At 38.1% G+C, this 287361-nt stretch overlaps 1 protein-coding gene across 2 annotated transcripts; it reads right to left on the bottom strand.

Annotated features, from left to right (window-relative positions):
- Nucleotides 1-85114: 85114 nt before the first annotated feature.
- SPRED1 (sprouty related EVH1 domain containing 1) lies at nucleotides 85115-210943 on the bottom strand. Of its 2 annotated transcripts, XM_055316790.1 has the most exons (8): nucleotides 210831-210904; nucleotides 209814-210117; nucleotides 145596-145770; nucleotides 128234-128402; nucleotides 124614-124663; nucleotides 108132-108284; nucleotides 93954-94055; nucleotides 85115-90905 (listed from the first exon to the last, which is right to left on the bottom strand). In XM_055316790.1, exons 3-8 carry the CDS (start codon nucleotides 145737-145739, stop codon nucleotides 90255-90257), a joined length of 1269 nt encoding a protein of 422 aa, XP_055172765.1. In that variant the 5' UTR covers nucleotides 145740-145770; nucleotides 209814-210117; nucleotides 210831-210904; the 3' UTR covers nucleotides 85115-90254. The 2 variants fall into 2 exon arrangements, with proteins under 2 accessions (XP_055172765.1, XP_055172763.1); XM_055316788.1 differs by lacking the exon at nucleotides 209814-210117 and having other exon boundaries at nucleotides 210831-210943.
- Between the last annotated feature and the right edge of the window lie 76418 nt (nucleotides 210944-287361).

Here is a 287361-nt window from a genome sequence, read left to right as displayed (position 1 = left end):
CTTTCTCCCTCTAAAACAAAACAAAATAAAACAAAAAGTAGTTACATCACCTACATGAATATCCAGTGGGATTATGAAAAGTTGTGCAGACACGTTAACTATTGGCCCTTGTAAGGTACTGTCTCCTGCTTTGCAGAATACAGCATCCCTTGCCCCAGTCCACTAATAGTAATACCCTTACCACTCTATTATTCTACAAATAAAAAGCTTACTCATAAAATTGTAAAACTCTGAGGGATCCTTCCCATAAGTTTGAATCAAGTTCACTAATGACTGCTTTAAGGGCAGCAGTGTGGCTCGGTCAGCTGGGCATCTGCCTTGGATTGGGGTCATGATCTCAGGGTCCTGGGATGGAGGCCTGAGGGGTCATGTTCCCTGTTCAGCAGGGATCGGCTCCTCCCTCTGCTCCTTCTTTTGCTTGTGCTCCCTCTCTCTGTCAAATAAATAAAATCTTAAACAACAACAACACAATGACTGCTCTACCATATATCTCAGGCTTCAATATAAAATTATTTACAGTTTAATGTATCTGAATTCATCTCTAAACCAAAGGGAGAGAATGTATATTCTGAATGGTTATTGCCTCCTTCACAACTGCAGTCATAGAAAATACTATTCTTAGTATTCTTGGCAAAAAAAGTCTCCATATACACCAAACAAATGAGGTAACTGTTCTTTATTAATATTGATATTGAATGTTCTGCGATTTTTTCTTAAAACTGAGGCACAGAAAAAAGATGAAAAATACAAGAAAAAAGCATGACAGATATATGGGAAAGATAAAAGGGCAGATGCTAGAAGAGATTCAAGACTCAGAAGAAAAGAGCATTAACTATAAATATTAGAAATGGAAAAAAAGACTGAAAATAATTATCTAAGTGTGAATCTCAAAAAGCTGAAAAACAAATTAAATCCCAGAAAACAAATAGGTAGGAATAACAAAGAGACATCAATAACACACATCATTGAAATGGGAGAAAATAGAAACAATTAAGTCAAATTTGCCTTTTTTTTTTTTTTTTGCAAAAACTAATACTATTGACAAACCTTTAGCCACCTTGATCAAGAAAATAAAAGATGACAACACAGGTAATCAATATCCAAAATGGAAAATCAAAAATGTCATTACTGTTCATCAGTCATTAGACAGTTAATAAGAAGATGTTAGGAACAACTTTATGCAATAAATTTGAAATTTTTGATGAAACTGATAAATTCCTTGAGAAATAATTTAACAGAAATAATATAAAGTAAAACTTAATATGAATAGCTTCATATCTATTAAAGAAATCAAGTTTACTAGTTAAACTTCACCCATGAAGAATACTTCAAGCCTGGATTGCTTTTCTGATGAATATCTCAAAACATTTAAGAAATAAAGAACACCTATCTTATACAAACTTTTCCAGAGACTAGAAGAACATGGAGCATTTTGCAATGATTTTTATAAGGACAAAATTACCTTAACACGGACATCATAAGGATATTACTAAAAAAGAAAATCTGAGAGTGCATGGGTGGCTCAGTAGTTTAAGTGTCCAACTCTTTGATTTTGGCTCAGGTCATGATCTCCAGGCCATGAGATCAAGCCTGCATCAGTCTCTTTCTCTCCTTCTCCCTCTGCCCTTCCCCATTGAGTGCTCACTCGCTCTTGCTCTCTCTCTCTCATAAATCAGAAAGAAAGAAAGAAAGAAAGAAAGAAAGAAAGAAAGAAAAGAAAGAAAAGAAGAAAGAAAAAAGAAAGAAAGAAAAGAAAAGAAAGAAAGAAAGAAAGAAAGAAAAGAAAAGAAAAGAAAGAAAGAAGAGAAAAAAAGAAAGAGAAAGAAGAGAAAAAATTCTGTGGAACAATTACTCGTAGGAACAGAGAGCTACACTTAGTTAATTGAGTGTGCAAAAGTCACACTCAGATCTTTACAATACATGGTGCTGGGCCAGTGGGATAGCCAAATCTTGACCTATACCTCATTCTACATACAAAAAAATTAATTCCAGATGGGCTGTAGGTACAAGTTAAAAGATTACCAAAGTTTCTAGAAAATAACACTAAATAGCTTCATGTATTTGAAATAGGCAAAGATTTCTTAAGCCTATTGATTAGAGCTTTTGTGTCTATCTTAGGAAATTTTTGCCTAATTCTACAGGACATGAAGGTACTCTATATTATCTGGACTACTTTTTCTTTATTAAAATCAAATTTGTGAAAAACACCCTATTACAAAGTTGAGAAGATAAGCTACACAAGTAAGGGAAAACATCTGCAATACACACATCTGACCGGCGTTCATATTCAAATCATGTAAAGAAATTCTTCAAGCCACTTAAGACAACTTAAAGGGGACAACTGGTCAAAAGACTTGAATAGGCACTTCACAAAAGAGAGTGTTCAGGGATCCCTGGGTGGCGCAGTGGTTTGGCGCCTGCCTTTGGCCCAGGGCACAATCCTGGAGACCTGGGATCGAATCCCATGCCGGGCTCCCAGTGCATGGAGCCTGCTTGTGTCTCTGCCTCTCTCTCTCTCTCTCTTTCTCTCTCTCTGTGACTATCATAAATAAAAATTTAAAAAAAAAAGTGTTCAAATGGTCAGTAACTATATGCAATAGTGCTCAACCTCACTGTCAGTAAACAATGTAAATTAAAACAATAACTGTCTACAGACATAGAGATCTCTATATACAATTTCTAACTACATAAAGAATGGTTAGAATTTCACACACACACAAATAATTGATGATACCTAGTGTCAGCAAGAATGTAAAAACTAGAATTCTCATACATTGGGAGTGTAAACTTTGGCAGGGGTTGGTGATGAATTAAAGAGTATTTGTTAAGGCTAAATCTATACAGGCTTTGTGGCCAGCACCAACAGCCATGTACATGAATGTTCATAGCAACCAAGGATTAGAAACAATCCAAGTATCTATTTACAGTAGAATGGATAAATAAATTAAGGTATAGTCATACAATGAAATGCTATATGCAATGGAAATGGGTAACCAGCTGCTACATTACAACATCAATGAATCTTACAAACAAATTGTAAGAATCTTACAAATCTTACAAATATCGAGCAAAAGAACACAGGCATAAAAGAGTTCTTTATATAAACTGCATGATTTGAAAGCAGACAAATGATAGAAGTCAAATAGTGATTTTCTTTGGAAAGGGATAACAACTAGCAGAAGTACAAGAGAGGGGCTTCTCTGGTGTTGTAATATTTAATATCTTGAACAGATGTTTAATTTACAGAAATTCATTGCACTATACACTTATGAATTCTTTACTTGTATGCTTAACCTTAACTTTTAAGTCACTTTGAAGAGAGTGCCATACACCTAAAAATGGTTAAAATGGCAAATTTCATGTTATATATATGCTGTAATCAAAAAATAACGTAAAGTGCTTGAAATAATGTCCAGTATACGGTAAGCACTTAATAAATGGTATCAATTTTCTTAGCCTGGGTTCCTTAGAAAGCAGAGTTTGAGGCAAAAAGCTTAGGGGCTAAGACAGTATCAGTCCGTTCAACCCTTGGAAGAAGATGGATGGAAGAAGGGAGCAGGGCAGGAAAGGAGCAAATAGGTGAAGCCAAATTGGCCACAGCTAGGAACAACAAACAATTGGTCAGCTGTCTCTGCACTGATGTCTTATGAAGCAAACGTATTTCTCAGATATCTCTCACTAGCAGCTAGCTCACGTCTCCACCTGTCCAAGTTTGCTCCATGCGAACAATGACTCCCTCACACTTCCAGGTTACTTGTATACCTCAGCAGTTACATGGACTCCCCAGGGCAGGAAATACCAGGCACGTGGCTTGGGTGTAACTCTAGAGTATACCCATAAGTGCAGCCAAGACAATGAGGCCTACAGCCTGGGGGTGCAAGAAAAGCAGCAACAATGGTCTCCCTAGCCACTTAAAAGCACAAGCTGCTGGGGGCTGCTCTGGCCAGAACCCCATGCATGTGCATGAGCTCTGGATGCTGCATGAACTAAAGCCTGTCCGTTTGGCCCTTGCTTCACTCTGAACCACCTTGCACCCTCTTAATATATTTGGGACTAAATCCCTCCCTTCTTCCCTGACAGGAGAGATGCAAGATAACTGTCAAGGTAGTGGACACTGTCACCTCCTCAAAAGACTTTAAAATGGTTAGCAAACCAAGCTAGAGTCCTTGATGGTCCAGGTGGTCCAAGGTGTAATAGGTGCACATTATCTTCCTCCTCCATTACTCTGGTTCCCGCATTCTTGGCAGCATTTCAGTTCATTAGTCTCTCTTGGCAGCAGTTCAGTTCTTAGTCTCTCTAAGTTGGCAGCCATGTTTGCTGAAATTAACCATTTGCAGTCATAAAAGGGACAAGAGCAACAAGAGATGCTCCATTAAAGATTCTGCATTTCAGATAAATTCCTGCCTTCATGGTGTAGCAGCGACTTGAGATGCTCATGGTAAACACATGTCAGTAGAGTAACTATTGTTTGCCTCCAAGTTCATGGGCAGAAGGAGCCCAAATTACAATAAAAGAGTTACTATCCTCAGTCAATATCCTCCCACCCTGGGAATCAGGACCTTTAAGAACCTACAGTTGATGAACCAGTAAGCACAAATTCCATAGGTATGTCTTTGGGAGTGATGGTGAGGGAGCCAATCCTACTTTCTCCCCTTAGTTCCTGGGCCCCTGTATTCTAGCTAATGGGTACACCACTACAGATTGGCTGTTGGTTCAACTCATATACCTTTAATTGGAAATCAGCACCCCAGCCTGCAGGATGTTGAGCCTAAGCTCATGAATATTCAATAGACCATTTTGCCATTCTATCAGGACATTCTTCTCTTGGGTACATGGTAAGTAGCACCTGTAAACACTTTGGTGTTTCACCAATTCTCTCATCATCTTTGCCATAAAACATGTCCCTTATTTCAAGGTAATATTGTCATAGGTAAGATGTTCTGTGAACCCTTAACAGGTGAGGCATGCAGAGAAATTGCGAGCAAAAAAGATAAACCCTAATCCAAATTCACAACCCTCTCCAAAATGGAAGGTAACCAATCTTCCACCAGGTGGCTGGCTATTATCCCTAAGGAAAAAGCCATATTCAGGTCTCCGCAGCTGGCATGTTAACCTTTAGTAGCGCAGTAATGTACTTCCATATATTTGCTCTCCTTTCCTGCCCCACTTCCCTCTTCCACCATTTTTGTTTCCCTAGGATCAGACATATCAATAAAATGTTAGGACTTAAGCTTTCACCTCAAACTTTTTTTTTAATGGGAATCCAAACTAAGACAATTGATAGCATTAAATGTTTACTATGTACCCAACACTGTTTTAAACACTACCTGATTTACTCATTTTTAAAGTAAACTTTTTAAAAGAAATTGAAAGCAAAACATATATATGAATAAGTGCAGCCTTGATGAAGGGAAACTCAGGTTTTTTGGGGAAAACAAATAGCTAGAGGTCCAAAGGGAAATCCAAGGAGGCACATAAAATCTATGAAAAACATATGCATGCAGGATCTGACTAATATGCCATGCTGGATCTGACTCTTGCATACCTCTCCAAACTCATCTCCACATCATTCACTACCCTGGCCTCTGAGCAGTTTCTCTGTTGAACTGTGTCCTCATTCCTTAGAGAGTGTTCAGTAATAATTTGTGGAACGAATGGAATGGAATAAAACGGAACCATAGTATCCAGAGATACATTGTTCTTGATTCTGCAAAATTCTAAAATTTCTGACTTAATTTCACCTATTATCAGAAGGTATTAACTTCTGTGGCAATTTCTAGATTTCATTCAGATGAATTTTACCCTGAAGACATCAGTAGTAGTCTAGGACATGATTAGGCAGTTACTGAACGGTTTGATTACAGAGAGGAAATGATAGTTCCTGTACTCAGGACTAATTATATATGTTCCAGTCCTGGTGCAAAATGAAAAAGCTAAAAATTTATTAAGAATTCAAGACAGCAACAGTAGAGCATTAAACCAAGCATTGAGCTCTGGTAGGAGCAGATTTGTTTTAAGTTCACAGGTCACATGCACATTAAGCTGGCCCTCCTTGTACATCAAAAGGCCCAGAGGAGTTTATGAATTCTAACTTTGAACCACTGAAGGCTCTGCAGCAAAAACTGTACTTTTTCGCATCAGCCCAGGGAAACTATCTGACTGATCTTAATAGAGACTGATATATTCAGAAAGATGGTCCGTGTTCAAACTTACCTTCTGGACCAAGGAAACTATCTCTATCTTACTAGTTGCCAAGGATACGTGCCCCACCCCCTTCGACTGTGTGTATAGAAAAATCCAAGGAGAGTGTCTACTGAGCATCACACAAATTAGAGAAAACAATGATAACCAAAAACTCTTCTTGATACCAGCTCTGTGGGCCCCTAACACAGAAATAAGACTCTAAAAGATAGATATGTGGGACTGTGCTTTTGACCAATACATAGTTACTATGAAAAGAATTTGAAGTGGGCCCTACACAAAGAGATATACTCAAGGGGTCTAAGAATATCTTGAGGGGTGTTTACAGGAGATACAATATATAAAATTCATTGGAACACTTGCTGTCCTTGAAATTAGGTGTGGGGAGAGCACATTTGGAAAACACATTGGGATTTGAAATAAGATCCTTGAATTTGCATAATAGAACCTAGGATTCAAGATGAATACCTGACTTGAACTAACCAGATGTCTGGAGGTGGGACGTTCTGCTTTCTCCATGACACCAACTGTGATTATTTTCCGGTGCAACTCAAGCCAGACCTTCAACGTGGCACTGGGAACTTGGTACAATGAATGGTTTTGCAAGTGGATGTAGCAGGTACCTCCTTGCACCTAGGACTAAATATTCTGAAATTATGATATCTTCATTTCTAATAAAAGGTTCATTACTCAAGCTGGGAAGAGATATTATTGTGAACGCCAGAGAAAAATGGGTGGTCCCCAGTTAATGCAATATTATGTACAGTACAGGCTTCCAATTATGACATGAATAAGTTTGGAGAATAAAAAGATACAGCATAGGGAATACAGTCAATGATACTATAGTAGTATTGTATGGTGACAGATGGTAGCTACACTTGTCATAATCACAGCATAACATAGAGAGATGACAAACCACTACATTGTACACTTGAAACCAATGTAATATTGTGTGTATACTCAAAAGCTTTTTTAATATTATGTATGATAGGGTAAGCTAATTGCTATAAAACCTCAAAATCTCAGTGAATTAAGATAATTTTACATCTTCTTCATGTCATAGTCCTATGAAGTGTTTGGTGGGAGGGTATGGCATATACATTGTAACCAATGCCATATTCGGTTTAGCAGAGTAACTTTGCCACTCTCCCATCAACAGGCTGAGTTTATTTCTCTATTGAATCAAGGCAAGCCTGGTGGCTACTTTAATCAATAAAATATGGTGGAAATGATGCTGTGCCACTCCAGATAAAGTCCTTAACTTGTCGGTTACTTCTATTTCCTGCCTTTTAGCATGTATACTTGCAAGAGGCTTCTTCTTAGAATCCAGAAACCAGACTAAGAGAACTTGGAGCTACACAGAGAGGCCACATGCAGGCAGTTCAGTGGATAGCCTCAGTTGAGTACCAAACAGATAGCCAGCATCAGCTGTCAGTATGACAGCTTGGTCAACCATCTCAGTTGATCCTCAGATGACTGCAGTCTCAGCCAAGAATGGCCTGCAATTGCATGAGAGATCTCAAGTGGGAACCACAAGGTGAGCCTAGCCAACTGACAGGCCATAACAAATAATAATACACTGCTGTTCAAACCAGTATGTTTGGAGGTGGTTTATTATGTAACAGTAGATAACCAAAACAATTATTTTCTATACAGTGATTCAGGGACCTAGGATCTTTCTTGTAACTCTGCTATTGTGACACATAGCGAGCAAAGTCAGCAAAGAAAGGAAAATGAAAGAATGGTAGATTATACAAATAATTTCATGGTAATAGCTGGGGGCATCACAATGCCAGATTTCAGGTTGTACTACAAAACTGTGGTCATCAAAACAGTGTGGTACTGGCACAAAAACAGACACATAGATCCATGGAACAGAATAGAGAATCCCGAAGTGGACCCTCAACTTTATGGTCAACTAATATTCGATAAAGGAGGAAAGACTATCCACTGGAAAAAAGACAGTCTCTTCAATAAATGGTGCTGGGAAAATTGGACATCCACATGCAGAAGAGTGAAACTAGACCACTCTCTTGCACCATACACAAAGATAAACTCAAAATGGATGAAAGATCTAAATGTAAGACAAGATTCCATCAAAATCCTAGAGGAGAACACAGGCAACACCCTTTTTGAACTTGGCCACAGTAACTTCTTACAAGATATATCTATGAAGGCAAGGGAAACAAAAGCAAAAATAAATTATTGGGACTTCATCAAGATAAGAAGCTTTTGCACAGCAAAGGATAGTCAACACAACTAAAAGACAACCTACTGAATGGGAGAAGATATTTGCAAATGACGTATCACATAAAGGGCTAGTTTCCAAGATCTATAAAGAACTTATTCAACTCAACAGCCAAGAAACAATCCAATCGTGAAATGGGCAAAAGACATGAACAGAAATCTCACAGAGGAAGACATAGACATGGCCAACATGCACATGAGAAAATGCTCTGCATCACTTGCCATCAGGGAAATACAAATCAAAACCACAATGAGATACCACCTCACACCAGTGAGAATGAGGAAAATTAACAAGGCAGGAAACCACAAATGTTGGAAAGGATGTGGAGAAAAGGGGAACCCTCTGGCACTGTTGGTAGGAATGTGAACTGTTACAGCCACTATGGAAAACAGTGTGGAGGTTCCTCAAAGAGTTAAAAATAGACCTGCCCTACGACCCAGCAATTGCACTGCTGGGGATTTATCCCAAAGATACAGATGCAATGAAACACCGGGACACCTGCACCCTGATGTTTCTAGCAGCAATGTCCACAATAGCCAAACTGTGGAAGGAGCCTCGGTGTCCATCGAAAGATGAATGGATAAAGAAGACGTGGTTTATGTATACAATGGAATATTACTCAGCCATTAGAAACGACAAATACCCACCATTTGCTTCAACGTGGATGGAACTGGAGGGTATTATGCTGAGTGAAATGAGTCAATCGGAGAAGGACAAACATTATATGTTCTCATTCATTTGGGGAATATAAAAAATAGTAAAAGGGAATAAAGGGGAAAGGAGAAAAAATGAGTGGGAAATACCAGAAAGGGAGACAGAACATGAAAGACTCCTAACTCTGGGAAACGAACTAGGGGTGGTAGAAGGGGAGGTGGGCGGGGGGTGGGGGTGATGGGGTGACGGGCACTGAGGGGGACACTTGATGGGATGAGCACTGGGTGTTATTCTATATGTTGGCAAATTGGACACCAATAAAAAAAGTTTATTAAAAAAAAGAATTTCATGATTAGGCCTTGAAAAACCACTTCACTATCTGCTTACAATGCACAGATTAAAACTCAGTCAGTCACATTATCCCAACCTATCTGCAGGGAACCTGGAAAATATAGTCTCCCTGTGTACCTAGAAGAAAAAAAAAAAGGTTGGTAAAGCCATTGCATTTTTTTTTCTACCACAATATTCTTTCAAAACACTTATCTCTGCAATTAGAAACTTATCTCCACATCTGGCAGAAAGTATCTGACTAAATGCTCTTGATCCCACTTGCTGGATAGACATAACTCTCTCATTATGGCTCTTTCCTGAAAGTTTTTTTTTCTAGTACTGTGGATTGTAATATTGGCCTGTGCTGCTGTATCAGCCTCCATATCTCAGAATTCTGTTGTTTAGAAACTAATCTACAAGAAAATAAAAACAAAAACAAATCAGGAATAAAAACTCAACTCAGGGACACCTGGTTGGCTCAGCAGTTGAGCGTCTGCCTTCAGCTCAGGATGTGATCCCACGGTCCAGGATAGAGTCCCACATCAGGCTCCTTGCAAGAAGCCTGCTTCTCCTTCTGCCTAGGTCTCTGCTTCTCTCTCTGCCTCTGTCTCTCATGGATAAATAAATTAAAAATCTTAAAAAAAAACACCTCAGATTAGCTTATGTAATAATAGTTTAGATACCTTAAAAGTCTAAGTCTAGGCCTCACACATAGATTTGTCAGAGTGCTCCTCTAATTATCCATTTCTCCATGAATCCCTGTGCTTTGGCCTCATGGCTAACTTCATTTTCGGAATGATCCCCTTTATGGGCAGTAGGAACGAGGCCACATGCTTCTTCATTTACAAAGGCAAAGAAAGAATGGCTTCCCAAAACCATTGGGAAAAAAGAGCCAAACTAGAACTTCATCTAATTGAACTTCCAATCATTCAGTACATTGGAGATGATTGGTTGCCTCCCTGATACCCATTCCCCATTCATCTTTTCTAATAGAACTTCAACTTAGACATGAACACCTTCTCCATGCAACCATAAGCATAAGGTAAGCTGGTCTCACGTTCTCTCTCTCTCTCACTCTCTCTGCCCCTTTCCCTCTAAAAAAAAAATGTCAAAAATTAAACATAAAGAGAGAATATTAAAGGCAGCAAGGCAAAAGTAACTAATTACATACAAGGGAAAGAAACTCCATTAGGAAATCAGCTGATTTTTCAGCAGAAATGTCACAGACCAGGGCAAAGTAGCATGACATATTCAAAGTGCTAAAAGGAAAAAAACCTACAACCTGGAATATTTTACTTGGCAAGGTTATCATTCAGAACTGAAGAAGAGATAAAGAGTTTCCCAGAAAAATAAAATTAAAGAAGTTCATCACCACCAAATATCAAACATACTTCTTTAGGTGAAAAAGAAAAGCCATAACTAGAAGAAAATCATGAAAGAAAAACAATCTCACTAGTAAAAGCAAATATATAGTAAAGACATTGGAGGAAGCACTTATAAAGATTATATGAAAATTAAAGACAAAAGTAGTAAAATCAACTATATTTCTAGTAATTACTTTCAGGATACCCTAAATAAAAAGATGTAGAGTATGATGTTGAAAACAAAATGGGAAAGGGGTGTAAAAATGTACTGCTTTTAGATTTCATTTGAACTTAAGCAACCATCAACTTAAAATAAATTGCTATATACAGAGTATGATATATGAACCTCATGGAAGTCACAAACCAAAAGCCAATAACAGACACAAAAATAAAGAAAAAGGAATTCATGCATAACACTGAAGACATAATATCACAAGGGAAGAGAGCAAAAGAAGAACGAAACAGAGAAAAAATACAAAACAACCAGAAAAACAACAAATGGCAGTAAGTACATACCTATCAATAATTACTTTAAATGTAAATGGACCAAAAGCTCCAATCAAAAAACACAGGGTGGCTAGGTGGAGTTAAGATGGTGGAGGAGTAGGGTACCCTAAGTTTTTCTGGTCCTTCCAGTAGAGCTATATAGTTATCAAATCATTCTGAACACCTGCGAGATCAGAGATCTGAGAAAAGAAATGCTGCAATTCTACAAGTTGAAAAGCGATCACTTTTTGGAAGGTAGGAAGTGTGGAGACTTGAATCCAGGGTGATACATCTGAGGACATGGTGGTGGGAGGGAGCCTGCTTAAAGAGGCTACTGCAAAGCATTATAAGCAGCAGAGTGAAAAATTGGAACTTTTAGAAGTCTGCTACAGTGGATACATCCCTGGCTTAAAGGTGCTCAGGTGGGAAGGCCGAGCAGAATCCCAGGTGGGACAGTGTAGTCTCAGGACTCCCCGGGTCACAAGAAGAACAAGGGTGCCTGAGTGGGGCAAAGCTCCCAGGCCTCAGAGTGAGAAAGCCAGCTAAAACAGTGAGTCTAGGTGCTGGCTGTCTGCTTGGTGTCGCCATAAATTGCAAACTGCTGCACTGTCATGCCACTGCTTTCCGAGCAGGGGTCTAGCAATAGGCAGAAACCACCTTCCCTCCTCTGGAAGGAAAAGCATGGGTTGCACTGCAGGAATGGGTAAAATTTGGAGTTTTGAAACTCAGTCTGAGATAAAAAGGTTTGGTTCCAGGCCAGGTGAACAGAGTTCTGACAGGAACCAGGGAGTCAAGAGTGACTGACTACTTTTCTACAAGGGCTCCCTGAAGAGTGGGGGGCACAGTCTTTCAGCTCCCAGGCTAGAGACCAGACCAGGGTGCTACCATATTCGTTTTGCCCATCAGTGCTGAAAGCCTTCAGGGAGCAAAACATCACCACATGGTGGAATCCAGAGCCACTCACACTGAGCCCAGCCCCCTGGCAAGGGAGGTGCATTTCCACAAGTGCAAGGGCACCTGAGAATCTGCATGATAGGCCCCTTCCACAGACAACCAGCAGGTGCAACTGGCTAGCACCAAGTTTATTGATCATAGAGGTCTACAAAGCTTCAGGTCTAGGGAAAAATAGTACATAACATTTTTTTATTCTTTATTCTTTCAGTATTATTTTTTCAGTTATTTTATTTTTTTCGACTCTTAAAATTCTTTTTTAATTTTTATTTATATATATGTTATATATATATTCATTTTTTATTTCCTTTCATTGCATTTTATTTTATTCCATTTTATTTTTGTGTATAAGTTTTTCTTTCTTTCTTATTTTGGGATGTAGTTTCTTTTAACAAGCAGACCAGGGACACCTGGGTTGCTCAGTGATTGAGCATCTGCCTTCAACTCAGGGCATGATCCTAAGGTCCTGAGATCGAGTCCTGCATCAGTCTTCCCACAGGAAGCCTGCTTCTCCCTCTACCTGTATCTCTGCCTCTCTCTGTGTGTCCCTCACAAATAAATAAAGTCTTTAAAAAAAAAACAGGCAGACCAAAACACATCTAGGATCTAGATTTTTTGAGGGGGGTGTCTTGTTTTGTTTCTTGTTTGGTTTTTTTCTTGTTTTGTTTTGTTTTCTGGTTTCTTTTTTTCCTATTGTGTTTGCCATTATTGTTGTTTTTTTCTCTTTCTTCTTTTCTGGACAAAATGATGAGATGGAGAAATTCACCCCAAGAGAGAGAACAGGAGGTAGTATTCACTACTAGGGATTTAATCAATAGAGATATAAGTAAGATGCCTGAAATAGAATTTAAAACAATTATAAAGATACTAGCTGGGCTTGAAAAAGGCATAGAAGACATTAGAGAATACCTTAGTACAGAAATAAAAGAACTAAAATCTAGTCAGGTTGAAATTAAAAATGCTATTACCAAGGTGCAGTCTGAAATGGAGGCTAAAAAATGAGGATGAATGAGGAAGAAGAGTGAGTCAATGATATACAATATAAAATGATGAAATATAAAGAAGCTGAAAAGAAGAAAAATAACTACTAGATCATGAAGGGAGACTTAGAGAACTCAACAATTCTATAAAACAAAATAATATCCAAATAACACAGGTCCCAGAAGATGAGGAGCAGGAGAGAGGAGCAAAAGGTTTATTTGAAAAAATTTTGGCTGAGAACTTCCCTAATCTGGTGCAGGAAACTGACATTCATGTCTAGGAGACACAGAGAAGACCCTTCAAAATCAATAAAAATATGTCAACACCTCAACATATAATATTTACTGAAACTTGCAAACATTCATGTCTAGGAGACACAGAGAAGACCCTTCAAAATCAATAAAAATATGTCAACACCTCAACATATAATATTTACTGAAACTTGCAAAGATAAAGAGAAAATCCTGAAAGCAGCTCAGGACAAAGAGGTCCTTAACCTACAAGAGTAGAAACATATGGTGGGAGCAGACCTATCCACAGATACTGGGCAGGCCAGAAAGGACTAGCACTGTGCTAAATGGGAAAATTATGCAACCAAAAATACTTTATCCAGCAAGGCTATCATTCAGAATAGGAGAGATAAAGCCTTTCCAGTACAAACAAAAACTAAATGAATTTCTAAACACTAAACCAGCCCCGCAAAAAATAATAAAGGGGATCCTTTGAGTGGATAGAGACCCCAAAAGTAACAAAGACCAGAAAAGAAGAGAGACAATCTACAGGAACAGTGACTTTAAAAAAAAAAGATGTTATTTATTTATTCATAAGAGACATAGAGAAAGAGGCAGAGACACAGGCAGCAGGAGAAGTAGGCTCCCCACAGGGACTACTTGTGGGACTCAATCCCAGGATCCTGGGATCACAACCTGAGCCGAAGGCAGACACTCAACCACTGAGCCACCCAGGCACCCATGGAAAAGTGACTTTACAGGTAATACAATGGCACTAAATTCATATCTTTCAATAATTACTCTGAATGTAAATATACCACATGCTCCAATCAAAAGACATAGGGTATTGAATGGATTTTAAAAAAGACCCATCAATATGCTGTTTCCAAGTGATTCATTTTAAACTCAAAGAGACCTCCAGATTGAAAGTGAGGTGTGGGGAACCATTTATCATGCCAATGGACATCAAAAGAAAGCTGGAATAGACATCCTTAGACAAACTAGATTGTCTTAAAATTTTTTAAAGATTTTATAAATTTATTCATGAGAGAGAGAGAGCATGCGAGCATGAGTGGGGGAGGAGTACAGAGGAAGAGAGAGAAGCAGACTCCCCACTGAGCAGGTTGTCTAATGCAAGGCTTGTTCCCAGGACTCTGGGACCATGACCTGAGCCAAAGGCAAATACTTAACCAACTGAACCTCCCAGGACCCCCAGACAAACTAGATTTTAAACCAAAGACTGTAATAAAAGATGAAGAAGGACATCATAATAAAAGGGTCTGTCCAACAAGATCTAACAATTGTAAATATTTATTCCCCTAATTTGGGAGCAACCAAATATATAAGCCAATTAATAACAAAATTAAAGAAACTCATTGATAATAATACAATAACAGGAGACTTTAACAGCCCACTCACGGCAATTGACAGATAATCTAAGCAGAAGATCAACAAGGAAACAAGGGCTTTGAATGACACAGTGGACCAGATGAATTAACAGATATATACACAGCATTTCATCCTAAAGCAGCAGAATACACATTCTTCTTGAGTGCACATGGATCATTCTCCAGAATAGATCACATACTAGGTCATAAATCAAGTCTCTACTGATATAAAAAGACTGAGATTAAACTATGCATATTTTCAGATGACAATGCTTTAAAACTTGAAGTCAACCACAAGTAAAATTTGGAAGGATCACAAATACATGGAGGTTAAAGAACATCCTACTAAAGAATGAATGGGGTAACCAGGCAATTAAAAAAGAATTTTAAAAAATACATGAGAGCAAATAAAAATGAAAACATGATAGTTCAGAACCCTTGGGATGCAGCAAAGGTGATCCTAAGAGGAAAGTATATAGCAATATGGGCTTTTCTCAAGAAACGAAGTCTCAAATGCACTATCTAACCTTTCACCTAAAGGAGCTAGGAAAAGAACAGCAAATAAAGCCTAAGTCCAGCAGGAGAAGAGAAATAATAAATATTAGAGCAGAAATCAATAATATAGAAATCAAAAAATAGTAGAACAAATAACAAAACTAGGAGCTGGTTCTTTGAAAGAATTAATAAGATTGATAAACCCCCAGCCAGACGTATCAAAAAGAGAAAGGACCCAAGTAAATCATGAATGAAAGAAGAGAAATCACAATGAACACCAAAGAAATACAAAGAATTATAAGAGCATATTATAAGCAACTTTACACCACCAAATTAGGCAATCTAGAAGAAATGGATGCATTCTTCAAGGTGTATAAACTACCAAAACTGAAACAGGAAGAAACAGAAAACCTAAACAGACTGATAACAAGCAAAGAAATTGAATCAGAAATAAAAAAAATCTCCCAACAAACAAGATTCTAGGGCCGGATGGTCTCCCAGTGAAATTCTACCAAATATTTAAAGAAGAACTAATACCTATTCTTTTGAAGCTGATAGAGAAGGAAGGAAAACTTCCAAATTCATTCTATGAATCCAGCATTATCTTGATTCCAAAGACAGACAAAGACCCCACTAAAAAGGAAAATGACAGACCAATACCCTTAATGAATATGGATGCAAAACTCTCACCAAGTTATTAGCTACTAGGATCCAACAGTACATTAAAATGATTATTCCCTAGGACTAAGTGGGATTTATTCCTGGGGTGCAAGTGTGGTTCAACATCCTCTAGTGAATCAACGTGATACACCACGTTAATAAAGAAAGGTCAAGAACTATATGATCCTCTCAATAGATGCAGAAAAAGCATTGGACAAAATACAGCATCCTTTCTTGATAAAAACTCTCTTCCATGTAGGAATAGAGGGAACATACTTTAATAAAATAAAAGCCATATATGGAAGAGCCATATATGAATATCATCCTTAATGGGGAAAAATTGAGAGCTTTCCTCTAAGGTCAGGAACACAATAAGGATGTACAGGATGTACAGTCTCACCAATGTTGTCCAACATGGTACTGGTATTGGGAGTCCTAGCATCAACAACCAGACAACAAAAGAAATAAAGGCACCCAAATCAGCAAAGAAGTCAACTTTCACTCTTTGCAGACATGATACTCCATGTAGAAAATCCAAAAGACGACCAAAAAATTGCTACAACTGACACAGGAATTCAGCAAAGTTGCAGAATATAAAGTCAATAAACAGAAATCAGTTGCATTTCTATACATTAAGGCAAAAGAAAGAGAAATCAAGGAATCAATCCCATTTACAATTGCACCAAAACCCATAAGATACCCATAAGGTTTAGGAATAAACCTAACTAAAGAGGTAAAGGATATGTACTCTGAAAGCTATGTAACACTTAGGAAAGAAATTGAGAAAGACACAAAGAAATGTAAAACATTCCATGCTCATGGATTGGAAGAACAATTTTTTTCATATTTTATTTAAATTCAATTTGCCAACATATAGTATAACATCAAGTGCTCATTTCATCATGTGCCCTTCTTAATGCCCATCACCCAGTTACCACATCTCCCCAACTACCTCCCCTTCTACAATCCTTTGCTTGTTCCCCAGAGTTAGGAGTCTCTCATGGTTTGTCTGGAAGTATAAGTATCATTAAAATGCCTATACTCCTCAAAGGAATCTATACATTCAATGCAACCTCTATCAAAATACCATCAGCATTTTTCACAGAGCTGAAACAAACAATCCTAAAATTTGTATGGAACCATAAAAGATCCCAAATAGCTAAAGGAATGCTGAAAGAGAAAACTAAAGCTGGAGGCATCACAATTTTGGACTTCAAGCTGAATTACAAAGCTATAATCATCAAAACAGTGTGGTACTGACACAAAAACAGACACTTGGATCAATGGAACAGAATAAAGAACCCAGAAATGAACCCTCAACTCTATGGTCAGCTAATCTTCAACAAAGCAGGAATGAATATTCAATGTAAAAAAGAGTCTCTTCAACAAATGGTGTTGGGAAAATTAGAAAACCACATGCAGAAGAATGAAACTGGATCACTTTTTATACCATACACAAAAATAAACAAAATGGATGAAAGACCTAAATGTGAGACAGGAATCCACCAAAATCCTAGGGGAGAACACAGACAGTAACCTCTTTGACCTTGGCCACAGCAACTTCTTGATAAACACGTCTCCAAAGGCAAAAGAAACAAAAGCAAAAATGAACTATTGAGACTTTCATCAAGATAAAAAACTTTTGCACAGGAAAGGAAACAGATGACAAAACCAGAAGGCAACCTACAGGATGGGAGAAGATATTTGCAAATGTTTTATCAGATAAAGGGCTAGTTTCCAAAATCTATTACGGAACTTAACAAACTCAACACCCACAAAACAAAAAAATCCAGTCAAGAATTGGGCAGAAGACATGAACAGACATTTCTCCAAAGAAGACACACAAATGGCAAACAGACATTTAAAAAAATGTTCAGCATCACTCAGCATCAGGGAAATACAAATCAAAACCACAATGAGATACCATCTCACACTGGTCAGAATGGCTAAAATTAACAAGTCAGGAAACAAGAGATGTTGGCAAGGATGCAGAGAATGGGAGCCCTCTTACACTCTTGGTGGGAATACAAACTGGTGCAGCCACTCCGAAAAACAGTGTGGAGGTTCCTCAAAAAATTAAAAGTAGAGTTACCATATGACCCAGCAATTGCACTAGTCAGTATTTATCTAAAGGATACAAACAAAAAAACAACAAAAAAACCAAAAAAACAAAAAATAAATAAATAAAGGATACAAACATAGTGATTCAAAGGAGAACAGCACCCCAATGTTTATAGCAACAATGTCCATAATAGCCAAACTGTGGAAGGAGCTGAGATGATGTCCATTGACAGACGAATGGATAAAGAAGATGTGATTTATATGTATCTATACATATATATATATATATATAATGGAATATATATAATGGAATATATATAAAATATATAATGGAATATTACTCAGCCATCAGAAAGGATGAATACTTACCTTTTACATCAATATGGATGGAACTGGAGAGTATTTTGCTGAGTGAAATAAGTAAATTGGAGAAAGATAATTATCATAGGGTTTCACTCAAATATGGAATATAAGAAACATAGTGTAGAGGATCATAAGAGAAGGGAGGGAAAACTGAATAGGAAGAAATCAGAGGGAGACAAACCATGAGAGACTCTTAAGTACAGTAAACTGAGGGTTGCTGGGGGTGGGTAATTGGTGATGGGCATTAAGGACAGCATGTGATCTAATGAGCACTGGATGTGATATGCAACTGATAAATTATTGAACACTACATCTGAAATTAATGATGTACTATATGTTGGTTAGTCGAACCAAAAATTGGTTAATTTTTTTTAAAGAGGAAATGTGCAAAGAACTGGAATTGACATTTTTTCCAAAGTAGATATATGAATGGCCAACAGATACATGAAAAGATGCTCAGCATCACTAGTCATTAGGGAAATGCAAATTTGAAACACAATGAGATATCATCTCATGCCTGTTAGCATGGCCATCATCAAAAGCATAAGAGATAACAAATTCTGGCATGGGTATGGAGAAAAGGGAACCCTTGTTCACTGTTGGTGGGATTATAAACCGGTACAGCCCTACGGAAAATGGTATGGAAGTTCCTCAAAATTTAAAATAGAACTACTATATGACCCAGAAACTCCACTTCTGGAAATATAAGAAAGTGAAAATACTAGCTCAATAAAGTATCTGCAGCCCTGTGTTCATAGCAGTATTATTTAGAATAGCCAAGATGTGGAAACAACCTAAGTGTCCATCAATGGATGAATGGGTAAAGAAGTTGTGGGATGTGTGTGTGTGCATGCACCTACATGTATGCAATATAATGGAATATCATTTGGCCATAAAAAATGAGGAAATCCTACCATTGGAACAACATAGATAGAACTTGAAGCCATTTTGCTAAGTAAAACAAATCATATAGAGAAAGATAAATACTGTATGATCTCACTTATATGTGGAAGAAGGAAGGAAGGAAGGAAGGAAGGAAGGAAGGAAGGAAGGAAGGAAGGAAGGAAGGAAGGAAGGGAAGGAGCCACAAAACTCATAGAAAAAGAGATCAAATTTATGGTTGCCAGAGAAGAGTGTTGGAGAGGGGGAATTTGAGGTAGGTGGTCAAAAGGTACAAATTTCCAGTTTTAGAATAAATAACCAGAGATATAATATACAACATGATGACTATTATTTTCACTGTTGTAGGATATATAGGAAAGTTGTTAGGAGTAGATCCTAAGAGTTCTCATCACAAGCAGAATTTGTTTTTCTTTTCACTAGACCTATTGCAATCATTTTACAATATGTGTAAATCAAACCATCATGATGTACATATTAAACTTATACAGTGATACATGATCAATTATTTCTCAATAAAACTAGGGGGGAGAAGAACACAGTTGAAGAATTAACACTACTTCATTTCAGGATTTTCCACAAAGATACAGTAACTAAGATAGTATAGTATTCTAAAGAATGGCATATATATCAATAACACAAAATAGATGGTACGCAAACAAACCTACATACGTATACACCTTTGTCTTTTGACCAAGGTGCAAAGCCACTTCGGTGAAGAAAGAATAGATTATTTTTACAAATGGTACCAGAACAACTTAAATATTCATAGGCCCAAGAAAAAAATAACTTTGATTATACCTTCCACTATACAAAATTTAACTTAAAATGGATCAGGGACTCAAATGTAAATCCTAATAATAAAAAACTTCTAGAAGAAAACATAAGAGAAAATTTTTGTGACCTTGGTTTAGGCAAAGATTTCTGAGATATGACACCAAATGGACAATCCAGATAAAGTATTCTTCATGAAAATGAAATTTTTTTGCTCTTCAAAACAACACCATTAGGAGAATGAAATGCAAGCCATATACCTGGAGAAAATATTTGCAATTCAAACATCTAATACAGGTCTTATATGAAGGACATTTAAATAATTCAACTCAAAAAAGAAGAAAGCAATTCAGCAACTCATCATTTAAAATGGGCAAAAGATAACACAGGCAGTAATTTCTTTGACATTGGCTGTATTAACTTTTTTCTAGATATGTCCCCTGTGCAAGAGAAACAAAATCAAAGTTAAATTACTGGAACTACATTAACATAAAAAGCTTCTGTACAGTGAAGGAAATAATCAACAAAACTCAAAGGCAACCTAAAAAGAATGGGAGAAGATACTTGCAAATTACATATATAATAAAGGGTTAGTATCCAAAACACATAAAAAACTCTACACCCAAAAAACAAAATGATCCAAGTAAAATAAAAAGGGGCAGAAGATATGAACAGACATTCCTCTAATGAAGATGTCCAGGTGGCCAACACATGCTTGAAAAGATGCTCAACATCACTAATCATCAGAGAAATGCAAATTAAATCTATGACAAGATATCACCACACACTTGTCAGAAGGTCTTAAATCAGTAACATAAGAGACAGCAGGAGTTGGTGAGGGTGCAGAGAAAGGGGAACCCTTATGCACTATTGGTGGGTGTGCAAACTGGTGCGGCCACTATGGAAAACAGTATGGAGATTTCTCAGAAAGTTAAAAATAGAACTACACTACAAACCAGAAATTACACTACCAAAGAACACAAAACACTGGTTCAAAGAAATACATGCACCTGTGTGTGTATGGCAGCATTATTTACAATAATGAAGAAATGTAAACAGCCCAAAATTGAGGAGTGGAATGGAGTTGCATGGAATGGTATTGCATGAAGTATTGAATCACTTCCAATATCATACACCTGAAGCTAAGACAACAGTGTAGGTTCACTGGAATTAAAATAAAAACTTAAAAAAAATAAAAATAAAAACTTTTAAGATATGGTGTGTGCGAATGGAATATTATTCAGCCATAAAAAAGAATGAAATCTTGCCATCACAACAACATGGATAGAGCTAGAAAGTTTAATGCTAAGTGATATAAATCAGAGAAAGACAAATATCATATAATTTCAGTCATCCGTAAAATTTAAGAAACAAAACAAACAAAGAGTAAAAAGAGAGGGACCAAGAAACAGACTCTTAACAAGAGAACTGATGGTCACCAGAGGGGAGGTATGTGAGGAGACAGGTTAAATAGGTGATGGGGATTAAGGAGGGCACTTGTCATGATGAGTACTGGGTGATGTATGGAAGTGTTGAATCACTGTATTGTACACCTGAAACTAATATAACACTGTATGTTAAATGGAATTAAAAACTTTTTAAAAAATGAGCAAAAGGCGCCTGGGTGGCTCAGTTAGTTAAGTGTCTGACCTTGATTTATGCTCAGATCATGATCTCAGGTCGTGCGATTGAGCCCCAAGTCAGGCTCCTCACTCAGCATGGAGTCTGCTTGAGATTCTCTCTCCCTCTGCCTCTGCCCTTCCCTTGCTCATATGTTCATGGTTTCTCTCTTTCTCAAAATAAAATCTTTAAAAACGGGCAAAAGATTTGAACAATGACCTCACCAAAGAAGATATATAGATGGCAAGTAAATATATAAAATTATGCTCAGTATCATTGTCATAAATACAAATTAAAATAACAGTAAGATACCACTCTTTATCTTTGAGGATGGCTAATATTTACAAGACTGACCATGGCAAACCATAAGAGACTCTTAATTATAGGAAACAGAGTTGCTGGAGGGGGGGTGAGGTGGGGGGATGGGGTAATGGGTGATGAACATTAAAGAGGGCACTTGATGTAATGAGCAATGGGTGTCACATGCAATTGATGAATCACTAAATTCTACTCCTGAAATTAATAATACACTATATGCTAACCAAATTAAATTTATTTTTTTAAATATTTTACTTATGTATTCGACAGAGAGAGAGAGAGAAAGAGAGAGAGCGAGTACACATGCAGAGCGGCAGAGGGAGAGGGAGAAGCAGGCTCCCCACTGAGCAGGGAACCCAATGCGGAGCTCAATCCCAGGACCCCAGGATCATGGCCTGAGCCGAAGGCAGATGCTCAACCGACTGAACCACCCAGGTGCCCAACTAAATTAAATTTAAATAAAACAAAAGACTGATCATACCAAATGTGGGCAAGATGTAGAGCAACTAGAATTTTCACATACCAGCAGTAGGAGTGTAAAATTGTACAATCACTTTATAGTATGGAGGCTTCTTAAAATGTTTAATATACACCTACCAGCTGGGCCTCCATTCCACAACTAGACCTTTACCCACTAGAAAGGCAAACATATGTACAGCCAACATTTGTAGGCTAATGTTCATAGCATTGTTTGCAATAGCCCCCAAATGGGAATCATTCAAATGTCAATCCACAGTTGAATAGAATGGATAAACAAATTGTCGTACTCCCAGAAAAGAGAATACTACTCAGCATAAAGAAATGAACCACTAATATATGCAACAATATGGATGAATCTCAAAATAATTATGATGAAAGAAGCCAGATAAAAAAGGAATACATAGTATGTGATTCCATTTATATAACATCCTAGAAAATGCAAAGTAATCTACAGTGACAGAAAGCATATCAGTAGTTGCCTAGAGACTGGTAGGGGTGTCAGGGTGAGATGGAGGATTACAGAGGAACACAAAGAAACATTTGATTGTGGTGATGGTTTCATATATGTATAAACAACAGGTCAGTGTTGATTAAATTGTACCCTTACAGTGTGTGCCATTATGTCAATTACACTTTAATGAAACTGTATTTTCAAATTAATTTATGTGATACAGGTACAGCATGGCAGCTGTCACCACCCTCTTTGTACACCTATGACTTTTATATCAGTGGACAATCGCCCAGTCTGCTAAGCCTAGAGTGGAGTTCATCATTCTTACCACAGCTCCTTTTCTAAGCTCTGTTACTCTGTGAGAGCAAACAAAGGTGAGGGATGGGAGGAAGCAAAGTCACCTATGTAAAATGATAATAAAATATTATGAATTCTATCTTACACACTTTATATTTAAATAAGATGATCAATTCAGCTAAATATTTTGCTCTTCTTTTCACTGAACACTTTAGCCTATGCCACATTTAGGACTCTGTGCTCAATCCCTGAGATTGAGAAATCTCAATCCAAACTGGCTTAAGCTACAATGGGAATGTGTTGGCTAAAACGAATTTATACAGTCTAAGTTTTTGTGAATGGGTTGACCCAGAGACTAAATAGTGTTACCAAAGCCTGGGCTCTATTTCTCTGCTTTGACCTCTGTGATGCAGGCTTTGTCCTCAGCTTTGGTTTCTTGCCTCTTTACGTCACAAAGGAGGGTTTCTTCTGGGGATGCTCTCAGAAGGGGAAAGTTGAAAGAGAATTTCTCAGCCGTATCTCCTTGCTTCTCATTGGCCCAGTCTGGGTCCTGTGCCCATTCTTGCACTAATCCCTGAGGCCAGACAGAAAGGTTGTTCACATTGATTTCAGCTTATCAGGCACAATCCCTGAAGCTGACAGTAGGGTAAGCTTCCTCTTAACACAGGGGCTGTGCAGACCTAGAAAGAGGATACCCAAACAGCTAGGGAAATGTTCCTGACAGGAAGGAGAATAAATGCTGGGCCACCCAAACAGCAAAGTTACCTTGATGATATTATATTTATGCTTTTTTGTCAAATTATAATATAAATATAGAATATATATATATCCGTATACAAAGTCAAGTATTACATGAGTAAATGTCTTATAGAACATTGTATGTTTTTCCACATCTGTAGTGCGATACACTTGACATATAATAATGAGCAAGTTGGAGGTGTACAATGTGTTGATTTAATCCATTTACATATTGCAAAGTAATTATGACCATAGCATTAGCAAACACCTGCATCTTATCTCCTAAATACATTTCTTCTTTGTGGTAAGAACATTTAATATTTATTCTCCTGGCAACTTTCAAGTATATAACAGTATATAAAATGACTATTAACTATAATGACTATGCTGTACTTTAGATCTCCAGAACTTATTCATCTTGTAACTGGAAGTTTGTAGTCTTTGATCAATATTTCCCTCATCCCCCAGACTCTGGTAATCACCATTCTAATCCGTGCTTCTATGTGGTAGGCTTTTTTAGATTCCACATATAAGTGACATCATACAGTATTTGTCTTTGACTTACTTCATTTAGCATAATGTTTTCAAAGTCCATTCATTTTATGGCAAATGACAGGATGTCCTACTTTCTCATAGCTGAATAATATTGAAATATATATATATATATATATATATGTACACACATATACATAGACTCACACACTCTACACCCTCTTTATCCATTCAACTGTTGACGTACACTTAGGTTATTTCCATATTTCTGCTATTGGGAATAATGCTGCAATATATATGGGAGTGTAGAAACCTCTTCAAAATCCTGTTTTCATTTCCTCTGGATAAATACCCAGAAGTGGAATTGCTGGATCATAGAAATAGTACTATTTTTATTTTTTTTAATGTTACCATATTCTTTTTATTGAGATTTGATATAAAATATTGTATTCGTTTTAGGTATACAACATAATCATTTATGTATATATTATGAAATGATTACCACAGTAAGCTTGATTACCATCTGTTATCACAGTTATAAACTTTTTCTTATGAAAAGAAAAATGCTAACTCTGGTATATGATTTATTAACATTGGATTGGTTTTTAGTTTCAATCATTTATGACGAGGAAGAAGAAGATCCTGTTCATGATCATGAAATACATAAAGTATTTGCAGAATACTTTGTATTTTAACTCATATAATTTGTTCCAGCTTCAAATTTCAATCTGCCTTTTAGAGGGGATGATATTCTTCCCTGGGTTGGTTCAACTTCATAAAATCTTCAAAGACAATGTTGTATAACTACCATTTTATTAGGATCTTTGGTGAATTGTGATGCCTATCTTGTGAGCAACACTAACAATTTAAAAAGGAAAACAATTTCAGAAATATTACATCTAATAATATTCTGTTTTCCCAGAAGGAAATAATTTTATTATCTTTGTAAAAAACAAAAGTCCATCATTTCTCCCTCCACTGAACTGCTTAGCTTTATGCTTAGAATTCAAAAGCCTTACTTGCTTCCAAAAGTTTTGGATGAAGACCAATAAAAATTCCTTTAACACTAAAGTGGATTATCCCAGAACACTCCCCTAGAAAGTTCACCAAATAATCCTTTTTTAAAAAATTTACTGACATTATAAATACACTTAGATGACTAGAATCAATTGCATTTGTTTCTGCTGTAATCTAGTTACTGTTCCTCTATGCCTTGTGTGATCAGAGTCCAAAACCACTCATTAACTGGTTCCATCTTTGAATAATCTTCTCCCACAGTCCAGAGATTCAAATGATCAGAACTACTCATCATTGAGTAAGCACCTTTCTCTTTAATTAGCACTTTTCTCACAATGAAGATAGACAGACTTTTCATTTTTGCTTAACTTTATCCCAATGCTCAACTAAAAAGTCATTGTAGCAGCTCACAATGGAAACCAATGCCATTACTCAAGTAGCTCTATGGGACACAACTTTGTTTTTCAGTCCCCAGTTAAAGTTAATATGAGTTAAATTCAACTCTTTGAAAGAATACTTTTTTCAGTAAATTCAGTTGTAGTTCAATCTAAATGTGAAAACATCCTAACTATGATCTGTATGTCCCAAGACAGTAATGGGTTCCAGAAAGGATCCCTGTATTGACATGACTACACCATTGTAATTTATGTAGCATATTTAACCATGTATTGAATATGGTAGAAATCACCAGGATGTGTATCAAGACAGAAGGGGGAGGGGGGAGGGGGGAAGGGGTGGGAGATAATTATTGTAGCCATTAATTGTGGCAATTTTAAAACATGCCCACAAATTCTTTAACTTGTGTACCACTAAGAGGTGGAAGCTATATCTTCCCCCTTGAATGGGGGAGGACGTGTGACCAACAGACCAATAAAGTACACTGGAAGGGATGCTATACTCTAGGCTGTGCCATCAAAGGCAACACAGTTCATGACTTGTCTTTTTGAGACACTGAACTTTAGTGCTTTCCTCTACCATATAAAAAGTCCGAGGCCATTATGGTAAGAGGAAGCATAGTCCAACTGAAGAAGCATTCTGGCCTAGAGCCTCAGCAGGTGTCCTACCTAACAGTCAACGTCAACTTCCAGACATGTGAGTGACAAAAACCTTCAACTGATATTTGCTGCCCAGAATCATTACCCCCAGCTTTTGAGTCATCTCAGCCAAGGTCCCAAATATTGTGAAGAGAGATGAGCCATTCCCATTGCATTATTTCTGAATTCTTGACCCAGAGAATCCATAAAGATGATGTAATAGTTACTTTAAGCTAGTAAGTTGGTTTGATAAGCAGGATCGATAACTTGAACTTAGTAGTAAAGGAAAAAATTCTAGAAAACAGATAGTCAAATAGATAAGATCTATATTGGGCCACCAACAGTCACTCTGTCTTGGTCTACTGTATTCACTTTTCACTTGACCTTCAATATCTGCCTTTCCACATTCCTATATACATTAGATTTTTGCACTGAAAATTAGTTATACAGAATTGGGACTGGTAGGACAATGTAATCTTGGCTTTTATGTGATGCTAGATATTAAGGGAAGATGTCCTTGGTGACACAAGCTAAAAGCATTCAAATCCATGTGAAGAGTTTCCAGTAAAAATGGATAGGTACTGCATAGTACAAGAAGCCAAAGTCCCACAAGAAAAGAGAATCAGAAAACATTCTCCAAGGACTAATTTAGGATAAATATTATACATATAAACTCATTCCTCCCATGTCTCTGTTAAAATTTAGCTAGAGACCACAAAGCACAAACGTATAGTCTGAGAAAATCAGATGTATTGATTTGCAATGAGAGACTACACTGCAGAAGAAGTGTATTAGTCAAGATTCTCCAGAAAGCCAGAATAGGATTTCTAGGTGATATATATAAGATTTGTTATAGGAATTGGTTTACACGGTTATGGAGACTAAGAAGTCCTACAGTCAGCTGCCTATAAACTGGAGAACCAGGAAAGCCAGTGATATAATTCAGTCTGAATCTGAAGATCCGAGAACCTGGACCTCTGATGTCCAAGGTAGGAGAAGATCATGTTCCAGTTCAAGGAGACAGAGAGAGAAAGAGAGAGAGAGAATTGGCTCTACTGCATTTTTGTTCTATTTCGGCCCCCAATGGATTGGATGACACCTGCCCACATTGGTGAAGGTGGATCTTCTTTGCTCAGTCTACTGAATCAAATGCGAGTCTCTTCTGGAAATACCCTCACAAACACACTCAGAGATAATGATTTATCAGCTATCTGGCCATTCCTTAGCACAGTCAAAATGACTAATAAAATGAGCCATCACAGGAACCATGTCATGCCACTCAACAAGAAGAAAACATCTTACATAAGGTATGGGTCGCACTAAAGGATTCTAAGGCTGATCTAGGAAGCAGCCATCCGTTCTGGATTGGCTGCTGTTTCTGAGGTGGGATTAGGAGAAAAGCAGATTCCAGGGTTTGGGTGCTATCATGAGGTGTCCCCTGCAATATTTGAGGATAGTAAAACAGGTCCAAGGGCATCAGTGGTAAGAAAGAAGTGATCAAGAGCAGGTCACCATGCTGTTGGAAAGCAGCTGTTCTCTGAGACTGCTGCTCATTTTAAGACTGCTTCAGCCTGGAGTTGCCAAGGGTTATTTTATCATCACGTAGTAGAAAGAAATTGTCCAAAGAGGAAACAAACATGGACTAAATCAGAGCTGGGACACACTGGTGCTAACTAGTGTGCTGTGCTAACTAGCTAGCTAGCTAACTTCAGCTGTGTCTGAAAATCTCTCTCTTGAATTCCCCGCCTCAGAAGCCAATACATGCTTGCTTTTGTTTAAGCTACTCCTTAAGACCTACTCCAGACTAATAGAACCCTGATAACATCTCCTAAGGTTCTACAAATCATACTGACCTGACCTTCACCTGACCCCAGAGAGAAGCTTGCAGTCTGCATGTGTGCATTCATGTGTGTGCATGAGCCTGTGTGCATGCATACATGCATAGATGGGGGTGGATTTCATAGTACTTGCAATGCTTTGCCCTAGTGTAGAATTATCACTGCAGTCCAAATGCTCTAAACATTTACATGAGATTATATTTCTTTTTTTTAATAAATTTATTTTTTATTGGTGTTCAATTTACCAACATACAGAAAAACACCCACTGCTCATCCCGTCAAGTGCCCACCTCAGTGCCCGTCACCAATTAACCCCCACCCCCCGCCCTCCTCCCCTTCCACCACCCCTAGTTCGTTTCCCAGAGTTAGGAATCTTCATGTTCTGTCTCCCTTTCTGATATTTCCCACACATTTCTTCTCCCTTCCCTTCTATTCCCTTTCACTATTATTTATATTCCCCAAATGAATGAGAACATATAATGTTTGTCCTTCTCCGATTGACTCATTTCACTCAGCATAATACCCTCCAGTTCCATCCACATTGAAGCAAATGGTGGGTATTTGTTGTTTCTAATGGCTGAGGAATATTCCATTGTATACATAAACCACATCTTCTTCATCCATTCATCTTTCAATGGACACTGAGGCTCCTTCCACAGTTTGGCTATTGTGGACATTACTGCTAGAAACATCAGGGTGCAGGTGTCCCGGCGTTTCATTGCATCTGAATCTTTGGGGTAAATCTCCAACAGTGCAATTGCTGGGTCGTAGGGCAGGTCTATTTTTAACTCTTTGAATAACCTCCACACAGTTTTCCAGAGTGGCTATAACAGTTTCACATTCCCACCAACAGTGCAAGAGGGTTCCCCTTTTCTCCACATCCTCTCCAACATTTGTGGTTTCCTGCCTTGTTAATTTTCCCCATTCTCACTGGTGTGAGGTGGGATCTCATTGTGGTTTTGATTCGTATTTCCCTGATGGCAAGTGATGCAGAGCATTTTCTCATGTGCATGTTGGCCATGTCTATGTCTTCCTCTGTGAGATTTCTGTTCATGTCTTTTGCCCATTTCACGATTGGATTGTTTGTTTCTTTGCTGTTGAGTTGAATAAGTTCTTTATAGATCTTGGAAACTAGCCCTTTATCTGATACATCATTTGCAAGTATCTTCTCCCATTCTGTAGGTTGTCTTTTAGTTTTGTTGACTGTATCCTTTGCTGTGCAAAAGCTTCTTATCTTGATGAAGTCCCAATAGTTCATTTTTGCTTTTGTTTCTCTTGCCTTCGTGGATGTATCTTGCAAGAAGTTACTGTGGCCGAGTTCAAAAAGGGTGTTGCCTGTGTTCTCCTCTAGGATTTTGATGGAATCTTGTCTCACATTTAGATCTTTCATCCATTTTGCGTTTATCTTTGTGTATGGTGCAAGAGAGTGGTCTAGTTTCATTCTTCTGCATGTGGATGTCCAATGTTCCCAGCACCATTTATTGAAGAGACTGTCTTTCTTCCAGTGGATCGTCTTTCCTGCTTTATCGAATATTAGTTGACCATAAAGTTCAGGGTCCACTTCTGGGTTCTCTATTCTGTTCCATTGATCTATGTGTCTGTTTTTGTGCCAGTACCACACTGTCTTGATGACCACAGCTTTGTAGTACAACGTGAAATCTGGCATTGTGATGCCCCCAGATATGGTTTTCTTTTTTAAAATTCCCCTGGCTAGGGATCCCTGGGTGGCGCAGCGGTTTGGCGCCTGCCTTTGGCCCAGGGCGCGATCCTGGAGACCCGGGATCGAATCCCACGTCGGGCTTCCGGTGCATGGAGCCTGCTTCTCCCTCTGCCTATGTCTCTGTCTCTCTCTCTCTCTCTCTCTGTGACTATCATAAATAAATAAATTAAAAAAAATAAAAAAAAAATAAAATTCCCCTGGCTATTCAAGGTCTTTTCTGATTCCACACAAATCTTAAAATAATTTGTTCTAACTCTCTGAAGAAAATCCATGGTATTTTGATAGGGATTGCATTAAACGTGTAAATTGCCCTGGGTAACACTGACATTTTCACAATACTAATTCTCCCAGGGATCCCTGGGTGGTGCAGCGGTTTAGCGCCTGCCTTTGGCCCACGTTGGGCTCCCGGTGCATGGAGCCTGCTTCTCCCTCTACCTGTGTCTCTGCCTCTCTCTCTGTGTGTGACTATCATAAATAAAAAAAAATTCTGCCAATTCATGAGCATGGAATATTTTTCCATCTCTTTGTGTCTTCCTCAATTTCTTTCAGAAGTGTTCTATAGTTTTTAGGGTATAGATCCTTTACCTCTTTGGTTAGCTTTATTCCTAGGTATCCTATGCTTTTGGGTGCAATTGTAAATGGGATTGACTCCTTAATTTCTCTTTCTTCAGTCTCATTGTTAGTGTATAGAAATGCCACTGATTTCTGGGCATTGACTTTGCCACGTTACCAAATTGCTGTATGAGTTCTAGCAATCTTGGGGTGGAGGCTTTTTGGTTTTCTAGGTAGAGTATCATGTCATCGGCGAAGAGGAAGAGTTTGACTTCTTCTTTGCCAATTTGAATGCCTTTAATGTCTTTTTGTTCCCTGATTGCTGAGGCTAGGACTTCCAGAACTATGTTGAATAGCAGTGGTGAGAGTGGACATCCCTGTCTTGTTCCTGATCCTGGGGGAAAGGCTCCCAGTGCTTCCCCATTGAGAATGAATGTAAGGTTAGCTTTTGTATTTGAGTTCTTTCCAGTTTTTGAATGGAGGCTTGTATTGTGATGTATTTTCCCCCTTAGGACTGCTTTTGCTGCATCCCAAAGATTTTGAACGGTTGTATCTTCATTCTCATTAGTTTCCATGAATCTTTTTAATTCTTCCTTAATTTCCTGGTTGACCCTTTCATCCGGTCCTTAATCTCCACGTATTTGAGGTCCTTCCAAACTTCTTGTTGTGATTTAGTTCTAATTTCAAGGCATTATGGTCTGAGAATATGCAGGGGATGATCCCAATCTTTTGGTATCGGTTCAGACCCAATTTGTGACCCAGTATGTGGTCTATTCTGGAAGAAGAATGTGTATTCAGTTGAGTTTGGATGTAAAGTTCTGTAGATATCTGTGAAATCCATCTGGTCCAGTGTATCATTTAAGGCTCTCGTTTCTTTGGAGATGTTGTGCTTAGAAGACCTATCGAGGGTAGAAAGAGCTAGATTGAAGTCACCAAGTATAAGTGTATTATTATCTAAGTATTTCTTCACTTTGGTTATTAATTGATTGATATATTTGGCAGCTCCCACATTTGGGGCATATATATTGAGGATTGTTAAGTCCTCTTGTTGGATAGATCCTTTAAGTATGATACAGTGTCCCTCTTCATCTCTCACTACAGTCTTCGGGGTAAATTTTAGTTTATTTGATATAAGGATGGCTACCCCTGCTTTCTTTTGAGGACCATTTGAATGGTAAATGGTTCTCCAACCTTTTATTTTCAGGCTGTAGGTGTCCTTCTATCTAAAATGAGTCTCTTGTAGACAGCAAATAGATGGGTCCTGCTTTTTTATCCAGTCTGAAACCCTGCGCCTTTTGATGGGGTCATTAAGCCCGTTCACGTTCAGAGTTACTATTTAAAGATATCAGTTTAGTGTCATCATGATATCTATTCAGTCCTTGTTTTTGTGGATTGTTCCACTGGACTTCTTCTTAAAGGGGAATTTTAAGAATCCCCCTTAAAATTTCTTGCAGAGCTGGTTTGGAGGTCACATATTCTTTCAGTTCCTGCCTGTCTTGGAAGCTCTTTATCTCTCCTTGCATTTTGAATGAGAGCCTTACTGGATAAAGTATTCTTGGTTGCATGTTCTTCTCATTTAGGACCCTGAATATATCCTGCCAGCCCTTTCTGGCCTGCCAGGTCTCTGTGGAGAGGTCTGCTGTTACCCTAATACTCCTCCCCATAAAAGTCAGGGATTTCTTGTCTCTTGCTGCTTTAAGGATCTTCTCTTTATCTTTGGAATTTGCAAGCTTAACTATTAAATATCGAGGTGTTGAATGGTTTTTATTGATTTTAGGGGGGGATCTCTCTATTTCCGGGATCTGAAAGCCTGTTTCCCTTCCCAGATTAGGAAAGTTTTCAGCTAGGATTTGTTCAAATACATATTCTGGTCCTCTGTCCCTATCGGCGCCCTTGGGAACCCCAATTAAACATAGGTTTTTCTTCCTCAGGCTGTCGTTTATTTCCCTTAATCTGTCTTCATGGTCTTTTAATTGTCTGTCTCTTTTTTCCTCAGTTTCCCTCTTTGCCATCAACTTGTCTTCTATGTCACTCACTCATTCTTCCACCTCGTTAACCCTCGTCGTTAGGACTTCTAGTTTGGATTGCATCTCATTCAATTGATTTTTAATTTCTGCCTGATTGGATCTAAATTCTGCAGTCATGAAGTCTCTTGAGTCCTTTAGGCTTTTTTCTAGAGCCACCAGTAGCTGTATAATAGTGCTTCTGAATTGGCTTTCTGACATTGAATTGTGATCCAGATTTTGTAACTCTGTGGGAGAGTGGACTGTTTCTGATTCTTTCTTTTGAGGTGAAGTTTTCCTTCTAGTCATTTTGCTCAGTGCAGAGTGGCCAAAAACAAGTTGTATTGGGAAAAGGAGAAAAAGAGAGAGAAAGAAGGAAAGAAAAGAAAAAAAGAAAAAAGGAAGAAAAAAAGGAAAAAAGAGAAGAAAAAGAGAAAGAAAAAGAAAGAAAGGGGAAAAAAGGGATGGGGGAAGCAATCAGAAATCAAAAAAAAAAAAAACCACGGGGGAGTATCTTCTGATTCTGTAGACTTTAAGTCCCTTGACTTCCCCTGGAACTGGTCCGTCCAGCTGGTCTTCTGGGGGAGGGGCCTGTTGTGCTGATTTTCAGGTGTGAGCACTTGGGAGAGCTGCTCTGCCCCCTGCCTGGTGCAGGGCTCAGTGGAGGTTGTTTACCCCGTGAGGCCCCAGGAGGAACAACCGCAGTGGCGGGGCCAGCTCTGCAGCCCTGGAGTCAGCTCCCGCAGTAGCTCGGAGCTCTCAGTCTGCAGGGCCTGGAGGCTCCGGGGCGGGGCCGCTGATCTGCTCAGCTCGGGGCAGGAGCGTCCTTGCTGTCCTGGGCCCTCCCGGCCTCTGCCTGTCCCGGGGGGAGGCCGGATCCGGGCTGTGTCCCAGCGCCCTGTGCTCCGGAGCCTGCGCTGTTGGATTCGCGCTCCCGCCCCGCAGCCCCCTCCGCGGAGCCGCCGCCCGAGTCCCTCTGAGCTGCTCCCGCAGCCGCGCAGCCCCCTCCGCACGAGCCTCTTCCTCTGCCCGAGCCCCTCCGAGCTGCTCCCGGGTCCCGCCGTGCGCGCTGCAGCCCTTAGGGAGCTCGGCGCACTCTCCTGGGCGCAGGTCCCTGTTAGTGTCCCCGGAAGCCCGAGGGCATCCCCGCCCTCCTGGGTCCTGCTCCAACTCCCTGCGAGCCCCTTTCCGCCCGCCCGGGAAGGTTGGTGCAGCTCCTTCTTCTCCGGGACGGGGCTCTCCTGTCCTGGGGACACTCGCCCCGGCCTCAGCCCGGCTCCTCGCGGGGCCCCTCCCCCTCGGAGGCCTTTTGTTTCTTTATTTCTTTTTCCCCGTCTTCCTACCTTGATAGAAGCACGAACTCTTCTCACTGTAGCATTCCAGCTGTTCTCTCTTTAAGTCTCAGGCTGAATTCGTAGATTTTCAGGATGATTTGAAGGTTTTCTAGGTAATTTGGTGGGGACAGGTGACTTGGGGACCCTACTCTTCTGCCATCTTGCCCCTCCTCTCGAGATTATATTTCTAAGTAGCCAATAACTAAGCACCTAATATTCAATAGATTCTGTTGAGTACACATTTTGTAGAAGGTACTAACTATACCCTGAGGAGGAATGAATAGTAATCCAATATCATCCGGGTCTTCAAAGATCTAAGTCTTAGTCAAAGCCAAAAGTCATATAGGCAGGGAGCCTCAATAGTACCTGGGTGGGACCAGGGACCCTTATAGGCTGGCAGACACAGAGGGAACTCCCTACTAAGCACAAGAGAAGGTAAGATTTAAACATGGGTAAGAAAAGAAGATATTTTGGAAGAGACTCAGATGAAGAGGTAGAAAACAATTATGGAAAGAATAACTAGAACAGTTTGGGCCAGCAGAAGAGCTCCTAATGGGGGAGGAATGGACCATAAGTTTGGAAATATAAGTTCAGATCAGTCTGCTGAGACTCTGAAATACAAGACAAAGATTAACGTCTTGTTTGGTTGGAAGTGGCAAGTCATTATAGATTTCTGATTAGAGTAATATCAAAACAAAAAGAGGTGTTTAGAAAAGTGTGTTTGGCAATTTGATGTTTTTGATGGGAAGAAAATGGAGAACACTGGATCCTGTTGCTATTGTCTAGTTGTAAGGTGATTAGGTTGTGAATGAGCCATGGGGCAGGAGGAATGCAAGGGTAGGGACAGATAGTTTACTTACTGAAATGGAAGAAGAGGTGATCTTACCACTGATACAATATGAGAAAAGGGAAGAAGGAAGAGTCATAGATGAGGTAGTACCATTTTTTAAAACTGAAGAGCACTTAGAGATGATCTAGACCCATTTTGCAGGTGAGCTGTTAACTCAGGGCAGCTGAGTGACTTTTCCAAAATTACACATGCGATTCTGGCCACTACCAGAGCTGAGGAGCTGCCATAAAACCCAAGCCTATCCTTCTGTCTCCAACCTCCTCTGGGTGAAAACTCGGTCATCAGGACATCATAGGACAGAGAGATGGAGGAGGCTAGAAAGACTCCAGAGCAGAGCAGTGTGACTAGTAAATCACTGGCAAACTACAAGTAGATGAGATAATAGCGCAGGGAGAAGAGGCTGCAGGAGGTCATATTGATCTAAGCCTCCCTCCACTTCATTTCTAATATGAAGCCATCAAGATATCAGAGAGTGGAGCCTCTACTAGAAGTAAAGGAGTTATGAATATCTGAGAGCTGATAGGGCTGGGCCTTCTGAGAGATCTGTGTGAAGAGAAGGCATTTAGAAGCTCACCTGGAGAGAGTAGGGCCCTGGAGAGAGGCATCTAAGGAATGTTACTTAGTTTTAACCATCACCTTTCCTTCTAGCTTGGTCCAGCTTGGTTCACCAGGAAAGATCAATAGTTAAAAATCCATGCTGGTACCTATTGTCTGAGAATAAGGATCACATCTAGGGCATCAAGGGCTTTGTGTACCAAGAATGAAGGAAGGAGAAAGGTGGGGGCAGTAGATGCCCCCTAAAGGCAGCTTCCTGGCTTCTTGGTTCTGATTCCTGAGAGCAAGAAGAATGGAGATGTTAGCAGAAACCCAGGAATCCCTTCTTTCCAGTGGGAAAGCCAGAAGAAGAAAATGAAACACAGTTTTGTAAATGCCACCCTCACAGCCCTGGGGGTTCCTTCCCAGTCTTCTTTCAGCCAGCGAGAGGATGCAGCTCATCTCCGGTACCTCTACCTCCCACATTGCCACCAAATGGAGTAATTCCAGTTTATCTTCTTGCTGGTCTCCATTTTACAAACAAAGCTAACATTTCTTTGAAGATTTCTAGCCAACATCGTTGAGGACCACTACTGCAAGGCACAGCTCCAGCTGCATTTTGGATCCTAGCTTCTCAGTGTTATTTGATGAAAAATGTGAAAACACGGGGCCTTGATTTACTTCACCTGCACTTGCCCAGAAGCAGGGATGTCTGTTACTCAGAATCACCTGGAGGGCTTTCTACACAAGCACGTATCCAGGCTCTATCCTCAGAGATTCTGATCCAATAAAAGAGATGAGGCCTATAAATCTGTGTATTTTAATGTTCTTCAGATGATCTAACGAAGACTAAGGTTTGGAAACGACCATTGTACTAAATATTTACATATATTTTGAATTTAAACAATAGCATAGATCAGCTAGCTTCCCCTTTGAGTTGTACATTTTAAGATATTAATAAATAGATTTTTAAAATATATTCCTGAGTGTGGCAGAGCAGGGAAAGGTGAAGAGACTCAGTGAGTTACCTTGTATTCTGCTCCAGTCTTTTTGGTTCTCGAACTATTGCACACATACATCCTTCTCTCACCAGTTGGTCATCACGTGCAACTTTTATGGCTTCTGATCTCTACTATTCCAGTAAGCCACCACTTAGAGTGCAGGTAATCATCACACCTTTAATACTTTGCCTTGTCTGGTTTTCTCCAGTCTGAGCCACTGCTGTAGCAGCTGGAGCCAGGCTTTTACAGGCTACTCAGGTGATGCAGATGGTCGGCCAGATTTGGGAACTGCAGCCTAAGTGCTGTTTTTGATAGCCTACCTTAGCTCTCCTGAACAGTGTTGTGTCCCTTCCAGGTGAAAGATACTAAAGGAGATACATCCTATTCCTTTGGAAGGTTTTGAAACAGATCAACAAAACATTCAGATCATTCATAATCTGAAATACATTTCTCTACTCAGATATCAATAGAGACGCACAAACATCTAAGCCCTGGATAAGTGTGTCCATTAACACCTATTTCCCCACGCAGAAAAGAAGAAATAAGACCTTCTTAAGGGTGGGTTTGTAAGGAAAGAGGGATTCAAGTTACAAGATTTCCTACACTTGAGTTAGGAATAATGTGAACAAATAGATTAAAAGCACTCTTTAAATTTCACTGGATAGTTCTAATCTTATGGGATTTATAACTAAAACTTCTATAAACGCAGCAGTTTCTGAGTTCGAAATATTGCTTAAAAATGAAACAAGAGGGCAGCCTGGGTGGCTCAGCGGTTTGGTGCCGCTTTCAGCCCAGGGCGTGATCCTGGAGTTCCGGGATCGAGTCCCACATCGGGCTCCCTACATGGAGCCTGCTTCTCCCTCTGCCTGTGTCTCTGCCTCTCTCTCTCTCTCTCTCTCTCTCTCTCTCTCTGTGTGTGTGTGTCTCTTATGAATAAATAAATAAATAAAATCTTTAAAAAAAATGAAACAAGAAAATGCTATCATGTATCAACTGAAATTCTGCCCAACCAGCAGTAACTTCTAAAACACCTGTTTGGAGAGCTTTCTAAAACAAAGGGAAGGGAGGAGGAGAGCAAGATGGTGGAAGAGTAGGGTCTTCAACTCACCTGGTCCCACCAACTCACCTAGATAACTTTAGAAACATCCTGAACACCTACGAAGTCGACCTGAGATTTAAAGAGAGGACAGCTGGAACGATACAGAGAGAAAAGTAAGTAAGTAAGTAAGTAAGTAAGTAAGTAAGTAAGTAAGTAAATAAATAAAGCAAAGGGAAGGGAAGGGAAGGGAAGGGAAGGGAAGGGAAGGGAAGGGAAGGGAAGGGAAGGGAAGGGAAGGGAAGGGACACCTGGATGGCTCAGTGGTTAAGTGTCTGTGATCCTGGATCTCGGAATGGAGTCCCACATTGCGGGGGGAGCCTGCTCCTCCCTCTGCCTGTATCTCTGATTCTCTGTGTCTCTCATAAATAAATAAATAAATAAATAAACAAACAAATAAATAAATAAATAAATAAATCTTTTTAAAAAATAAAGCAAAGTGAAATTTCTGATCAGAAAGACTTCATTAAGGAGATTTTTGTGTGTTCTTGTGGGCTTAACATATATAAATAAACATTTTTCTCTCTCTCAGCTTTTAGGATATGGAAGAAAAGATTGACTTTTTCAACAAATATACAATTTGATTCCCTCAACTGAAATAGCCATCAGATTCAAGAAAAAGATAAAATTGCAAGGATTTTTTTTAAGATTTCATGCTAGGTAAAAAATATTTTGAGCTTGTGCTAGTGATGGGAAAGTTCTGCTAGAATTTGGTGCAAGTTATAAAGATATGTACTAATCAAACTCTAGAACTAAGGCATGGGTCCGGTTAAAGAATGGTAGTTGGTCATGGTTATTAAGAAAAATACTACAGAAATAAAGAAATATTTATAATGTGGCACTGCACAAAGATGAACAATAGATCTAACAGCAGTTTCTTTCAAGGTATGGGTTGTAGACTGTAAGATTTTCAGTAATCTCAAGATATTTTAAAAAGTGTAAGTAATAGAAAGCAAGAAATAATGTGTTCATAAATGATTAATCCTTAACAATCAACATGTTAACAAAAGACGAAACTAGATAAATTGGACTTCATCAAAATGAAAAACTTTTGTGCTTCAAAGAACACAGTCAAGAAAGTGAAAAGATGACTGATAAAATGGGGGAAATGTTTGCAAATCCTATATCTGATAAGAAACATGTACCTAGAATATATAAAGAACTCTTACAACTCAACAATAAAAAGACAAATAACTCAGTTAAAAAAATAGGCCAAGGATCTGTGCATACATTTCTCCAAAGTAGATGTACAAATGGCCAATAAGCCCAGGAAAAAATTATGGACATTAGTAGTCACCAGGGAAATGCAAATTAAAAACACACCCACTAGAATGCCTATAATCAAAAAGCCAAATTATAATTCCCATCCTATATATTCATCTGTTTTATTTCTTAAATTCCACATAAGAGTGAAATCATATGGTATTTGTCTTTCTCCAACTGACTTATTTCTTAGCATAATACTCTCTAGTTCTATCCACGTCATTGCAAATGGCAAGATTTCATTCTTTTGATGGCTGAGTAATATTCCACTGTGTGTGTGTGTGTGTGTGTGTGTGTACCATATCATTATCCATTCATTAGTCAATAGACATTTAGGCTCTTTCCATAATTTGCCTATTGTTGATAAATATCAGGGTGGATATGTCCCTTTAAATCTGTATTTTTGTATACTGTGGGTAAATACCCAGTGGTACAATTGCTGGGTTTAGGGTAGTTCTATTTTTAACTTTTGAGGAACCTCCATACTGTTCTCCAGAGTGGCTGCACCAGTTTGTATTCCCACCCAGAATGTAAGAGGGTTCCCCTTTTTCTGCATTCTCACCAATATCTCGTTTCCTCTGTTGTTAATTTTAGTCATTCTGACAGGTGTGAGGTGATATCTTATCATGGGTTTGATATGTATTTCCCTAATGATGAATGGTATTCAGCATCTTTTCATATGTCTGTCAGCCATTTGTATGTCTTTTTGGAAAAATGTGTATTTAGTCTTCTGCTCTTGTATGTGAATGTTTGTAGCAGCATTGTTCCCATAGTCAAAAAGAGGAAACAAAACCACCAACTGATGAATGGATAAACAAAATTCAGTATGTTCATACAGTGGAATATTATTTGGTCATAAAGAAGAATGAAATTCTGACACATGCTATACTGTGGATGAACTTGAAAATATGCTAGGTGAAAAAAGTCATAGAAGACAGTGTATGATATGTATGATTTTACTTGTATGAAATGTCCAGAATAGATAAATCCATAAAGACAAAAAATATATTAGTGGATATTAGTGGTTACCTAAAGCTGGCGAGAGCGGGGAATGGATTTGGGGAGTGATAGCTAAAGTGTCCAGGGTTTCTTTTTGAAGTGATAAAAATAATCTAAAATTGAAGGTCAAAAAAAAATAAATAAAATAAATAAAATAAAATTGAAGGTCAGAGGTCCCGCATTCCTAAGTGTGTTGGTACAACTTGTTTGTACAACTATGTGAATATACTAACATACACTGAATCATATACTTTAAGTGGATGAATTGTATGGTGTGTGTGCTATGCTATATATCTCAGTACAGTGGTTAAACGCCCCCCCCCACACAAATTAAAATGACATGTTGAATTTGAACTGCCCGAAGCAAAAAACAGATTTACCAAGGTCCCCATGTGTAAGTCTAATTCAGAGATGGTGTATCAGTAAACCCACTTGGCCACACATTGAAAACCACACTGTCCAATCAGCTTTATTAGGTAATAAAGATATTTTTAGGGGTGCGTGGGAGGCTCAGTCAATTAAGTGTCTGCCTTTGGCTCAGGTCATGATCCAAGGATCTTGGGATGGAGCCCCAAGTCAGGTTCCCCACTCAGTGGAGAGCCTGCTTCTCCTCTCCTCTCTGCTCCTGCTCCCTCTTGCTATCTCTCTCTGTCTCTCCCTCAAATAAAATCTTTTTTTTAAAAGATTTTTAAAATCTACATCTTTATAAATCCTATATATGCACCTTTCACCTGCTCCCAAACTCTGGGGAGGAAGAGAGAGGTGTAATAAGACTGATGATTAAAACTCCAGTATAGTATTTCAGCTTTTTGTTCAATTCCATGAAGCTACCTCCCAACTGTCCAAAACATTATTTTTAATTTACTTTCTATTTGCTTGCCACCAACCAGAGCAAAGGGAAACCTCACTCAATAAGTATTTAATTGAAGCTAAAATTTATAGTAAAACCAACTTAATTTAGGAGTAAATATTATAGAATAATATTTAGATGCATTTAAAAGGAAAGAGTCCCTTTATCCAGAGTCCTTTAGCTGCTTCCTATGACTTCAAAATACCCTAGAGTCCAAGTCCTGTGTAAATTATACTGTTGACGGCGGACTCGTTTTTCATTCCATTCTCATCAATCCTATTTTATTATCTTAAGTTGCCAGGTTTCTCCTAAATTATAGCCAATTCCATTCATTACTATTTTGTGGTTTATTTCAAATTGATTACAAGACAAATTTAATGATCATTAAACTAGAAGGGACCATGATTAAGATTTCTGAAAGTAAATTTTACCTGGAGTCTGGATGTGATATCTTTTAAGATATAATTTTTCTTTCCCCAAAGAAATAGTATCAAATTAGTCCTTGCTCTAATAAATTATTACATAAAACTATTTTTTAAGAATCAAGTAATTTTCATGTCATTCTAAAGTGCATGCTTGAAAAAAAATAGGTAAGATTTAGCACTGTTGGAAATGCAGTAGTCTCTCAAAACAAAATTAGTATCTTTATACCTGAAATGAAAAAAAGCATAGGTATGTCACAAGTCCCTTTTTTTTTTTTTTTGTATAACTTGTGACAAATTTCCAATGGTTATGTTTTCTTGAAATGCTAAGATAGATGTTGGTCCTGTTACTTAGAGTGATGAGGTCATATTACATTGTGTGCTGCAAACCAGGAGTCTGAAATAAAATGGACAGGCATTGAAAGGACACTCAGGATATGAGATCACAGAAGAATCTGGGAGATATTTTTGAGCTTTGTTTTATACACACACACACACACACACACACACACACTATAAAGCTCGAATTTTTACAAGCAGGGAATATTAAAATGCTGATTATCCATATAGAGTTTGGAAATGCCAGGCAGACCCCAGCATTCCAGCCCCCATGTCATCCTCACCCACTTGCTCATTTCTAGAATTCCACCAGACATCTTGTGTCAGTGTTTAGGCTTGACCTCGTGTCAGTCATTGAGACACAAAGGCCACCCAGCTCTGGGATTCATAATGGTTTAGAAACTGGACAAAGTGGGAAGAACCTGTGTTTTGTTTTTGTTTTTGTTTTTTTTAAATTTTTATTTATTTATGATAGTCACAGAGAGAGAGAGAGAGAGAGGCAGAGACACAGGCAGAGGGAGAAGCAGGCTCCATGCACCGGGAGCCCGATGTGGGACTCAATCCCGGGTCTCCAGGATCGCGCCCTTGGCCAAAGGCAGGTGCCAAACCGCTGTGCCACCCAGGGATCCCGAACCTGTGTTTTAATCCCCAGCTCATCACATGTTAGACTACAGAAACTCAGCACGAGGACTTAGCTGCAAAGACTTGGCTTGCCATCGTACCTGCCACAGTACTGAGTATTTTGTAAAAGCTCATTGAAAGAGAACAAATGCCCCAGCATTCTGCTCCCCCAAAGAAAGCATCAGACTCTTACAGGCCTCTCTGGGACCAATCCTTTAAGATCACCACCTGGCCACTCCCAGGAGAGTTGGGACCTTTGCAAAAACTCAGACCATCCCAGACCCAATGCCACACTTGTCCACCAACCGCATCCCCATGCCAACTTTAGGGCAATTTTACTTCAAAGGACCTTTAGCCAGGGTCCATCTCAGTGGTCCACTCAACAGGACTCCCTAACTTTGACTCTTTCAGGGTACAGAGTTTGGGATATCAGTTCCTTCCACCCCAGGAGACACAAATCTCCTTATGACAATTGTTCCACTTTCTCCCCTGGGACTTTGCTTTCCAGTTCAGACTGCTTCCCAGTTTTCCAAGAGCAACAACAATCTGTGGTATTTGGCCAAATGATAGAACTTTATCTGAAGACACAGGGAGCACTTTGTTATGAACTGGTGACAGTTTACTAGATAGTAGAGGGTGTTCCTTCTATTCTCACCACTCTTGTTCCACTTTAGCAAGGTAGCAGTTGGAGTGGAGCAGATCCAGACAATGCCAGAGCAAAAGTGGGGAGGGGAGCAGAAGGGGGCTCTTCTTGCGGGGGTCATGCCAAGCTAGGGGTGGGGCATCTTATCTAAGAAAAGCAATGCCTAGCAATGATCCCAGAGCCATATGACAGATTGGGAGAGGAAAGGGATGTGAAGGTGGGTGGCAAGAGGATGCTGGAATGTAGAAGCACGCATCAGGTATTCTAGCACAGGAAGGAAGCAATTTCCTGCGAAGACTGGGTCAGAGGCTATTGTTTAGTTGCAGGATTCATAGTCTTTCGTTTACATTTTTAATTTTTAAAACAAAAGCTGAGATGATTGGCTCCTAAGACTAGAATATTTTAAAATCTAGAGTAAGTGCTGCAGACTCCTCTAACAGAGTTGGCAGGGAGCTTAGAGTTATCCAGTTCTCCAATAGCTCCCTGAGTTGAACTTGCCCTCCAGCCAGCGACTCCCACAGCCCCTCCTTGGACACCAGTTCTCTCACACGGCAGCATATCCTGATTGTTGGACCAAATTATTGGATTGGCAGGCTCTCTATCAGACTCCAAAATGGATGGATTCAATGTCCCCAAATCACTACTATTCACAGATCTGCATCCTAGATTAAAACAAACAATGTTACAGTCTATGAGATTTCAGTTCATCTCTTAAGAAGGTGTAAAAAAAAAAAAGGAATACTTTGTTATTGAACAAAGTGTTTATCTCTTCGGGGACCATTATCAGGAATCCAATGATTCTGAAGGGAGAGTAGCCAAAGGAAATAATGCATTTTCCCTATGAAACCAGATGGGGTGTCATATACACACAAGTACCTATCCATTGTTTTATCCAATCAGCACATACTAAGGACATACTATGTGCAAGACTTTATGCTCAGAAACAAAGGAGTCCAGCACTCGATGAGCTAGTCTACAACTCAACAAAAGAAATTTCTAAGACCCCAGGGCCCTTAAAGATACCCAAATTGCTTTAAGAGGTTAAAAGAAATGCTTTGGTTCTCTTGTAGGGCTTTGGAACACAGATCAACAGAACTGTGCTCAAAGCGAGCTGGGTTTCCCACGAGTGGACCTTTGGAGGTGCTGTGTCCCAAACCCTCATCCCCGATGTCTCTGTATGCCTCACTCATGTTCTCTCTGGGAGAACAGGGGCAGGATTCATCTGAAGAGGGTAGGCAACTTACAAAAGGGGAAATGAGGAATTTCAATTACCTACTGTTCCCATGCTTCTGGGACTTCTCATCTGAAGCCATGCAACATAAAACAAAAAGCCCTGAATATAAGTGATTTCAAAGAGATGCAGAACTTGCTATGATTCTCTAATTCAAACACACTGGAGCCACCAGCTGGCAGCCAGTGCGGCCCAACAGAATAAGGAGGAGGCTCTAGGAGGAGAAGTGGCCACTAGGGGGGACCGCAGCTCCAGGGAGCTGAGGGAGAAGCCGCAGGGACGTTGTGAGGGTTTCGATTTCAAAATTCTTACCCAAAGGATTTGTGCCTCTTCTCTGAAATATCCACTAGCAGGAGAGCACCCAGTGCTGCATTTACACATTAAAAACAACCGTTAGAAATAAAAGGATATTAAATACAAAGTAATTGAGGTCTCCATGAAGGGTCAGGAAGTTGAGGGTCTCATCTCAACCTGTCCTTTTAATTCTATCATAATTTTTTTTTACTTTTTTAAAATTGAAGTATAATTAACATGCAATGGTGTATTAGTTTCAGGTGTATGACATACTGATTCAACAACTCTGTACGTTACTCAACGCTTACCAAGATAAGTGGAGTCACCATCTGTCGCCATGAGTTATTACAATATTTTTGCCTATATTTCCTGTGCTGTACTTTTCATCTCTGTACTCATTTATTTTATAACTAAGTTTGTACCTCCTAATCCTCTTTATTTTTTTCATCTGTCCCCGTACAAATCTCCCCCCAGGGAACCACCAATTTGATCTCTGTATTCAATAATCTGTGTTGGGGGTGCACCTGAGTGGCTGTCTGTTAAGCATTCAACTCTTGATTTCAGCTCAGGTCATGATCTCAGGATTGTGAGATTGAGCCTCACGATGGACTCCGTACTGAACGTGGAGCCTGCTTGAGATTCTCTCTCCGTCTCGTTCTGCCACAACCCCTGCCCCGACCCCTGCTCACGTGTGTGCCCCCCCTCAAAAAAAAAGGAATTTGTTTTTTATTTCTTTGTTCATTTGTTTTGCTTTTTAGATTCACAGTTTTAGCATGAACACAAAACAAGAGCTAGACGAGATAGAAGGGGGGAAAATCTCATATGTTAAGGGGCAAAGATGCTCAGACCTAGTAATCGGATCGTGATGGAGAGTAGGAGTCATCGCCCACCCTGCTTCACCGAGGTCAAAAACTTTCAAACTGTACAGACTGGCAAAGGGAATGTTTTAGAGGTGAGAGGCATTTCAGTTACTTGCATCTCTTATCAGCTCAAGAATGTGGCGCCTGCCTCTCCCTGCATAAGACAGGTGCCTCGCTGAAAACACCCATGACAGGATGGGCTCAACTTTCAGAAAATTCACAGTAAACTCGAGGTTGGATGGAACCTATAAAATAACAAGACACAGACCTCTATTCATGTTACAGATGTGCTCACATTACAAAAGCATTATCACTTTTTAAAAGGATGTGCTTGTTGTGGGTTTTCATTTGAATAAAATCTTCCTAGTATATTTAAGATAGGTGAAATTGCAAAAATTTAAAATATGTGAATTGCCAGAATTTTAGAAACATACTTTTTCAGCAATGTATTTATGGCACGCTGAATTACACTCATAATAGACAGAGAAAGCAAATCTTTATATGAAAATCAGTGCCATTGCCATCGCTTTTTTATTCTGAGGTTAGTTATATGCACAACATAATTATCTCATAATGGTGGTAATTAAAATATTAGATGCAAGACATTACCATTTAAATTTGCGGAGGAAAGATCAATTGTTCAAAAAACGTGACAGACACATAAAGGGCAAGCTTAAGAGCAACAGGAACAAAATCTCTACTCAAATTGTTTTCTCCTTTGTTCCTAAATATTTAGCACTTCAACCACTTACTATTTAAATGCGAAGATTTCCATTGTACCACTGAACTGGAAATTGCTGAGATCTTCAAAAATATAATTTGCAAAGGGAAAGAAAATGTGCATGAGCCCCACATTATATAAAGCTATGGATATACATTTTTCAGGAAAGATTTGAGCTTCTGGTTAATCATCTCTGCTTCTGACTAGAGGTACCATAGGCTCTAAGAAAAGATGGAATATGAGGAATCTGAAAGGCCCATCCACCCCAAAATAGCATCTGTTCCTCCCACCCCCTGGCAACCAGAGTGTCAGGCAAAGAACACCTCTGGCAGCGAACCGAACCAGTAGGGTCTAAGTTTTGCACAGGAATGACCCAGACCCAGGAAAGCGAAACACCCAGCAGCTGGGCCTGCAGGTCTCGGGTAGGCAGCGGGGGTCAGGTTAAGCAGCTGCGCCCAAGTCTCTTGCCTCCAATCCAACCCAAGCAGCTACATCTGTTTACAAATTGGGCTTCCAAGTACGATTTTATTGGAAGAAAAGGGGTTTTTTTTTTGCTGCTAAAAAATATTAACTAGAGGACTTAAAAGTGCTGAAGACTTCTCTCTGGGTGATTTTTATTTTGGGGATCATCAGTGATTATTCTCCTATTTTTGCATTCCGCATCTGCAGGGCGTCCTCATCAGGTGGAGGCCAGTAGGTAGTGACTAGCAGCGCGGTGAAAGAATTCACCAGAGGCAGAGCAAAGGAGATACAAGTTTATTGAATACACAACAAGGAAGGGGTCGGCGGGACAGCAAAGGAGAGACTGTCCCAAAGAAGGAGGCAGTCGGGGAGGGGGCTGGAGTTAAGGGGGAAGGTGAAAATGTGTGGGAACGTGCTGAATTCTCCTTCTGGGGTACGTGTGCCATGTTGTAAGTAGCCCCTTGGCTACCAGTAGCTCGGGCTCCTGGCTATTTTGAGGTGGGTGACCCAATAAGCCTGTCTATTTTGTGAGTGGGGTCCCTGTGGGCCTTTCTACCTGACTCAGGCTTCCATCATTCAAGTTGTTTACCTAAAAGCGGCCTCTCCAGCATCTTCCAAATTTTCAACCATGAAAAATCTTACTTTTGTTATAAAACCACACACAAAGTTATATCAAAATAAAAGAATAAGTTTTGCCTACTTCTCCAAAAAAAAAAAAAAAGTGCTGAAAACAGGCTTTCCGCTGGGATCAGGGCATTTTGAATGTGAGTTGCAGTTTTCAAACATAAAGCACAGCTGTTTTGTCTCTTACCCTGAAGCTGTGAAAAAGGGGAAAGATTCTGAAAGCAGGAACAGGAAAAGACGATTGAGAAAAGTGGCTGCTATTTCTAGGCTAATGTCTCCCTGGCAACACTGTTCTCAGAGGCGATGCCTTCTTACACGGTCTTATTGGGATTCATGAGTGATGAATCCAGAGGATTCACTGGACCCAAAGTCAGCAGAGACCAGGAGAGATTTGAGATGAAGCAGGGAGTCAGAGCAGGCCGGAGAGATGTGATAGACCGTTCACTGCAGGCAGTGCAGCCTCGTGAGCAGTGCAGCCACCTGGTCCCCAGAGACAGGCTGTGAGGTAGGAACAGAAAGGTCTCACTGGGCTGACAGCCATGCAGGTAAGGATGAGGGTCCTGGGATGCAAGAGGGTGGAAGACCTCAGGGACTATGGCTAAAGAAAAAGTGCAACTTCAAGAACAGTTACAAAGAGCAGAAGGTGAGCTTAGTCACCAGTTGGCCCATACAGGAAAACTGAAGCATCATAAAAAAGTGGTACTGGAAATTGGGAGTAAGAAATGATTTAGAAGTGAGAAACTCTAAAGCCAACGCCATCCAAAAAAAAAAAAAAAAAACCAAACAAACAAAAAACCAAAAATCCCACCCACACAAAAACCCTAAGCCCAGGGCAATTTTAGAACAAAGTGCAACAGATAAGGATAGTCCTAGTTTTCCTGACTAGATCACAGAGATTCTCTGTTCATTTGCATAAGGCAATACATGATGCATGAATGCAAGGAAACAGCGATACACCAGAGATTTAAAAAACAAAAACAGGAAACTTGCATCAGAAAAGGCATAAAAAACATACATAATGGAAACTGGACTGCACCTGGTACAGGGAGAGCCTGAGTGCCCTTGGTAATCATACATCTGAAGCAATGGCTCTCAAAGGACGGTCCCCAGCCCAAGAGTTCCAGCAGCACCTGGGAGCTTGTTGGAAATGCACATTCCCAGGCTCTGCCTCAGACCTACTGAACCACGAACCCCTGCAGTGAGGGTCAAAAGTTTGCTTTAGCAAGCCCACCAGATGATTCTGATGCTCACTACATTTTCAGAACCAGTGGTCCACAGGCATTAAAATCATCAGGAAAAGCTAACTATTGAACACAGCAAAGCAAGGAACATCAAAAGAGCATTATGCCAAATGCAGCCCAGGGCTGTGACTCAGCGCTCAGTCCCCGTGGCTAGAATGCTTACCAGTGTCTCTACCCTAGTAGTTCAAGTCACCACTCTTTTTTTTTTATTTTATTTATTATTTATGATAGTCACACACACAGAGAGAGAGAGGCAGAGACACAGGCAGAGGGAGAAGCAGGCTCCATGCACCGGGAGCCCGACGTGGGATTCGAGCCCGGGTCTCCAGGATCGAGCCCTGGGCCAAAGGCAGGCGCCAAACCGCTGCGCCACCCAGGGATCCCTCAAGTCACCACTCTTGCCTGGACTACCATTGCAGCTCAGTGACCGTCTGTCCTGGTTTGGCCAGGGAAGTCCCGGCTTGAACCTATATGGTCCTAATGTAAAAGGTCTCATTTTCACTCTCAAAATTGTCCAGATTTCTTTTTTAAAGATTTTATTTATTTATTCATGAGAGAGAAAGAGAGAGGGAGAGAGGCAGAGACACAGGCAGAGGGAGAAGCAGGCTCCATGCAGGGAGCCCAACGTGGGACTCGACCCCAGATCTCCAGGATCAGGCCCTGGGCTGAAAGCGGCGCTAAACCGCTGAGCCACCTGGGCTGCCCTGTCCAGATTTTAAAGATTATATGGCTCCCCTAGTGACAGCCTCCTGATCACTTCTGCTGCTTCTACCTTCGCTCATCTTCAACGTGTTCAACATCTTTCCAGAAGCCAAAAGTATAAATTTTCCATGTTATTCTTCTGCTACAAAACCATTCAATGACTTTCCATTGCTTTGAGTTAAAACTCAAATGCCAGGGGATCCCTGGGTGTCACAGCGGTTTGGAGCCTGCCTTTGGCCCAGGGCACAATCCTGGAGTCCTGGGATCGAGTCCCACGTCAGGCTCTTGGCATGGAGCCTGCTTCTCCCTCCTCCTATGTCTCTGCCTCTCTCTCTCTCTCCCTCTGTTTCTATCAAAATAAATAAATAAATAAATAAATAAATAAATAAATAAATAAATCTAAAAAAATTAAAAATAAAAATAAAACTCAAATGCCGGACAGTGGCCCACAGTGCCTACCTTCCATCTTCATTTAATTCCGTATCACTCCATGCTTTCTTTGTTCCAAGTACATTAGCCTCCTACCAGTACCTTCCCAGGCCAAGTTCCTGGACCTCAAGGCTGGTCCTTCTTCCTGGAGGGTGCCCCAATCTCCATCCCTCTTCCAATGTAGGCTCTTGTTTTCATTTAAGAATATCTCAAATGATTTCTCAGATATTCTTTGAAGGTATTATTTTAATAACTGCATAATTTCCCATCATGTGGACGTGACATGATTCATTTAGGTATTCCCTGATCTTGTTGATTAAGACTCTTCCCTATGTGTTTGTTATTATTTAAAAAACTGTTGTATGAATTAGTTATGGTTCTTGGTTGCAACCAACTCAAAGTAGCTCAGGCACAAAGGGAAATTTATTGGAATATTAGAGTTTCTCCATAAATGGAACAAGGGTTAAACAATGAAACTGCAGGAAAGGCAGGGTTAGAAGTACATCTGGGACCAAGGACGTAAATGTGTACCAGGACACACTCAATAGATGATTGATAGTTAGATAGATAGTATGTACATGTGCATATACACATACACACACATATATACATATATGTACACACCCACCCATATATGTATATCATTCTTTCTACTTCCAACTTCAAAAATCCCCAAGGAAGGATTCTAATTGGCTCAGCTTGGGTCAAATGCCCTCTCTTGGATTAGTCAGCTTTAAATAGCATCTGTACAAACCCCATGGTTACCGAGGAGGATGAAGCCCAGAAAAAAAGGGACTGCTCTTCCCAAAACAAGGCAGAGAAATTCTGATCAAACACAATTATGAATATTTACTAGAGGTAAAGATATTTTCTGTAAGGAAACGGGAGAGGGTTTTTTTAAAAATCACATGCATATTTTTAAATAACTTAAAAGTCGTAAAAGGAAATGGTTTTTAAAACCCCTAATTTCAATCTCCTAAACGTCTTTTATTTTTTTGCTATTTCCCCTCAAATATTTTCTCACATGTATAACAGTTTTAATCAATTGCATTCAAATTAAACAAAAAAATTATATATTAATGATTTAGCTATTTAATATTTTATCAAACATCTTTTCACACTTCTGCATTTTTTTTCCTGACTTTTCTTTTTATCTCATTATAAAAATGTATTTGCCCACTTACTACTACTATGAATACTAATGACTAAAAAAAAAATAAAAAAATAAAAAATACTAATGACTAAATTTTGTATGTTACAGCTTGTGTGCTGGACACTGTCCTATACACATTATTATATTTTAATGCATTTAATCTTGGCTCACCTGCCTTAGTCTTGACTTCATGATGTGGGTGCAATTACTATCACAATTTGTTGGGAAGAGGAAACCAAGCACCGAGAAGTTAAGTGACATGTGCCCCAAAGTAGCAGAACCAATCCCAAAGAGGCCAGCTCTTAGATCATCCACAGTAGCAACACATAGAGGAAGCTGGAAAAACACCACATGTGATCCTGACTCCCTCAAGCTATGTCTATTTACATTTTGGTATAACTTCCTCACCTCTCTGTTTTGTTTGCCTTCTCCTTAAACACCAACAGGATGGATGGCAAATATTTGGCAGGAGTCACACCATTTCCTCCCCTGATCCCCATCCCACCCCAAACAACAACACCCCACGTCTGCTTTCATTCACACCATTCTGCCCACTGAGTTCAGATATGGCCTCAAAATCTACCTGAAAAAAAAAAAAAAAGGACTGACTCATCATCAGTTCTGGTTGATAAACAAGATAAAACTATATACAACTCCTGTAGCCTGTAGTACATATCATTCTGATTCTTGCAGAGCCCCATGTTGCTAAAGATCTTTTAAAAACATCACTTTTAAGCCACTTTTCCATTTCCTAAAGATGATCATTTAAATCATTTAAGTATTTCCCTATTATTAATAGTATTTAAAAATAGGGCTATTTTTAAATAATACATAGGGCTGGGATGAATAACATAAATTTTGTCTTGACTTTTTTTTTTTTTTTTTTTACTTAGAATAGGTTTCGGTAAGAAGCAGAAATGTCAGACCTTTTATATCACAACTTCCTCAATTTTCAGCTTTTCATTTGTACTTATTGTTCAGGCAGCTGCACTGGGGCGGGGGGCAGAGGGGCAGGAAAAGGAGGTACAGATTGATAGAGCAAGGAAAAAGGAGACGCTTCTTCCTTACTCCTGATATCACCAGTGGAACACCTGGCCCCCTTCACACCCCCTCCCTCACTTTTTGTGGGTGGGAGTGAGAGTGGAGCAGTTTGGGGCTAAAAATCAGGCATGTTTGGAATTGCCCTATTATTTCTGAATCAAGCCTGCCCTCAGGAAGCATCTGTTATGCTCAGCCCCTGCATGCTGAATGTTTACCAGGACAGACATCCACGTCAGGGAGATATTTGTGGGTATGGCTATCTCATCCTAGCACTCAGTTAGCAAATCCAGTAGTTCATAGACACAAGCCATATTCTCCAATAGGAGCTTTGTCAGTAACATACGGGGAATATTTTAGCCCATCTGCCCAACTTCTATTTCTAAATCAGCTCAGAACTTGGGCACAAAAGATGGGTGCTGTTCACTGTTCCCCACATCCTCAATAAGTTGGAATACTTACAGTACTTTTCATATTTTCCAAACTCTAACATATTTTAAACTATCTTTGCATTTTTATATACAGCTATGCCGTGCCTAAACTTACTTGTTTATGACCATTTTGCCTCAAAATTTTGGCGACTTTGCTACATTTGCACCTGGCCTTTTTGTTTCACAAGTGAAAGATCTGTGGCCGGCCTGGGTGCTGTTTCTTTATAGGTAATTTTGCTCCTGCATGAATGTTTTTAAAATCATTTCTAAAAATTACTGTTGATTTTTCTAAATTTCAGGTTATGCTTAAAGATGACTTTCTTTTCATTGATTTTGCCTGGAATGTGGTAAGCTAGTTCCATTTATATATCATATTTATTTGATTTTACTTTTTAAGCTTAGGAAAAAATATCTTTATCTTTGGTCATGGTATATGCCTCAGTCGTCCTTGTTTTTATTTGTTTGTTTGTTTATTTTAATTACCAGAAACATCTATTCCTGCTGGATTAGACCTCCAATTCTTGTCCTCAATGTCGTTCATCTTCTCAGCCACATTCATCTCTTTGTTCTCCCTGCATTTTTGAAAATCTTCTGAAGTTTGTCTTCTACATCTCCGATTTAATTTTTACCATGTTAACTCTGCTCCTTACTACTTCTATTTCTGTGCTTGGCACATAGGTGAACATTACATATTTTCTGAACAAATAACAAATGAATTACTACTGGATTTCAGTTTTTCTATCTGCTCTCCTTTCTCCTCTCATGTATCTCTTTTCATTCAATGCCACTACTTTTCATGTAAGCTATACTTTTCCTAGTTTTTTGTACACATTTCATAGTCATGTCTTCCTATATCCTAAAAGTACTCCAAAAAATTTTCTCCTGGTTCTTATGATAAACCATTTTTCAGATATATGTCTTTTCTCTGAATCTTGAGAAAGATGCTTTTTTCCTTTTATTCAGCAATACTTTTCCCCATGAGACCCACATTTCACTCTGTCTTCTCATCCTAGAATGAGGTGAGCTCCACTGAGAGCTTGTGTTGTCTGATACCTACATGGAGTGCCTGCTTTTCACTTGGCCCCACTCCAGGTGGGGTGGATTGAGTACCTTCTCAGATCTACACTTGATGTCTGTGGATGATGAGTTGATGCACACAATTTTTAGCTGGCCCCCAATTTCTGGCAGGATTTCGTCTAATAGGGATAAGCTGAAATGAAATAGAATCTTGCCATGTCGCACCACATGAGTCCCAGATGCTCTGAACAGATGGAATTCATAAAGCACGACAGTCCCCATGCACCAACAATGCTTCCCGACCACTCCCACCACAGCTCTTTACTTGTGGGAATCAAACCTCCCAGGATGAAACTCAGTCCTCCATTACTTCCTGCCCAGTTGTTTCCTGAAAGTGTGTTATTCTGCTGAATATAGAAAAAAAGAGGTACAGATGGGAAACAGGGACAACACAGGCTGCTTCAAAAGAAAAGTGCCAACACAGGAGAGGGAAGTCTGCCTATTTTTTCATTTGGTACAGATCTTCCATTTCTGAATGACAGACGAAAAGTAGCTCATCTCATCTTTGTTCTGGTTTGCATCATAGCATGTAATAGATGACCAATGGTGTCCTTAAAACCAGCTACCTGGCCTTTATAATTGCTGTAAAATTCTTCCAGATTCTGACACTGGATTGACTAGTAGTCAACCAACATTAGGAGGTGATTTTCATAATGTAGGCTGCCAGAGTCAGAAAGGCTTCCATTTGCATCCTGGCTTCTCCCCCCGCAGGCTTGTTGACCTTGAGAAAAACTCCAAGTCTGGTTGGCTCATCCGTAAAATGGGGATGATAATAATGTCCACTCTATGGACAGTATGCTTAAGAAAATAATTGAGTTAAACATCTATCACATGGTAAATGCAGAGACTCTTAGTGCTGTTGTGTTTCCATCTTTGTATTTCCACAGGCATTACCAACTAATTTTTCTGTCTTATAGAATTAATGGATATTCATTGTATAAGATTTGGAAAATGTTGTCAAGCAAAAAGCAAAATAAATATAAATCACCAAGAATCATGCCATGCAGAAAAAAATGCTTGGACATGTTGTGTTTTTTTTTTTTTAGTTTTCTTCCCATGAGTGTTTGTGTGGTGGGGTAGATGGGGGGAGGTGTGGGTGCATATACACAAAAGCAAGCCAATCCTATTTTTCTGACCATTTTTTCACTGTTTTCTATAGATGTTTTCTCTGTTAACTATTCTTTGACATCACTTCTGATTGGCTGCATAATATGTCATTGTGACATATTATGGCAGAGCTTATTTAATTTAACTTACCATTGGACATTTAAGATTCCTGAAATTATTTTACTATTAGCAACATATAGAAGAACATTCTTATAAACTTCTCCTCTTTATCTATGTTCATTTTCCAAAACAAATTCCTATAAGTGGAAGTGTTGGGTCAAATGACAAATGATTCATAGGTTTAGTAGGTGCCTCTTACATATTGCCAAATCACCTCTGCAAAGTTCATAGTGGTCACTAATAAGTATTACCTTCAACAGCACAAAAATGATAACTCCTTTTTGGTATAATTATAAAGAATGAACATTTTAATAAGTTTATCAGTAGTTTAAATTTCTTTTCCTTTTATTTTTTGTAAATTGCCTACTTGTGTTGTTTTCTGTTTTTAATGAGACCTTTTTTCCATTGACTTTTAAGAGAGCTCTTTATTTAGTAAGTACTTTAGTCCCTTATCAGTAGGAGATATTTCTTTATTAAATGTTTGGCATAATTCACTAGTAAAGTTAAATTAGCCTGTAATTTTCTCTGTGGGAAGGTTTTTAATCAGAGATTCAATTTCTTCAGTAGGTATAGGACTTTTCAGATTTTCTAATTCTTTTTGAATCAGTTTTGTTAAATTATGTTTTTCTAGCAATTTATGCTAACCCCATCTAAAATTCCAGAGTATTTACCAGAAATGACTTTATAATATCTTTTACTTTTTTAATTTGTAAGATATATATTGATGCCCTTTTTTTCATTCCTATTGTTAATAATTTGTGATATCTCTTTTTCCCTTGATTAGTTTTGCGAGAGGACTATCCATTTTCTTGGTCACGTTGCTTTTACATGTGTTTCTACTGGCAGTGTATTGATTTACAAAAGTTTTATATTATTACGTAAGTCCATCCTTTTGTATCTTTGTAATTACTTTTTTCATGTTTTCCCCTCTCAAAATCAGATATTTATTTGTGTTTTCTTTTAGTTGTTTTTATTTCTTTTGTAGTTATTAAATTAAAATTTTAAAATAAAAATATGACCATATTTAAATAAAACATACCAAATGGTTCAGAAAGGTGGAATATGAAGAGTTACATTCTCTTCACCCCCACTCCCTATTTTACTTCTCAGGATTTGTGTAATGGGTTCTTGTGTATACTTCCAGAATTTATTTATGCCTAGACCAGCATATGTGTGTGTGTGTGTGTGTGTGTGTGTGTATTATTTTAATGCATTTTCAGACAGACATGGGACTCAAGAATCTGCATTTTCAGAAAACCATCTGAGGCAATTTATACCATCCCTGCATGTTATGATTCTGATCTGGGGACCAGACAACTGGGGAAAAGGTCGCTTTTCCAGAGGAAGCAGGGAGAGGCATAATTTTTAAAAAGTAACAACAAACTGAAATAGGTGGCTGCCTATCACTAACAACTGTCATTGATTAGACACCTCCTAGGTGTCCTGCACTCTTTCACCTTTTACCCCCTTTTTTCCTCACAATGCTATGATAAAAGGGGCAGCAGAGTTGAAAGAAGTGCTAGTAAGTGGTTCACTGTGCTGTGAACCCGTGCTTTCAAGGCCTATTCTTTTCCTTTTCTGTGCTGCCTCCACCATTGCTTTACCTGCATGACACAGGAGGTAGATGAGTGCACTCCCATCCATGTAGTGCCCATTGAATGGAGGGGTGCTGATAGTGGCAGAATTATTGGTGCTTATTATGTGGATGTGCCAAGTGACAAAGAGGAGAAGAATGGCTGAGTCCTGTGTGCACCTGGTGATATGGAGAGCCAACCTGAACAATGAGAACTCAAGTAGTTCTCAATCTAACTTGGCAGATTGGCCAGTGGCAATGCCTCATTCTCAGGCAACTCTTCAGTCAATCAGCCTGTGAGTCACCATCACAAAAAAACACTGAATGTGATTATAGAAACCCACCAGGCACCCAGAACAGTTAAGCATTCGGAGTCTGGGAAGGCCCCAAACAAACATTGCCAAGATCTCCTTCCTTCTAATTTTTAAATCCATGCGTGCTTCTTGGAAAATTTAATCCACGTGTTTGGGGATCATTTATATTAAACCCATCAAAATGTAATTTTATAAGACCCACTTGAAGTCTGAGAAGCCTGATGTACTTTCTCTCTCTCTCTCTCTCTTTTTTAAGATTTATTTACTTATTTTAGAGAGAGAGAAAGACAGACGGCATGAGTGCAGAGTAGGGGCAGAGGGAAAGAGTCCCAAGCAGACTCCCTGATGAGCACAGTGTGACTCTGGACTCCATCTCACGACCTTGAGATTATAACCTGAGCTGAAATCAAGACTTGAACACTTAACCGCTTAACCGACTGAACCACCCAGGCATGCCCCTCTTTTTTTGTTGTTGTTGTTAATCCTAAACCTCTAAAAGCACATCCTTTCTCACTCCTACCCCTAGCTGGAAGTTATATTTTGTCAATAAAAACCAAGCCTAGAACCTGAAAACAGGCAACCTCAAGCCTAATCTAGTGTATGAAAAGTGACAAGTTTTAAGTCTGGACAAATATGTTCTCTCATTTCCCAGAAAAGTCCCCTAGCAGCTGTGGGAAGAAAGCCCACCATGCTGCATATTCAGCCTCCTCCACAGACAGCCCTGCGCCTGGCAGGGGAACACAAGATGTATTCCAGACCCTTGTTTTTAATTCAAAGAGCACTCTGCCCACTTTTCTCAGGGCAGCATTCTGAAGCCCAACAGTGATTCATTCCAGTGAAATCCACAGGATACCAAACCATGATGAATAGACTTCAAACTGTTTCTGTCTCACTCTCATGGAAGTGTTTCTTTGGGAAGACCATCCCAGCTTTTGCCAGGTGCTGATCACCCAGAGAGCCTCTTTGGGGATACCTGAAATAGAAGGAAAATAGTGAGCATTATCCTCAGCACAGTTCCAAGTAGGGAAAGAGTAATTATATCCAAATCCATTGTTCATTATTTATTTCATATGGTTTTTCCCCTTGTGCTTTGCTAAGTTGGTTGTAATTGCCATATAGTTTTTCTAACTTGAGGCTATTATTAAATTACTAATATTTAGACTCTGTTTTCAGCAGTCTTCTCAAAAGCAAATCCAAATCCTGGGTGAATCTTTACCTATCATGAGATTCCATTTAAAGTTAAAAGGGATAAATTGATAGAAAACAGTGTGATGATTCCTCAAGAAATTAAAAATAGAATTACCATATGATACAGCAATTTCATTTCTGGGTATATATCCAAAAGAATAAAAAAGAGAGTCTCAAGAAATATTTGTACATCAATGTTCATAGCAGAATTATTCACAAAAGCCAAAAGCAACCCCAAGTGTCCACTGACAAAAAATGAATAAACAAAACGTGTTGTGTATACACACACACACACACACACACACATGCACATCATGGAATATTATTTAGCCTTAAAAGGAGGGAAGTTCTGACACATGCTAAAACATGGATGAACCTTGAGAACACAATGCTAAGTGAAATAAGCCTGGCACAAAAAGGACAAATACTGACTGATTTCACTTATATGAGGTATCTAGTGGACACAAACTCATAGAGACAGAAAGTAGAATGGTGGATGCCAGGGGCTAGGGGAAGGAAAATGGGGAGTTAATGTTTAATGGGTTTTACAAGATGAAAAGTATCCTGCAGGAGCATGTGGGTAGCTCAGTCAGTTAAGTGGCTGGCTCTTGTTTTTGTCTCAGGTCCCCATCTCAGGGTCCCGGGAATGAGCCCTGTGTTGAGCTCTGCCCTCAGTGGCAAATATGCCAAAGGATTTTCTCTCTCCCTCCCCCCTTACCCCTTCCCCAACTCTTGCTCTCTCTCTCTCTTTCATAAATAAATAAATTTTTTAAAAAAGAGTTATGGTGACAAGTGGTGATGGTTGCCCAATAATGCAAATGTACTTAATGCCACTGAACTATACACCTAAAAATGGTAGGATGGTAAATTTTATGTCTATTTTATCATTATTACAAGAAAAAAGGAATAGATTGAACTCAATAGGTAATGAGTAGTTATTTATTGAAGTTATTTTGTAACACATCAGCATGTGTTTTGGGAAGTGTAATCTTGGAAAAAGCCTGAGGGATAAAAAAGCCTTCTAGAATAGGTGGGCAGAGTGAAATCAGATATTAATTACATCCTTCAAAACCCAAGAAAAACTATCCATAAATAAGCAGAATCAAGTGAGAAATATAGGCGCACACTCTTTAAAAAGTGGTGACCAAAAAAAAAAAAAAAGAAAAATGTAGAAGCTAACTTAGTACTCCTACCTCCCCCTCCAACATAGCCCTCTAAATCAGTGGTAGCAAAAAAAAGAGTGGAAAAAAGTCCCTGAACCAATGAGTTTAGAGGTGGGTTGTACTTTTTTACCTTTAGGTGTCTTATCCTTTAAAATACAGTTATACTCTAGAGTTATGGCAAAGAATGATAAACAATCCCTTGATTTTTTTTGACTTGGACATTTATCTTCATCCTTAACATTTTGAATGAGACAAGAATTTAAACAGCCCTTGTAGGAGAGAGATACTGTGTAGAAACAGATACTGTGTAGAAACATCTTTTCAAAAAGATGGGGTAGTAGGTACATGCAAGTTAGGATAGAAAATGTGTGACAATATATAGGGGCTCTAGAGACTGACCTCTTGAAGAGGAAGGGAGCAGCTCAAAGAAAATGTGGGCAAAAGTTTTTGATCACAGATGAAATTCTAGAAGACAAGCATGCACATTGTTATACTTGTCTTGCGATTACATGTCTGGAAATGTGAGGTACAGACCAGAGGGACTTGAATGATAATCAGGGGAACTTTTGGTGGAAAAATGAGAATTTGGATCTCTGCCATGGGAGAAGTTCAAGGGATGACTGATGGGAGGATCTCTGTGCATTCTCTACCATACAACCAGAGTAACATTGAAGCTCTCCCACAGTGAGTTCCATCTTGGATATCATATCCAAAGAGAGAAACCACAACCTCTATTTGATTCTTAGCCACTGCCTGACCAAACAGGAAGCTTGTCCTAATGTCTACAGAATTCAAAATGTTTGTGGAAGGTGGAAGTCTTGCCAGCACACAATGAGTCAGCCGCCATTAACCAGAGGAGTGAGTTAGGGCAACCACTTTGGACAATATGTTATTTTGGAAGTGAGGATTTCTTTTACAACATTTGAGCCTGGGAACATGGTGTGCTTTATATAAAGCAGAAAATAAATAAAAGATTTCAAGGAATTCCTCTCCCACATGACCAATTCAAAAACCCAAGCTGACAAACCCAAGTACTAAATAGATTCAATGAGCACGCATTTACTCCAACTTTAAAAATACAATACACATGAAACTATTTTAGAAGTTCTTTCTCCTAAAAAGGGAAGTTCCTGAAATAGAGACAATGGCCACAATAATTTTGTTTTTATCAAGTGTGGGCTTACAAATGACATCAAAAAGGAATACCAGAAAGAATTGGTCTTTTTCCATAGAAGGGTTAGGGATCATGAGTTTGGTGTGATGTTAGAAAGCCAAAAATCAGTCCTATCCAAAAGAACTGATAATAGTTTAGCATTGGTGAGTGAACTATTTAAGAGTATCTTGTTTTGGGGCAGCCCCGGTGGTGCAGCGGTTTAGTGCCACCTGCAGCCCAGGGCGTGATCCTGGAGACCCTGGATCGAGTCCCATGTCAGGCTCTCGGTATGGAGCCTGCTTCTGCCTCTGCCTGTGTCTCTGCCTCTCTCTCTCTCTCTCTCTCTGTGTGTGTGTGTGTGTGTGTCTCATGAATAAATAAATAAAATCTTAAAAAAAAAAGAGTATCTTGTTTTTAGTTTGGGAAGGGGGCACTAAACACTACATTACTTCTTGTTTACTATTATAATGAGAGTTCTTTTGTGGCTGAATTACTTTTCCCCAATTATCCATCTTCTTCTCCTTCCATAATAAAACCCATGATTTTTTAACTAAGCCCATGGCTGCTTGGAATAAAGACTATTGGTGTGGTCATGTGGCTAATTCTGGCTGATGCAAAGAGAAGTGGTATATGCAACTTTCAAGTGCATCTTTAAAGAGAGGAGGCAAGCTCTGCTTTGCTCTCTTCCTTTGTGTAGGTCAGGATTCAGATGTAATGAGTGAAGTACTAATAATAAGTTAAGGCCATGGGATTCCTGAGAATGGAAGTCATGCTGAGTGAAGCAACACAATCAAAGGAGCCTAGGTCTCTGACACTGTGCAGTGCCACAATTGTCCTGGACTGACAATCTCTAGATTCTTAGAACATGAAAGGAATAAATATCCACACTATATAAGCCATTGTTATTTTAAGTCTGTCTGTTACTTGCAGCCAAAGCTAATCCTAGCTAATAATCTATTTTAAAAATGTTTTGCTTGACTAGGGGAGTTGCAGAGAAGTCTAAATTCTCTAATATGTACAACTTAAACCTGGTTTTAAGATGACATGCTCATTATCAGCTACACTATCCCGGTCTATTATTTAGGCATTTGATTCTGTGGCTTCCAACACCTATGAGAGAACTGGCAGGGCTTTGAAATGGAACAGTTAAGAACAGTGAGGTTCTCCACCAAGAATAGATACAATATAGGCCAGATTCTGTACTTTAAAGGTAAAAAGGACCTGTGATTGCTCACATTTGTCAGGGAAAACTCTGGCTGAAAGAAAAATCCTAACACTCCAGCTTGACATCTCATCACTAGGATTTTTTTTTTTTTTAAGATTTTATTTGTTTATTCATGACACACACACAGAGAGAGAGGCAGAGACACAGGCAGAGGGAGAAGCAGGCTCCATGCAGGGAGCCTGACACCGTACTTGATCCCGGGTCTCCAGGATCAGGCCCTGGGCTGAAGGTGGCGCTAAACTGCTGAGCCACCCGGGCTGCCCAGCTTTTGTTTTCTTTAGGTTAAATCTTTAGGTACATTTCTCTTTTAAAATACAAACTCACTGAAAGGCAAGAGTAAGTCCCTTACACTTTAGTGTAAAACTTATCCTATTCCATTACTGGTTTTAGAAAAGTCTTTGAAAGATAAAAGATAAGTATGTTGGAGGAGAGGAAAGAAAAATTTGAAAATTGGGGAGTTGAAAGTAGGAGAAAAAAGAGTGACTCAAAAAACTATCTTCAGAGATTTCATAATTATGCCAAGCAAGGACCATTCCCTGGGTGTCTAAAACCATATAGTAAATAAATGACAAGACAATTCTGTGGAATATGAATCATATGATCTAAGCTGCGATTTTGCTCAAAAAAGTGTAAAGAGGTTAAAACTCAGAGAAGGAGAAGGAGAGTGAACACAGGTATTGATAGGTTGTATGACATTATTCAAAACAATCCATTTGGAAGTTTCAGTGTTCAGTTGACAGCAACCACTGAGCAAATTAATCAGCTGTGTTTTCCAACCCCTAATGAAATAATGAAGCTAGACAATAATCATTGATGACTGCTAAAACTATTCATTAAAAGCTAATAGGGATTATAAAATGGATGGGTCAAGCTGACAACATCAGAAATCTGTGATCAATCTTAACATCACAAATGAGAGACAACAAAGCAGTACAAGCTTCCTGATGTGATACAGTAGCAAGTACATGACGCCACCTAGGAAGACTTCTTGCCAAAATTTGGAACCTGAATCTGATCAAGCTTCTGGCTCTAACTACTCATTTCCTGGGAAATTCAGGAAGTACAGAAACATGGTGAAGCTCTCTTGGGGATGCAATCAACAAAATCTAGGATGTGGGAAACTCTAGAGATAAATGAATGGCAAGGAAAAAATACAACAAAAGGAGGACCTCTTCGATTTAAAGAGACTTGAGAGACTTATCACACAGATGCAATTTATGGTCTTTGCTTGGGTTCTTTGGTCAAACAAACACCAATAACAAAAAGACATTTTTGAGATCATCACAGAAACTTGGATATTGACTACAAATTTGATAATATTAGGAAATTGTTGTCATTTGTTTAGTTGTAACAATAGTATTGTGACCTTGGATTAGGCAGCAATCCTAAACATGACCCCAAAAACACAAGCAACAAAGGAGATAATAAAATGGAGTTCATCAAAATTTAAAACTTTTGTTCATCAAAGGACACCATAATGAAAGCAAAAAGAAAGTTCACAGAATGGGAAAAAACAGTTGTAAATCATATTTCTGACAAGAGTCTCGGATCCAGAATACATAAAGAACTCTTAACAAGGCAACAATAGAAAAGATAAATAACCCAGTTTAAAAATGGGCAAAGCACTTGAATAGACATTTCTCCAAGAAATATCTATAAATAGCTAATAAGCACATAAAAAGATGTTCAACATAATTAGTCTCTGGGAAAATGCAAATCAAAACCACAGTGAGATATCATCTCATACCTACCAGGATGATTATAATCAGAAAAACAGATAATAACAAGCGTTAGCAAGAATGCAGAGAAATCAGAACCACACACATGGCTGATGGGAATGTCAAATGGCACAGCCACTTTGCAAAACAGTTCAACAGTTCTTCAAAAAGTTAAACGTACACTTACCATACAATCCAATAATTCCTCTTTCTCTCTCTCTTTATATATATACCCAAGAGAAATGAAAACATACACTCTCACAAGAAGTTATATGTGAATCTTTATGGCAGTGTCAATCACAATCCCAAAAAGTAGAAGTAACAACCCAGATCTCCATCAACTGATAAATGGATAAATAGAATGTGGCATAGCCATACCATGGAATATTATTCAGCTACAAGAAGGAATGAAGTACTGATAGCTGCTATGACATCAATGAACCCCAAAAACATATATGCTATGTGAGAGAAGCCAGACAAAAAAGGCTACATATGATAAAATTCCACTTATGTGAAACATCCAAATTAGATAAATCTATACAGTCAGAAAGTAGACTAATTAGTGCAAGGATGCAAGAAGCATGGAATTGGAAGTGACTGTTAATGGGGTCCTGGAAATGTACTGGAATTTTCTGTGCTCACTAGGGTGAAGGATAACTGTAAACAATACTAAGAGCAATTGAATTGTATACTTTAAAATGGCTAAAATGGTGAGTTTTATATTTTGTAAATTTTATCTCAATGAAAAGTTTTAAATAGTAATAAATATAAAGTCTTTAAAAAGAATCCTCATCCCTTAAAGCTGCATAGTATGTTTATGAATGGCATGATGATACCTTGGATCTGCTTTTTTAAAATCTAGTGGGGTGGGGAGTTGGGGGTTGCTTGGGAACTAGAAGGGTATGGTTGAAACAAGATTGGCCATGAAATCATATTTATCATATTTATTGAAGTGTTAAGTACATAATAATCTGTTATATCATTCTCTCCATTGTTGTATGTGTTTGAAATTTTTCACAAATAAAGAGTTTCAAGTCAACCAGTTGGTTGCTGTTGGATCACAAATGGGCCCTTAATAATAGTGGCAAAGTCCCAGCATGTTAGGCATAGATGGGTCCCTAGAGATCATCTAATTCAGCTTACTCTTTATATTTAAGTGGAAATCGGTACCCTGGGAGAAAAAAGTGTTGGCCCAAATGGGCAGAGATAGGTTTAGAACAGAAGTCTGCAAACTGTAAGGAGACATATAGTAGATATTTTAGGTTTTGCAGGCCAGTTTCTGTTGTAACTAATAAACTCTACTGTTAGTGTAGAAACACTACTCTCCCAAAGAGTGAAAACACTAACTCAAAAAGATATCTGCACAATAAAGTTCATAGAAGCATTATTTACAATAGCCAATACATGGAAACAACCTAAGTGGCCATCAGTGGATGAATGAATAAAGAAGTTGTACATACAGTGGAATATCATTCAGCCATAAAAAAATGAGGGAATCCTACCATTTGCAACACCATGGATGGAACTTGAAGTGAAATAAGTCAGGCAGAGATAGACTAATAATGCATGATCTCATGAATATGTAGAATCTAAAGAAACAAAAACAAAACCCAAAGTCATAGAAAAAGAGATCAGTGAAATGACAGGACACCTGCACCCCAATGTTCCTAGCAGCAATGTCCACAACAGCCAAACTGTGGAAGAAGCCACGATGTCCATCGACAGATGAATGGATAAAGAAGATGTGGTCTATATATTCGATTGAATATCACTCAGCCATCAGAAAGGACAAATACCTATCAATTACATCTACGTGGATGGAATAGGAGGGTATTATGCTGAGTAAAATAAATTAATCAGAGAAAGACAATTATCATATGGTTTCACTCATATGTGGAGTATAAAAAATAGTGAAAGGGAACATAAGGAAGGGGTGGGAGGACTGAGTGAGGAAAAATTAGAGAGGAAGACAAACCATGAGAGACTCCTACCTCTGGGAAACAAAGGATCACAGAAGGGGAGGTTGGTGGGGGGATGGGGTAACTGGGTGACAGGCACTAAGGAGGGCACTTCTTGGGCTCTCTTTATTAAACTATGGTTGCTATTATTTAAACCTCATCTACCAATTATACATTTTTGTGTGTGGGGGTGGGAGGAAAGAATCTGATTAGTAAATTTCCATGCTGTTGCTATTGGGCAAAAATTGAAAGATGTTGCATTTTTGTATTTTTAACAAATGGCTTCAAGACTCACTGAAATTTTTTTAGCTACAAAAATTTAAATAGGCTAGAAAACTATGATTCCCACTTTTAAACTGCTGTGCAGATGATTTTTACAAGTGCCAACCTGATATCATTTGCAAAAACAAAATCTTGAGGTGATGGAAATGTTTTTCAAACATTCCTTTTTCAAACATTCTCCATAGCACAAATTTCTTTTAGAAAGTGGTTCCTTACTTACTGTTAAATATCATCATTACTTTAAAGGAGTAGACCAAGAATATTAGTTTTTTTAAAGCTGCTAGGTAATGTATAGACTTGTCTAATCACTATGCTGTATACTTGAAACTAATGTAACATTGTATGTCAACTATAATTTTTTTTAAATCTGTTAGGCAGCATACTATCAATAACCAAATGGCATCAGAAAAAAATATCAACAAATTTAGTACACTTCATCTTTCACAAAACAAATCTTGTACTTTGTCCTTCCTTTCAGTGGAATTCTGCTTCCATCTTTGGTGGACTAGGTTGCTTCAGAACTACATTCCTATTTAAAATAACTAGAAAAATTAAACAAAAAATTTAAAAATTTATTTGAAAGTATTAGAGAGCCGCTTAAGGTGGTAAGGAATTGTGGTCCAAGACACAAAACAGTGGAACCCAGAGGTGGCCCCAGCATTTAGAACTGCTTTATTCCTCTGGGCAATTGCCAGCCTAAAAAGTGATGGCTGAAAGGCTAAACAAGCTTCCAACAGATTCATAGGAGGAGCCCTGGTAAATATTTCACAGGCTAAACCTCTAAGTACATTGAACAGAAATAAATTATCCCTCTCAAAGACTGAAACCTAGCTTTGAAGCATGTCAATTCCTTTTTGAATTAAGGTTATATGAAGTTGCCAGCATCCCTTACCTTAGATAACAAAGCAAAAGGAAGATAACATAATCCAAAGCTTTAGAATATTTCTTCAGTGTCAAGATATCAAAAAAATAAAAACAAAAACGGACATACAAGAAGGTAAGGCATAACTGACAATCAAAAGAAAAAGCACACTATAGACACAAATACACAAAGGATCCAAATAATGAAATTTTCTTATACAACCTTAAAATATAGATGATTAATATATTCAAAGTAATTTAAAAAACAAATCTAAGAATAATGGCAGGGAACTGGAAAGTGTAAAATATAATCAAATAAAAATTTTGAAATGATAAAACAATACATGAAATTAAGACTTCAAAGGGTGGATTTAATAGCAAATTAGGCACAGCTTAAAAAAACTTGTAGACTGGAAAATAAGTCAGGAGAAAATATCTAAACTGAAGTGTTAAGAAATAAAAGGATAGAAAATAAAGGAGATAGACAAGTACTGACATACCTTGGAGATACTGCTGGTTCAGTTCCAGCCCACCGTAATAAAGTGAATACTATAATAAAACAAGTCAAATTAATTTTTTGGTTTCTTAGTGCATACAAAAGTTAAGTTTATACTCTACTGTAGTCTATTAAGTGTGCAATAGCATTATGTCTAAAAAAATCAATGTACATATGTATTAAAAGGTACATTATTGCTAAAGAAAAATGCTATCATCTGACCTTTTAGCGAGTCATAATTACTACTCACAGATCACTATAACAAATATAACAGCAGGCAGCCCGGGTGGCTCAGCGGTTTAGCACCACCTTTGGCCCAGGGTGTGATCCTGGAGACCCGGGATCGAGTCCCATGTCAGGCTCTAGATTCTAGGGAACCACCTCACTATTTTGAAAACTAGTAAGTTGAGGGAAAGAATCAAGCATCTATCCTGCCTGTTTGATATAAACCTAATGGTAACCCAATAGTTGCTGAGAAAACTTCCCCTTCATGGAAGCATCCCAGTTCATAAATGAAGAAACAGAAGAATCGGAACAGCATCATTTTGTAGTGCTTAATGAATTATTAGAAACAAACAGTGAACACTGATGGCTAATAATATCACAAAAAGAAAAACAGCCATACACCATCTCCTAATAGAAGCATGCCACCCATGAATTTATCTCACCAAGGAAAAACAAACCTGCATCTGACCAAGACTCTTGATCCAATTTCCAATTCCCACAAAATACCAGGTACATACTGGGGGATGTTAAATCACCAGAGATATAATCAGTAAAATCCAGACTTTGGAAACTACAAAACAAACAACATCATTTGATCTTCAACAAAATTTTGCAAGGCAAGGACACCTGGGTGGCTCAGTGGTTGAGTGTCTGCCGTTGGTTTAGGGCATGATCTCGGGGTCGGGGGATCAAGTCCTACATCAGGCTCCCTGTATGGAACCTGCTTCTCCCTCCACCTATGTCTCTGCTTCTCTCTCTCTCTCTGTGTGCATCTCTCATGAATAAATAAAGTCTTTTTAAAAATTTTGCAAGGCAGAAAAACAAAATAAATTAAGAAAAACTTAAGAGATGTATCAACTAATTAGAGTGTATGAAACTTAAATGGGTCCTGATTCAAATAAGCAAACTGTTTTAAAAAATTATGAGACAATGAGATATGAACATCGACTTGGATATTTAATTTTAAGGAATTACTATTAACTCTTTTTAATTCTTTATAATTGTATTGGTTATATTTTCATAGGAGTCCTTATCTTTTAGAGACACATATTGAAATATTTACAAATTAAATGATAGAGATCCAACATAATCCTTTTAGAATTTTCTTTAGAATATTTGAGATAGGGAGAAAGTTAAAGTATAAATAAATAAGATTAGCCATGAGCTGATAATTGTTGAAGATGGGTGATACGTATTTTGGATGCTTCATCTTATTTTTATCCCATCTATTTTTGCATAGGTTTGACATTTTCATGATAAAACTCCCCCCCCCCCAAAAAAAAAAAACTAGTGTGCTATCTCAAACACAAGACCTCCACAGATGGTATTCACAGGGCACCAAACAGGCTAACAGGATGACTGGGGACAGAAGTCCAGCCCCGGCCTCTCTTGCTAAGCCATGTGTCTTGGAGGGCAGCGGTGTTAGCAGGAAGAAGGAACATATTTTTTTTAATAGTTCATTTAGAGAGATCATCTTTTTACTCTTCATAGAGGGGAAATTATCCTTGAAAAGCTCACACAAAGGTGACTACCAGGTAGCTCTAGAAAGGGGGTGGCATTGAAGAGGTGGCACCACTGAGTAGTACAACCTCCTCTCTGTTTGGAGAACTGGCAGTGGAGTTCTAAGAGCAGCACAGACATTGTACCAGGAGGTGGTTTGGTAAGATCAGATGAGAGAGAAGTGCACCAGCTGCATTCTTCCACGCATCTGCAGGAGACATGGCTCCTATGAGCTCATGACCACTAGGAGGTGTATTATGCTCACTGTAGCCTTGGTGATAGGCAGGGATAAAAGCATTCCTAGTTCTGGAAAGTGCTTTGCATGAGGCTCAAAGCATCCAGCTTGGAGTTATACTCAAGCCCATGTCCCTAGGATGGGGTAGCCTCAGGAAACATAGGCCTACAGAACACATGCACACGTACCACCCTATCCCAATGCATTCATAGGTTCTTGATACCCACATGATGCTGGCTAATACGTCAGAGGTGGCCACTCACAGATTTCAGGCAGCTATGTGAACCCGTGCCTTCCCAACCTAAATCTATGCTTATTAGGTAACTAGACATTAGGAGCTTAGTTTTCAATGGGTGCATTTCTAAATGGTGATTGGCTTTGCTTCAGGGCACTATTATTCCAGAATGGCTAAAAATGTGTTTAAATTGCAGGGGGTCAATTGATTAGAAGTCAGTGTCATCACACTGCAGCACATGGTGACTTTCTCCACACCACACCTCACACTCAAGAATGGACACACAGTCTCCACACATTCCCACACTGCATGTGTACAGACGAGAAAATGTCCGTTTTCAGACTCGCCGCATGGGGAGCCGACTTGTCGGCTTCCTCCCTGGTGATTTCCCAACTTGGCTTTCTGCAGGAAGCAGATCTGCTTTTCTCCCAGAGGAGGCCAAATGTCATAGAGAGGAAAAGGCTGCGAGCAACAAGGGGGCCCCAAATGAGAGAGCAGGAGAAAGGTTGGACCCAAGATCCTGAAAAGATCATTTTACCAGAATGGAGAGAGAAAAATGGTTTTTCTAGGGCTGATTCATTTACCCCACACACTTCTCATCCTGATGTCTCTGCATTCCTTCCTGGATTTTGTCCCCCGCTCCCATATAACCCCTTCATTGCTAGTTTTGGAAATCAGTGAGTGATAGGTTAGCATGGTGATCATCCCATGGTGTCACCTAGCAACATGATGTTCATAAATAGCCACAATCATCTTTTCTCCAAAAATGGCTAAAACTTCTTTTAAAGACATCAGGAAAAATGCTTAGCTCTTTCAGAGCTGGTATAAAATATTCCCTTGTCTCAGCCCTCCCACTCCCAGCCTTCCTCTTCCCCTTCTCAAGTTGACCTCCCAGTATGTTTATTGTTTATACTCTGCTTTTTTTTTTTAATGCACATTTCCTTCTACAGGGTCACATAACAGCTGTTCATGTAAGAATCTCCCAGTAGTTTTGTGAACTTCCTTTAGCTCAAAAACAACTCAAAAGCCAAAAACAGTCCTTTTTTTTTTTTTTTAAGATTTCATTTATTTATTCACGAGAGACACAGGCAGAGGGAGAAGCAGGTGCCCTGCCAAAAACAGTCCTATTTAACCCTCATCCTTTGCAATGTAGAAGAATTCAAATTAACAGTCATAGATTACTAAAGCTGAGGAAGAATTACGTCTAGGTAAGGTAAGACCATATCAATTAGATGACACTGACATACAGTGACACAAAAGTCTTGCACTTTTGGGGCAGCCCCGGTGGCGCAGCGGTTTAGCGCTGTCTGCAGCCCGGGATGTGATCCTGGAGTCCCGGGATTGAGTCCCACGTTGGGCTCCCTGCATGGAGCCTGCTTCTCCCTCTGCCTGTGTCTCTGCCTCTTCTCTCTTGCTCTCTGTTTCTATGAACAAATAAATAAGTAAAAAATAAAAAAAATGTCTTACACTTTTGTTAAAAGTGTAAATATAAAAGAACAAAAAGGGTTCCTTTAACTAGACCAGTAATCAGCAAACCTTATTAACTCATAGATCCAACACATATATTTTGGGTATCTACTATGTTTCAAATACTGTGCTAGATAAAAATACAAAGATGAATAAGTTTACACCATTGAAAGGCTCAGTGTGTTGAGAAATGGCAGGAAATTTTCATTGCAGATGGACTACACAGCATTCAGCCAATTCTGTGGGTATTAAAAATGGAGAGCTTTAAAATGGAGGGCACAGATGAGCAAACCTTACATAAAAGGTGAGGACCCAACAAAATGCCAACATTTTATAATAGTATAGAGTCTCAGGTTCTTGACTTGAGCAAGGGGATGTATGCTGGTACCATGGCTCAATGAATGGACTATTATAAGAGCATGGGCAAGGAGAACAACAAGTGGTGGTGAAGCTCCCTGAGACAAACCACAGCACAGAAGGTTGATCAGCTCTGTGCCTGAAGGGACAATGGGAAGAAGGGTGGGCTTACCAGAAGCCAGAGAGAATAGCTGTGGTCACTGGAGAGGGCCGACTCTGATAGAGGGGGTACCGTCTAGCCATGGTGAGCAGGCAAAGAGGAAGACAGGGGAATGCACGCTGGACCTCACTCTCCTCCTACCTTCCCATCTATTGCCAATGCTTCCCAAAGAAAGATAGCTTGGTGATGCATAATGCATAATGCCTAATGGTCAGCCTCAGAGAGACGGCACAGAACAGAAAGGAGATGGGAGGAGAGTGAATCTAGATGGGAAAATGAAAAACATCTGGCATTGCATTCAAACGGAGATGTTAAGAAGGTTCTTTTGGTTATTCCAGTCTAGGATTCAGGGAAGGTTAGACTCGGAGATATAAATTTGGGAGCTCTTTAGTTAAAAATGGTAATGAAAGCCATATCCCCGATGAGATTACTCAGAGAAGACAAAAGGGCTGGGGCCTGAACCCTGGAGCACAATATAGCAGCTTAGCAGAGGAGGAAGAGCTAGCAAAGGGGTCTAAAGAGGAGAAACCAGACAGTTTAGGGAAAACCAGAAAGTGGTATCCTTAGAGCTAAAAGATGCATGTTTCAAGAGAAGGAGGAGAAATCTAGTGTCCTGAATTGTCTTTCACATAGAGATAAAAGGATAAAAAATACTCCACAAAAATGTACTCATTTTGTTGAATAAGTGGAACTTTAGGGCACAAAAAAAAAAAAAAAAACTTAATCCCTTTCTCACAATTGCCTTAATAATTCTTTTGAGTGGGCTAATTTTGCCTCAACCAGAAGCATAGAATTTAGGCCAGGCCCATGATTTTTCTGGTCACTCTCAGATATAATTACTTTAATTATTCATGGCTTCCGGAATGTTCCTTCTGTTGGCTAGCAAACCTAGACAGGACCTTCGATCTCAGGGACCAGTGGGCAGATGCGTTCTGTCCCTACAGGATCTCCAAATTGACAAACCCACATGCAGAAGCAATCCCAGGTATCAGGGGCAGCAGGGATGTCCTACCTAATCTTCAGCCCTCTACATTTCCTCTTCCAGGGGTCACTCACTCTCTGTTGCACTATTGTGGATCCAATGATGTCAGTGCCTTTCTGGGTGATTACAGACACTGAGGAAAACAGATCTACTAACTTGAAGTGATCTAGTCCTGAGGTACTTAGGCCTCGAGATAACCAGAGGAAGAGGGTAATGCTTAATAGTATTCATTTATTTTAAAAATATTTATCGAGCTCCTACTCTGCTAGGTGCTAGGGATTCAAATGGCGAACAAAAGTAAACATAGTTCCTGGTCTATTGGGAATTATAGCTTACGATTTATCAAACAATCACATGAGTAAATGTCAAGTGCATGCATAAAGCCATGAGAAAGCATAACCGGTCAGGGAGCCCAGGGAAAGCTTTCTTGAGGAAATGATGCAAAGCTTCTCGAAAGGTGAGTAGGAGTTTGTCAGGAGAGGAGGTATAGTGAGGGCTGTCAGGCTGGGGACTGCACAAGCAAAGGCCTTGTAGTGACAGTATGGATGGAAAGAATGAAAGAAAGCCAGAAGAGCTAGAGCCCAGAGGCTGAGGGGCCTGTAGAGAGCCTGCAGTACCATTAAGAGGCCAGTGGGAAGCCATGCAATGGTTCAGACCAGGGGAGGCACTTGGTCAGATCTGAAATGTAGAGAAGGGGTTGAGGGAGATGGGCCATGGCACAGATGAGTGTAGGTGGCATAGTCTGGGTGAGAGGTGATGGCAGCATGGCCCAAGGAGGTGGTGCTGAGCTGTGATCCCAGGAATGGGGCTGCAGAACAGAGTGGATCCGAAGGACGCTGGGTTTCTAGCTTACAGATTGGTCTGATGGCAATGACAATGACTGATTCACAGAGCAAGGCAAGGGTAGAAGACCACGAGTAATGCCATCTCTCGGTAGAACCTGCTTTCAGCCATTTCTGTCCTTTCTGGGCTACCATCACTACAAAATAACCACCAATTTTGTTAAGGAGACAGCAAGCTGCTGAATGTAGTATTTTGCTCTTCAATATGGGCAGGACTTTGCATAAGATGCCTAAACATTTTCAAAGCATGTTCACAACCAGCATTTTATTTTATCCTCACCATAATTTCATGAGTTCCCCCTACTCATCCTTATTTAAAGATCAGTGCGTTCACAATCTCCATCCAATTGTGGTGTGTATTTCTGGGCACATCATCAAAAACCTGCAGCTGCTAAATCCATTCTGAAATCTTAGAGTCTCGGAGGTTTAAGGGAACATTAGCTCCCAGTTTCTTCCAAACCACTCATTTTACTTAGGCCCAAAGAGCTAGCTAGAGACCAAGCCAGGATGATAGTCAAATAAAACAAGTACACATCCAATGAATACTCACAATCTCTGATAGTTACTATGACTTTCATCTAGGGTTAAAAAAATACATAGAAAAGTTAAGACTTACCTAAGCATGTCTCCATCATGCTAACATGACGATCCAGTTCTGCTGGTCGTCATCAATCAGCAAAAGGTATGTGGCTCCCTGCAATGTGCTATTGGCACAAAAAGACAAAAAAGGCTCAGTCCCCTCTCCTCTGTCCCTCCTGGGAGGGGGCTGATCCACACTAGGCACCAACTGTCCTCTTTTAGAAAGCTGTCCCTAGCCCTAGAACTTTGATAGAGACCTTCTCAAAGGGTAAATAGGTGAATCAGTAATGTCTGCTCTACCAGGGACCTGGGGTAGTTCTTTGAAGGTATGGTAGGGTATTGTAAATTGGGTAGTTGCGTGGAACTTACTGGTTGGGGATTTGAGGACAAGAAGACAGATAAAGGGATAGGAGGTGATTTTTTTTTTTAAGAGTTGATTTCTTTTTATTTGGGAATAACTATGGTCAACTTTCATGAAGGTAGAAGTTGACTGAAATGTTAAGAATCAAAGTGTAGAATAAAGCCGATACCCATATTTAACATTGTAGTTGGCTTTCAGTTACAAAACATTTAGAATTTCTCTCCCTAAAACATTCACAGCAGAGGTGTTCATCTCACTTGCTTATTTCACCTCTAAATACCACCACAGTTAACTGGGATTGTGTGAGGTAAAGGAACAAAACCAATGGCTATTAGCCCAGCGTGGCTCTCTGGAGTTCTGACAGAGAAGCTGCTTACAGCCAAGTCTTACAAAGTGCTTAAAGCTCAGCCTAAGACCTTAAATAAAGCTAAAATCACTATTGCCTGAGTCAGTTGCATGGTGGTGCTAAAACAAACAAGTAAACCAACAGAGCTCCACACATATAAAATCAACCCCAAAACTCCTAAGACCACAACAGTATTCACAATGAATTTTTGTGACTCCTTTACCTTTTGAGTTGCCCTTGATGTTTATTTGTATCTGATATGTTCTGCAGGAAGATGCTAGAAGCAAGAAATGAGAACATTCCAAACAGAGGATTGTCCCAAATTTAAATCTGATCTCTCACTCTCAGGACTCCCTCTGCCTCAGGTCACTTGTTCAGCCAAGATTCCTTGAGTTCTCATCAGTGCTAGGCTTCATGATAGGATCTGAGATCTTGATACAAACATGGAAAAGACACTTTTCCTGTCCTCCAGGGGAGTATAGTCTAGTGAAGATCCAGACTGCTCAACAGATAACACCATATAAAGATTGGTGCTCATTGGCACAGGAACCAGGAGAGACATAACAAAGGAGATGGTGTTTCACTGAAGTTCTGGAGTACATATAATTCGACAGGCAGCTAAGAGTATCCTGGGAAGAGGAAATAGGGTATACACAGGGCACAGAAACATGGAACCACGGAGAAGATACTGTCAGGTGATGGCAGGAGATAAAGGACCAGAGGCAATCCACCTCAATACATTCTATATATGCTCAGGGTGTTGGCACACCCTGTAGAAGCTCATTTTGCTACAGTGATGATGAAGAACAATAACCAGAATCTCAGTGGTTTGCAGCAACAAACCATTCATGTTATGTATCAGTAGTAGACCACCTGAGATTCAACAGCTTTGTGACACTGAGGTTCTGCTCTAGGTTGCAGGTGGAATGTGTGTCAGCCCCACATCTCTTCCTATTCTAGGACTCAGGCAGACCGAGCAGCCTGTCTAGGATACTCACTGTTCTTATGGCAGAGGGCATGGAGGAAAGTGCCCCCATTCCCTAAGAGCTTCCACTTAGGAGTCATGTCTACTCACATTTCCATTGGCCCAAGCCAAACAGAGGAATAAGGAAGTAGACCCTACAGGAAGGTATAACAAGGATGGTAATGTAAAATAGTCTTTTGAGGGAAGGAACAGATGATTGGAAATGATAACACAATGTGCTACAAATGGATTGAGAAGGAACAAGGAGAGGTTGTTGCTGTAGTGAAAAGTTAATGCCAGTGTTGGCTGCATAACAAATTATTCCAAAATGTAGCGGCCTAAAGCAACGACAGTCATTTTATTATTGTTCATGGTTTCTGTGGGTCTAGGATTCAGGAAGGGCTCTGCTGGTTGGTTCTAACTTGGGGGTTTATAATGTACTTGCAAAAGTTCAAGTGGACTGGAATAGCTCTTTCTCAGGGACTCTCCAAATCATCTGGTTTGCTTTTTTTCTACAACATGCTGACACCAGGGCACTCAGTGTGCTTATGTGGTGGCTGAAACCTTCCAAGTTCAACACTGCAGTCAATAGGAGAGAAGTGCACTACCTTTTATGATCTAGCCTAGGGAATTATATAACATCACTTCTGTTGTACTCTAGAGCAGGGATTGATAGATAGCCTTTTTCTATACAAGCCCAGTGTTTTAGGCTTGGTGGGCCATATCATAGGTATCTGGCACAACCACTCATAACTAATTACGTTGGCCACTGTAGTACGAAAGTAGCAATGGTCAATTCAAATCGAGAATGCTTAATTTATGGAAAATAAATTTGAATTTCATATAATATTTATGTCATGAAATATAATTCTTTTGACTTTTTTCAACCACTTAAAAATGAGGAAAAAAATTCTTAGCTTGCAGGCTATGTAAGAACAGACATCAGGTCAGAATTGGCTCCCATACTATAGTTTACTAAACCCTGCTCTACTGGGGAGGTGTCCAGTTGGTTATGTTCACAGGCAATTGGAAACACAAGTTTTACACTCACAAGAAATACTGTGACCAGCATTACAGAATTGGGTGTCACCTGCATATGAGTGGCAGCCGAAGCCCCTAAAACCAATGTGATTTACCCAGAAGTGTGCACTTTGTAGGAAGTCAAGATATCCTGGGATGGAATCCTCAGAACTCAAGAATTCAAGGAGTGATTTGAGGATCCAGTAAAGAAAGGCCAGAGTAGAACCACAGCCCAGCCTCCCTTTCACCTTTTTTCTCCATTCTACATTTCAATATTTTTGTCTCCACCTCCCATTCCTGTCCCCAACACCAACTTTTCACTCCAGACACTATTTTCAAAGTGCGAGTTAGACAGCAAGGCATATGACACTTGTAATTTGGAGGAGATATGCTTCACACTCCTTTCTATCCCATTCACTCATGCAAAAAAATGTAGTAACTTTATTTATGAAATCATGTATTATTTAAGTACTAGATGGCATTATTATATGTTAAAGATTTTCTTAAAGCTTGCATAACAGATAGTTACATAACAGATAGTTACAAACCATAATGTTTACCAAATATAAGACCAACAACTTTAACCATATGAATTAGTATTATTAGTATTATTTGCACTTTATTGACTGAGAAGGAAAATAAATTTCTGTAGAGGAAGCACTAAATTACAGCCTTTTGAAAGACTGGAAGTTGCTTAACTATGTTTTCTCCACCTTAATCTTCAAAAGTCTGTTCAAAACTTCTTCAGAGGAGGGGAGCTAACACCAGGTAAATAAATAAGGTAATGAACACAGTTTCTATCCAGTGTTGAAGGGGTAGAGAATGATAGATTTCTTGGTACATAAAGTGTCTGTACAGAACAGGAAGTAGTATTTGATAAGCAAGGTATTAGAAGAGAGTACAGATAATTTTGCAAATTGAGGCCAAGATAAAAATGACAAAAAGAATCAGAAGTAAAGTAGTATCCTGATGCAAAAGTAGTACAATCATGTGACAAGTTCTGGGAAGACAGGTTTCTAAGTGTGGTGAGTTAGGAATGTGGGAGATGGGACCTTGGGGACCTTCCTCTTTCTGTGATTCACTGATATTGTTCCATGTGGCTTTAAATAACATGTAGCCAATTATTCACTTATTCAGCAAATATTTAGTGAACTTCTAAGCCGAGATATAAATCAAAATGAAGAGTACTCACTCTGTCAGGCTGAATGATAAACAACATTTAAATAACATTCAATCCCTGCCCAAGGGAAATTATACCCTGTTAGGGAAGATTCCGTATGTACATGAAAGGATTGCAATAGATGACCTCCTTGTCTAGGCTGAGATTACTGGAAACTCTGCCTCAGGAAACTGTCATTTCAAAGTCTGGTTTGCTTGTGGTGCTGATGGACATTGGCACCCTTGTTTAAGAAAACACCCTAGAGATGGGGTGCCTGGGTGGCTCAGTTGGTTGAGTGTCCCACTTTTCATTTTGGCTCCAGTCATTATCTCATGGGCCATGGGGTTGAGCCCTGCATTGGGTTCTGGGCTCAGCCGGTAGTTTGGTAGAGATTCTTTTCCTCTCTCTCTGCTCCCCCATCCTTGCTCATGTGCATGCTCTCTCTCTCTCTCTCTCTCTCTCTCTCTCTCAAATATACAAATCTGAAGAAGGGAAAGAAGAAAGAAAAGAAAGAAAAGAAAAGAAAAGAAAAGAAAAGAAAAGAAAAGAAAAGAACCCCAGACAGTGTTTTTATGCAAATCAGGTTCTGGAGCCCAGTCTGCAAGACTAAACTTTCCAGCCAAATAATCTAAGAGATTATCTGCTATCTCCTTGACAGATAGGGGAAATTGTTGCCTAACTCTGAATTGCTAGAGGTTACTTTAGAATTCATAGTATAAATATTTACCAGTCAGCCTTCAAGTTCTAACATTTCATATACAGTCTTAGAACCATATAATTCTGTTTCTCTCCTCCCAGCTTTTGTGCTATTGTCATAAATTCTATTTCTGCATCTTTATAAACACATACTACATTGTTTTTGGTTAAACAGTTAATATTTTTGTAAAAAAATTAAATATGAGTGAAGTATTTATTTGATCTTGTAGTTACTGCTTCTAATGGTCTTCACTCCTTTGTTTAGATCCAGATTTCCATCTGGTATCATTTTTATTCTGGCTAAGACTTCTTTTCACATTTATTATAGTGTGGATTTGCTAGTAATGAATTATTTTGGCTTTTCTATACCTGAACAAATCTTTATTTCCCTTTTGTTTTTTTTTTAAATTTTTATTTATTTATGATAGTCACAGAGAGAGAGAGAGAGAGAGAGAGAGAGAGAGAGGCAGAGACACAGGCAGAGGGAGAAGCAGGCTCATGCACCGGGAGCCCGACGTGGGATTCGATCCTCGGTCTCCAGGATCGCGCCCTGGGCCAAAGGCAGGCGCCAAACCGCTGCGCCACCCAGGGATCCCTATTTCACTTTTGTTTTTAAAATATTTTGCTGGATATAGAGCCTTGACTTTATTTGTCCCTTTTTATTTGGCCCAATCTTTCCAGATATTTATCAATTGTATTAGTTTTTTTCCAAACCAACTTTTAACTCTGTTAATCTTCTATATTGTATGTTTTTCAGTTTATTTAATTCCTACCTTATTTTCTTCCTTTATAATCTTTCTTCAACTTTATTATGCTATTTTTCCTAATTTTTCCTATTGGCTCTTTAAGTAGCACATTAGTTTTAAGACTTTCTTCTTTTCTAATATTAGAATTTAAAGCTATACATTTCTCTCCGAGTATTGCTTTAGGTACATTTTACATGTTTTGACATTTGATATCTGTAACATTTATTATTGCTTTGGTCTAAGGAATCTTAAACTTTTATCCTAAGTCCCTCTTTGAACAATAGGTTATTTAACAATGTAATTCTAATGTACCTTCTATGGTTTTCTTTTTAATAATTATAGTTTTATTCCCTACCTTCAATGAGATCAGACATCTGTCTGTGATCAACCTTTTAAATATACTGAAATTTGTGTTATGGCCCAATATATAGTCAATTTTTGTGACTTTTCTAAATGTACTTGATAATAAAATATGTTGTGCAATTTTGGGGGTACAGTATGTGTTCATTAGATAAAGCTTAATTATGTAATTCCTAATCCTCTGAGCCCCACAAAATGAAAACTAAAGGTAAAAGCAAAATAACATATACCAATTTTACAACTCTAAATCTGATTGCTCCTTAAACTAATTTATATATTTAAGTTCCTATTCAACATCTCCATTTGGATGTCTAATAGTCACCTTAAATGTGATATGGCTTTCTTTTCCACCCCCATCAAGACTTGCTCCTTCCCTAAGCCTACATATGTCAACATCCCTCTAGACTTAAGCCCAAAGATTATTCTCTTTCATTCATTCTCTCCTCTCACACACTCCTTTTAGTCCATTAGGAAGTCCTTCTGATGCGTCATCCAAAACTGCTGTGGAGTCTGTCCAACTCTGTTCATGCTTACTAACACTACCCTGATCCAAACGAGATAATTCATGAAGACTACTATAACAGCCTTCTAATTGGCCATCCTGCTTTCTGTTTTGCCTTCCTCCTCCTCAATCAGTTCTCTATAGAATTACCAGAGTAATCTTTTAGAGTTGTAAATTATAAAATGTCACCCCCCCAGTTAAAACCCTTTCATTATTTCCTCTCATACTTAGAGTAAAGCAAAAAGTCCTTACCTCAGTTTACAAGGCCTTTATGATCTGACCTCTGACTGTTTTCCCATGCTCATTCTACTCTTCTGGTCTTCTAGCTCATCCTGAAAGCTACAAAACTTGTTCCAACCTCAGGGTCTGCATGACACAGGATAGGATAGGTTATGTTCCTGCAATATAAAATCCCCAAGTCACACAAAATATCCGGCGGGGCTAGGCAATTCCATAAGACAACTGATGTCCATGATGAGGACTCAGTAATTCAGGCAGCCTCAATCTTGAGCTTCCACCATTTCAGTATGCAACTTCATCAATATCTATTGTAGTAGAAGAGAGGGTCATACATCAGCCAGAGAATTGTTTCTATCACTTTTTCTCACAACCAGTTTTCCAGAACTTGTCCATAACCCCATGTACTTGCAAGATGGTGGGGAAGTATAATCCTTTGTATGTTAAGGAGAAGCAAGTCAGATAGGAGTTCCAGAACTGTTCTCTATTCCTGGAATGTACTCTTCTCATTTTCATACAGCTGGCTTCTTATTGACATTTGGGCCTCATCTCAACAGCCAGTCTCTTAGGCTGTCATTTGGCCACTCAGGTACTCTGTATTCCAACTAAATATTGAATTTCTGTACACAACTTTCAATCCTCTGATTTAGTTTTTATTGAACACTCTCTTCCCTACCTAGAATATAAGATGCATGAAAGCACGTAACATGTCTATCTTGTTTACCCTGGTATTCCCTTAATAAATATTTGTTGAATAACTTAAAATAATCTCTTGGGGCATCTGGGTGGCTCAGTCGGTTCAGCATCTGACTATTGATTTTAGCTCAGGAAATTGTACTTAGGGCCCATCTGCATAACCCAAGACAATCTATCTCAAGATCCTTTTGTTAGTCACACCTGCAGAGACCATTTTTTAATATGAAGTAACACAGGTTCCAGGGACTAGGACCTGTTATCTTTAGGGACAATTATTCAGCCTACTACAGTAACTTAAATCCTTTTTTATTATCCTCCATAACTAAATCTGAAGTGGGCTTTTGAGGCTATACAGCTTTCTCAGCTTCTTGTTGGTGAAAGTTCAGTGGTCCAAGGATTGATTTAAGTCTTGAACACCACTTTCCCAAAGTTCTTGTTGTTCGATTCTTCTTAATTGATTTCTTTTACAATTTTCTAAGTCAGATGAGAAGCACAGGAGAGTTTGGAAATTAGATACTGCTACCACTAATAAATAACAATTTATTTCTGCTTTAAAACACTATCATGGAGCAGCCCAGGTGGCTCAGCAGTTTAGCGCCACCTTCAGCCCAGGGCGTGATCCTGGGGCCCTGGGATGGAGTCCCATGTTGGGTTCCCTGCATGGGGCCTGCTTCTCCCTCTGCCGGTGTCTCTCATGAATGAATAAATAAAATCTTTAAAAATAAATAAATAAAACACTATCATGTATCATTAGATTTACTCATATTAAAAATTGAAAAAAATTAAAAGCTGAAGAAAAATATTCATATAGACAGAGATAATTTTTAAATGTTGAAAAGGAGCAATTCTCTGTTAAGACACACAGATTAAACCTGTATCATATAATCAGAAATAGAGATGGTTTTAATCAATTGTGGATCAAACTACAGGAAGAAATGGATGAGTGCCAGTATTTATTAAGCACTATAGACTTAATGTTATCCCATTACCAGGAAGAAAATAATGGCCTCTTTACCAGAATGTAAGGCACTGCAGACATATGCTACTGAGGCTCAGCCTGACTTCCCAATTAGTCATCTTCTAAGTCTTCAACACACAACACATACGCAGACTTAATATCTTTTTTTTTTAAGGTTTTATTTATTTATTGGAGAGAAAGAGCATGTGTGAGAAAGCATGAGGCATGTGGGGCGGAGGGAGAAGCAGACTCCTCACTGAGCAGGGAGCCCAACACAGGGCTCCATTCCAGGACCTGGGGATCATGACCTGAGTCAAAGGCAGACGCCTCACTGACTGAGCCACCCAGGTGCCCCCAGGCTTAAAATCTTTAAATGGCTTTTATGTAGATAGCAGTTATGAAACTAATCCTACAGACGGCCCTTTGAAAATCGAGTATTGACTATCATTTGTGGATAAGAATAGAGCAGTGAGTATAATAAGAGGAAATGCAGAATATGAGAGAAAAAAACCCGAGTCAAGAATTTGAAGGAAAAGAAGGCAGAATAAGCAAAAGCAATAAAGGAATATAAATCAAAGTTGAGGAGAAACCAGGGACTTCAGGAGGGGACAATGGAGGAAAACCCACCAGAGGCAGAACAGTGCCAGGAAAGTGGGAGTCAGAAAGAACAGGGTTTCGATTTCAGCTCCCACTATTAAAAATGTAGGTAAGTTTCTTAATTTTGGTATGCCTTCAGTTTCCTAATTTGTGAAATGGCAATAATCATACCTACTGCAAAAATTATTGAGAAATTAGATAATATATGTGAACCTCTTCAACACATTGCCTGGCACCTAATAGGCATATACACATCAAGTTCTCTTTCCTTATTACCTGACCACAAAGTACAAGTGGGAAAGAAGAGGAGATAATTGTCATTATGAAAAGAATATATCTGAAACTATGATAATGGAAAACACAAATGTTCAATGGACAGAAGGTAGTAAATCAATTCTAAAAATAAGAGACCTGAGAAGAGAAAGAGTGGAAGCAGGAAGCTGTCACGGAAGTACAGGTAAAAGGTGAGTGAGGCTTGGACTAAGATGGTAGTGGTGCACATGACGAGAACCATTCAGATTCAGTCTATCTGAAAATCTTTGATGAGGAAAAAAGCATTCCTTGAGCAACTGGGTAAACGATGATTATTTCTTAAAATAAGGCAGATTGGAGGTAGAACAGGTGTGGAGCGGGAGTCAAGGGTTGTTGTGGTCTCATGGAAATGGAAATGCTAGAGATATCCATGTGGAGATGTCAAGTAGAAGACCTAACTGTGGATACCACTAGCATATGTATGACAGGTAACTGGGACTTAGTGAAATCTCCTTGGGGGAGTACTTCTAGAGAGAGAATCGATTACTGTATCCTAAGGAATTCCAAACTGTAAAGATTGGAAAAGGGGGGAGGATATTAGCAAAGAGAAGAGGGACCAGTGAAACAGGAGGAAGTCAGGATAGTGTAGTGTGAGAAGGAAAGAATATGTCAAAAGCTGTTCAATGAGGTGAGGTCTATCTAAGAAACATCCATTGGATTTAGAAATGAGGTTGGGGAGAAACATGAGTTGGTGGGGGACTTTATTGAGAGCATTTCAGTGAAGTGGTCAGGACAGAACTTGAGGTAATACATGACAGCCCAACATCCAAAACCAGTATTGAGTCTTCTATTGAAAAAAAAAATTCACTGGGGTGCCTGGGGGCTCAGTCAGTTAAGCATCTTCCTTTGGTTCGGGTCATGATCTCAGGGTCTTGGGATCGAGCCCCATGTTGGGCTCCCTGCTCAGCAGGGAGTCAGCTTCTCCCTCTACTCCTTCTGCCCACTCCCCTCCCTCGTGTGCTCTCAAATAATAAAATCTTAAAAACAAAAAGTTACATAGGAGGCAGATCACTTTTGATGTTTCTTTAGGGAAAAAGTGAGTTGTAAAAAGCAAAGAAATCCTTTTGAATATGGGCTCACCTGATTACAGAGCTACTCATTTACTTATGATGTGATTAGCAGTAGGATCCCAAAAGTTTCCAGCAATGGACTCTTCTTTCATCTAAGCTCTTATAAAATGACTACCACCACCACAAATAGATGAGCTTTTATTATGGCAGGGGGTGGGGAGGAAGCTTTAATAAAAGGTGAACATACAGTTTAAAGTTTATCAGTTTTGTAAGTTCGTGCCTTACAGTTCATGTTGCTCTTAAGTCCCTAACTGGTCCTAAACGCCAAAGTATTCTTCAAAGTCACTATCATTTGATGCCTCAATCCCACCATAAAGCATTTCTTTTGTCTGAATCCGGGTATATTTCATTCTAGATGTCTACTTTTTATCATCATCTTGTTGCAGCCTAAAGTGCTTTTGCCTTCTAATCATATTTAAAATATAGACCATCATTTTTTATTAAAAATAAAAATGTACAAGGAATTCAATGCCTAATCCCCAACTGATGTTGGCATCAGTAATGAGATGATGTCTACTAGTATAGTGGCAGTGACAATAGAGAACACAGGTTTGAGGGACATGCCACAAATAGAACTGTAAAAAAATGTGAATTAATGGTGGAAAGTAAGAGAAAATGAGAAACTGATGATGACCAGGTTTGTAGCTGAGACTACTGCATACACAGTGCTGTCACTACCCATCAAGAGAGAGAAGAGATAAAAAGGTTTAAAGAATGGAGGTATATCAGTTTGACCCTTACTGAATTTGAGGTGCCTGCAAGAGATACACTTCAAGAAGCAGGATGCATGGTTTTAAAAATACAGGCTGTGTTATTGAGTGAATGACCTTGCATCAACAACTTAACCTCCTTAGGCCTGTTTCTGAATTTGTAAAATAAGCGTGCTGTGTGAATCTGTAAAAAGGGATTAGTATAGTCTCAATCCTAAAATGTCAGTGACCTCAACTTTATCAGCAATTTAAGTACTTTGGTTTGCATCCTTTTTTCCTTAAAGTTTTGGAGTATTATCCTGTGTGCATTTCACCTTAAAAATTTAATAACTTTAATAAGAACCATTAACTAGCTAGGAGTTCACAAATTAATACATCTTGTTTTCTCTTAAATTTTAAGTGATAGTCAAACGCTGGTTTCCCTTACTGATGAAAGACCTATATTTAAGCTTCCTGGTCATTCCTGGGAATAATATAAGCATTTTTAAAAGAATTGTAATATATTGCTGAAATTTCTTCTCCATGAATTTTTTTTCCCCTCATGAATTTGGAGAGGTTGGAGACATTCCTATAACAGGGACAAGGAAAATGCAGAAGATGCAAAAGGGGTTTATGTTAGACAAGTAATACCCTTAAGATCTTCTCTATCACATTTTAAAATGAAAAAAAAAATCATTTAGATAAGTATCTTACAATTTTATAATGCAAAATTAAGAATTAACAGAAATGAAAGTTAAACAGGTCTCCTTAAAGTTTTATCATCCAGAAAGATCTTATTGCAGTAGTAAGAATTGTGGAGCTCTTCCTGTCCTTTCCAAATTGCACCCAACCTATTGGTTATTATAAATTATTTCTAGGTTAAAATGAAGTTTGAGGGAAAGAAAGGGGACACTAGCCTCATGGTGACCCGTGTGTCAGTAGCCCTGACACTAAATGCAACTCTGGTTCAAAGACCGGCTTTGTGAAGAGTTGACATACAAATGGCTCACTATTTGAAAAAAAGAGTCCAGAATCCAGGAGAAGACTCATTCTGAGAACATTGTTTTCTACTGCCTCAACAGGATCTACCACTGCTTTGGTGAAAAAGAATCCCTCAGATTCAGAATCTTTAGGTAAATGCCATCCAATTGAGCCAAATGAACAATGCCACAGGCTGGACAGCATGTATGTCTTCAGTACTTTCTATTGGATCAGCACAAACTGATCTATCTTGATGAAATGTTTAAGTACTATCACAATCTTATTCTTTCAATTTTAAGGATGCCTACAGGCCAGTTGCATAGCACACCACAACTTAGTGAGGTAGATGAATAGTTCAACAAGAACTGAAACAAAAAGAATTAAGTTATTACTTATAAAATTTTCCAGTTTACATAAAATTTCATTTTAACAGAAAAAGTAATTCTGTTAAGTACATCTGTAACCCTGATTAACAAAACACACAATTGTATTGTGACTAAAAAGTAAGACAATTTGGTTCGAATCCTGGTGCCTCTAATGTGATCTTGGGAATATTTTTTAACCTCTTGAAGCCTAAATCTCCTCTTTAGTAAAAAAAAAAGAAAAAAAAAAGGAGGATGACACTTCCTTATGGGGCTGAAAACTAAAAGTGATCATTTAAAATATATAACAAAAATAAAACCTGTTAGACAAAAGAAAACACAATTTCAACTATGATTTTGTTAGACTTTTATTATGAATATATTTTTTGAGCCATCATTTCAAAGGATCTCTATAAAACTGCAAATCTTAAAGCAGTTAATTTTAAGAGTCAACAAGTTTTATTAAGACCAATGTTTTTTTTTCTTTCAGGACCACTGTGAGCATGGACCACTATGATGGCCAAGCAGAAACCCTAGTTTTCAATTTCTCTGATGTAAAAACTATTTTACTTACTTGTGGATATTAACTTGATTGTGAAGAATGTAAAGCAAATTTCTGAAAATCTGTAAATAAACACGAGACTACATTTCATAATTCATGGCAAACAGTTAATTCTTGATTCTTCAAGTAAATATAACTGTAATATAGTAATCCAAAAGTTACTCTGTTGTTGAAATAAGCTATGATTTTTGAGTACTGTTCCCCTAATTTATCATCTAATTATTATTTTTGTTTATATTACAAATGCAACTCTGAAACCGAGTAGGACACACAAAAAATCAGTAGTCGTCTTGGGCTAAAAATTTCCCACGTATCATTCAAGGATTATCATTTAATCCAGATTTAGCAATAACACGTTCTCAAACCAATAAATATAACGTGTATATTTATTGTATTTACCTATTTATAGGTACCAGACCATAATAAATCTGGATACAGTTAAGGATGAATAAATGTCAATAAAATGAATTATATACATGAATTTTCAGTTAAAAATATACCTTAAAAACCGACCAAAATAGTCCATTTCTACTGCTTTCTCCTTAAGTAATTATTCTCTTATGTGACAGTTACCCTCTAGAAGAGTAAGAAAAAGTCCTTTCGTATTTAATGATAGGTTTAATCAGGTAATTAAAAACAAATTCTTATATCATCTGATATGTCCAATTACACGGGTATGATGTAACAAAAACAGTTACAAACTTATATATGCATATTTACATTATATATCCAAACTATCAAGCTAATCAACTATATCTAAGGAGATACATCATGACATGAGTTAAACAATTTTTCATTGCTTATTAGAAAGAATGCAGTCAGGCTTTTAATGGAATATACAAGTGAGGCACTTCTGAGGTCAAGAAAAGAAAGCAAATGACACTACATACTTGCAATGTTCACAAAAATCTCTGTGTATCTTTAATACAAAGGTTTTTCAACTAGATTATTCTTGAAAAGTTTCGAAACTAGCAACTTACGCAATTTAAGGAGCTTTCAGGAACAATGGCTAACATCAGTATATCAAAGCATATGAAAGTTTTATAACCACCTGGCTGCTAGGCAAACAGTACCTTAATACCTTAAAGCCCTTTTTTGTTGTTGTGGATTTTTTTTTGGGGAGGGGTTTATATAAATCAGGTTGTGATTTCTTAATGTTTTGACTCATTCCAAACACCTTATGGTACGTACTATTATCATCATGGTTTATAGACCAATTTTTTTTAAGTGCAACAACAATGCAAGTTTCTAGTGCTTTCCCTTCTACTGAGAAATGTGGTCTTGGAAGTCAAATTAAGAATGAGAATATTTGGTGAAGAATCTGTTTTCTAGGTAACTAAAGTTTTCAAAGTTTTATGTCGAAATATGTTACACTTGCTTAAGGTATCTTGGGCTAAAATTAAAAACCCAATCTTCCCACATATTCCAAACAGTAATACCCGAAACCTAAATTTCAACAAAAGAAACATCCTCTAAATTGCCCATCTGGAAGAAAGTACGTTTTCTGTACTTTGTAGCTTTGTATGTATGTTAGAAAACACCTCTGTGGTATTCAATTAAGGGGGGGGGCAGTGGGGAGAAAAAGAAAAGAAAAAGCAAGACTTACCCAAGGTATCAGATGGCACTATACACATGAATTGAAAGTGCATTTGTATTACTTCAAAAGTTCATTTTAGGCACGGCTGAATAACCAATGAAAATAGGTAGTTTCAAGTTTTCCCCTTTAAATTTTAACCCCTGTCCCAACATCATCCCAGAGACATACACACACTCTCTGAAGTTGTCATGATCAAATATAGGTGACGTTTATTTATTTTTTTAAAAAAACTCTCCCTGGCTGGTAATGGGAGGAAAATTAGAATACCATTTTGGTAATGGCTTTTGCAAGTTAAAAGAATTGGTTTTATAAATGCTTCGGCACATCCATTAAGTTTGATTGCCAGTTCTGAATATCAATAAATATTTTAAGACAGAATACGTAAGAAAAAAGTGCTTAAAATCTTTCAGTGACCAAAAGACACATTAGAGAAAAGGTTCATTTTACAGTTCCTTTGAGATATTTAACTCTTGCTTTGTTTGGAGGTGGCCACTACTTAAATAGCCCTTTTTATTGGTAGTAGTGATGAACCTGTCAGATCCTGATTGCCACCTTATGTCTCTGGTCTATGAATCATCCAGTAGGTGGTGCTGAAGTTCCATACCTCAGATTTCTTCAAAGTCAAATGATTCCCCTGTCAAGGCAGGAGGAACATCATTTATGAATTATTAGTTCTGAACACAAGAAGCCTTCAGACCAAAGTCTTTGTTATGCCATCTAGATGATTTCGTTTTCAATATTTACTATAACTTAAGCTGGTTTAGCCATTTGTTTATGCTACCAGATTAAAAGCAAAGAGAAAGGTTTCAGAGGAAAAGCCAGTTGGCAGTGCCAAAACTGTCTGCAGAAGAAGAAAATATTCCTGAACAAACCTATACAAGTTTTAAGAATGAGGAATTTAAACTATCCTTTTTACACATTCTAATTCACTCAAGAGAACATTTTGACATAGGGATTCAGGTAACATTATATTATCAGTTAGTCTTCTAAACTGGTTTGGAATCTGAGTGTGTTAATTATAAAGATCCAAGGTGAAATAAAAAAACATTTCATCACCATAGTTTTTAATGAAGAAACTTGTTTAAAATTGTAAAGGAAAAAAATGGGAATGGGATGGCAAAATCTTAGCAGCAAAGTGGTTAAACAAATTGAAAATATTAATGCACAAACATTAAAATATTAAAGCATATATGTTGCATATAAAATACAGTACAGAACCAGGAGTTGCACTATACTGATTAGTGCTTACAGAAGAAATGATTAAATTTGTTCTTCCCAGAAGTATATACACAGTTCATTTCCACAGCATATTCCTATAAACCCAGCAAGTTATTTTCTTCAGTTATTCACACCTTGCTCAAACCTGAATTATGAACTCAGCACTTACAAATAAGAAAATTCTTCACAAGGAAAATCAGTATTTCCATTTTACCAATAAAAAGTAATTTTGAAAGTTAACAGTCTATTCTAGGAAACCAAGTTTAGCTGAAAACTTCAGGGATGAAGATCATCTGATGTAGCAGTGTTCAATTATATAAACAGTAAAAATAAGTCTTAAAACTGCTGCTACAGTGTCATATTTTGGATTTAGTTCATCCAATTGATTTTTTAATACAAAACTAGAAATAACCTCTTCTTCATAACATCTATAGTTATCAATATATTTTTCTTCTTTTCAATGTGAAATAATACTTCAAGATGATCTATATACACAATGTTGTCAGTTCAAGCTGTCATATAAATATAAATGCTTTCTTAAAAAAAGTATTTTACAGACAGTGTTATATACATTGTTCAGTTTGATCTGGGGCAAAAGAAGAAAGCTAACACAAGCTTAAATATGGTATGTAAAAAGAATGATACATAAATGACATTTTAAAACCTGCATAGAAATGAGCTTCAAATGGTAGTGTGATTTTAATCTTATCACTTCTGAAACTTCAAGCCATTAAAAAAAAGGCACACTTCTCAATTTTATCCCTCTAAGGGAATGTTCTTAAAGAACCTTTACTTGTTAGAGTTTTAATGTAACACTTACCAAAAAAAAAAAAAAAAAAAAACCCCACCAACAACAAAACACCCAACCAGACAAATTGAACCCAACTACTTCAAACAATTTGTTGGAACATTTATCCAACTACTTTGTAAATAAAACATCCAGCAATACAATGCTCTGCAAAAGAAATAAAATTATATGTACAAGATATTTCATTCACAATGTTGGATTAAATACTTTCCTGGGATAGTTTAGTATATATTTTAACATAAAATAATTTTGATTTTGGCAAGTTTAAATAAAGTAAAATGCAACTGGGAAAAGTTATTGTTACATGAATAATAAGCACTGAGAATGAAGCTAAAAGATTATTAACACAGCTGAACATATTCTAGTTTAGCAGAATGATAAATGGAGATCTCAGGAGAAAACTTTTACATGAACTATCCAGTTACATTTTTTGCTTTGTAAAACATTTGTAAATGCAATATGATTTTTTTGAAGGAGGAAAATCTGAAAGAAAACAACTTGCTGGTTGAATACCACAAAAAACAAAACAACCCCAAAACCTCACTTTTTTCTATGTTTACTCAGTCTTTTTATATAAAAATAAGTGTTACATTCCCATCAGAACATTAGACAATTACATCTGTGCTTTAAAAAAAAAAATTGGTCACTCAAGGCTATTAGAATATTTTTAAAGGTTTTAGATTACCAGAATGTATTGAGATAGAACTCAATATAAACTGTAGCCAAAGGGAAATGAGGATGAAAATATCAAATCATTCACATGGAATAAAAACGTTATTAACTAGATGAGTAAAATATTCAAAATATAATGGAATGTGACAGTAGATATATGTACATCTACTCCAGAACTAGGAAGGGGAAGAAAAGTTTAATATGTGATAATTCGTACCTTATATTTAGTTAAATATAAACATTTGTTATTTATACATAAAACCGCTTTCAAAAAACTAATAAATGATTTAGTTGCACTTGTTTTACTTCTTACAATTCCCAAGTGTTAACTTTTCTTAGACTGAAATCAACTGTCCCCTAGTGCACTTTTAGTTCATGTCTTAATGAATTCAAACCTTTAAAAGTCCCATCACCTAATGCATAAATATACAAAAATGCCAAAAATTAATCCCTTTTAGTTGGATATTTTATGCTCACTTTTTATAACCAATAATCAGAAACTGTTTCCTTTTGCAAATACTCTTTACAACCTGTAACAAAACATGCCATGCACTGAAGGGAAAAAGTTAGGCATGGCTAGCATTTGTGAAATGCCAAGAACTAACAAGTTCTGCTTCCTCCACGTGTGGCCCCAATGATACCAGGCAAGATTTCATATTGCTTGCCAAAAGCTTCCACAAATCCAAGTTATCTAATTCCTGGAAACAAAGATTTTAAGCTCATTTTGGCACTGGATCCTTTCATCCAGCAGCTTTATGTTTCCCGCCACAGCACCCACACGCCTCACCACAACGATGGCACATTCTCAAAGGGACATAGCAGCACATACATGGTACAATGAAAGACAAAGCTACTAGGGCTAACCATCGTAAGCAGAACTTGTCATCACTAGTGTCACATGAACAGGGATCAGAAAAATCTCCCTCTGAGTCTGACATACAATGATATAACATGCTCTCTGCACAGAGCATGCAACTAACTTGATATATGCATCTTTTAATAGGGTCTGGAGCATCCTGACATTTTCCCCTGCCATTTTCTTCATGATTAAACCTTTCCTGGCAGTATACGCAGCGGGAACGTTCACCATCTTCTTTTCTTCGTTTTGACTTCTTAAATTTTAACGAGGAAGGCTGTGTCTTAAATACCACAGAGTCTTTGAGTGAACTTAACTTAGTCTCATCCCCACAAGAGTACAGATAGTCTGATTTTTTACTGTCTGGTTTAGAAAATTGAATATTGGAATCAGTATCATCTCTCTCTAAGTCATTTTTCCACATGTCAGGATGTCTGTAGTCTGCATAACGACGTATTAAGATATCTCGAGGGTTTATTCTGACAATCTCATCCTCATCTTGAAAGCTGACATGTCGGATTGATTTCAAAGGGACCTTAAAAGGAAAGAAATGAAATTGGCAATAAGAATGGTGAAGGTTAATTTTACCTGTCAATTTGGAGGTGCTGCAGTGCCAAATATTTGATCAAACATTATTCTGGATGTTTAAGTGAAGATGTTTCTTGGATGAGATTAATCTTTAAATTCATGGATTGTGAATGAAGTTATCTTCCACTACATAACCAGACTTCGTCAATTAGTTGAAGGCCTTAACAGTATAAAGGCTGACCACTCCCAAGCCAAGTCAGAATTCTGTTAGCAGACTGCCTTTGGATGGGACTGCAACTCTTCCTCAAGTCTCAGGCCTGAGAGCCCACCTGCATATTTTGCATATGTACTTCTATTATTTCATGAGCCAATTCCTTGAGATAAATCTCTGTGTATATATACACACAACTAGTTGATTCTGTTTCTCTGGAGAACCCTGATTCATTATAGATTCTAGTACCAAGAATTGGAGTGTTGCTGTTAACAAGGACCTAAAAATATAGAAATGCCTTTGGAGCTGGATAATGGGTAGAGGCTAAAAGAGTTTTGGGGTGCATGTTACAAAACAGCCTGAGGAGACTGTTGGTAAAATATGGACATTAAATGTGCTTCTGGTGAAGGCTTAGATGAAATGACACTGGAGGAAAGGTGATACTTACAATAAATTGGTAAAGAATGTGGATGAATTATATGCTAGTGTTCTGTGGAAGACAGAATTTGTGAGTGATGGACTTGGATATCTGGCAGAGATTTCTAAGCAAAGTGTTGAAGGCACCCGGTTTCTCCTTGCGGCTAATACTCAAATATGAGAGGAAAGGGATAAACTGAAGTAGAAATTTTTAAGCAAAAGGCAGATCTTAAAGAGTTGGAAGTCTACGGATAGTACAAAAATTGAGAAAGCACGTTCTGGAGAGAATACCAAAGGTGTGGCTGACCAATCATATAATAAAAAGATTACGATGTGATTCCTGAATCTAATCAACCATCTCAGCGACAATGCTGCCACGTGGGACTACAGGGAACAGGTAGGATGAAATGAAAAACAGCTTTTGCACTTCTAGGATTTACAGGACTGGCAAATAGAGCTATCTGACTGAAAACATGTGCTATCCTTTAAGAATAGGAAAGAATGATCCCAAAGGTGAGGCTCTCTCATTTCCACAGGGCAGGGTCAATTCTCAGCTTCAGTGGATCAGAAACCTGAAACCTTGGGTATGAAGCTATATTACCCACTGTTGAGGGTTTGGGATCACCACTCTGCTGGGCCCACAGGACAAAGCATTGAGCCAAAGCCAAAGAGGATTATTTTCAAGGTTTTAGACTTGCTTAGGACTCATGACTGCTTTCTTCTTTCCAAGATTTCTTCCTTTTCAAAAGGGAGTATCTATTCTGTCTTTCCCATCATATTTTGAAAGTAGGTAATTTGTCTTGCTTTACAGGTTCCCAGGTAGAGAGGAATCACATCTTAAGTCTCACCCACATTTGAGTTAAGATAAGATCCTGGACTTAGAATTGATACTAGAATGGGTTAAGACTTTAAAGGCTGTTGTGAGGGGATGAACGTGAGAAACCAGAGGGAGGAATGCTATGGGCTGAACTGTGTACTCCCAAATTTATAAGTTTAAGACCCTAAACCCCAGTACTTCGGAACGTGGCTACATTTGAATATAAGGCCTTTAAAAGGTAACTACATATAAATAAGGTCTTTACAATGGGTCTTAATCCAATTTGACTGGTATCCTCAAGGAAATCTGGGGGCACCGGGGTGGTTCAGTCATGTAAGTATCCGACTCTTATTTTCAGCTCAGGTCATGATCTTAGAGTTGTGAGATCGAGCCCTGTGTGGAGCTTCACATTCAGCCAAGAGTCTGCTGGAAATTCTCTTCCTCTCCCTCTAACCCTCCCCCTGCTCACAAGTGCTCACACTCTTCCACTCTCTAAAATAAATAAATAAATCTTTAAAAAGAAGCGGGAGTGGGGTGCAGCCCGGGTGGCTCAGCAGTTTAATGCCACCTTCAGCCCAGGGCGTGATCCTGGAGACCGGGGACTGAGTCCCTCGTCAGGCTCCCTGCATGGAGCCTGCTTCTCCCTATGTCTGTATCTGTGTCTGCCTCTCTCTCTCTCTCTGCCTCTCATGAATAAATAACATCTTAAAAAAAAAAAAAAAAAAGGAAAGGTGGGGGGAGGAAAGAAAGAGAAATTTGGACATACAGAGAAAGGCACCAGAAATTTGGGTACAAAAAAGAAAGACCATGTGAGGACAGAGCCAAAAAGTAGACATTTACAAGCCAGGAAGAGAAGCCTCAGAAGAAACCAAAGATGCCAACATCTTAATTTTGGACTTTCAGTTTCCAGAATTGTGAGAAAATAATTTTTTTGTTTAAGCCACTCTGTCTGGTATTTTGTTATGATAGCCCTTGCAAACTAATATATAGACATACATGTATACAGCTTGGCTATATGAATTTCTGAAAATGACTAAAAACACACTACACTCACTTGTTCTCATTTCCTCCCTTTCTGCCTTCTCCCACCCCCTTTCTGAGGAGACTGTCTTCCTGAGGCCAGGGAGCAAATTAATCTTTTTGGGGATAAATCAAATGGAATCTAAATCAAAATGACCTTTCCCTTTAGTTAATACAAGTGGGCTTCTTGTAGTCACATTTGTATTTCCTAGTCCCAGTCCTTGGACACAGTGACTGGCCTACAGGATAGCACCTGATCCAGGTTGAGACATTCTCAAGATATTTGGAAGTGGGGCTAAAAAACACCTTTAGATCTGGGCTAAAGGTGGAATGATGGATACAGTCTATTCAATTAACAATATATAATTCCTATTGGCTTTATCCAGTGATAAATACACAGTGGCAATTCCCAGGCTCAAATTTAAATGAAATTTAAGTAATAATGTTTATAAACATGCATGTAGCAAATCTATACATGAAAAAAAAGTTTTCTAGTATAATTCAGCCACATGGAAAATAGAAGGACTAAAAAAACTTCACTTGTATGCTAATTATATTCCATATCAGAAGATAAAATTAAGATCACTTACCCTATTTTGGGACTTTAGGCTTCCACATTCCTTGGATATTTGCCGTTGTACATATTCTATACTTCTGTCCTGAATGTCTAGGCCTGGATGACTGAACATTATCTAAAATATAAACAATTTCTACTTCAGTGACAAGAGAATGTATTTATTTTAAATAAAACTATATACAGTGTGTATTCCACAACTTTCTAGCCTATTATTAGAGAAGCTTTTCAAAATAGTTTTAATAAAAATCATTATTTGAATCACTCCATTTATTATTTAAAGTCGGGTCATCTGTTACACATTTAAACTTTAATTTCGAAAGTAACATGAACTTCTGGTTTCTGATTCTGCATGTAAGGAACTTAGTAATGCTACTCTGTCCTAACAAGTAAAAGATCCAAATAGAAAAAATTTCACCAACTGTTCTCAGATCTGTAAGAGAGAGGAGTACACAGCACAAACCACTGCTTCCAAGACTGGAGAAAGACAGGAAAATAAAGGGAATCACAGCTCACTAGAGCAGATTCATGAGCAGAAACTGCAGCAGAAACCAGTGCTAAGGTAGGAAAACCTGAACTGTAATTGATGAGTTGCCGGAGCTCAAGGTATATAACTCAGAGTCAAAAACTCCAGGTGGACCCAGTCATGGTGAAGCTCTCAAACTTCTGAGTTACTGCCAAGAGCTCAACCAGGTTCTTGGGAGTAAATATCAGAAAAATCCCTGCCTGCTTCCAGAAGGGGGAGGGGATAAGGAACCATTTTTGAACTGTGCCAGAATATTCTGGGTATTACTGTTTGTTTGTTTTACAAGGTCTGCCCTCAGAAGAAACTAGTTAATCAGAGCCTGACCTACTAGAATATTATCAGACCCTACATGACCTAGGAGAAGAGAAATAGCCAACTCTAGTCAACTCTAACCACCTGACCCAACTAAAAAGTTAGAAAAAAATGTGAAATACTTCTGGAGTTCACAGTCCAAAAGCAAAGGCTCATTCTAAAAGACTAGTCCTAATCACAGGACTACAGAATGCTTCCCCTCCCCACCCATACCTCACTACCACATACTAAAGCCCTATTTATAGCAGTTCCTTTTACCCAGTACATCGTGTCTAGCTATTAAAAAAACTGTAAAACATACTGAAATGCAAAAACACAATTTGAAGAGAAAAAACAAGCATCAGAACCAGACATGGCAAGGATGCTGGAATTAACAGACTAAGATTTCAAAACAACTCTGATTAATATGCTAAAGGTTCTAATGAATAGATAGCATGCAAGAACAAATGAGCAATATAAGGAAAGAGAGTAAATTCTAATAAGGAACCAAAAAAGGCTAGAGACGACAAACACTAAGAGAAGTGAAGAATGCCTTAGCTGAACTAGACTGGACATTACTGAGGAAAGAATCGGAGTTATTTAAAATAGTAACGACTGAGAATTTACCTAAATTAATGTCAGACACCAAGCCAGACACAGGGAACTCAAAGAACACCAAGCAGGATAAATGCAAACAACAACAAAAAACAAAAAACAAAAAACACAAAAAAAAACACAAAAAAACCTATACTATACCTAAGCATACCTATACACACTGTACCTAAGCATTTCATTTTCAAACTAGAAAAAATCCTGAAAAATGACCCCCCCCCAAAAAAAAAGACCTTACTTATAAAGGAATAATTACATCTGACTTCTCCTCAGAAACCATATGAGAAGAAGGAAATGGAGTGAAAATATAAAGTTGGTGAAAGAAAAAAATCTGCCAACCTAGAATTCTGTGCCCTGACAAAACAAACAAACTTCAAAGGAGATATAAAGACTTTCTCAGGCAAATAAAAACTGAAGAAATTTTTGCCAATAGGTCTGCCTTATAAGAAATATTATGAAATTGTTTAGAGAGAAGGAAAATAATACAGATCAGAAACTCAGACCTACATAAGAGTAAAGGAATATTAAAGAAGGAATAAAATAATTTTCACAATAAAATTTTATTTTTTCTTATTCTTAATTGAGCTAACAGAATAGCTTATTCAAAAATAATAACAATGTATTCAATCATATATGATGATGTATACATATGTATGTACATATATAAAGTGAAATAAATAACAGCAATGATATAAGAGATGGGAAGAAGGGATTAGGATTATTTTGTTATTATAAAGTAATCCCAAAGCCTGTAAAGTGGTTTAATGTTCTTTGAAAATGAACACAGAGAAGTTTAATATCTTACATACTGCAAACCACAAGGCAACCACACAAAAAAGGTAAAAACAAATATAATTTACATGCTAAAAAGGAGAAACTGAAACCATATGAAATGTTGACTTAAACCACTAAAGACAGAAAATAAGTGAAAGGCAAAAACAGAAACAGGACAAAGGTGACAAATAGAAAACTGTAAAAAAAAAAAAAAAAAAGGTTTTAATTCCACTGTTTCAATAATCACTTTGTTAATGTCCTAAGGTACCAGTTAAAAAAGAGAGTATCAGAGGGAATAAAAAAAGCCAAGACCCAATTACAAAAAACATACTTTAAGTGTAAAGACACACATAGAGTAAAAGTAAATGGATGGAGAATACTACACTATACTAACATTAATCAAAAGGAAGCAAATTTAATTCATTTCAGACAAAGCAGACTTCAAAGCAAGGAAAGCTATCGGTCAAAAAAAAAAGGAGCATTATATAATGTTATGAGATTAATTTTCTAAGACCTAGAAATCCTTAATGGTACATGCTTAAGAACAGAGCATTAAATTACACAAGACAAAACTTGATAGAACTGCAAGGAGAAATAAATGTACCTATTACCACAGCTGGAGTCTTCAATACTACTCTATTGGAAATGGAAAGAGCCAAAAGGCATAAAAGCAGTAAGGATCTAGCTGAACTCAACACCATCAATCAAGTGAATATTAAGTGAAACCTATAGACTACTTAGCAGCAGTATTTTCTCAAGGTCACATAAACATTAACCAAGAGACCACATTCTGGGCTATAAAACAGACTTTAATAAAATTTAAATGAACAGAAATTATACAATGTTCACTCTTAGACCACAAAGGAATTAACTCAGAAACCAGGGCAGCCCGGGTGGCTCAGCTGTTTAGTGCCGCCTTCCGCCTAGGGCCTGATCCTGGAGACCCCGGATCAAGTCCCACGTCAGGCTCCCTGTATGAAGCCTGCTTCTCCCTCTGCCTGTGTCTCTGACTCTCTCTCTGTGTCTCTCTCATGAATAAATAAATAAGTATCTTTAAAAATAGATAAACAAACAAATAAATAAATAAATAAAATAAACCAGAAACCAGCAACTGAAGGGTAAGTGAAAATTCCCCAAATATGTGGAGATTAAACAAAATAACAAATTTCCAAATAACAAGTAGATCAAAGAAGAAATCAAGAGAAATTACGAAGTATTTCAAACTAAATGGAAATGAAAATTGTGGGATGGAGTGAAGGAAATGCTTAAGACGGAAATTTATAGCATCAGCTATGTATATACATATTAGAAAAGAAAAAGCTAAAAACAATAACTAAGTTTCCACCTTAGAAAATAATAGAAAAAGAAGATCAAATCCAAAGCTAGAGTTTCTAGCTAATTCAATAAGAGGAAATAAAAAGCATATAGATTGAAAAGGAAGAAATAAAACTGTCCTTATTCACAGATGACATAATCATCTATGTGGAAAATCTGAAAGAATTGATAAAATAACTCCAAGAACAGCAATTATAGCAAGGTTGCAGGATACAAGATTTATATAAAAAAGCCACTTTCCTATATACGAACAATAAATACACAGTTTGACATTAAAAACATGATACTATTCACATTAGCACTCCCCCCAAAATGAAATACTTAGGTATACATCTAACAAAATATGTATATAACATCTGTATGAGGAAATCTATAAAATGATAATGAACAAAATAAGAGAAAATCAATGCAGAGATATCTCATGTTCACGGATTGGAAGACTCACGATTATATCAAGATGTCAGTTCTTCCCATATTGGCCTATAGACTAAATGGAATCCCAATTAAAACCCTAGCAAGTTATTTTGTGGATATTGACAAACTGATTCTGAAGTTTACAGAAAGGGGTAAAAGACCCAGAATAGCCAACATAACACTGAAGGAGAATTAAAGCTGGAGGACTGACATTACCTTACTTCCAAGGCTGAAGTAATCAAGACAGTGTGGTATAGGCAAAAGAACAAATAGATCAGTGGAACAGAAAGATAACCCTGGTTATGGCAATGACTTTTCAGATACAACATGAAAGGCACAATCCATGAAAGAAAGAACTGATAAGCAGAACTTCATTAAAATTATGTCTATGTGCTCTGCAAAATACAATGTCAAAATAAGAAGACAAACCACGGACTGGGAGAAAATATTTGTAAAAGATATCTAATAAAGGAATGTTATCCAAAATATACAAAGAATTCTTAAAAACCAATAAATAAACTACCAACTCAATTTAAAAAATGGGCCAAATATCTCAACAGGCACTTCACCAAGAAGATACACAAATGGAAAGTAAGTAAATGTAAATGAAAAGATGCTACATACCTTAAGTCATCAGGGAAATACAAATTAAAACACTGAGATTTCACTACACAACTAGTTGAATGGCCAATATTCAGAACAGTGACAACACCAAATGCTGGGGAGGATGTGGAGAAACAGAACTCTTACTGACTGACTGCTGGTAGGAATTCCAAATGTTACAGCTACTTTGGAAGACAATTTGGTAATTTCTTGTAACACTAAACATATTCCCATATGATCCAACAATTGCACTCCTTGATATTTATCCAAAAGATTCAAAACCTCAAAACCTTATGTCCACCCAAAAATCTGTACACCAATGTTTATAGCAGCTCATATTTGATTGCTAAAACTTGGAAGCAACCAAAATGTCCTTCAGTAGGTGATGGATAAAGTGTGGTATACCCAGACAATAGAATATTATTCAGTATTTAAAAAAAAAAAAAAGACGTGGAAGCATTTTACATGCATATTACTAAGGGGAAAAAAAAACAATCTGAAAAGGTGATATACTTTATGATTCCAACAATATGGCTTTCTGATACAGGCAAACTATAAAGGTAGTAAAAGGGTAAATGGTTGCCAGGAATTGTGTTTTTGTGGGGTAGAGGAGAGGTGAATAGGTGGGACACAGAATTTTTAGGGCCATAATGATACCATAATGATGGATATACGTCATGTATTTGTCTGAATCCACAGAATACAAAACACTAAAAGTGAACTCAAATGTAAATTATGGACTGTGGGTGATTATGATGTGTCAAGGTAGGTTCAACAATTTTAACTTTCCACTGGAGATACTTTTCACTTTGGCACTATATATTTACACTACACACTCATGTATGTTTGCATTTATGTGGATCTTTGAAAATTTAGTGCTCCTTACACTTGTTATAGATACGTTTCTCTGTTTGATACATATAGCTTTATCTTATTTCTTCTTAATATTCCACTGAATGAATGACTTAATTTATATAACTAGTCTGATTAATGTACAGTCTTTCCCCAGCTTTTGCTGTTATAAACACAGCTGAACAGTATCTTTATACAATAATTTTTAATACACATGTCCAAATATATTTGCATCACAAATTCCTAAAAGTAAAATTGTTGGATTAAAAAGTTTATATACTTTAATTCAAAAATGAATTTAAATGGATATATCCAACTTGATCCACCTACTTAGTAGTGTCTTAAACAAAAAAGAAGTTTAATAAAAAGTTAAAAAAAATAAAAAATAAAAATAAATAAAAATAGTTAAGGATTCAAAGAGGTTATTTCATTCTCAGCCTTGTTTCTTACTGTTTTATAATTTTACTTTCATTAGCACTTTAATCACATAGTAGGACCATAAAGAGAACAGAAGCAATCTAATTTTAATTATGAGGTAGGACTAGAGGATTAATGTAGGATGAAGTACAGTTTCTGGATTATGGTGTTTACTCTCTCTAACCTGTCTTTATTATGCATTCTCCAATGTCTACCTACTTCTATCTAGAAGAAGAAAATTATGGGAAAATTATGAGCTACTATTTCCCAGTTTTCCTTTTAGTTTCAATATATTCAACCTTATTTGATATCCTAAAAAATATATAGTACTAGGCATTATGGGAAGCATGATGTAGAAAAAATGGTTCTTAACCTTACTGACATAAACTTATGTAATTATAACTTAAGGTGGAATATGTAAGAATTCAGGAATTAATGGGAAGAAATCACTGGATTCAATAGTCTGGGATGGTGTCATGAAGAAAATGGGACCTGAAGTAAACACAGAATGGAGTAAGTATTTGGGCAGATTAAAAAAAAAAAAAAGGATCTAAAACATGCAACTTGATATACGAAGATGCAGCACAGCTTATCAGTGGGGGAAGGAATTCAATAAATAGTATGAGGACAATTAATCATCTATATGGAAAAAAATAAAACTGGTTCCCTACCACAGAAGAGGAATTAATTTGAAGTGGGTTACAGATAAAACTTTAAAACTTTTAGAAGAGGGAGAAAATCTTTGAGATAAAAATAGGGAGGAATTTGTAGAAACAACATCAGGAAAAGAAGGGTAAATTCAGTTGCATTAAAATTTAGAAAATCTATTCATCAAAAACACCTTTAAAGAGAGTGAAAAACTACCATAAACTAAGAGATATTGCCTATATATAAAACTCAAAATGGGGAAATATCAATGAAAATTTTATTACTTGGATTGCTTGGGAACAAGGTCATATAGAACACTACGTAATTAAAATCATTTTATAAAGGAAAAATCATCTATAATTTTGCAAATGCTTAATAAATATCTTAGTTATAGAACACATGAATCCTATATGCTAATTTGTCTAATTTGTCCAGAGTCTTCTGTACATATCAATGTCAAAAGCCCATTCTTATACACCTGAAGAAACTCTTGCATATGAATAGTTGGAACAAGAAAGTGTGTACTAGCAGTATGTTTGATAACAACAAAAATATGGAAATTACTGAAATATCCACTGGCCAAAGAAGAAATAAGTGGTGAAGCTACCAAGAAAAGCACAGGAATGCAAAGCAAACAAAATCCAAGGTAAGGGTTACCTCTAGAATGAAGGCAAGGGAATAGGACTGGGGGTGCTCCTCTCTTTGTTTGCTGGTTTCTCAGGTGTTCACTACATATATTGTTTTCTGTGTATTAAATATGTCATAAATTTTCTATCAGAAGCTCACTGATACATGTGCCTTTATTTGTCCACAATGAAATGACCTTCAGGAACTTGAAAGTAAGCAAAATCGAGTAAAAGAGACGTAATGACTTCTAGGCCTATTAGACCTAACTAATGTCTGACTGAGAGCATTAGCATTTTGAAAGAATATACCTATCCATCAAAAGGATTTAAATAGCCCATGGAAGCACAGAAAATGAGTCAAAGACAAACACAATGCCTACCTAAGCATAACTTGAGGAAAACCTAGTGTTTTTTTCAGCTAATGATAGGTAACAATTCTCCATAGGTCTCATTTCTGCACATCTAATGAGGAAAGAGGCCTCTGTTTCAGACTATCTATGCAAAGATGGGTATAAAGCAAAACCAATGAAAGATAGGGTCTTTCCTGTTTTTAGTTAGGTTTGTTTAATATCCAATATGACTATGACACTGTGTCTTTCCCTGGCAGAAATCAGGCAAACCTTACTATCCTTTATAAAAGACTTTGGGTTCCCTAAGCCCAGGGTTCCAATGCTGCAGTGCAAACCACTGAGTGTGCAACATCCACCCTGAGCAGCTTAGCACCATCCCCGTGGGACTTGGAAGGTCAGGGGACCAACACAACCATGAACCTCATGCTACTTCATTGTGCTATACAGTAATAATGTCCTTTGTCTCTCATCTACCAGTCTTGTCTTCTGTCAGCATCCATACAATTGGCAGGTTAACCTGTTAGCCAGGATAAAATCTCAGACTGTTCATATTTCTTGACAGTGAGGAAGGAGTCTAGTCCTTTTGGCAAAACTGTTCTTCTGTTGTAGAGAAGAAGGCTCCATCAAGCTACCCAGTCAAAGGCAATTAAACATTCAAAGCACATAAGTACTCTGCTGGGCATATAAGCATGAAGCTAGACTTGGGCAATGATCTACATCTCATAAAGATCTACTTTATGTAGACAATGTACTAAACAAGTTACCTCTAGTTCTACAATCCACAGGATGGCTTAAATTTTACATTCTGATTTTTACATACCATTTTTCTTAAATTTGATTATTTTAATCCACAAAAGAGGACTCCAGTCTTAACATCCTGACAAAATATGGTTTCTGACCTTCAAATTTAAGGACACGCTCTGTTGTACTATGGGAAATTCACCATGTGAGGCCTATTGGGTGACATCCAAATGGAGAAATTATACCACTATAACAGGGCTGTGCCAAATACAAGTGTGTATTATTCCTGTTAAGAAATTTCTGTAATTACTTATTAAATTCATAGGTAATATCTACCATAGCTTTAAAGGAGAATACGTACTATATTCTAATTCCTAATAAATTGAGCTTGCTTATTTTAACATCAGCAAATGTGTGTAATTAAATGTCTAGTTATACAAACTCATAAAACGTAACTCTTGTTTCTCTATGTAACATCAATCTTGAAGATAAGGAAAATATTGTAAAAAGCCTGGAATTTAGACCCAGAAGCCATGTTCAAAATCCCTATGCTAAGAGCTTCCTGCCAAATGTTTATTTCCCGGTTTGCAGTTTTCTAGCATTATTTTGTACTTTTCTTCATGTTGACCACAGACCTCAACCACTCCCACCACTATCATTGCCATTTTGGGAGAAGGGCTCAGTTCTCTTCCCTTTAGTCAAAAGAGTAGCTTAAAGTTTATAGGTAGCCAAAAAGGTAGGTCAAATAATTCCCAGGGTCTGGGATCATAAACATTAGTCTATTATAACTTTGTTACATTCACCATTTTTTTTAAGATTATTTTTATTTATCATGCGAGACACAGAGAGAGCGAGGCAAAGACACAGACAGAGGGAGAAGAGGCTCCCCACAGGGAGTCTGATGCGGGACTAGCCTGGGATCATGCCCTAAACTAAAGCAGACACTCAACCACTCAGCCACCCAGGGGCCCCTACATTCACCAAGTTTTTTCTCATTGCTCAACTATAGGAATCACTTGTCTAGTTCAGGATGTACATATATCCACTCTCTCCTCCAATGGTAAGTTTCTTCTGCCCATCACTCAAGATACTGGAACATATTTTGTATTTAAAAGTGTCAAACTGGGTATCTCTAATCTTAAATATCTTATTTCCTAGGATGTCTAGAGGGTGCTGATCAAATATAACTCCAGATGGATTATTTTGATTCCAAAATCCCTGGAACAGTGTAAGTGAACTATTTTCAGCCTCTATTTTTGCTATTATTTTTTCTCAAAGTAAGACAGGCTTAAAATTACTTTCTTCCTTCTGTACCAATATTTTAATATGTTTTTCTTAAATTTCTTATAATATTTCATAGTAAACTTAGAAAAAAACATGCACAAACCATAGACAATTTCTGTCCCCCAAATGAGGCAGTTTGCCATAGCAGTTGTTGTGAAGATCAATATGAGTTATATAGTGCTTTAAACAGTACTCAGCGATATACTAGGGACCAGCTATGATAAGGATTAATAGGCTATACTTATCAGACTTAATGAAATATAAAGTTGCTTGTTTGCCATAAAACGAAATATTTTAATCTGTGCTAGAATACAAAAGGAGGAAAAGGATGAAGGTAGAAACATTTAACATTTGTAAATAATCTCAGAATTCTAATAATTCAGTAAGTATTAATCTAGTGACTTTGTTAAGGTATTTAACGATCCTATGCATGAATTTCTTCAGTTATAAAAACTAAAGATACTGGCTCTGCTAAAATGAAATACTGGAATCAAGAGCAATTAAGTGAAGTACCAAAGACTATAAAAATCTCTTTCTTAAGTAGTCTTGATTTCCTAAGACAATTACAAAAGTCAGATAAAATTATTAAACATGAAAACACATATAACACTTTAACAACTAATCTGCAAATAATTAAATATGAGAAGGAAAGTCATCTTCCAAAGTAAAACCAGGATGATTCTCAGAAATTTGAGTGTTGCTTTCAGTAAAGTTTTTTTATTTATGCAAAACATCAGGAAAAAATACTAACAGGTCTAAAAAAAAAAAAAGAAGTAATAGGTTTCATTATGCCACTTCTTCTACTATGATATTAGAGGGGGGAAAAATGTAAAGAGTATCACTATAATTGCAGTTGTACTTTCTGGGGGAACAGAGACCCATGTTTGACAGAAAAAATTAAGACAATCAAACACTATTAAAGAAACAAGAGTCTTATCTTCTGAGAAGAAAGAAAAACCCTAGCAATAGATGATATTTGATAAATGGCCAACATGAACATGAAAGGAGCTATAAAATCTGAAGTTGGTGGGGAAAGTAAAATTTCAGTTAAGTAAACAAAAACTATCTGATAAAAAAAAAAACCTATCTGATCTCAAGAAATGTTTAAGATCCATCTTTTACCACCATGAGATAATCATGGCAGTTTATTTAATCATGATACTAGTCATTGAGAATGTAAAAGCCTACATGTTGTAACATACAACCTCTGAATATTAGGCAAATTATCCACTGTGCTCTCTGACAGGACTGAGGAGTGGGAGTGGTTTCAGAGGTAACTCTCCCAGTCTTCTCCATCTCAGGTAATGGCAACATCACTCATTCAACTGCTTAGACCTCAGACTCAGAAGGCATCCTGGACTCTAATCTTTCTTCAAGACGTTTTTGGTTTTTCCTCCAGAATTTACTCCTTATGTAATCATTTCTCATCATTTCTGTCTAGTCCAAATCACCAAAATCTTTTACCTGGATAAAAACAATAGTCTTCAAAGTTGGTATTAATTCCACTTGTGACCATATCCTAACTGTCCATTCTCCACACAGAAACCATAATGTTTTTAAAATGCAAATGAGACCTTTACTGGAGGTTTAAAAACCTTCCAATTGCTTTTCATTGAAACTAGAAAATTAGTCCAATTCTTCACAATAGTCTGTCCTATCCAAACCTTACGAAATTCTCTAACTCTTAACTTGTAGTAATATACTACACCTTTACTCACTAAACTGCAGCTCTATCAGCCTGTTTCTCTGAAATACCAAGCTGCTGCTTGGATAACCCATCCCTCATCCCTGGATTTTCATATGGCTATTATGTTCGTTTTAATGTTATTCATATCTCCATATAAAAAGCTCCCCAGAGGATTTTCCCTATCATTTTATTGATCTGTAGAAGTCTCCCTTTATATTCATACTATTCTGCTTCCCATTACTTTGTTTCATAGCACTATCACTATCCGAAATATTATTGGTTTAACTTATTTACTGCCTGTCTCCCTTACCAGCATTTCTATCTTTCATGAGGCTAGGGCTCATACCTTTCTTGTTGACAGCTATTCTCAGGGCTTAAAATAGGGCCCAGCACATAGTAAGTGCTCTGACATTTACCACATGCATATATCTCAAATACATATCAATGCATCAATCAATGATCTGCTTTAACCCCTAAAATAATACTATGGGAGTAAGTTTTATTATTATTGATATTTACATATGAGGAAACAGGAAGATGGAAAGCATTAGTTTTGTAATTGTAAGTAAATTAAAAGGACGAGATTTAAAACTAGATCTGCCTGCATCTGAAGCCCAAGATCTTACCCACTGTTGGAGACATTTCTGTCCAGGGAATAATTTTTCCCCAATGCCTAGTTTGGTTCTATTAAGCAAACAGACCTTATGGAAAACGGAAAAATAACAAGTTTAGGCAGGAAATATAAAACTCACGGCTTAAATTTACACAAGACAAAAAGAAACATCTCCTTGCTCAAAGGTTGCCATGATTCGCCTTGCCACTCTGCCCATCAGCTGTAATTAGGATTAAACCAGGATTTGGCACTTGACCCAAAGGCAAACCATATACTTGTAAGATAGCCTAGAATAAGAATGGCAATGTTGGATGGAGTGTGCATTTTATCTCCTCTTTGCCTAATTGGCCCATCTTGCAACCTTGGAATGGACAGTCATACAGAATTTATAAATAAACTTGCCCTAAGTTGAGCCAATCACTTCCTTCTTATAAGAATATGTAATTAGTTTGGGACTATAGGGATCTAGGCTGGAATGTCAGTCATGTCAACTAAAGAGCTGAGCCTGACACTCTGATAGTCATAATACATTACTAATCAATGAAGCAACGAAGAACCTAGGCCACAGAGAAAAAGAAGAGAAGGGATATGTAAAGAGAAACAGAGAAAAATGGCCATGCTGAGTTTATATGAATAAGATAGAGGGCAAGGGTGGGAGTAGGGAAAGAGAGAAGCTAATGCCTAGCATCTCAATAGCTCTAGCTGTTATTTATTCTAAAATGAATTCTGAGGAATGCCACTGAGTAACCAAAATAAAGTCCATTTCCTTAAGCTACTTTGTTTTTTAAGATTTATTTATTTATTCATGAGAGACGCACAGGGGGAGAGAGAGAGGCGCAGAGACACAGGCAAAGAGAGAAGCAGGCTCCATGAAGGGAACCCAACGTGGGACTTGATCCCGGATCTCCTGGACCACGCCATGGGCCAAAGGTGGCACTAAACCGCTGGGCCACCCGGGCTGCCCTCCTTAAGCATCTGTGAATGGATATGTTATTTGTAAAACCAAATGATCCTAAATTAAACAAGTTCCCAATACTGAATGATAGGACCAGGAATAAACTGAGTCCAAACATCATTTGCTCCCAAGGTGATGCTGTTAGCATTTATTCATTGTCTTATTCAATAACCAGAGGCTCACTTCATTCAGAAACTTCTGGGTTTCTAAAGTTATCAGGGAACAAATAAAAAGTACAAGCAGAAAAATTAAATAATAAAGTCAGGAAATGATAAGTGTTATGAAGAAAAATAAAGGAGAATAGGGATACAGAAATAGAAAAGTTGCTATTTTATTTAGAATACCCAAGAAAGGCTTCACAGAAGAAGTGACCTTAAATCAGGAGCAAACTCTGTGAAGATCTAGGGGAAAAGTGTTCCAGATAGATGTCTTCCAAATGCAAAGCAAATTTCTTCCCTAACAAGCTGCATGTTTGAGATCGCTCAAGTTAAAATGAGAATCATTAAATGAGAATCAGGTAGGCTTTAGTCACAGCTATTATGCCCCTGGACATTGATGCATCTTATAAATATCATCTATCAAGAAATATTTTATTTTTTGAGAGAGAGCGTACACATGCACACACGAATATGAGAGAGGAAGGTGAGAGGGAGAAGCAGACTCCCCACAGAACAGGGAGCCCCACGAAGGACTCAATCCCAGGACCCTGGGACCATGAACCAAGCTGAATGCAGTTGCTTAACTGACTGAGCCACGCACGCACCCAAGAAGAATAAATATTTTAAAACATTTTTTAAAAACCACTTTGGTTGGCTTTTGACTTTGTAGACATATACCATAGGGTATGGTTTAAACCATTTGAGTTCACAAAGAAACAATTAAAATGCTTATTTAACAATGAAAGCACTTGTTAATACCACTAAGAGAAATGGAGTCAAGAATGATCTTCTGACAGATTTGGTAACATTTGTGAATGGCATGAAAATAGAGTTATAGCTTATCATTAAGGTTTCCTTTTGAGATCAAGCTGGAGCAATTAGAAGGTTGAATACCCAAAGGAAACACTTTCACTGAGCGGATTTAGGAGTACATTATTAGTATCTGAGGTGAAGCTACAAGAAACAACTCTATGAAATTTATCGATGTATTTGCCGCAGATATATTTGCTTGGGATATTTTTCGTAATATGTCTGATCTGAGAAGTTTCACGTAAAGCTCAGGAAACTTTTGGTTCCTAGGAGACTGAAATGCCTTTTCCTCCCAGATAATGAAAATGTAATATACTTTCCTTTTTCACTTTTGTCATCAAAAAACCTGATGTCAAATTTATGGTTTGAGTAAGTCACATTCTCCTAGATTTATAGTTTATTTTGTCTAATAAAAGGAGATGGTCTTAATGGCCTTCTCTAATACATCCAATTTCTATATATATGAATAACACACTGAAAAGTACTTAATCTTCTCACCTGATTGGCTGGGTTTTGCAAGTAAACTCTTCTGGCATTCAGATCTTCAAAGGCAGAAGGTCTTGAGCTTCTATATGGCTCACTGGTAACAACTGTCTCTTGCTGGAAAAGATGATCTTTCACTAGAGAACTGGAAGTATCCTCTTCAGTTGCCTAAAGGGAATAATCCCCAAAATTCATTAGTTGCCAGAACATAAACAAAAACAAACTAAGATCCTTTCAGTCTAGCAAGTATTTAGCAAATCATTATTTACCACTACCATCACATAAATGGCGCTTCCCCAAACTCAAACAATCATGATTAGAGGCCAGGTCAAAATAAAATATTAGTAATAAACCAGCTTTAAGAGCAAAATGGGCTTCCTTAGAGAAAACAACATAGGAAGAATTAGAAACCTAACTATGGCATGTGAGAAAGATAATCTAATTAAAATAAAGTTTTAAATTTTAACCAGAAGTGATACACATACACAGAAAATAAAGAAATATTAGAGAATACAAATCAATTGGAAGTGTTATCTCACAAGTTAAAAAAGTATATACCAAGACTGTGCTGTGCTTAAGATACAGGGGATCAAAAGAGAAAACAGCAGTCCATGACCTCACTGAATGAATGAAAGATATGGGATATGCCCAATGACAGTCCCTAATGACATGCTTTTTTTAAAGAAATGAGATCATTATTTGCCATTACTTTTCTTGTTACCATATAATTATTTGAAAAGATTGTGACAGCCAAATAAAAATGACAGAAATACTTTCACTGGCTTAACCTTAAATAATTGGAGTAATTACAACGGGACTAATAATCTTAAAGGTATAAACCTTTATGAGCTTTAAAAAAAAATTTTTTTTTTAATTTGGTGCTCCAAAACTGAGCAATAGAATTCACAAAATAGCTAACATATTTTAGTTTATAAATTCACGTTCTAGTCCTTTGCTCTGGAACAAAGTAGGCTTGTGACATTTAATTTCTTTGGAATTGGGGCACCTGGGTGGCTTAGTCAGTTGAGCATCTGCCTTCAGCTCGGGTCATGATCCCCGGGTCTTGGGATAGAGCCACATGTAGGGCTCTCTACTTAGTGAGGAGCCTGCTTCTCCCTCTCCTCCCTGCTCATGCTCTCTCTCTTGCTATCTGTGTCTGTCAGATAAATAAATCTTTAAAAAAAATAATTTCTTTGGAATTGGTTTTCTCAATTACCAAATACTTTTAATATCTATGCTATTTTATTACATGGATTTTCTTAAGGATTTAGTGAGATAATAAATGTAAAAATGCCCTAAAGCAATTAAACTTTTAAAAATATATTTGAAAGGTGTTATCATTTAAAACTAAATATGTCAAACCCAGTTAATTGTTTTTAGGTTAATTTTCATCACAGTTGTCCCTATGTGTTGATAGTTAATGCTAAATTAATTACTGGAAAGAAGTTGGTTAAATACTTATAACCAGCAAACACTCTTTCAAAATGCATGATCAAAACTGGAAACAGTAAAAAATTTCAAGAAATATATTTCCATGTTCTAGACACTTTTGAAAATAAATGACTCAAGTTAATTGTCTAAAATCATAAGCAAACTGAATAAAAGAAAAACACGAGAGGTGGGAAGGTTAACATTTAAGAAATTAACTTCTCTAAATTATGAGTTTATTATAAATTGGCATATTTGTACTAATAACTTTGGGGTTACCTGAGATACTCAGATTAAAATCTATAAATAAGCATGAATTATTACTGTAGTTGTAGTAGTAGTAGTAACATCAGTAGCAATTACAAAATAATTATAATGGTGACAACCATTTGGATCAGGTTGTTTTTACTGAATTCCAATCTGAGGAGTCATTTAAGATTTGTAAGGTAAAATAAAGCCTACTGAAAAATCCGTATCTGAACAACAAAAACTTGTTACATAACACAAGTATTTTACTCTACTGAATTGGGTTAATTCTACTTATATTCTGTACATTAAGCAAAACTTATTTTTTTAAAGATTTTTATTTATTTATTCATGAGAGACAGAGAGAGAGACAGAGAGAGAGAGAGGCAGAGCCACAGGCAGAGGGAGAAGCAGGTGCCATGGAGGGAGCCTGACGCGGGACTCGATCCCTGGTCTCCAGGATCATGCCCTGGGCTGAAGGCAGGCGCTAAACCACTGAGCCACCCGGGCTGCCCGCAAAAACTTATTTTAGATTAAGAATTCATTTACTTTTTAAAGGCAACTATCAAGAGTGTTATTTCATTATTAAATAAATAAAAATGTGTTTCTTGTTTGGGTAAAACATGATTTAGTTGGACTTAAAAATGTTTGACAAAATAGCTAGAATTAACCTAACTGCAGTTCATATAAAACAGTAAATTTATAACTATGCACCTAAATGGGTCTCAGCTAATAAATAACAAAAACATCCTTCAGGTGTCTCATATGGTAAAAGCACCCCCCCCACCTCAATCTGTTGTAGAGTTTAGAACCTACAACATTGTAAGAAACAAACTAACATTTTTTATAGAATCCTAAACTGGGAGAATATTTTCCTACTACTTAATTATACCTGCTTCAGCAGTTTATAAATTTAGATGTATACTGACAAGGTTTAAAAAAAAAAGTGGTGATAAGTAAAATGGCCATTCTTATTCATTCCTAATTCTATATAGACAAGTAAAATCTGGAACAACCATTTATGAAAAGTGATTTTAGTAGAACTATCAAAAACTTTTAAAACAAACATTTTGAAAAATTCTTGAATCTAGCAAAAAAAAAAAGTACTAAATGGAAGAAGCTTTAGGAAAAAGTATTGTTCTCAGAATTACTTTTAAAAGCAAAAATGAAGAAATAACCCAAATGTCCCCAAAATAAGGGAATGGTTACATAAATTATGGTATGCCTACTTTATTTGAAATTAGGCTTATGAAAAATATCCGCTATCTGGGGAAATGCTTAATGTTAAAAAGCCAATATGCAAAATTTTATGTACAGTATTATCATAATCATAAAAAATAAGATTGGAAGGATATAAAGAGGAATGTTAATACCTATGCTTGTTGATGATTACAAGTAATTTTCCAATTTTTCTAGAACTTGCTTACTTTTATGTTGACCACAATTTCTCTTAAAATCTAAGTATATACTTTCTCCCTTGTTTGTGATACAGAATTGTCATATTTTAAAATATGTTCTATTAAAATATCCAAGGAATTCAATGAAGGAATTAGTCGTATGTTTTTTGGCTTAAATATATTTTTCCCTGACTCTGTATCTGAAAAAATCAATTAAGACATTCTTCAGCCCTTGCCCCAAACCCTTCTGGATTCGTGCAAAATACCCATCGATTAAAAAAAAATTATTTTCTAAGCAAGTTCATCTTCTGAGTATCTTTCAAATCTATTTTTTCTCATGCAAGCCCTTACTACCTTTTTTGCCTATTTCAGTAGGCTTTTAACTGATCTCCTGGTTTCCAGCCTTGGGGAAGGCTATTCATGCAAATCTATTTGATTTTCTGCTCAGAACCCTTCTAAGATTTCCAATTATCAAAGCTCTGTTGGGGAATCCTGTACATACAAGATAGGAAAGTAGAAGGGAAGAAAATCAGTATTATCTGAGGAACATCTTCATAAGAAAGGTAATTTACACAAATCTGTAGAAGTGGGCCCTCTCCCCCCCTCCCAAGACAACACTGACATGCAAGATAAAAGTCCAATTTTATTTCATAGGGGGGAAAAAAGGAAATAAATATGTGAAAAGATTGAGCTTCATTTCTAATTAAAGTCATAAAAACATAATGCCAATTTTTTTATATAGACTAGAAAAGATAATACTTCGTGCCACCAAAGACATGGGGAAACAGGAATATTTTTGCACTGCTGGTGGTAGTGCAATTCTTTGAGCAAGTGATTGTATACATAGATACACACACACAAATTATGGTAGCACTTCTTTAACAAAAAAGAATAGGAAAAAAAAGAAAACATCCTTTGGTTATATCAGCAGAGGGCTGCTTAAAAATTATGATATAAATACATATACACACAAACACACACATATGTATGAATGGTGGAATTCTATACAGCCAATAAAAAGATCTATACACAGCACTCACAACAGCTAAATGAAAGAAAGTTAGGTACAGAACTGTCAGTAATGACATGATCTCGTTTGTCTGACAGAATATTTAAAAATTTTTTCAGTACCAGGATAGATAAACACTGATACATACTTGGCATTTCCCTAAAGAAATATTTTCTATAAAGAATTACATATACATAATGACTTAAAGAATGAAGAGAATGTGTATACTTGTTACTCAACTTTAGAAAGAGAATATAACCAATAACATAATGGCTGCTATATGTTTCTCCATGTTTTCATCCCCTACTTTCATCCCTACTTTGATTAGGAAAACACAATCCTAAAGTTTTTTTTTTTTCATTTTTGTACTCTATGGTTTTACCACACAAGTGTTCTTGCTAAACAATATTTAGTTGCAGATGCTTCTGAATTTTATTTGACTGATATGATGCTATAAGGGACTTACTTTTGGGAGGGCTAAACTCATTTATGTTGACATGTATAGCAATAGCTCATTCACTGTCACTTCTTGGTAGCAATGATAACTAACACATATTCAATATCAGATATTGCCCCAAGTACTTTCTATGAGTTAACTCATCTATATCCCCACAGCAACCCTTCAAAGTAGATAGTATTACCTCTCTACACATAAAGAAATTAAAGCTCAAAGAGATGAAATAGGGGTGCCTAGATGACTCTGTCAGTTAGGTATCTGACTCTTGATTTAAAGTCAGGTCATGATCTCAGGTCCAGAGATTGAGCCCTGCCTCCTGCTGAGCATGGGGCCTGCTTGGTATTCTCTCCCTCTGCCCCACCCCCTGCTGTGTGCACCAGCATATGCATGCAGCTTGCATGCTCTCTCTCCAAAATAAATAAATAAAATCCTTTAAAAAAGGAGAGAGAGAGTTTAAGTAACTTGCTTAAAATGAAACAGTTAAAATTTTTTGCTATTTCAAACAATGATGTTAAGAACATTCTTTTACAGATCTTGCTGTATATATGTACAAGAGTTTTTTTCTGGTAAATATCCAGGAATAAAAATGGTAAATTACCTATGTTCCAGTTTACATAATAAAAATTAGTTTCCAAGGCAGTTCTAACAATTCACACATCTACATTCTCACCAAACCCAGGCGTTATCACTCTTATGTATCTATCTACTATTTATTTCTACAATAATGGAGCAGTCTTACTAAAAATTACATAGTATTTTCTTTCTGCAAACAAGAAATTCTAAGAATGAAGAAAATAACTAACAAAAGAATGCATAGGTTTGTTATTTTACCATGGCTCCTAATACTATTTCATCCTCAAATATTTTGGTTTCAAAAATATTGATGCACTTGTTTCTTATCATCTTATCACTTTTATTCTTTGTACATGTCATTTCCTCTGCCCACAATGACTATTTTCAATTTTTCCACAAGAAAAACTCTTTGTAACATCAGCAATAAAATCTCTTAAAGTCTTTGTTGATCCACTCCCAATTTAATCATTCCCTCCTCTAAAGTTACTCAAAAATACTTGTATCTATCATCCTATATACTAAGTGTTCTTTTCTTTATTTCTACCCACAGTCAGTAATGGGAGACCTTGCCTATATTTTATCTCTAGAACTTATAATTATGCCTATCATACAGTGAATATCTCTATGAATAATCTCTAATATGTAACCATCCACAAGCCAGATCACATTATAATAATATGAAATCTCGGGAGTAAATTTGGTGTAACAGGAAAAAAAAATGTAGAAAAAGAACTCCTTAACAAAAAAAACTTCACCCACAAACGAAATAATTTTAATAACTGTAAAAATTCAAATTACACAAAAAAATTGTTCCCATAATCCCAATCCCAAGGAATAACAGCTACTATTATTTGACACAGAGCTTTCCAGACTTCTCATGCATGTACCTTGGCTCATATCCTATGTACAAATATGATTCCATTTATATTGTAGACATTCTATCTGTGTGATGCTTTTTTTTCACTTCATAATATATCATGGGCGTCTTATCGCATCAACATATAAAGATGTATGTACCCTGTGCTTTGAAATGCTTGCAAAGTTCAGTATTTGTGTGTGTCATCTATTCTCTAAGCAAGACAACTGATGGACTTTTAGATTACTTCCAACCTTTTGTTATATATATATATTGCAATGCGCGTCCTTATACGTATATCTTGATGCAGTGGTAATATTATTTCTTCAGGATTAATTCCCATAAACAGAATCCCTGAATAAAGAATATGCATATATTCCCATTACGTTACCAAGCTACTTTTATAGGGAGCTTATGTATTATTTGAAAACCACTCAATAGTATACGACTGAGGGACCATTTCCTCACATCACTGTTCACACTGGGTTTTACTACTTACTGATCTTCTGCCAATCTAGTAAGAAAAATATTTTGTTATTTTCCAAAAACATTACCTGTACTATTTTCCATATTTAAATTAATAATAACCACAACACTTAAGTTGGATACAAATAAGTATTCACGTTTAGTCAAATTTGAATGTTTTGAGCTGAATTACAACCCGTTAAAACTAACAATTACTATGGGAACATGGACATTTTCTAAAGTTAGTTGGTGAGAAATGCCAAAAATCCTTCACAAAAGCAGAAAATTTAACACGATACACACATTTGCATGATCTCCAGTTTTAAAAAATTATCTATAGCAGTCATATACATTCATATTCAATGTTTTTAGGATTGTGCTGGCATAGGCTTATCTGTATTATCTATATAGTAACCTATGCCAATATTTGATGTACAATGGAAATCTGTTTCACTCTCAGAGGCTAGTGTAATAATTATTCTCCTATGGTTGCTATGAGATTGTTTAGCTTTTTCTTCTTCTAAGACTACTAAAGCAATTTTATGTGTATAGGCAAAAGGATGCTGGGTAAAGCCAATAAAATAATTCCAGCTGTAGCTCTCTATCAGGACATAAGGCTAGATGACAGCTGCATAGAAAACAGAAACAGACTTTGCTTCTCTTCCCACTTTGTCCCCTCTTACTGTGTAATTCTGAGTAGAGACAACTTAGCGTTGTTCTGCAAACCTTTTTAAATATATGACTCCAACAAATAATTAGGTGTGAAAAAAGTATTACCAGTTTACCTATTGCTCAAGAACTGGACTCTTGTAGTTGTGTATTACAAAACACAGGTTTGAAAATGCGTGGTTGGGTTATATCCAACAAGAGAAGATTTTAGTAATTATATTATTAATTTTAACATGATGGAAGAATTTTAAAATATTCTTTGATAAGGATGTCTTAAATTTTAGCATTGCATATGTTAAAAATGCTACCAAAAGTGCTATTCCTTTGGCATTTAAAATTATATACTCAAATTATGCAAACTTGGGAAGCACAGAAAAAAATTATAACTATTCCACAAGCCCAGTAAAATCACCATTAATATTTTGGTACAGCACTCAGTACAACAATTCATTTTAGATTTGAACACAATTATCTTCTATTCTGTTCATTAGATTCCTTTAGTTCATTTGATTAGCTTAAGGGTAAGAACACACTAAACTGCGGGGTTTTTAATCTTGCATTTGTCTATGAGCTTTTGTCTAAAAGCATTAATAGCACATATAGAATCTTAGCATAGTAAGCAGTAATGAAATATGGAAAGAATGATAAATGTATCAAGATTATGATATCCTACAAAAACAGAAAAAAGAAAACAAGTCCTCCACCCTAGATTAATCAACACACAAACCAAACTACTTTTTCTAATAAAGTTAGCTTGACTAATACCTAATACCAAATGTGGTATTATGTTTTCAGGAATTATTGTCTGTAAATTTGTTTTTTAGTTATGAGGCAGCAGTTACATAGTTCCTAGTAACTATATAAATCTTTACACAGTCCTTTAACTGATAAATCTATTTCTAGTAATCTATTCTAAGGTCACACTTGGAAATACCAACAAAAATTAAGGTTAAGAGTCTGTGGGAAATAAAATAAATGTTCAATAAAACATGAATGGTTAAATAGTTTGGCAACAGTTACACGATTATAATGACTAAATACAGAAACTCTGAAATTGGACTTTGTGAGTTCAAGTTTTAGGATTTATACTACTTATATTCCAATTACTACTATCACTACCATGAGCAATACAAACGAATGCCTTTCAAAACACAATCGAGGGGTACCTGGCTGGCTCAGTTGGTGGAGCATGAGACTCTAGATCTTGGGGCTATGAGTTTGAGCCCCACGCTGGGTATAGAGACTTAAAAGTAAAATCTTTGGGCAGCCCCAGTGGCACAGCGGTTTAGCGCCGCCTGAAGCCCAGGGTGTGATTCGGGAGACTCGGGATCGAGTCCCACATCAGGCTCTCTGCATGGAGCCTGCTTCTCCCTCTGCCTGTGTCTCTGCCTCTCTCTCTCTCTCTGTGTCTCTCATGAATAAATAAATAAAATCTTAAAAAAAAAAAAGTAAAATCTTTAAAACACACACAATCAATCAAAACAAAGAAGAGACTGATTCTCATGGTACTTAAAAAAAGAAGTATGCATTCGAATACAATACAAAAGAACAAAGAAAAACCTAGGTAGAAGTATCTAAAATATTAATAGTGGTTATTTCTGGGTAGGAATAAATGATTCCTGATTCCTTCTTTACAATTTTCTAACTATCCAAATATTCTACTTGAAGATGTATTATTAGTCTAAGAGTCAAGAAAAAAATGTAAATAACAAAACATCACACAAAAAGGTTATACAGTTTTTTTGCTCCCTTGTTAGATAATAAAATTCAATCTGAAGTATACTAAGGTTTTGGGAACTCAACCATGAGCAACTACTTAATGTAGGATGGTGATAGTCACAGTAATATAACATCCATTTGCTAGCTAACTAATGCCTATTCACAGGGTGTTGTGGTGGGTCTATTCATTGGGCATCCAACTTTTGATTTTGGCCAGGGTCATGATCTCAGGATTGTGAGACTGAATCCCCAAGTATAGTTCCAGCTCTGTGCTCAGTGGGTCTGCTGGAGATAGATTCCTTCCCTCTGCCTCAACACCTGCTGGGACACTCCCGCTTTCCCTCCCTCCCTCTTTCTATCTCAAATATGTAAATATAAATATTTAAAAAAGAATATGGGCAGCCTGGGTGGCTCAGTGGTTTAGCGCTGCCTTCAGTCCAGGGTGTAATCCTAGAGACCTAGGATCGAGTCCTACATCAGGTTCCCTGCATGGAGCCTGCTTCTCCCTCTGCCTGTGTCTCTGCCTCTCTCTGTGTCTCGTGAATAAATGAATAAAATCTTAAAAAAAAAAAAAAGAAGAAGAATACCTATCTACTAACTTAATTTTCAGATATTGAGCCCTATTAAAATGTTACCACCTCTGATAATTAGTACATGAACAATTCATAACCGTCTTTCTAAAGCAAAGTTACATTAAACAATCAATAAGGGGATGCATGGGTGGCTCAGTGGTTGGGCACCTGCCTTCAGCTCAGGTCGTGATCCCAGGATCTGGGATCGAGTCCTACATCAGGCTCCCTGCAAGGAGGCTGCTTCTCCCTCTACCTATGTCTCTGCCCCCCTCTCTCTCTCAGTCTGTGTCTCTCATGAATAAATAAATAAATCTTAAAAAAAAGTGTATATCATAATCTCTTAAATCATTTTGGCTCAGAAATGACTATCAAATTCTAAAAGAGTAAGTTAGTCAAGTATTTCTCAGTAGCCAAAAGAAAGAAGACAATTTTCACTTCAGATCAATTAAGTGTCATCTTTCTTCTTCCCAAAAACATGAAATATGAGATCTTTTCTTCTTAGAACCACAAGCCTGTTGAAAGGTGCGTCTTATGGGTTTTATGACCAATCTAGCATATCTAAACAAAAAGAGCTGTTCTATGGTCAGAGAAGCACTTTAGAAATGTTCTTGTAACAAATATGAGCTAGCATTTAAAAACAAAAACAAAAAAAAAATCTTAACTGGCTCATTAAAATAGTCAAAGAAAAGAACCAATGAAAACAACATTCATATCTTTTTTTTACAGCTGAGGTTAAAAATCCTAAGTGTGAAGGTTTTTCTTTAAAAAACCCTACTTGGGTACCACATTAGGTATATGATCATCACTGTACTAAAAACACGAGGGATAAAAGATAAGAAAGATGTGATTTTAAATCCAAATGATGATGTATTTCATATAACCCTTCAAAGACAGATATGAAATAAAAAGGTAGATGTCCTTCTGTTGATTTATGATAAAGACACTCAATTGTTGAAAGCTGAAAGGTGACCAAGGGCAAAGAACTAAATGTCTAGTATAGCTATAGAACAGAAAAGGTGCTCAAGTAATTGTTGAATAAATTAATAAATAAAATGAATGGCACTAAGGTAAATTTTAGAGTTTCCTTAGGCAGTTTTAATTCTGGACATCAGTTCTTTAAAAAACTTTTCAAATAGGAGTTTCAGAAAAATTTATCTCACATATTTGCTAGCATCTCAATATCCCCTACTCCTTTCTTGATATAATTAGGGTTGATATATTATATAATCAGGTCAGACTTTTTTAAACAATAAAGATGACTTTTTTCCTACCTGAATATACTCTTTGTTATTGAAGGGCTATAAAAACTAATATACAACACAATCTTCTATTAAAGACAGAATTCAGCATAACCTAGAGATCATCTAAAAAACTGAGAATAGATGAAGATTAGGGTTAAAGGAGCATGATAGATATTAGCTTTTGTTTTCCTATTTCCTTTCTGTTCATGTATTGGTTAGCTATTCCTGCACAATAAATCACCACAAAATAGCAGCTTCAAAGACCAAACATTTATTATCTCACAGTTTCTGTGAGATATTTTGAAGCACCTTAGCTGAATAGTTCTGACTCAGTCCTTCAGAAAGTTGCAGCAAAAGTAATAGCCACAACTGCAGTTATCCGAAGGCTTGTTTGGGGCTGAAGGAGTTTCTTTCAAGACTGACCTGTTTCCTTTCTGGCTGCTGAAACAAGGTCTCAGTTCCTCACCAAATGGATTTCTTCACAGAACTGTTCAAGTGTCCTGGCACCTGTAGTAGGCTCCTCACCCGGTGAGTGATCCAAGAGAGTAAAATGGAAGCCACAAATGTTCTTTTTGTGTTCTTGGGACCCACCCTTGTTTCCTTCACATTCTATTTGTTAGAAGTGAGTCACTAAATAGAGGGACACTCAAAAAAGCCAGGAATTAAACTAAAGACAGGAGTATGAAAGAATTTGTGGACCTATCTTAAAACCACTATTGTTCACCACTCTTTGGAAAAATAATTTACAGTTTTCTCACATGTAAAATACACTCATCCCCCTCCCCAGACTCCCCAAAAGTCTTATCCCTTTAGAGCAACTTCACATCCAAGGATGTTGCTATCTAAATAGATCCATGTATGGATGAAACTTCCCAGGTATAGTTCCTTAAGACAATCCGGAGTATATTTTCCCCCAACATGAAGACCTGGAAACTAAAGTGACAAATCATCTGCCCTACACACACCCAAAATACAACGGTAGGACAGGCAGAGAAAAACTGCTTAACACCATCTTGTACAAAATAAAAGAAAATGGGAAGCACAAAGAAGTCACTGATCCAAAATAATTCTGAAATCAAAGTAGAAATATCTTACAAATTGCTGGAAGAGAACCTGGACCTAGGAATAATTCTCCATGGCTCTTGGCTCTGCCCTTGGAGATTTGGTCTCTGATTTCTGAGTCACCCTTCCATTTTATGAAAGGTAGCCCATGTTGTATACATACATGTGTATAGAATGTTTTAACCTGCCTCCTACCAGTAGAATTTTGGGTATCTAAAGGGTCCAAATTGATGATACTTCTGTCAAAATAACTCTTTGAAAACACTGTGGATCTCTTGTGATTTTTATTGGAGTTCACATCATTAGATTAAAAAGCACTGTCAGATATCTGAGATAAACTCTTCTCTATTTTAAATTTCTGCTAAGGGACACCCTAATCTGATTATAAACCCTATCACTTTGATGGAAAGGGTCTTGAAGGCACACTTTAGATCTTTCTGAGGTTGTAAGAAAGGATTTTTTAAATCATACACTTGGATTAATCTTTAGACAAAGCTATTCTGAAAGCACCTTGGATTTGACCTTTGCCTGGAAGCCATTTCCTAATTTTAGCATAGTTTGATATACTGAGAGGATGAGCAGGTCCTGGCTCCATTTTGTTTAGGAGCCCTTCCTTACCCTATATACTATAAGTAAAAAGAAGAAACCAAGCAACAGTTTTAACCTTTTGCTTGAAAATCTCCTTAGCTGGATCACCTAGCTGATTCAATACATGTTCTAGGGCCCACATTACATTTTTATGTATTACTGCAGATGACAGTGTGCTAACCTTTCTGCCACTATATAGTGACTCCCTTTCTTCCAGTTTCCAATATGGTTTTCATTTAAGCCTTTACTAGTAGTCTCCTCAAAGGCTTGACATTAAACTTCCCATCGACTGTCCAAGTTCAAAGTCTAACCTGCATTTTAAAGTATTTGATATGGCAGCACCCCATTTATGGGTGCCTAAATCTGTATTAATAACAAATTACCCCCAAACTTAGAGGCTTCAATTAACACTAACATTTTATAATTTGCGTAGGTCAGAAATTCAGGAACAGCTTAACTGTTAAATAGGTTCTGGCTCACAGTCTCCAATGAAGTTACAGTCAAAACATCAGCTATAAGGGCGCCTGGATGGTTCAGTCAGCTGAATGTCTGCCTTTAGCTCAGGTAATGATCCCAGGGTCCTGGGACTGAGCCCCACATTGGGCTCGCTACTCAATGGGGAGGGAGCTCCCTGCTCCCTCTCTCCCTCTGCCTGCTGCTCTGCCTGCTTGAGCACTCTGTCAAATAAATTAATAAAATCTTAAAAGAAACAAAAACAAAAAATACATCAGCTATGGCTTTAGTCATCTAAAGGCTTGTTTAAAAGTAAATGACTTGCTTCCCAGATGGCTCACTAGCATTGTTATTGTCATAAGACTTCAGTTTCTCACCACATGGACATCTGCATTGGGTTACTTGAGTGTCCTCATGACATGACACTTGTCATTTTCTAGGACAGGTAATCCAAGAGAACCAGAAAGAAGCTGCAATGTCTTTTATGACCTACTCTTAGAAGTCAAAACATGTCACTTCTACCATAGGCCTATTTGTTAAGAAACAACTAAGTATAATGCATACTCGGGGAGAATTAGATTTTATCAAAAGGAATATAATTTAAGAATCCATTTTAAAAACACCACAGAATGTAAAACCAAGAATTAAAACTTGACATAAAAATTGCTCTTAGTAAAATTACATTTAAATGGAAGCTTACTACTATAGTCTCTAGTAACATTGCATATTTTCTATCTTATTATGAAAATAAAAAAACCAAGCAAGTGATTTAGTCTAATAAAGCTAAAATATAAATAAATAACTCTTTTAGGGTGGTATGCATGTAACATTTTGGATTAAGGGCATTAGAAATATCTTACTATGAAGTAGCTGTCCCAAAGAGCTAAGAGAATAACTATCCTTACTGCTTTTCGTTATATGGTAACTGTACTAGACTCCTCCTAATTTTAGTTAACTTTTTACTCTTTCATCTGCTTCTTCTGTGATAAATTTATTATTCTTCACTCATATCGTCCCCATTTTATACTAATATCAAAGCTTTGACATGAACAAGTAGCAAATATGATCATGAAAACAATAGTTTTTTACAAAATCCATTGACTATACGTACAAAATGGTATACAAAGAAATGAGGTGAAAGCAAATCACAAGATATAATGTCATTTTAATATTCTTGTGATTGGTTTCACCTCATTTCTTTGTATACCATTATGTAAAGGAAAAATTACTCCAGAACATAATTGTTTGCAATACTTTGTACATGAGTGCTCACTTCAGCAGCACATATACAAAATAAAAACATTAAAAATTATAAACTTGAAAAAGGACACAGAAATATTATATATTTCAGTGGAAAAAAGACTACAGTATAGTGATATAACACACGTACATACACATTTACGTATATACAGAAAAAATCCCAACGGCTGTATTTAAAAATATATGGTCATCATGGATGGTAGTGTACTTCTGTTTTTTTTTTTTTTTCTTTGAACTTTGCTATCTTGCCCAGCCCCAGTGGCTTAGGTGTTTAGCGCCGCCTTCGACTCAGGGCATGATCCTGGAGATCCGGGATCGAGTCCCACATTGGGCTCCCTGCATGGAGCCTGCTTCTCCCTCTGCCTGTGTCTCTGCCTCTCTCTCTTTCTGTCACTAATAAATAAATAAAATCTTAAAAAATAAACAAACTTTGCTATCTTTCTCAAATCTTCCAAAATAAAAATTTTGCCATATCTTTAGGTCACAACTATTTTTACAGTAATATAAATAACTGATTATTAATACTGGGTCTATAAAAATTTGGGTTCTTTTACTGTTCTAATATTGTTATGAAGTATTAATACTACATCAAACTTGAAAAATATGGAAAAGTTCTAAAAAGAAAGTCATATAAGCTCAGAATCCCACAATTCAAAAGTAATAAAAATATTTAACATTTTAGTGGAGTAGTAACACCATATAATTTTTATGTTTTTATTACTCAGTATATTATAAGTGAATTAATAAATAGTTAAATGTTTAATGATTGCATGATAGATATATTCTAATTAATTCAATCATTCTGTTTCTCCTACTTAAATGGCTTATTTTTTATTATCAATACTTTAAATACACAAAACCAAAAATCTGTGTGTAAAAAATCTATGTGCAAGAAAAAAACAAAAACAAAACAAAAAACCCAAACACTTTGTGCATTTCTATTCCTTAGTATAAATTACTGAAAATCTGTTCACTAGGGTCAAGAGGCTTTCAGGTTTCTGTTTTAAAGGCTTTTTATTTTTTTTAATTTTTATTTATTTATTTATTTATGATAGTCACAGAGAGAGAGAGAAAGAGAGGGGGTGGGGGCAGAGGGAGAAGCAGGCTCCATGCACCGGGAGCCTGACGTGGGATTCGATCCCGGGTCTCCAGGATCGCGCCCTGGGCCAAAGGCAGGCGCTAAACCGCTGTGCCACCCAGGGATCCCAGGCTTTTTAATATATACTACCAAACTGCTTTCTAGAAAGAATCTACAATCCACATTTTTTTCCAGCAGGGCATCAATCTGTCAATCTCAGAGACAGTACTGGGCAGTGTCAAATTTTATTTTATTATTTTAATTTTTAAAAGATTTTATTTCTTTATTTGAGAAAGAGAGAGAGAGAGAAAGAGAGAATGAGAAGCAGAGGGGTAGGGGGAGCAACAGGCAGAGTCCACACTAAGCATGGAACCTAACACAGGGCTGATCCAGGACCGGGAGATCACCACGGATTGAAACCAAGAGTCAGATGCCTTTCTTTTTTTTCTTTTTTTAAAGACTTTATTTATTTATTTATTCATGAAAGAGAGAGAGAGGCAGAGATACAGGCAGAGGGAGAAGCAGGCTCCATGGGAGCCTGATGTCCCGGGACTTCAGGATCACACCCTGGCCCGAAGGCAGGCGCGCTAAACCACTGAGCCACCCAGGGATCCCCCAAGAGTCAGATGCTTAACCAACTGAGCCACCCACACGCCCCTAGAGGGGAATGTCCATTTTTAAACCTTTATTTAATTCATAACTAAAAAATGTTAATTTACACTACCTGTCGCTTACCATAGTTCATATGTGCTTATTTTATTATCAATTTGCAATTTCTTTTCTGTGATCTCAGGGTCCTGGGATCAAGCTCCCCGCAGAGTGGGGCATCTGCTTCTCCCTCTGCCCCTCCCCGCCCCCATCTCATGCTCTCACTCATTTGCTCTCTCATAAAATTAAAATAAAATCTTTTAAAAAAATATTGTGGAGGTATTTTCAGATGTGACTAGTATTTAAATCAGTACATTCTAAGTAAAAGATATTACCCTTCATAAAGCAGACAGGTCTCATTATGAAAAGACTTTAAGACTGAGGTTTACCAAAGAGTAAGGAAGTCAGCCATGAGACTCTGCCTTCCAACTCAAAACTGAAACATCAAAGTGTATCAAAATTGTGGTACCTGCCTGCCTGCCTAACCTGTACATTTCTGACTTGTCAGTTCCCACAATCACTGAGCCGATTCCTTTAAAAAGAAACCAAAAAAACCAACCACCACCAAACCAATCCAAGGAAACCAAACAAAACCAAACTTTCTATAACACATGCATACCTATATACATGCCCATATATCCTATTGCTTCTGTTTCTCTGTATTTCTTGACAAATACAGTGTCTTAGAAATTTATGTAAGTTGCTTATTTATTAAAGATAGTGATTTCCTCCCCACCCTTTATGTTCATAAATTCCTTTCAAGGCAAACTACTTACTTGTAAGTCATCTTCTGCTCCTCCAGCTTCATTTTTAAATGTTGGGCATCCTAAAAAAACCAAGCAGATGTTAATTAAGCAAAGAATTTTTGTTTTAGGTTTTAGTAATATTGACTGATTGAATCATTATAATACTGTAGAACTGTTCAGAGATCATTCTGGGCTGCCTGGCAAAGTCAGATGTTGGCTACCCATATCTGTTCTTTGTCAGAAGAATAAAGTGATTATTTCCTTCTTCTACGGGTATATTTCCAGTTATTTATGAAAGAGGTTTTCTTGAAAGTGTGCTATCTCTAGCGAGCCCTGCCCCTGATTCTTCTAAAATGCGCAAACTGCTACACAGAGTACACACATTACAACTCCTCTTGTGTTTAGATGATAGGATTTATTCTATTTTCTAAATATTCTTACCCAGAAAATACCTCAAGATATTAGTTGCTTTTTTAAGAGAGAAAACAAGCCTTAAACCACGATTGATAGCCAATAACCAATTGTTGCTATTGATCTTTGTGCATCAATGTTTCTCTGCACATTTTCATGCTGTTGAAGAGTGCCTTTAGTTTCAATAAATAAGGAAGGATGTCTTAGCAAACTGTGAGTTTATGCTAACTTTGAGAGATGTAGGTAGCATCGAAGATGAGGAGAAATTTGTCCTTTGGAAAGGGTTGCATGGTTTATTTTTATTGTCATGGAAGACTAAAAGAGAGATTTAATGGGATTGCTGAAAGTCTGACAGTAATCAATATGTTTTTAAAAATGGTCAAAAATAATGAGACAGATTAGTACTATAGCCTATTCTACCTGGCTAGGAGTTTTAAGCTCCTCCATATATATCTAAACTGTCCTTTAAAAAGTGAAACCCAGGGACACCTGGGTGGCTCAGCAATTTAGCACCTGTCTTTAGCCCAGTGAGTGATCCTGGAGTCCTGGGATCAAGTCCCACATTGGGCTCCTTGCGTGGAGGCTGCTTCTCCCTCTGCTTAGGTCTCTGCCTCTCTCTCTCTCTGTGTCTCTCATGAATAAATTAAAAACAAAAACAAAACCCCATGAAACTCAATCTATTTGATACTAGTGAAAAGAAGTATGCTTTTATGAAGACATGAGTGTGGGCTTTTTAAAAGCAATAAATACTTTAGGGAATACAAACTGGTGCAGCCACTGTGGAAAATAGTATGGAAGTTCCTCACAAAGTTAAAAATAGAACGACCCTACAACCCAGTAATTACACTACTGGGTATTTACACAAAAAATTCAAAAATACTAATTCAAAGGGCTACATGCACCTCTATGCTCACTGAAGCATTTTTTATAATAGCCAAATTATGGAAGCACCCCAAGTGTCCACTGATGGATGAATGGATAAAAAAAGAGGTGGTATACATACACACACACACACACTGGAATACTATTCAGCCATAAAAAATTTGCATAACATGGATGGAGCCAGAGAGCATAATGCTAAGCAAAGTCAGTTAGAGAATGATAGATACCACGTCTTCATTCGTACACAGAATTTAAGAAACAAAACAAATGAGCAAAGGAAAAAAGAAAGAGACACACACACAAACCAAGAATCAGACTCTTAATTATAAAGAACAAACTGATGGTTACCAGAGGGGAGGTGGTTGGGGGATGGATGAAATAGGTGAAGAGGATTAAGAATACACTTATCATGAGGAGCACTAAGCATAGTATGGTTGAATCACTATGTCATACACCTGAAATTAATGCAACACTGTGTGTTAACTACATTGGAGTGAAGATAAAAAGCTTAATTAAAAAAGATAAAAATAAGTTAAAAATTCTAGCAGCCATGGATAATGATTGTCTTTTTAAAGTACTGGATCTTGGACACTACCTAAATATCAGAGTCAACTGGCGAACTTTTAGAAAATATACTGGTACCATAGTATATTCTCAAACTGGTATTGTCAGAATCTGGGATGAGGCAGGCATAGGACATCACATATTTTTTATTTCTTGCAGTGGTTTGAGAACCACACCACTACTGGAGAATATCAGGAACTTTTTTCCCCCCTAAATTCATTATATTATCATTTTGCAATTTTCCATCACATCTGAAATAGATAGGAACGTGAAAGAAAAGAAAAGAAAAGAAAAGAAAAGAAAAGAAAAGAAAAGAAAAGAAAAAAAAGAAAAGAAAAGAAAAAAAAGAAAAGAAAAGAAAAGAAAAGCCCCAGCTCCCCTCCCTAGATAGACAGACTTGACTAGTCTGGAATGGGGACCAGTTTTTCTATTTTCCAAAGTGTCCCAGGTGACTGAAATGTATAGCAAACAATGAGAACAATCTAGAAAGAACTTATAGGTTCCTGTCATAAAGCTAAAATGACTGCTACTATTCCATGGAATTTTTCTAAACTGTAAATCACTTTGTTTACCAATCATTAATCCCTGAAAATAGATAGATTATTTAAGCACAGGTTCATGCACCAGCAGTACAGATTTATACTAAGCCTTTCCATGTTCTTGCCTATTGCCAGTCTCATAGTTCATTCATTTCTTCTAATTTTCCTATTAAAATATCTTCAAAATATACAAATCACAATGCTAATATATTTTGATTGTTACTTTATACAGAAGGTGATTTCTATTTATAGAGACAATTTTCCTTCTTAATTAGAAAAACAAATCAAGCCTTAATTATAACCTCGTTGTGGGAAAGAAATGGGCCTTAAAGTGCTTCTTTTTGCTTAAGCAGAGGCCAGTCTTACACGTAAATACATTCTTCTTCCTTTTAAAACCTGCAAGCTTTAGAGTTAATAATCTTAACAGACTGGCAAAATATACAAAGAGGTAGATGGGGCTGTGGTCTCTGCCAATCCACAATAATGAAACCAGGTAAAAAGCTAAGAGTTTCAAGAAAGGGTTCGCCATAGGAAAGAACAGAGTCTACATATGAAAAAGAGAAAATTTCTAATAACCCAATTCAATTGAACCTTGAACAATGCAGGTGTTAGGAACACCCACCCCTGGCCCCGCCCAAATGCAGCTGAAAATCCACACATAACTTTTGATTTCCCAAACACTAAATAATCTACTGTCCACTTAAGCATTATCAGTAATATATACAATTAACACACATTTTGGGTATCATATGTATTATATACTGTATTCTTAAGAATAAAATAGAGAAAAGAAAACATTACCAAGCAAATCATAAGGAAAATACATTTATAGTACTGCACTGTAAAAAAAAAAAAAAATCCACATATAGTAGACTGGCACAGTTTAAAACAATGTTGTTTAAGGGCCACCTGTTTTTGATTATTTAAATTTTTCTTTTTTATGACCAAAACAAGGATATAATTGATATAACAACACAAAATTATTTTCAAAGTTCTGACCGCTCCCTCTTCTTCATGCTGTTACTTAAAACCATTGGAATCATCTGAAGTCTGTACTGATGAGTTTGAGGTAATACATGTAAGTGGTATATATTATGATGTGACAAATATAAAATGGATTTTAAAAAAGCATGATTTTATCTTTGCCTACAGTGAGTTTTCAAAGCTAATTACATAAATCACAAAAGCTGTCTTGCTTAAAGTCACTCTACCATATAGGTTAAACAAATTAAGAAAGCAGTTAAGAAAACCTACCTTGAGAAATATCTTCTATAGCTCTTCGAATGCCTCTATCAAAAGCCCTAGCATCAGCAGGACTTTGAAAGGTAAGGCCAAATTTCTTGTCATCAATCTTCCAGTGGTGAAATGTTGGAGTGACCTTATTGTAAATGAGGTCTTTTTTAAGCATACATTCCAAAACCACCTGCCAAGAGTTAAATGCCAAAGATTACTATACTTATATCACATAATCTAATGTAGCTCTTAAATACAAATGGAGGTGAGAATAAGAGCTATTCTATTTTAGTAAATGCATTTCCCCCTTCTACTAATACAGAGGTCTTGCTAGTTAATCTACTTCATAAAGTCACTCAATACAGAAATTAAAATGGGATTAAAGAGGATTCTGGAAGATGACAAAGTATGAAGGAAACTTTCTCCCCACTTAGACAATAATCACACTGGCAGAATCTGTCTGATGTAACTATGTTGGAAATCTGAAGTCTGTTGAAGGTTTGAACTCCCAAGGGAAGACGTGGACAGTAAACTGGGGTTAACTTTGGTCAATTTCTGCATTAGTACAATAGCAACTACCCATTTCCCATGGTAGGAAGATATGCACAACATATTCCTGGAGCACCCTGCACATAAATCACAGGAGCCAGGGTGGGTAAAAAGAACCCTGTCCTCCACATATCAGGGATCTGTGCTCTGATTACTGATGACTAACTCTGATCAGATAGGTGCAAAGAGGAGGATAGCCATAGTTGTTGTATCTTCCCTTACTGTTTCAAGTCCCTCCTCAACAGAATCAAGAGATGTCTAGGTTATTTAAAGGATCAGCATCCTTTGTTTACCTATCATTTATTTTTTCCCATTTGGGGTGCTACACATTAAAGACCAGGACATTCAAACAAAATTACATTCATGGGGAAAATTAGAAACTGACTATTCATACCCAGGGAAATACTCAGAATAGACATGAGAAGATCTAAATTTATACGTTAGGCAGATCCTCAGCATAGAGACAACCTACAACGATTAAAAAAAAAAGGGGGGGAATCTTACAGAAGGGACAACCTGACAATCTGATTTCCAGAGTTAGCACACTATTTGATTTAACGTTCAGCATTCAACAACAACAACAAAAAAAAAAAAACTCAAGGCACACAAAGAAACAGTAAATTCATTTTTTCCTTTTTCCCATTGTAAGAAAAAAAGAAAATCAACAGAAACTGTCCCTAAAAAAGGCCTTACAGTCAATTAGGCAAAGGCTAAAAAAAATCCCACAAAACTGTCTTAAGGAGAAAGTCAAGAAAATGATGTACAAACTAGAAGTATCAATAAAGAGACAGAAAATCTAAAAAGAAATTCTGGAGCTTTAAAGCATAATAAATGAAACAAAAAATTACAAGATTTAAAGCAGATTTGAACAGGCAGAAAAAGATCTATGAACTTGAAAACAGACAACAGACATTACTGAGTCTGAAGAACAGGGGTAAAAAAGATTAAAGAAAAGCAAACATAGAGGGAACCCTGGGTGGCGCAGGGTTTGGCGCCTGCCTTTGGCCCAGGGCGCGATCCTGGAGACCCGGGATTGAATCCCATGTCAGGCTCCCGGTGCATGGAGCCTGCTTCTCCCTCTGCCTATGTCTCTGCCTCTCTCTCTCTCTCTGCCTCTCTCTCTCTCTCTCTCTCTCTGCTCTGTGTGACTATCATAAATAAATAAATAAAAATTTAAAAAAAAAAAGAAAAAGAAAAGCAAACACAACTTAAAGGACTTGTGGGATACCATCAAGAGGACCAACATAGGGGTATCTCAGTTGCTTGATGTCAGATTCTATTCTATTCTATTCTATTCTATTCTATTCTATTCTATTTTATTTTATTTTATTTATTTTTTGATAGTCACAGAGAGAGAGAGAGGCAGAGACACAGGCAGAGGGAGAAGCAGGCTCCATGCACCGGGAGCCCGATGTGGGATTCGATCCCGGGTCTCCAGGATCGCGCCCTGGGCCAAAGGCAGGTGCCAAACCGCTGCGCCACCCAGGGATCCCGATGTCAGATTCTTGATTTTGGCTCAGGTCATAACCTCAGGGTCATGAGATCAGGCTCTGTGCTCAGCATGGAGTCCACTTGGGATTCTCTCTCCCTCTCCCTCTGCCACTCCATTATGTACCACCCACTCTCTCTCTCAGAAAATAAATCAATAAATCTTTAAAAAAAAAAAAAAGAACAAATACATTGTAGGAGCTGCAGAAAGAGAAGAGGAAAAGGGGAAGAGAGAATATTTGAAGAAACAACAGTTTAAAACTTCATACATTTGATGAAAGACATCAATATTAACATCTAAGAAACTCAACAAACTCCAAATAAGATGAATTCAAATGAAAGCCACATATCAGACACAGAGAGAATCTTGAAAGCAGCAAGAGAGATGTGAACTGTCACATTCAAGGGATCCTAAAAGAGTATTAGCAGATTTCTCTTTAGAAACTTTGGGGGACAGAAGATACTGGGCAGATATATTCAAAGTATTAAAAGAAAAAGAAATCAATCAAGAATCCTTTATCTAACTGTCCTTCAAAAGTAAGATAGAAACTAAGACATTTCCAGATAAACAAAAGCTCTCCACTAGACTTGTCCTGCAAAAAAGGTCAGAGAAATCCTACAAAGTGAAATGAAGTAACACGAGACAGTAACTTGAGGCAGTATGGAGAAATAAAGATGTCAATAAAGGTAAGTGCATGAGCACTTTAAAAAAACAGTAAAATTGTAATACTGGTTTGTAACTGACACATAGTAAACCTTCAATAAACAGGAATAGAAATGGTGATGTTAGTCATCAGGTGATACCACTAATTCATAATACAACAATTGCTATGAAAAACTAGGAGACCATTACTTATGAGAAGAGACTTTTTTTAATAAAGGAGGAGGAGATATTTGAATGATAAATAAAGGCATTCAGGAGCTCAAAGAGCTTATGGGTAGATTCTGAGAAGGTGAAGCCAACAGATTCTAAAGCCTGTGAAAAATTTCAATCTCTGATGTTTTTCCTTCTTCTGAAAGAAATTTTAGGGTATTTTATAGGGGAGGGGGTGAAGAAAAATGCCAGTCACTAAATAACTAAAACTTCTGAAGATATATTCCGAGTTATTTTAGGAAATATAGAGCAAAACTCCTGTCATAAAATTACTGGACTGTTTGCCAGAAGTACTTTAAATAGACCAAGTCAAAAATGGGTACAAGTGCATTTTTGTTTCATTAATAACAACTAACAGTTTGGGAGAGCAGAGTAAAATTAAATATGTACTTTCAAACTATGTACTTTATTATAGTTGCTACCTTACAAATAGATAATTACATGTTTACAAATTGTATTATCTAAGAAGTAGTATAATTGGTAGCTAGACAAATCTTTTTCAGCAGTAACTTTCTGAAATATCTTTGACTCCAAGGAAATATCATTCCATTTTTGAAATAAAAATGCCAAATTCAAATTAAATTACTCCTAACCAAAATCAGTAATTGGTAGCTCATATAGTTGTTTCATATTATGAACCTTAGTTTTCTGTATACAAAAGCTAGTATCCTTCATAAAGAAACCAAGAAAAAAAAAGACACCAAGAAATATGAAATTATGCATATTATCAAATACATAATTTTACTAATTATCTATTAATAAAAATTTATCTTTAATGCTATGTTCTGAGCTGAGTTGGATTTTAGACATTTTTATAAAGGAACAGAAGGAGCAATGGCAGTGTTTCTCACATAACAGCAGTTCAGCGAAAACAGAAGGGAGGGAGCCAATATTCTTTAAATATATGCATGTCATAAAGGAAAGACTGGGGAACTGCTCCAGATTAAAAGAGAATAAAGATATGTGACAGCTAAATGCTATGTGATCTTGTACTGATGGAACAAAAACGTTATAAGAATATTATTAGGACAGTTGACAAAACTGGAATATGGACTGTAGATTAACGTAGCATGTTTATGTTAAACTTCTTAAATAGGATAATTAAACTATGACCTAAGAAAATATCCTTATTCTTATTTTTTATGATTTTATTTATTTATTCATGAGAGACAGAAAGAGAGAGGCAGAGACATAGGCAGAGGAAGAAGCAGCTTCTCTGTGGGGAGCCCAAGGCAGGACTCTATCCCAAGACCCTGGGATCACAACCTGAGCCATAGGCAGATGCTCAACCACTGAGCCACCCCAGCGTGCCAAATACCCTTTTTCTTAAGACAAATACACTGAAGTACTAAGAGGTAAAAGGCAGAATATATGCAACGTACTTCAAAAAGTCCAGAAACAAATAAGCGTGCGTATGTATGTGTGTGTGTACACTGGAGGAAGGAGAGACACTGATAAAACCAACATGGCAAATGTTAAAAAATTGGTGTATTTGGAGGAAAAAATTTGGTGTGTTTGGGTAAAAGATGCACAGGAGATCTTATACAATTCTTGTTAGAAGTTGATTCTTTGCAAATGAGAAATGAAATGGATAAACAAAAAAGGCATAAAAGCACAAATATATGGGGGTACCTGGATGACTCAGTCTTAGGTGTCAAACTCTGTTCCAGCTCAGGTCATGATCTCAGGGTCATGAGATTGAGCCCTATGTTGGGCTCTGTGCTCCTCTCTGCTTAAGATTCTCTTTTCTCTCTCTCTATGCCTGCCCCACCCGCTGTGCACTTTCTCTAAAACAAATCCTTTAAAAAAAATACAAATCATCAATATTTAGGAATGAAAAGTAAAACAAAACAAAACTGAAATCATAGCAAAACTTTAGAAAGTAATAAAGAATACAATGTAAGGTTTTATAAACCCAAATTTGAAAAACTAAATGAAATAGCCAATTTCCTAGAAAAACTGTAACTTAATCAAAACTGGTTAAAAAGGAAACAGAAAGTCATTAGAGACCTGTAACCATCAGAGAAAATCAGTAGGAAGTGAGAATAAAAGGGGATGAGGGATTGTAAAATGAGATATACTGTGATTCCTTCAGCACCTCTGAGAAGTCAAGCACTAGAGACCACAATCAAGAAGGTTATCCCCTGTAGAGAATTTAGAAGGAATTACTATCAGCAGAAAGGGGAGAAAACTGTAGTCCCTGACTTCTAATTAAGACACTGTTCTAGGGCCAGCCCCGGTGCCGCAGCAGTTTAGTGCCGCCTGAAGCCCAGGGCGTGATCCTGGAGACCCTGGAGACCCTGGATCGAATTCCGCGTCAGGCTCTCTGCATGGAGCCTGCTTCCCCCTCTGCCTGTGTCTCTGCCTCTCTGTCTCTATGAATAATGAATAAATAAATAAAATCTTAAAAAAAAAAAAAAGACACTGTTCTAACTCCTGGTGCCCACACAAACAACAACATGAAATTCTTGGGTACAGGCAATAATCCCTGCTTCTTCACCTGGCTCTTTCTAAGCCCCCATGGGCGGTTAGATGTCTGAATTGCCAGAGTAATACTAAACAACCTTAAATAATTCTCTTCTCCCTCAACTGGGTCTGCATAATTTGGAGAGGGGCCCATACAACTTTGAAGAAGCCAATCTCAATGATCTAAGGATCTAATAGCCAAGAATCTTTATTAATCAATTTATACAGCAATATCTATATAACATAAAAGCCATTTAGAAACATAAGAATATTCAAAAACATAATGATAGTTGGAGAGTTTCAGCCTCCTTCGAGCTGAAGGAGACCAAAACAGAAGAGAAAGGATATGTAACAGTTGAACAATTTAATAAACAAGGTTAAACTTTATAAACCCAAACCTTTATATTACAGTGAACTGAAGCTTTTCAAAAGGCTATGGACATTGGAATGTGGAAAGGTTGCAAATCCATAACTGAAGTTCCTCCCCAAGAAACTAGAAAAACAGAGCAAACAGAAGGAAGAAAATAATAATAAACAGAAACCAATCCATTGAAATAATCAATCAGTGAAAACAGAAAAAAAAAAAAAAACCAACAACAATGAAACAAAATGCTGGTTTAAAGAAAACACTAAAATTGATTAATCTCTAATAAGACTGACAAATTAAAAATGAACACACATCACCAATTTCAGGAATGAAACAAAGGATTTACTAAAGATCTTGCAGCCTTTAAAACTATAATTGATGTCTTAAGAAAACTTTTCCTTCATAAATTAGATAACTAGAAAGAAATGAACCAATTCTCTGAAAATTGTGTATTATCAAAACTCGATCAAGATAAAAGATAACCTGAGTAGTCCTATAACCATTAAAGAAATTAAATTTGTAATTAAAAGCTATTAAAGAAATCTCTCTATACTAAAATGATTTAACTGGAGAATTCTACCCAATATTTAAAGATGAACTAATGCCAATTGTACAATATCTCTTCTAGAAAACAGAAAAAGAAGGAATATTTCTCAATTCATTTTATGAGGTATTACTTCAATACCAACACCAGACAATGATAATACCAAAAAAACCCATAAACAAACAAAACTACAGACCAATACCTCTCATAACTTAAATACAAAATTCCTTAATAAAATAGTAGCAGCAAATCAGGACACCTAGCTGGTTCATTTGGAAGAGTATGCAACTCCTGATCTCAGAGTCATGAGTTCAAGCCCTATATTGAGTATACAGATTACTTAAAAAAGTAAATAAACTTAAAAAAAAATAGCAAATCAAATCCAATGATATATAAAAATATTATACATCATGACCAAGCAGGACTTATTCTAGGCTACAAGGCTGGGTCAACATTCAAAAATCAATCAACATAATCTGTCGTATCAACAAGCTAAAGATATGATCATATCAGTTGCCTACAAAAAGCATTTGACAAATTCTAGCAACTATATATGATAAAGAATATCAGTAAGCCAGGAATAAAAGAATTATCTTAATTCATGAAAGAGCACTATAAAAAAACTGTGTAACATCTTACTCAAGGGTAAAAGACTGAATGTGTTTTCACTAAGATCTAAACAAGGCAAGGACGTATCCTAATACCATTACTCTTGAACAAAGCACTTAAAGTTCTGGTCACTACAATAATCAAAGAAAAAGAAATAAAAAGCATACAGATCGAAAAAGAAGGAATACTACTGTTCCTATTTGTAGATGACATGACTGTCTATATTAAAAAAAATCCCAGGGAATCCAAACACCTCATAGTTCAACAAGATAACACGACACAAAAATTAACCACATCTCTATATAATGAGCAAGCAGAAATCAAAATTATAAACACCAATACTGTTTACAATTGCTCCAAGAAAAATAATACACTTAGAAAAACAAATACAGGAGTTACTTGTTGAAAATCACAAAATGCTAATGGAAGAATTCAGACCTTACTAGAGACAAACCACATTCATGCATTAGAACATTCAACATAGTAAAGATGTCAATTCTCCCCAAACTGACCCATAGGTTTAATACAATTCCTATTAAAAATCCTAGTAAGGATTTTGGTAGACATAGGTAAGATTATTCTAAAATTTATATAGAAAGACACAGACCCTAGAATAGCTAAAATAATCCTAAGAAAGAATAATAAAATGAGAGAAATCACTATCTTATATACAAGGGAACGGAGGGCTTAAAATATAACTATAGTAACACAAGTGATACTTGTGGAGGGATAAACAAATAGAGTAAAATGTGCTGGATAATCTGGAGATTCACAGGCAAAACAAAACCCACTTTTACTTAAGTATTATACCTCATATAAAAATTAACTCAAATTTGACTGAAGACTTAAATATAATATAAAATATAAAAACTATAAAACTTTTAGGAAAAAAATAGGATAAATCTTTGAGACTTAGGACAAGACAGAAAGTCCCTGAACCGGACACTAAAATCATGATCTGTGAAAGGAAAAAAATGATACACTGATCATAAAAATTTAAAACTTTGGCTCAGCAAAAGACCCACGAAGAAGACAGAAGAAAAGCTACAGACTGTGAGAAAATATTTGCAAGCCATATATCCCAACAACGGACAAGTATCTAGAAAATAAAAAGAACTCTCAAAACTCAACATCAAAAACAAAAAAAAAAACAAACAAAAAAAAAAACCAAAACACACAATTCAATGAGAAAAATAGTTAAAGGACATGAATATTTTTCTGTTCAAAAAGCACATATAAAGATATTCAACATCATTAGCCATTGGGAAATACAAATTAAAACCACGATGAGCTCTCACTACATACCTATCAGAATGACTATAACAAAAAATAGTAACTGCACAAAATGCTGGCAAGAATGCCTAGAAATTGGATCGTTTATACTTTGCTAATGGAAATGTAATATAGCATAGCCACTCTTGGAAAAAATTGGGCAGTTTCTTATGAAACTATCATATACTCAAGAATTACACTCTTGGGTCATTTATTCCAGAGAAATAAAACTTAGGTTCAGAGAAAAATTTGCACATGAATGTTCAGAGCAGCTTTATTTGCAATAGCATAAAATTGGAAACAGCCTAGATGTCCTTCAATGAATCAATGGTTAAACAAATCTGGTACAAAGACATCACAGAACACTAGCCAACAATAAAAAGGAAGTATTGATACACTCAACAATCTGAATGAATCCTCAGGGTACAACAGTGAATGAAAAAAGCCAATCCTGAAAGGTTACTTACTTATGATTCCAATTATACATTTTTTGAAATTACAAAATTACAGAAATGGACAATAGATGAGTGGTTGCCAGACCAAGGAGGAGGTGGATGTGGTTATAAAAGAGTAACAGGAGGGATGATTCTTGTGGTTACTGAGTTATTCTGTATCTTTTCTGTGGGTGGTAAAACTGTATGGTTCTAAATACATACCAATTTGTACATGTAGGAAAATCTGAATATGATGGCTTGTATCAATGTGAATATACATTCTGATTATGATTATACTACTGTTTTGCACAATGTTACCAATGGGAAAACTGGGTAAAAAGTAACAGGATCTCTTCATATTATTCCTTACACCAATTAGTAATCTATAATTGTCTGAATAAAAATATCGATTACAAAGTCTCTGGAACATACGCAAAACTAGATTTCAAAAAATGAATATCAACTTCCATGAGGGAACATAAGAGACATTAAGGACACTTTCTTATAATAAAGGATATCTGAAAGCATTAAGTAAATCATACTTGTGTCTGCAACACTAGAAATTCCATTAAATTCACAAAGAGGCCAACATTAGCACAAACATTAAACCTTATTCTGAAGTTCTAACTATACAATGCTATACAAAAGGAAGATAAGTTGCATGAATGAGCTTTAAAGGATCAGAAATGATCTCCCCCCCTCAAAAAAAATCATTTACAACAGTCACACATTTTTTATGTATGTAGGCAAAAAACTTAAATGAGTGTACCTATACAAAAAGAAAAATTGTTTAATGTTCTGAATGAGCAAAAAGGGTAAAGACGAATAATGAGGGGGAAAACTAGTATTAGCAGATATTAAACTCTACATAAACTAAAAGTAGTTAAAAAGTGAAATATTCACTTAGCAACTGACAAACCAGGAGAACTGAGTAAGCACTGGTATGGATTGAACTGCATCCTTCTGAAATCAAGAAGAAAAGCTCTCATCAGAAAATGAATTAGTTGGTATCTAGAATCTCTGACTTTGCAATAAATTTCTACTGTTTAAGGCAGCTATCTGTGGCATTTTGTTATGGGCGCCAAACAGACTAATATAAGAAGTCTATACTTCTTCTTAATATAAGAAGACTTCTTAATATAAGAAGTCAAACCCTCATACTGCATATCATAAACTTAAAAAGTCTAGCAGATAGAAGGCACTCAAGTACCTGTTGATTGATTAAAAGAATAGTATCAATCAACTAATCAGTTAAAGGTATGCTACATTATATTTAAATTCTAATAAAGCAAAAGTAGTTAGGAAATGTTTATAGCTGAAGTCAATAATTTGGGGTCCAAGAGTTTGAGCTTTAATTTAGCTATCAGGGAGGCTATTAGCTATTGTTAATAGTTTAATGGCAATTAGAATGTAATGGAAGGGATGTGCAGTATATCACCATCAGGTATAAAGCAGAAATATGAAGCCAATATAATCCTGATGAGCCTGAAAGACCAGATTAACCAGTATAAATCAATCATTAAAGAATGAAATATTACTTTTTCTCAAGGAATATTGGCAATATTAAAGAATTAACTCTTTAATTCTTTCTCTGCTGGGAGAAATTCGCAAAATTCACAGCAAGACATAAAAGTCATTAATAGTACAATTTATTATCTTTTCAATGGATTGACCCTAAAAAGAATTGGTAATTTTGGATTAGATGAATATTATTAGCATTTCTTGCGTTCCAATTCTTCCCAGGAAAACTGGTTTGCTCAAGGTGCTTTCTCTAACACAATTTTCCTGTTTTTTCTATCTGTGACCTTACCTGTGACAATAAAAAGGCAACTGTTCCTTCCGTTACCATTTCCTCAGGACTCACAAGCTGTTTGCCTACGTTCTCTATTCCATATAAACTCTTAATATGCTATCTTTACAGTTATTTAGTTAATGTAAAAGAAGGGAAGGCATTTCCATAATTTCAGTACATGCTTTTGGTGAATCATGAATGAATAATGCACTAAAGCAACATCATGAAAAGGGACTGCTTTGGGCAATAGGCAGATAAATTCAAGACAGCTAAAAAAAAAAAAAAAAAGAAAGAAAGAAAAGAAAAAGTAGTGACCAGATTATAAATTTTTTGTGTTGAAATAAGGAGACAGAACTGTCTCAAGGTAATTTTTGGATTACTAAAGAAATATTAGACCCAGGTTTTATAAGTTCAGTATGATAAGCAATATAGAAGCTAGAGAAAGTTAAGTAAAACTGGGCCAGGAAAAATATTAGGAGCTTTATCTACAGGAATACAGGCAAGACAGGAGAAAAGCAGAGATGAAAAGAATGAAAGAGTCACTTTTTATTTAAAAAAAAAAAAAAACACTTTTTTTAATAAATGGAAGAATCGCTAATTTCTAGGTCTACAACTGTTACTGTTGCATGATCTGAATCCATTCACCAAGTCCACAAAAAAAGTTCAAGATCTTGCATAGTGTAGCATAAAGTCTCAGCCAAAAAATACAGATTCCTCTACTTTAAGGATACTCAAGACTTGAAAATTCAAACATATAAACTAAAACATAAGGCCTTATCCAAATAGAAATCTATACTCAAATGTTACCTACTTTTTCTCAGTAAAACCTTTCTTGGTTATCCCTACCTAAAGTTTTAACAAACCTCCTTACAAAAAATTCCCTATCTCCTTTCCCAGATTTGTTTTTTCCCCTTAGCACTTAGAACTGTCTAGCATAGTATTTATTTTGTTTATTATAATATTTCTTTGTCTCTCACCAAATGTATATTGCCTTAAAAACTGGGATATTGTTTATTTACATAACCCAGTGCCTAGAACAGTGTCTAGCACTAAGTAGCTACTCAATAAATATTTGTTACATGAAATACTCACTTTTACAAAGAGAGTATTTCTTTTTAGTAGTGCAGGATTCAATGAAGTTCCTTAAGTGCAAGGTAAGCCAAGAACTCAGCACATACTGGCGACTAAAATATGAATGAGCGTGGTTTGAATGATTGACAAGAAAAATTTAGACTGGCTTAAAAAAGAAAGTAACAAGAAAGATACTGAAGCCAGAAGGAGTTTAGTGAAATCAGGAGAAAATTGGAGGTACAAAGTGATACAGTAAGCAGAACACCCTAAGAGCAAGAAAAGGGGAATAAAATAGAAATGACAGGAAATTGTAAAATTCCTCAAACAGAACAGCTTTGAATAACAACCAGATCCAGGAAAGTAGGTTGCTGAAATAAAGACCAGAAGGTCAAGACTATGCAAAGAAAAGCCGCCAAAAACAATGATGAGGCTCAGATGTGGAAAAGCTGGCTATGCAAAGGAACTGCTACAGCCAATGGATGAAAATGAAAGCTAGAGAATGATCTGAATGGCATAGTGTCAACAGAGGGATGTATATACATGGATGATCGAGTAATATTCTACATAAGAGGAATAAGGAGCAATAAAAATGCTGAACTATATCTACTCCCACTCTTCTCCTTAACTCTGTGGTATTATGGTTATGGTGAATAGAATCAGTAGCTTTCAAGAGACAGAGCTCCTGAATCCTAAGAGAAAAGCTAGTTAATTTAATTGATTTTCAGAGAAGGAAAAGTTTTGTAGAAGGACTGAGGTTTCACAATGGAATAACTCACAGAGGCACAGTGGGAAGGCTAAGCAGAAAATCGTTGTTCTGTACTCTTATAAAGTTCATTCCAGGGCAGAAAGATGATCAATCTTATAAGGTTTCCAAAGGTGGAGAGTAGGGGAGTCTCATTTTTAAAAAAGCCACTGCTATATATTAACCACTTTATTTTCTTCCTAGAAAACAAACATTCTAATTTTGTTTTAGGCTCTAGTAACCAGAAGGAAACCCCATTTTAAAAATGTCTTTTAAAACAATAAAACCATTATCTTACAGGCATTTTAACTTTTAAAACCATTTCTATCCACAACCTAATTACTTATTAATCCAAAAAACAATTCCTTAAATCTCTGCCAAACTCCTAAAACTTGAAACTTTATTTTTCCTTTTTTTCATTTTAATATTATCTTTGTCACCCTAAGCTTATGATATCTTACAACTTTGCTTTGACATAGCACAGTGCCTTTTTCTTGTTCCCATGGAATGTTTTAAGTCATCTAGATGTTGTAAGTCTTACTTTATCTTTCTATACAGTCTACTCCATTTTTGTTATCTCTTGGTATTCAATAAGCTTTTATTTTTTTTTATTTTTTTAAGATTTTATTTATTTATTCATGATAGACATAGAGAGAAAGAAAGAGGCAGAGACACAGGCAGAGGGAGAAGCAGGCTCCATGCCGGGAGCCCGATGCAGGACTCGATCCCGGGACTCCAGGACCACGCCCTGGGCCAAAGGCAGGAGCTAAACCGCCGAGCCACCCAGGGATCCTCCTACGATAAGCTCTTAAAAGCGTAATGCCTTTAAACTAGTAATTAAATTACGAAATAAATTTACTAAAATTAAATTACTAATTTTAAATTAATTTACTAAATTACTAATTTTAAATTAGCAAATTTACTATTTAGTATTATACTAATAGACAAATTATTGTCTATCTTATAAAATTATTAAAAATAGTTATTTTGGAAACCCATAAAGACTGTCTTCAGTAAGATTTTAGCAAAACTTTAAATATTATTACTGATAGTTATTCAAGTACTCATAAAGACACTAAAGGTATATTATAATTCAGTGTTCAAATTTATACGTCACATATAATTCAGCTAAAATGGTCAAATAATATAATCTATACATATGGTAAATAGTCTGATAAAATGTTTGCCTATCAAGAGTCTCATACTAACAGAGAAGGGTCACTGTATCTAAAGAAAAGTAAATCAAAAGAGAAAGTTTCTATCATGGGAAATGTGAAACTCCTTAGCAAAGATTATCTACCCAAATTAACAGTTAAATTTTAGTTAGCATTTTAAAAAATGTGATCCAAGATAAAACTAACTTGTATTGAAGAAATCAAGGCCATCAAGATTTAGAAGGAAATGAAAGATACAATCCATATAAATAAAGGAAAAGAAAAAACCGGTTATGAGAATCCATCCTTGTTGAAAACTATTCCACCCAACCCCAAGTGTCTAGAAGAAAGGAAACATTTCATTATCTCAGGCTACAATACCAAAGCCTGGTGTTTCTTTTTAATTCCTTCTCAATCACCAATAAAGTATGAAAGTCAATGTAGAGCAGAACTTCCCAACTGCTTCCTCAGGCATACTTAGAAAAAGAACATTTGTAACACAACCAGGAAAGAGGAGGAGCAGCTAGCTGGTGGTGAAGAGGCAAGGAGTCTAGTGGCTCTAGCCACTTTAACCTATTCATGGCACACAGGTTGAAAAGCTCTAATTTAGAGTATGAAAGGGTAGCCTGAGAAATAAATTCTACCTTTGTAAGCATCATAAAAACAGGCAAGTGATAGGTATGCATCATAGGAAATAACTTCCGACCTGTCTGAATGAATGAACCAATAAATGAATGAATGAGTACTGACCTAATTACACAAAATGCTACCTTCCTGAAAAAAATCCCAATCAGCCTGCTCTTTATTCGTGCTCTCTCATAAAAAAAGGTGAAATATAACCCATTGCGAAGTGTAACAAGACATTTTTAGTACAAGTAAATGTAAATCAAATGCTGGAAAAAGTCTTCTACCAAAGTGTTTTTTACCCTTGAGAAAAGCCATCTTTCTTCTTCACTACTATTAATGAAATCAGTATTCTCATTTATACATATTCTTTTTTTGTTTTTTAAGATTTTATTAATTTATTCATGAGAGACACAGAGAGAGAGGCAGAGACACAGGCAGAGGGAGAAGCAGGTTCCTTGCAAGAAGCCTGATGCGGGACTCGATCCCAGGACTCTGGGATCACGACCTGAGCTGAAGGCAGACGCTCAACCACTGAGCCACCCAGACGTCCCTATGCATACTCTTTAAAATATTACCTAGTATTTCTTTAATTAACTATACAAGTGGTCTCAGATTACTAATTACTGATTCTTTCTTAAAGGACACAAGTTTTTTTAATGGGGTATGAAAGGCAGGTATGTTACTTCATTTCTAGAATTCATGTAAGGTAGAAGATTCTAAGATGTAACATAAAAAATGGGTACAGAACACAATGTTTACCAAGTGATGATTAACTATTACATAGGGACAACAGTAAAATGCAGTTTACTCACCAAAGATTTTAAAGTCAACCATCATTAACTTGGGAAGAATTTTGTAAGCTTACAGACTTGACAGTTATAAAGTACTTTTTTTTTTGATAAATCATGAAACTAGAATCCAGAAAAGTGGATTAAATAAAACCAAGCAATAAAAATAAGGATATTAATGATCCCAAAATGTGGTGATAATGAAAAAGATACATACTTTAATTCTATTATTGCTTTAGAAAGTATCTTGGTCAGATGTGTATTACCCAGGAGAAGGGGCCAAATAATCTGTTTATTTCATTATTTCAAATGTCCCTGTCCCATTTGTCTTGAGATTCCACAAAACTTTGCTATTTTCAATTTATATCCATACATTATTTCCTCTGTCTTTGGTCACACAGGTCCCCATAACCTAAAACTCTTTACTAGCTAATCCCTATTAAGTGGCAAACTTCCAACTGAAAGTGATTTTCCTTTAATGTCTACACAGAGATACACTTATCATCCCTGTCTCAAAAATAACAAGATTCCTCTAGGTGAAATGGTCAGGTGAAACAAATGTTCTGATTCCTAGGTCAGTGCTTCTTTCAGAAAAACCTATTTTCTTGTTAGTCTATTATTATGACTCTATACCCTAGGATTAGGTTACGGCCTCAAATTAAGTCCTGACATAAGGAAATAACTTTTGTGTGTTCTTTCTGAATCCCAGTTTTATTCTCAGTAGCTTTATGTCAAAGCCACACTCTGAACAACCATCAATCAATCTGAGCTTTCTCTGACCAACTTCACTCCTAGTTAATGCAGATTTAATCCTGTATTGAATTATCCTAAAGTAAACTATCCATTTTTATTAATGTAATTAATATTCTGTTTCACTCTGATTTTCTTTTCTCTAATTGACATCAAAGTCATCATTTCTTTGTATTTATGCTTTCTCTAGCAAGCTTTTTTCTCCAACTCTTTCTCCATCTTTGACCTGTCTTTTTTCCTAAATTAAAACATGCCTTAAATCTTCACCATTTCACTCAGTTCCTAAAATCTACAACTTCCCCAACAACATTCCCGTTATTATGAGCTCAGACAAGCATAAATTCCAAGGGAGGTCACCATAGGTTCTTGGTTAGAAGTTTATATGGCTTATTTAAAGAAGCATTAGTATACGCCATCCACCATCTTATGCAAGGTCAAAACCACCTTTAAATATTTAAACTTTTAGAGATGATAGGTTAAATTTATTATATACACTTACGACTTCAACTGGGGTTTCCTACAATCCTAAAACGACATTCTGGTTAATTGAGAGACATTATCAGGAATGCATCATAAACTCAAAAAACAGAGTTGGAAAGCTTTCAAGAGCATTTACAGTAACTCTCCATTTAACTGAGGCAGAAACTGGGGCATAGGCAAGTCGGGCAACTTTCTAAATTACTAAAGTAATTCAGTAGTAAAAAATAACTAGAAACCAAACCAGAATTAAAAGTAATTATTTAAAACGTTCATGTATTAAAAGAATTATTTGGAACTTAAAACATTTTCAATAGAATAACATTATTGATGCTAAGTGGGCTCACAAACTAGTCCACAATTATGGATTTAAAGGGAATTCTAGTTATTTTCAAGAGTCTTGGAAATTCTTGGCATTTTACTCTCATTTTGCTTCGAAATGCATGCTTTCCTTTTGCTTGATGCAAAATGACATTAACATTACTCAGGTTTTCAGGTATGATCACAGTTGGGTTTTTTTGGGGGAGGCTCAGAAATGAAAGAAAAAAAAAGAGCTTTCTACACCAATTAAAAGAGAGTAAATGCCTAACACTATCAAAGTTTAGACTCAAATTTTAAAATACATGGATAGAAGAAAATACTCATCTGAATAGAAGACAGTAGTGTAAAAACTAGGCTGGCAATCAGTCTTATAAGCCTAGAATAACTAAATTAATATGGAATTAAGAGAAAGAACCTGAGAAAACAGAGTCCAGGGTAGGAGCCAGTAAAATTTTCCATGAGGGTCCAGATACTTATGGTCTCTGCTGCAACTATCCAGTTCTGTCATTATAGTATAAAAGCAGTCACAGATAAAATGTAAGTGAATGAGCTAGGTTATGTTTGAATAAAACTGGATTTATGGACACTGAAATTTGAATTTTATGTAATTTTCATGTGTCACAAAATTATTACTCTTCTTCAGTTTTTTTTTTTTTTTAATCATTAAAAAATGTAAAAACCATTCTTAACTCATGGGTCATACAAAAACATGTGGCAGGCCTGGGTATTTCCTGTGGAATATAGTTTGTCAGCCACTAGTCTTGGGGGGTAGTGAGAAAGAAGGAAAGGCAGAGGGTAGCTGGTTTAATAGCTGGGGGGACTATTCATGCATTAAACTTAATTTTTAAAAAATGCACCTTCCTTCTAACACATGCACATTAATGAGCACCAGTTGGAAAGAAAGAGGCATATTTCTCTGTCTTTAACTTTAAAAAAGCTTAGAAACATAATCACTGATCCTGGGCAAAAATCATTTTCCTAATGGTATACTAATCAAACTTTAAGTAGATAATTCATCCTATAGAATCTTAAAATTATAACAGTAGACACATTATTACCATTTTGTCCCTGAGTCGCTCTCCACGGATAAAAAAGTCAGCACAGCCATTCTCTTCCTGATGAGGGACTTTGAAGACAGTGACGCAGCTTAGTCCACTCCCTCCAAGTGGTAACCATCCACCACTTGAGTCATCCCGGGTCATCACCACAGCTCGCACTCGTGCATAACTATTACTAAAACAGATGCAAAGATTAGAAATTAGGTTTCCCATAAACAAGAAACAGCAAAACTGTCAGTTTTATTTGAGAAATCAAAGACATTAATTAATGTGTGGTAACTAAAATGTTTCCTATTTCCTTGATAGTCCACAAAGTAACCTAAAGAGGTAAAAGAACCGGAAACTAACTTAAAAGGTTAATCTTTATTTTGAAGACTAACCTTACAATCAAAGACTGCAGATCTCGTGTTTCAATTCATCATTTGAGTAGTTAGTTCAAGTACATGTGATTGCCATGGAATAATAAAAGATCCCCACAGATAAATATTGTAAAACTATATAGACCACCATCAAACGTCTATTTTATGTCCACCTGTTGCAATATAATCAAGACAAATCACTGCTGTATTTTAGCACATTTAACTGTGACATCTCTAAGTTTCTAACATTTCTAGACCATAAATAAAATGCTGAAACAAACACACTTAGTGCAGATGCCACATTTCCTATTTCTTCTAACAACTGGGAACCTAATCACAGATCATATAGAGACAAATGTTCTATTTCATGAACTTATCAAGCAGATTCATCTATAGAAACTCTTCATGCTCTCTTTTTAACAGACTCTAAAGAGACCACATTCTAGTTCTAGCCAACATTAACCACAACTATTCTTTATGTAAAATCTAAGAAATGCATCACATAAACTAATATTCTAGATTAATGACATCTAAGTATTTTAGTTCCAAACTTTTAATATAATATTAATGAAATCCTTTCTACAAGTGGTGTACCTTGATGACTTCTTAGAAAATTAAATTAACTATAGCTTTAAACTTATCTTGGTTATGTGCGTATCAATTGAGGATCTATATAATAGTTCTATGCTACTTAGTGTCTTTGCATGTTCAAAGTGTTAGGATGCTGGCTTTCATTTCTGTTGTCCTAGTCCTTGTCTGAAATCTCCTCCTAGCTTTTTTTTTTCCCGCTTTCCATATTTATTTTGCTGAGCTATACTTTACATACAATAATATACTGATCTTAAATATAAAATTCAACAAATTCTGACAAATGTACACATCTGCATAACCAACATGACAATCAAGATATGGAACATTTTCATGACTCCAAAAAAATCCCCTTAAGCCTCCTACCCATCAAATAGATAACCACTGTTCTGTTTCTAACAAATAACTAGTTTTGCCTGTTATGGGCCTTCAGTATCTATGGAATCATACAATCACCATTTGTACACTTTTTGTCTGACTTATTGGACTCATTATGTTGTCGTATTAGTTCACACTTTTTTTTACTGCTAAATAGTCTCCTCACTGAATAAATACATCACAATTCATTTATTCTTTCTTACGTTGATGGGCATTTGGATTGTTCCTAGTTGCTGGCTATTACGAATAAAGCTGTTAAATATTCTTGTAAAGGTCTTTTTATAGACAACTGCTTTCATTTCTCCTAATTACAGAGGAATGGAACTGATGGGTTAACAGGATAGTATGTGTAACTATAGAAGAAATTAACAAACTGTTTTCCAAAGTGGTTTTACCATTATACATTCCTATCATAATACATGATAATTTCAGTTGCTCCATATCCTTGCTGATATTTGGTGTTTCCAGTCTTTTAAATTTTACTCATTGTAGTGACTTTGCATATAGTGAGTTTGCAGTGGTAACCCATTATGGTTTTAATACCAATTTCCCTGGATAACTCCTGGTGTTGAACAAATTTTCATATGGCTATTGGCCATTTTTATGCCATCCTCTTTTTAAGTCTTTGGTCATTTTTCATTATGCTTTTATTACTGATTTTTAGAAGTTCTTTATATATTCTTCACACAAGTTTTTCATCAGAAAGCTGTATACTTTGAAAGTGTCACTATGTTGTGGTTGAATGAGGAGTCTAAAGTCGTATTTTCAGAAGTTAGATCCTGGCTCAGCAACTTACTAGCTGTTTGTTCTTGAGAAAGTTACTGTATGCACCTTCAATAAATGTAAGCAATGCCTGACACATAAACAATACAGAAGTACTAATTATTAATACTAAAACAGAGAATTAAAATTGTAGTCATCATCCTGGTAATTCAAAGACCTGGGAAAAAATAAAATTTACACAGTCAACCAGAATTCTCTGTTATTGGAGTCAAACTAATTCTTTAAGGGAAGTTCTACAAGTCTTTAGCTTTACAGCTTCTGTTCTAAAGTTTTTATTATTCAGTTATTTAGAGGCCCTGATTCTTGTCTAGACCCCATTCTTACCAATCTTCAACTCAGAGAACTGGTTTATGCTGAGTACATAGTGTAAGAGCTGGTCTGACAAAGGTATCAAATTGGAATCCTCCCCAGGATGGATGGGGAGGATGAGATCTCATCTTAGGATGAGACAGAACAAGTACTTCTACCATAAATAAGTATGACATGTATACCAAGAAGCCAGGGAAGCCTGTTACACTGAGAACCAGCTTGGAGGGATAGAATCAATACTAGACAATGGCCGTTTGGATTGTTAACTATTTAACCTAAGGATTCCACAGAAGCACAGCACATAACTTAGAAATATTAGGTTCAGATTAAATGTCTGTGAACTATAAACTCATTCATTTAAAGATCAATACCTTTGAAGTTTAGTGAAGTCACAAACGTAGAACTTGGGTAAAAACCAAAATTCAAGTTCTCAACAAGCATTTAAGTATTTATTTTACTGTAAGATCCTGACTCTTCCTTCTTATCTAATTATGCAGTAAACTGGGACATTTAAGAATTTTATCCTAGGTTCTACAAGACTTAGAAAACCTAAGGAGTGGGATCCCTGGGTGGCGCAGCGGTTTAGCGCCTGCCTTTGGCCCAGGGCGCGATCCTGAAGACCCAGGATCGAATCCCACGTCGGGCTCCCGGTGCATGGAGCCTGCTTCTCCCTCTGCCTATGTCTCTGCCTCTCTCTCTCTCTCATTCTGTGTGACTATCATAAATAAATAAAAATTAAAAAAAAATAAAATAAATGGTTTCTTTAAAAAAAAAAAAAAAGAAAAGAAAACCTAAGGAGTAAAATAACCCATTCAGAGAAGCTCAGGGTATATTTTGACTTTAGAGTATAAGAGTAGTTAACTTCTTTAGGGCACAGACCCTTATTTTTTCATCTTTGAATCTCACTAATTCTCATTTACAATTTGTATAATGTTTCTCGGCATATTTTTTATTTTACAAAAATGTTTGTAAAATAAACATACAAAAAAATCTCCATAAATAAAATTATTAGAAAAAATATAAAAACCTTAGGTAGCTTTTTGGGATGGTGAAGTAAGGTATTTTCCCTTCAATTCTGTTTCTTCCAAATTATTTTATAATTAATATCTATAAATCAAAAGTAATTTAAATATAGAATTTATATCTTAACTATCTTGGCTTTACTCAAGATACTATAAATATTTTAGAACTTTTAAACAATATATGAATACATTTTTTTTAAAGTATCCCTAACATTAATTCGCTTTGCTACCCCGATTACATTTTCTACTTTATAAAGTGCCACCTAGAAGAGATGTATTGTCCTTTCCAGGAAAGTCAAATAAAACAAAGATCATTTTAGGTAGAAGAGTAAGGCTGCCTGATTCACTGTTCATTTTACAATAAAAAAAAGTTTTAAAGCTGATCAGTAATTTATATACTTTTTTAAAATCTCATGCTTTCAACTATGCCAAATATGTCATTGTTTCCCTCATCTATTCAAGCTGATCCTTCAAGCTTTAAAGTATTCCATGAGCTTATGTAAATAAATTTGTATTCCCCCCACCACAGCCTTTATTAGTTTATAATTTAATAACAACCTCCAGCTTCAAGACCTAATATTAGAATATGTACCATAAAATTTTTCAAGTTGTTCCATAAATGTGTGGGGCAGGGTTTTTTGTTGTTTGTTTTTAAAGACAGGCCTTCCTTCCTGCCAATGTTAATCTTTTCACCCGTGCTTCTAATTCTTATAATCTATTTACCTTTCTATAATCTATCTACCTTATAATCTATTCAAATGTATTCATCCCAAATAAAAGTAGTTAACTCTTTTGTCTAAAATATGTAACCTCATCTAAAGAGTAATGGCAGCTCTTACAAGTTGTCATATCTGCCTTGTAGCATAATAAAATTTGTACTTGTCATCCTCTCCTTAGATAAAAGTGACTTTAACTTTAGAGCAAGGAACCAAATTGTATTATTCTATTCAAATTAACAAAAAATATTTTTCCCTGATCATGTAAACAGAAGCCCATTTTAATAAATGTGGAAAATAAATAAAAATAATACTTGGAGTTAAAATGCTAACAACTTGCTGGATTTTCACTCTCTCTGTGTATCATATTTGTAGTCTATCACTCTTAGACAACAGCTATTTATGATGACAACTTATTCTTTTTGCTAAGAATGCACAATTTCATTCCTGAGCTGCTTTAATACTTAGTTGAAAGGTACTTGTTTTTAGTGATTCATCTTTTTAAAAAGTCTGACAATAATTAGTTCTTTAATTTTCTGAAACAGTTCAAACTAAAGCTCTATTCTTCCCTGTGGTGGTAGACTACATAATAAACACTTTTCAGAATAGCTTTTATTCTAATTAAATTTAGAGGCTCTTATTGTAAAACATAGCTGGGTTTCGATTATATTCTTCAAAATCTAAATTGTATCTCAACTGCTAATCTCTGATCTCAGCTGAACAATTATATCAAATATATTCTTTCACCTATAGTCAGCAAATTAGAAAACTAATGCAGAAGTCCAGGTGAGAGGTAATGCTGGATTGGCCTTGAGTGACAATAATGGACACAAAAGAAATGAACTGATTTGGGATCTATTTCAGTGAAAGAGCCAGGAGGACTTATTGACTGGGTTGAGCAAATGTTCTAAATTATCTAAAATTCTTAGTCACCACCACCTTTACTTTCTAGAATTTTCAACTGGTACTTCAGTAAAGTTAAAGGCAAAAGAAGAAGACCAAACACGAAGATAAATTTTGCCTGTCTTATGTTGATCCATGTGGTTTCTTCTGAAATAGCAGTACTGTGTTATACGTAATTCAGAATAACTCTAAAACTGTACATTATTGTAGCTTATGGTAAATGCCTATTACAGTTGCATTTTCAAATTTGAACATTGGAAAAAACATTTATCAAATCAGTACAGTTATGGAAAATTCTAAAAAAAAAATAAAATAAAAATAAAAAAAATAAAGGGATCCCTGGGTGGCGCAGCGGTTTGGTGCCTGCCTTTGGCCCAGGGCGTGATCCTGGAGACCCGGGATCGAATCCCACGTCGGGCTCCCGGTGCATGGAGCCTGCTTCTCCCTCTGCCTGTGTCTCTGCCTCTCTCTCTCTCTCTCTCTCTCTGTGACTATCATAAATAAATAAATTTTTAAAAAAGGAAAATTCTACAAGCCCCAACACTCTAATATACAAAATATCCTTGGCCTAAAAATGGCCTTCTTTTTAGTTTCCCATCTCCCTTATAGAATACTCTTGCTCTGTTATTAGTAAGCCTATTATATACATCGACCCAAATGCCTTCTTGCTCTCTTCATTCTTTCTATATTATCTCTGATTTTCAACTGAGTTGTCTTTCTTCTACTCATTTGCATAAATTCTCTAATAGATGGTAATCCTTTGCCAATTATGTGAATTATAAGTATCTTCTGATCTATGGCTTTTTTAATTTTTGTAATGTCTTTCAAAGAACAAAGCTTTTCTTTTACCATGGTCAAAGGTATTTCTCTTCCTTTATGATTTGTGCTGGTGACTTTCTGTAAGATATCATACATACCTATTTTAATTTTAAAATCATTTAAGCAAACAATACTTCCTATGAAAGTAAGAAAGTCCTGAAAATCACCATGTCTGGAAGTACAAATATTCATGTATCTACTGAATTACATAGCCCAGAAATTTAATCAGAAATTAAATCCAACTTGGTCTTTGGTTCTCAGGTCTTCTGTTCCCCTGGGCATGGCAATCAAATCTGCTGTATATAGTGCTGGTGAATTGAGACCTACCTTTATTAATTTATTTTTCTATCTAGGGTTCACTCTCGTCTAATATGGATTTGTACCAGAAAATTTCTCCATTCCATTTCTTTTTTTAATAAAAAAAGATTTTATTTATTTATTCATGATAGACATAGAGAGAGAGAGAGGCAGAGACACAGAGGGAGAAGCAGGCTCCATGCAGGGAGCCTGATGTGGAACTCGATCCCAGGACTCCAGGATCACGCCCTGGGCCAAAGGCAGACGCCAAACCGCTGAGCCACCCAGGGATCCCTCCATTCCATTTCTAAGCTTAACCCAACCTCTAAATCTTCCTACCCTTCCATGCTTTACCACTTCTAGGTGTATCTTTTTTTTTTTTTCAATTTCACCTTTTCCATTACTTCAAATGGAGCTCAATTATATTTTCACCAAAACACTGCCCAATTATTCCAATGATGTTGCCAATATACATCATATGTATATACAATATACATCATTTATGCCCTTACCTGATAAGGTTCCTACCTAAAGAGGATTTTTCATATATAAATTTATAAAGCAAAAAAATATATAAACCTTGAAATTACAGAAAAATGTTTAACAAGGAGAGAATGGTTATTACTGAGGAAGTTATTATAACAAATTTTACATACTGAAGTACCTTAGTAACTATATTTACATAAATAATTCTGATTATCACTTTGTCACAATACACAATCTGTAGTGGAATGTGGGAAATGAAGTCTATATTTCCAGTCTATATTTTCCTGTGTGCCCAACTAAAAATTGGGAAAGAGAGAGAGAGAGAAAGAGAAAGAAAAAGAAAAAAAGAAAGAAAGAAAAGAAAAGAAAAGAAAAAAGAAAGGAGAAAAGAAAAGATACAAGGGACTATCAGCAGTCTCTAGCAGAAAAGAGGGGGAAAATCACAAACACTTAAGACCTTGGAACCAAACTGTTCTCAGAATGAAGTCCATTAGGAGCACTGGGATCGGACAGGAAAGAAGAAAGGAGAGAAGGACAGAGAGAAAAGGAGAGAAAAAGGGAAAGTATTTCAGAAATGTTAACTTTAAGAATAGTCAGTTAGACCATTAATGGCTGACCAATAGGCAGTTAGAAAGGTACACATTTAGGAAACAGATCTGAGAAAAAGCTAGAACTGTACAAGTCATTTTGTTTGTTCTGTATAGTAATGGTTCTTAAATTGGGGACTCAGGGTAATCACTGATACTACTGAAATTGTGATTAAAGCTACAAACTATCTCCCCTGAAGAAGATAACATATATAGCTTTAAAAAAATCATATTTGAATACAATTTTGGGGATTCACAGTCCCTTCCAAGAGGTTTACAAGCCTGAGATTAAGAATATTCTATCTAAAGGGCAAGGGCAAAGATGCTCTGCAAAAGACTTTTAGGCACCATAATTTACAGATTTGTGAAGATGATATTTCCGTGCAAATGAGTTAACCTGAATGCTGGTTAGGTGGAGTTACATTATTCTCTCTTAAGCAAATCATAAAAATACCATGCTTCCAGTATATTCCATGAAAAACACTAACATCCAGAAAACAAAAATGAAACTAACGATCAATTGACGTGGGAAAAGGGGGCAGAAGAGGAAGTCAGAATCAGAGATTTGAAGATACTATACTTCTTGGCTTTGAAGATACAAAAAGGGGTCATGAGACCATGAATGCAGGCCTCCAGAAGGCTGGAAAAGCCAATGGAATGGATTCCCTAGATCCTTCAAAAGGAATGCAGCCCCACTATACCTTGATTTTAGCCCAGTGAGATCTATTTGGATGTCTAACTTTCAGACTACAATATAACAAAACTGTGTTATTTTAAACCACTAAGTTTGTAGTGATTTGTTATAGTAGCCAACAGGAAACTAATACAAAAGATGAGGGCAAATCTTCCTGAGGAGATAAAAGCAATTCACACACAGGAGGCAAAGATAACTATTTTCCATTCCCCTCCAAAATAAAAAAAACCACAAAAACAAAAACCAGAATCCCTTAAGATTTGTTCAAAACAATAAGAATTTATATTTTTTCATAGGGATATATTTACAGTGACCAAACATTCCATGTCTTCAAGAGTATATTTAAAGTAAATACTACTATCCAGGTATTAAATATTATTAGAGGAAAAGGAAGCATTTAATAGAAGTAAATTACAATGATATAGAACTTTCTCAACTATAAAAAAAGCAGATGAAAAAAATAATAAAAAATGCAGATGATATTCACACGATAATCCCATTACTACTCATTCATCTATTCACCTATCCAGTAAGCATTTATTCATATGCCTCATACATAAACAAAATTTAAAAGTTATGATCTCTTCCTAGAAGCTCATAATCTAGTGGGAAATGTTAACACAAAATGGGAAGTATAAGAGATAACTAACATTCATATTTGATGTGGGTTTTTAAATTTTTTTTAAAGATTTATTTATTTATGATAGACAGAGAGAGAGCGAGAGAGAGAGAGAGAGAGAGAGAGAGAGAGAGAGAGAGGCAGGCAGGCAGAGACACAGGAGGAGGGAGAAGCAGGCTCCACGCCGGGAGCCTGATGCGGGACTCGATCCGGGGACTCCAGGATCGTGCCCTGGGCCAAAGGCAGGCGCTAAACCGCCGAGCCACCCAGGGATCCTCTGATGTGGGTTTTAAACAGCAGTCTATCACGTGGAAAAAAAGCTAATGACACTCCACAGAGGGAGCATGACACAAGTATGTCATGTTTAAGGACCAATATTAAGTTAACTTACTGGACCTTTCTGTATCAAGTCTTTCATACCATGCTCAAGGTTAGTACTCTATTTTATCACAATAAAGAGACCACAGGGTGACAACTATCAACAGAGTAGAATACTCTCATCTATGTTTCTAAAAATCTCTCTAAGACCAAGAATAGTAGAACTTGACTGCATCAACCCTAATGAGATAGGCTATTTCAACATTTTACAGATAAGGATATGAAAGACAGAGTTTGATTATAAAGATAAAGGTCTCGAATTACTCATTTGTATTAACAATTTTAAACTTGGAGCAAATATATTTTCCACAGTAATCACCAAAGCATCACATGGCAACTAATAGCATTATGTTTAACAGTCAGACTTCTTAGATTCCAAAGGCATTTGCATCATTTAAAAGCTATAATCTTGAGCAAATTAAATTACTTTGCTCTCCGTACCCCTAGTCTCCTGGTCTGTAAATGGGGATAATAACTATCTACTGCAGTGTTTGAAAAGTGAATAAGGAAATCCAAGTAAAGTACTTAGTATTGTACCTGGCTCACAGTTTGTTGCCCAATAAATATTACTATTTTATAATGCCTTCACATATTAAAACAACTATATGATGTTATAATATCTGCATTCTGAAATTATCTAAATTTCTCATTCTGCATTTGTTAATAAACCCAGGAGATAGCTTTTTACTTTGAGTAAGAATTGTTAGCCACAGCTAAGTATTAAGTACCAGTTCTCTAGCTCTTGCACATACTGCTTATATGATGGAAGCACTTCCAACCAAGACATAGGCATCTGGGGAAGTCGTCCAGAAGAAGGAGAAACAAAACTAAAATCTAAAAACGATAAAGGGTTACTCACAAACTATCCCTGTAGAGTCAAGTATTCTAGGTTCTGCTAAAAAGTATCATCAACCAACCAAAGTAGTTTAAAACCCTTACAACTTTGTATGTCTCCTGCTTCTGGACCCAACACTGTTAATTCTCCCGATTCTTTAATCACCAGCACTGATGATATGATTTCATCTTTTGAAGTACTTTGTTAGTATTTTGTTAGAAGACTTGAACTATAAAAAATATTCATTGTCACTAAGAGATCAGAACACAGAAGACAGGGAACCAACAATACCAGAATTTGTGATGAGATAAAAGCATTCAAATGAAATGAAATGAAATAGTTAAGTTTTAAATTTATCTTACAGGGCAGCCTGGGTGGCTCAGCAGTTTGGCGCTGCCTTCAGCCCAGGGCATGATCCTGGAGACCTGGGATTGAGTCCTACATCGGCCTCCCTGCATGGATCCTGCTTCTCCGTCTGCCTGTGTTTCTGCCTCTGTGTGTGTGTGTGTCATAAACAAATAAAATCTTTAAAAAAAATAAATAAATAAATAAAAATAATTTTACAGTATGAAAGGCCTAAGATCCAGAGGCCATTACAAAATAAAGGGATAAATTCAATTATAAAAAACCCTGCATAGGAAAAACACCATAAACAATATAGTAAAAAAAGGAGTAACAAAATGAGAAAAAAAATGTATAGCATAGGGGCACATAAGTGGCTCAGCAGTTGAGCATCTGCCTTCAACTTAGGGCGTGTCTTAGGGCATGACCCAGGTTCAGGGACTGAGCCCTGTATTGGGCTCCCTGCAGGAGGCCTGCTTCTTCCTCTGCCTTTGTCTCTCTCTCTCTTATTAACAAATAAATTTTTTTAAAAAAATGTATAGAATATACCTATCCGTTTTCTATTGTTTCCATAATAAATTACTGAAAACAGTGGCTTACAACAACACAAATTTATACAGTTCTGTGCCCTGGAAGTCCAAAGGGCTGCACTGAGCTACAATTAAGTTGCTAGCAGCTTTGTATTTCTTTCAGGATGATAAAGAAGAGAATACATTTCCTTGTCTTATCCAATTTCTAAAAGACACCCACTTCCTTGGATTGTGGCCATTCTCCAAACCAGGAACATTGCTTCTCTCTCATCCTTCTGTAGTCACATCTCTTTCTGACCACAGTCCCACTGTCAGGAAAAGTTTTCCACTTATAAGAATGCAATACTATTTAGCCATGGTAAAAATGAGGAAGCTCTTTATAGTGTCAAGTAAGCTGATCTCTAAGTTCTATTGGGTTTTTTTTTTAAGGTACATGAAAAATATCTTAATATATCTTTGTTAAGGTTCATTAAATATACATTTAATAAGGTACCTTATTAAAAATAAGGTTCAGGGATCCCTGGGTGGCTCAGCGGTTTAGTGCCCGCCTTTGACCCATGGCGTGATCCTGGAGTCCCGGGATCAAGTCCCACATCGGGCTCCCTCCACGGAGCCTGCTTCTCCCTCTGCCTGTGTCTTTGCCTCTCTCTCTCTCTGTGTCTCTCATGAATAAATAAATTTTAAAAAAATTTTAAAAAAATGTATTTACCAAACTCTTAAACACACACATATGCACACTTTTTGAAGGGCTATAATCTCAAAATGGTACTTGTAACAAGAGCTAGCAGTTTTTGTACACTTGTCATTATACTACAACAATGAATTTTTAGCAGAATGCAGATTAATTTTTAACAGCCTTGTTGCCCTCCCTGATGTCAAAACCTGCCCCGCTCCGCAGGCTGAATCCCTCCCAAGAACCTGAAACAATCAATCTTTGTTCCCATCTATTTACAATGTATAGTTCTCCCTAGAAACAGACTTGTTCAAATATAGCCTAGCATCTCACAGCCTCCTCCACACATTTCCATAGAACATCCCACAAATTAAATTACATCATATGCATGTATTTCTTTTAAAGATACTAAGCTCATTAAGGAAGTAAGGTTTTGCCTGAAGAAAGTTGGATACTCTCATGTTGGATATATAAATAATAGATATATTATAAAGCGATACAAACACAGAAGGTGGAAAGGCAGGGGAGGGAATTCCTTAGCCCTCCTAATATTTCACCCCAGATCAAGGTTTTGAGAAGGAAAGGCTTGAGAAGGATTCCAAGCGATAGAAGAAAAATGATTTCTACCTTTGAAAGCAGACATAGCTTTAGCAGAGAGGAATTCTTACAGACTCCAAGGTGAACACGGGCAATCTCTAATGACAGTACATTATCTATATTATTATAGATATTATATTTCTTACTTTCCAAAAAAATGTATTTACCAAACTCTTAAACACACACATATGCACACTTTTTGAAGGGCTATGATCCCTAATGCCTATCATTAGGCTGGGGACCTTTTGTAAATGCTTCCATCATATAAAGTGTGAACAGAAGACTCAACAATTTCATACTTGATAGTTAGCTATGATTAATAATTCTTCTTTAAAGCAAAAAAAGGGGACACTGTCCCATTTTTCTGATTTAGGTAAGGTACATGGTATCCTTGTGTATATCCCTATGTAATTATATGAGAAGTTCCTTTTTTACCACATAGAAAGACACAGTAATCTACTTCTCTCATTTCTCGTTGTCTTTGGTAAAATTATATTGCCTGATCTTATCTGTGCTACCAGAAATATTAATGAAAAATTTGTGGGTTTATGACTAAGATGAAGTAATTCTCATCTAAGTACATCAGGTCAATAGCAAGAACATCTGGTAAGAGATTACTCCTCTTTGGTCAGGAAACAGATGCAGGGAGATTCAGATGTCACTCCTGAGAAAGTACTTCTTTCATTGTCAACATAAATAAGATGTTTTCACTAAAGAATTCAGCAGAATCCTTTATATTTAGGATTCCCAACTTTTTAATATGTTGCCAATTCCTTCTATATGATTTTACACATGTAGCCTTATTTAGTAGAAATGTTGGGCATTTACTTTATCAAATACATCTAGAGGCAAATATTGAGTGAAGCTTTACCCATGCTGAGAATGTATACAGTGCCTTGGCATTTAATGGCAAGGAACCCAGGAATAATGAGGATAAGCTGACAACTCTGTTTATCTAGGATGCCAATTCTTCACTGATTATGCAAACAAGGTGAGGATGCTATAAAGTTATGGAGCCAGTGGTAGGGACCAAGATTAATCAGCAGAATAATCTCCTGAGAAAAAGGAAATCTCTCTCCATACAGTTCTTTTAAAAATCATCAAAATAAATATCTAATGGTTCTGGATATGCCCAACACTTGAAAGTCCTAAGAGTACTTCCATAAAGCAGATATTTAATAAATGCTTGTATAATTGAATCCAGAAATAAAAAAGAAAATCAGATGAAGAAGCACGAAGAATGCTCAAAAATTCTCATAAATATCTATCAAGAGTGCTTCTGGAAAAAAATCAAACAGCCCAACTTGATTTAAACACTTAATCAGGGGTGCCTGGGTGGCTCCGTCAGTTGGGCATCTGCCTTCAGCTCAGGTCATGATCCCAGGGTCCTTGGATGGAGTCCCACATGGGGCTCCCTGCTCAGTGGGGAACCTGCTACTCCCTCTGCCTGCTGCTCCCCCTGCTTGTGCACACTCTCTTCTCTCTCTTTCTCTCAAATAAATAAATAAAATTTAAAAAATAAACACTTAATCAGATGAGAATCTAGTCAACATTTAGGAGCCTTCGATAATATAGATACATAATTACACAATGTTAATAATACTTCATCCTATAGAAGTTTAGAAGTTCCCTAAAAATGCCATACTAGTAGTCTGAGAATTAAAAAGTATAATGGCAAGGATCCCTGGGTGGCTCAGCAGTTTAGCGCCGGGATCGACTCACACATCAGGCTCCCTGCGTGGAGCCTGCTTCTCCCTCTGCCTGGGTCTCTGCTTCTCATGAATGAATAAATAAATAAAATCTCATTAATAAATAAATAAAATCTTTAAGAAAAAAAGTATAATGGCAAATAGCTAATCCTAATTGTGCAATTGCAGGACCTTTGAAAATTTCAGACATTACTTCACTGAAAATGTAATACCTTACGGCAGTGTGGTCTAATAGAAATATAATGCAAGCCATATATATAATCTTTAATTTTCTAGTAGTTACATTAAAAAGCAGAAAGAGTAGGCTGACCGTGAAAACACCAGAAAAGGTTAGCTCCAAGGGCCGACCCCCTCAACAGAAATACTAAGAAGCAAACCAAATAGAATCAACTTTGTCAGAACTCTAGAAAATAGTCAAAGATTTATAGCAACCAAGCAAATGTTACATCTAAGGGCAACTTAAGAATGGTAGGAAAGCTTTGTGGCACTTGCCCTCAGTCTAACCCCATCTCCAAGATGGTCTTAAACATGGCAACCTATGTTCTCAGCATGGGATCCTGGTCCCTGGCTCTGGAGAAAGTAGAGCCAGACTTCAGTCTCAAAGAACTACATCTGGAGGCACGTAAAGGTGCCTGCATTCTTCACACACATCGTAAGGCAAACAAACCATCAGCTGCTGTCAAGGGCAAAATATTACAGATGGCCAGTAATAAATGTACCAAAAACCTGGGAGGAAAAGCTGGAGAGACAGTTTTAAGTAATTAGAGCAATCAAAACTATGTTATAGACTGGGGAATTTAGAAAGCCACATGCACACCCAGGGCAGAGAAGCTCTAAAAGACTTTAAAAGTTTTAATCTCGGGCTAAACCTCTAACCTCAGCACAAGTGGGAAGTAAAGGATAAGGCAGCTATAAATGGCTTGGCTAAGCATTGAAGAAGTGCTCTGATAAAGAGATAATGTGACAAGACTGGGAGAGTTTTTCTGTCTTTCTCAGCTCCTAGAGTTCAAGGAAATGTCAAACATGAGATGATCCCAGGTTATAGGAAGAGAGACTTCGGAGACCACACACAGCAAAGAATAAAGACCTTATAGTTTAGAAAATTAAACAACTACCCCCCACAACCAGCAACAAATTCTGAAGAGTGGGAAGAACCTGATTTCCAGAGCTATTACATCATAATATTCAAATTGTTCAGTTCATCAAAAATTTACAAAGCATGAAAAGAAATAGGAAAGCCTGGTCCATTGACAGATGAAATTAACAGAAACTGTCCCTGAGGAAGCAAAGATATTTGGACTTATTAGACAAACATTTCAAACTGTCATAAATGACCTCAGAGTAAAGAAAACCAGGAAAATGATGAAAGTTATGTATGGTCCCCACCAAATTACCTAGATAACCTTCAAACCATCCTGAAAATCTACGAATTCGGCCTGAGATGTAAAGAGAGACCAGCTGGAATGCTGCAGTGAGAAGAGTTCGCGCTTCTATCAAGGTAGGAAGACGGGGAAAAAGAAATAAAGAAACAAAAGGCCTCCGAGGGGGAGGGGCCCCGCGAGGAGCCGGGCTGAGGCCGGGGCGAGTGTCCCCAGGACAGGAGAGCCCCGTCCCGGAGGAGCAGGAGCTGCACCAACCTTCCCGGGCGGGCGGAAAGGGGCCCGCAGGGAGTTGGAGCAGGACCCAGGAGAGCGGGGATGCCCTCGGGCTCCCGGGGACACTAACAGACACCTGCGAGCGCAGGAGAGTGCTCCGAGCTCCCTAAGGGCTGCAGCGCGCACGGCGGGGACCGACCGGAGCAGCTCGGAGGGGCTCGGGACGCGGCTCCAGGGAGGGGGCTGCGGGGCGGGAGCGCGAATCCCACAGCGCAGGCCCCGGAGCACAGGGCGCCGGGACACAGCCCAGGACCCGGCCTCCCCCGGGACAGGCAGAGGCCGGGAGGGCCCAGGACAGCGAGGACGCTCCTGCCCCGAGCTGAGCAGATCAGCGGCCCCGCCCCGGAGCCTCCAGGCCCTGCGGACGGAGAACCGAGAGCCCCGAGCCCCGTAGTTCCTGCGGAGGCTGAATCCAGGCTTCCAGAGTTGCCATAGCAACTGCGACTGTTCCTCCTGGGGCCCCACGGGTAAACAACCCCCGCTGAGCCCTGCAGCAGGCAGGGGCAGAGCAGCTCCCCCAAGTGCTAACACCTGAAAATCAGCACAGCAGGCCCCTCCCCCAGAAGACCAGCTAGACGGACCAGTGATACTCCCCCGTGTTCCAATACAACTTGTTTCTGGCCACTCTGCACTGAGCAAAATGACTAGAAGGAAAACCTCACTTCAAAAGAAAGAATCAGAAACAGCCCTCTCTCCCACAGAGTTACAAAATCTGGATTACACTTCAATGTCAGAAAGCCAATTCAGAAGCACTATTCTACAGCTACTGGTGGCTCTAGAAAAAAGCATTAAGGCCTCACGAGACTTCATGACTGCAGAATTTAGATCCAATCAGGCAGAAATTAAAAATCAATTGAATGAGATGCAATCCAAACTAGAAGTCCTAACGACGAGGGTTAACGAGGTGGAAGAACAAGTGAGTGACATAGAAGACAAGTTAATGGCAAAGAGGGAAACTGAGGAAAAAAGAGATAAACAATTAAAGAACCATGAAGACAGATTAAGGCAAATAAATGACACTCTAAGGAAGAAAAACCTACGTTTAATTGGGGTTCCCGAGGGCGCCGAAAGGGACAGAGGGCCAGAATATGTATTTGAACAAATCCTAGCTGAAAACTTTCCCAATCTGGGAAGGGAAACAGGCATTCAGATCCAGGAAATAGAGAGATCCCCCCCTAAAATCAATAAAAACCGTTCAACACCTCGACATCTAATAGTGAAGCTTGCAAATTCCAAAGATAAAGAGAAGATCCTTAAAGCAGCAAGAGACAAGAAGTCCCTGACTTTCATGGGGAGGAATATTAGGGTAACAGCAGACCTCTCCACAGAGACGTGGCAGGCCAGAAAGGGCTGGCAGGATATATTCAGGGTCCTAAATGAGAAGAACATGCAACCAAGAATACTTTATCCAGCAAGGCTCTCATTCAAAATGGAAGGAGAGATAAAGAGCTTCCAAGACAGGCAGGAACTGAAAGAATATGTGACCTCCAAACCAGCTCTGCAAGAAATTTTAAGGGGGACTCTTAAAACTCCCCTTTAAGAAGAAGTTCAAGTAACTCTGAATGTGAATGGGCTTAATGACCCCATCAAAAGGCGCAGAGTTTCAGACTGGATAAAAAAAACAGGACCCATCTATTTGCTGTCTACAAGAGACTCATTTTAGACAGAAGGACACCTACAACCTGAAAATAAAAGGTTGGAGAACCATTTACCATTCAAATGGTTCTCAAAATATACCCTAAAAACTACAGAACACTTCTGAAAGAAATTGAGGAAGACACAAAGAGATGGAAAAATATTCCATGCTCATGGATTGGCAGAATTAATATTGTGAAAATGTCAATGTTACCCAGGGCAATTTACACGTATAATGCAATCCCTATCAAAATACCATGGACTTTCTTCAGAGACTTAGAACAAATTATTTTAAGATTTGTGTGGAATCAGAAAAGACCCCAAACAGCCAGGGGAATTTTAAAAAAAGAAAACCATATCTGGGGGCATCACAATGCCAGATTTCAGGTTGTACTACAAAGCTGTGTTCATCAAGACAGTGTGGTACTGGCACAAAAACAGACACATAGATCAATGGAACAGAACAGAGAACCCAGAAGTGGACCCTGAACTTTATGCTCAACTAATATACGATAAAGGAGGAAAGACGATCCACTGGAAGAAAGACAGTCTCTTCAATAAATGGTGCTGGGAAAATTGGACATCCACATGCAGAAGAATGAAACTGGACCACTCTCATGAACAAATAGGAAATATTAATAAAGAAACAAATTATAAGGGGGACCTAGGTGGCTCAGTCAGTTGAGCACCTGATTCTTGGTTTTGGTCGAGATCATGATCTCAGGGTCCTGGGATCCAGCCCTGCATCAGGCTGTGGGCTCAGTGCAAAATCTGCTTGAGGATTCTCTCCCCACCTTTCCCTCTGCCCCTCCTCCCACTCGAAAGAAAGGAAAGAAAGAAAAGAAAGAAAAGAAAGAAAAGGAAGGAAGGGAGGGAGGGAGGGAGGGAGGGAGGGAGGAGAGAGGAGAGAGAGAAAGAAAGAAAGAAAGAAAGAAAGAAAGAAAGAAAGAAAGAAAGGAAGGAAGGAAGGAAGGAAGGAAGGAAGGAGAAAGAAGAAAAAGGAACCACACAGAAATTCTGGAACTTATAAGTATAGCAACTGAAATAAAAAATTCACTAGAAGGTTTAATAGCAGGTTTAAGTAGGAAGAAGAATTAGTGAACTTCAAGGTAGGTCAACTGAAATGATTCGGTCTGAATCGGAGAAAGAAAAATAAAGAAAAATGAACAGAGCCTAAAAAATTTATGAGGCACTATCAAATGTACCAACACACATTAAATGGAGAATCTCGGAAAGAAAAAAGGGAAACGGGCAGAAAGTATATTTGAAGAAATGGGAAAAAAAAACATTTACAAATATGATAAAAGACATAAATCTACACATCCAAGAAGTTAAACTCCAAAAAAGATAAAGATGTAGTTTTGAAATTGAAGCACATTATAATCAAATTGTTAAAAGACCAAAAGTATTGAAAGTAGCTGGAGAGAAACTACTCATCATATACAAGAGATTCCTAATAGGATTAGCAGCCAATTTTTCAAAGAAAACAATGGAGGCCGGAAGCAGTAGAATGACTTAAAGATCTGGGGAGAAAATGTGAACCAAGAACTCTATATATACAAACTATCCTTCAAAAATGAAGAAATTAAAATAACTAAAAAGCTGAAGAGTTGCCCCTAGTAGATCAGCTATACAAGAAGTGCTAAAAAGAATCATTCAGGATGACATAAAAGGACACAGGATGACATAAAAGGACACTAGACAGTAATTCAAAACCATATGAAGAAATAAAGAACTGTTGTTACCACTTAGGTAAATATAAAGCCATTAGTATTCTATTTTTGGTTTGTAGATTTTGTTTCCAATCATTTTAAATCTGTATTAATGGGCCCACTAATGTATGAAGATGTAAGCTGTGACAATAACAATATACAGTGAACCTGTATAGGAGTACAGCATTTATGTGCTATTAAGACTAAGCTAGTATCAATTTAAACTAAGTTATTATAAATTTAGGATATTAAATGTAATCTCCATGGTAATCACTAGGAAAATATCATATATACATATATATACATATATACGAAATCAAAAGAGAATTAAAAATACACTATAAAAAAATAAAATGCACAAAAAAGGGGAAGAGGAAATGAGAAACAAAAGGTGTAAAACATACAGAAAAATGGCAAACAGGCAGAAGTACTTCATTATCAGCAATTACATGTAAGTGGATTAAACACTATCAACTGTCAGACAGGAATTTTAAAAAACATCATCCAACTATACACTGTCTACAAGAGACTCACACACATTGTCTACAAAGGACTCACTTCACATCCCAAACTACCAATAGGTAGAAATGAACATATGGGAAAAAAATATTCCATGAAACAATAACCAAAAGAGAGATGGAATGGATATACTGAAATCAGAGAAAATAGTTTCAAAGTAAAAAAAAGTTACAAAAAGGTCATTATATATTGATAAAAAGGTCAAGTCATTAAGAAGGTCTAACAATTATAAACATACATGCACATAACAGCAGTCCCAAACTATACGAAGTAAACGCTGACAAAATGAAAATCTGCAGTAAGAGTTGACTTGAAAACCAAACTTTTTTTTTTTTAAGATTTTATTTATTTATTCATGAGAGACACAGAAGCAGAGACGTAGGCAGAGGGAGAAGCAGGCTCCTCACAGGGAGCCCGATGTGAGACTCGATCCCAGGACCTGGGATCACACCCTGAGCCAAAAGCGGACACTCAACCACTGAGCCACCCAGGCGTCCCAATATCACATTTTTAATATTGAATATAACATCATCTATAAAAAAGAATTAACCATTGATATGCAACAATGTGCAACCTCACAAATATTACTCTAACTTAAAGAAGCCATACACAAAAGGTTACATATTGTATGATTCCATTTATATAAAATACCAAGAATAGGTAAATCTATAAACAGAAAATAGGTTGTTGGCCTTCATGTTGGGGAGTAGCTGCTTAACATATATGGGATACTTTCTCAGGGTGATGAAACTATTCTGGAACTAGATAGAGATGATGGTTGCACAACACTGTGAATGTATTAAATACCATTAAATTGTACACTTTAAAATGGTTAAATATGTGACTTTTTCCTAAATTTAATAATAGTAAATTTTAATTAATCCAACATATCAAACATAACGCCATTTTAATAGGTAATATAAAATGAGAATTTTCCATTTTTTCATACTAAGTCTTTGAAATTTGGTGCACATTTTACATACAGCACATCGATTCTGACTAATGCTCTACAGTGATGTATGACTAAGAGGTACCACATTGGACAAGGAATCTAACAAGACTAAAAAAATCACTGTCAGGTGAGCATATATTGAAAGAAGACATTCTTAAAATCTGGAATGCTCACTTTTTCTCATACAACACTCGCAGCTAATCCCCGATGCCTTCTCTTGGTTACAAACTAAAGTAGTCACCAAATAAATTAATATATGCATATTCCTACCTTTCATTTTATTTTCTCTTCTGGAATGCTCTTTACAGCAATACAGAAGGCTTCTCCTTCTGGTGAATTCTGTGTATTTATTATCTCTATCTTTCATTATGCAGTTACTAGTTATGATTCCTCTAACAGTGCCTTATATCATTTAGCATTAAACTTCACCCATTTACCCTATCTTAAATTTCCCATTCCACCCATAGTGCCCTGTAAAGACCAAGAACTTGATTTGACATTCAACATCTTCCTGTGCCATCATGAGTCTACTACAACTAATGAATACTATTTCATCTGCAGGTAATGATAAAATCAAAAGAACATCTACAATACTTCTCTTACCAAAATCCACACAATGTGAATTAGCTATTTAGCATCCTTAACTCAAGAAGACACCGCACAGAAACACAACAGAGCAACTTCAAGACATTCTCTTCAGCAAGAGTCCCCACAGCAATTCAGGGGCAATTCTTTTGCTCCTTAACTGATAGTTCAGTTGTGAGGGAATAAAATCCTAGGAGTATGAAATCATGAGCATACAGAATCATTCCTACTTTAAAAGCTCCACAAAGGAACCAAAATATCTAGTAACAGCACCACGCACATAGCTTTCTAAATTCCTGGAAAGGGATATGCCCAAGTAAAAGAATACATACACCATGCTCAGGGCAGAGTAAAGCTCTGGCTTCCCCCCACCCCCGATATATAGCTCATTCACTATTTTCCCAGTCCAGATGTTATTTACCAATCAGCAATGTTGCCTAGTAACACAACTCACATTCCAGAGGACCACAGCTTAAGAAATTAACCCCAAATCATTTTCCATCCAGAGGGAGAATGGAGGGGCACCTGGCAGGCTCAGTCAAAAGAGTGTGCGATTCCTGATCTCAGGGCCGTGAGTTTGAGCCCTACACTGGGCACAGAGATTACTTGAATAAATAAAACTATAAAAAAAAAGAGAGAGAGAACGGATTTGGTTAAGTTTTTACTATTATCGAAAACAGATTAACTGCCAATTAGACAAGGGCACGCATATATACATGTGTTATTTAAAAAGGTGCTAGGTCGGGGCGCCTGGGTGGCACAGTTGGTTAAGCAACTGTCTTCAATTCAGATCATGATCTCAGGGTCCTGAGATCAAGGGTCCCCACATCAGGCTCTCTACTCATCAGTCAGCTTCTCCCTCTCACTCGCCCTCTGTGCTTGCTCTCTCGCAAATAAATAAATCTTTAAAAATAAACAAAGAAGTGCTTGGTCACTGTAACTCATTCCATTACTATCAGCTATCAGAATATGGATATTGCCTCATTATATATAACTTACTCATTGTAATATTCTAACTGTACAAGAATAGAAGTCAATAAAATAGGACTTTAGTACACTTACACATGTTCTTTAACAATCTGAGTCATAAATCTAAAAGCATCGCTGCTGCTCTTAACAAATAAGACCTACTCTAACAATAGATATCTAAAATGTCATTGTTTAATAAAGGGAGGAAAAAAATCCAGTAGCATTTTATTTAAAAAGTGGACTGTGAAAGAACCTTTTGAAATAACAGCAAATATGTACCTGGAGTTGTGGGGAGAGAGCAGGAGAGGAAGTTCACAAGACCTGTCAGTCAATTTATACTGGAACTAAGTAGATTTTTAAAAGTGGGAAGACAGGACATAGGCTCCTCTGAATCAAGCATTCTGAGGAGAAAGTTTGTCAACCTACAATGAATCAAAAGAACAGGGACCCTTTTGGGGATCAAAACAAAGACACTTGATAACATTTCTCTGGTTAAGACTAAAATAACTTGGGACGCCTGGGTGACTCAGCAGTTTAGCGCCACCTTGGGCCCGGGGCCTGATCTTGGAGACCCGGGATCGAGTCCCACATCAGGCTCCCTGCATGGAGCCTGCTTCTCCCTCTGCCTGGGTCTCTGCCTCTCTCTCTGTCTCTCTCATGAATAAATAAATAAAATCTTTTTTAAAAAAAGTATAAAAAAAAAGACTAAAATAACTTGGATTCTATTGTAGAGCTAGTTTTTCTTACAGTGAGATTTCCTTAAACCTTCATTTTTACCATACCCAACTAAATAGATAGTGATAGAGCAAGGTTTCAAATACAGGTCTGGAGAGAAAGCCTCTGCTCACCAACATTACAACCAAGCCAATGTATGGTTAATGTAACTCACTGATAAAAAAATCGTATTCACACTATTAAGTATACGTCTACTCAAAAATACATTTTTATCTCAAGGTTCCAAAAGCTTTAGGATTCTCACAGAGTAAGTTAAAATACTATTTATCTTGCACGTGTCCACATACACACATGTCCATACACACACCCCTGCCTGCATGTGGCTACAATATAGAACTGCCAATATGGAAATTTTGGATTCCTGCTATTATGCTGTTTGAAGTATACTAACAATGCTTGAAATGAAAGGGGTTTTAATTTTCTAGAGTGGTGTCATTTTAAAATTGGCTCTAGGGGGATCCCTGGGTGGCGCAGCGGTTTGGCGCCTGCCTTTGGCTCAGGGCGCGATCCTGGAGACCCGGGATCGAATCCCATATCGGGTTCCCGGTGCATGGAGCCTGCTTCTCCCTCTGTGTCTCTGCTCTCTCTCTCTCTCTCTCTCTCTCTCTCTGTGACTATCATAAATAAATAAATTAAAAAAAAATTGGCTCTAGGGGCACTAGACTAGCTAGGTGGCATAGTTGGTTAAGTGTCTAACTCTTGGTTTCCACTCAGGTCATGATCTCAAAGTTGTGAGGCTGAGCCCTACATTGGGCTCCACGCCCAGCACGAAGTCTGGTAAGACTTCCCTCTCCCTCCCCCTCTCTCTGCTCCATCCTATGCTCACTCATTCATGCTCTAAAAAAATAAAGTTGGACCTAGTTAAGGTTCCTATTTATCTCCCTAACCCCATTAGCTCCAAATTCATAAAATCCTCATAGTTGCAGCAGAAACTGCCTCTTCTCAGAGTTCAAAAGTCCTGGAATTGAGTCTCATTCTCTCTTATTTGCCTAACTTGGGGTATCGGATAATTCCTAAATGAATCATACCCATGGAAGGTCATGTAACTCAAACCAAAGGGCCTCAAAGTAAAGAAGGGATAATTTGCCCCAAAAGGTAGGTAGCTCTTCTTGTAACAGAAGAATCGAGCTACGGTTGGCATACTAAAACAATGGATGGCCATTACAAAATTAAAGAAGAAAATACGGGGATAGATTCAAAGTAAAAAAGTCATTTAAAGTAGGTGGAACATGATGAAAAAGACTGAGTGACTGTACAGTGTATGTTATTCTTGTGTGAGTTGGAAGATTACTGAAGAGGAAACAAATTAGACTAAATAGGAATCCTACTGGTGATGGCTTTGCATATTCAAAAGGGAACTATTCTCTACGCTTCTGTGCCAGGGGCAAATCATTGAATTGGTATTGAAGAATAATTATATTAAAAAATAGAATCAGGAAAGCTTGGAAGAATCAGGAAGCAAAGACAGAAAGGCAGCTAGGAAGATGCTATATGAATATAAATACTATTTCAGTAATGAACCCTGGGAATACAACAATGTCTTTACAGATAGAAGTACAAGGCAGGGTACTAGAGCCATTCTTTTAAACAAAACTCACAGAACAAATATTATGAAAGAAATAGAGAATACAAAAAATACAGGAGTCAAACATAATCTCCAGGATTGTAAACTTGTAAAGATTCAGTCTAGTGGTGCTGCACGCAGTGCAAGGGATGCAGTTGTCAATCTAGAGTAGGAGTTCCATTGTCAAGTGTAGTAAGAACATTCAAGGGAAATAACTAAAAAACCATGGAGAGCATAAGTAATTCAACAGTTCCTAGCACATAACAGATAAGAAAAGTCAAATAGATGCATGGATGGATTGGAGGTCTTTCACAAGCCAAATAATATAGTGAGCAAAAAGTATCCAAAATGAGTAAGATACAGTCTTTGTTCTCCAAGAACTCACAATCCAACTAACTAGAATAAATAATAAGGGCAAGGATTTTTTTTTAAATAGCCATTAGGGTTCAGAGGAACAAATGATTAATTCTGGAAATGAGCTTTGAAAGTGAATCCAAAGCCTGTGTAAAAGATAAGTAGAATAAGCTATTAAGACTAAGCTTTAGGAGAAATATTCCTTTTAAGGAGGAAGGAGTCAGTGATTGGGGTCACAGTACTTAAAGTAGGCAGGAAATTCTGAGGAATAAAGTGTAATGAAAGCCAAGACAATGGTTTCTGTCTTAAAATGTGAAAGAGAAGTCTAGTTTATTGAAAGTACGATTTGAATGCAAAAGTACTAATGGATTGATACAATAACTGTGGAACACAGAGAATTATTATTCAGATTCTGTTAATATCTTTTTGTTAAGTCATATCATTTTAGGTAAGACAGTCTGCCTTTTATAAGGAATAGCTATAAAATAAATATTTGAATTTTGTATCTCTTCTTTCACAAATGAGACTCAGATTCAGTCTATACTGATGATAACTGTAACACAGGTTCTTAAGCAGAAATCAAAACAAACTGAAATGAGAAAGATTACTGCTTTTAAGTGCTTATAATACTTGCAGTGGTAGAGATTATGCCCATCTAAAGGGAACACTTGACACTCCACATTCTACTCCAGCAACTGCCTTACAGAAATGTAGGCTCAGTATTATGAGAATGTTTTGACCTTTTTTTTTAGAGAAACTGGAAATCTTGCCTATATTGAAATCTGAATTCAATACTGGTTTGTTTATATATGGACTAGTTTTACCTAAAATTTTCGTCTTCTGTTTTAAAAAAATAACAATTCTTGAGTTCAACAGAAATATAAATTATTTTTATCCATTTTTACCAATACATTTCTCTTTCCTTTTTAAACTAGAAAACTATACAAAAAATGTAGCATGGGGACGCCTGGGTGGCTCAGTGGTTGAGCGTCTGCCTTTGGCCCAGGGCGTGATCCTGGAGTCCCAGGATTGAGTCCCACATCGGGCTCCCTGCATGGAGCCTGCTTCTCCCTCTGCCTGTGTCTCTGCCTCTCTATCTCTCATGAATAAGTCAATAAAATCTTAAAAAAAAAATGTAGCATGTTTTCCGATCTCTTCAACAATGCAAAAAGAGCAATTAACCAATCAGTACTTTATTCTTCATTCCTTAAACTGACACTTAATACATTTTTCATTTTAAAGCACTAAATACACTTTGCTCTTAAATATGAAATATAAAATTTGTATAATCTCAATAAATTCAATTAATAATAACCAAACAGGTAACCAAAAACCACAGACAATCTTGTTCTAGATAAAAATTTCATTGGTTCAAAGACTCCACAAATAATCATCTACTTGTGTCCTTTGGTCAACTAATTTTAACTTGGGGGAGGGACTGCAGAAGAAGCAACTCTAGTGAAATAGCTACAAAGAAGTAGATTCTTAAAATCCAAGCAAACCCCCCAAAATATAGAACTTTTCTCAATTATATGTCATTCTAAGAAGACTACCCGAGTGATGAGTCTTTCCAGGAACCAAGTGTACTCTGGATCCTAAGAGAGTGAAGGATGAGTAAAGGCAAATTAGAGACTGAAGGTAGAGGGTAGTAAAGGAAGGGAAAGAAGAGTTTCCTGAAAGAGTACTTTATGCAGCTGAGACCACTTTCTTCAAGAAGTTCATCATCTAAACAGCATTATTAAATGGCATTACAGGGGCACTAGGGTATAGCTCAGTGGTTGAGCACCTGCCTTTGGCTAAGGTTGTGATCCCAGGATCCTGGGATCAAGTCCTGCATCAGGCTCCCCCCAGGGAGCCTGCTTCTTCCTCTGCCTGTGTCTCTGCCTCTCTCTCTGTGCCTCTCATGAATAAATAAAATCTTAAAAAAATAATTTTTTTAATAAATGGCATTACAGACAGTACAAGCAGCAACATGACAATGTGCATATGAATGAAAATACAGAGAAACATTAAGAGGAGCTAAATCTTAAATATAAATTTGATAAATTTAATAAAGTGGAAAATATTATTTTTAAATAGGTATTTACATATTATTTTATATCCCAAGATTCAAATGCTGAAAAAAGAAACTACACTGGGAATCAATAGTTTCAGAAAAACTTTACTACCTTCAATAATTCTTTTAAAAAATTTTTAAAAATTCAACATCAATTCTTGAAAATACACTTTGTAAAGAACTGTTAGAACGGTACTTCCTGGTGTGCCTGGGTAGCTCAGTCAATTAAGCCTCTGCCTTTGGCTCAGGGTCATGATCTCAGGGTCCTGAGATCAAGCTCCCCTGTTGGGCTCCCTCCCTGCTCAGCTCCCCTACTCATGCACGTGCACAAGCACTCTCACGCTCACTCTCTCTCAAATAAAATCTTATAAAATACTTCCTTTAAAAAAAAAAAAAGGTACTTCCTTAACATGGGAAAGACTATTACAAACTCAATAATTGGAGTAGCAGAGTGGGGGGGGAACCCCTCAATAATTATTACCATACCACAAAGTGAAACACCTGAGGCATTTCTATTATAGTCAGATACGAAGATATTAGTGAGGAGTTTAAAAAAAATTAAAGTTACAATATTATGATCAAAGAGGAGGGTAGAAAAAATAAGCATTGATTAAAAATTAGCATTATTTGCAGATTTTATGATCACTCACCTAAAAAATATAAACCAAAATTTTTATTAGAAAAATAAAAAAGTACTTTAGGTTTCTACTCCAGCCTAAAAGTTGCTTTAAATCCACTAGTGTGGGGCAGCCCGGGTGGCTCAGTAGTTTAGCACCTCCTTCAGCCCAGAGCATGATCCTGGAGTCCCCGGATCCAGTCCCATGTCGGGCTCCCTGCATGGAGCCTGCTTCTCCCTCTGCCTGTGTCTCTGCCTCTCTCTCTCTGCATCTCTCATGGATAAATAAATAAAATCTTTAAAAATAATTAAAATAAAATAAAATAAATTAAATAAAAAATACTAAAATAAGTAAAATAAATCCACCAGTGTGTGCAAACTGAAAAGTCAACAACTCTTCCTGAGCTGTAAAAGAAACGTAGTCACAGACCAAACCACTGCCCCCAAAATTGGAGACAGGCAGATAAATACAATGAATCACAACTTACTGGAACAGAAAACTGAGATGGACCTCTGCAGGAAACTGCGGTAGGATAAGGAAACCTGACCTGAGCTATGACAGACAAATTACTGGAGGCCCAATGTGAACAACCCTGAGATTAAAAACTCCAAAGGCAACCAGTCACTAAAGCTCCCCATACTTTTTTGAGTTTTACCTCTCGGAGTTCTACCAAGTCCTCATGGTGAATATCAGAGAAAAATCCCCTGATGCTTCCAGAAGAGAAGAGCACCCTGTTCTTCCTAACAAAATTTGCTCTCAGGAGAAATTATTTAAGCAGAGCTTAATTAACCTCCTGAAGTTTTATCCGAACCAAAGTGACCTAGGGAAAGGGAAATCCAACTACAGCTCTCCCAGTCACCCTGTCCTATTTAAGCAGGGTGAAGGGTAAAAATCACTTCAGTTCAGAGTCCATAGGCAGCCCTGGTGGCACAGTGATTTGGCGCCACCTGCAGCCCAGGGTGTGAAACTGGAGACCCGGGATGGAGTCCCAAGTCTGTGGTGTGTGTGTGTGTGTGTGTGTGTGTGTGTGTCTAATAAATTTTTTTTTTAAAAAGTTCACAGTCCAGAGACATAGGACCACAGAAAGACTAAGACCTAAATAAGTTTGATGTAAAATGTACAGCAATGTCATCACTAACAATAATGAATTATATACCTGAAACTTGCTAAGACTGTATTATCTTACTACCCCAAAAAGGGTGGTGGTGGGGACGAGACCTAAGTGCTGCCATAGATATGTTAATTAGATTGATTGTGATTATTATTTCACAATGTGTATGTATACCAAAACATTAAATTGCACACTTTTAAAAAGAAATTTTTGTCAATTTATACCTCAATAAAGCTGAAGGAAAAAAGGCTGAACCCTAATATCTGGACTGTAAAACACTTCCCCTACACCCCACTTTACCATATTACTAAAGGCCTATTCGTAGCAGTTCACTTTAACAAGCACGTGTCTGGCTATCAAGAAAAAAATTACAAGGCATACTAAAAGGCAAGAAACAATTTTAAGACACAGAACATCAAAACCAGACCTAGATATGACAGAGGTGTTGCAATCATCAAACCAAGAATTTAAACCAATTATGATTAATACATTAGGTCTTCTAGTGGACAAAGTAAATAGTATGCAAAACAGAATTTCCATCTCTGCTTTCACTGCCTAAGAAGGAACCAAAGAGAAATGCTAGGGATCAAAACACTGAAACAGAAATGAAAAATTTCTTTGAGGCAGCCCCGGTGGCGCAGCCGTTTGGCACTGCCTGCAGCCTGGGGTGTGATCCTGGAGACCTGGGATCAAGTCCCACATTGGGCTCCCTACATGGAGCCTGCTTCTCCCTCTCCCTCTGCCTGTGTCTCTGCCTCTCTCTGTGTCTATGAATAAATAAGTAAAAATAAAAAATAAAATTTCTTTGATGGTCTCAAAGACACTAATAGACTAGATGTAGCTAAGGAATCTCTAAGTTTGAGGATATCTCAGTAGAAATCTCCAAAACTAAAAAGCAGAGAAAAGGGGCTTAAAAAAGGTCTAAGAACTGTGAGACAATTAAAAACTGTGTAATAACAGAAAGAAAACTGAAAAACAGAAGAAACATTTGAAACAATAAAGACTGAGACTTTACCCAAAATAATATCAGACACCAAATCACCGGTCCAAGAAGCTCAAAGAACACCAAGCAGGATATAAGTGAAAAAAAAAAAAAAACTCTACCTAGGCACATCATTTTCAAACTACAGAAAATCAAAAATAAAGAAAAATAATCCCAAAGGAAAGGAGAGAAAAACAATTTACCTCTACAGAAGCAAAGATAAGAATTGTATGACTCCTCCTCAGAAACCATACAAGCAAAAAGAGACTGGAGTGAAATATTTAAAATGTTGAGAGAAAAGAAACAACTGGCCAAAAATGAGTACCCTCCGAAATTATCCTTCCAAAGTGAAGGAGGTATAAAGATTCTTAAGCAAACAAAAATTGAGAGTATTTGTTGCCAGATCTGCTTACAAGAAATGTTAAAAGAAACTCTTCAGATAAAGGAAAACTAATATAGGTCATGAAAACTTAGATCTGCATAAAGGAAGAGAAGTGAAAATAGATTAAGTGAAGGAAAAATAAAATCTCTTATTACTATTCTTAACTGATCTAACAGAAGTTTAAAATAACAATGTATTTAATTATATATGTTTATCCCTATGTGGTTATGTGTATGTGTAGTATATATATGAAACAAAATTATATAAGTCAAAGAAATCTTAAGACATTTAAACATATTTTTATTTAAATAAAAATTAAAATGAATTTGTCAAAACTTGTGAGATGCAGTGAAAGCAGTGCTTGGAAGAAAACTTAGAATACTGAAGGCATCTATAAGGAAACATCTGGGGGATCCCTGGGTGGCTCAGCGGTTTAAGTGCCTGCCTTGGGCTCTGGGGGTTTTCCTGGAGTCCCAGGATCAAGTCCCACATCAGGCTCCCTGCATGGAGCCTGCTTCTCCCTCTGCCTGTGTCTCTGCCTCTCTGCGTGTCTCTCATGAATAAATTCTTTAAAAAAAAGAAAAAGAAAAAAGAAAATCTAAAATCAATTACCTCAGCTATTAAGTTAGCAAAGTAGAAGAGCAAATGAAATACAGAAAAAGCAAAAGAGATGAAACTAAAAATTAGAGCAGAAATCAATTAAATTGGATGCAGAAAATTAGCAGAGTAAATCAGTAACACCAAAAGCCAAATGCTGGTTCTTGGAAAAGATCAATAAAATTGATGTATCTCGCCAGGCTAAGAAAAAAAAGAGAGAAAATAAAAATGATCAATACCAGAAATGAAAGAGAAGACATTGCTATAGATTCCACAGACATTAAAAGAATGATAAAGGAATACTCTGAACGACTGTATGTCCACAAATTTGATACCCTACATGAAATAGATCAATTCACTGACAGACACAATCTGCCAAAATTCACATTAAAAAAAGTCTGAAAAGGCCTAGATATATTTTAAAAATTGAGTCAGTAATCAGTAACCTGCCACAACAGAAAGCTCTAGGCTTACTTTGGTTCACTGAATTCTCCCAAACATAAAAGAAACTTTAAGAAAGTATACCAGTTTTCTACAATCTCTTCCAGAAAATAGAGAATACTTCCTAACTCAATCTATGACATCAGTGTTACCCTAACATCAAAATTAAATAAAAACTACAAACTACACATAAGCAATGTGTAAAAAAATGTATAAAAAATTTACAATATGTGAAAAAATATTATATACCACCACCAAGGGATTTATCCCAAGGATACAAAGCTGGTTCACCATTTTAAAAAAACTCAATTAATATAATGTATTGTGTCAAAGGCTAAAAAAAAAAACTCAATATATTGTGTCAAAGGCTAAAGAATAAAAAAAATCACATAATTTTATCAATAGCTGCAAAGCATTTGACAAAATCCAACAGCCATTCATAATCAAAACTGTCAGTAACCTAGCAATAGATATGGAGTATCTTAATAGAGAATATCTACAAAACACTACTGCTAACATTATACTTAATGGTGAGAACCTAGAAGCTTTCCATCTAAGACAAGGAAACCCTCTCTCACCACTCTTTTTCAACATTATAGAGGTCCTAGCCAATGTAGTAAGACAAGAAAAGAAAATGTATACAGATTTCCTAACATTATACCTGAATTTCTAGATAATTCAGTTAAGACAAGAAAATAAAAGTCATTCAAACTGATAAGGAAGAAATTTTAAAAACCGTGACTGTTCACAGATGATATCATTTATGTAGAAAATCTGAGAGAATCAGCACTTAAAACTTCTAGACTGATAATTATAGCACAGTTGCAGGATACGAAGTTAATGTACAGCAGTAGAGAATATAAGAAAAATTAAAAATTAACTGGCTTTTCTATTTACAGAGGAGTTAGAAATTGCAATACAGAAAGAGCCAATTCACAATAAAAAAATACAAAGTTATTAGAATAAAATGTACAGATCAATATGAAGAAATCTATAAAGCTTTAATGAAGAATATAAAGGACTTGAATAAATACTTCAGTTTTCTTTTTTTTTTTTTTTAAGATTTGAGAGAGCGAGCATGAGCAGGTTGGGCAGAGGGAGTGAATCTCAAGCAGACTATACACTGCTAAGCGCAGAGGCTGACATGGGGTGGATCTCATGACTGAGACCACGACCTGACCTCAGTGGAAAGACTCTGATGCTAACTGATTGCAACACCTCGGCGCCCTGATGTCCTAGGTTTTCTAAAAGCAAAACTCGGTATCATAAAGAGGACAATTCTGTCTAAATTTTATTTATTAGAAATACAGTTTAAAATACCAGTGGATTTTTTTGAGAAAGAAGGTAGCTTTAAAAAAAAAAAAAGTCTTAAGTACACCTAGAAGCCAAAAACTTTTGAATGGTCTTTTAAAAACATAAGTCAGGGGGCACTCAGTGGCTCAGTTGGTTAAGTGTTGGATACTACTTGGTTTTAGCTGGGGTTGTGATATTAGGATTGTGAGATCAAGCCCTCGGTCAGCAAGACAGCACTGAGTCAGCTTGAGATTCTTTCCTTTTCCCTCTGCCCCTCCCCCGACCCCATTGTGTGCACTCTCTCTAAAAGAAAGAAAATTTGGGGCACCGGCTCAATGATTGAGCATGTGTCTTTAGCTCAGGTCATGATCCCAGGGTCCTGGGATCAAGTTCCACATCAAACTCCCCACAGGGTGCCTGCTTCTCCCTCTGCCTATGTCTTTGCCTCTCTCTGAGCATCTCTCATGAATAAACAAATAAAAATCTCTGAAGGAAAAAAAGAAAGAAAAATCTTAAAAAAAAAAAAAAAAAGTAAGGTCATATGATTCTTGCTTAAAACCCTGTAAAAGGGACAGCCCCGGTGACGCAGCGCTGCCTGCAGCCCAGGTGTGATCCTGGAGACCTGGGATCGAGTCCCACATCAGGCTCCCTGCATGGAGCCTGCTTCTCCCTCCGCCTGTGTCTCTGCCTCTGTGTGTCTCTCATGAATAAATAAATAAAATCTTTAAAAAAAACAAACAAAAACCCTGTAAAAGCTACATTTTTCATTCACAGAAACAGGCCAGTCTAAAGACCCAGTTTTGGAGAAATAAAAAGATAAAATGTGTACAATATGCCATAAAGAAAAAACAATCTGAAAAACTTACAAGTAGCAGTTGGAGGTTACCTTTATTTTCCTCTTTTATAATCACAAAAACAAACTACCTAAAATGAAACAAAGTAATCCAAGCTTTTAATAACATATAATAGTAAACACTTGTCTAGGTCTTATTATCTGCATAGCCTACTTTGGGTATTTGTTCAAAGATATCTTCCTTAATTCTGAAAATACCTCTGCAAAATAGTGTTATTCCATATCACAGCTGAACAACTGAAGTTTCAAAATCTTAAGTGACTTGCATCACTTGAAAGTACTGAGCAAGGATTTAAAACCCATGCCATTACAGTTTTGCTCTGCAACCTAAGTTGCTGTGACTATAAAGGAAAAAAAGTCACTCTGAAATATTTGGAGGAAATATTCTCTATCAGTTCTGTTTTTCAGTTTTCTACAATTTCATAAGCCTCAATGTAAGCTCACAGCATCTACTCAAAAAACAGGATTCCACAATTATGATTCCCCCTCCTGCACAGAGCAAATCAAAACCCTATAATCCTATTCTAGGAAGTAAACATCTCCACCTTGACAACACATCCTTTATATAATGCTCCTTACACCTTCATCCTCCAGCCCAAAAATGCTCAGTTAACTCATGGAAACACTAAAACTTAGAAAACACTTTTTAACTGTGAGCAATACTGGATTTAAATTGGCATCATGGTCCTCATACACAGTAGTTTAAGAAAACACTTAACAAAACCAGCAAGCCAGTAAGGACATTACAAACCTACAAACCATGGTCCCCACATGGAAGAAAAACATGGAATGGTGAAATAAAAACCATCATGAGGCAAGTTTTAATCATCAGACAAATTATAATCTATCAACTTTAATTTCATAAGTCTTTTTTTTATTTTATTTATTTATGATAGTCAGAGAGAGAGAGAGAGAGAGAGAGAGAGAGAGAGAGAGGCAGGCAGAGACACAGGCAGAGGGAGAAGCAGGCTCCATGCAGGGAGCCCAACATGGGATTCAATCCCGGATCTCCAGGATCGCTCCCTGGGCCAAAGGCAGGCGCTAAACCGCTGCGCCACCCACGGATCCTATCAACTTTAATTTCAAAAGTTGTAATGAGGGGTGCCTGGTGGCTCAACTGATTAAGAATCCCACTCTTCATTTCGGCTTAGGTCATGATTTCAGAGTTGTGAGATTGAGCCCTGCATCAACAACCTGCTTAAGATTGTCTTCTCCCTTTCCCTTTGCCCTCTCGAAGGAAAATAAACAAAACAAAACCTGGCAATAGGCAATAAGTAAAAGATTACAGTAAAAATGCATAGAGGGATGCCTGGGTGGCTCAGCAGTTGGGCGCCTGCCTTTGGCTCACCCAGGCTGAGTCCCACATCCAGCTCCTTGTATGGAGCCTGCTTCTCCCTCTGCCTATGTCTCTGCCTGTGTGTGTCTCCCGTGAATAAATAAAATCTTTTTAAAAAATTAGAAAGCTGTATAGAACACATTTCCCACCGACACTAGGAAATAAGTAAACATGAGAATTTTCAAGAGGTCCCAAGATTCGAAAACTCAAAGCATTGTATAATACCAGTAATCCATTTTGTAGCTTTTATATCAGACATAGCTGGAATGAATCCATGGCTTCTTGGGCAGAATAAGGAATAAGGAATGCTTAATACCTATACAGTAAACCCACACCCTTTCTCAAAAAGACTTTATTTATGGACCATGTAAGCAGTATTATAGACCACGGATGATCTCAGTGATTTGGTGTCGACTGGAATATGACAATTCAAGGCTCAATCATTTAAAATAAGTGAAAGCTTTTTCATTCCCATAAATAAACCTCTTATAGATATAAGTTTATATATATATATATATATGTGTGTGTGTGTCACAAAAATGTCTGAGATTAATGGGGACCGACAGATTTTTCTTCATCTATAAATCTCAAACTACAAGTTTTCTTTGAAAGGTATGCATTTTATATATACACAAAAAATATGAACCTTTCAGAAGGTGGAAACTTCAAAAACAGGGTGGTGTACTAAGTGTATAAAAATGAAAAATATGGACCTCAGGAAGTTATAAGGAATCTGAAAGACCTAGACTACCCTGACACACAACACAGCACTCCTTTTAACAAGATCCATAGAGATGGATCCTTTCTCAGTCTGAAAATAAGAAACCCCAGACTTCATGAGACAGTCCATTTCATTGTTAATCAAATTGTATCATTTAAGAAGTTTCTTTTGTGTAAAACAAAAATTTACATCACCCTTTAATTTTCACCCACTGCTTCTAGTTTTACTCTAAGGAACAAAAGAGTCTAATATATTCCTAGTATTTTATGAGGTTTATCAAGTATTTGGAGACAGCTAATATTTTTCATTGATCAACTCTTCTCCAAGCTCAGCCTGGCAAATTCCTACAACTTTTTCTCATCTAACCTAAATTCCTAAATACCTCATCATACTAGATTATGAAGTTATCACAATGGTTATGTGCGTCTAAGAAAAAACAAACAATAATCTTTTATTTTTTTAATATTTTATTTATTCATGAAAGACACATAGAGAGAGAAAGGCAGAGACACAGGCAGAGGGAGAAGCAGGCTCCATGCAAGGAGCCCGACGCCAGACTCAATCGCGGGACTCCAGGATCACGCCCTGGGCCAAAGGCAGGCGCTAACCGCTGAGCCACCCAGGGATCCCCAAGAATAACCTTTTAGATATGGATATTAGGTGATGGGCTAAGCTCACTTGGCATTTAATGCTCTCCCTTTTAATGTGCCATCCATTCTGCAATTATATTCCTTTTTTTATTTTTATTTTTTAAAGATTTTATTTATTTATTCATGAGAGACCCAGAGTCAGAGAGAGAGGCAGAGACACAGGCAGAGGGAGAAGCAGGCTCCATGTAGGGAGCCCGACATGGGACTCGATCCCGGATCTCCAGGATCACGCCCCGGGCCGAAGGTGGTGCTAAACCACTGAGCCACCCGGGCTGCCCTATTCTTTTTTTTTTTTAATAATAAATTTATTTTTTATTGGTGTTCAATTTGCCAACATACAGAATAACACCCAGTGCTCATCCCGTCAAGTGCCCCCCTCAGTGCCTGCCACCCAGTCACCCCCAACCCCCGCCCTCCTCCCCTTCCCCCAACCCTAGTTTCCCAGAGGAGTCTTCCATGTTCTGTCTCCCTTTCTAACATTTCCTACACATTTCTTCTCCCTTCCCCTCTATTCCCTTTCACTATTATTTATATTCCCCAAATGAATGAGACCATATAATGTTTGTCCTTCGATTGACTTATTTCACTCAGCATAATACCCTCCAGTTCCATCCACGTGGAAGCAAATGATGGGTATTTGTCATTTCTATTCCTGAATGATGGTCAAGAGATCACGATTTAAGCAGTTCTTTTAGCTTGACAGATGCTAAATAATTGTAATCATTTAACTCATTTGGTTTTGCAAACAATTGTTTTTGCTTATGAAAGAAAATGTAGCCTGCTGATCCATATACTCATTAACTTCATAAATATGGTGTCCAACCAAATGTCCTAAATAACCAAGGTGAAAATACATTTTTCATCTCTAGTCTATCTTTAGATAAAATAGATCTAATAGCATAACTCAACCATAATTACCACCATGAAAATAATAATAGATTAAAAAGAAGAAGATGTTAACAGTGATTTTGGATGATCATGATACACATGAACGTTATGTACTTTGCATTTCTCTTTGTGTTTTAAATTTCTTTAAAAAATACGTAAGCAGGGATCCCTGGGTGGCGCAGCGGTTTGGTGCCTGCCTTTGGCCCAGGGCGAGATCCTGGAGACCCGGGATCGAATCCCACATCGGGCTCCCGGTGCATGGAGCCTGCTTCTCCCTCTGCCTGTGTCTCTGCTTCTCTCTCTCTGTGACTATCATAAATTAAAAAAAAAAAAAAAAAAAAAAGTCTAAAAAAAATAAAAATAAAAAAATAAAAAATACGTAAGCATTCACCCAAAAGCTATTTCTCACTGAGACCTTATTTGATTAACATGAGAACCTAAACAGTGTTTTTAGAAAAGCTTTTTCATTGACCTTTTGCTCAAAGGGATTCTTCGGATCAAAAGCAGTATTATGCTCTTATAGGCTCTGAAGGCAAATGAGACATTTCTCTTTCAAATTACACTGCCTATATTTTAGGAATCAGTGTTGATTACTGGTATCAATGATTCCTAAAGATAAAGAAAAAAATTACATCCCTAATAAATTATCTCCTTAAGAGATTGGGGTTTCCATGAACACTGGGAAAAACATCAACAGGAGAAAGAACACAACAGTCACAAAGCCAATTTCCACTGAGACTGACATATTGCAACTGCAATATTTTGGGCAAGTTATTTTATCATTCCAGCCCTTAGTACCCTCATCCAAAAAAATCAGAGACACAAGATGCCATTTAATCAAAATCTTTTCTCCTAAATTTCTCTGAGTCCATGAAATACACAAGGCTTTTAACATATCACAGGTAGCATCCCATAAATGTTGAGTATTAGTGTTTATTCTATGGTATGAACTTTTAATGTTCCTTTGCAATGAATTACTACTTCTGCTAATAATAGTATTAGGAGGCAGCTAACACTTCAGTATTTGCTATGTGCAGACACCATACAATGCCTTACATGGATTACATTTAATCCTCACAATAACTTTTCAAAAGAGATATAGTTATTACCCTTTTACAAATGTCCAAGATCCCAAAACTGGTAAGTGACAGAGCTGGGTCTCAACCTTGGCAGAATGAACTCAAAACCCCAAAAGAGGGATATAGAACAGACTTGTTCAGCAAATCTTCAAAATCAGAACTAAGGGACACTCTGAAAGCCTATTAAATAAAATACATACAGAACAGGAACAGTATTTCACATAGTAAACAGTACAAAAACTGGATTTAAATAACCTTATTTTTATTAAGCTTTATAACCTCAGGCAAGTCACTCCATTTAAGTCTCTTTGCTCATTTGGAATAGGAGAAAAAAAAAACAATATCTACTTAAGATGCTATTGTAAGAATGAAAAACAACAACATAAAGTGCTTACATGTGATTAGCAAATACATCGTGTAACGGTTGTCCATTACTAAAATTATGAAATGACAGTGCACTGAAAGAAGACACGTAAATACATGTAAATCTAAATACTACATACTTATGTCATACATATTTATCTGTAATACATAAATCACTAAGCCTTTTGGAACCATGGATAAGTAATTTACAATAGCTATACCACCTGTCCCTCTTTACACCTTAACTATGTATTAGGGGAGAAAAGTCACAGTAAACAAGCAAAAAAATGTTCTCAGCAAAATGTCCCCTCAAAACAAGTACACACATAAATACTACCAATGTCTACCACAGACTTACCCATATCAGGCATATAATAAATATTTGAGATTGTAATGACTATCTTCTGTCTTGAAATAGTTATACCTATTACTGTCAAATAATTTTCTTGAATATTAGAATTAGATTATGCCCTGCTCTTGCCAAGAAAGACAAATAACAAAATTAATGAAAAAACCAGTGTAAAAAGGAATATTATAGTAACATAAGAGAGTAAATAGAATCTGTACCCTGGACTGAGAAGGCCTAAGTTTATGTCCCAACTCTATCACTTTCATCTGGGTGTTTTGAACAAAACTTTTAACTTTCATTTTAGTTTTCTTCATCTGTAAAATGGGTACCACCAACCTCATCCTAACGCCAAAGGGCACACCTAGCCCTGGGATAACAGCTTCTAAATATAATTCTCCAATAAAAGGAACCAGAGTTCTTTGCATAAATGGAATTACTAAAGCTGGAGTGAAGAACATGTAAGATGAGCCTGGAACATTTTGTGAGGCCAAAAAGAAAAGTGCTCAAAAAATGAAGGAACATGTCAAAAGGACACAGAAGCCAACCTGATGGGGCTCCCACTGGCCAAGTGTAGGTCAATAGAGCACCAAAATCATTACTGCAATACTGACAGAAATACTTAAATAAATGTAGGGAGAAGAGAAAGCTTCTCTATAGAATTCCATAGTAGTAGAAAGAATGATGGAAATAGAAAATCACCCTTGGCAATCATCACAATAATTGTTGCAGGCAAAAAATCAACAGATGTCAAAAAAAAGTAGGCAAGTATGTGATAATAGGATATTTATATAGTCTCAAAGTATCTCTTCCCACAATATGCTTATTATAAAAAGAATTTACCAGCTGAGAAATCTGGCAGACATCACCTTAACCAAATGATCAAAGTTCATTATTATCAGTATGGGATATATCAACATCATGGACCTTCTGATTTGAAGCATGAGGATATCACCACTCTATAGCAGTGTTGCCAGAAAGGCTTACCTTGAATTTAATCACGAGTGAGCATCAGACAAACCCAAACTGAGAAACACTCTATAGAATACATGGTCAGTATTCTTCAGAAATTTCACAGCTAATGAAATAAAGACTGAAGAGCTGTTCTAGGTTAAAGGGGACATTAAGGGGATCCCTGGGTGGCTCAGCGGTTTAGCGCCTGCCTTTGGCCCAGGGCGTGATCCTGGAGTCCCGGATCGAGTCCCGCGACGGGATCCCTGCATGGAGCCTGCTTCTCCCTCTGCCTGTGTCTCTGCCATTGTATGTGTGTCTATCATGAATAAAATCTTTAAAAAATATAAAAATAAAAAAATATAGGGACAATACTTCATATGTGATGCAAGAGTATATCCTGAACTAAAAAAGGATATCTGTGGCACTATGAAACTTGAATAATAATATATCAATGTTAATTTCCTGATTTGGCTATGTAAGAGCTTAACATCTTAGGAAGCTGACTGAAGAATATATTTTTTCCTACTTGTAGGTCTAACATTATTTCAGAGTGAGTGATATGTATACACATTAGAATTTTCTGAAGGAACACAGCATTATAAGAACTAGGTTATACTTAATTTACCAGTAGTTGCCACATATCTTTGAATGACAGCCCTTCAGGATATAATAGTGAAAAACTTTTCAAGATTACATAGGATGGTAAGAGGCACTGACACACCAGCATGTTTATACAATCCTTTCAATGCTCCTACTTTGACCTCTCATCCATAAAATCTCCAATTTTTAGTACAAATAATTGGGAGGAAAGGAAGAAAAATTATGGTTCAGTAGATTAATGACAAGTTGTTTATGGAGTTTAGAACCACAACCATGTACTTCACCTAAAATGCCCCTTAGTCTTTTAATCAGAAATCTGGGTTTGTTTGGACCATTTATCTTATCTGATTTAGAATGACACATCTTATACTCTCATATTAAAGTCTGACCCAAGTGGGCTAAATAGTTACCAATTACTCATTTCCAAGCTCTTTTTTTTTTAAATTTTTATTTATTTATGATAGTCACAGAGAGAGAGAGAGAGAGAGAGAGAGAGAGAGAGAGAGAGAGAGGCGCAGAGACACAGGCAGAGGGAGAAGCAGGCTCCATGCACCGGGAGCCCGACGTGGGATTCGATCCTGGGTCTCCAGGATCGCGTGCCCTGGGCCAAAGGCAGGCGCCAAACTGCTGCGCCACCCAGGGATCCCTCCAAGCTCTTCTTAATGAAAGAAATTATTTTCTAAAAAAAAATTAAGGTCCTACACATTCTATAAATAATGAAGTATCATCCATATATAAAGTTTTATTTATAATAAAGGCTAAAGTTATAAAAACACTAAGTTCACAATATTCATCTGATGCTAAGCTCTAAGTTCACAGACACTGCATCTTTTACCTTTCTTACAGAATCAATACTGCCATACAAATTTCAAAGTCAATCCATAAGACTGTAGCTACTTTGTCACATTACAAGACCACTGAAGTGTCTATAAAGTTAAGCACAACACATAAAAATGCCTCTTCAAAATGAAGTAATTTTTACTCTGAACAGTTTTTCTCACTCTTCTGGGAAAACTATATTTTTTCCTAGCACAAAAATCATGTTTCCAAGTCCTTCATTACCAAAAAACCACTTATTTCTAATACCAGATTGGGAAGTAAGGGAGGGCAAGAATGTTGCTTCTACTCATCTACTTCCCCAAAGCCTACTGCCTTAACACCAAGAACACACTAAACCTCAAAAATGTTAGTTTCAACCCTTTCTTTGACATAATATTCAATAAATGTTTGTTGTAGCTATTTCATTCAATATCAACATTAATGGGTGTGCCAAACCTAAGAGCACTGTAAAATCCAGGAGAGAAACTAAATTTGACTAACGCTGCAACATTCTGATCTCTATCTGTTTGGTGCTTCTATCAGCCTATCATTCCACGGCACATGTGCAATTGTTCCTCTTGGACCCACTGCACTAAAACATTGAACTACCATGAAAATATGCAGCATACACATAATGGATTTGAACTAAAAGATTTTTCCTTACTGAAAAAGGCCTAAACACTGCTTTCACAAAACCTAAACACTTTAACATCTGAACAATAGATAATACCTTATTTTGGCAATGTACATGAGTAATTAGGTATTTATTATTGGGTTTGACACTTTGTCATTCAAAAATTATTAGGCCAATAAATTATCATCTATCACTAGAATTACAATTTTAAAATAATATTTTATCTCAGAAAAACTCAGTACTTAAAAGGTAAAACAAAAAAAAACTCAAAACATCTACTACGCATGTAGCAGGTGATAAAAATGATTGGCTTAATAAAGAACTATCTCAAGGACATTACCTAGAAATGTTAAAGGAAAAAATTTCAATCTGTTCAGGAGATATATGTACAAAAGCTTATGTGGAGATCAGTATACACTCACAGCCACTCCGGAATTTTTTTTAGCTGCTTAATACATTAAAAATATTCTATAAAAAAATTAAGAGTTAATATAGAATTATACAATTCAATAAAACATACTAAATTGTTTCACATTTTAATACTACAAAGAGAAAATACAAATAACAGATTATTCTAAAATTAAACTGTACAGAAAAATAAAATTATAAAACATTAGAGCCAAAAATGCTACAAATCATCTGAACCATCTTACTCTAGCAATGAAGAAACCAAGCTTTTGTGAGAAACTGCTTTTTAAAGGGAAGACCACACAATAGACAGTGCTAACACACAATAAAAGGACAGACTAACCAACACTCACCATTACAAACACGTATAGCCCAAGAGATTGATGGAAGCAGGGGAAAAAGAGAAAAAGAATATAAATGCATAAATATGAGTATTTAAAGAGTTACAATATCACATCAGTTAAGAGGCTGGGCTCCACAGCCTGACTAATCTGAATCCCAACTCTTTCATTTACTAGCTTAACCTCAGTTTCCTCACTGGATGTAACAGTACCTACCCAACAGGGGTGTTGTGGGATTAAAAGAATTTATTAACTCATGCATTTTTATTAATTCATGTATTTAGAACAGTATCTGGTACACAGCACTGAAAAACATTTTACCAAAAATCATTAGATAACAATAAACTAAAATTTTATATCTGGTCTTATAAAAAAAATATCTGGTCTTATATTGCCAGTAGGGAGTACAAACTATTTGGGGACACAATTTGGCATGACCTTATAAATTTTAAATCCACACATAGCTTACAATCCAACTCTTTTACTCCTACCTATATACGCAAGAGTACCTTTAGCATGTATGTGTCAGAAGCATATGACAAAAATGTTCATAATTGCAATGTTCATGACTGCAAATATCTGGAAGCAACTCAAATACAAGGGTGTATAAATTGTGGTCACTTCAAACTATATTACAAAGCTGTAGTTATCAAACAGTGTGGTACTGGAACAAAAAAAAAGACACACAGATGAATAAACAGAATAGAAAACCCAAAAATGGACCCATACCTCTATAGTCAACTAATCTTCAACAAAGCAGGAAAAGAATATCCAATGGAAAAAATAACGATCTCTTCAACAAATGGTTTGGGAAAACTGGACAACAACATGAAGAATGAAACTGAACTGCTCTCTTACATCATACACAAAAATAAATTCAAAATGGAGGAAAGACCTAAACGTGAGACAGGAATCCATCAAAATCCTAGAGGAGAACACAGACAGCAACCTCTTTGACCTTGGCCACCAGTAACTTCTCACTAGACATGTCGCTAGGCAAGGGAAACAAAAGCAAAAATAAACTATTGGGACTTCAAGAAGATAAAAACTTTCTGCACAGCAAAGGAAACAATGAATAAAACTAAAAGGCAGCCTATGGTATGGGGGAAGATATTTGCAAATGATAAAAGGTTAGTATCTGAAATCTATAAAGAACTTATCAAATTCAACACCCAAAATACAAATAATCCAGTTAAAAAAATGAGAAGACATGAATAAACATTTTTTCAAAGAAGACATCTGGACAACACATGAAAAGATGCTCAATATTACTCAATATCTGGGAACTACAAATCAAAACCACATATCACACCTGTAAGAATGGCTAAAATTAGCAACACAGGAAACAATAGATATTGATGAAGATGTAGAGAAAGGGGAACCCTCTTACACTCTTGGAGGGAATACAAACTGGTGTAGCCACTCTGGAGAACAGTATGGAGGTTCCTCAAAAAATTAAAAATAGAACTACCCTATGATCCAGCAATCGCACTACTAGGTATTTACCCAAAGGACACAAAATACAGATTGAAAGGAGTACACGCACCTGATGTTTACAGCAACGTTATCAACAACAGCCAACCTATGGAAAGAGCCCAAAAGCCCACTGATTGATGAATGGATAAAGAGGATGTGGCATGCATGCGTGTGTACACACGTACACACGTACACACACACACACACACACACACACACACACACAAAGGAATATTACTCAGCCATCAAAAAGAATGAAATCAGGATGCCTGGGTGGCTTAGCAGTTGAGTGTCTGCCTTTTGGCTCAGGGCATGATCCTGGAGTCCATGGATCCGGTCCCCAATCCGGTCCCCCATTGGGCTCCTTGCATGGAGCCTGCTTCTCCCTCTGCCTGTGTCTGACTCTGTCTCTCATGAATAAATAAATGAAATCTTTAAAAAAAAAAAAGAAGAAGAAGAATGAAATCTTGCCTTTTGCTAACACATGGATGGAGCCAGAGGGATTATGCTAAGTGAAATAAGTCAGTTAGAAAAAAGACAAATACCAGATGCATTCACTTATATGTAGAATTTAAGAAACAAAACAGATGAACATATAGATGGGGGGGGGGGAGAGAAGGAAGGGAAGCAAACCATAAGAGACTCTTAACAGAACAAACTGAGAACTGATGGAGGTGGGTGGGCAATGAGCATTAAGGAGGGCTCTTGTTATGAAAAGCATTGTGTGTTATATGTAAGGATGAATCACTCAATTCTACCAATTCTACCAATATTACACTCTATATTAACTAACTAGAATTTAAATAAAAATTTGGAAAAGAAAGTCAAAGAATTTATTTTCCAGTATGTGCTTTCAGAAGTTTAAAAACCAAAATGATTGAATTTCCTGATGAATAACAATCCTATAGTAACTCTATGATTCACATCGTTATAAATTTCAGTTGATACTAATTCTAATATTTAATTTTAATATTATGATCAGGAAAGTACCTCAAGTCATATGTTACAGAGGGGTATAAATAAAAATTCTGATTAGAGACATTTTAGCGATATAGTCTTTTCTCCATGTTATACTACTAAACAGACAACAATTTTGACACTTTTCAAAATAGTGTGCAGAGAAGCTCCAGATATAAAAACTACAATTTAAGGGGTACCTAAGTGACTCAGTTGGTTAAGCATCTAACCCTTGGTTTTGGCTCTGGTCATGATCTCAGGGTCATGAGACAGAGGCCTACATGGGACTCTGTGCCCAGCACAGAGCCTGCTTAAGATTTTCTCTATCTCCCTCTGACCCTCCAGCATGCACAGGAGCTTTCTTTTTCTCTCTAAAAGTAAATAAATCGTTTTTTAAAATTTAAGAAATTTAAAAATTGCAAAGGTGCATTCTGTACCTTGATAGATAATTGTCAGTAACATATGACTAAAATTAACATTCACATTTTTGATACATTAACATCAAGTGTATACAAATCAAAGCATTTTAAAGTTATACTGTAAATTCATTTTGTTCTTATACCCATTTGTTGTGTAAATCATCATGAAATTATTTGATTCACAGCTGCTGTAATCATCTTGCTAAGTTGCTAAAATGAATTATAATTATTTTATGATAGTTTTCTTTAAATGAAATAGTTAGATATTCCAAATACATTTTGTCATTGTATTTGACTGCATTTCAAATCATCTATTAAAAATGGTAAAATGTCATCTATTTTTTTAATGTCATCTACTTAAATGGATTGTTCTTTAGCATAAAATCTTTTGTACACTCTGCCTCTGTGCATTTGCATTCACTTTAATTTTTCAGTGAGAAAGCTTCATCACAATTTTTAATCACATTCAAAAATCACCTATTGCTATTAATGTATCTTTTATAATTTGGTTACAGAGCAATCAAAAGACAGTATATAGGTCACATTTATAAAAGCCAAATGTATTAAATACTCAACTAATAAATTTAAAATTATGTAGTGGCCCCTTAAATATCCTTTTCTTGCTCTGATCTTTATTCTTAAGAGGTCTTTTACTTCTGTCACTAAAAATGTTTAGATATCTCAATATTGTTGCCATTCACAAGAGATACGAAATCATGGTTCTCACAGTTTTAGTCATACTAACTAAAGACTTCCTCACTTTAAATTTTTTAAATAGGGATCCCTGGGTGGCGCAGCGGTTTGGCGCCTGCCTTTGGCTCAGGGCGTGATCCTGGAGACCCGGGATCGAATCCCACATCGGGCTCCCAGTGCATGGAGCCTGCTTCTCCCTCTGCCTGTGTCTCTGCCTCTCTCTCTCTCTCTCTCTCTCTCTCTCTTCTCTGTGTGTGTGTGTGTGACTATCATAAATAAATAAATTTTAAAAAATAATAGTAAATAAAATAAATTTTTTAAATAAATGTTAAAGGAGGGATGCCAGGGTAGCTCAGTGGTTGAGTGTCTGCCTCTGGCACAAGGCATGATCCCGGGATCCTGGGATCAAGTCCTGCAATGGGCCCCCCATGAGGAGACTGCTTCTCCCTCTGCCTGTGTCTCTGCCTCTTCTCTTTGTGTCTCTCATGAATAAAAAAAAAATAAAATCTTGAAAGAAAGAAAGAAAGAGAGAGAGAGAGAGAGAGAGAGAGAGAGAGAGAAAGGAAAGAAAGAAAGAAAGAAAGAAAGAAAGAAAAGAAAGAAAGAAAGAAAGAAAGAAAGAAGAGAAATGGAAAACTGGATAACAATTTTTATTTACTGATTGGATTCCAAATTATGCACTTACTTTTACTTACTTTAAATCACTTCTATAATTTTTATTAAGACTTATTAAATAAAAAGAGGCTTAAATAATACATTTTTATTAAATAAATTATATTTCACTTTCCCTATTCCCCAAACTGATCTTATACTCAGTGTTAATAAAAAGCTAGGTAGAAGACCTAGCTTGAGGTAGAAGACAGAGCTGGGGGAGGAAGAGTAAAAAGGGTTCCTAAAAATAAAAGGGAGGGGAAGTGTGGGGGAAATCTAGTTCTGGTTATCACTCACCAAATTGAAACGTCTACTTTTTCGTTCTTTTGTTCCTAAACTGTCCCCTTTATTCCTCAATTAAATACAAAAATTCAGTGGAGGGTTAAAGTGTGCTGAGTATTTATCACAACCAAGGAAAAGCAAGAGAAATAAATTCGGGTATCTTCAACTATGTGTAGTTATGTTATACACCACTTAGAGATGGTGAAATCTGAGCATCACTGATTTTAAAAACAAGAAAACTGACACATAAGAAGATGAACTGATTTCATGGTGACCTATAGACCATCACTGATATCACCCTAAACGCTAAGCTAAAACTCAGGTGTTAACAGATATGCTAAGTATTTGACTATCTTGCAGTTTGGAAAATAGACTTCCAATTTAAATAAATAAAGAAATAGGGGATCCCTGGGTGGCAGAGCAGTTTAGCGCCTGCCTTTCGCCCAGGGCGCGATCCTGGAGTCCCGGGATCGAATCCCACATTGGGCTCCCAGCATGGAGCCTGCTTCTCCCTCCTCCTGTCTCTGCCTCTCTCTCTCTCTCTCTCTCTCTCTCTCTCTCTCTCTCTCTCATAAATAAGTAAATAAATTTTAAAAATCTAAAAAATAAATAAACAGGGATCCCTGGGTGGCGCAGCGGTTTGGCGCCTGCCTTTGGCCGAGGGCGCGATCCTGGAGACCCGGGATCAAATCCCACGTCGGGCTCCCGGTGCATGGAGCCTGCTTCTCCCTCTGCCTGTGTCTCTGCGCCTCTCTCTCTCTCTCTCTCTCTCTCTCTCTCTGACTATCATAAATAAATAAAAATTAAAAAAATATATAAATAAATAAATAAATAAATAAATGAATGAATGAATGAATGAATTAACTGGTCACTCCACACAGTGGAATATTATACAGCAGTACAAAGAAATAAAAACCTATGCCAAAAAAAATACATCTTAGTTATTACTGAATATAAATAAATAAATAGTTTAAAAAAATCAAGTTCCAGGAATTGACATATAGTAAATATATTCCCTTTGTTTAGGCATACACATATATGCGATAAAACTTTTTTCTTAAATAGGAAAGGAATAGTGAACACATAACTCAGGATAGAGTAACCTCTGAAAAGAAGTCAAAAGAATATGATCGAAACATATTAGGTGAGTGCTAGTTATCATTAATATCCTGATTCTTGGACTGTTCTGTATTTATCAAGTAAATGAAAAATTAAAATTAATAGGCTACAAAGGTCCATACATAAACCAATGATAATGTGAACCAAAATAATGATTAGGCCAACTCTGTGCACCCAATTTTTTTTTTTAAAAAAAAGGAACAATGAGATCCCTGGGTGGTGCAGCGGTTTAGCACCTGCTTTTGGCCCAGGGTGCGATCCTGGAGACCCCGGATCGAATCCCACGTCGGGCTCCCGGTGCATGGAGCCTGCTTCTCCCTCCGCCTATGTCTCTGCCTCTTTCTCTCTCTCTGTGACTATCATAAATAAATAAAAATTAAAAAAAAAAAAGGAACAATAGTTATGTGTAAACTGCTTTGAAGTATTAACTGAGGTAATTCATGTCAGACATATAGCAAAATGCTTAATACATCTTACCTTCTGTCTAAAGTGCCATGCATTATCAGTTATTATAGCATAAAATACACTTAAAATGTAAATCTCTGAAACTAATACAATACTGTATGTTAACTACACAGGAATTAAAATTCAAAAAAATTTTAAATCTCTTCTCATGGGCAGCCCCAGTGGCTCAGCGGTTTATCGTCGCCTTCAGCCTCAGGCGTGATCCTGAAGACCCGGGATCGAGTCCCACATCAGGCTCCATGCAGGGAGCTTCTCCCTCTGCCTGTATCTCTGCCTCTCTCTCTCTCTCTCTTTCTCTCTCTGTCTCTCATGAATAAATAAATAAAATCTTTAAAAAAAAATCTCCTCTCACTCTAAACCAACCTCTTTCATATTTCACCAAAGCATTTGGAAATCACACCTAAAAAAGACAGAGCGCCTCAGCAAACTAGTGTAACAACAGGGCAACTGATTCTCTACCAATCCAGCTCTCCTTGCACTAGAGATCAGTATGTCATACATTTGTTCTTCTTTTGACATTCACTACCATCATCAATTTTTCACCTTAAATGTGGTGCCACATATATTACCCAAAAAATGTTCCTAAAAGATGTTAATCACTACAGCCAATTTAAAACAACAAACCACAAGCATAAATAGATAGTAACTGTAAAATGTAATACAGTAAAACTCAAACTGTATTGGCTGTCTACCGGAGACTGAGGTTGATATTACTCCTTCCTTATTAAACACACACACACACACACACACACACACACACACACCATTTTTCTTAATTAAGATGCAAAAAGTATTGAGAAAGGAATAACTTTTCAACTTAATGTCATGTTTGTAAAACAACTAAAATTATCTTACATACCATACTTTGGAAGATTACCTCCCTATTTTAAAAAATTAGAGAGTTCTTCAACAAACTGGCTAAGATTGAATACAAAACATGTCACTGTTTTCAAAAAATCTGCTGGAATTGAAAGATCAGAAATTCTCAGGACCTATGCTATCTAATACAGGAATAACTAGTTACAAGTAACTATTTAAATTAAAAATTTAGTTCCTCAGTCCCACAAGCCACATTTTAAGTACTCATTAGCCAAAGAGCCACACAGTAGCTACCATGTTGAATAGCTATTACAAACAGAATCTTTCTACTATCACAGGAAATTTTATTGGAAATGATTCATTAGATTCTAACTAAGTGCCATATGGTAGCAAAGGTAATAAGGAAAATTTTAGGGGAGAAAAAAGTATCCTTCAATAAAGTAACAGAAACATTTACAAAGAACTGTGCGAGGGATGCCTGGTTGGCTCAGTGTTTGAGCGTCTGCCTTTGGCTCATGGCGTGATCCTGGATCCCCGGATCAGAGTCCCACATCAGGCTCCCTGCACGGAACCTGCTTCTCCACCTGCCTGTATCCTGCCTGTGTCTCTTCCTCTCTCTGTCTCTCTCATGAATAAATAAACAAATCTTAAAAAAAAAAAAAAAAACTGTGAGAGACAATGAATTAAAAAGTAGTAAAAATATATTTTATTTTTCTACAATTCCTTTATAGTCTGATACTTTCAAAGGCTGGACACATACTAAAGCAGGCAGGAATCCCTCTACAACTAAAGAGAAAGCTGTTATTGCAAATGAATGAACTTTAAAATTTAAAAAATAAAGACTGAGGCCATACCTGAACGCATACTGGTAAACAGTGCCTACTGTGTACCAAATACTGTTTTAACACATGAGCCTATGAAAACTCTTAAAATAACCTCAACTTCATTAACAAAGCAATAAGGAAGCATGCATGCTCAAATAACAGAATATCAATAATACCTCTTTTTAAAATAATGAGTCTTGTATAATGAATTCTCATCTACCATCTCCTGATCAACTTAAAAATGTTTGGGAACTCCCTACCTGCCCTATAGGATCTCAACATCCTTGTGAATTTATTGTTTTGTTGTAAACAGTGTTTTAAAAGGTAATTTTTCTAACCCATTTGATACACCACTCAAATGTTCACTTTAACTATGCAGATATTTTGCAAAGCTTCCCAATATATAGATTATATAACCTTTCACTTACCTAACAGACTCCTTACACAGATCTCAGTAGCTCCCAGAACAGGCTCAGGCTCATTTTCCTTGGCTTTCTTTCTCTCCCTAAGGTTTTGCTAAAAACCTTTTATTTTTCTGTTTGCCTTTCACTTTACCTCCCTGTTTTATTCCAATCCTCTAGAAAACCCTCCTTTTACCCTCTATGTAAATCAAAACTCCTCTGTAAATAAATCTGCTTATTTACAGTTTTCACAAAAAAGTATTTATGGATGAGAAAAGATTACTGTCCTCATTAGCACAGACACTAGAAGATTTTTTCTAAGTCACATAAGTGGTAAAAATAAGACCAGAATCTGAGTTTTCTTTTCTTTTATATGCAGCTTTGCATATTTTCTAGAGTGCCAATTAGCACAATTTTATTCTTTCTAATGCAGGTAATTTACTGTCTATATAAATTGTATGATCTACCTGATGTTTTTATAAAAAACAAAAATTTTTTAAAAGATTTTATTTATTTATCTGACAGAGCATACATGCACAAGAAGTGGGAGTGGAAGGCAGAGGGAGAAGGAGGATACTTCCTGCTGAGCAAGGAGCCTGATGCAGGAGCTCCATCCCAGGACTCTGGGATCATGACCTAAGCAAAGGCCAACACATTGTGATTGAGCTACCCAGAAGCCCCTAGAGAAACTTTAAATTCAAGATCACTCTTATATATTGCTGCCTTTATAATACTTTTACTATAAATAAGTGCAGAAAAGAACATTTTTCAATGGATAATTTCCCATTGTCTTCCCAGTTTCCTACAATGTAATTATATTGCTTTTGTAATTCAGAAACTTTATATTAACTTTTGCTGGGTCCAAAGGCTCCTACTTGTTTGAAAATGGCAGCCACTATAATTACAGGACACAATCATGCCCTTTACTTCGGACCAACACCCTGATGTACCTCAAACACGGTCTCTCAGCAGAACACACTTCCTCCAAGGAATGTGTCACACCAGATAGAGACACAGACTGCCTCAGGATATAAACATGCAAAGATTTGATGGTTAAAAGCTTTCAACTTTTCTCTAATATAAATAATCAGAAATATCTCATACTGGAAATACAACTATAGTATTGATTAAAATGCAAGATTTACATGAATCTTTGAGATCGATTACTAGATTTCAAAACAATTTTATACCTTTTAAAGGCTGCTTTGGGATGCATTCCCTTATCATTTGGAACACTTCAGTGAAGAAATCTAGCAAGGACATAACACTTGTTATCTAGATAGAACAATTCAAATATGAATTCCTCTGAAATTCCTCACAACTTCACCTTGAAATGCACTCCACTGAGGATTCTATGCCTTTCAGTATTATCTTATTTTCATGAAATAATAAGCTGAACACAAATGTAAATCTTTAGTAACAATACATACATCCTCAGAGGACATCCTATATGCATTGTAGTTCAGAAGTGGGAATTTTTAACTACAAAGTCTTGACCACCTTTATGTTTTTATACAGAATAGGGAGTGGGCACAAAGGGATAAAGGAGAGTAGGAGGTACAGGTTTCCAGTTATGAAATATGTAAGTCACAGGGATGAATGGTACAGCATAGGGAATACAGTCAATGGTACTGTAATAGCATCGAATGGTGACAGATAGATGGCAGCTACACTTACTGTGGTGAGCATAGCATAACATATAGAGTTGTTAAATCACTATGTTGGACACCTGAACTTAATGTATTAACAATATGTCAACTATATCTCAATTTAAAAAGCAATACAAAAATTGACTTGTGTCATCACAGTATATCTAAGCTGTTCTATGAAATGATATGTCTATCTGAATATATGTATGTATGCATGTACTTTTTACTGCCACAGTCAAAAGTTTAAAAGCCTATTTCAGGGAACACACTTTAGAGCCTACCAGCTATGTAATCTTTGTCAAATTCTTTAAGTTTTTGATAAGCTCCTGTTTCCTCATCTTTGTAAATGGTAGTACAGTAATTGTAACAACATTTAAAATGGTTGCTGTGAAGACTAAATCCAGGGACAACTGGGTGGCTTGGCAGTTGAGAAAAATTATATGTATGGAACTAAAAGCAATTGAAAAATCATGCTGAGTTTTTTCTTCTTTCTTTCTTTGAGGTAATTATTGCTCCTTGTCCTCCTCAAAACAAAGAAAAGTCAATGTCTTAGTCCATTCAGGCTTCTATAAGGAAACTCCACAGACTGGGTAACCTATAAACAACTAAAGTTCTGGAGGCTGAGAGGTCCTAGATGAGGGCGCCAGCATGGTCAGCTGAGGGTCTTCGGCCTGGTTCATAGCTGAGGCCTTTTCACTGTGCCCTGACATGGTAGTCGGGACTAGGATCTCTCTGAAACCTCTTTTTTAAAAGGCGGAAGCCTTCGGCTCGGGTCGTGATCCCGGGTCTGGGGAGAGTCCCACATAGGCTCCCTGCGAGGAGCCTGCTTCTCCCTCTATGTCTCTGCCTCTCTCTCCATGTCTCTCATGAATAAATAAATAAAGTCTTTAGAAAATAATAAAAGGCACTAATCCCATTCAAGGAGGGCTCTAAACAACAACAACAAAAAAAAAAGGTGGGCTCTACCCTCTAGATTGTAAGCACCTGCCAAAGTCCCCACCTCCTAATATCATCATCTTTGAGGGTTAGGATTTCAAGATGGATTCCCAAAAGGACACAAATATTCAGACCATACCAGCCAATTAAAGGATTCAGCTCAGTTTCACCATTTTCCTACTACTACCTAGCTAAATCTGAGACAGGGTAAATGCAAAAATGTGACTTAAAGTTAGCCAGTAATTATAAGTCTAACTATTTTTATGTGGTGTAGGCTGCAGCCTTGTACACATGACACAGGTTCAGATTTGACAGCAATAGGGTCTATATAGTCAGATAAATTATTTTTCTTTTTGGCTCACTTAGAAGCTAAGTTTGCTCTCTCCTGAAGGAGCAAGAAGAGGAAGAATTGCTAAGGAAAACTAAGGTGGTTAAGGAAAACTAGCTTGTCTCATTCATCTGTTTCTACTTTCTCTCCTCTTCCTTTTCAAATTTATCAAATAAGGAATGAAGAATATCTTAATCTGATATATTTAAAGTTATTTGGCATATGTTCTTAACTTTTACTAATTAAGTCTGGGTTTTTGCATTAAATAATTCTCAAGAGAAAAAGCATATATAATTTTCATCATCATTATTTTTAAGTTCCTGATTTATGTTCATTCAAGACAACTTCAAATTCATCCCTAAATCAAGTTTCAGTACTTATGTATCTAAAGCAACTATTTTTTAATTAACAAATTACAGTTTCAGAATAATAAGCTAATCAGGCTACATGAAAATATAAACAGACTTTTGCTTTCGTTTTTGGTAACTAAAACAAACTAAGTTTACAGACCTTTAGTGGTCCAAATTATAGGTAACAGATTAAATCCAGAGCTAGCAGATTTAGTCTATCTCATCTAGAAAGTAGAAATCTTAGTTTGACTACAGCTGCAAAAAATTAAATGTCTAAATCTTTAATAAGCTGAAAAAAATCTTCCTCTCCACCTTCTCTCCCACAAAAGTAGATTTTATGCCTTCCATATAATGATATTTTCCTGAAAAAGATGACTTTTTCCAGTGAAAATGACACATGTCAAATCTACTCATACTTCCAAAATGTACTCAGGTATTAAATTGCTTTAATTAACAAGCTCTAGAAATACACTCCTTATATAATTAGTAGTATTAAGTGTCAAACAAAAAACTATCTAGAGCCAGGTCTTTGCCTGGGGTCTTGCTCAACACTACTTATTTTTATTTTTTTTTAAGATTTTATTTATTTATTCATGAGACATACACAGAGAGAGAGAGGCAGAGACACAGGCAGAGGGAGAAGCAGGCTCCATGCAGGGAGCTGGATGTGGGACTCAACCCCAGGACTCCAGGTTCACGTCCTGGGCCAAAGGTAAGGCGCTAAACCCCTGAGCTCTCCAGGGATCCCCTAAACACTAGTTATTAACCTAGCTACCTCTTCTCTCATTCTTTGCTTAGAATACAAAAGAAGGAACACCTGGGTAGCTCAGGGGTTGGGCATCTGCCTTTGGCTCAGGGCGTGATCCTGGAGTTCTGAGATCTAGTCCCACATCGAGCTCCCTGCATGGGGCCTGCTCCTACCTCTCTGCCTGTGTCTCAGCCTCTCTCTCTGTGTCTCTCATGAATAAATAAAATCTTAAGAAAAATACAAAAGAAAATGTTCACAACATATTTATTTTTTGCTTGTTGGAATTTTTTTTTAATTTATTTATTTATTCATAAGACACACACAGAGAGAGAGGCAGAGACACAGGCAGAGGGAGAAGCAGGCTCCATGCAGGGAGCCTGACATGGGACTCGATACTGGGTCTCCAGGATCACACCCTGGGTTGAGGGCAGCGCTAAACCACTGAGGCATCTGGGCTGCCCCTGCTTGTTGGGATTTTTAATGTTTTTCCAAAAAGGGGCTTCCTTAACATTTAATTTGAAGTACAATTTTTCCAGCAGGTCAATAATCCTTTTTAAAAAGTAACCCTACCGGGATCCCTGGGTAGCGCAGCGGTTTGGCGCCTGCCTTTGGCCCAGGGTGCGATCCTGGAGACCCGGGATCGAATCCCACGTCGGGCTCCCGGTGCATGGAGCCTGCTTCTCCCTCTGCCTGTGTCTCTGCCTCTCTCTCTCTCTGTGTGTGACTATCATAAATAAATAAAAAATTAAAAAAAAAAAAAAAAAAGTAACCCTACCTTAGGCTAAATAAAAATGAGCACTGATTAGTTCACGGACATAGTACATTTCTTCTCAAGAACTAAAAGTTCTGGGATCCCTGGGTGGCGCAGCGGTTTGGCGCCTGCCTTTGGCCCAGGGCGCGATCCTGGAGACCCGGGATCGAATCCCACGTCGGGCTCCCAGTGCATGGAGCCTGCTTCTCCCTCTGTGTCTCTGCCTCTCTCTCTCTCTCTCTCTCTCTCTCTCTCTCTCTCTCTCTCTCTCTGTGACTATCATAAATAAAAATTAAAAAAAAAAAAAAAAAAGAACTAAAAGTTCTTTTTAATATTCTCTTATCTCTAATCAGAAAATGTTGGGCCAGGGCGTGAGGTTACTTTACCTTAACATCCCTTGAAGTAGTGACATATTATCCTGGTTTTACAGATGGAGAATCAAGCACAAAGACATGTTATGTGATTTGCCACTCTTAACGTGACAGTCAGCAGTAACTGCAGGACCATGTTAATTCTGAATACCAAGTTAATATAGAAACTTAATTAGTGAATTGTTTTGAAACGGACTTTCTAACTACATTATAACTAAAATACCCCCCCCCCCCAAAATACAAACCTTCTGCCAAAGACAGATGTATCTGGATAAAACACTACAGTATCAGTCAACATCTTCGTTAGGTTCTCAGAAAAAACTTATAAGTTCTCAATGAAATCCAAATCTGGATAATTTATTCACATATCTATCTTCCCTTCTCTAAATCCCAACATCCCTCATTCCTCATTGGACCATTATTACATGAGATCCAGTCATTTCCAATACTCTCAACTCTTCCCAGCTAGACCCTTCCCTCTCTTCTCCTCCCACTGACACCCTCCTTCTTCAACTTCCAATCCCCAAATCCTTATTCCAGTCTCTTCAAATCGCAGAGGCAGATGTCCTACTATAAGTCGCTCAATCCACACACACACACACACACACACAATGCACTGGTGCTGGCTCAAGATTCCTTTCCACCTCAACTCCTGATACCATCCAACCTAGCAACTTCAACAGCCATATTGTGGACCTTTTTTATAAATATCCTAGCAGATCCTGGTTTTCTACTTCAACAACCTTTTCTACTTTAATATTCTCTCATCTATCATTACACTCTGGAGTCTGGATCTTCTCTGATCAGTATTTCCTTTTTGATTTTTTCCACTTCCACTCTACATGCTCTTTAACTTTACCAAAACTTCCAGTCCCTCAAAACAGCTGTCAATTATATGCATCTACTAATCACTTCAACCTTATTTTTTACTTTAATATCAAGTCTGGCCATTAATTGTATGAGATACAGTGTGGTACAAATACAATGCAATTTGGATCTCACACTTCAACTACTTACTCCCTTGTGTGGCTATGGGCAAGTTACTAAACCAGTCTTAAGTCTCAGTTATCTCCTCCATAAACTATGGATAATACTTAGCTCACATGGTCGTTAGAAGGATTATATCTAGCACAGCATATGACAAACAGTAAAAAAGTTTGATAGACTTCTCTTTCCTGGACCTTGTTCTACCTTTTGCCCAATCTTTCCTTAAATGTTTTTTTCTCTTCCTATCCACTATTAACATCACCTCAACAATAATCTCATCCCCCAATTTTCCCAAATGTACCTCTTTCATTACTTCCCATTTTGTCTTTAATACTTTCTCTCTAATCTCTCCTACCTCTCAAGACTTTTCTTTTGGTGTCCTTAAAAACATCACCGTTTCTCACTATTCATGTCTCCATTACTACTACTAAATATTCTTCTTGGGCAATTTCTCCCTGCTTCAACTATCACATATGCTGAAGACACTGCTTCTAACTCTACCTTCTCAACCTTCTTTGGATATCAAATCTATATTTAAAACACCTTATGAGACATCTTCTACATTAATATCTAGAGGCAGGCAAGTTTTAAAAGGCCAAATTTGAGATGTTCTCCCATTAAAAACCTCTGCCTCTTCTCACTTCATTTAAAAGCATTACAGAGACCCAAATTTAAAACGCTGAAGTCATCTCACACTCTTCCTACTCATTCCTTCACATCCAGTCAGGTAATCATCTAGACACCTGAAATGCCCCACAAATTCATCCTCAACAGTTCCAAATGCACTATTTCCTGTTTTGCCTTGATTATTCCATCTTCCTTATCAATTGTAGTTCATGTTCTTCTCCCTCCAATCAACTGTCCAAAGGAGTCTCAGTATTCAGCTTTCTACACAAATCTGTTACCACTTCCTCACTTAAATTAACAGTTCCGCACTGCCTACCTGGTAAAGACTTAAACTGGTGCTTCTCATTAAGTATCCTTACTGACCTAAGACTTGCAGTTAGGAGTGAGAAAGGGAAGAAGCACAAAGAACAAATTTTCTTTGAACTCTCAGTGCATTATCTGAAAAATTAATGTGGACTCTTCAAAATTGTTATCACTGACAAAATAAATGTTCTCATCTTGTCAAGAAAAACTGATTTTGGGGGTGCCTGGGTAGCTCAGTCAGTTAAGAGTCCAACTCTTGATCTCAAGGTTGTGAGTTTGAGCCCCATGTTGGGCGTTCCATACTAAGTATGGAGCCTACTTGAGAGAGAGAGAGAGAGAGAGAGAGAGAAATGGATTTTCAGGAACTTCCTTCACATTCATCTTGTGTGCTCCTGGGCTAGCCACCACCCTTTGCCCTAAGGATGCTGATAAAATTTAAGCACAAATCTAGACTTCTCACAATCGCTTCCAACATTCTTCTCTTCCCACCACTCCTGAAAACAAGCATATCCAAAAAAGTACTGCTTTTCTCTCAACTTTCCATTTCTTTCATGCTTGTTCTTGTTTTGTTTTTCCCCCTCCCTTCTTGAAATGCCCTCCCCTTTTTCATCAACCTTAGTTATCTCTGGCTGACTCCTAAAATTCTACCTCTTTTCTGGAGCTTTCCTTCAGCCAGCTCCTACACTGCCAGGCATAATCTTTTTCTCCTTGAGCCTTGAAGAACTTCATATGCAGAACACACATCACATTTCAGACATTTCAGAGGAATCCGGTTTCCTTGCTGGATAGTGAAAGCAGTTATCAGGTTTACTTATCTGTGTATCTCCAGGGCTAAGGAAAAGTCAAGTACCTAGCAGGCACTCAAATGTCATTGCACTGAAATTCTTTTTTTTTTTTCTTTTTGCACTGAAATTCTTGAAGAAAAAGTTACTAAGGTATCTGTCCAGAAATACCAAGAAATTCATATATATAATGCAAGCAACTGAAAGTCTGAAACGCTTTTATGTATTATTAAGAGGGCAAACCCAAAACTGACCCCTAAAATTGATGAAAACATCAATGTAATTCACAACAAGCAGTATAAAAAAGTTTGGTGACTTCATGCCAAATAAAACATTCTTATATGGTAAGTTATGATAACTGATAAAGTGTATCAGAAAAGTCACAATTCACTAAATTCCATCTAAATTTTTGTAATCCCACTACAGGATATTAATATTAGAGAAGCCATCAACAAAAACTGTGTATTTGTTAAAAAAATCTCTAATCAGGTGAATAGACATCATGCATCTAATCATATGCAATATTATTATTAAATATTCCTAGGGAAACAATTACAATCTACATTCCCAAATCATAATGGCCTTTATCTAAACTATTATCCCTGTTATATACGATTTAGAAATAAAATTATAAAACTGGAAATATATTAAAATTTAATTTTCAATTACTTGAATGTAAAAAAGCTTATTCTTTGCCTTCGAATGTAAAAAGAAAATGCCTTCCAAGGTAATTCAACAGGTTCAGATACAAGGTAACTTCCACCAGTCAATGGTACCTTTATGAGTAACAGGAATGATGCATTAAATGTGAATTTCAGAAGCACAAAGAATATTACTTAGAATTCTAGAATTCTTATACCAAAAACTATCCTAAAGTTGACCATATCCCATACCCTCGTTTTAAATGAGAAATATTAAGTCTATAAATCTAGAAAATAGAAAAGTAATATAAGCCTACAGTTATGAATACACACTATAAATCTATAAATTATAAACATTTACATACATATTATGGGCAGAGACTCAATGACAATACTGCACTTTTGGCACTTAAGACTATTATTTCTCTTCCTTAATCTTCAAATGTAATAAACTACATCAATTTTCTCACATTAATCTATTCATGAAATGTCAAGATAAACCCAGTCTGACTATGAGGCCTTGTTTTGTATTTAGAACACTGAATTGGGTTTGATTTGCTACTTCTTGAAAATTCTCAGCCATTATCTCTGAATATTTCCTCTCCTCCCTCATCTCTTCTTTTGGAACTGTTTGATGAATGTTGGACTTCATTTTACCATTCATGTTTCTTAATCTTCCAATTTATAATTTCTATCTTTGGGTTCAGCCTTCTGGGCCTCTATCTATAGCAAGAGATTTTAACCTTTTATGCCAATAGACTTCTTTGGCCATCTGATGAAGGCTATGCCCCTCTTCTCAGAACAGTATTAAAGGCCTAAAACAAAATACACAGGATTACAAAAGAAATCAATTATACTGAAATAATTATCAAAATATTAATAATTTTGACATAGTAATATATGGGTTTTATTAACATTAAAATACATATAAGCCCTACCAATGTTTAATAACTGTAACTTCATTTATTTATTTTTAAGTAAGCTTTACACCAACGGGGAGCTTGAACTCATGACCCTGAAATCAAGAGTCATGTGTTCTACCAATTAAGCCAGCAAGGCATCCCTACTAGAACTTCAAAGTAATGATGACTCCAAGCATTACTTCAATACATCTATAACAAATGAATAGCAATTGTACTATAACAAAAAAAATCTGATCTATATTGGTGTCATAAGTTGAATAGTATCCCTCTATTAAAATATGTTGAGTTCTAACCCTCTATCTCAGAACATGACCTTATTTGGAAATACGGTCACTAAGAGGGAAGAGGGGGGTCATACTGGAGTAGAGGTGGCTCCTAATCCAGTAAGTCTGGTGTCACATGACCACTTGAAGATACAGACACACGGGCAGAACATCATGTGATAGATGAAGACAGAAAATGGAATTAGGCAGCTGCAAACCAAGAAATGATAAAGATTGCCATCAACCACCAGAAGCCGGGAAGAGACAAGGAAGGATTCTCCTACCAGTTTAATGGGAACATGGGCACTGCCAACACCTTGATTTTGGACTTTCAACCTCCAGAACTGAGACAATAAATTCCTGTTGTTCTAAGCTATCCAGCTTGTAGTACTTTGTTACATTAGGGCAGTCCTAGGAAACTAACTGCTGTCACAAGTATCTGTAATGATGCTATGGTTTGTTGGAATTTCCTTCAATTAAGAATGTAAACAAGTTTCAATCAAAGATTAGTAAAAACACTCTTAATTCTAAGAACCCTGTGTCTAAAGCAATGTAACTCCTCAGTCTAAAATCCACTACTAATGAACTATGTTTCAACAAAAATAATGAACTACATTTAAACAAAAATACATGAATAGATCTTTCTCATTTCAAACCACTCTAACCCACAAAACAGTGCCACAAAAACACCTTCAGGGATTTGTAATGACTTTGGCTCTGTATTCTAAAACAAGATGCAGCTATAACATAAAATTTGTCATAAATAGTGAATTAAATCTATTAAAGAATGAAAAATTCATTATCTGTATTAAATTAATTAAGTGTAAAATTATCCCTAGTCTTAGGTTAATATAATTAGTATGAATAAATAACCAGTTGAAAAGCCTTACTTTTGACACTTCTTAGCCAGTAAGTAAAGCATGAACGCTGTCTCTTACAAGTATAGTAGTCCTTTTAGATCTACCCAAGTTGGCATTTAAGCCCAATAGCCTTTTGCTCACTTATTCATACAGAGGCTATATTTATTTAAAAGGAAAAAAAAAAAAAGAGCAGTACAAAGAGCTCCATCTGTGAGGTGTGTGTATATACACACACACACACACACACACACACACACACAAAATTAAAGACATGTGGTTATTAAGCCCCAAAAAATAAGATCTTAAAAGATTATGAATGTACCGTCTCCAAAATTTTTTATCTTGGCTCTTCAACATTAATGCTTTTACTTCAGCATCCTACCAGATCTTTACTGGAAATCTTTCATTTGCTTAAATATGTCAAAAACAATAAAATTTATCAAAAAAAAAATAATCAATAAAGACACACGTTCCAAGTCCGTGTCTTGCAATGTGCCTTTCACTGTATTACTTTAGGGTAGTTTAGTACAGGAAGGGCCAATAATGATGCTTAGCTCAAATTGCCTAAACGAAATGAGCAAACTGAGGCCCACAGAGGTTGTACTTGTCCAGAATCACAGAATAATTAGTGACAGCGAGGACAGAAAGGCATCTCCCAATTCCAAGTTGAATGCTCTTTACATTATACCATACTACATAAAAACTGGTAAGTAAATTATCTGCAAAAGGCTTTTGTATGATCATTTTAATTCTATTTGCAATACAGTATTTAAAAACACTCTGGCTGCCCAAAACAATCTAACAAGTTTTGGGAGCTTTTTAATCAATTTCATTTTCCCATCCAGCACATTTTAAAAATAGGAACATTGATCTCATTTCCACCTTCAAAATTGGCAAAAATGTTTTCAAAGAGAACTGGACAGATCCTTTAAGACATAAGCACACTCACATGAGTTTTTTCTTTTCTAGAGGACAATTTAGCAAAAAAAGACCAACTTAAAATTTGCATCTCCTTTAACTCCATTCCTACACTATCTTAAGGAGAGAGTAAAAGATGTGGATGGGGACAGAACTCAGGATCAAATGCAGCACTGCTCAGGAATAACAATATCCAATAGTAGACTGGTTAAAACTAACCTATGTTATGCATTGAACATAATGTAGCCATTAAAAACTATGTTCTAGGAAACAGTCAATGACACAGGGAAAGAGTCACAATATATTTGGGTATGAAGTTTCTACAATGCAATTCCACTCTATAAAGAATATATGTACATACATAAAATAATACAGGAAAAATTCATCATAGTGCATGGCACCTAGTAAAAATCCAGTCAGCGAATATGACTCATCATCGACATCATAGGAAAGGTTGATTGTAGTATATCAAATGTTAAGACTTAATATCTGAGTAACAATACACAAATAATTATTACTCCCTCAAAAGATTATTTTGGGGCGCCTGGGTGGCTCAGTCGTTAGGCGTCTGCCTTCAGCTCAGGTCATGATCGCAGGGTCCTGGGATGGAGCCCCACATCAGGCTCCCTGCCCAGCCGGGAATCTGCTTCTCCCTCTTCCCCTCCCACTGCTCATACTCTCTTCTATCTCTCTCAAATAAATACAATCTTAAAAAAAAAAAAAAAAAGATTATTTTGAACATTATCTGAAATTCCTACTTTTGTAAGGAGGAAAGTTGTTTGTTTTTTAATTAACACTTCAAATCAGTTCCAGTTATTATTGAAGGATGGAAAAGGGACTTTACCAACCCTTCCTTAAATTTGGCACTTTGTAAGATCAAGTCTTACATGTAAAAGATTTCTCATTAATTATCGATTAAATATACACTAACAATCAACTTTTGGTCTATTTCTCCATACAGAACTCTAATCTCAAATAATAAAGCGTGTATTAGAGGATTTCAAAATGAGGGCTCTACAGCCCTTACTGGATTTTACCACAATGGTTACCCAAAAAAGTTAATAGTTTCCCCAAGATATTGGTGATTTTCACTTTTTAAAAGTTGAAATCAGGTGAAAAAATATCCAAGTGTTAAGAACAGTCTCTAATGTAATTAAGTTCCTATTGATTATGGCTTCTAAAAAAAAGGAGAAAAGAAAGTAGAAGAAAATTTATGTAAGGCCCAGATAAAATCCGTATTACAGGGCAGTTTTACTATGCTGAGGCTTTAAGGGCATCTACCATAACATACATTTATCTTTTGTGTCTTCATACTATATACAATTACAAGTAATAAATTGCTATTTCAAAACATTACATATTAAAGATAAGGTAAATTATCGGAACAAAAACTACATTCCAAAGAAATTCACACTTTGTGGTTTAGGTAATGTACAATGTTGGCTCTAAAAAAAAAAAAAACCCGATTACCAGGTGAACATATCATTTCCTAAAATAAAATGAAATAAAATAAAATAAAATAGTAAAACCCAAGGATTTGTCCCCATGAAGATTCTGTATCTCATAAAAAAAATACATAATCTAAAACATTTTTTTTTTCTGTTCTACCAAAACTAACATAACAAAGCCCCTCGGGAATAGCTTCTTAATAACGCAGGATAAATTTGTGAAAACAGAATTCTAAAGGTCTGGGTGAAGTGAAGTAATATACTTTTAACTACATGTAAATACAGCTACATTTAAATTAAAAAAAAAAAAAAGGAACTCTCCCACCTTGTCATTTGGTGTCTCAAATATCAACATCTTCGTTGTTAAACTACTGGGAATTTTTACTCATTTCCAGCTTAAGAGCAGTATCATCCACCAACATCATCAGTACATGAAAAAAACTTGCATTCTTAAGTCGTCCATGGCAAGCATCATAAAAAGAGCCCACTCAGAAACAACATATTTTACAGATTTGTCCATTTACATTCCCTCGTTTGTTTTTCTATTAGATGCATCCAAAAAGGGAGCACTGACATTTTGCTTTAGTATGGTAATTAGTCCTTCCTCATCAGTAAAACAGAATTTGACATCTTGATCCAGGCTACTTTCTTAAAAGATACCGGTAAAAATGACCGTCCTCCCGTTCAGGATTTCTAGCAGTTTTCCCCCTCACTAAGCGTTATCTGAGATACTTCTTGATCTCTCTCAAACTAGGTCTAATCTGCGGAAGGCAGGGAGACAGTGCACTGCACTGTGAATGGACAGCCAGGTATTTTATGAATGGAGGCGATCACGTGATCCCAGCACCTCCCCGAACTGATATTTCCCACATAACTGTGTCAACACTCCGAGAACAGGGGTAGTTGTGTGTGTGCGCGCGCGTAGGTTCTTGAATTCAACCTGTAACCTCGAATTCTCCTTAACACCTCCTGAACACAAAGATGTACACGGAGGCAGGCAGTCAAGCTTTGGATTTCCGTCCTGGGAAATCCTTTCAAGACGTCCGAGGTGATGGATGTTTAATTATTTTTTTTTTTTTTATGAATGAAGAGTGTGCTATGCAAATGAGGGCGATTCACAAAAAAGAGAGAGAACATGGCGGCCACTTCTGCTTGCGGACTGCACCGACGCTGCAGCGAGCTACCTTCTCCCACACCCGCTCCTCAGAAGAGCGTGCTGGGGGGGGGGAGGGGGGAGGGGGGGAGGGGGGAGGTTGGGGGAGGGACGCCGCCTGGCATTTCCCAAGCTATTTTACGTTAAACAGGCCTGGGCTTCGGATTTTAAAGTTCTCTCAGAAAGGTCCGACTCGAGGAATGCGCTTTATTTAAAGGAATGCATCCTAGGACTGGGTCCTAACTCCCTTTAACTCTTCACAACCCTCAGGAGATAAAACAAAACTCGAACTCCGTTACCAGAGAACGGGCGCGAACACTCGGCAGGGGATCAAATCCGGCCTCAGGCACCATGATTCTTTCTGGAGGCCGCGGCGTTGAGAGCAAAATACTTAAACGGCGACGTCTGTGTCGTCTGGAACACACGCAGCCCAAACGAAAAACAAGAACTCGAACCAGGGCAGGGCCCGCCAGAGGGTAATGAATGAAGCCGTCAACACAGGCAGCAGCGTGAATACCGTTAAATCAAGGTACCTGGTTTCCTCCACACGGCTGAGGGGTGAACATCAACGTTCGACAGTCTTCCGTGCCCCCCGATAAAGACCTGCCCAGCATTCGCAAAGGTAAAACGTGACAACAGTTCAACAGCTCCCACCCTCCAGGTGCCCTTAATGTCACTAAAGTCTAAGTGTTTCCCTAGTCTCTCTTTTTTTTTTTATTTCTTTTCTTTTTTTTTTTTTTTTTTACAAGAAGCTTACAGGTCGTAAGTTTAAAAGGGGGGGGGAGGGGAGGTTTAATCGGTATTGAAGAGTCACTGACTCATCGGATCTTAAGATTCAAGAGCGGTTTGCTGCAGGAGGTTGCTCCCACACAGCAGTTTCCAAGTAAAACAGCTGTAAGGGGAGCGGGGTGGATATTCAGCGCGGTGTGCTGGCCGAGTGTGCTCAAGCGAAAAAGGGCAGGCCGGGGGGGGGGGGTCTTCCAGGCAAAGGGGCCACTTCCACCCCGGCCACCGGCGTCCACATCCCTCCCTCTCACCGACGTACACTTGCCACCCCCCCCCCCCGCCGACGTTCACTACCGTCCCCCAGGAGTAGGCAACTAAATGCGGGGGGTGGGGGTGGGGCGGGGTGGGGGTGCGGGGTGCTGCCATTAAATAAAATGGCTTAAAGAACTCAGATGCCCTCTCCAGGACGAGATGCACCGAACTCTCGGGGCTGGGCAGTCACGTCCGGCAGCCAAGCCCCGGAGGGGTCGCAAGGACCGGGGTGGGGGGTGGGAGGCGGGGGTGCTGGCCAAGATCGATGGGGCGCTTACTCGTTGTCAGAAGTCGCCGTCTCCTCGCTCATCTTTCCCTCACCGCGATCCGACCTGGAGATGGAGGAGCGACAGCGGGCGGAGGAGCAGGAGCAGCAGCAGCAGCAGCACCGAGGGGCAGGCGGCGGCGGCGGCGGCGGCGGCGGCGGCGGCGGCGGCGGCGGCCGGGGGGGCGCGGGGGCAGCGGCTCAGGGGCCTCACCATGGTGGACGCCTCACCCGGAGCGGTGCCCCCCCAGCCGGGAACCCCGGCCGCCCCCGCAGGGGGGTGGCGGCAGCAACCTCCGCCGTGGCGACCCCAGCCTCTCCCTCCGCCTCCGCGCCCAGCCAGGGGAGGGGATCCGAGGAGGCCCGGGAGGGTGCCTGGTGCGAAGGGAAACGGGAAGAGGCGCTGCGAAGGCTGCCGGGGAGCTGCTCCTCGCCTCCCGACCGGGGTGGAGCGCGGCGGGGTCCGGCCAGGAAGGAGCGCGCGGGCGGAGAAGCCGGGAGCAGAGGCGGCGCTTCCCTCAGGGATGCGGCGAGGAGGAGGAAGCAGAGCTCCGCTCGGTGGGGGCCGGCGGGAGGGCGCCGAGCCCAGGCTCCGGGCGGCGGCGGCGGCGGCGCGGTCCCGCCGGAGCCCACCCCACCATCTCCCACCGCGCCGCCGGCGGCCCGCTCAGCGCCCGGCGGCGACCGGGGCGGTCCTTAGTTAGGCACGAGCGGGACCGGGCGCGGGGGCCTGGCGGCGGCGGCGGCGGCGGCGGCGGCGGCAGCGGATTCCTGCAGACACGCTCCAGCCGGGACGCCTCCCGCAGGGGCGGAGGGGGCGGCGGGGAGCGCGGGGAGCGCGGGGAGCGCGCGAGGCCAGGGCAGGCGAGCCGGCCTCCCCCGCCCGGCCCGGAGGAGAGCGGGCGCGCCCGGCGCACAGGGTCCCGGGAGGCCGCGGGGAGCGACGAGAGCGGCCGCGGGGCCCCCGCCAGCCGGTGCCCACCAGCAGCTCGGCGGGCCAGCTCCTCGCACCCGCCGGAGGGGAGCCGCGAGGGGGCGGCGGAAGCGCTCACGCCGCCCGCTCCTTCCGCTGCCCGAGCCGGGGGCGCCCACGGGAGACGGAGGCGAAGTAGTCCCTGGCGACGGGTCCCGGCCGCCTGCCTCCCCCGGGGGCCGCGGCGGGCACGGGGTGGGGCTGCCGAGCGCGCTGCCCGGGCTGCGAGGGCGTGCGGGGAGGGCTAGAAGCTGCGGCCTCCGGGCGAATCACAGCGACTCCAAGTCGTGTGCGGCATAGCAAGTTTCAGGAAAGTAGTTCCCTCCTCCCTTCCATTTCCCAAATCGTTGTGGAGCCACCGAGCGGGGAAAGGAGGAGGGAGGCGGAGGGATACGCCAGGCCCCGCGCTCGGTGTGCGTGCGCGCGCTCCAAACTCTTGGCACGCCGCGAGGGGGGCGGGGGTGGGAGCTGCACGGGGAGCTGCCTGCGAGGTTGCATTGTTGCGCCGCGCTGCTCCCCGTTGCTCCCCGTTACCCGCCTTGGAATATCCGGGTTGTTAGGGCGGGGAGGCTGGAATGACAGTGTGCCCGAGGGGGAGATTGGAGGCTGCTTTGTTTTGTTCTGCAGTGTGTGTTGTCTCTCTCTCTCTCTCTCTCTCTCTGTGTGTGTGTGTGTGTGTGTGTGTTTTCCTTGCAGAGCAAAGAATGGAACTGGCACGAGTTCATTTTTTAGTCGGTGGGGGTTAGAGGGAGGGACCGTGCAAAGAGAGCTCCGCCTGCTGTCCCTCTGCTTGCATTGCTGCAGTCCCTTAGCTGCCTGCACGACGGGAGTGTGTGCGTGTGTGTGTGTGTGTGTGTGTGTGTGTGTGTGTGTGTTAGAGTTAGTTTTAATACCTTGGATCCTGACTGCGCAAGGGGTATGCCGTGCAGGGCATTCATCTCCGAAAGCTAGGCTGGTTGTTAATGGAGAACGACTTCCATTGAAGCCCAGAGTAGGCGTGTTCCATGAATCTGGCGCAGCCAGAAGCACAGGAAATAACTCCCGCTGCGAGTGAGGTTGCATAACTATAGCGCAGAAGATGCCTCTGTGGCACGAACTGCTCTGAACGGAGGCGGAACGGTTATTGAACAGGCAGCTGTCACTTCTGCATTGTTAGAGGACAATGTATGCATTCATCTCGAGAGGTTTTTGCACAGAAACCTGCTGGGGCTCCAGCCGGGAGTCTAGGGTCTGCGGGACCGGAGAACTCACAGCTCCTGGCTCTGTAAATTCTGTTGGTTAGCCCCTTTTCTACCTAGAAAGCCAGCCTGTATCCCATGCGGCCGCGGGACTGAATCCGAAGTTCCTGACGCATCTCCCTAGCTATCAGTCTAGCTTTGTGTACAGCGCTGTTCTCTTCGTTCTGGGGTTTGTGTGACCTGAGAGTAAGGGTTGCTGCTCCTGCCGCCTTGAGGGATAGAACGGTTCCCCGGGACAAGGAAAGTGGGAAGACGCCCCCCCAAACAGGCCAGCCCTCCTCATCTGCCCTACGTCTCCCCCAGGTTTCAGGATTGCCGCTTTCTAGAATGCATGTACGCTAGCCTGTTAACAGTGTTTTGTTGTTGTTGTTGTTGTTGTTGTTAACAGTGTTTTACACATAGTCGATGCTTAATAAGCATAGGAATAAAGGAGCCAAACTACTCAGGTGGCCTCCCCCCAAAAAAGCCCGTTGATTTCCAAGGTTTCTTTATGTAACTCTTGCTGCTTGCGTGGGCAGCAGCATTGTCCTTGCTGAGAGGGAGAAAAGGGCAGTGGTGGTGGCTGGAAGAAGTGAGGGGATCTGTGATAGTCAGAAGTTACCCCCTTAACCCTAAACATGTTTTGTTATTGTTGTTGTTGTTGTTTTTTGTTTTGTTTTATCTTGTTCCTGGGAAGACCCTGTTACTGGGAGGGTTGGTACTGGCCTGCTCTCCTTCCTACAACTGCTGCCCACTTTGGCTTCTCAGATTTGAATCAAGTCCCATCAGTTATAATTTGTGTGTTCTGTGCAAGTTACCTGAAGTCTGCCTGTGGAACATGGGGATAATAGTGCCTAATTCATGGAGCTGCTGTCCTGATTAATGAGGTGATAATATACATGAAGCACTTACAACAGATTAAGAGCTCAATAAATCCTAGCTCTTAACTCTGATATTGTAAAATGGAGATGATGGTACACTCACTCCATGGTGAGATGGTGCCAGTGGCTCTGAAGGTGAATCGCAGCCTCGTTCGCTCATTCAACAAATAACTATGGCTTTTCTTCTGTGTGCCACTCTTGCTAGACACGTGGCCTGGCCCTTAGCAAGCTATCAGTAAATGATTGCCCCGTGAGAGTCATGATTAAGGACAAGGAAAGTTGAGTCACTTGCAAAGGCCTCCTTTCCTTTTGAAGAAATTTGCATCTGCTCCAGGTTCAGCTGCATCAGGGAAGGTATCGATTACAGGCTTTGGGAGAAAATATGAAAACCGTCTTGGCTGTCCTGTGCAAGGAACTGTGCTGGCCACTTTCACGCACATTGCTTACCTGACGGGGCAATATATGTTCACTAGTCCAAATTAATGAGTTTTAGATTGTTCCTAATCCTATAACCAAGACACAGGCCTGAAACTTTCCTTGCCTTTGGTGTCCCCCATACCACTCTCAGGACATTTTTGTGCCCTTCTTTTGAAGGTTGCATTTCTAGCCCTCACCTCTCACCTAGTTGTTGAAGATATTACCAGATTTTTTTTTTAGAAAATTGTCTTGGTCTGGACAGAGAATTCTACTTTCAAACAATCGGAAATGGTCCTATGTCAAGATTCAGGGGCCACTTTCTGTCAGCAGCTACCCTAAGCTCAAGAGGCCGCGTTGCTCTATGCCAGTGTCTGCACCTTTACCAGTACAAGAGACAGAGTGACTAAATGCAACGTGTGGATCCTGATTCGAACAAATATTTTTCAATTTGAGATGATTGGGGAAACAAATGCTAATTGGAGATTGATGATGATAAGGGATTTTTTAAAATATTAGTGTTGTGGTTGTGTGTTTTTTATTTAGTCTTCATCTTTTTAGAAATACATACCGAAATATCTACAGATGAAATGATATATCTGAGGTTTGCTTCAAAATCCTTCAGTGGGGTGAGGAGTCGGAAGAAATAGGCAGGGATAGAGATGAAACAAGACTGGCTATGGAACAACAACAACATAATAATTCTCATTATTATTTCATACATTTGAAATTTTCTATAATAAAAACTTTTTTAAATATACTGCAGGAATTGCTTTAATGCAGATTTCTTAGCCCCACTCCCAAGACTGTGATCAGCAGATCTGTAATGAAACTGACAGATCTGCTCTTCTAGAAGTATGCCAGGTACTTGGTCCTTCTTAGCCGTTCACAGTCTTCTCCCCTTTTCCTTGCAACTACTTTTCATCCTGTCTCCAAACACATCCCGACCTAAGAACCTCTGTTCCAGCAGCGCACAGGAAAGAATGGCCCAACATATATCATAGGCTAAGACAGATCAAGGCCAAAGAGTTGGTTCAGCTAGGGAAGGGGTATCTAGTAAGACTTGAAAAGCTGTGTGAGAAGATAAATACAGATACAGATCACAGTTTCTACCTGAAATTCCAACTCCATTCAGTTGGCACAGCTACCAATGAGCACTAGTCAAAATTCTGTGGCCCTGTCATGGGTCACCAGGGCTGAGGTGTGCTTGTATTTACTTGGTTGTGTTTTCTCAGGTGGGTCTGTGGGAAAGAGGCTGGTCATGCTAGCTGCTGCTCACAGGTGGCTCTCATTACTATTGTCATCAGTTTTAGGAATTCACCACGACCACTTACAAACTTGTTAAAGATGATTAATTATCAAAAGCATGTATGGGCCAACAGTACAAGTGCCAAGTAACTCCTGGGATAGGACATCATCACAGTTAAGAAGGTACAAGTGGGGGACGCCTGGGTGGCTCAGCAGTTTAGCGCCTGCCTTCGGCCTGGGATGTGATCCTGGGGTCCTGGGATCGAGTCCCACATCGGGCTCCCTGCGTGGAGCCCGCTTTTCCCTCTGCCTATGTTTCTGCCCCCCCCCCTCTGTGTCTCTCATGAATAAATAAATAAAATATTAAAAAAAAAAAGAAGGTACAAGTGGGTTCTCGGTCCTAGGTAGGTAGGGTTCAGACCAGGGTTCATAAGGTCAGCAAAGGTGGCCTGTCCTCACAGAGACACTGGCAGATGGCAGGTAGCACTCCAACTCTCCCTCAAGGCGCTCTCCCTCTTTCCAGACTGCTCAGTCCATGGCGATCATCTTTCTTATGAATCCAGATTGTATCTTCTCAAATCCTTTTATTTTTGCCTGTACTGTTTTACCCTTGTGTTGATAATTCTCTCTCTCTCTCTCTCATCAACTTGTTCTGGATTTATGTTGGTTTTCCCAGTTAAATTTTAAGTGACTTGAAGGCAGGGGCTGCATTTCATACATTCCAGCAGTTGTTTTAAGTATGGAAGGCTTTTCCGGTGAAATATGATACCAAAGCCCCTTTATGTATAAAAATGAAGCCGTATTGACTGACACAGTGATGGAAATTCAGAGCGCCCACCCCCACCCCTCAGCTACTTACTGCGACCTGAACACTACAGCATTACAGCAGTTCAGCATTTCACACCCGCCATCCCTTGTGCTAATAAGCTCTCAGCAGAGATTCGTATACTTGAAAATCCAAAAGAGGAGATAATCGTGCCAACATGTGAGGTTCTAACAGTGCATAAAATACATATTCACATTTTCATTTCTAAACATTACCCCTGCCTGAGCAGATGTTTTAAAATTTTAAATTTGAAAACTATAGTTGAATGTGCCTAAATCAAAGGGGATTGATTCTATTTTCATGCTGTACTTTAATGAACAATCTTTTTTCTTCATCTTCCTTTTTTTTTTTTTTTTTTTTTTTAGTGTAACCAGTCTCTTGGCTAATGAGCTCTGCCTCTCAGTGGAATTACTAAATGGTAACCATGTTTCTAAATAGTTTCCTTGCCTCTGGCATGGGTCTGTTTCTCCATCACTAGGGTTTCCATGTTCCTCCAAACTAATACAAAGTATAAAGGATAAGTATGCTATTTTATTTTTCTCCCAAAGGATTACAATTGTTGGTCTGGCAGTATCCGGTGAGTGTGAAATCAGTTTACTTTTAATGCTATAACTGCCTTTTACAGGAAGTTTCCACAAGATTACAACCAGTACAAGGGAAATGAGCAGTGTGCGATTTCCTTTCTTTTCAGCATAATCTTAGCAGGGAGGATGCTTACCAGGCTCCACACTGCTAAATAAAGCACTTCTCCTTTACCATCATTCTTCCAAACAGATTTGGCATGCATGTTCCTTGAAGGTTATACCCCATTACAGTAAATCTGAAGGATTGAAATATCTGTTACGTAACATTTCCAAGGCTATGTGCTTGCAACAAATTCAGTACAACAAAAGGTCTAGATGATTCCTTGGATTTTGTTTTAAATATGGCATTTGACTTCCCTTTTAGTGAATAACACTTAGTCATTGTAGACAACTATCAAATCTGGAATGTCCTTTAGGAACTTACCTTCCTAACACCTTTGCCTACTAGAAATTATCACCAATTCCAATTTACAGAAAGAATTAGGACCTGACGATTAGAGAGGCTAGGTGACTTACCAGAGGTCACATGTTCGTGAGGCTGTAGCTAGAGCTCAAACTAAAATTTTCTCCATGAAAAACCTGTGTGTGTTTTCCTTTTTTTTTTCCCTCTGTGTGTTTTCGTGTGTGTGTGTGTGTGTGTGTGTGTGTGTGTGTGTGTTTTGATATTAGATATAAATTCTCAAAGATGAGGTCCTTGGTGGGATGGATATGCCTTCTATTTCAAGTCGTTATTACTGTGGGTGATGACTTGGCAGGAGAACTGGACTTTAGAAAAACTGAGGAGTAAATCCCTTGGCTGTTATAGCTGCCTTTTATGGTGCTCAGGTACATCAATCCCCTTACACCATCAGTTCCAGAAGCAAAAACATCTGGTTGTCTTTTGGTTGATGCTATTAGCTCTCATGGTCATGGTAGCCACTAGCCATGAGTGGCTGTTTAAATTAAAATCAATTAAATTCAATAAAATTAAAAAATTGGCTCAGTGGTTGAGCATCTGCCTTTGGCTCAGGGTGTGATCCTGGAGTCCTAGGATTGAGTCCTACATCAAGCTCCCTGCATGGAGCCTGCTTCTCCCTCTGCCTATGTCTCTGCCTCTCTCTGTGCGTCTGTCATGAATCAGTAAATAAAAAAATATTTTTAAAAAAAGAAGTCAATATTAAAAAATTCACTCAGTGGTCATACTAGCTACATTTCAAGTGCTTAACTACCATGGGTGGTTAATGGCTACTATTCTGGAGTTCAGATATAGAAGTATTCTTTTGGGTACTTTCATGTGCAGATGTGTTGCTTAAACAACACAGGTATTTATCTTGTTATTAATATAGACATCTAACAATGATGCTTTCAAATATGTTATTATTGGTTTGAACTGTACATTGTATTCCCTCTTTTAATCTAAGACATGTCTTCGTTGCCATCAACTGAGTTTAAAAAAGAGGATAATTTCTTACTTAGAGCCTTTGATAAACCCACAGAAGATATCTATATTGAAAGGCAGTAATGCATTTATTTATGTATGTATGTATTTATTTAATAAAAATGCTTTAAATCCTTATGTTAAATACTGTATGTAAATCCTTGCTACTCAAAACAGCATAGCTTCCCCTGGGAGCTTGCTAGAAATGCAAACTCTTGGGCTCCACCCCAGTCCTGCTGAATTCTAATCTGTATTCTAACCAGATCCCTAGGTGATTCGACTGCACATTAAAGTTTAAGAAGCCCTGCTGTAAATCATCTCTGTCTCTGGCAGGTGGCTTTTCCTAACCTTGACTAGGTGCATCATTCTCCAGGCTTGTCTAGCATCAAAATATATAAAAGTCAGATATTCTCACATCTTTTTCAGCCCTTGTTCCTGCTCCTTTTCCCCCAAAAGAGGATTTTGTTCCTATTTTCTTTTATCCTCTTCTTTCTGGTCTAGAATTTAGACCACTCACATCTTCTCTCTGCTCCTCCTAGACCAAGTCCAGGACACTCGGAGGCTCCACATAGTTCCATGACACTCCGCCAGGGAACTGTGCCATGAGGGCTGCATGTCTCCTCTTCCCTCCTCCCTCCTCATCTCTCTTTTCTCTTAGATCTCCCTACTTCCCTAAAAAGCATTCCTTCTTTTTTCCAACTCTCTTTTTCTGACTTACCTGAAAGCTTCCTCCTCTTTCTACTCTGCAATATCATGCTTTCCATGAGACTTCATCACACTCTCTTGGGCATGTTAAAGCCTGGCAGTTGTCCACAAGCCACTCAGGGGGTCTGAAAACATTACATCTTTGCTATAACTTCTATTTGCTCTATTCTGACTTAAAAACAAAACTTAAGGGCGCCTGGGTGACTCAGTGGTTGAGCAACTGCCTTCAGCTCTGGGACGTGATCCTGGGGTCCCAGGATCAAGTCCCACATCGGGCCTCCTGCAGTGAGCCTGCTTCTCCCTCTGCCTGTGTCTCTGACTCTCCCTGTGTGTGTCTCTCATGAATAAATAAATAAAATCTTTTGAAAAACAAAAGTTATGACCTTCATTTACATACCAAATTGGCCCTTCCAGCCCTCTACCTGGGATGGTAATGTATGTATATGTTTATATATATAATCTATATTGTTTAGCAGTTGTAATAACAAGAATATAGAAGTTTAGGTGATGGGGTGGGAAGAGAGCTATAAAGGAAATGTCAGTATTAGAGGGAAAAGATAGCAGTTATTTTTATTACCTGTTTTGTATACCATCTTCTGTTATCTAAGTGTTTCCTTTTGGTTTTCTGTGTCTTCCTAGATATGTCGTAAAATTTTGGAGACCAGCAAAAAGGCTGTTGCAAAGGTCTACGTAAGAGATAATTAGGGTATTAGTCAGGGGCTAGAGAGAAGAGGATGGATAAAAGATATGTAGGTGAGAGAATATTCAGGGCTACTTAGATGCTAAGAGGAGGCCTGCTTTCCAGAAATCTACAGTCTAGGGAGACATGAAAAACCAAAAGGAAACATTTAGAAAAAACAAGATATTATCTGAATCAATGCCATGACAAGTAATAAAAATAAGTGCTGTTGTTTTCCTCTAATGACACTACTCTTAGCATCCCCAAATATGTCCATTTTGGAATTCTATGACAGTATCTTTAATAGGTCTGCATAAGAAAATCTAAATATACGCCATATTGAAGAATGCTACATTTAAAAATTATTAGATGAGAAAAAAAGATTATTAGATGTGGAAAAATTCCATTCTGGTTACATCTGGCCAGTCCTTACCTTACCAGGCAGAGATGTTTTCTTTCTCCCCAAGATTTTAAATCCTAAGAAGACACTGACCATCCTTCATACTAGAGAATGCCACCCTCAGCCCTAAAGCTCTTTATCAGGAAGCTAAAACACTTCACACCCTTATTGTCTTCTGGGTCTTAGCCAATCTTTGTTTATTTCAAGTTTCCTTCCTTTGTTGAATCATCCCAGTCTTCCTTCTGGGGCCCTTGCCAAGCAGTGCCAAGGACTTAGTCTCTCTTAACCTGCCTTATTGTACTTGCTTATTTTAAGTGTGTCTCCTGATATTTTCCATGGAGCTTTCTAGAATTGATTTGGGAAAACAAAATTGCTTGCTACACCCTACATTATTTGGTCTAGTCTACATCCTAGAAATGTGGTTATTCTTCCTACATCCCATGATACTATTCTTAACTGTCTATTTGTTTAATGTCTATATTTAGTTACCCATTATTTCCAAGTTCTTCTAAACCCCAACATACATCTGTGTCAAATTATTTTTGCATAATAACTTATAAAGTGAGATGTCTGGTAGGTGCTTATTAACTGTCATTTTATACAGTACTGGTAATTGATTGCTCTTAAAGGACAACTTTTAATTTATATTTTGTATTTCTATCTCTGAAGCACCTACCCATTCAAATGTATAAATGATATTAGAGATTGTGGCCAAACTTTCATTCAAATTCATAAATTCTATTTATGTATTATCCCAGGTTGTCCTTTGCTTTTCATGTAGCTACAATATCAAATTTCCTTGGAAATCACTTGAATGTAACTCATTTAATTCTGACAATAACCATTTCTTGTTTTGTTTTGTTTTTTAATTCTTCCTCATGGTGTTCAAGGAGCTTGTGTCCAGTGAAGATGTAAATACGTAAATTCCCATTCCCATGGGAAGTGCTCTGTGTTACGAGTGAAGTGCTAAGGAGCAACTCATTTGCTTCACAGAAAATGGAGGATTAACAGTAGGAGAGCGTTTAGGGAGAAACTTAGTTTTCCCCCTTTTGTGTAGGGGAAAAGCCCAGTTCTACTGTGTTTTCTCCCCTGCGTGTCTCCTTTACTTTTACACAACACACTTCACTTTGACGCAACAAATAGGTGGAGCTTTTTCCCCACACCAAGTATTTTCCTGCAACACCAGCTGGGCATCCTATAATTTAACTCATTTCTGATACCATCTACCCCAAAGTGGCATCAGATTCCACAGGTTAAGGCCCTCAGTCCCATAAAACTGTCTGCCCCTATCCCCCCACCCCCACCCCGATCCTGACCACTGCCCTGCTTTTGCCCCAACTTCAGAAGCCAGTCACAATCCCAGGCCTTCTAACCAACAGGCTCTAGATCAGAGGCTCCAACAACAACCCCCCCCCCCCAGGTTTGTTTAATTTGCTAGAGTGGCTCACAGAACACAGGGAAACATTTACTTACATTTACCAATTTATTTTAAAAGGATATGATAAAGGATACAGATGAACATCCAGATGGAAGAGATGAGTAGGGCAAGGTATGTGGGAAGGGGTGCAGAGCTTCCATGCCCTCTCCAGGCACATCACTCTCCCAGCACCCATGTGTGTTCACCAACCTGGGTGCTTCCTGAACCCCTTACTGTTGGGATTTTATGGAGACTTCCTCACGTAGACATGATCAATTATTAACTCAGTTTCTAGCCCCTCTCCCTTCTGTGGAGAATAAGGGGTATGGCTAAAAATTCCAAGGTTCTAATCATGGCTTGGTCTTTCTGATGACCAGCCCCCACCCAGAAGCCATCTAGGAAGCCACCCAAAGTCACCTCATTTGAACAAAAGATGCTCTTATTGCTCTTATCACTCAGGAATTTACAAGGGTTTTAGGAGGTCTGTGTCAGGGACGGGGTCAAAGACCAATATTAGAACAAGAGATGCTCCTAGTGTTCTTATCACTTAGGAAATTACAAGGGTTTTAGGAGCTCTTTGCCAGGAACTGGAAGCAGAGACCAATATATGTACTTTCTACTTTTTCACGGTGAGTTACCATAAAACATTATTGTGAGACATAAACAAGGACAATGAAATGAAAAACCATCCTTGAAAATGGCTTCACCCATGTGTTCAAGGAAAGTGTGAATAGGAAAAACAAAATGCTGATGACTGTTTTATTCATGTAACTTCAACCTCTAAAGGGACAATTGGAGCTAAGAGAGATCAGATCAATGTTTGGTTCTTTTTTGCATACTTACAAAAGAAGGTCAGAATGCTGAAGATGAAGCCCCGTCTAAGGATGAAGTGCTCACAGCCACTCCCCACCCCTCAGTCTGTTTAAATATGTAACCCCTTTCACCAATACCTATCTTCATTTTCCTGGGGAGAACGTCTGATAAACTATGCAGTGATCTGATGGATATTTATGTGGCTGGCTTATTTATTTTCAGTTGTATTATCTGGAAGTTATTTATGGTACTGTGCCCTGTTGATTTATTTCAACAATCTGCTAATTAGTACCAAAATGCTCCAAGAATATAATCTTTTACACAATGCACTTTGTTTTGATTCACAGTTCAAGAACCGTCTATGGTTGCTTTTTGTATACTGAATGCCCAAGGCCACCTGTCCTGCTTCTTATCTCATCCATCCCAATGTTGTTCCCACTGGGCTTTCCATTTCTCTGGTCTCTCTCCTGGACATTATTCTGTGTCTATTTTAATCCACAAAGTGTTCTTAGATTCCTAGGGTATGTCTTGAATATCAAATTAAGAAAACAGGAGTTCTGCTTTCTAAGATTTCTTTTATCTTCCCAGAATGTCTAGTGTTGTACCCTCAACGATGTTGAGATGGAAGTTGCCCATTGTCTTCTCAAAATCTGAAGGGAGCTCATGTGAACCTGGGTCATCATGAGCAATTAAAAACAGTAATATTAAAAGGCATGAAATAATTAATATCAAGATGAAGAAATCCCAAGACTTAATCAGCTACCTCAAGCCAGATATATTGGAGTTGAAGTTTACTACAGTGAATTTAATATATATATATCATCACAGTAATCCCCAAGTGCAAAGACACAAATACCAAACTGCCTTTTTTGTCTTTTAAAACTAAAACAAGTGCTTCTGGCAAAAACTTAGAACTCTACAGGAAAGCAGTACAGAGTAAGAGGACTCCAATTTCACATGTCTCAAAGGTGACTACTATTAATAGTTTAGAATATATAATTTTAGATGCTTTTCTATGTATTCACACATACACATAATACAAACAAATTTTATATATTATTTGCCTTCCTTTTTAACATGCCATGTACATTGTCAATTAGTATTCATTCTTTTAAATGGTTATAAAGTATTTTATAATGTAAGTATATTATAAATTATGTATCTATTTTTCCTCTATCAATGCACATCAATCTGATTATTTCCAGATTTGAGGGTTTTTTTAGTAGAAACAACACTTCAACGAGCATCCTTGTTTACTTATCTATGGGCTTAGGCATCAAGATTTCTCTCAGAAAGATTTGTTTAAGTGAAATCACAAGGTCAAAGAGAATGCACATTTTATAATATTTTTTAAATTTTTATTTATTTATTTATGATTTATGATAGTCACAGAGAGAGAGAGAGAGAGGCAGAGACATAGGCAGAGGGAGAAGCAGGCTCCATGCACCGGGAGCCCGAGGTGGGATTCGATCCCGGGTCTCCAGGATCGTGCCCTGGGCCAAAGGCAGGCGCCAAACCGCTGCGCCACCCAGGGATCCCGAGAATGCACATTTTAAATAAGAGAAGATAATGCCAAATTGTCTTCCAAAAACAATCTTCCATTTTTTTAATCAATTATCTTCTCAGCAAGAATGTATGAGAGTACCCTTTTCTCTTTTCTCTACACCCTCAAAGTGGATATTAACAATCTTTTCATTTTTTTATAGTTATTCATGAGAGAGAGAGAAAGGCAGAGACATAGGCAGACGGAGAAGCAGGCTCGGCGCAGGGAGCCCGACGTGGGACTCGATCCGAGGTCTCCAGGATCACGCCCCGGGCCAAAGGCGGCGCTAAACCGCTGAGTCACCCAGGCTGCCCTATTTATGTACTTTTAAAATTCGCTTTTTTTCCAGTCACACAGAAACATGTATACGCTGTACTCAGACTAGCAATAGCAACACATATACTCTAGGCAGGAATTCAATGGAAGTGCATATGATCTATTACTGTAAAATATTAATTTGTCCATAATGATCCCCCAGCACAGCTTCCCCAACACAAAGGTGTTAACCAAAATTAGCATTATTCCTAAAACCAGCATTATGAGGTGGATACCTAACTTTCTCCTCTCCCAGGCTAAAAATAATAATGTACAATAACCCTTTCGATAAATACACGTAGGCAAATGTTGCTGGACTTTTCTATATAAAATTGTGGTACAGTTTTCTTCCCTGGTGGAGGACATGAAGACCCTCATAATAGCTAACATCGGGTGCTTACTGCTTATGCCAGGCTCTGCTTCATATGTTTACATATATTAATGCTAATCTCATCGTGGGATAGGGGTTATTAGTATCATCTCTGTTTTAGGAATGAAGAAATGAAAGCACGTAATGCTAAATACCTTGCTTGAGTAGATTGCACAGCAAGAATGCAGCAGAGCCCTGATTCAAACTCAGGCCATCTGATTCCAGAGCCCCAGTCATAGCAAGAATGCCTGGCTTGCATGATCCGTGTTTGACTAGAATAGTAACAGAGGAAAATGAACCATAAGAAAAAGGACATGGACAAGGGAAGAAAGCAAAGAAGTGAAGGATAAGAAAAAGAAAGGAAAAGAGAAAAAAGAGATAAAGGGAAAGAAGTAAAGAAAGAAGAGGGAAAGGAAAGAAAGAAATGGAAGGAAGGAAGGAAGGAAGGAAGGAAGGAAGGAAGGAAAGAGAAAATAAAGAGAAGAGAAAGAAAAGAAAGACAAGCTGAAGCAAAAGAAAAGGAAGGAGAGGAGATATGCAAGAAAGAACCCAGGGAATTAGCCTCCCCCCCTCACGCTACCAATTCAATGGCCAACTGACCCGGCCTTGGTCACAGTGTCCTGATGAAATGCACCGCGTTGTGGGTCTAGTGTTTCTCGAGCTCCCTAGCCCTTGACCCAACTACCCATTCTCTCTCTCTCTCTCTCTCTCTCTCTCTCTCTCTCTCTCTCTCCCTCCCCCCCCCCACCCCCCCCCCCCCACACACACATGCCCCATGCAGACTTACTTCTTCCAACTTGGAGACTTATCCTGGTTTGCCCTTGCTGTTCTTCACGGAGTCACAAAAATTGTAGAGATAGTGGCTCTTACAAAGAAAGGGGGGATGGCCTCTACACTGGTTGTCTGATTTGTGCTTTTAGGCATAATACAAGCAATAATCAAATGTTTACATAGTGTGCCCTTAAGACAATTCTAGAAGAAACACTGTAAAAGCTGGATTTGGATTTCAAATTCTAATTCTTTAGACTCACTTCATCTTGAATACAATAAAAAAGATAATGGGGATGTGCTATGACAGTGGTTCTCAACTGTGGGCGATTTCCCCTTCAGGGCACCCTTGGTGATATCTGGAGACATTTTAATTCACAGTGTCACAACTGGGGTAGGGAGGTAGGATAAGGGAGGGAATTCCACTGGCATCCAGTGGATTGAGTCTGGGGATGATAGTATGAACAACCCCTCACACCAAAGAACAATCCAGTTCAACAGAGCCAAGGTTAAGAACCTCCAGATCAACAGAGCCAAGGTTAAGAACCTCTTTTCTGAAAGGCAATGCTACTCAGGTCAAATTACAGCTTCTCTTCAGTGGTATGGGAATTTGTTCCCTAACAGAAATACAAAGCAACTGCAACTTTTCCTTCCACCCAAACTCTACTTTTTCCTTACAGCTCCTTCCTTCCTGCCTGGCCTAAGGCCAAGCCATTCATGGAAAAACAAAATGGTGCAAAACAAAAATAGTATAAAGGTCTAGTCCAAAATATTTGAGTGCTATTTCTTGCTAGAGTTTTCTACCTCTGGCCATGAAATATTTTACAGAAGGATTTTATTGATGACGTAATTTCGATATTTTTTTGTAAAGCCATGGATTGAAATGAAACTATGTGTTTTGGGGGCTAAGTATAACAGAAGAAAAGAAAGGAAATCCTTTATTCTAATGAAACTAAGGAATAATTATTACTCATTAATTAGACTAGGATATTTGGGTTTTCTCAGTGCATTTTTTATTTTTAAATTTGAATTCAATTAATGAACATAGAATGTATTTTAGTTTCAGAAGTAGAGTTCTGTGATTCATCTGTATTATATAACACCCAGTGCTCGTTACATCATGTGCCTTCCTTAATATTCATCACCCAGTTACCCCATCCTTCCACCGCTGTCCCTTCCAACAACCCTCAATTTGTTTTCTAGGATTAAGAGTCCCTTATGGTTTGTCTCCTTCTCTGATCTCTTCTTGTTTTATTTTTCCCTCCCTTCCTCTGTGACCCTGTTTTATTTCTTAAATTCCACATATGAGTGAGAGATCATATGATAATTGTCTTTCTCTGATTGACTTATTTTGCTTAGCATAATATCCTGAGAGGAGGATATTATTCGTTATCTTAAGAAGAATATTCCTTATCTTAAGAAAACTTACTTTACAGATTTGAATATTGCCTTATATGTCAACTAATAATATGATATATTTAGAGAACCTAAGAAAATAATCGATTAATAATCAATTTAAGATTTATATGCTACTTCAAATTTTATGTATCAGATAACTCTGCTTAGTCCTATGTTGGTCATCTCATGTCAGCCTCAGGTACCCATTTAGCAGATGTGGAAAGTGAAGGCTCAAGATGGGGAACTTATTTGCCCACGTTTACAAAGCTGGTAAGAAGCAAACCAGGAGGGATCCCTGGGTGGCGCAGCGGTTTGGCGCCTGCCTTTGGCCCAGGGCATGATCCTGGAGACCTGGGATCAAATCGCACATCAGGCTCCCAGTGCATGGAGCCTGCTTCTCCCTCTGCCTATATCTCTGCCTCTCTCTCTTTCTCTCTCTGTGACTATCATAAATAAATAAAAAAAATTTAAATAAAAAAAAAGAAGCAAACCAGGATTTGAATTCATGTTCTCATGCTCCAGCCAAATCTAGAATTATTTGTACAAGATGATTCTGCTTTGGGACGCCTGGGTGGCTCAGCGGTTGACTGCCTTTGGCTCAGGTCGTGATCCCGGGATCTTGGGATCGAGTCCCGCATCAGGCTCCCCATAGGGAGCCTGCTTCTCCCTCTGCCTGTGTCTCTGCCCCTCTTTCTGTGTCTCTCATGAATACATTAATAAAATGTTAAAAAAAAAAAAAAGAAAAGAAAAGAAAAGAAAAGAAAGAAAGATGGGCAGCCCGAGTGGCTCAGCAGTTTAGCGCCACCTTGAGCCCAGGGCGTGATCCTGGAGACTCGGGATCGAGTCCTGCTTTGGGCTCCCTGCATGGAGCCTGCTTCTCCCTCTGCCTGTGTCTCTGCCTCTCTCTCTCTCTCTGTGTCTCTCATAAATAAATGGATAAAATCTTAAAAAAAAAAAGAGATGATTCTGCTTATCTCATCATCCCTGTTTCTAAGAGCATTCAAGAAATGGAATATAGTCCTATTGTTGATTTTTGAAATACAGTCCCAAATAAAATCAACACATACATTATATACATATACTACTATATTAATATATTATGTTTATTATAAAACATGCTCAAATAAAATTTTTTAAATGGATGAGATATAGAACAAGTAGAAATAAAAGTTCTGATACTGTATTCCTACACCTACCTGGATGGTCGTCTTTAATACTGCCCAGATTCTCCCACCCACTTTGGAGACCCCTGGAATAATGGGGTCAGTTCCTCTTTGCTGTATGCGTCAGACTAAGAGACCTGGCTTGTATCAGTGCCTCCTCAGATATCCCATGCGAAATGGCTTTCGTCAGATCAATATTAGAGTCCAATCCCAGTTCAGACGCACACTTAAAATCAAATAATGCAACAGTGACAGGAGAGTACAACTTTCATCCATGAGAAAAGTGTGTGCAGAATGTGGCAGGAAGGGGACTTCTGTGCCTTTATCATCACCAAGATAACTACGTCGTGTGTGACAAGGCGGATACACTACGCACAAGATTGAAAGCTTCTCAGCACTGGGTCCCGAAGCCCTTTATCTCAGAGTCCCAAGGAAATAGGCTTATAATTCTTCTCCAGTGCTTCCTGCATAGAAATCATTCAATAAAACATGTACTGGGGCCACTCAGTGAAAATGAAAAATGATTCTACTGTAAAGAAATCTTGAAAAAAAATAAATCTTGAGGACATGAATTATATGCAGAAAGGCAAATTCTAAACATGCCATTTAGTTACGTTATTTAATTTCACTGTGAGACATCACTAAAGCTTCTTGAATTTTCTCCTGTTTTACTTCTTACCAGTACCCTCACTTCCACCCTTTATGCCGATGGAGCCCTATCTCAGCTGGGACTGAGGTAAGTTGAATAAAATATCAACATTTTTTAAAAGATTTTATTTATTCTTAAGAGACACAGAGAGAGAGGCAGAGACACAGGCAGAGGGAGAAGCAGGCTCCATGCAGGGAGCCGGATGCAGGACTCCATCCTGGAACTCCAGGATCATGACTTGAGCCAAAGGCAAAGGCTCAACCACTGAGCCACCCAGGCGCCCCAAAATATCAACATTTTTAATGACAGAGGAGTCTATCATTTAGCTTTCCTGGGATTGTAGAAATAATATCCATTATTCTATCTCATTTCTCCGGTTAGGCAAGAAGCTACTTTATTTAACTCTCTGATGTCCTGAATGAAAGTAATCCTTTAACCCCACCCCAGGTAACAGATATCCTGTTTTCCAGTCTGCTCCAGTGAAAACACTTTCTGTCAAAATATAATGCTTCTATTTGGCCACCTTGCAAGGTCCGTAATCCCTAAAATCTTTGACTCCTAGAAATGAAAGAGATAGTACATATATTGGATGTAATTGTTTTCATCTCAATTACTAGATGGTTTAATGGATAAGTGGCTAATTTGGTTCTTTTAAATGGGGAATGTAATGTGAGGATTCTAAGATATCTAATTACACAGAGGACAGGAATGCATTGGGTCTAATTAAGAATCATGGATTTAAAAGTTGTATCTGTCATTCTGTTCGACTTCTGTGTCAGCTTCTTTTCTCTATCTATTGGCAATTTCTACCACTCAAATCAATTTGGGGGAATTTGGCCAGCAACCAGTAGCAGTTTGTATAGTCTCAGTTTCAGCCACCAGAAGGCTGATACTAATATTTTGATTCCAGTTCTAAAATTCCATGAGGAAAAAACCTCATATTGGCCCAGCTTGGGAGTTCCTATGCCTGGACCAGTCAACACTGGTCCATGGACAGGGTTAGAGTGTATGGATTTGGTGTTTAGTAGTATGGTCCCACTGTAACCACACATATGATGGAGTCGAAGGAGGGCAGATCCCCTACTAAGTGGGAGTCTGGCAGGAAAAAAATAAAATCTGTATCTGCGCAGAAATAATTTAGGCCCAAGTCTTTCATATAATAAATGATGAAAATGAGGCTTAGACAGTTGGGTTGACCAAGGCTAGTCAGAAAGCCAGAACTGGATCCCAGGTCTTCAGAGTGCCAGATTCATGTTCTCTTATTCAACAGACCTTTCCTGAGCATTCAGTGGTGCCAGGCCTGGTTTCAGGTGCTTTGGTGGATTACAGGAGTAAACAACAGCCACAAAAATCTTTGTCCTCACTCTACTGCTTGCTTGTTAGACCCATCAGATTATCTCCAGATCTTCCTTCTTCTGAACAGCTTCTTTCTTTATCACTGCCCCAAATCTTCTTTACTGAACACTCCAGAATATATCTCAGTCTCTCTGCCTCTTCATTGCTTTCCCATATGCCAGTTGCTTCCAACATTAGTTTTTTCTAGAATCCACATGAAGAATGACTACTCTGATTGACACCCAGTCATGAGGTGCACATTTAAACATACATGAGGTCTCTGAAAAGATAGGGATGTTTTCACCATATAGGAGCCATGTTGTAGGTGGAGAGGAAAAAAATAAACACCTTTAGATTGTAGTTATAATGCCTCATTTACTACTTTCCCTCAAAGAATGAAAATTTATATGTAACAGCTGCAAGTTCTTTGGGAATTTTTATGCAACTTCAAGAAGGAAAGAAAATTAAGGAACAGATGTTAAATTGAGTCTTGGTTTATAGTCAGACATCACACTTTCCATTTGCTAGTTACATGACTTTCAGGAGTTCATTAAACTTCTCTGTGCCTTAGTTTCCTAATTTACAAGATTGGGGACGAGACAGTTTACTGAAATTATTTATACTTTGTTTTCTTGCTATGTTCTCTAAAAGATTGGAGAAGCCATTGAATTATAGAATCCATTCCAATGTCAAAATTCCACATTTTCATGAAAGCAAGTCTTTTCACTATGCTTTGCAAAGATGAATAGCCCTTGAACTTTACCATTTGTACACAGATCCTAAATGATCTAACTATGTTCAGCAAATCAACCAGATTTCTTAAAACAAGATGGCTTTGTCTCCCAAAACCAAAAAAATGTGTATTTTGGTAGCCAAGAACATCTCATACTGGTCTTATAAGGAAAAATGCCACCTTTCCAAATGATTTCTTCTGTCCCTCCCTATATTAGAAGGCTGAGATATGGTATAAACAAATAAGTGATATTATTCAGCATTCTCCACACATTTCATTCCACAAAAATCTAAGAAAAGAGAGGTGGGGAGGAAATGTATTTCGTTATTGCTCCCTAGATAACTCCAATATGCCTACCTGATTAATTTTTTTAGGTCTGCTTTATTTTTTTTTAAGATTTATTTATTTATTTATGATAGAGAGAGAAAGAGAGAGGCAGAGACACAGGAGGAGGGAGAAGCAGGTTCCATGCTGGGAGCCCGACGTGGGACTCGATCCCAGGACTCCAGGATCACGCCCTGGGCCAAAAGCAGGCGCTAAACCGCTGAGCCACCCAGGGATTCCCTGCTTTAATTTTTTTTAACCTGGTCAATGCATATTATTTTTTGTCTGGTACCAAAACATTTTCATAATGAATTCTATAAAAAATAATATTGGATCCAGCATTTCCACCCTGCCTTGTGTTCCCTTGACTACCAGAGACAGCAATGCCTTGATGGGCCCTAAAAGGGACGGTATGTGAAATGTGCCAGTTCCCAGAAGCAGCATAGAGCCCCTGTGGCTGGATCCTAGATAGGCATTCCTGGAAGCAACCACTCAGGAGAGCTACTTTTAGCAACAATAGCCGCTAAGATATGATACAGGACATGAGGCTGTATCTTTTCTAAGTATCTTGAATGAGCCACTGTTTGTGGGTGCCTCCTGAGCTGATGGCTGAATGCTAGTCTTCATGTAACATAGCCATCAGTGTTTCCCCACTCAAAAGTAGCAACAGAGAAAAACTTCTGGAATGGCATCTTGGCAACAGGGGTCAAAAGTCTTAAAAACACACAAAATTTATCTCCATAATTCTCCTTCTTAATCATTTGTCCTAAGAAAATAAATATGTAGTATAATGGCTGACACATAGGAAACATGCAATAAATGTTATATATTATTATAAAAGTCATCACAGCTTAGTTTATAATAATGAAAACTAGATTGAACCTAAGTGCCCAAGAAAAAGAGATTGATTAAATAAATGGTATCATGTCTATATAATATACTTTTAGGGCAGCCATTAAAAAGTATGTCAGTGGTTTCCAGATTTGGGTATGCATCAGAATTGGCTAAGGAACCTATTAAAAATGAAATTTCCCAGGCCCCATCCAAGATATTCTAAGAATAACTGGAAAGATCTATAGGTAAGAGAGAAATTAGATTTCATATAAAATCAATATATTTAATTATACAATATATTATTTAATATAAGGAATTATATAATATTAGGAATATTAATTTTGCTTGAAGGATGATTATTTATATGAAAGACTTGATGACTTGTCTTAGTTTCTCTCACCAAAAAATCCATCTATTTTAAAAGGAGCCATTTAGATCCTTCAGGTCATGGAAAATTGCTTTGACTTGAAAGCTCTATCTCATTTAACACATTTCTTTAAAGGGGCATTACTAGAGTGCCTGGGTGGCTCAGTCGGTTAGGCTTCTGCCTTTCACTCAGGTTATGGTCTTGGGGTCCTGGGACTGAGTCCCACATCAGGGAGCCTGCTTCTCCATGTCCCTCCTCCCCCTCATAGTGTGTCCTGTCTCTCTCTCTCTCTCTCTTAATAAAAAATCTTAAAAAAACAAAAAATAAATAAATGAGCATCACTATAAAATACTTATTCCCCAATCCTCCAAATTATGTAATCCTGTCTCTCTATAGATAGATAAATAGATAGATATCTTTTAATAAAGTAATAACATTTTCCTTCAAGAGCAGAGTCCATTTGGAGTAATATTTCACATTTGGGACCATCTTTCAACCTGCCTTCTCTGTGTATGTTTCCATAACATTTGTATTACCGTGAAAGGTAGTTGGAAGGCGGTGATTGAGTATAGTAAAAATGTCTATCACCTCTGAAGATTGTTCCAACCCTAAGATAAATAACTATTTATCTATAATTCCTGTTTTGCTCACAGAAATATGTACGCTAAGAAAATGGCCAAAATAGTGTTAAATTGATTAAACAAGGAGGCCATCAGACCAAAGTGGTTCTAATGCCTCATAGTACCTGCTGAAGCAAACTAAAACCTAAGCCTGAAATGCCTCAAGGTTAAAAAATCAAAACCAAAGGACAACCACCTACAAATAGCCAACGTGGCTTTTCCAAATAAAGCAAACACTTAAGCTATAGCCAATCAAGTCATTTTCCTGCTTTGCTTCTGCCTCTCTGTAGAGTTTTTCCACTAGCTCTTGTCGGTAAAGCACTCCTAACCACTTCCGGTTTGTCTCTGCCCAATTTGAATTGATTTTTTTTGCTCAAATAAATGCTTAGAAACTTAATATGCTTCAATTTACCTTTTATTCTTTTTTTTTTAAGATTTTATTTATTTTTTCATGAGAGACACAAAGATAAGGGGGTGCTGGCAGAGACACAGGCAGAGGGAGAAGCAGACTCCATGCAAGGAACCCGACGTGGGACTCGATCCCGGGTCTCCAGGATCATGCCCTGGGCTGAAGGCGGCGCTAAACCCAGGGATTTCCCCTTCAATTTACTTACCTTTTAGCAACAGTAATCGTTTTCTTTTAGACATAAACCGTCACTCCAAAAATTAATATAATGATTCTATTGTCATTGGAAATTCCAGGGTATTCCTTTTTTTCCTGGGTATTCCTTGCCTGCTTATCATTAGTATCCCAAAACAGTGAGTTGACCCAAGAGCCTCAGAGTGACTCAGGGAGTACTGATTTTTCACGTTTAGGAAGAGTGTTAAAGTCCTAGTTTCTTATTCCTTCCCACACAACTTCTGCAATAGCAGCTTGCAATGATACAAACATATTCATTACTTAGTTCTCACCCTGTAAGACAGGAGCCCATTTTACAGATGAGGAAATCTCACCCCAAGAAGGCTAAGATATTTGCCCAAGGTCACACAGTTACACACAAATAACCCATAACCACTCTAACAGTCTTCACGTGTAAACTCTAATCCCAGATTTTTTTTCCCCCAGCTCTTAAGTATACCAGTTTGGGCTGACATGTGTCTCAACTACCTGAGAAGCTATAGGTGAGGGAGAGGATACAAGGGACCTCCGTGGTAGAGGGAAGTGCCTCAGGATAAAACAGGAGAACATTCTTAAGGTGGTTGGGAATGCTGCTTGGGATCCCTGGGTGGCTCAGCAATTTAGCGCCTGCCTTTGGCCCAGGGCATGATCCTGGAGTCCTGGGATTGAGTCCCACATCGGGCTCCCTGCATGGGGCAGGCTTCTCCCTCTCCCTGTGTCTCTGTCTCTGTGTGTGTATGTGTCTGTCATGAATACATAAGTAAAATCATAAAAAAATAAATGGTGCTCATCTCTGCCTGTGACTGGCTAATGGCCCTCAGAAAAGGTATTTCATTTTCCTGAACCTTAGTTTCCTGTTCTGTAAAAAGCTGATGATTCCACTTTCATTATGTCCTCATAATGAAATAAGATAATATATGCACAATAGACACAGAGAAACCTTAGCTCCAATCAAAGGAAAGAAAGTTGAGATCTTTGAACTAACCAAACTGAAAACCAGGTCCCTGAGTAGACTTTCCTAAGGACTGGAAAAACAAAACAAAACAAAGCAACAAAACAAAAACCTAAAAATAGATGGCAGTTGTAAACAATACTTTCAAATATACTTTTACTACTTTTTTTTTTTTACTTTCTTCCTTCTCCTTTTCTTCCTCCTCCATGTTCATTTTCCCTTCATTTCTCAATACAATACTTTTTGAAAACCTCCAGCTTTGACTCCACTAGGAGGGAAGAGGAGGTTTTAACTGAGGCCAGAAATCTATGGAAAGCAGAGTGCCCTGGGGGACATCCCAGCTGCAAAACAAAAACACAAAAGCTGGCTGAGCTGGGAGATGAATATTCTAGAGGGAGGAAGTGTTGGGGATGAACGAAAATTGCAGATTCCTTCCAGCCTGGGATTGACTTTCCCAAGTTCTACTTTCCTTAGACCATTGATTATTTACTGGAAAGTTGCCCTTTGCCTAGGCCATCTTACACTTCACTTTGTATTCCCTTAGACTCATTTCTATTGTTTCAGGCACATGTGGCTCATTTGCCATCCAAATTGCTGGTTAGAATAAGAAAATGCATCTCTTCCTTTAGTTCTATCTTTGCTGCGAAGGGGAGGGAATTGTGCTTTGGGGACAAAGAGCCCTGGGTTAAACTTCAGCTCACTACGTACACTGGTGAGTTTGGGCAAATCACTAGGCCCTCTAACTTCATTTGTAAAGTGGATGTAGGAATAGTGACAGCCAGAGGCACCTGGGTGGCTCAGTTGCTTGAGCCGCTAACTCTTGATTTCAGCTCAGGTCATGATCTCAGGGTCCTGGGATCAAGCCCTGCATTAGGCTATGCTTGAGGATTTTTCTTCCTCTTCCCCTCCCCCTGCTCCTTCTCTCTCTCCCTCAAATAAGTAAATAAATCTTAAAAAGAAGAGTGACAGCCATAGACGTTTGTTTGATTGAGCTACACATGTAAAGCACTAGCAGAAGAAGGGAGCCTGAGAAGTATTTATGTACTGAGTACTCGGTTTAATACGAATTCAACAGATGAACTATATGAATGAAATGAAGATATACCATCCGTCAGGGCAAGAGATACAGCAAAAGCCTTACTTCTTTCCAAGAGGTTGAAAAATTTTGATGTTTGAGGTTATGTTTTAGACAAGAAAAGGAAACACAGAAACATGAAAATAAATACAGTGGGATATCCTGAATAGTTGTCATTGTGGTTAAGACATCTTATTTACATAAATGATTTTTGATTGTCTTAATTACCTTAGCAGAGTACCATATTATTTAGTAAGTTCAAACAAACAAACAAACACAGGGCTTGGTTCCCATGAAACTAAAACAAGTAATTTGAAACAGAACAATTCCATTTTAAAGACTGAAAGAATACTTAGATTCCTCCCCTTGAATTAGCAACTTTTTGGGTAGATGAGGCTACCTAGCAGGTACATTTTTGCCTCTATGTAACTCTTTATTTTCATTCTAAGTGACTTGTTATTTCATAATATTTAAAATACTAAATAAATATTTTATGCATATATCATGTACGAGGCACCTGGGATTGAAAAATGTACAAGCCACTGTTGTAACACTGGAAAATAAAAATAAGATTGCAAATGTCTTGAGTGCATGGAAATTGCTACTCAAGTAATGTAGTCCTGCTCACTTGTGTTTATTATGAGGCTAGAGTGTGATCAATCTGATCATTCCTTACTGTGTCCTGGTAATGGAAGGAACTCTGCGTCCATATGTATTTTCCAGGTTGTTGGTTTACTAGGTTAGGCGGATATTTATTTTCCAACTTGTGAATGACAGCAAAAATTTATGCCCTAGAGTCAGAAGCTTGGGTGAGCCATTTGCTAGGGCCCTGAAAACCACCTTTCTCTGTCACACAAGCAGTTGTTGTAATCAAATTGGCTCTATGCCTAGAGCAGGCTGTGTGACTCAGTGACAGTTGCAATCAGAGCATGGAGTTGGAGACAAAGAAGTCATAGATCAGGAAATCACAGTGACGATGCCCAATTGGGATTGGATGGTTTTATATGAGTGGAGGGGTTTTTTTTTAGGAATCTTTTTTCTTTGTATATCATTCATCAAAGACAAGTTTAATCCTGTTACTTTTGTGTGAGATTTAAACAACTTTTTGTCCTACTAATACTCTATTCGAGTGATTCTGTGCTAAGAGAGAGCCCCAAATATTGTAACAACCATTCAGCATTTCCAGTGATTTCAGATCCATGCTTGGTAAGGGCATACATGCCTACTCTCACTTGAATTAGATCCACTTCTTGAAATTACTTCGATTTTTTTTTTAATTTTTAATTTTTTTTATTTATGATAGTCACAGAGAGAGAGAGAGAGAGAGAGGCAGAGACACAGGCAGAGGGAGAAGCAGGCTCCATGCACCGGAAGCCCGACGTGGGATTCGATCCCGGGTCTCCAGGATCGAGCCCTGGGCCAAAGGCAGGCGCCAAACCACTGCGCCACCCAGGGATCCCAATTACTTTGATTTTAACATCCACCTCAGGCTAGATCCAATTCATTCTAGTGAAAATAGAATTAATTTCCAAGAGAAATCTTAAATCAGAAGTTCTCAAATATTTTGAAGTCTACAATGTGTATATTTTATTAAAAAACGATCAAGCACTTAATGTTCATATCTAACTAGTTATTGTAGTTATAAATATATATGGCAAGTGATAATAAAGGTAGTTTTTTAAAAGATTTTTTATTTATTCATTCATGAGAGACAGAGAGAGAGAGAGAGAGGAAGAGAGACATAGACAGAAGGAGAAGCAGGCTCTCCATAGGGAGCCAATGCAGGACCCAATTCCTGACCCCAGGGATCATACCCTGAGCCAAAGGCACACGCTCAACCACTGAGCCACCCTGATGTCCCAATAAAGGTACAGATTTGTAACTATTGATTAACTGCAAGGGGAAGGTGTAAAAAATTAGAGAAAAAATGAATAAGGGTGGGAAGTTGTGGTTATAATACAATTTATTTCTTCTCTTCTACAATACCAGTATATGGTCAAACAATGTGTAACTAACTACTCTGGTAATCTCAGAGAAATTGTCCTTATCTGGTTGGGAACTGCACTATAGGGTAAGGATGAGTGTAACCTGAAGACAGTAACAGAGAGAGGTGCTAGATTCTGAAATAATATCTTCACATAAACTTAAAATATTAAACATATGGGAGCAACTACTTCATGCTATACTTGGTGTGCTTCTGGCATGAAAATGCTCTCATAACCCCTTATCATGGCTGTATGGGTCAGACTGAAAAAGCCATTGAACAAGGCCAGGGGAATTGTAATGCAATTTGAGACAGATGTAATTGTGTGAAGATTAGATCATATCACCTCAAAGTGAAGAGATTTTTTTTAATTTCTTATTTATTTATTTATGATAGTCACACACAGAGAGAGAGAGAGAGAGAGAGACAGAGACACAGGCAGAGGGAGAAGCAGGCTCCATGCACCGGGAGCCCGACGTGGGATTCGATCCCGGGTCTCCAGGATCGCGCCCTGGGCCAAAGGCAGGCACTAAACCGCTGCGCCACCCAGGGATCCCTCAAAGTGAGGAGATATTACTTGGGGAAAGAATTGGAGTGATCACTGTAATTCAGTTGACCAGGTACTTAAAATGAAGACTTATGTGACTGGATCACATATCAGGATCTCCCACCCCAAGAACCATATACCATAATAAATTTTATTTTTCATTCCTTCCTCCCAAAGGAATTTGTTTTTGTACTGGTTTGTTGTTTGAAGATGGAAATTTTGTATTTTATTAGGAACATACTTGTCTGCATTGAGCAATGTCTCAATATCACTTGCAGAAGCACCATTCAATCAATATTTATTGAGCAACTATTATATTCTAGATACTTCTTCTCTAGGTTTTGGAAGACAATGATGAATAAAATGGATAATGATGCCTCTCCCAATAGAACTTATATTTTAGCATGGGTGTTTGACAATAAATATTAAGTCTAATAAGTAAGTAAATTAAATAGTATGGAAAAGTAAAACAGTATAACAGGATATAGGCTGAGAGGATGGGCCTCACTGAGAAGGCAACATGAGCAAAGACTTAAAGGAAGTGAGAGTTAGACTTGTAGCTATCTGTAGAAATGGCATTTCTAGAAAGAGGGAATAATCAGTGCAAAGGTCCTGCAGTCCTTATTTTCACATGGCTCATTGTTTATTTAAAGAGTATGGCATGCTACTCGCGGAGAGGTTATTTTATTCTACTTTATGGAATTGGAAGAAAGATACACCTTTTCCCAGCTTTCTATCTGGGATTCATAACCCCTGATGCCTTAAATAATTTTTGGCTTGGAAAGTGATTGTGACCACTCTTGGTCATATTTTATGGAGCTTGCCTGCCTCCTTCCTTCAACATGTATGGCATAGGGAACCAATTTGATTGTGGGGTATTATTTTTTTTTCCTGTTAAAACCTTTTGGGAAGGAACAATCATTGCACACCATCTATATCTATCAACTTTAAGATATATGTATTTAAGAATAATTGTCTCCCCAGAAATGTAACTGAACTTGGAAGCATCATAACTACATTAAAAAACACTGCATAATAAATGATTGATATGGAATACACACACCCCATATACATTTTTTTCTATGTGACATTTTGTTACAAAATCTATTCTGTTTTTTTTTTTAAAGATTTTATTTATTCATGAGAGACACACAGAGAGAGGCAGAGACACAGGCACTGGCAGAGGGAGAAGCAGGCTCCATGCAGGGAGCCCGACATGGGACTCAATCCCGGGTCTCCAGGATCATGCCCTGGGCCAAAGGCAGCGCCAAACCGCTGAGCCACCTGGGCTGCCCACAAAACCTATTCTTGGTAGTATTTAAAGTACGTGTGATATGTGATGTATTGGTACTGAATGTTTATTATTTACTTTAAAGATTTTTATTTATTTATTTGAGAGAGAGAGAGAACAAGCCAGGGTGGGAACAGAGGGAGAAGGAGAAGTAGACTTTCCACTGAACAGGGAGCCTGATGCAGGACTCGATCACAGGACTCTGGGATCATGACCTGAGCCAAAGGCAGATGCTTAACTAATTAAGCCACCCAAATGCTCTTGTATTAAGTATTTAATAAGCAATTTCAGATGCAGAAATGCTATTTCATACCATGTAATATTGTGGCATCACTGATATAAGTGAATCAATAATATAAATCATTGATATAAATAATTAAACATACATATGCATGTGTGCTCAGCACATAAATGTATAAGGAAATAATAAAGAGACTCATTCCAATTTAGGAAATATAAATAGAAACAAAAGCACACATATCACTTGCCCAGACAGAAAAATGCATTATTAGGCAAACCACAGAGATAATTAACAAATATTTAATGGGCACCTACTCTTGGTGGTCCTGTGGCAAGGGTCCTTGTCTACTGCAGAACTTGAATTAATTCTGCTTCCATGGGGAACACAATGTAACCACCACTACCACCATCACCACATACTGAGTGCTTATTACTTATCAAGGAATGTTCTAAGTGCACGTATTTGCATTATTGTATTATCACAATATTGCATCATTTAACTCTACACAGTAGGTACTATTATTATCAACCGATGAGAAAACAATGGTTTGAAGAAACTAAGAAACTTGTGTAAGACCTCAGAACTAATCAATTCTAGATCAGGGATTTAAAAGCAGGTATTGTTTCTAGGGCTTGCAGTCTTACCCACTGTAATGTGTTGCTTGAAAAGGATCTCAGAAGTAGTGTGAGAAGACTGAAGTTAAATGAGACCCAAGTTTAAATCTTATTTCTGTTTCTTATGTGGCCATAGACAAGTTATTTAATCTTGGAGACTCAGAGATTAATAGTATGAATACTATCAGCTAATGTATAGTATTTGTAGTGCTACAGTACCTAAATCTATAGATATGGAGATCTATAGTACTCCTATTTAATATGATAGATAATAATATTTGTTTTGCCCGAATTATCATAAAATTAGAGATAATGGACGTACCTGTCACATGGTTGCTACTCAATAAATGACTCAATAAATGATAGTTGTGATTTAACTGTTATCTCTTAGTCTAAACAGAGTCGCAGAAAAAAACTAATCCAAACTCAGAGTGCACCTAACTTTTCCTTTTTTTCACTAACCAGAGCTACTGGTGGTGATTTACTTGGTAATTTCTAGAATCAAGTGTAACCATTGCTGGAGGAAAGACCAGGCAGTGCATTTTGCCTCTGGCATTTTGCACGACTTAGAAAATGAAGACCTTTAATTTAATTTACACCAGAGTTTTGGCACCGTGTAAAGTCTTCCTCTGGAGAAAACAGACAACAAGCTAATGTCCCAAGGAGGGAGAAACAATTAGCTAATTCATGAACTAAGGTTGTAGTTACAGTGTACTCTTTTAGCCAAAGATAGTAATTTGTTAGCTTAAATAACACCAAACCAAGATTACCAATGTTACTAGAGAAAGTGCTCCTTAAGGACAGGTAGAGCCCTACATAATGAAATTGAAATCCAGAAATGTTTGGGATCCTCAAAGATGTTAGGATTTTCACAGATGATTTTGCAATAAAGATAGAATATTAAGCCTGAAACAAGTCATTATCCTGAACAATAGGAGTAGAAACAGACCCTAATTAATGGGTGTTTTTTTTTTCTTTGAGGTGATAATATGATGTCAGAGCTGGAAGGGGTTTCAGAGCTCCTTTATTCACACACACACACACACACACACACACACACACACACACCGTTTTTGTTTTGTTTTGTTTTTTAGTAGAAACTGAAAACCAGAGAAAGGAAATGCTGGAGCCAGTTCCATACAATACAGTAAAATATTTCTCATCTTGATTTGCTCCTGGGTGAGGTGACCGGGCTTAGTGAGAAGCATAGTTTATAGGGGCTCTTAAAGCCAGGGGCCTTGCTAAATTTAGACTTGGTTCCTGCTTATGTAATTTTCCTTGTGTTTTCAATTATTTATACGAATATATTATTTATATGTCTGGAACTTATGCTTTTAGCACTCAATAAACAGGAATAATTTATAGGATTATGGAGTGCTTCCTGTCCTTACCTTTCAGAATATGTTCTTTTGCATAGTTAATTAATTGTTATATTAGGTTGTGCACAACTTCCTCTTCCAGCAGTCTTGTGGTGATATTTAACCAGCCAGAGAGAGCTATATTAGAATCCACCTTTATTTTCATACTCAGATTCCAAAAACCCAGGTTAATCATCCTATCAGCCATTTCCCTAACAGGCTATCTACGGAGGTGGGGGGGGGGGGCTGGAGGGGTGTGTGTGTGTGGGGGGGGGGCTCAATGACATGACCCAGCAAATCACGTTCCTTAAGGAGAATCAGACCAGATTGACAGAGCAAGCAGGCTTCTGTTGTTTTTTTTTTAAAGATTTTATTTATTTATGAAAGACACACAGAGAGAGAGAAGAGAGAGAGAGAGAGAGGGGCAGACATACAGGCAGAGGGAGAAGCAGGCTCCACGCAGGGAGCCCGACGTGGGACTCGATCCTAGGTTTCCAGAATCACGCCCTAGGCTGAAGGCAGGCACTAAACCGCTAAGCCACCCAAGGATCCCAAGCTTCTGGTCTTAAATAGAAGCTGCTTCTGCTTCAGGTTTTTCTTCATTGCCTCTGCTTTTTTTTTTTTTTTTTTAATCGAGTTCTTGACATGCTCCTTCCTCTGTCTGCTCTCATCACTTGTTATCCTTTTGCTGCCCTGCATCAACCATGGATACCTATGTCATCCTGGCTTGTGGGCCTGGGTCTGGATTGTCCCAAAGAAAAGAATTCCTGATTTTTTTTTCTCTTTCCCTACACTTCCAAGATTCCCTATATCTGATCCCCTTTGTTCTTGGTTCTCACCTTGTCTTGGATATCTGAGGGTCTTGCCCTGTAACCCACATGACTGAACAACAGCTGCTAGGAAGAACTTGTATGGAAAAAGGTCTGACAGGGTTAGGGTTGGGTGAGAGGCCAGTGTGCGGCCTCTGCTTTGCCCCCTTTTCTTCATTACCTCTTCAGCATTTCCCAGAGCAAGTGGGAAGAGGTCCTCAGGTGTTTTTTCCAGAGCCTGGAGGGATACAGCTCTGTAATCAGTTTTTAGGAGAGTAAATGTGAGCTACCTAAACCTTCCCTCTGTGGAAAGGGAGGACAAACTGAGATGGGTTCTCTCCTTTGCTACTGTCTCTCAGAGGCATGATGAGGTCTTCAGCTCTGGCTTAGGCCTTGGACCATGGCCTTTCCTAGGTTTCTTCCATCTCTTTGATGGAGCCACCAGGTAAGCAGCCCACTCTCAGACCATTTAATCTGAAGGCAAGAAGTAACCTTCCCACAGTCATAAGTGTTTATGAGGATAGAGATCAAATATGTCATTGACATGAAAGACTACTGCAATATAAACGAAATAATTCTTAGGAAAAGTGTTATTGAGGGAAATTTCTCCTTTCTTTCTTTCTTTCTTTCTTTTTCTTTCTTTCTTTCTTTCTTTCTTTCTTTCTTTCTTTCTTTCTTTCTTTCTTTCTTCTTTCTTTCTCTCTTTTTAAAAGATTTATTTATTCATTTTAGGTGGGAGGAGGGGGGGTGAAGGGGGAGGGAGAGTGTTATTTAAGCAGACTCTGGAACCCAAGGAGAAGCTTGATCTCACAACCCATGAGATCATGACCTGAGCCAAAATCAAGAGTTGGATGCTCAACTGACTGCCCCATCTGGGTACCCCCTCTCTTTTCTAAGCATTGCCAGTAATTTGTTTTCTACCTTGTGACATGAAGCATGGTAGTCAATCATAATACTAGGTGTCCAAATATGTTGAATGAAGGATCAGTGGGTAGATGAATGAGCATCTCACTGAAGATGTGGAACTCTCCAGACCAGAACCTGTTCACACTGGGAACTTCTTGTAATACTTTGTATACATGTCAGGAGCCCTGACAGCAACTTTAAAACCATAAGGGATGCGCCTGGCAAGGTACTTCGTTGCATGGGACTGACTGGCCATGGCACTGGATGTCTGGAGCCTACACCTGGGGCTATTTGTTCTCTAGCATATTTCATGGATAGATGCCAGAAGGTTCTGGTGCCCTTTGGTGCCAACTAGGTGGCCAGGGAACCCGACCCAGTCCTAACTGATTAGGCCTTGTAGGTGGTAGTTAACTGTGTTAAAGGAGAAGGAGGGACACCTGGGTGGCTCAGTGGTTGAGCATCTGCCTTTGACCCAGGGCATGATCCTGGAGTCCTGGGATCGAGTCCCACATCGGGCTCCCTGCATGGAGCCTGCTTCCCCCTCTGCCTGGGTCTCTGCCTCTCTGTGTCTCTCTCTCTCTGTGTCTCTCATGAATAAATAAAATCTTTAAAAAAAAAAAGGAGATTATTCTGAGAAATATAAATGCCCTGGGGCAAAGAATTTTCATACATTAATCTGACTACAAAATGTGTTTTAGCTCCATATTTAAAACATCTTAAATTTTAAGAGTGATTTATGTTTATCATAAAAGATGCAAAAAGTATGGATGAATAATAGTAAAGCCCGCCACCTGTGTAAAGCCCTAGTCCCACACCTGAGGAAGCTCAGCTGACAGTTTCTTGTTGGTCTTTTCAAAAAGTATTTAATGTACGTAGAGGTCTATCAAATGGGCTGAACGAAATGGGGGTGAAATCAGAAAAGTTGCTTTATTCTTCGCCTCACATACACCCTTCAAACATGTGCTACAAACCCCCTTGGATGTTATCTTGGGCAGATCCTGTAGCTTCTCCAAACAGGTGTAGAGTTAAAAACAGTCTTTCAGGGATCCCTGGGTGGCGCAGCGGTTTGGCGCCTGCCTTTGGCCCAGGGCGCGATCCTGGAGACCCGGGATCGAATCCCACATCGGGCTCCCGGTGCATGGAGCCTGCTTCTCCCTCTGCCTGTGTCTCTGCCTCTCACTCTCTCTCTGTGTGACTATCATAAATAAATAAAAATTAAAAAAAAAAAACAGTCTTTCATTTTCAAATAGATTTAAAAGGTCAATCTGATCAAAGTCACAAGTTGCTTCTGGGGGTGCAGGTGGCTCAGTCAGCTAAGTGTCTGGCTTCGGCTCAGATCAGCATCCCAGAGTTCTAGGATAGAGCCCTGCATCCGGCTGTCTGCTGAGTCTGCTTATTCCTCTCCCCTGCTCGTTCTTTCTCTTCTGATCTCTTTCTCACGCGTGCTCTATCTCTCTCAGATAAATAAATAAGTTGCTTCTTATATCCAGTTAAATTTTTTCTTTCCTTCCCCTAAGTTTAAACTTGATTCTGGTTCAGAGGCCTTCCAAGGAAAAAGAGTATGGGATGTAGCTTTTTACTCCCCTTCACCCTGCTTTTTCACACCCCCCGGGCCCCTTGCTGAACCTTGCTGCCTCCAGCCCTTCCAGGACAGGGCTGCGGAGGCCATATGAGAGGTAAAAGGACAAGGCCTTGCTCAACAGGTGCCGTGTAATCAGACATCTATGCCCTCTGGGTAGTGGATACCTAAGGCTGGCTGCTTCTTGCGTGGGGTGGTTCTCAGGATTTATTCAGACGCTCTCTCCGCCTGATAAGGGACTCTGCTCTCTGTTCTCTGAACTATTCTCTGTTGTGGAGATGCTCTCTTAGCCTAGCCTCTCATGACTCTCCAAGCTCTCAGATTCCAGCTTGTTCACACTGGGAACTCATGCAGTACAGATCTGTGGCTCCCCTCCTCTCCCAGAATGTTTCTGTTAGGGTTATCTTGCCCCAGCAGGCAGGGCTCTGGGGCAAGATCTTTTCAAGATGGCACTAGCCTGGCCACCTTCTAGGGTGATCACTTGGCCTCTGGGAAAACCTGACATTGTTGCTCTACGGAGCCCTAGAAGAATGGCCACTCCTACTGCAGCCCTCTTTTTTTGCTCTGCCCTTACACGTCATTCTAGACAACCATTGGCCTTTAACATTTCCTAGACAAGAGGCAGCCCCCTCATTCTGTTCCCCTGAGTTCTAGGGAACACAGATTAAGCTCACCTAAGGGCTCTCTCAACCACATTCTATGAAAAGAGAGGCATGGAGGGACCTTTTGAACTTCTGCAGATTATCAAGCAATGAGATGGGGGTGAGAGGTTTTTTTTTTTTTTTTTTTTTTCCTCTGTCTGGCAAGACTTTTCCTCTCTCAGGGGGTTTCTTTTTTCTCCCTGTCTTGGCACTTCATTCAGCCTCCCTCCTAAGAAACAAAATCCATGGAACTAAATACTATTAGACCAAAAATGCTTCTCCAAGCTCTCCTTTTCTTTCTCACTCTAACATCCTCTTAGATAGAGACTGAAGGTGGGTGATGAGCTAAGAGTCACAGTATATTTTGTTTATGTTTTTGGAGTTCTGAATGGATAATATAGTATCTCTATTTAGAATATGGGATGGGAATATGTCTCTTACTATTATGAATGTTGAAACCTCAGCCCAGATTCTGTAGAATGGGAAGTCTAACACACCACACACACACACACACACACACACACACACACAGTTCTAGGTATTGTAGATCTTTTCTTGACCTCAAATGGGAGTGTAACTATGTTTATTGTTATAGAGCTTTTCTTAAGGACATGTCTTAGACTATGGGACCACTGGAGGATTGCATTATATGGCTGTTTCCAGATTTCTGTTATGACAAACGATGCTAGAGTGAAGAGTCTTTGTATCCTTTGAGAGTATATCTGCAGAAATAAATTCCTAGAAAATGAATCATTTTGAATTCACAAGTAAAATTTTGATAGATGTTGCCATTTGCCAACTTTTATGTTTTCACTCTAACCATTAGAACATAGAATGCCCATTCTCCACACTTCTACTAATCAGGAGGTTTAAGAAGCATTTAAGTACTTGTCAGTTTGGATAGGTAGAAAATTTGGCATATTAACATTATTTCAGTTTCTACAGTTTCTTTTTTTTTAAGATTGTATTTATTTATTCATAAGAAATAAAGAGAGAGAGGCAGAGACATAGGCAAAGGGAGAAGCAGGCTCCCTGCATGGAGCCTGATGCAGGACTCAATTCCAGGACTGCAGGATGACACGCTGAGCCGAGGGCAGACACTCAACCGCTGAGTACCCCAGGTGCCCTAGTTTCTACAGTTTTTATTTCTCCAATTATTAGCATGGTGGAATGTCTTTCTATACATTTCTTTGTCTTTCAAATCTTTTTTCTGAATTGCTTATTTATTTCCTTTGCTCATTTTTGAATTCCTGATCTTCATATTGATTTTTAAAGAGCACCTTCTATGTTAAGGACATTTTCTGATAAGTGAAATGAAACATTCATTGCTTCTAGTTCTTCTTTGACATGTTGACTTTGTGTGTATCTCTTATTTTTTTCCTGTAAAGAAGTTTTACAATTTTATGTAGGTAAATCCTTCAGTTTTTCCTTTGTAGCATCAGGAATTTATGACATCTTTGAGAAAGTCTCCAAGTTTCTAAAAATATTCACCCATTTTCTTCTAGTGTTTTTATGCATTTTTTTAAACATTTAATTATTGATCCTTTAGGGTAAAGTGTGAGCCTCATTTTGCATCTAACAAAGCACACTTTTTCCTTCCTGGATTTCTTTAGTTCCTGTTTCTCTTCTTCATCTCACTGAACGAAAATCGAAGTTATACTCAGAGCCCCTCTTCAAACACATAGCTTCTCACATAGTTAAACCCAAAGACAAATAAAACAGGCAAAGCGTTTTTTGTTTGTTTGTTTGTTTTGTTTTGTTTTAAATTATGCCACTGCCCACTTTCCAGGATTCTTAGCGTATCTCTTCTAGGCATCAGTCCCTTGCACCTGTATGTATTTTCATGACAGTTCTAATGTATTTTCAAATCCAATGGTGAAAGAGGTAAAATATTTGCTCCTCCCCATTTTTACAGTGGAAGCCAGGAGAGGGGAAGCAAAAGGCCCAAGGTCACAGAGCAATTTAGGGTGTTGAAATGCAAGGTTCTGAGCCATCTAGCCAGTTACACTAACCATCAGACAACATCACGTACAAAGGACAGGTAGAAAGCATTCTTCTTCTGATTGCATCATGCACCGAATTACATAATCCACAACAAAAACAGCTAGAGGGCATTGGACTGGGTGAAGCTTAGCCCATTAAAATGCACAGATGTTTCAGTGAATTGGGGAAATGGCCTGCTCGTAGAGATCATATATAATATTTGACAATGTGAGTCAGACTTGGGCATCATTCAAGATTAATTTTGTGCCCTTAATGAAATAGCTGATTGTTTTGACTTGTTCTTCTCTGCTTGTTCCGAGTTGCCTGACAGTGTGTTATAGAGACAGTTTTGCTGTTCTGAAGCTCTGTTCTCAAACGCTGAATTATGGAGTCCATTTAGAAGTTCAGAAGATCTGTTTGGAGAGGCAGGAATCCAGTAAAGCTTCTAATTTTTCCATGATGATTGATGGATTTGGAGCACTCTTAAGGGGCGGCTGTATAATGCTAAGTGTTTAGCATGTGCCAGCTTTGTCACCTTATGTGAACCCTGTAACCACCTTTTATTCCAACCTCATCGTCTCAGGCTGCCTCTGAGGGAAGGAGAATTTCTGACTTTGGATGTTGGAAGAGACCAGAGGGAGGGTGGGCAGGGGCGATGAGGAGGCACCAAAGAAAACTTGCCTGTGTCTTAATTACCTGGCAGCTTCCCTTGCTTTAGTCTCAGAGGTCATTGGATCTCTCCCAGAAAAGTTGTTTTGTAAAGGGTGTGTGGAGTAGTGTAGGCCCTCTGGTGAATAAGATACTCCTTCCCAGCAACAGGATATGAGAGAATTCAGCACCAGGAAGATCCCCGTGTCCAAAATGGTGGGGAGAAGTCGGAAATGGTCTCTGTCTGACCAGCTGCTATTTTCTCTAAAATCAAGTGGTTCTGGGGATTGGCTCCCGCACCTCATAATACTGGGAGGCTGTGTTTAATCCTAGGTGCCTGAAGTTCTTCAGTTAGTCTGTGGTTTATGTGGTCAATGCTGACAGCACCAACTAAGTTGGAGTTAGAGGCAGTGATTTGCTTGTCATAGAAATGGTTCATTCCTTGATGTACTTTCAAGCACTATGTCCTATGAATCCTGTTGGCAAGAAAACTATCCTCCACCCTAGCACTTAGTTAATAAATATGGCTTGAAAAGCAGCCAAAAATGCATATGTTTTCTGTGCTGTTAGATTTCTTCATGAAAGGGAAAAGCTCTTCTGAATGTGATGCACAAAAGACTCTATTAATTAGGAGAAATTTGAATGTCTCCCTATAGAATAAAACAAAAATAGTAGCCTACATCACTATTCTATCAGTTCCTTTGTAGGATAAAGTTTATTGCTCTTGCGGAGGGATTGCCTCTCTGAGCCCTCAGTTGTCTTTCTTATCCGTGCACTGTGCACACACAACTATTCATTAATGTCAACAAGACTTATGAGAGCATATCCGGTGGGGTGGAGGCAAGGGGACTAGATCCCAAAGTCAACATCTTCGCAATACATTCCAAGATGAAAATGATCAGAGTCCCATTACTCTTCAAGACTACAGAAAACAAAATAGAGCATTCAGGACACAGGTTAAAGATGGTGCAGAAGACTTTCATTTTCTCCCCCTGAATTGTGTCATATATATGCCAGACTCTAAAGCATTCCAAGCCAAACCTTTCTCAAGGTATTGTAGGATAGGGTCATTAGAGATCACTTGGAAGTAGAAATTCTCAAAAGAAATGTAAGCTTCCAGGAAGCTGAAGGAGCAAAGAGCAGCCACTCAGGCAGGAACCAGGTGCTAAAGATTCTGAAGCACACATGAGGGAGTAAAATCAGATAAGGAGATGTGTGTATTGAATGAAGGTACCAGGGAGGGGTCTTTGTGTCTCAAGGAGACAGAGTTATTTCTTAGCTACTTTCGGCCTTGATGAGTTTGTAGTTATACTGAGGAGGGCTCCTAAGAAACCCTTGTCCCAACTCTAAGAACAATGCCTTCAGTACACTCCTTTCCTCCTTTGTTCACTCCACTGTAAATTTTGCATGCCCTTGAAGATTGACACTCCACCTTTCTCTACTCTGAGCCCTATGTGGCTGATGTCTGTGGACTAAATCACCTGGGCTCCCTTGCCTCTGGCTTCTATTTGGGTTTGGCTGACAGGAGGATCTGGCAGGAAGTCAGAGGGAGGCAAGAGAGAGAGGTGGATCTGCTTATTCCCCAGTGCCCTTCCTGCCAGGCCTCAGGTTATTAGTGGCTGTGTTCTTCTAGAAAAGGTCACAGCTCCTGTTGAGAGACCCTTTCCTGCCATGCAGGTCTCACTGGGATTCAGTAACCACTTCCTCCCAAGGCCATTCGGGCCTAGGGTTGCTGGTGGTATCCCTCTCTCACTAGCCCAGGGATGTTTTACCATCCTTTGTCAATCTTCCTTACCCGTAATTATTGTCTTACATACCCATTGAGTGGGCCATCTGTTTTCTGCTAGAACAATGACATGTACATCTATCCATATCAGCAAGGCTGCTTAGAATAGGGAGCAAGTGGCCAGCCCTTGACCTACATCCAACAGTCATACTCTGTAGGAACTGTGGATCCCTGGTAGTTGTTCTACCTTTGGAGATGTTGTTCTCAAGCCCACATTTTTAAGTTGTCACTTTGTGCCATGCTGTGCTTCTATCCTCTGACCATGTTAGCTGTTAAGTGGCAGTCATGGCCTCTCTGCTCTCTCTCTCGCTTTTGATGATCTAAGTGTTTCCTACAGGGCAGGTACTGTGCTGAGCTCTTTATCTATTTTATTTAATTTTCACAATAAATCATTACAACCTTTATCCTCATTTTGCAAACGAGGAAACTAAAGCTCAGAAAAAGTTGCTAAAAAGCTGGGAAGAGTAGGGATTCAAATCCTGTTCTGCTCTAAACTACCAAACTGTTGGGCAGCCCGGGTGGCTCAGCAGTTTAGTGCCGCCTTCAGTCCAGGGCCTGATCCTGGAGACCTAGGATTGAGTCCCGTGTTGCGCTCCCTACATGGAGCCTGCTTCTCCCTCTGCCTGTGTCTCTCATGAATAAATAAATAAAATCTTGAAAAAAAAAAAAAAAACAAAACAAAACTACCAACTACCAAACTATGTACTAGCTGATCCTCTGGCTTGGTTCTCAGAGCCCAGTGTAATTGTAGGCCACGTTTCTATATATACTGGTGCTTCTTCAGTGTTTTCTAAACCATGGAGACATCCTAGCTGTTCAGATTTCTCACTGGGCTTCTAGTCCTGGCCCATTTTCTGCTCCTCCCAATCTGGAACTTGATCTCTGTTTTAGTCTGCTAGGGCTGCCATAACAAAATGCAACAGACTGCATGACTTAAACAACAGAAACTTATTTTTCATAGAAGTCTAAGATCAAAGTGTTAGCATGATAGGTTTCATTCTGAGTTCTTCTCTGTTGGCTTGTAGGTGGTCACCATCTTGCTGTGTGTTCATATGACTCTTCTTTATAGACATGAAGAGAAAAAGTGAGCTCTGTTGCTTGTTCTTCTTATAAGGACACAAATTCTATAGAATTAGAATGACCGTACATAAACTCTATTACCTCTCTAAAACCACATATACAAATATAATTACATCGTGGGGGTTTGAGCTTCAATATATGAATATGGGGTTGGCAGCAGAGACATAATTCAGATCATTACAGTCTCTCTTCCTGGGAACCTAGACCTATCATTGATTCCTGACCCATAATGTCAAAAACGAAAATCAGACCGTCTGTGGTAGGAAAAAAAATCCCTATCTCTCATACCTAGAAGGAAATAAATCTTCCCAAATTTTTACAAATGAGCATATTTTTTTAAATGCCAAGATTTGGGAATATCACTTAAATCAAACTCAGTTTAAACTATATACATATGAGGACTTTGACAGAATATTTATAGTTAGAACATCATATCCTAACTTCAGGCAGAGGAGCAGCATTACATCATCTTGATAAGATGTGATCTGTACCATACTTAACCATTCTGTGTTGATTTTATATGCTCCTGAAGAATCTAGGGTTTACTTCTACAATGTGAGAAGGGTGTGGGGACAAGAGCTGATAGTCATGGATAAAATGGATTGGAGGTACTTAATTAGGGAACCGAAGAAAGGAAAACTGTGATGGTGGAGAGACAGAGGTAGATGAAATGTTTTGTCCTTTGAGAAACATTTTTTTGTGGTAAATCATATGATGAAAAGTTTGGTCATATAATCAGTTTACCCCCCCCCCTTTCCCTAATCTTTTACCATTCCATTCCATTCCATTCAATCTGGTCAGCTGTTTTGTTTCTGCTGAGTTCTAACTCTATAGAAGTCAGTCAGATTTTATATAAATATAAAATATATACATTTTAATTCAGCATGTATAGTTATAGGATGTGTGTCAACACAGTTGAATCTTTGTGTTTTGTTTTATTACAATATACACTACAGAAAGGAAATCTAGTTTACACTTGTGGTACTGGCCATTGAAGTGGGGGCACATCTAAGAGTATGCAGTCCAGAACGTTTGTTTCTCCAAAGCCCTGCATATATTTTTAAACTGAGAGGTTAATAGAAAGAAGGAAAAAACTGGGGGTCCCTGGACAGTTACAGGTCTAGGGCAGCTGGCTTCTGAGATAAAGAAGACAAAAGTCCTTCCTGAGACACATAAATAAGATGTTTAACACACTGATGTGTCCTAATTTTACTAGTGTGGATTATCCTGATCTGTTAGGACTCTGATTTTTTCAGAAAGAGTCCACAGTCTCCCTCATTAGGCCCATTTAGTTTATACTTCTCTCAATCACACAGATCTCTAGAAGTTCAATCACCGATGCTAAGTCTAAGCCATTGTGTCTTGTTCCATCTACAATGAAGCTAAAAATCAGCTAGTCTGCCTGACTCTTATTCCTGAAAATGTTCTTTTCACTTTTTAAATATGTTGCCCCTCTTCAAGCTATACAAAGCAAGGGAAAAAAAGAAAACAAAACATGGGTGTGGCATTAGATCGGATGTCCTTAGAAAGTCCTTTTTTTTAAAAAAAATATATTTTATCTATTTATTCATGAAAGACACAGGTAGAGAGAGAGGCAGAGACACAGGCAGAGGGAGAAGCAGCCTCCATGCAGGGAGCCAGATGTGGGACTTGATTCCGGGTCTCCAGGATCACACCCTGGCCTGAAGGCAGCACTAAACTGCTGAGCCACCCGGGCTGCCCTAGAAAGCCCTTTATTCCCTCCAAATTCTCTGACTTTCACCTTTTGCTTACTTTCTTGAATAAGGGGATACATGGACCCAACATCAGAGCATGTTATTTTTTTTTCTCATGAGCAGAAGGGAAGTGTTTTGCAAATTAAAAAAAAATAAAATGCTAACGCCATGGGGAAATCATGGCTTATTATCAGTGTAGCCAGTGTGGTTAAACTGTAATACGAAACTCCTATTTCTTCACATAAGCACCAAAGCATCACAGGGAAGCTACTTACATGAGATGTCCTTTTTATCTTTCTTTTATTTTTTAAAATATAAGAGTGTGGGAGAAGACTTTCAGCCCTTAGATATTGGCCTTTATAACTTCCTTGTTGAAATTGTGAAATTTCGAAGTTAATGTTTCCCTCAGGGAATTTCCTTGACAAACTAAACAGTTCTTGCCTTATTCTTCCAATGTGGGACACTGTCAAGAGGGGAGGTCTCTCAGCCACACCTTTTTACAGAACATCTCATCACTCCACTCTGGAATGTGCCACCTACAGGGTCTGTGGAGGTGGGAATCCTGGGGACCACAAAGCCCATTGTGCCTCTTCTGAAACTGTTTGGTCTGTTCAGAAACTGTCTAGATTGAGCTGGTGTCCCAATGGAGATGCCATGATCTATGGGAGCAAGTACATTTGGGAGTAGATCCCAAGAATATTTGGATTAAGCAATTTGTTCTTCAAAACCCAGAAAGATCAAAACCTCACTTATTTATTTGTACCAATAGGTACTTGCAATGTTTAATTTTATGTGTCAACTTGATGAGGCCATGGTACCCAGGTATTTGCTTGAACATCATTCTAGATGATACTGTGAAGGTGGTTTTTTTTTTTTTAGATGACATCAACATTTAAGCCTGTAGATGTTGACTAAAGCAGATCACCCTTCTTAACATCTAATCAGTTGAAGGTCTCAATAGAAAAAAGATTGACCTCTATCAAAGAAGAAGAAATTCTGCCAACAGACTGCCTTTGGACTCAAACAGCAATTTGTCCCTGGGACTCTACTCTGTCAGCATTCCCTGCAGATTTTGGATATGCCAAGCTTCTATAATCATATGAGCCAAGTCCTTAAAGACGTCTCTCTCTCTCTCTCTCTCTCTCTCTCTCTCTCTCTCATATGTGTGTGTGTGTGTGTGTGTGTGTACAGTTTTATTTATACACACACATCCTATCAGTTTTGTCTTTCTGAAGAATCCTAATATGGCAGTATACATACTATAAAACTTAACACATTTTTGTGGAAGAGAGTGATTTGTATTATGCTTTGATAAATTTATGATACTGTTCTTTTCAGGCTGTGGTTCCCCATGAGGCTGATATGAAATATTCAGTCATAGGAGACACTGCAGGTATAGTGCTTTACTCTCTACAACTTGACTTTCTTTTTTTTTTTTACAACTTGACTTTCTAAAACTGTTATACTTATGCTTAAAATTCTTTATTGCTCTCAAGATAAAGGTCAAAATGATTATGTGGCCTATGAGTAGTGTGATTATATAGTTATCCAAAGAGGAACACTTTTGAGAATTAAAGAGAGTGAGATTAATAGGATCACAGTATCTACAAGACCTTGTTCTGGCTCCTACCTCCTCTCTTCTGCTTCCGCGTTCCACACCATTCACCCTGCTTGGGCACCATGCTTCTTCCTGTCATAAGGCCTGTGTACCTGCTGATCTTTCTGCCTGAATACAACCCCTGCCAAGTACCCATAACTCTGCCTTGCTAATGCTTCCTCCTCTTTTAGATCAGCTCAACATCATTCACTTATGGACTCTTCCTTTGTTCCCTGAATGAGGTTGACATGATCTCAAAGCACCATGTACCTTACTTTTGTGGCACTTCCCATTTTGTGACTACCTTTTCATTTTTATTTATTCATTTATTTTTATTTAGGTCATTATTGGATTCAAGTTTGTCTACCCAACTGGCTGTAGATATCATCAGGACAGGGCTTTTATCTGTAGTTCCAATGCTTATGTGCTTGGCACACAGTAAATGCGCCACCCTAAATGTTTCTTGAATAAATAAATGAGTGAATCCTAACCACTTGAACCGCATATGAATGGTTATTTTCACAGGTTATAGTTGAATTGGCTTCATTAAACACCCTTGGTCATACAGTGGTAAAATTAAGTCTGTAGACTCAGAGTCCATGCACTTTCCACTACACCAATCTGCCTTTCTCGGCAGCCTGCAGAAACCAAAGGCAGAATGACTTAAGGAAAACATTTCAATCTGTGGTCTTCCCTTTCTGCTTCATCTCTAAAAACATGTCCCAATTCATGATACTACTAAGAGAAATGAGAAATCTATGTGTGTGGTTTAGAAAGGAACCAAACCTAGAGTATTTGTCTGGCAATCGTGTACTTATTATGTCTGAATAATCAAGCATTGTAGTGAAGCATATTACTCACTTGAAGGTGAGAATAAGCATAGGAAAATTTTTCTTTTGTACCAGATTTTAGAAGGTGAAAAACTCACATAAAGGAGAGAATCAAACATAATGTATAACACCTTCACATTTCATAAAAACAGAGATTGAAAATCACATCTCAAATTTTTATACAATTCAAAGGTATTTTAGATATGATTCCAAATGATCAAAGCAACTGATTTTAATTGATTCCTAAATAACAATACTAAACCTGTCCTGATTGTCAGGTAGGTAATCCCATTTCATTTTAGAAACACAACAGTTTAAGAGTTATGCAATCTTCCTTGGGTATCATGTACTGAGCAGACAGCTCAGACAGGGAAACTTGCATAAATCTAATCAAAATGGCCTTACAAGGCTGTCTCCTGAATTTCAGACCCACAGGGCAGTTTCACAGCCGAGGCTGAAAGACTTGAGAAAACAGGGTTGAATTGGAAGTGCTGACACAAGCCCAGCAGAGAGAATGGCCTCACTTTATTGCTGCAACAATCTGAGCAAAAGTGAATAATTTTGGGGGTGTGCATTAATCTTCAAGCTGCTTCTACGTGACTTGAGAATATGCCACCGAAACCAACATAACTCGGCCATGTAAATTGTGTGTACATTCCTACTGAATAGGGCCCTTGATCACATTCCTGACAATTATGCTGTTCTCAAAAAGATCTGAACTAAGTCCTAACATGTTAAGAATGCTCAGGGGAAAAAAAACAACAATGGAGAATTTTGCTTCTCTGTTACAAAAATAGAAGAAGGAGGGGCTTATGGCAATAGCAAACTAAGACTTTTTCAAGAAACTGTGCCTGACATGAAGTAAGCTGATCAACAAGTTATTCTTAGGTGAGTTTAGGGCTAACATGATGGCAAAGAACTACAGGTACTATAGGAAAAATTATTTTGGTAATACTCATGCTTCCACAGGACTTGGTATTTCTCTCGAAGCATTTATCTCACCATGGGCTAATAGCAGACATTTGCATTTTTGCTTTGCTTTTCCATGTCTGCACTCCTGCCCCCAACCCTTAGACTTGAGTTGCTAAAGGACAACTTTTAATCCCATAAGGCACTCAGTAAACTGCCGTGAACATAGCAAATGCAAAATATTCATTAGCTGAGTTCAATACCACTTAGTAACTGGTGACCTGTACGAGATGAAATATGGGCAGAGGAAATATATCCTGGCAGATAACATAATGACAGTTCTTGAATTTTATAGAGCCACCTGGACCTGAGATTCTTTGCGTGTTTTATTATTAGCCTCTTGAACACTAGAGCTGGTAACCTAGACCAGGTCACCTGTCAAACCCAATTGGCAGCATTGTTTTTTCCTTTGAAGGAGCATTGAGAGCTTGGAGTTAACAATACCATCACCATCACACAGCCTCTACTGTTTGGGCAAATAAAGATTTGAATCCCAGTTTTGCCAGTTCCTGACTGTGTGACCTTGGGCAAATTTCTTAATCTCTCTAAGGGAAATGGTCTAGACGAATTCCAAATTTCTATGGCCAGAGGGTGTTTCATGTGCTTGCAGCATGAGTTTGTGTGAGTGAGCTGGGTTCATTTAAAGGCAACAGGACAGGACCGATTGGAAGCTATAATCCACAGCAGGGAATCTCTAGAAGAATGGGGTTTGGAGACTCGTCTATGAGTTGGGCATTATCTGCTCTTCTAATTTTATCTGGAGAAGTAGGGTAATAATGACTAACAATCAGCCACTGTGTCTGGATTTGGAAATTGCTTCTTGTACATTGAAAGTGTATGGCAATTCTGCACATATACCATATAATCCTGAACCTCTGCTATGGAGGCTGCTGCCGGGAATCCCAGTATTATCTCCATACCGTTGAACTGTAAAAGAATTCTGGAAACCCCCAGATGTTACTTCTGTTGCATTGACCCATCATAGGAAGCTACCATGCTGTTTGAACTTTTCAGCTTTTTAGGATTGGGAAAATGGTCTGACATTTCTGAGAAGTTCCTGTGAATCATTCTAAAAATTCCAGGTTGCAGGTTAGATGTTGGCACCTCACAGTGCTAATGCTTTTAAGCACTAGCCTACGCAGTTTGACACTCTGTATACATTTATGCAGTTGATGAAGTGTCACCAGTGGTACAGTTACAGGGGCTGCTCCTGGGAAGACATTATTCTTATTTTAGAGTTTAAAAAGGACACCTTGAAGGGAAGCTTCTTGCCCAAGGCCATGTAGCAGGAATGCAGTAGAGGCCGTAGTCTCAGGATTTTAAGTCCTATTGATTTGATGTCCCTGAAAACTCTTCTCAGGATTGGAAAGGCTGCAGCGTGGCACAACCTTCCCGTGGTCCCTCTCTCTGAAATGGGTTGCATCATCTGATTCTCTGAAAGTAAGTTTCCTTTAAAAAAAATTAGTGGGAATTTTTATTACAAAGAGTGCAGCATGTTAACAACACTGTGTGATTCGGTGAATCATTTCAGAGACTACTTACATCACAGGGATTTCCCTCAGGCCATGCCAGTCATGGGATAGAGCAGGGATGTCCTACTGTAGCAAATCAATTTTTCTGCTCCCCTTACCCGTGCCCTGTGGGAACTTCGAACTCAGTCCAGTCCTTCACTCTGCTCAGAAGGGGAGGGGACTCCTTGAGGTGAGGGGTGAGTATCTTAGGAAGTGCAGTCTTTCCTACACACTTCATCTCTGGGTCTGGTAATGCCAGCGTTTCCTGACCTCACCACAGAGCCATGTGCCTGTCCTGTCTGCTCTGTCTTGGATGCCTCAACATTCCACCTGTCAAGGCAGACCGCCTTCTCTTCTTTATTTCCAGCAGATGTGACCATCTTCCCTATTACAGAAAGTGAAGAGGATGACTGACCCCATGTACAAGAATCTGTCAGGGATTCTTTTCTTGCATCCCATGTCAGCCAGTCCCCTGTAGCTCTCCTCTTTTAGGAGTGAGGACCCTAAGAACCATGCTTGTCTGTCCTCCTTTCTTCCCTTCAGGACAGTGTCAAGACCTCTTCTTCTAGCAACTATTTCTTCCCACATCTACTAGTGGATTCCTTTCAAACTAGAACAACTAAGGTATTTTTTTTGGGGGGGGGGTTGGTGGGAAGGATGGGACAGGTGGCTTTAGTTACACTTGCTTGAAAGGATAACAGTATACAAGACAAGGAAATTATCCAGATATATTTGAAACTTTAGCTCTAGTTCCCTATGAGGTTTTTGCTATGCTTCAATTAATAGACTTGATTTTTTTAGAAAAGTTTTGAGTTTACAGAAAATTGGGCAGATAGTACAGAGAGTTCCCATATACACCCTCTTCCCACTCTATGAGGTTTTAGGCACTTGGTTTTGGAACTCATGAACTGCTTGAAGAAGAAATGCCATCTTGCAAGTAAGCACCACATTTCTAACATGCTGAACCACTGAGAGACATGCAGAGAAATGAATAAAATCAGTATTTTAAGTAGATCACTTATTGTCACCTACAGGCTATTTGTAAAGGCAAATTACTAAATATACTAATTACACAGCATTTTCAGTTACTCAGATAAGAAGTACAAATAGTGAAGAATTTTTTTTTTAAGTTTAAAAGAGGCACAATACAATTGGGTATTATTCTAACGATAACTAGAATTTTCTAATTGCTTATCTCCCTTTTCAGCTGCTTCTGTTCTGGGTTCCCATTCTAGTCAAGCCCATTTGTCCAGAACCACAAATTGGTTCTTAAAAGCTACCTGTGGTTGAAGTATGGGAGCAGAGTGGGTGCTCTATTAACTGTGTGTGGTTTCATCTTTCTGCAGCTAAATCCCCAAAGCCTTTAAAAGGGCAGGGAGTTCGAAGTCTTCTCTAATGATCTACTAATGGTTGAAAAAGCTTGTTGAAAAGGTTGTAAATATTTGTTGATTGATTGTCAATAGAGAAAAAGGCTTTTACTCCTCCATGGCAGCTGAGCTGAGCTGAAAGAGTGAGGGAGGAAGCTTTTACACACCCATTTGAATTCAGCTTTTTTATTTCTCTGCTTTGAGGTCCTAGACATGCATTTTTTAAAAAAGATTTTATTTATTTATTCATGAGAGACACAGAGAAAGAGGCAGAGACATAGGCAGAGGGAGAAGCAGGCTTCATGCAGGGAGTCCATGTGGGACTCCATCCCGGGACCTTGGGGTCACACCCCGAGCGGAAGGCAAGGCAGAGGCTCAACCGCTGAGCCACCCAGGCGTCCCCCTAGGCATGCATTTTGACCATAGACCTTTTCTTTCACCTTCAAAAAGAAAAATTAGAAAAAAAAAACCCACATTTTTCCTAGATTTCATTTTATAACACAGGGAAAATGTACAAATCGTGTCACCAAGTTGGACAAGGCTAAGCACAGCTCCTCATGAATAAGAACGAACTTTTTAGTTTCAATCCACTGAAGGGAGATGGAGTAGGTGGAGTAGGCAGCTGCTGATGTCGTGAGATGTGAACATTACCAAGACTTGCCTGCACAAAAATATCTTTCCCCTGGGTCTATCCTAGTTACTGAAAGGCAGCCAGCTATTGGAACCGCTCTTCTGGATAGAGACACTGCCTCCATTACGTGCCATTAAACACACCTCTATTCCTCAGGAAAGGTAAATGTTCTACATTAGAAAAGACGTGTGTGTGTGTGTGTGTGTGTGTGTGTGTGTGTGTGTGAGTTTTTATTCTGAGATCATTGTAGATTCACATTCAGCCAGAAGCAGTGATACAGAGAGATCCCCTCTACACTTCACCCAGTGTCCCCACTTTGCGTAGTGACAATAGCACAACCAGGAAACTGACATCCATACAATATGCAGACCTTACTCGGATTTCTCCAGTTTCACATGCCCTTATTTGTGCGTGGGTGGAGTTGTAGAAGTTTTGTCATATGTGTCATACATATGCTGGAGTAGCTACCACTGTAGTCAAGATACAGAAGATCCAAGATCCAAAGTCCATCACAGGGTCCATTGGGAGCCCCAGAACAAAGTTTTCCTTCCAGCAGAGTCCTGCTACAAGCAGCAAGGGCCCTGCCTTAATTCTCTTTCTGAGCTCAGTCACCGGTTGGGAGCAGCCTGAGGGGAGTGTGGTCTCAGCATAAACACTGCAGGGGCCAATTCAAAGATGTGGCAGCTGGAGGCTATAGGCCAACTGCATTCCTCTAGGCAGGTTCTTTCTTGAGAGATAGGACAGGCACGTTGCCAGGACTGTCATTTCTTTGTCGTTTATGGCATTGATATTTTTGAAGAATATCTTCCTTCTATTTTAATAGAACATTCTTTTTTTTAAAAAATTATTTATTTATTCATTAGAGACACAGAGAAAAAGGCAGAGACACAGGCAGAGGGCGAAACCTCCCTCCACACAGGGAGCTGGATGTGGGACTTGATCCCGGGACTCCAGGATCACACCCTGGGCTGAAGGCAGGCGGTAAACCACTGAGCCACCCAGGGATCCCCTGGACTATTCTTCATTTGGGGTTTGTCTTATGCTTCCTCTGTTTTACAGACATTTTTTCACAAACTCTTTTACTGGTAATTACCTATTAGCATCCCTTTGAACTGCTACTCTATGGAACAAACTTTGGGAAACTGCACATGTTGCTGTTGCTGCAGGAAACAATCTTTCTCCTTTTTTTTTTTGTCTAGTGACTTTCCCCCGCCTTTAAAATTCATGCATTCCACAGTTGTAGGTGGGCATGCTCAGTTCCCACAACACACTGTGCCTCTCTCTGCCGTCGTACCTATCAAGGTTGTCTGTCATCGATTGACTTGTCCAATTTGCTTGAAATTCATTGAGAGCATATTCAACAAATGAATATGTGGAGTACTGTGCTATTTCCAAAGAATAACATTTCTAGTAATGTTAACATGTACTTAAATTTTATTTATATAGAACCAACATATAAAGTGCAAATGATTTGGACAACTCACAAGAAACTAAAAGGTAGAGGGGCACCTGGGTGGCTTAGTCAGTTAAGCATCTGACTCTTGATTTTGGCCCAGGTCACCATTTCAGGGCTGTGAGATGGAGTCCCACGTCAGGCTCTGTGCTCAGCAGGAATTCTACTTGAGATTCTTTCCCCTCCTTCCCTCTGTTCAGGCTTTCTCTCTAAAATAAATAAATAAATAAATAAATCTTTAAAAAAAACAAGAAAGGAGAATATAGTATAAGAGGAGAGAATACAGCATATCCTCTTACACTCTGGTATCAAAATCTTATTAATGGGAATTCTTAAGGAGTTTTTGTAGTAGGCCACTTATGGCTATAAATACAGTCCAATGAAGATGCTACTTGGCTACAGAAGCTCCAGTCCTAATATTGTTGGTGGGACTTGAAGCCCTGAGAGTTTGTGTTGAATTCAGAGCTGGAACAAAGCATGCGCATGTCCTGGGCGGGCTAATAAATTGACATGCCCACAGTTCTATTTTCTTTAAATATTTATGTAGAGGAGAGGCTGAGCACTACAAGGGAAAGTGTAGAAGAAAGGTCACTGGAAGCAGAGCTCTTTTTAGGTCCAAGCATTTTTGTACTGTCCTCAACTCACCAACACCATGCAGCAAATCAGAAACCCTGAAGTTAACTTGACCCACCTCTTTAGAAAATGGGGCCCTCACCATGCTCCTTTGAAGGTCTCATACCCCATCCCAATAGTTGCCTTATCAAGGTAGCAGCAAATGTTGGCTGCTCCCTAGTATATTGACTTCCCATAAAGTAGCCAGACTGTCAGTCCCTTAATCTGACTCTGAACTTGGGGAACAGAGAGATATTATCTTGGCACCTAAATTTCTACTTTTTATTTATCCTTTGTTTTAGGTCCCAATATTAACCTCCATTTTCATTTTAAAATAATTACCTACTGAATACATGTATTGAGTTGTAAGATTTGTGCACTTGTTACACTTCAGTAAAATAATTATCTACTATACCTTAATAGTTAGACTACCCATAGACAGAATAGCTCATTATGGGATTAAATGTGAGGAGAAATAGAAAATTCTTTCTAGGGACTTCTTTCTAGGGACATCTGGGTGGCTCAGTGGTTTAGCGCCTGCCTTTGGCCCAGGGCGTCATCCTTGAGTTCTGGGATCCAGCCCCCACGTTGGGCTCCCTGCATGGAGCCTGCTTCTCCCTCCGCCTGTGTCTCTGCCTCTCTTTCTCTCTCTCTCTCTCTCTCTCTCTCTCTCTCTCTGGTCTCTCATAAATAAATAAATAAATACAATCTTTATTTTTAAAGATTAAAATTAAGATTAAGATTAAAGATTAAATTAAGATTATGATTAAAATTAATTAAGATTGTTCATTATCTTTAAAAATAAAGATTGTATTTATTTATTTATTTATTTATGAGAGACCAGAGAGAGAGAGAGAGAGAAAGAGAGGCAGAGACACAGGCGGAGGGAGAAGCAGGCTCCATGCAGGGAGCCCAACGTGGGGGCTGGATCCCAGAACTCAAGGATGACGCCCTGGGCCAAAGGCAGGCGCTAAACCACTGAGCCACCCAGGGATCCCATAAATACAATCTTTAAAAAAAAGGAAAATTCTTTCTGGCTAAAATATATTTTCTACTGACTTACTACTAGGTTTTAAGTTATTTAACTAAAAGAGAAATAAAAGTAATACATTGGGTAAAAATAGAAAATTCAAATAAGCAAGAATAATAAAAATTAAAATACTGCCAGGGTGCCTGGCTGGCTCATTTGGTAGAATATGCAACTCTTGAGTTTGAGCCTCATGTTGGGTGTAGATATTACTAAAAGAAATAAATGAATTTTAAAAAATTGAAAATAATCTCGAAATACCTGCCAGAGGTTTTATAACACCACATTTTGATGTATATCCTTCCAGGGTTTTCCTAGAAGGATATGCTTATGAAAAAAGTATATGTATATATATGAAAAATATATTTATGAAGATCAGATGGTTCTCTATATTATGCTATGTAACCTACTTGTAATATTTTATAATATATTATGAAAGAATTTTCATGCCAATAAATATATATTTAACGTACCAATTATTTGCATATTATCCTATGAGGTAGATTCTTAGCTATTAATTAATACACTCCACTGTATGTAACCATTCCCTGATTTGGGGATTTTCAGATTATTTCCAAATATTCATTATGATACCTGGCATGTGGTAAGCATCTACATTGCACCCATCTTTGGGTTCAGTTGCTATCTGTTTTTTTTTTCTCAGAAGTCTAACTGGTGGGTCAAAAGGCTTTCACTTTTTTTTTTTTTAAGATTTTATTCATCTATTCATGAGAGCCACAGGGAGAGACAGAGACATAGGCAGAGGGAGAAGCGGACTCCCTTGCAGAGAGCCCCATGCACAACTTGATCCTGGGACCCCGGGATCATGCCTGAGCCAAAGGCAGAGGCTCAGCCACTGAGTCACCCAGATGTCCCAGGTTTTCACTTTTTTAAGTCTTTTGCTAAGTATCACTGATTCTTGCTACTATTTTTTGGAAAGTCCAAAGATCTCGGTCCCCAGAAAAATCCTAATAGCTATTTGTTATTGGAAGGGAGACCTGGAAGGAATAATTAATTAAGCAATAACCAGGACCTGTGGAGCAGATTGGCTTCGGGACTCTGGTGAAACTAGGTGAACTCATCATTTTTTAAATGGAGAGGGTTGAAGGGATTTTTAGTAGACCAGAAAGGTGAGTGAGTAGTTATCATAGTAGCCTGTGCTGTTAAGTGTGGATGGAGCAGGAAAGAGTACTAATGGGAGGTTGTGTGTGTGTGTGTGTGTGTGTGTGTGTGTGTGCACATGCAGAGAGGAAGGGCTGAGTACAGACTTCACTGTTTTACAGTTTTGCCTGCTGCATGTCTTGGAAGAGAACAAGTATTTCTACTAAATTGGTCATGTAAAACTAATAATGTGTGCCTTTCTTTGCGAAACTTACTTCAGTGTTACAGTAATACATGTCTGCAGGTTATTTTTTTATTTTTTCATACTTTGGGGTCTGTAACACCTTTATTTTCCACCTTATCCATTTTTATTTGTTTATTTCTCTTTGTTTTTTTGGTGGTTAGAGGTAGGGAAGTATTGATAAAAGGGAGTCTTGAATCTCTCACAGAGAAGTAAAGAACACATAACCTTGAAAAATCGTCTCTATTCTACTTTAGCCATGCAATCATCAGCAAGCTATTGAGCATGAGAACATCCAGAATTGATTGTTATTTAAGTTAAGGAAAGAGTGAGGTCTCAGGCAGGGAAATCAACCGGGGAACAAACTGTGGCATCATCAAGGATAAAGCACCTTTTGGGGAGTAAAAGAAGCTGCAACAAATGCCAACTGTAGGACTACTTACTGATTACCTAAAAAAGTAACTGATGATCTCTTGCCCTGAATGTCCAGTTGACCATTCGCTGGTGAGAGGTGCTTGAACGAATACTCACCATGTCTTTTCTATGCTTCTCTGTCTCAGTCTAAAACAAATGCCCTCTAGATTTCAGATCATCTACTTGGAGACTTAGGAGAAAGATAGCCTCTAAGTTAAAAATATAGAAAAACTTGGTGTTATTGTATTAGAACAATAAGGCTTATGTCAGATTTTATTTTCTAAAAATAGGCCATAGCAGTATTTCTACAGCTACATGCTTCCTTCAGAACCAGGAGCCTTCAGAATCACTTTGCCATCAAGAGCTAGAGTTTATTTCCACTTTCTCTGAATCTGGGTGGACACATAACTTCTCTGACCAGTAGAATAAGGCAAAAGTGATACTTTGTGACATCAAAGGCTAGGACATATTAAAGACACAGCTTATAGCTGGCTATCCTTTTTTTTTTTTTTTGCAACCACAATATTGCAAAGAAGCTCAGGCCACACAAATAGGCCATGTATATGTGTTTCAGTCAACAGCTCCTATTAAGTTCCCAGATGACAGCTAGCATTAATTGTGAGCAAATGAGCCTTCACATGATTCCATTCTCTGCCTTCAAGCATTTCATCATCAGCCATCCAGTAACAGATTTAAACCATTCCCTCTGTGCCCTGTCCAAATTCCTGGCCTACAGAATAATGAATAATAATGTTTGTTTTAGTCCAAACATTTGTTTATTACCAAATTTTCTGGTAATCTTTAATGGAAGCAGAGTGAATAAAACAAAACTATTGGCGAAATTTGATATTGTAATTGGTTAATCACTAAACAGATAGGTCTTGTGAGCCTGCTCTAATCAATGTACTCTGCTAGACCTGTAGAGTTTGCAAAACGAAAAAACAAAAAACAACAACAAAACATGACATTCTTTGTTCTTGAAGAGTCCTAGAGGAATCCACATGTGTAGCTGCAATAAGGTGGCTAACAATATGTAGTAAGTGCCAAGTGAGATAAGAAACACATGCTGTAAAGGTCTTGGGTGGAGGGAGACTCTGGATAGAGCAGAAAGACTGGGCTTCATTAGGTAGCGCAGCATCCCGGTGCACAGTAAACACTAAGGAACTGGTCATGTAGGATCCCTGGGTTGCTCAGTGGTTTGGCGCCTGCCTTTGGCCCAGGGTGTGATCCTGGAGTCCTGGGATCAAGGCCCACATCAGGCTCCCTGCATGGAGCCTGCTTCTCCCTCCGCCTGTGTCTCTGCCTCTCTCTCTCTCTCATGAATGAACAAATAAAATATTTTTAAAAAAAAAGGAACTGGTCATGTGACCAGAGAAGAAGACAAGTTAGGGATTGAAGAAAGAGTGTCAGGTACTTGGAGAGGAAAATGAAAGTATTTTAAGCAGATTGGAACACAAACTATCAAATCTGGAGTACTGAGGTTTCAATAATAACAATAATGCCAGGGTACCTGGGTGGCTCACTGGTTTAGCATCTGCTTTTGGCTCAGGTAGTGATCTTGGGGTCTTGGGATTGAATCCCATATCAAGATCCCTCTGCCTGTGTCTCTGCCTCTTTCTCTGTGTCTCTTATGAATAAATAAATAAAATAGTAGTGTGTGTAACAGTGCACACGCTACCAAGTACTTCCACAGACATTACATTGAAGTCAGTTACCTCATCTCTATTTTATGAATAAAGAAACTTAAGGTCAGTGGCCTCGAAACCACTTTGATTTTATTAGAACTTTCTGGTAGGGGTAGCAGTAAGTGCAACAGTGCATAAAGGGAGCTAATGTCTAATGGGCACCTATCAAATGCCAGGCATTTTGTTTGATTATTTTTTTAAGATTTTATTTATTTATTCATGAGAGAAAGAGAGAGAGAGAGAGAGAGAGGCAGAGACAGGCAGAGGGTGAAGCAGGCTCCATGCAGGGAGCCTGACGTGGGACTCGATCCTGGGTCTCCAGGATCATACCCTGCGCTGAAGGCAGCGCTAAACCACTGAGCCACCCGGGCTGCCCTGATTATTTTCATAATTTACTTAACAGCCTGAAATCCAATTTTATAACAACTTTGGAAGTAATCGTTAGTATTCTGATTATATAGGTGAGGAAATCGAGACTCAGAGACATCAAGTAACTTTCTTAAGGTCATACAAGTGGTAAGTTAGGACCTAGGGACAGACATTTTCAAATGTGATGGCAAGTTCAGCAAACCTCCTACATTCCTGTGGGACAGAGGCTCTCTGCTCCCCTCTGCATAGTTTCAAACAAACCTCCCTTTCACATTTCCACAGAAACATCTCGATGTTGCCTGTCTAAAGCACTCAAGGCATTAATATGGGAATGACCAATAGGTTTAGCACCTTCCCAAAAAAAGGAGCTAGTTGTTAACCTCAAAGAATTTCTAGCTGGTAAATATGAAAGGGAAATCTGTCTCTGTCTCTGTCAAATAAGCAGGGACACTGATGATATACCCAGAAGTTCAGCAAAGAGCTAGGAATATGGCCTTGAGCTAGCCACTGAAGTCCTCTGAGTCTGAGTTTCCTCACCTGTAAAATGAAAGGTTTGCTGGATGGTCTTCAAGGTCTCTTCCAGAAGGACTGTTTTATGATTCCATAAGCCCAGAACCAAGATGTAAAATAAGGAATTCACTTTTTTAAAAAAAGTGACATCATTCAACCTTTTGCCTTTGTTTACCTTTGCAAAGTGAGTCTGTTCCACTCACCAAGAATCATAACTGAGAAGATGGGGTCTTGGCTCAGTGATGTTCTGAAGAACTTAATATGCAGCAAATCCTCTCTCTAGGAGTGGTGTTCCAGACCACCAACATTTGACAGATCCCTGCAAGCCTATGGTCTCAAAGTTATTTATGTAAAACTGTTCTACCTACTGAGGTGATTTTCCAAATGTTGCTATTCTAAGTTTTCATCTGCTAAGTACATGACCGTTTTTCAGTAGAAGCTTTTGAGACATTTCTATGAGGTGAGATTGCTCCAAGTTCCAACCATTTGTTCTCATCAAATGGCAATAGGTTCTGATTGCATAAAAGTAACCACTAAAAAAATCCATTGCAATCCCGATTTGATAAAGCTATTGAAATTATGATGTTAATTGTTCTCTTCCACTTTAGCTCTGTGTTAATTGCCACTGATTATTGCCACTTCCCAGGGAATCATAGAATCTGGGGATTTTAGGTAGGTTGTCCCCCCTGTCTATATTAAACCATTTTTAATAAAAAATGAATATGCAAGAGCTGGTAGGCAAATAAATTTATGGCCTTAATTTTATTGCTTGGATTAAGTTCATGTGTTCCCAAACTGTTTTTTAATTGCTGTGTCTCTATTTTTGAAAGCTTGGGCAGTTATAAGTTGTTACATAAGATTTAATGATTGGTAAAACTTCTATCTCCAGAAGTTGACTTATTATTTGTATTCTCTTGCATTTATACTTAGGACATGTCAAACAACTCAACACCAGTACACTTCTTGGTGATTTTCAATTGCTCATGAAACAACAGATTAGCATGGGGCTTCAAATAGGCTACAATCAAGCAAATGATTGATAGGTGCTCTATAAAGATTATGAAACCTAATTTCATTTTGCCTTCTACTTAGGGGCTCAATTTTTAAGGAAAATAAAAGAATGCTCTTTCCTTTCTAGATCTCAGTTCACATGGATAGCCCTTGAGTGCTGATCTTAGGCCCCAAAGGAAAGAAAATTTAATTTTAAGAATAGTAATTTCAGGGGATCCCTGGGTGGCGCAGCGGTTTAGCGCCTGCCTTTGGCCCAGGGCGCGATCCTGGAGACCCAGGATCGAATCCCACATCAGGCTCCCAGTGCATGGAGCCTGCTTCTCCCTCTGCCTATGTCTCTGCCTCTCTCTCTCATTCTGTGTGACTATCATAAATAAATAAATAAATAATTAAAAAAATAAAAATAAAAAACAAACTTTAAAAAAAAAAAAGAATAGTAATTTCAGAATGATCCTCTGGATAACATGAATATTAATTGTTTGCCCCCTGCAAGTATAAAGGATTGACACAGACTTACCTATCACACTTTATTTCCAAGTGCTCTAAAAAGCCCCTTCTGGAACTCCCAGCCCTCCATGGTTACTCTCAAACCCTTTGCCTACAACGATCACAAGCCAGTTGTAAAAACATTCAAAGCTACTGAGATCGTGACTAACAAGACTGTCATTATTTGATGATGTCCAAATCTGTCCCAAACCGTGTTTCCTGTAGTGATGTTGACCATCTGATCTCTATGAGTACTGACTTCAATAATTTTTAAGGACTTGGAAAATAGGTACTAACATAACTGAAGCTGGCAATTAGGTTCATTTCAGGCAGGCTCATCTCCAGAAGCACATTTGCAAACCACAAACAAGAGGGTTGGTGTAATATGTTTTAATACTTTTGGAAGAACACAACAATGCCATAGACCACTGTTGACTAGACATGGTGATGTTTTGTAAGTTCCTCAAATTTGGGATTGATTGAGCTTCTCCAAGGTAGGGAGAGTGTCCTATCAAACTTGCTTCTATTACTTATCATTATCACTGGTTTTCTTACTGTGGTTGTTTCCAGCAGTTTAAATAGGAAAATGAAACCCTTATATCTAGGTGGGGAACCCTAAGCAGAACAGCATATGAGCACAGGAAGTAGCATATAGGCCACACAAACATTTCCCAGCTTTTGCTGCCTAGTAGGACTATTATTCTCCATCCAGGCTACACATCATAATCACCTGTGGGGCTTAGAAAATATTACAGGTTTCCAGGCTCTGCCATAGTTATTTTCATTCAGTTGTTCTAAGGTGGGATCCAAGCTTCTATAGCTTTAAAAACTACCGCAGATTATTCTGCTGTACAGAGATCATGAGATCTTAGGTGTTGTAAAGTATCATCAAGAATCTTAATTTCTTCTGTTATAAAATTTGCAAAAGACAGTACCTACACATTAAACATTGGAATGAAGTAGACTTGGATTAAAGTTCAGGCTCTACCAAATTACTATGTGACTTGGTCAAATTACTTACTTTCTTAGCACTTTATAGTTTTCATTTGAAAAAAATGGGGATGGGTACTTGGGTGGCTCAGTTGGTTAAGCATCCAACTCTTGATTTTAGCTCAGATCACGAGCTCATGGGTGGTGAGATCCAGCTCCGTGTCAGGCTCCTCACTCACCAGGGAGTCTGCTTAAGATTCTCTCTCTCCTTCTCCCTCTGCCCCTCCTCTGCCTCAAATAAATGGATAATTTTAAAAAATATTTTATTTATTTATTCATGAGAGACACACAGAGAGAGGCAGAGACATAGAGGAAGAAGTGGGCTCCCTGCAGGGAGCCCCATGTGGGATTCCATCCTGAGACCCCAGGAACACGCCCTGAGCCAAAAGCAGACACTCAACCACTGAGCCACCCGGGTATCACTAAATGGTTAAATTAAAAAACGGGAATAGTTGTTTCCAAATGAGATGGTGTGAAAACTAAATGAGATAATATATGCCCAGTACTTCCCATGTGCCTGGTATAAATATGTACTAAAATATAGCTATGATTTGGTTTCTCTTTAGGTGTTTAATCTGGAGAAACTTGCACCTGAGTGATCAAAATATACCATTAAAATTTGAAAGGCTACTTTATCTCTCTCTGACAGTAAGACTAGTGGACCTTTGAGGAACTAAAAATTGATGTCAACCTGGCAGTTGACATCAAAGCACTCAGAAATCAAAGGTTAGTGACTTTTCTGATAGAGAAAAATGAAAAACAAAAGTCAGGCTTCTTCACTATAAGGGGAGATGCCTAAAAAGAATGGTTCTCTGAAAAATAAGAAGTGATGGCTATAGGTTGTTGGCCAACTTTAACCGGATAAAGAGCTGATCTCTTCCTACTCCAAAATCCCATCCTGGGAGCAGGAAGGCAGGTTTTTTTTCCCCCCTATTCTCCTTTTGCTTCCATGGTTATTCTTACTCCCTTGCCTTGGCTTACTCCTTTTCCTTCTTCCAAGAAGGACCTTACTTAGGTCCGAGGTCCTTTTGTTTACTTTGATTTGCCCTACCTTTCCCCCCAACTTTTGAACTTCTGCTGTCTCAGCTAACAACTTACACTGTTTCCATTTCATTATTTTATGGATTTTAGTTATATCTTTCTGAATGGACTTCAAATTTTCTAAAGGGTAAGATATTCTTAACCTGCCTGTACATCTTTTTCCTCAGTCCAGATCACAAAACCCTTGGCATAAAAAGTTATCCCATAAAAATGGCTCTAGTGCCCGAGTGCTTTTACATGTGAAATAGAGAGCCAGTTAGGCCATCTTCAATTTTTGGGGTGCTAATGACTGTAGGTTCAATTTTACTGGCTAGTCTTTGCTTTCTAACAGAGACATGTAAAACAGATTATTGTAACTGTTCATTGACTTTCCTTGTTGATCAGTTCAGACTTTGTTTTTTCTTCTTTAAATAGTGATTCTCAAAATTGTTTACATGTTTAAATCATCTGGGGAGCTTTAGAAAATCTTCATGTCCAGACTACACCCCAGACCAATTAAATCAGAATTTCTAGGAGTGAGGCCAACCCATGAGGAGTTTTTGTTAAAAGCTTCCCCAGGAGATTCCAATGTACAGCCAAGATTGAGAACCACTGTTTTAGATCAAATTATGTAAAATCTGATTACTAGAGCCCCAGACTGGAAACAGATAATAAACTTCCCGAAATGGGATTTCTTAATGGAGCCCCCCAGTCCAATGGACTCCCTTCTGATTCAGTATTCTTTTCCTAAGAGGCTTTAAGGCACACTGCTTAGTGGACCTGAAGCTATATTTGAGAACAAGTGTGGGTAAGAAATGAAACCCATTGCTGCAGCAGGGTTCATGTACCCACTATTAACAGCTCTTGTATTATCCATATTGCTAACTGGCACCTATCATTTAAATCTCGAATTGAATGTCATTTTCTAACAGAAGCCTTCTCTGACCACTTTCACACTTCATCAGTATAGGAAGTACTAGTTATACTTTCTCAAACACCCTGCTTTCCTTTATAGCATCCAAGGTATATTGCCAATTATTTGCTCCATGTAGCACTGCCCCTTCTATTACAGGATTTTAAGCCTAGTGATGGAAAACAGCATATCTGCCTTATTCACTGCACACATCACAGTGCATGTCATAGGAGGTTAGTAAATACTTGGTAAAGGAATGAAAATCAGAGTATTAGTTTTTGATGGGCATTCATTTGGGTGGGCGATGGGTGAATCCTGTGGCTCGCTGTGGAATATTCTATCAATAGTGGTGGGCTTCCTTGGTCAACCAATTTTGACCGGCGATTCTCAAATATGACACGCTCATGAGAGTCGCTTGGACATTTGTTGAAAATACAAATACCTATGCTTCATCTTTAAGAGATTTGACTTCTATTGAAGTCAGAAGTATAAAGTCAGAACTAGTAGTAAGTTTGCCAGCTGATTCTGATGCCCTGGGCCACATTCCAGTGTTTAGAAACTACTGCCTTAGGCATTGCCCTGAAATGACTTTTAGAAGCACAGTCCAATTTGAAGGCTGAAGCCACCATAGCTCAGTTATTCTTTTTGTTCTGTGATAAAACTGTGGAAGTGAGGTTGAAGGTTTTCTCTGGAGGCAACCCACATTGCTTTATACAGCCGCCGTGGAGAGAGAATGCTTTCCTCCTGACCCCCAAGTCATCCACTCTGTTTAGTAATGTGCCTAGCTAAACTTATGGTTTTTAAGAAATTGATCTAGCAAAATCTGATGATAATATAAAAAAATGCATCAAAGTAGTACTTTCTCCAAATGCTTGGGAAACCTAACCATGTTAGATATGGTCAGTGCCTAGGCTGACCTTTCTATGTTGATTAGTATTGGTCATATTTTTATATACTTGTATCTATTTTCAGAAATAATTAACATAAGAAGTATTATATTAAGTATTCCTACCTTTTGCATTTAGGCTAAGAAAAGATACACAGATTATAAGACTGTATGTAGATGACCTATAGAGATCCTTCAGCTAGCAAACTCAACCAGCCAGATAGAGCAAAAAAGGAAAAAACAAGCAAAAAAGAACTCTATATACTAAAATGGGTATTATGAAAACCATGTAATTAAAAGTGATTTTTTCATAGGAGATTCTATTACTCAAAATATATTTGCCGTAATTTCAAACATAATCTAATTGCTTTGGGAAACCATGATTCACATACAATAAATACAAAAACATCAAAACCATAGCTACATAACACATCTTGGGCTAAAACTGTCCTCTATTTTAGTATCTGCATTCTTATATCCAATAGCTATGTTAACATTTACATATGCTATATGATTATATAATGTAATATTTATCATAAATTATATAATTTAACATTTATCATAAACAATGAGAAATTCAGAGAAGATGATATTCCCATTTTATAGATGAAGAAACTGTGTACCAAGGAGGTTGAAGAACTCGATAAAGTAATTGTTATCCCTAATCTAAGAATCTTTTTGTTGCAGTAGGTTACCTTGTAAAATATAGAACAATCCTTAATAATCATAAATTTAATATGGAACCATCAAGAAACATTTATAAATTTAGCACATTCAGTTAAAAAATATAGAACAACCTACAGTATTTTACAAAAATGTCCATTACCAGAAGTTAAGTTAAAATAACAATATTTGAACTTAGCACCCAAAATCAATCTAATTAAAAATGGACAGAAGACACGAACAGACATTTCTCCAAAGAAGACATGCAGATGGTTAACAGACACATGAAAAGATGCTCAACATCACTAATCATCAGTGAAATGCAAATCAAAATCACAATGAGATATCATATTAAACCAGTAAGAATGGCTAGAATTAAAGACAAGAAATAACAATTGTTGGCAACGATGTGGCGAAAAAGGAACACTCATACACTATTGGTGGGAATGTAAATTGGTACAGCCACTGTAAAAAATAGTGTGGAATTTCCTCAAAAAATTAAAAATACTGGGTATTTACCCAAAAAGTCCACTACTGGGTGTTTACCTAAAGAAAACAAAAACACTAATTTGGAAAGATGTATGCACCCCTACATTTATTGCAGCATTATTTACAATAGCTAAGACATGGAAGCAGCCCAAGTATCCACTGATACATGAATGGATAAAGAAGATGTGGTATATATGTATAATGGAATATTACTCAGGCATAAGAAAGAATGAAATCTTGCCATTTGCAACAACATGAATAGACCTTGAGAGTATTATGCTAAGTGAAATAAGTCAGACAGAGAAAGACAAATACTGTATGTGGAACCTAAAAAACAAAACAAATGAATAAACAATAAAAAGAAGAAACTGATGGTTTTAAGAGGAGGCAGCTAGGAGGATGGATGGGTGAAAAGGGTAAAGGGGAGTAGGACATACAGGCTTCCAGTTATGGAATGAATAAGTCATAAGAATAAAAGGTACAGCATAGGAAATACAGTCAATAGTATTATAATAGTATAGCATAGTGAATGATGGTTGTTGCACTAGTGGTGAGCTTGGCACAACACACAGAGAAACAGAATCACTCTGTTGTACACCTGGAAACTAATGTAACATTGTGTGTCAATTATACTCAAATAAAAGAAAAATAATAAAGTTGGTTAAACTCCCTAAAAACAAATTAAAATAAAGTAACAATGTTTGAGTGTACGTGAAGGAGTGTTTGTTATATAAAAATTTCCAGGCACTTGGTGGCTCAGTCAGTTAAGCATCCTGCTCAATTTTGGCTCAGGTGCCTTGCAGGGTCATGAGATTGAGCCCCAAGTGGGCTCCATGCCCAGCTTAAGATTTTCCCTCTCACTCTCCCTCTGCCTCTCCCCACCCCCATCCTGTACTCTCTCTCAAATAAATAAATAAATAAATAAATAAATAAATAAATAAATAAATATTTAGAAGTCACTTCTGTGGAACCTGCATTTAATAGGAATTCAGATGAAAAATAAATATGCACAAACACACTATTCTTTTGAACTGTTTTTTTTTTTCGTCTACTATGAATTACCACCATTTCTTACATGCACATATTCCTTATGTGGTTTTGGCTATGTATTATTAATGTGATCTGCAAATCATTCTTCTGTGCTCAAAATGGCCCAGGAAAGGAAGGGAAGAAGACAGCACGGTCAATTAAAACTAAAGAGGAATTTTTAGCAGACAGATAGTATATACCTGAATTGGAAGAGAGCTAAAACACTGAGACTAACTTCTCTGTAGAACGTGTTTAGAGATCTTAGTTCGTGTTAAAGTTCTGCTTAGCAGTATATAAAATAGGGCTATTACAATAGATTATGTAATTTATGCCTTTTCAAATTCTAACCTTGTACTTTATCTGCTTAATTCTCCAATCCTAGGATCAGACATTTAGCTGATATGAATTGGCAAAGAAAGTAATTCCATGTGCTCCCAGCCCTCCACCCAAAAACCCAAAAATGCACAGACTGAATATTTTCTTATACAGACATTTATAGAGTTATTGTAATCCCTGCAAGGATGAAGGTGCTATTATTTTGCTACTATTTTATTTTCTACCTTATCCATTGATATATATTTTACAGTACTGTGCTGGCTATTGGCCTTTGACCTTTAAGGATTTGGTATTTTTTCCTAACATATTTGCAGGTATAAAAACATTTATAAACATTACACCTCTGCATCTCTCTTGATATTAAAGAAGTAATCTCTTCAGATACTAATCTACTATTTCTTAATTACATTGCTCTTAAACTACGGCAGTTATTTTCCTTCTCTATTCTATTTTTATTTTTATTTTTTAGATTTTATTTATTTATTCATGAGAGACAGAGAGGCAGAGACACAGGCAGAGGGAGAAGCAGGCTCCCTGCAGGGAGCCCGATGTGGGACTCGATCCCAGGATCCCGGGATCACTCCCTGAGCCAAAGGCAGACGCTCAACCACTGAGCCACCCAGGCACCCCTTTTTTTCTATTCTATTTTTTTAGAAAAGATTTTATGTATTTATTCATGAGAGACAGAGAGAGGCAGAGGGAGAAGCAGGCTCCCTGTGTGGAGCCTGATGCAGGACTCTGTTCCAGGACAGAGTGGGACTCGATCCCAGGATCCCGGGATCACTCCCTGAGCCAAAGGCAGACGCTCAACCACTGAGCCACCCAGGCACCCCTTTTTTTCTATTCTATTTTTTTAGAAAAGATTTTATGTATTTATTCATGAGAGACAGAGAGAGGCAGAGGGAGAAGCAGGCTCCCTGTGTGGAGCCTGATGCAGGACTCTGTTCCAGGACCATGGGATCACGACCTGAGCCGAAGGCAGACATTATACCACTGAGCCATCCAAGTGACCCTCCTTCTCTATTCTAAAACTAGGAAAACTTATTTAGAGTCACTACATCAAATTTTTCCTCATCCTCTTATCCATTAATTTGTCCATTGGTTATGCTCTGGTTTTAAAGTTTGTCCACAAATTCTTTGACACAATTGCTTGAAAAGGTGGAGAGTCTAATTCTCTGCAACTTAAATGTGGGCCGTATGTATGGGGACTTCTTTTTAACAAGCAGAATGTGACAGAAGTCATCATTTGGGACTTCTGCGACTAGATCATTAGAAAAATATTACCATTTCTGCTTGACCTCTCTTGGATTGTCCAGTGTGGGGGGAGGTTAGTTGTCATGTTGTAAGAATAGCCAAATAGACTTGAAAGAGGCCCCCATGGAAAAGGACCAAGACCTTCTGTCAACAACCAGCATGAACTTGCCAGCCATATGACAGATCCACCATGGAAGTACATTCCCCTATCCTACCCAAGCCCTCAGATAGCTGTAGTCCTGGCTGATGTCTTGACTGCTATCTTATGAAAGACTCAACCAGACCACACAGCTAGGCTACTCCCAAATCCCTGACCCATAGAAACTGTAATAGATAATATATAAGTATTACTGTTTTTAAGGCATTAAGTTTTGTGATGATCTGTTAAGTAGCACTAACGCAGTTACCTTGCCAAGACAAGATACTGTTGCCTTTATTCTTTCAACAAATACTGACTGTACATGTGATTTGTGTCAAGCAGTCTGTTGGGTTTTAATTGAACTAAAGTAAATAGAAGAGATATAGTTCCTCCATTTAAAAAAATATATATTTTATTTATTTATTTGAAAGAGAGAGAGAGAGATAGCAAGAGAGAGCATGAGCAGGGGAGAGAGGGAGATGCAGACTGCCCCTGTAGTAGGGAGCCTGATATAGGGCTGGATCCCAGGACTCTATCTAGGATCAGGACGTGAGCCGAAGGCAGTTGCTTAACCAACAGAGCAACACCGGCACCCCTACTTCCTCGCTTTAGAGAACTTAGAATCTTGTGATGGATACAAACTCAAAGAGATGATTATACAATTTTTAAGTTACCATTAAGTCTGAGGGGAATAGCTGGGCTATGAGTACCAGTGATCCTCAACCTGAAGGTCAGGAAAGGTTTCCTTGAAGAACTTCAGTTAACTGGGTAAAGAGGAAAATGGAGAATGGGAAAAAGCTTTCCATGCAGAGGGACATGTAGGTGATGGCCTTTGTGCAGTGGCCCCAACTAAGACATTTCTGTGCTAGAAACTACAGGGAGATTTGTTTTCATTTATTCAATTTCTTCAAAGAAATACTATCTGAGCACCTATGTCAAGCACTATACTAAGCCCTGAGGGTACAGTGAACAAATCAGGGATAAATCCCTGCCCTTATAGAACTTACCTTCTGGTAGGTGAGAAGGACAACAAATGCAAAGAAATGAATAAAATACATGAAATGGACTTCTGGTTTCTGGCCCAGCATGTAAAGAGCTTGGAAATTGTCTCCCTCCTCCACACAACAAGGAAAAACCTGAACAAACGACAAAACAACTCTTCTTAGATTCATCAGAGAACTGAGATCATAGGACAAACCGTGGCTTACAGAACAGAGAGGCAAATAGGCAGATACAAAGAATCAGAAGCTCAGCAGCAGAAAACTCCTTAGGAACCAGTGCCAGGGTAGGCAAGCCTAATCTCTAACTGACAAATTGCTGGAGGCTCAGTGTGGACAAGTCTGAGAGATAAAAACTTCAGAGGGGCTCAGTCTTAGGTAAGGCCCTCACACTTCTGTGACTTTTGCCTCCAGGAGACTTATCTGGTTTTCAGAGTGAAGATCAGAAAAATCCCCTAGTGTTTCTTGTGAGGGAGAGGGAAAGTAGCCCTTTTGAAATATGCCTAGGGCATTCTGTTTTTCTTAAGGCTTGCCCCCAAGAGAAACTATGTTCCCAGAGCTTAATTTACTGAGGTTTTACTAACCTAGTGGAAAAGAGATGACCAATTCTAACACCCTTTAGCCTTCCTATCTGTCCTAAGGGGGAAAACACAATAAAAGAAAACAAAGAGAAGTACTTGTGAAGGTCATGGCCTTAGGGGTGTGTTCTCACTAAAGACGCGTCCTGATAACAGGACTATAGAATGCTCCCCCTTCCCCTGCACCTTGACATCACATCAATAGAGCTCCTTTGTAATAACAACTGAAAGAACCATGCGTCTCAGATAATATTCAAGAAGTCCCTAGGAAAACCCAAAAACAGCAAGAGAGACAAAAGCAAGGACACCAGAGGAAAATTTAACCTCTGACCCCTACAGCTACAGTGAACAGTAAGTAAATAAGGCCTAATCCCTAGTCAGATAAACAAAATATATGATATAGCAGTTGGTGATAAGTATTGAGAAGAAAACTGAGCAGGTAAAAGGGATCCGGTGTGTTGCTGGAGAGAGAAGTTTGCAATTTTAAGTAGGATGATCAGGAAATGCCTCCCAGAACAGGTGACATCTGCGCAAAGATCTGAAAGCGGCAAGGGAATGAGTCATGGAGATAGCTGGGGAAGAGCAGAGGGAACAAGTGGAAGGTCTGGAGGAAGGAATGTGCCTGGTCTGTTGAATGAACCACAGGAAAACCATGTGACTAGAGCAATAAATGAGGGGGAGAGTCATAGGAAATGAGGTCAGAGAGGTAAGGCTTGGGGCTAGGTAGATTGTGCATGACCCTGTGGACCAATGTAAAGACTTAGGTCCTTACTCCTATGAGAATAGACTACAGGAGAGCAAGGGAGCCCACTCAGGAGGTTTTTGAAATAATTGAAGAGAAGGACGCCTGGGTGGCTTAGTGGTTAAGCTTCTGCCTTTGGCTCAGAGCGTGATCCCAGGGTCCTGGGATGGAGTCCCTCATCGGGCTCCCCGTAGGGAGCCTGCTTCTCCCTCTGCCTATATCTCTGCCTCTCTCTGTCTGTCTCTCATGAATAAACAGATAAAATCCTTAAAAAAATCATTCAAGAGAATGAAAATGATGACTTGAGTCAGGGAGGAAGTAGTAGCAAAGGTGAGAAATCATCAGATTCTAGATACATTTTGAAGATAGACCAGACAGATATTGCTTTTGGCCCAAGCTGTAAGACAAGAAGAGGAATCAAGGTTGACTCCTTAATCTAAGCAAAAAGAGGAAGGCTGAATGAGGTGCAAGTCTTTTATGAGGGAGGTCAAATATTAAGTTAGAGACGCCCATTATACATCCAAATGAAGAGGTCGAGTAGGTAGTTGGGCATCCAGGACCAGAAGGTGGGGGGAGAGATCTGGGCTGAAGGTACAAATGTAAGAGTCAATGTATGGATCAATATGGATAGAATTTTGGGACACTTGGGTGGCTCAGTAATTGAGTGTCTGCCTTTGGCTCAAGGCGTGATCCTGGAGTTCCAGGATCCCAGAACAGGTGACATCTGCGCAAAGATCTGAAAGCGGCAAGGGAATGAGTCATGGAGATAGCTGGGGAAGAGCAGAGGGAACAAGTGGAAGGTCTGGAGGAAGGAATGTGCCTGGTCTGTTGAATGAACCACAGGAAAACCATGTGACTAGACATCGGGGTCCCTGCATGGAGCCTGCTTCTCTCTCTGCCTGTGTCTCTGCCTCTCTTTTTGGGTCTCTCATGAATAAATAAATAAATAAAATAAAAAATATGGATAGAATTTTAAGTCATGAGGACAAATGAAATTACTAAAGGAGTAAATCTATATGAAAAGAGGGCTGAATCCTGAGACCCAATGTTAACAGGTTGATGAAGTCAATAGAAATGAGCAAATAAGGCTTGGATGTAGGAGGAAAACCATGAGAGTATGATGTCCTGAAAGACAAGTTAATGAAGTATTTCCAGGAAGAGAAAGTGAACAATGGTGATAAACATTACTGAGGAGTCAAATAAAGGAATCAGCCATTGGATTAGCAATGTGGACACCAATGATAGACAGTAGTTTGGATGCTCAGAAGAGGCAAAAGCTTGATTAAAGGGGATTCTAGAGAGAATGGTAGAATAAGGTGTAGAGATATGAGTATAGGTAATTCTTCAGAGGAATGGCTATAAAGAATGGAAATATGAACTTGTAGCTGGAGGGCAACATAGATGAGAGAAATAACATGTTGGAAAAGGATTGGGATCTAGTGATCAGGTGGAGAGTTCAGCCTTAGATGGGAATGTGGACAGTTCATTCCTGGTAACAGGAGAGAAAGCAGCATATAGGCCCCAGATGCTGGTGGGCGGGTGGAGGTGTTGGTGGGAACTTGTGGATTGTTTCTATTTTCTCAGTGAAATAGAAATCAAGGTCATGGGCTGAGAGTGAAAATGGGGGAGGAGGTGCTGAAAGTATGAGGAGATAGGACAACATATGGAATCGTAGTTCCTAGGATTGTAAATGGACTAGGGAAATGCACTACGACTGCTGGGCAGCATGATGGGCACGCCTGAAATTAATAGTTGCCATGAATTGAAAGGGAGACCTGTCATGGACAAATGTTTTCTTCTAGCTCCATTCAGCTGCATACATTCTGATTAAGAGAAATGTTTCTCCCAGTAAGTATAACATAGTTATTTGTTCACATCTAAGAATCAGCTACTAGGGCAGCCCAGGTGGCTCAGCGGTTTAGCACTGCCTTCAGCCCAGGGCCTGATCCTGGAGACCTGGGAATCGAGTTCCATGTCAGGCTCCCCTGCATGGAGCCTGCTTCTCCCTCTGCCTGTGTCTCTTCCTTTCTCCCTCTCCTCTCTCTCTCTCTCTCTGTCTCTCATGAATAAATAAATAAAATCTTAAAAAAAAAAAAGAATCAGCTACTGAAGGAATCAAGAAATGACGAATTTGTATAGAATTTACTTCATTTAGCACTCACTGTTAGAGAATGGGAGGTCTCTGGTTAATCGAATATTTTAGATAATTAAGTCCATTATATATGAACTAATTTTATTTTTATGAAATCTGAATATCATAAAAGTTTGGGGGTAGTAACAAATGCCTAAATATCTAATAGTGCTTCAGTGTCATAGTGAAGACAAGTAACAATCACTGCATATCCTAGGGAAAATCCTGATTATTTGATTTTTCTGGCAGTTTGGAATCTGGGTACATTATATTGAGAATTTTAAAACAATACAAAAATGAAAAGGGATGTCATTAAATATAATAAAAATATCTTCATGGAAATCCACCTATTGAGTCTTGGTTGTAATGATAGTATTAGAATAACTTTCTTTTTCTCCTCTCAATTGCCTTTTTCTTGGCTAGTGAAACATTAAAGATAACATAATTAGATTCCAAATCTTTGGCAATGGCAATAGAATGCCAATGTCAGAGAGTATGATTATCTAGACTTGCTTCATCTTTGCTGCAAGACAGATTTATTTCTTTCTCAGCTACTTGTGTTTTCTAGTAGCTCAAATTATTCTTGTGAATCTGCTTTACAGTATTCACTTATTTTTAAAAATAACTGGCTGATTATATAAGCAACACATATTCACTGAATCTAACTTGGACAATATGGAAAGGTAGAAAGAAGAAAATAAAAATTATTATCTCACTACTTAGAAATGAACGCGATTAACATTTTGGCGAATTTTAATCTAATATTTTAATTCATATGTGTATTTATGTAGAAAACTTATATCAAACTGTATATTATTTTATATACTTTTTAACTTAATATTTTATTGTGAGCTTCTCCCATGCCATAGTCTTTGAAAACACAATTTTATGTATTTTTTTCTAATTTTTTATTTAAATTCAAATTGCCAACATTCAGGATAACACTCAGTGCTCATCCTATCATGTGCCCTTTTTAGTGCCTATCACCCAGTCACCCCATCCTCCCAACCCCATCCCCTTTCACAAGTCTTTGTTTCCCAGAGTTAGGAGTTTCTCATGGTTTGGAAAACACAATTTTAAATGACTAGATAGTAGTGTATTGTATGAATATACTATAATTTATTTAACAACTCTCCCATTATTGTGTATTTAGGATGTTCTAAAACTTATACCATTAGATGAGCATGCTTGAACATTAATCTTTTTTGTAATGCTGATTATTTTCTTAAGGTAGATTCCTAGAAATGGAATTATGAAGTCAAAGGGTACAAACAACTTAAAAGTTAGGTGTATGGGGCGCCTGGGTGGCTCAGTTGGTTGGTTAAGTGTCTGCCTTCTGCTCAGGTCATGATCCCAGGGTTCTAGGATCAAGCCCCACATCATCTGGCTCCCAGCTCAGTGGTGAGCCTGCTTCTCTCTCTGCCCCTCCCTCTGCTCTCTCTCTCTCTTAAATAAATAAAATCTTAAAAAATAAATAAACAAAAATTATGTGTACATTTTGCAGATGCCCTCCTGAAAAATCACACTTTTTGCAGTGCCCTGGAAGTGATCACGGAAGTCCGATTCTCTGTACCCTTGACAATTCCATAGTCTAGAGCACCTACCTATCTGTACACCCTACCTATGTTCACTTCACTTCAGTTGAGTTCTCAAATGAGCTATTCCATAATGCTCCTAAGGGATTTTCCTGATCTTACCACTAAAATATTCTCCATGCTCCTGTCACAGCACTTTCCACACCACTGACCTTGACACTTCCCTGGTAAAAACCTTGGCTCCTCCTGGGTTCCAGCAGGTCATATGGCACTACTGGAGGCCGTTCCCAGTTGGTTCCAACCTCCCTTTTCAGCCTGGTGAACCATTCATTTCTAAGTCCTCTGACAAAGCCACACAGAATATCTTTTTGTATACATAACATACAATGCTACTTCATGCCTCCAAGGCTTTACACCATTTCACCCTGCCACCTTTCTTCCCTGAAACTGAATTCATCTTTTTTGACACAGAGCAAAGGTCTCCTTTGGCAATTCTTCCCTGACTTGCCAGGGTGAGGTGGTTGAGCATTGGCAGCACGTTGCATTCCTACAGCACCATACCCACATCCATACTACAGCCCTGATCACTCTGCCCTGTAATTACTTGCTTACCTTGAGTTTCCCATGGAGTCCTTCAAGGACCTTGTCATATTTATTTTTATCCTCAGTTTTTAGCTGGTTACAAAGTTGATGATCAATAAATATTTATTGATTCAGTGACTAAAAGCCAGAATTGGTTTGACTATTCTGTCATTAGCTTGAAGTGTTGGATTTCAGGGGTAGAGTGTACCATTACCAACCAATCCGCAGTAGTCTTGTAAGCAGGCTTCCCTTAGCTAGCATCTAAACATATAGTCTGTCCTGGGCAGTCTTTGATCACAGGCTTCTGTCCATTCTTCTCTCTCTTCCCATTATTTATCTTAATTGCGTTCTGTGGTCCACTCTCCCAATTCTTTCACTCTAACCATCCTGTTTTGATTTCGCTCATCTAACAAAGCTCGGTGCTATGAGCAGCTAATGGCTCTACTTCATACTTGCTTCTTTGTTCTTGCTGTTACTATTTTCTGATCCTTGGTATAGGTGGCTGAATGTTGACTGGAGAAACACACAGAATTGTGCTGCCTAGAGCATCCTGCTTGCGAATTCTTTTCTATATTTATATATTTTCCCTGCGTCTCATTTATTTTTTATGGTTCTTTTAGTTTTTACTGTTCTTTTGTATGCCCTGCAAGCAACCTCTACCCTCAGTTGAACAAGGCAGAGTATAAGTGCATACATAAATCAGTGTGTAAATGAATAAGCATGTGCTGATTTCCATCACTACACACTGCATGCCCTCAAAAGGCCGTTGGGTGCTCCTTGCTGCTCACCTATATATATATTGGTTTGTCTTTTCATACAACTCCTCAGGATTGCCGTTTCAAATCTTTTTGTGACTTGGCTGCAAGTTGACTTCAAAAATAGAAGCCATCTGAGGAGATTTTCCTCAACTTCTCTCTCTCGCACCAAAGCCTTTCTTTCAGGGCAGTCCAGTTGGGCATCTCCAGGGTACCACCTGTATCATGGTGTGCATGCATGGTGCTTCTAACTGTACTTAGTAGTTTCTGAGGTTCTTGCTCCTCTGCCTACAAACCTGTCCACAAGCTGAGCTAACAACTTGCCTCTCTGTCCTTTGTATAATACAACTTAATTTCTGACTCAGAGCCCCATTCTACTGATGTGGTTAAGAAAATATTAACAGCTTTCCTTCTTAGGGTTCACTGCTCCCCCACCCCCGCACCCCCACCAGTGGAATTTCCGCAGTAGGATGGCTTGTGAATGGGGGGAGAATGAAGAAGGGAAATGATGGGTCTCTTGTTCCTTGGTCCACTGGGTCATGATGCTCAGTCTGTTTCCACACTCCTTGGGGCATGGATATCTTTGCTGATCCCGCCCAGGTCCTGTCCTGAATCCCCAGACAGGTCACCTAGTGCTTTGTCTTTCGGGTCCAGTCTCTGGTGGGGCTGCTGGGAGGCAGAGTCTCTCTCCCTCCCCGCCCCCCCCCCCCCCCGCCCTGGGAATCTGTGGATGGCTTTGTCTCTATTTTTCACCTTCCACCTTGACTATGAAAACCGTTGTCTGTGGGAAATATGTCTCCCTTCATTTTTCCTCAGGAACTGATTCTTTAACACAAATTCCCTAATTTTTCCTAAGGGTTTAAGAGTTTGGGAGAGAAAAAAAAAAAGCCAAGACTTTTGAGTACAGACAGCCCTGACTGCTTTAAATATCAGAAGGAAAAACTCATTGACTAATATCTCAAATGGTATGCTCATCACAATAAACAAAATAAATACAAGCAAACAAACAAAAAGTCCCTGATTTTTTCTCTTCTCACTCTCATTCTCTTCACCATTAATCTTTCTGAAAAAGCATCTACCTCCATTGTCTTCATTCCGTGTTAGCCACACTTTTCACCACTTGCAATCTGGCTCTTCCACTCTCTAATCACCAACCTTAACTGTTTTTAGCTTTTTCCTCCTCTCACTTTTACCTCCCCTTTTTTCCTTCCAACCTCCAGTTCTTCCTCTGTGTTAGGACTATTCAGTTGTAGGTGCTGTGCTATGCATTGGAAACAAAAACGAATTAGACATTTTGTGTTTTTAAGGAATTTAGGAACGGGTGAGGTATATAGGTAACAATCGAGTACTTCACAAAAATGTGTTGCGTCTGTGTTTGATGCCAGAAAGGCCCTGGCCTTCCTGCTGCTATTTGCTCCTGTTTCTAAGTCTTCCTCCATACATTTCCTCATCCTTTTTTTTTTTCACTGGCTCCTCTTAAATTTTCCACTCAGCAAACTCTTTTTGAGAGTCTGCCTTGAGTTTCTTCTCTCTAGGCTTCTTCCTTTAGAGAAATTCTTGGTATCCATGGGAATGAATCCTAAAACCTCACCTTGGGTTGGCTGAACAAATTCACATAGATGTCCCCTTAATATCACCCCTTCTCCTGTTAAAGACATCACCACCCTCTCTCAATAAAACTTAAGAGCATTACCACTTTTTCTCTGTTCCCAGCATGCAGCCAATTACCACATCCAAACGGTTCTTCCTCTCCAGGCTCTCTTTCATTCAGCTTTAACTTTCCTTTCTCCTCCTATCACTTGATTGGTACCATTGTAACACTAAGAACATTCTGCTGGGGGATCCCTGGGTGGCTCAGCGGTTTGGCGCCTGCCTTTGGCTCAGGCCGTGATCCTGGAGACCAGGGATCGAGTCCCGCGTCGGGCTCCCTGCATGGAGCCTGCTTCTCCCTCTGCCTCTCTCTCTGTGTCTTTCATATGAATAAATAAATAAAATCTTTAAAAAAAAAAAAAAGAACATTCTGCTGTGTTCTTCATGCCTGGAGTGTGGACCTGTCCCCTAAACAATCAAAATAATCCTGGAACTTTGTCTCCCTGTCCTAAACTTTTTATGTATCAGAATAAACTTTCAAAAGAGCCACATCTATAATCATTTCACAATATATACACATATATCATTGTTGTATACCTTAAACTAATATGTTACATGAAAATTTAAGGATTCTTGTATGAATTCCAAGCTAGGGGTGAAGGGGTTTCCACACCATCAGGCAATTCTCTGCTATCAGCTGAGTGTCCTACCATTCAACTCAATTCTGACACTATCTTCTGGAGACCTATAAGTCTATTCCCCCATCCTACTTCAGATGCCTGTCGAAAGTTCAAGTTGTTCCCTAGGCTTGTGACGGACTGGTTATAAACCAGAGGTTCCAATGATCCCTTCCTTGGGTTTGATTCATTTGCCAGAGCTGCTCACAGAACTCAGAGAAACATTCTACACACTAGATTAATGGTTTATTATAAAGGTATATAACTCAGGAAGAACCAGGTGGAAGAAATGTATAGGGCAAGGTATGAGGGGAAGGTATAGAGCTTCCATGCTCTCTCCAGGAATGCCACCATCCCCAAATCTCCAAGTCTTCACCAACACAGAAGTTCTCCAAACTCTGTCCTTCAGGTTTTTATGGAGGCTTCATTATATAGGCATAATTTATTAAATCATTGGCCATTGGTGGTCAACTTCCAGGTCTTCTTCCTTCCTGGGAGGTTGAGGAGTGGGATTGAGTTCAAACCCTCTAATCATGTTGTTGGTTCTCCTGGTAACCAGCTCCCATCCTTAGGTACAGTCTACAAGTCACCTCATTAGCATAATGAAAGACACCTTTGTCATTCCCAGCTCTCATCACTTAGGGAATTCCAACCTTAGGAACTGTGACAGAAACAAGGACAAAGACCAACACTACATTCCTTATTTTAAATCACAATATCACACAACTTTAGATTAATAAAAGTCCCACATCTATCTTGTCATTTCCTTGCTCCAAATCCTTGTCTCTTTATCAACTGGATTGTTTGAATTCTTTACCTAGTGCTCAGTGCTTCTAGGATATACTCCAAATTTGTTTCTAGCTTATCTACAAGTAGACCCTTATGCTGATACTACAGCATACTCAGATACCAGATATATTGCCTAATTGCTTTCGCTGGTACTTTTTTTTTTTTAAGATTCTATTTATTCATGAGAGACATGGGGGGTGGGGGTGGGGCAGAGACACAGGCAGAGGAAGAAGCAGGCTCCATGCAGGGAGCCTGACCTGGGACTCCATCCCGGGTCTCCAGAATCAGGCCCTGGGCCGAAGGTGGCACTAAACCACTGAGCCACCCGGGCTGCCCCTCGCTAGTACTTTTATAGCTAGAATATACTACTGTCTATTGCTACTTGTGGAACTCTTAGCTATCTTTTAAACTTCTCGAATGTTTTATTCTAGGGGTGCCTGGGTAACGCAGTTAGTTAGGCGGTCAACTCTTGATTTCAGCTCAGGTCAGGATCTCAAGGTCCTGGGACCAAGCTCCACGTCAGGTTCTGAGCTCATTGTGGAGCGTGCTTAGGATTCTCTTCTCCTTCTGCCTCTCCATCCCCATGTGCTCTCTCTCCTCTCTAAAATAAATAAATAAAACCTTAAAAAAAAGTTTTATTTTATGAAGCTTTTCAAGTCTTCCTAATAGACATCTTTTCTGGCTTTGATTTCTTTATTTGAACTTCCTGCATGGTCGTTATCTTACTCTTTCTTGTATTATGGTTATTTTCTACTTCTCTTATCTCCTTGTTAAACTTCAATCTCCTTAGAGATGTGTCTTTTCTCATTCATG

Source organism: Nyctereutes procyonoides, unplaced genomic scaffold (assembly GCF_905146905.1).
Source record: "Nyctereutes procyonoides isolate TBG_1078 unplaced genomic scaffold, NYPRO_anot_genome, whole genome shotgun sequence".
Lineage (NCBI taxonomy): Eukaryota > Metazoa > Chordata > Mammalia > Carnivora > Canidae > Nyctereutes > Nyctereutes procyonoides.
The sequence above is the reverse complement of the archived record's forward strand: the minus strand, read 5'-3'. Positions and strand labels throughout refer to the sequence as shown.

Bases quoted from the DNA above. Each gene is read 5' to 3' on its own strand.
- SPRED1 (XM_055316788.1), bottom strand. From the start codon at position 210,862: ATGAGCGAGGAGACGGCGACTTCTGACAACGA. The intron at 145,771-210,830 runs GTAAGCGCCCCA...CATCTGTTTTAG, and splicing joins ACGGCGACTTCTGACAACGA to TAATAGTTATGCACGAGTGC. The intron at 128,403-145,595 runs GTAATAATGTGT...AACTCTTGGCAG, and splicing joins AGCGACTCAGGGACAAAATG to GTGGTTTTGGAATGTATGCT.